Source organism: Tiliqua scincoides, chromosome 2, assembly GCF_035046505.1.
Source record: "Tiliqua scincoides isolate rTilSci1 chromosome 2, rTilSci1.hap2, whole genome shotgun sequence".
NCBI lineage: Eukaryota > Metazoa > Chordata > Lepidosauria > Squamata > Scincidae > Tiliqua > Tiliqua scincoides.
The window spans coordinates 123,188,232-123,432,024 of NC_089822.1; the positions used below are offsets into that span (position 1 = coordinate 123,188,232).

General features: G+C 45.7%; 2 protein-coding genes and 1 pseudogene across 3 annotated transcripts; 2 read left to right on the forward strand and 1 right to left on the reverse strand.

Annotated features, from left to right (window-relative positions):
- Positions 1 to 61,763: 61,763 nt before the first annotated feature.
- Positions 61,764 to 61,883, forward strand: LOC136642882 (5S ribosomal RNA; annotated as a pseudogene).
- Positions 61,884 to 132,590: 70,707 nt separating this feature from the next.
- ITGA5 (integrin subunit alpha 5) lies at positions 132,591 to 213,652 on the forward strand. 2 transcript variants are annotated; one of them, XM_066613681.1, is made up of 30 exons: positions 132,591 to 133,006; positions 159,693 to 159,823; positions 167,283 to 167,383; positions 171,859 to 171,982; positions 175,066 to 175,127; positions 176,434 to 176,479; positions 177,936 to 178,061; positions 179,689 to 179,733; positions 180,285 to 180,328; positions 181,450 to 181,506; positions 182,631 to 182,683; positions 183,040 to 183,248; positions 186,104 to 186,295; positions 186,905 to 186,950; positions 187,919 to 188,023; positions 190,289 to 190,344; positions 191,976 to 192,130; positions 193,230 to 193,367; positions 194,508 to 194,575; positions 200,679 to 200,829; positions 200,992 to 201,084; positions 201,689 to 201,768; positions 203,532 to 203,612; positions 205,277 to 205,385; positions 208,138 to 208,287; positions 209,329 to 209,430; positions 209,903 to 210,022; positions 211,539 to 211,640; positions 212,172 to 212,294; positions 212,688 to 213,652. In XM_066613681.1, exons 1-30 carry the CDS (start codon positions 132,861 to 132,863, stop codon positions 212,769 to 212,771), a joined length of 3,099 nt encoding a protein of 1,032 aa, XP_066469778.1. In that variant the 5' UTR covers positions 132,591 to 132,860; the 3' UTR covers positions 212,772 to 213,652. The 2 variants fall into 2 exon arrangements, with proteins under 2 accessions (XP_066469778.1, XP_066469779.1); XM_066613682.1 differs by having other exon boundaries at positions 132,626 to 133,006; positions 209,903 to 210,016.
- Positions 213,653 to 217,402: 3,750 nt separating this feature from the next.
- On the reverse strand, positions 217,403 to 239,489 carry LOC136639675 (keratin, type II cytoskeletal 8-like). Its single transcript, XM_066614075.1, has 9 exons — positions 239,151 to 239,489; positions 233,541 to 233,749; positions 229,951 to 230,011; positions 229,747 to 229,842; positions 228,048 to 228,212; positions 225,004 to 225,129; positions 220,827 to 221,047; positions 219,582 to 219,643; positions 217,403 to 218,180 (listed from the first exon to the last, which is right to left on the reverse strand). Exons 1-9 carry the CDS (start codon positions 239,487 to 239,489, stop codon positions 217,984 to 217,986), a joined length of 1,476 nt encoding a protein of 491 aa, XP_066470172.1. The 3' UTR covers positions 217,403 to 217,983.
- Positions 239,490 to 243,793: the final 4,304 nt, after the last annotated feature.

The following is a 243,793-nucleotide window of genomic DNA, read 5'->3' on the forward strand; positions in this document are numbered from 1 at the left end:
TGTGGGTGTCTTACACATCAAAAGTACTTCTAAGTTTATATTTGTTTAAAAGATAGGAACTTGCAAAAGATCTGTTGTCCAGCTCTTCCTATTTTACTTATCTCAACTTTTATTTAAATCTACAGGATAGGAAGCTATGCCATGGAGTCACAGTGCAGCCCAAAGGCAGCTACTCTCATTTGAAAGAGCTGCCTCCTCCCTGCAAGTCTAGTCTTTAGGTCATTTGTCTTTAGATTAGTGAGTAGATGGACTGCCACGTGCATCTTTGATTGATGCTGTCCTGTTTTTTCCCTTTTTACCTGGCAGGCTTGCCTGGCAATGGTGCCAGGAAATAATTAGCTGCATGCCTGAGTCAAGTAAAAAATTATGAATCTACTTTGTATGCAAGGGTGCACTCCTGTGTTTCTCCACCTGGAGAATAACAGCCAGTGAAATCACAGAAAGGTATCCTTGAGTCTGCCTCAGATATGCTTTCTAGAGTGGAAGTGACCCTTTTTCCTTATCAGTGATGATCGTGGGAAGCAGTAGCAGAGGTTGCTCTAGTAAAACCCTCATAAGTACAAATTTATGAATGGAGGTACATTCTCCTCCTTGGCAGCAACTGTTACCCTGCACATGCCTGATCTCGGAAGCTAAGCCTGGTTAGTACTTGGATGGGAGACCGCCTGGGAATACTGGGTGCTGTAGGCTTATACCATAGTCTTTCGAGACTGAAGGTTGCCAACCATTTTCTCCTCCTTGGAAAGCGGTTCATTCTCCAACTTCTCTGGTGAGAGCAAAAATAATTACTAATGTTAAATATGCCCTGAATTAACACATCCAGTAATATAGAAGATGGTTTTAAAGCAATTTGCTGTAGATTAGAGTGAGTTTTTTAGAACATTGTGCGTTTTTTCCCATCGCATCTAGCTACTCATATGCACAGAAGGGGAACCTTGGGGCAGCGTAGGGGAGGTTAATTTTGGCATAAATAGGAAATGGGTTTCCTTGGGCCATCCCAAAGCTGCTTTGGGCAGCACTTTATGATAGAAAGCTGGAGTATATATGAAATAAATGTGAGAAAGAGCTATTAACCCTATGGAAAGACTTTGAGGGTGGACTGCTGTTGATCCAAAGCTGAGCAAATATGTGAAATCAGAAGTCTGTTAGGCTTACTTGTTGACTCTCAAGATCCCACAAAACCATTCTTCTGCTATATGCATCACCGACTTAAACACTTCAAAGTGTAGCTTAACTAGTCTTTGTTGATGTAAGTGCAAGACAGCTTGCTCTCTAGCTGTCTGGAGCCAGAACCGTTGAATCAGAGTGGAAGGCATTAGTGTACAAGGTAATCAAGAAAATAACAAAATGAAGGCAGCTGGGTTGAATCATGCTACCATTGTAAGTAACACAGGGCAAAATCCTAACTGCTTATGTCAGTGCTTTCCAGCTTTCTAGCACTTACATAAGGGCAATGCAGCTCTGAGGTAAGGGAACAAATATTCCCTTACTTTGAGGACGCCTCTGTGAGTGACACCCAACTGCAGGATGCAGCACATGTCCCATTGGCACCGCTATGCCAGTGCTGGAAAGCACTGACATAAGGGGTTAGGATTGTGCCCACAGTCACTCAGATTAGAGCTGCCTTTTAAATGCTCCATTAAGCACCATGTTCTTGGAACAGCATCTGTCCCCCTCCCCTTCCTTTCGTTAATGCATCTAACTGAACCATCTAGAAAAGATTGCTTACCAGTAGTTGTGTATGTTAAATCTAGTCCATGTTCTTTAGAAAAGTAAATGTATTGATGTTGCTCATCTGTTTAGTTTCTTGTGAAGTTCAAGAGGCAGGGATTCAGCGTTATAGAATGTAGAGTTAAAACATTACTACAGTATTATGTTGTCTTCTTTTGTCCTCTCTGGTAATGCTGTACTGTGTGTTTGGCGGGGGTGGGGGTGGAATGATAGTGTTTCCAGCAGTGCAGAACTCTAACCATCCTGGTTGATGACTATGCCTTGTATAAAAAAAAAAAATACTACTGAAGCCCATGAGACAAATAAGTCACAACTAATTTAAATTCTATTAATTTCAGTGGGACTTGGTCCAGACTTACTTTGTTTGAGTATAACTCAGTACTATGCCATTGTTCTAGGGTGGAAGACCTCAACAGTTTGTTCTGTGACTTGGCACTCACAAATGTTCCAGCTTGCTGAGAATTGTGACCTTTTGTAGTTTTGACAGAGTGAAGACTCTTGAAACGGATGGTTTTGGGGGGGAAGACATCTAAAGCTGAGGGAAGAATCCAATAGTTGATTACTCAGAACTTTTTGAATGCTGTGATACACATTCATAAACTTAATGTTTAGTATCTCCAGAGAGTTGGGATGCTCAGGGAAAGTTAACTGTATGTTTGAGCTGACAACATAAATTGACCTTGAATCTAGTTGGCCTAATTTTCCAGCCAACCATGATTTCATTAGATGGTTTCAGCTAAACCACTGTCTTGGCATCCCATTTCCCTGCCCATCTATAACAGGAGCAAATATGAAATTTCTGGGATTTTGTTGTATGTAATATTTAACATCTGCATGAAACTGTTGAGGGAGATCATCTAGAGTTTTGCTGTTTGGTGTCATCAAAATGCAGATTGTACATTTCTTTGCCATGCCAAGCTGGGCATATCTTGAACCAGTGTCGTAAGTTGTGAAAGTCTGAATGTAGGAAACAAGCTGAAAATAAATCCAGACAAAACAGAGGCTCTCCTGGTTAGGAGATCTTTTGATTTGGTAATGGTGTGTTTCCCAGTACTGGATAGGGTTGATTTCCCTTTAAAGGAACAGGTGTGCAGTTTGGGAGTACTGTATTCCTGGACCTATCCTTTCTCCTGAATACCCAGGTGTTGGCTGTGGCATTATCATATGACACTTCTGTTCCAGCTGCACTGGTTGTTGGTTTGCTTCTGTGTTCAGGTCAGGGTGCTGATTATGATCTTGAGAGTGCTAAACAGCTTGGGATCTGGGTACCAAAAGGTCTGCCTTCTCCATAAGAGTCTACCTATACCTTATAGTCCTTTGGGAATGTGTTTCTGTGTGTCTCCCTGCTATTTGAAGAGTGGTTTATAAGGATATGCAAAGGGGGCCTTCTTGGTGGTGGCTTTCCCCTGCAGGAAGTCTGCAGCGCTTCCTCCCTATTCTGTTCTTAGGGAGGTTAAAGGCTCAATAGTGTCTGCAAGACTTACTCAGCACTTTCTGATCACTATGTTTTGTTGTGCCTCTCCTTTCTGAGTGCTGGTGATGGTTTTGCTTGCATGCTTTCTTGATTTTTATTATATTTGTAACATGTGTTGTGAGTGGCCTGATTCTCTGGAGAAAAGCAGGATATACTTCTTTTAAAAATATATTTGTTGGGTTTTTTATGATGCATGCTGGCAGTTCAGAGCGCTTCACATTAGGTCTGCAACCCTTACAATGATCCTATATGGCAGGATAGTACTCTCCCCATGTTGCAGTTGTGGACCTGAGGCCACCAGTGTGTTGGAATGGAGCAAAAGGTGGACCATTTTTTCCTTGATTTTTGTCATAGGCTGCTACAACTCAATTAGAAATAAGTTCTCTAAGTCTGAAAATGCATTTTCTGCCTAGAATGTATTCAAAGGCTAGTTGGACAGAACACTTTTTCTTTCCTTTTTTTCAGAAGGACTGCAAAGCTCTTGTCCCGTTTTTGTAGCTTCTCACATGTCTATGAGAAGATGGGAAATGTGGAGTTTGCACACAGTTGCAGTTAACCCTGTTTGGGGAAGCACTTCAGTTCTCCTTACGTAGCTCTTAGTTTACAAATAATATGTTGGTGTCATTTTGAAATAATGGCCCATGTGCTATTGGAGTCGCAAATAGTTTTGCCTGACACTTATTGCGCATGGATTATCATGGCTTCTATTTAAAGATCTAAAATTGCTTGCTTTTAATTTAATTGCAGATGCTGGAAATTGAAGACTGTGGCAGAAACTGCCCCTTCCAGAGGATATCAAGTGCTCATTATCTACTCTCAGAAAGGTTGTACCAGGAAAGAAATTCAGACTAAACTATGTCCCTCCTTGTATCTAAACTAAGCACACTAAATTTTCAGAACTCTTAAATCTAAATGTGGTTGTTCAGCAGCATAGTTGAAATCGTTACAGCATTTTCTGGTTCATGTTGCCGTGTACCAAACTCACTGGGGTCATAGTGCCCTTTGCGCTCACAGGGACACTGCACAGCTTCTTTTTCCCATCTCACCAAGTCAACATCACACAAAATCTAGTGAGACCTCATGCTGTTCTAATGAGATTTTGCCCAATGTCAGCCCTTTGATGCATGGGTGTGCTTGTTATAAGAATGAATCGCCGTGCCAGGTCAGAGCAGTGGTTTGCTCATTGTGCCTGATGGGAGGCTGCTAAAATCTGTCTGGATCTTCCACCAATGTCCACAGCTATTCATCTAAGCAACTGTGGCTTGAAGGAATTGAAAACCGCCTCAGTACTAAGATGCTTCTTGACCATTACAAGTAGCACTGGCTGTTTGTTTCTCTCAAAGGGAAACCAAGAGTTGAAGTGGCATGATTGAAGCTGGGAAATACTATCGGGTAGGTAGTAGAGTTTCTTCCAAAAGGGCTCTACCATCTGATACATCCCTACCCACTCCTGTCAGAAACCATTGCACCCTAGTGTGGGAAGGGTTATATGTAACTTTGGTACCTTGGCTGCCAGATTCTCCTTGTTCTGCTTTCCTCTTCTCGACCAATCCCCAGTCCACTGTGCTGTAAGCTCCTCATGCCCCTTTGTGAGGTAGACAGAGGAGTAACTATTCTCTGCAATTGTCCTAAGGGATAAAATGATGAGAACTGTATCCTCTAGTAGGCCATAGGTGTTCAGTTGTTGTCTTCATCTAAAAGCAGTAGATTGGAGTCTGATCTGTTCTTAACGAGTTGCATGAATATTCCTTTAGCATGCTGTTGAATCTCTTCCAGCCTCTGGAAGGTGAAGCCCTAGCAGATGCCATAAACAGGATTCCGCTTTGGAGATCTTTCATAGATAAATACCCAACACCAGTTTCCTTTCTTTAGCATGTTCAAAAGAAGTTTGGCAAACACAAGTTGGCCATCGATAGTTTCTCCTTATCTAGCAAGGTTGTGGTCTGCTACTTCAGTAAAAGATGTGGGGAGCAGATGAGTGACATGTTTAGTCCTGGAATAAAGATTAGAGATTTCTTTGAAGAATTTCACGTAGACCCTGGACAGCCTGTTCGCTAAACACTTCCCAGAAGTTATTTTCTTGTTTTGATGTGTTTATTGGCATTTTTTATTGTTTTGGGTTTTTTTTTAGATGTTTCTGTTTCTAAATTTTATACATTGAGGAAGTGGTTGCTTTGATTTTCTGTGTTTTTTTTCTGGTTCTGTTTCTGCAAAAAGAAATTGTGTAACCTTAAATATTGTAAAAGCCAAGCTGTTAAAATTGTTAACTTGAGTGTACTCAGTGCAGTTCGAAAAGAGCAGTTGTAATATTGAACTTGACTTGATATACATTAAGTGATATTTTCTTGGTTAAGGTGTCAGCAATTCTTTCAAACATTTATTTGGTCCTTAAACAAATTTTCAGAATCAGTCCCAGAATATTTTACAGGCATGTGGTGGTTTTGTGTATACCGTTGGTGTGTAATTTAACCTTTTGTGTATGTGTGTAGTTGGCTATCAACAGTCACCACCTCTTGTCAGCGGTTCTGAAATGGTAAGAAATAACAAAGCTGCTGTATTCTTAGTTGGGTATGTTAAATATATGAAAAGTTTTGATCTTATACTGAGTATCAAATATAGATGGAATAGTGTGGGATTTGAGTTTCAAATTTTTTATGTTCTTCTAATAAAAGCTAGTCTAAGCCAAGGACTTTTTTTTTTTAACCTGAGTTCTACAAAACTAATAGCTTGTTTTCACCCAGCCTGGAATGTCTCTACCAGAACTGTGTTTTAAGATTGTGGTACAACTCTAGCAAATAAACCTCAGATACGAATATGTAACTCCACAGTTTAATGTAGGGAAAACTGTATCTGAATTCCAGAACTATTTCTGTCTCTGGAGTTGTGGAGTTGTACATCTTGGTAATGGAAAGTCCAATACCACTGGTTCTGCTGGCTTGTGAAACATTCCCATGAGAAGGTGTGGTCTGGTGGTAGAGCTAAAGGCTGCCTGAACAATGCTAAGCAGGAGCGCTTCTGGTTGAAAATTGGATGGGAGACCAAAAAAGCTGACAAAGCTGTTGTGAGAGGACAGAGCCAGGAGGAGCCACTGTTGTGACCTGTGACTGTGAGAGGGTGATGGACCGCAAGCGATGCCACAGGAATGCAGAGGGGTGTGGAAAGTTAGCTTCCAAGAAATAATGAGTAACAGCGTGGCAGACCTGAAGCTGCTCCTGCTGGAAGCTCAGAACACACACTCTGGATATGATGACCATGCTGTGAAGAATTCCATCTGGAAGTGAAGGGTTCTACAAGTTGCTTATAGAACATTTATGGTAAAATGAGTTCAGTATAGCCTGCCTATGTGAACTGCCTTGAGTCTGTAAGACTCTTACAATGTGTTGTGAGACAGGCAGTATACTGTAATTAATAATATCATTAAAATCTAATTTGAAAGGCAGACCTGATTTTCAGATTGCTGGGGGTGAATGAACACATTCATTTTGTTAATTAGTTCAGTAATGGCTGGCATCAGTCTTGGGTGGATGGAAATCAGGACTGAGGGGACATCTACACAGACCCAATACTGTTTACAAATAAAAGTTGCAACTCTAAACAAGTTGTTTGGCTGTTGTAACAAATCTGGCCTAATTCACAGGATTGTCACTGTTGAGCTGGATTGTAATTTCTCAAGGCCAGGCAAGAAGTCAGTTTGCAAAAGCATCCTCCTTTGAGAAGAAAATTGCTTGGAAGTACTTGTCCTTGTAATTTCCAGTGCAGCCTTCAGGAAGATGTTGTGACAACTTCTGAGGGAGCTTGCCTGCTTTTTAATGCAAAACTAGTCTCCCATTTGATTGCAGAAAGTAGAAATGTGCTTATCTTCTGAATCTACAATTCCCTTTCATTGCCCCCCCCCACAGCTTTGATTGACTTCATTTTGTGTTTACCTTGTACTTGATAAAAGCAAGAATGAGTCACCCAGAAGTAGTTAAGGAGTTCATTTGGGTGCTTGTTCAAAAGAAAGAAAAACTTCAAAGAGTATTGACTGCCTTTATTTAAGAATGTACTTTTAATTCTGTCCTTGTTCCTACTAGTGAGGACTTCACATTCTGTGTTTGCATTGTACAGGCTCTTGATACACAAATAAAGGTACTCCCAGATGCAGTGTGCTACTGGTGGTGATCACTGCACTATATCTGGACACCAGTCATGCTTGATCCATATGTCCTTGGTACTATTTGTCACTAGTCCTAAGAATATTATTTTGGTCATCTTTAAAGGCTGGGGCCAATTATATTTTTTGGAAAACATGTTGTCTGAATTCACATGTAATGCTAAACTCTGATTAAAGGATGGTTTAGCGTTATGCGAGCCTCAGGCTTGCATCTTCTTCCCCACTTTTAAGAGCAAGGGGGGGAATTGGCTACTTCCATTTTTGGTCTACAACAAACCTGCACTATTTGTCATTGCAGAGGGATCTGACATATACCAGTTTCATCTAACCTCAGTTTGAACAAGCCTAGGTCGATTTTCTGGCTTGTTCACAAACTGATTAGAATCACCCAGCAAATCCTGATTGGACCCGGTGACAAATTCAGATTAAAGCAGAAGTAGAAATGGCAAACTTTTCTCATCACAATCAAGCCTAGGCTCAATACAAAGTCATTACTCAGTGTTGCGTCTGAACTCAGCTGTTGACTAGTCACCTAAATGCAATTTTCCAGTTGCTATCTCAAGGATGTTTCTGCAGTATAATAGCTTTTTTTAGAGGATGGCAACTATAAGCATCTAGACAAGGAAGCAGTTCTTAACATTTCATTGAACAGGACAATGTTCTGGAATGATCATTAACCATTCTTCACCTTTGTTGTTTTTTGTATGAGCACACAGTGCCATTTCTCCTTGATGTAATACAGGCAGCTTTCATTAATGGAGCAGAGCAGGAGGAAGATGGAAGGGGAATACAGGACAGGCACACAGTCCTTAAGTTTTTCAATAGCAGTGTGGTAGTGTCTCTGACAAGATGGGCAACAGCTGTCTTCTATGGCTCTGAGAATCCCTCTGTGTGTGGGTTCTGTCCCTGCACAAAGAAGGATCCTGCCATACTTTTCCCCTAGAAAACTTTACTTGGAGTTTTTTGTGTTTTGTTTTTTTTTACAGCTTTGGAATAACTGTTCATTTATTGCACAGTAAAACTATATATGGTCACACTTTGACCATAACACCAAGCCATGGTTTTGGTTATCAGAAGGCTCCCACTACGTTCTTACATTTTTCATATCTTAGTTTTTACTACCCATGATGGACTACTCTGGTGTCTACTAGTTTGGACTACTCTGATGTCCAAATTGCCACACAATGCTGAGTGCCTTGCCCCCAAACCATCTTCAAACAGTGGTTCAGATGTGGCAATGAACAGCCTTGCCAAAATCAGGACAGAGAGAGGGGAGAGCATGTTAGCCCAGTGTGCTGCTCCCTCTTGCCATGCATTGGTTTGGCACTGCATCTGAACGGAGCTTTGTGTGTGGCAGAAATTTAGTCTGGCAACCAAATACTCTTGTGGTTCCCCACTTAGCATTGGGGAATGGCTTACACATGTATAGAGGTGAACTTTAGTGTTTTGGTGAGATGGACTCACTCCAATATTATTCAAGTGTCCCCAGTTTTAGTCCATGTTACTCCTGCAGAGAGATATATCCCTATTTTTTTATGCAAGAAAAATCTGAAGGGCTTTTGAAAGACTGCAGTAAGACTGCAGTAAGACTGCACTTAGTTGTGGCTGTTCGTCCTGTGCTTTTGCTACAGGACTCAAAAAGAATCTCTTGCAATTTCCTTAAGCTGCAGAGTTTATAGCACACTTACCATGAAGCCTTGGGAGTACAAGGTACCTTAAATTTACCTTGGGGCTAGAAATAACACATCCGCCATGCTCCTTTCAATAGATATGATGAGCGTCTCAACACAGGGCAAATGTTATCCAAAACACTTTGGGGAGTTGTCATAAAAGCAATAAGCGAACTGCAGCTGGCCTTCGGCCAACTACAATGTGTTAAACTTTTGCCCTGTTCCCTGGCTCATGAGCGTCCAGAGGTGGATGCTTTTGTAATGACTTCATCAGTTGTGCTGTATGTATCTGTTGCATACTGCATTGATATACGTTATACAGAGATTCTGCCCATTAAGAGTGACAGATTTTTAACATGTGCTCAACCTTACAGTCCAGCACCAACCATTGCAAGATCATTCAGTGGACAAATTCACACTTCTTCCGTTGTTCACTTTGCTGCAATTATTTATAAAGTGCTTGCATTTAAAAAAACGTCCAACTTGCAGGCTTGTAATCTAATAGGGTATAAATGGGGATGGGAGGAAGAAAATCTGCAAATTCAGCTACCGGTTCTTACATGACTCACATAATTATTAGACTGATCAATGCAGCAGCCACTGCTGGTAGGTCTAGGAGAGAAATGGCTTAGTCAATGAAGTAGGCCTTGCTTCCTCACTCTTTACTGCTCGCCCTGAACCCCTCCTTCCTGGTAGAGTCATACAGCCCCTCCATTTTCCTCTTCAAAACAAATATGCCCTGAAGTAACTTCAGTGTTTATAATTGCATAAAATGGTAGATTAACCCATTTCTGCACACAGGTCCACAGGTGTGCACATTTGATCCCCATTGTGTAAGAACAAGAACAGCCCCACTGGATCAGGCCATAGGCCCATCTAGTCCAGCTTCCTGTATCTCACAGCAGCCCACCAAATGCCCCAGAGAGCACACCTGATAACAGGAGACCTGCATCCTGTTGCCCTCCCTTGCATGTGGCATTCTGATACAAAGCCCATTTCTAAAATCAGGAGGTTGCACATACACATCATGGCTTGTAACCCGTAATGGATTTTTCCTCTAGAAACTTGTCCAATCCCCTTTTAAAGGCACCCAGGCCAGATGCCATCACCACATCCTGTGGCAAGGAGTTCCACAGACCAACCACACGCTGAGTAAAGAAATATTGTCTGTCCTAACTCTCCCAACACTCAATTTTAGTGAATGTCCCCTGGTTCTGGTGTTATGTGAAAGTGTAAAGAGCATCACTCTATCCACTTTATCCTTCCCATGCATAATTTTTTATGTCTCAATCATGTCCCCCCTCAGGCGCCTCTTTTCTAGGCTGAAGAGGCCCAAACACTATAGCCATTCCTCATAAGGAAGGTGCCCCAGCCTAGTAATCATCTTAGTTGCCCTCTTGCATCTTTTCCATTTCCAATATATCCTTTTTGAGATGTGGTGGCCAGAACTGGACACAATACTCTAGAACATAAGAACAGCCCCACTGGAGCAGGCCACAGGCCCATCTAGTCCAGCTTCCTGTATCTCACAGCGGCCCACCAAATGCCCCAGGGAGCACACCAGATAACAAGAGAACTCATCCTGGTGCCCTCCCTTGCATCTGGCATTCTGACATAACCCGTTTCTAAAATCAGGAGGTTGCGCATACACATCATGGCTTGTACCCCATAATGGATTTTTCCTCCAGAAACTTGTCCAATCCCCTTTTAAAGGCGTCTAGGCTAGACGCCAGCACCACATCCTGTGGCAAGGAGTTCCACAGACCGACCTTACCATCCAGGTGTGGCCTTACCACAGATTTGTACAACGGCATTATAATATTAGCTGTTTTGTTCTCAATACCTTTTCTAATGATCCCAAGCATAGAATTGGCCTTCTTCACTGCCGCCGCACATTGGGTCGACACTTTCATCGACTTGTCCACCACCACCCCAAGATCTCTCTCCTGATCTGCCACAGACAGCTCAGAACCCATCAGCCTACATGTGAAGTTTTGATTTTTTGCCCCAATGTGCATGACTTTACACTTACTGACATTGAAACGCATCTGCCATCTTGCTGCCCATTCTACCAGTTTGGAGAGATCCTTCTGGAGCTCCTCACAATCACTTCTGGTCTTTGCCACTCAGAAATGTTTGGTGTCATCTGCAAACTTAGCCACCTCACTGCTCACCCCTGTCTCCAGGTCATTTATGAAGAGGTTGAAAAGCAGCGGTCCCAGGACAGATCCTTGGGGCACACCGCTTTTCACCTCTCTCCATTGTGAAAATTGCCCATTGACACCCACCCTCTGTTTCCTGGTCTTCAACCAGTTCTCAGTCCAGGAAAGGACCTGCCCTCTAATTCCCTGACTGTGGAGTTTTTTCAGCAGCCTTTGGTGAGGGACCGTGTCAAACACCTTCTGAAAGTCCAGATATATAATGTCCATGGGTTCTCCCGCATCCACATGTCTGTTGACCTTTTCAAAGAATTCTATAAGGTTCATGAGGCACCCTTACAGAAGTCATGCTGATTCTCCCTCATCAAGGCTTGTTCGTCTATGTGGTTTGAGATTCTATCTTTGATGAGGCATTCCACCATCTTACCCAGTATAGATGTTAGGCTGACCGGCCTATAGTTTCCTGGGTCCCCCCTTTTGAAGATCGTTGTAACATTTGCTATCCTCCAATTCTCTGGCACCATGGCTGTTTTGAGGGACAAGTTGCATATCTTAGTCAAGAGCTCAGCAACTTCATTCTTCAATTCCTTAATAACTCTTGGGTGGATGCCATCAGGACCCAGTGACTTATTGATCTTTAACTTATCAATGAGGTCTGAAACATCTTCTCTTTTAGCCTCTATCTGACTTAATTCCTTGGTCAGGAGGGGCTGTTCGGGCAGCGGTACCCACCCGAGGTCTTCTGCTGTGAAGACATGCAAAGAACACATTTAATTTCTCTGCCATCTCTAAGTCTCCTTTTATCTCCCCTTTCCCTCCCTCACCATCCAGAGGGCCAACCACTTCTCTGGCGGGTTTCCTGCTTCTAACATATTTGAAGAAGCTTTTATTATTCCCCTTAATGTTGCTGGCCATGTGTTCCTCATAGTCTCTCTTGGCCTCCTGTATCACCTTCTTACATTTCTTTTACCACAGTTTATGTTCCTTTTTATTCTCCTCATTAGGGCAAGACTTCCATTTATGGAAGGAAGCTTCCTTGCCCTTTACGGCCTCTCTAACTTGGCTGGTTAGCCATGCGGGCACCCTCCTGGACTTAGTCGAGCCCTTCTTCCTTTGCGGTATACACTTCTGCTGGGCCTCTGTTACTGTTGTTTTAAGCAGCCTCCATGCACTCTGGAGAGATTGGACTCTTTTTACCTTCCCTTTCAACCTCCTTCTAACCAGTATATGCAATGTTGGGCAGAAATGGCCTAAAATGGGTGCTGAGTGTTGACTCAACCTAGTATATCTCATGGGGTTGTTGTCAGGATAAAAGGACGGGGAGGTGTTGCGTACATCAAGCTGCATGCCTTGGAAGGAGTGGTGTATAAATGTGAAAAATAAATAGTACTTTCTAGTCTCCAGGTTGTAAGTAGATGTACTTTAATAGAAAAACAGCTTTGATTATCACTGAAGTGTCTCACTTATGTCACGATGTTGCTAGGAAGTGGAGCAAGAGCATAAGATTCGGCACACTTTAATGTTACAGATACATTGCACAGGACTGCCGTATAGAAGTGGCTGTGTGTGCACATGACAAGAGCGCATAGCATTGCATGTAGAACGTTCCAGGTTCAGTTTCCTACATATACAACTAAAAGATTCTCAGATATCAGTGCTGGAAGACCACTGTCTGAATGCCCAGAAAGCTGATATCAGGCAGGGCAGATACCATTGAGCTAGATCAGTGATTTTCAACCTTTTTCATCTCACAACACAGTGATAAGGTGCTAAAATTGTCAAGGCACACCATCAGTATTTTACGATTGACAAGACACACCATACTGTGTTGGAGGTACTCATATCCCTCATGGCCCTACTAAAAAATAACTTTTTCCCAAACTCCTGCGGCACACTTGTGGGCTACTTGTGGCACACCGGTGTGCCATGGCATACTGGTTGAAAATTGCTGAACTGGATGAACCAATGGCTTGACTCTGTATACGGTAACAGATAACACATGTTTATGAGAAAATACTCAAGGAAACTGCTAGCTAACATCATACTGGAATGCTCAAATACCTGTCTTTCGCATTTACACTAGTGTTTTAAGAGTGTATATCTGTTCCTTAAATGTACATCTACAAATGTAATGTTTGATGATGTCCTTTGGTACCCCGGGAAGCAAGTACAGTAAGAGGGCATGTACACATAGTTGTGCAGTATTAATGCTGTAGTTAACAGTGTCTGTTATCTGGGTTGACAAAAACTGTTTTTTTCTGTATTACCAGATTGCCACTGGATATTCATTTTCACTTGGCAGAGTTTGGCCATGTAACCAGGGTCCTGGTGAATTTGTTCCAATACACTTTTGCCTACTGTGCTTTTCTGCCTTGCTCTCCTTTACACCTCTGCTTCCTTTGTCCAGGTTTGTAAAGGCCAGTGGGGGGGGGGGGGGAGGAGCGTCAGCAGTCTTTATCACAGGAGGATTCCAGGTGTTTTGTCAAAAGAATTTTTTTTCTGATGGCACTGTTTTTCAAAGGAGTTTGAAGTATGATTTTTGACAAAAAGCAATCAGTGTGGGGTGAGAGCAAATAGCTCTGCTAATGCTGAAGCTACGTATTTATCACAATGGCTCAAGGAGCTGCATCCCAAGTACCCCTGAACAATTTGTGCTTTTATAAGGAGCAGCTTAGTTCATTGCTACTTTCATTGGCAAGAGACACCTTGTGAAATGCAACTTCATCAAAGAGGGACATTTTGCAAAATGCAACTGACCTGCTGGAGGCCCTTGGTTTCACTGCCATCAACAAGAGTCAGAGAGGTCAGTCTGCATTAGGTTGGGTTCATCCATATTTCTCTTGAGTTCACAATGAGATAGACAGAAACTGCTTTTCTCCCTAGTCCCCTTCTTTTTTGCAAGAGGCAGAGTGGAACAGTAGCTGCTGTAATACTGGACGTGGACATAGGAAGCTAAGGGTTCAGCTTTACAATTCACTGAGTGACCGTGGGGTAGAACTGTGGTTCTTGAGGGGGGATTAAAAAAAAAAGGCACATAAACTGTAATTTGGAGTGGAAGATATGGAGGGAGTGTTTCTTGATTTTTGTAGTTTGTATCATTTTTTCCCCCCACTGAAAATTAAGGATTTGGATCATCTATACCTCTTTCCCAACAGTGATAAAAGCAACTAGGACTGCAATTTTCAGCAGAATTCAACAGCTCCTCCCTGCTGGTCCTCTGCTTCAGATAAGGCACTTGTGAGATCTTTTGAAAAAAAATTTAAAAAAAATTTAATTCGTTCTTAGCTTAACTTCACAAAGGTATTAGGATAAAAAGGGTGGGTCTCACTCACCCCAGTTCTGTTTCAGATTGCAGCTTCTGTAGCTGTATCATATGAGAAGCGCCCCCCCCCCCCCCACGCATACAAAGAGCAGCTTTTCCTTTGGTGTGGGAGAGATTGGCGGTATTGAAATATGAATTCATGCCATTCTCCCCCCAATTTGTATAATGTAGGAGTAAAAATTCTTTTAATGCCAAATTGTTTTTAAAAAACAAGTTAGGAAAATGAAGTCAATTAGGTATCCAGCAGGGGCTGACAGTGATGCCAAGAGGGAATGGGCAGGGGTGATGCCCAATCAGCCCTGCACCTGGGTCATGGTGGTAAACCAGGGGTGTCAAACTCATTTCATACAGCGGGCCATATAGGATTTAAGATGGCTGCTGAGGGTCAGCAGGAAGTGATGTCATTAAGCGGATCATGACCAGAAATATGCACTTTTTTTGTCACTTCGAAACTCATTGGCTGCAAATGACAGAAGAGAAAATATGCAATTCTGGATCATATTTTCAAGATGGGGAGAGCCCAATTATTATGCAGGCCATCCATTTAGCAGCGGTGACTCCTCAGCACAGCATAGCTGGGGGAGTCCAAGGGCCAGATAAACAGCTTCTGTGGGCCACATTTTGCCCATGAGCCTTATGTTTGACACCCTTGCAGCAATGAGAGGGGGAGGGCTTGCCATTTAGCTGGTCTGCGTTCGTAATGTGTGTCACTGGTGACTAGTCAGGACTGAATTTGTGCCTAAACATAAAGGATGACCTCCAAATTGTACTTGTTGGTCTCACAGTTGATCTTCTAAGGACTTTGCTAACATATGCAAGGTTTTGAGTTAAGTAAGATAAGCCCTAATAAGAAATACGTACATAGATTTTGTGGCAGCTAATTGCAAAAGCATATGTAATGGACATGTACATTTTGATTTTTTTTCCCTCATGTGCTATATTCTTCTAGCTACTGGTTCCCCACAATCACGTTTGAATAAACACACATCCCCTGTAACGATGCAAGGAATTGCAGGCTGCACCTCTAGAGTCTCATGCAAGCCCAGCTGTGTAACTCTTTTTCCCCACTGCCTGGTCCTGTTATATTAGCTCATTGATGCTCAGCTGCTCTCAGTGGATGTCCCTGGCACCTGCTAGATTCTTATTAAATGGCCATTGATCCCTGTAGCTCCGATAAATAGCTGACGGCAGCTTCTGACTTGTGGTTAATAACCATTCTTTCCTGTTCCTGGTGTGTGCGGGGTGAGGACTGAGGGACTTAATACTTCTAGCACTCCCCTTCTCCCCCCCCCCCCCACTGCTTGGAGCCAAAGGCCCAAGTAATGGGTTGGCTGGGCTGCAGCCATTTCCGTGCAGCTGCATGGAAGCTTTGGGAAAAACTTAAGTTTGTTGACCTTGCTTTGGAATTGGCCAATGCATTCCAGGCTGCAATAGTCTGTGCCCAAGCTGTGTGCTGTAGTTTACAGGCCTGACAATAGATGGCAGAGTAACACTGCAATCCTTTGCATTCTAGAATCCTGTAGGCCAAGCCAAAAGTTAGTGTTCCAAGACATGCCCCAATAATGAAAAATGATGAGAAATTTACAGCAAAGCCCTGCCCAGGCTTGGCCTAGCCTTTGGAGCTAATCAGGGTTTTTCAAGCTTTGCATCATAGGGAGCCTCCCTAAGTTATGACAACGGCAGCATTCAAGCTTATCCAAGTTAGGTCAGGCCAGTGCTTCATTTTGAAATCAAGAGTTGCTTAAGCACAAAAAGCAACTTGTTTTAAGTAGGGCCCCTGTTACTGAAAGATCATCTTCCACTTCCTGAATGTATGAGGACTGCTATGCATCCTGAGCGATGAGTGGCATTCTGTACATGCTCAGAGGTACTCTTATTCCCATAGTTAACAGTTGCATCAGGCCTACAGCAAAGTAAATTAGAACAGCATATTTGTGGCTCCCAAATATGATACAACACAGACATGGTTCCATGACAGGATCCTCTCCTCTCTTATCTGGGACCAGTGGGTGGGGCAGGGGGAAAGCAACTCATAAGCAGTGCTAAGGTCTGTTGAAAGTCTGGTATTATACAAGCACTAGTTGTAAGCTGCCATTTGTAGAAAGAGAACTGCATTTTTAAAAAGGCAGAGTTGTAGATGGTTTCACCAAGCTCCAACACTGCCTATCAGCAGAAGAGCGTGGGGAATTTTAGCTTTGTTTGGGGGGGGGGGTTGGGTGGGCCTGTGTGTTCATGTACTCAAAGTCCCCTAAGTATCACGGATGGGCACTTAAGTTGTGACAACTAGAGTTGTGAAAAATGCTGATTTTTCACAACTCATGTCAACTCTAATCATGGATGTCATTGATTTAGAAGTGACTTGGGGCCAGTAACTCAAAAATGAGTCATTACCCGAATTGACCTGAGCGATGACTTGTTTTTTGTCTATGCTTGCGACTTGGTTTCGTGTGCGCACATACTTGCTTACTTTGTTTTCACCACGCCTGACTCGTGCCACCACTCATTTCTCAAAATGATTCACGACTTGAGTCAAAATGATTCTGCAGGCAGCTTGGGTTAGGTCACAACGGCTGCCTATCATGACTAACGAGTCGAGTCGGGGGTTGGCGACTCACGACTTGGGTGCAGTGACTCTGGCACATCCCTGCTAAGTACGTTCCAGTTCCATTCCAGAAGCTTGTATGGAAGTTGGAAATTGCACAGGTTGAATCAGCCAGCTCTTGCTAGCCCAAATCTATCACACTTACACAAAAGCACCACCAAGGATGTACTATGCCTGCACAAAAGCATCAATGCAGCCGTTTATAACTCAGTTGTCCAGCGTATTTCCTGACAACTTGGATCCAGGGGTAGAAGGGAAGGGAAGAGAGGACAGAAGAAACAAGTGCCCCCCTAAGGACACCTTTCTGCCTCCCCCTTAATTTCCTGCAGTTCTATGCTGCTCTTTTTCAAAAGAGCAAAATGTGGTATACCTGGGTCACTTCCCCCATTTTATTGGTTTGAGAGCAGTCGTGATTGGCCTGAGGTTACCCAGCAGGCCTCATGGCCAAGTAAGAACTTGAAGATGGGGTTCCTCAATCAAAGATTCCACTCTCTCCATTGTACACTTCGGCTCTTTGATAACTCTAGTTATAATGAAGACCCTGGAAGAAGGGAGACCAAGTGGTCTGAATTTCCTCCAAAAGGAAATGGCCTGCTTCAGCCTTCACTTAACAAACTGGTTTGTTTTTGCTGATTTCTCGTCTTGTTTATGTTAAAAAAAATTCTTCTTGGCTTTCCAACACCACTTCTTTCTGCTCTTATTTCAATTCTGCTGTTCATCTTGTTTTCTTATTCTGTCTTTCTGTTCATATTTCACCTCTACATTTTGTTTTGTTGGCTAACTTTTCCTGTGCAGATGGGTTATAAACTACATTTGAGGTCCTTCATGATGTTGCTCCTTCCCATGTCTCTTCTTTTGAGCTCCTTAAATTTCCTCTTATTCTTACACTTTGCTCAGTCAAATCTTCCAGTTAGGGCTCCTGGCTTTTCTGGACCACTCTTTTGTCTTCTGCCATCTCATCTAGCTTCATCCTGTGCATGTAGGCTTCTGGCTCTTAATATCAATCTTTTTTTCTTTTGTCTTTAGAAAGCCTCCTTAAACCTCCCCGTTCTGTACTTCATTTCTTCCTATAAGCTCTTAAGTTCTACTTTTTAGTTTTAGTTTATATTCAGAATCCGTTTGTTTCCCCATTTCTCCTTTTATTTCCACTCACACAAGAGAAAGGGATGCAGTCAATTTGTTTTGGGTGTGTGGGCAGGGAAGAGGCTATTTATATGAATGAAAGAAGGAATGAAAACAACTGTGAATGACTCTGGGTAACTGTAGCAGTGTTTGGAATAAGACACCACTTAACAGAAGCACCAGGGCGGCATGGAAAGGAGGCTTTGGAATAGCTGGGCTCATAGCGCCTGTTCTAATTCAGTGCTAGGTAACTGGCACTCTAGGTAGCTGGCAGTGGTCCTTAACTTTTTTGTGCCATGATCCCAATAAATAAATAAAATATGGGGCCCCACTGTCAAGCCCACCTCCTCTCCTGGGACCCAATCTGCCCACTCCCTGCCCCCGTCCACCCCCACAACTGCCCTTTTTTTCCTACCTCTTGTGTCTTCACAACAACCCTGTGAGGTTTGAGGTACCATCCTGATCTGAACTGGCCTTAGGAGCTGCAGGGCAAAACAGCAAGAAGAGACTGCAGGACTATATCAAGAACTCTGTCTGATACAGTACTGTTATCAGATTGGATCAAGTCTTTTCTTGCATAGGCTTTGAAAGATTGCTGTGATTCCCCCCATGACGCTTTGCGAGCCTGTTGGGGTCATGATTCATAGTTAAGATCACTGCTATAGACCAAATTCTGCTCAAAGCAGGCTTACCAAAGAGTGTCCTTGGCAATCCCATGCCTGCTTTGTTCCTCCCTATTTGCTGTGGAGAGGATGCAAAGGGGTGATATTTCCAGTGCACATACCACAAGTGCTATGAATGGTATGGGCAAGCAAGCTAGGTAGGGGATGCATGTTAGAGCAGGGATGTCATTCATTTCATACAGGCCGAAGTTAGCATTCATGGTGCGTGCTGAGGGCCGGAAGTGACGTCATTAAGCGGATGATGGTCAGAAATAAGCATTTAGTTCTCACATAAAAACTCATTAGCTGCAAATGACAAAAGAGAAAATGTGCACATCTTGTTCATATTTTCAAGAGATGAGAGAGCCCAAATATCAAACTGGAAGAGCCCAATTATAACAGGTCCCGGATAAATTGCTTCCGGGTGTCACATGTGGCCCGCGGGCCTTATGTTTGACATACCTGTGTCAGAAGAGTGAGGGACCTGGGCTCTTTAAAACCAGCATTAGGTTTAGCCCTCCCCCCCACTGAGCCACTATTGCTGCTCTAATGACTTAAGACTATGCTTGTGGCTGCCTTAAAAAGGACAAGAGTGTTTTTCTTCTGAATCAGGGATGCAGGTTTTTCCAGCAACATGGGGGAAGAGAATGACCCAGCATTTTTCTGCACATACACAGAGTTCCCACCATGACTTCACCAACTGGCTAGTTCACTGTGTAGGTGGTTCTGTCTACCCGCAATGAAATGTCTGGCTTGGACTTGTGAGAAGTTCCCAGGACCCTGGGGAAGGAGGTGTTTTAACCGTTCTTCCCCTGCCATTTTTCCTGATCCAGCATCCCCTAGCTACTGTTTGCAGACATGGCAGAGGCTGATTTGAGGAGGCAAGGCCAATCATGAGGAGAGAGAGCGGGCAGTCTCCTCGTAAGTGAGCAGGAACCTTTTAATTTCTGAATTAGCTTCTTTCTCATGGCATACTAGTGTGGCCTGGCCAGCAGTTGGGAATTACTAATCTATGTGATGCAGTTAATACAATTTTGCTTAGGCATTTGGAGGTTATTGTATCTGTTGTGTAACAGATCTGAATACCTCCAGATGCTTCCAGGACACTGAACAGGGTAGCCAATTCTTGTTGCAGCAAACATTCTCAGCTAGGAACTGGTAATCCACACCTCTGCCTACAACACTGGGATGCTTGTCAAAAGTGCTGGAAATGGATTATACAAAAACAGTGAGACAAATTTGTCATTAAATACTGGGAATGTGTTATCTTACCTTGCAGCAACAAATGCAAGTTCTCGCTTTGTGATATGTCGTACTTAATGTTGGTTTTTAAACCACAACCCTTTCTGCTGTCTCAGTTTTGTTTTTCATCTCTTGCCTTGGTTACTCTAATCCCTCCTTGCTGGCCTTTCATTGAATCAGTTCCCTCACCTCCACCCAACTGCTGAACAATTAAGGTCATTCATCTCACCTTTCCTGAAATCTCTTCATTGGCTCCTTGCCAGCTCCCAGATCCAGCACAAGCTCCTTATCTTTACTTTCAGAGCCCTCCATAATGTCTCCCCTCCTTGCCTCTGTAATCCTATCCTGCTGCACTCCAGCTTGCACCCTTCGCTCTTCCAACTTATTTTTTGCATTTTATATTGCCCTTTTCCCAAGAAGCTCAGGGTGGTACACATGGTTCCTTCCTTCCTTTTGTCCTCACAACACTGTGAGGTAGGTAAGGCTGACAGTGGTCACTCAGAAAGCTTCATGGTTGAGTGGAGATTTGAACCTGGATCTTCCAGGTCAAAGACCAATTCTAAGACACTACACCATCCTGGCTTCACTACTCTCCACTGTCCAAAGATCTCCTACGCCTCAAATGACTCCGACCTTTCTCTCTCTCGCTGCCTCTCTTGTTTGGAATTGCCTCTGAGACTGTTTGCAGATACATCCTTGCTTCCAATTCCTTCCTAAACTGCACCTTTTGCGCTAAGCCTTTGCCACACACCCCAAACCTCTCCCTTGCCATAATTAAGCTATCTACTTGTGAAAGAAGTAATTGCATGTGCTTTCTCTGCCTTCCCATGCTTCCATCCCCCATCCCTTCCTCTCTTGTCTCCCTTGCGTAAAGAGCTCAATTGGAAACTCCTCAGAGCAGGGACTTTATTCTACATCATGCATATCGATTGCCTGTCATAAATAAATAATAAATTTTCTATGCTGATTTCCTACTAAAAATATGGAAAGTTGCATGCTATAAAACAGCACAAATAAGAAAAATAAGAGTTTTTTTTTTACAAAATTTTTTGTTTTGTAAACTTTTATGAAGTTTTTTGTTACAACAAAAATAACAGCAGATGAGCACTGAAACAACCTTCTAAAACACCCGGGAGAATAAAAAAGCCTAGAAGACATATTGTTGGCGCCTAGCTATCATCCGTGGGGAGAGTATTACACAAGAGGGACACTGCAACCAAGACATCCACAGCCCCAGGTGCCACTTGCCTGACCTCCAAAGGTGAAGAACACAGAGGAGAACCTCTGAACGTGGCCTCAGTGCGGGGGTAAAGCATGTGAGAGCAGGCGTTCCTTCCAGTACTTGAGTTCAAGTCATGTAGCATGTTAAAGACCAGAATGTTAGGCTTTTGTTTCAACTATTTTTGGGAGAGATTGGTTGAGATTCTGGGAAAAAAGATGAGATGCATGACATGTGGTACTGGTTCAGGCAGAGCCTCAAACGCACTGGCAATCTGGCTGCCTGGGAAAATAGGCCTGAGAAGATCGGAATGGCTGAGTAGGGACTGCTTGAGCCTAGATAGCAGCTCTGCAGTGAGATAATGACCGCTGGGGTTCTTCCAAACCAAAGTCAAACAATGACTCCACACACTGCTTCCGCCCAACCTGATTCCCTGAGGTAAAAAAAAGTGCTGATGTGCTTGTGGGGGAATGTCTGACATAAACTGAGTGGTCAGGCCTGTTATTCTTAAACTGAAGCTGAATCACCAGAAGACGTACACGTTCACCCACAGACCAGGGCTGCATATATGCTCTGTGCATGCACACAGTACAGTGTAAGACTGCCCTTCCTCCAGGGAGCTCAGGCAGAACATAAGGCTCTTCCCCCTCCTTTTATCATCACCACAACTCTATGAGGTAGGTTAGCCTGAAACACAGTGACTACCCTGTGAGTAGGTTTCATGGCTGAGCCTGGATGTGAACCCAGGTCTGACTTGTCCAAGTCCAACACTCTAACCACAATGGTCCGATGCACGCGCATTCAATGCACATTCGGTCAATGAGCAGTGAACCACTGAAATGCAGGGTCCAGAAAAGGGGTTTCAGCAACCTTCTGCAAATCGGCATATTTCAATATTGATTGCATTTTTTTCCTAGCTATACAGGTGTGTGCCACTTAGCGACAGAAATACGTTCCCTTATCCCTGTTGTTGTGCGATTAGGCCATTAAGTGAACATTCAATCCAATCTATTGCCTGTTGTGTAAACAGACACTCCCTGCCAGACACTAGCTGGCTGCACAGGTTGCTGGAGATAGATTGCTTCTTCTTTGCAGTAAGAACCTCTCTGTTGTGTAAACAGACACTCTGCTGCAGGCTATGGGAGACAGAATTGCCTCATTAAGAGCATCTTTATTGTGCTTTGACCATCATCAAATATGCAGTCTGTTGTTAAGCAAATTGTTGTTAAGTGCCCCCCCCCCTGTATATAGGAGGAGCAAGGAGCTAACACAAAATACTCTCCCATGAGGCAAAAGCCACATCTTGTGATCATCTGAAACCCTGCACAACCCTCTTCTCCTTTTCATTAGCATTAGAGAGTTAAATGCATACTTTCCAACCAATCTTCTTACCCCTAGAGCCATTTTCAATTAGTGTGCCACAAGTGGTCCACAGGTATGCCACAGGAATTTGGAAGAAGGTCATTTAATAGAAGGGCCAACAGGAGATGTGAAACCCCCACTGGCATCACTGTGCACCTTGTCAACTGTCAAAAACCTGATGGTGTGCCTTGACAATTTTAGTGCCTTGTCAGTGTGCCATGAGCTGAAAAAGATTGAAAATCACAGGTCTAGAAGCTTGTTTTGTTTTTTTCTTCTTAAATGACCACTAAGAAACTCGGTTTTAAATTGCATTCCCAGGAGAGAAGAAGTGAAGTAAAAGATGGGCCTGTGGAAAAGGGGGTTGGGGAAACCCTTCTAGGGATAGATGATGTGTTATTGGTGGGAAACAGCAGAGAGACAGGAAAGGAAATGGAGCATATAACGCTTCCCTTAGCCCATCTAGCCATAGACTTGCATATTCTGCACTGACTTGCAATTGCTTGCCGAAATTTCAGAAAGGAATCTTTTCCAGCCCCCCCCCCCCGGAGATGCCGGGGGGTGGAACATGGAACCTTCTGCAAGCAAAGCAGAGACTCTACAGCCCCTCCCCTGACTTTCGACAAACCTAATGGGAAGTAGAACTGCTTGGGAAGTAGAACTGCCTGTTCTTGGAATCAACCCAGAGCAGGTTTGGGGATGGGGGATAGCCATTATTTTTACTCATCTTGGGGCTGAGCCTTTTGGCTTTTGAGATGCCACAGGGTGGTGCCTAATGGTTTTTGTTGGCTCAGAGGGCTGAAGTTTTTGCTGACTCTGGAGGGTGGAGCTATTTCTGGTGGCCCTATACCTAGTATGTGCAAAAGAGAAAATGGGGTTGGGACACAGCCTTACCCTATCCCCCCCCCCCCGCAACCTTAATAGGAAGAGGACCAGGAGACTGGGTGGTGGAAGGAAGCAGAACAAAGCAACAGTGGGTTAGAAAGCACAGACCAGAGAGATCAAAGGATGGAGGAATCAAAGTGTTGGAGATGGGAGGAGCCCAAGAAGAGAAGAATTACGGACAGGCTTTCAGACTGGGTTGTGTGATTCTGGCAGGAAAGGAGTGAACCTGCAAGGAGCCCTGGTAGCTGAGAAGGGCCCTGGCGGCTGAGAGAAGACAGAGGGGGCATCTTGAGTTTCACATTCTGAAATTATCTTGCCAAATCTCAAGTTGGCGGTATCTGCCAGACCATGCTTCTTTCACCCATTCAAAGTTTGAACCAAGTTGTGCTGATTTGCATTGAGCATGTGCAAGCATGCCTGAGAAAAGTGTCTGCAACACATGTGAATATATGTTGATTCACATGAATATATTGGCACATACAAATGAGTGTGGGCGTGCACTGAGCTGCTGTTATTCCAACTGTGCTCTTTAAGGCCCTGGGACTTGGTGGCATAATGGAAAAGAACAGAGAGGTGTGATCTGTTTCCTTTTGAGCTGTCTCCTGGCTGGCTAGCTGTGTTCTTTATTCCACTTTCTCCCTTAAGCAGTTCATAAAGTCTGGAACAAGCAGGCCAAATGGTGAAGAGGAGAGCAAGGAAATAAATACCAGGAAGGCAGCCTGAGATGTGGCATTACTAGAATGGCCGGAGTGTGTCTCATTATTGCCCTTCCCTTGTGGAAATTCTAAATGGCTCCAGAAGGTGAAACACTTTTTAACCATTTTTTAACAGTCCCGCCTCCTGATCTCTCACTGTTTCCTTGGATGAGGCCCCCCCCCTTGCAAGTCCCTCTGTTTTCCTTTTCTATACAGTGGGACAGCAGGGCTCATGGGCAGAAGCAAATGTCTCATTGGTACAGAAGCAAGCCTACATCTATAAGAGCCGGTGCTCAAATGTCTGGAGGTGGGGGAGAAGGAAGCCCTTCATAAAACCCACAAATCCTGATGCTCAAGAGTTAGTCATATTAAGGCTTTTCTTGGGCCTTGAAAAACAGTAGCTATTGGGACCATTGCAGAAGGTGAAGGGCTGGGGTCCTTTTGTCCTCTGCCCCTTGATTAGCCCACTTGCCAACTTTCAAACAGTGCCTCATTTCTAGAAAAAGATGCCAGGTCTCAAATCTGTCTGGAAACCACACACTCCAACCTGGAGGTCCTTCACTGTAGTTCCCGGTGTGAGAAATATCTATGGCCCAAATCCTAACCCACTTTCCAGCACTGGCATAGCTGTGCCAATGGGACGTGTGCTGCATCCTGCAGTTGGGTGTCACTCACAGAGGCCTCCTCAAAGTAAGGGAATGTTTGTTCTCTTATCTCGGAGCTGCATTGCCCTTATGTCAATGCTGGAAAGTGGGTTAGGATTGTGCTCTATGTTATGAGAAATGCGCTCTGCACTTGCTCAGAAGCTTTTTCACCTATACCTATATCGTGTATTTTGGGACTGGACTTGGGTGTTGACAACAGATGCTGGGACTGAAACCTGGTCTGCCCTGCCCCCCCCCCCCCCAATAATTTCTAGTTACAAGCCAAGAGCAGAGTCAGGGTCCCTTTTCTCCTTCTCCTTCCTCCTCTTTCCATGTCCATCGCTGTGCATTTCTGGGCAGTGTTACAGGGTACTCAGCACTGCTTTTATTGGGCATGCTCTTCCACAGCTATGTTCTCTTGCCCGCTGTGCGGGCAAATGCTCATTTTCAAAGCACGGTTGCTACATCTGTTGACTCTTTACGAGGCCACGGAAAGCTGCTGCTCTCAGCCAGGGCTGTGACAGGCTGGATTTATGCTCCTTGTTCTGCTGGGGAAGTGCAAACCAGATGGGGAGCTGGCAGCCGGTATTGTCTTCTGCATCATCCAGTTCTTTGCCCCCCCCCCCATTAGCAGCAAATGGTTCCTTCTCTACCCTCCTTGGATATTAAGTGGAGGAAGTTGTGGGGGGACGGGACAGGGAAGGAGGAATGTTTAGTGCACACAGATCAGAGGGCTTCTGTACTCAGCACAGGGAGTGGGGGGGGTACAGTTCTTTGCAGTACATCCTCCCCCCCCCCCAATACTGTAGGAATCCAGGTGCTGCAGGAAACGGCTTTAGCCAACAGGGAAACAGCAAATAAATCTCCTTCTCTGGGGATGAAAAATTGCACTTTCTTTTCCAAAAATTCAATCCCTCACATCCAGTTTCTCCCACTTAGAACCCCCCACCCCCAATTCTGCTTTCATACCTGCCATCACAACCCACAGGTGGGTGGATCATTAACAGGAATGAGCTACTGCCACAACTCGGATACCTCCTACTGCTGGGGCAGTAAATGGATCCTGGTCCTAGACCAGGGGTGCTCAAACCCCGGCCCAGGGGCCATTTGTGGCTCTCAGGGACTCCCAATCCGGTCCTAAGGGAGCCCCCAGCCTCCAATGAGCCTCTGGCCCTCTGGAGACTTGCTGGAGCCCAAGCTGGCCCAACACAACGTTTGACCTCTCATGTGAGCTATGGAACAAGGGCTCCCTCCACTGCTTGCGGCTTCATGTCTGTGATGCAGCAATGGCAGCAAACAAAAGGCCAGCCTTGCTTTGTGGAAGGCCTTTTATAGTCCTTGAGCTATTGCAAGACCTTCATTTATTCATATAAGTTCCATCTCTAATACATTCATTTATGTAAATTTATTCAAATTTGAAATGCCAATTCTTTTTTTCCCCGGCCCCCAACACAGTGTCAGAGAGATGATGTGGCCCTCCTGCCAAAAACTTTGGACACCCCTGTCCTAGACCAAAGTGTCCCATCAGTTGTTATAATATGCAGCCGTAAGGCGAAAGAAAATCTCAGATGCAGCATCACTAGCTTCAGTTTAGAGCAGCAAAAGGCTGGGCAGCTCACATGGTGTGACAGGACCATTGCATTGAGGACAACTGTGTCCCAGTTCAGTGTGTCCTGGTATTGGACATTTGTGTCCATTCTTTTTGCATCCCCGCCATTTGTGTCCCAATATGTCCATATTTACATTAGATGTACTTTTTTAATTTTTAAAATGCAAAGATATGATTAGGGATAAGGCTGGAATAAGAGGCTTAGGATATACAGATGTTTCCCCGTATCCTTGGGGGTTCCATTCCAGAACCCCCCATGGTTAAGTGAAGCTGTAGGGATATGAGAGAATACCCCTCCTTGGAGGCGAGGAGAGTTGAGCTCCCCTTGTTCCAGAGGGTCTTCTGACCTGCCCACAGCCTCTACCAGGCTCAGAATGATGATTAGAGGCCAAAAAACACAACTTCCGGTTTTCGACTGAAAACTGAAAGTGATATTTTTTTGCGTTTAAAAGGCATTAGGAGGGATTTTATCAATCAACATGGCAAAGTACCTTTACTGTATTTATACAAGAATTGTCTCAAGACGTTGAGTCTAATTAATGTATGATACATATACTTCTGTGTCTAACACCCTGGTTTTATTGTTTATGCCAGAGGTGCCCAAACCCCGGCCTGGGGGCCATTTGCAGCCCTCGGGGACCCCCAATCTGGTCCGTGGGCTGCCCCCAGTCTCCAATGAATCTCTGGCCCTCCGGAGATTTGCTGGAGCCCACGCTGGCCTGACACGTACTTTCAGTATTAGGGCCAACTGTTTGACATCTCTCACAAGCTGCAGGCTGAGGTCTCCCTCCACTGCTTGCTGTTTCATGTCTGTGAAACAACAGCAGCAAAGGAAAGGCTGGCCTTGCTTTGCACAAGGTCTTTTATAGACCTTGAGCTACCGTGAGATGCTCATTCATTCATATAAGTTCCATCTCTAATATATTCCTTTATGTAAATTTATGTAAATTTATTCAAATTTCAAATGTGAATTAATTATTTTTTCCTGGCCCCCAACACAGTATCGGAGAGATGATGTGGCCTTCCTGCCAAAAAGTTTGGACACCCCTGGTTTATGCCAATATAGGTGTTTGATTTGATTTGATTTGCATTAGGAGGGCCAGGGAAGCAGAGCTCTCCTTGCCTCCAGAGGGGTTGCATACAGGGGGGACCCGTGGACTTGATCTGCGAATAAGTGAAATGGTGGGTACGGGATCCACGGATATGGGGGCCCCCCTTTATAACATGGGGTTTGTTGCCAGGTTTTAGTTTGTTTGTTGCCTAGCTATAGTGGGATGCAAATGACCAGAATGCAAAAAAAGCCAGACATGAATGTCCATGGACACCAATGACCAGGATACAATAATCCAGGATGCAAATACCCTAGTACCCTCACATAGATACACAGGTCTAATCAACCTGCTTGGTGAAATCCTGTTTGATGGTGTCAATGACATGCATTGCATCATGCAAACTGGACAAATGCTGGAATTACATGGACTTGGATGGCAGAGTCTTAAATCCAGGTCTAGAGGACTTTGTCAAGAATCCTGAGGGGGGGGGGGGTCTGCCAGGCACCAGAAAAAAGGCAGAAAGGGTCTGGAAGGACCCCTCCCTTCTTCCTTCCTATTTTAAGAGGCAAGCTCAGGATAAAATAGACCATGTGAATGATGGCTTCACAGATGGGACCTGGTGTGGCACATATCAGGGAAACATAGCCACACAAAAGTCCACACTTGTGCCCAGCCAGCCTGTTAGGCAACAAAGGCCCTCAGCTGCAACTGCTCCCCACCAAGGCCAGGCAAGCCAGGGCCCACAAGAATGCTCACCATGGCTTCTGGGTAGAAATGGCAGCAACAGACTATCTTCTCCCCAGCACCATTTTGCAGTTATCAGATGTGCTGTCCCTGGACACTGTGGAACAAGTGGGGGCAGCTGGGAACTGCTAAATAGCACCAGGGAAAGAAAGATGAGTCACTGCTGATCTTGCTCCCCATTGGGCATTGGTAAGCCTCTCCATTGCGCTCTGAGCTGGCTTATTGGGAGACAGCGAGAAGCAATGGCAACAGACGACCGTCCTTTCCCTGGCACCATTTGACAAATCCTGCTGCCAGTGCTTCCCGCCATCAGCCAGGCACTATGGGGGAAGGGGTTTCTGGCACATTTCTAAAGTATGGGGTGAGTGCATCTGGTAATGCCCAGATGGACAGGTAACAAGAGACAGCTCTCAGTTAAGTTGCACTTGTTATTTCTCCAGTGTTACTTTTTTTCTACCTTGGCTTTTCCCAGTGAGTTGTAAGCCATAAACAGTGATTAGAAGAATCAGCTGTCTGCCTCAGTTGTCATATATTCAGTGCCGCCACCCATGATGGGGAAGTCTGGCTTTGGGCTACCTCTATCCCATAGACACTGCTGGCTCCAAAGCTCTGCAATGAGAAGCCATGGCACTCCTAGGCTCATTTTGCCCCTCAGTGCCCTTGAGAATGTCGAAAATGGGTTTCCTTACCACTCAAAATACTGGATAGGGGAGAGGTGCTTCCCAGGCAATTTGGTTTTTCCAGGCAGCACTACTCATGTTATTGGTTTATAAAATCTATACCTGAGATTGCACCAAAGCTTCCTGTGGCCAATTGCTGAGGCCATCCATGCTCAACAAGAAGGGCTGCTTCCAGGCCCACAGAGAAGGGCTGTCATCATCAACTCTTGGTTCAGTCCTAAAAGGGAGATTCTGGGAGGCTAGTCTGCCCTGGGCATAATCTGCTGTGCCCACCAGCTGACTCTATCAAATTAATTCTGGACCTGAATCAGGGGAGTTCGTTCATCCCTAGCCTAATCCACCTCACAAAATTCTTGTCTAACAAACTTCTCTGAACACTTGGCGGGGGGAGGGGGTGTTGTAGAATGTCAAAAGTAATTTTACTTTAAGTTGCATAAAATAAATCAAGGAAGGGGAGACGAGGAGGAAAATCTGAAACAAGAGGTTCGCTACACCACTTCTAGCATTACAGGTGGCGGATCCAGCAACCGCAGGGCTGCTTCAGTCCAGCCAAATAGTTAAACCAGTTCAATGTCTAGGTGTTTACTTAACATCAAATATGGTAGGCATATATGCAAACAATTACCGATCCCATATAAACAGGATATCTCTAGTCTTGAAAACAGGGTCTGAGTGTAAAAATACCTTGGATCAGAAAGACTGCAACGCTGAAAACAAATGTTCCCCCTAGATTATTGTTTAGATTTGCGAATGTTCCTCATAACAACCCCACTGGCAACTCTTGACAACTTGGCCAAACCTTCTAGTGCATTTTGTGTGGGAAGAGAAGTGTGCAGGCATCCCAGTCGCAACACAGAAGAAGCTATACAAAGAGGGGTGTTAAATGTTCCAAGTATAATTTTACGAGTGGAACCTGCAACAAAATGTGACATCTCCCTAACCACATCCTCACTTCCAGGACAGGGGCTCAGGCAGACTAATTCCTTCCCTCTGGGATCCCTACAACACTTTTCTGTTCTTTTTTCCCCAGCTGCTACCATCAATATTCCCTGGCACCTGGATGCCGCTGAGCATGGCCACCAAGCAATCCTCATCAGACTATTTTTTATTTTTGGGGGGTGGGGGGGGTTACATAACTTTTTCTTCTAATTTACCAATGTTTTTACATCTGCATGCCTAGATTGTCCCCCAATTATGTAGAAACTGCTACCTTATTTTGGGATGGCCCCATTTTGCTTCTAGTCTGATCACAAACTCAGGGGGTTGAGTCCCTATTAGTACATATTGATGGATGTTAGGATGCTTCTCACCTGCACATTATTTCTCAGTGGATGAGTACAGAAAAATTTAATGCATGACATCATATGGAACATGTACGTATGTTGGCAACCTTCAGTCTCGAAAGACTATGGTATCGCGCTCGGAAAGGTGGTTCTGGAACAGCATCTAGTGTGGCTGAAAAGGCCAATTCGGGAGTGACAATCCCTTCCACACTGGGAGCAAGTGCAGTCTGTCCCTGGTCTGTCTCCCTGGCTATGGGCCTTCCTTCTTTGCCTCTTTGCCTCAGACTGTTGGCCAAGTGTCTCTTCAAACTGGGAAAGGCCATGCTGCACAGCCTGCCTCCAAGCGGGCTGCTCAGAGGCCAGGGTTTCCCACCTGTTGAGGTCCATTCCTAAGGCCTTCAGATCCCTCTTGCAGATGTCCTTGTATCGCAGCTGTGGTCTACATGTAGGGCTGTGGTCTACCTGTAGGGCGCTTTCCTTGCACGAGTTCTCCATAGAGGAGATCCTTTGGGATACGGCCATCATCCATTCTCACGACATGACCGAGCCAATGCAGACATCTCTGCTTCAGCAGTGCATACATGCTAGGGATTCCGGCATGTTCCAGGACTGTGTTGTTTGGAACTTTGTCCTGCCAGGTGATGCCGAGGATGCGCCGGAGGCAGCACATGTGGAAAGCATTCAGTTTCCTCTCCTGTTGTGAGCGAAGAGTCCATGACTCGCTGCAGTACAGAAGTGTACTCTGGATGCAAGCTCTGTAGACCTGGATCTTGGTATGTTCCGTCAGCTTCTTGTTGGACCAGACTCTCTTTGTGAGTCTGGAAAACGTGGTAGCTGCTTTACCGATGCGTTTGTTTAGCTCGGTATCGAGAGAAAGAGAATATTGATATGCCCCTGAGACTGCAAAAAAAAAAAAAAAAAAAAAAGTCATATAACACTATCCCAGCCCTCTCTGCCAGTGGTTCTGGTAGATTGTCAAATTTAGCTATTTGGGACAAACATGGAAAATCCTTGAGTCCCTCCATTTCCTTGTTGACTACATTTGTATTTAATCAGTTTTTCTCTGCATGTAATAAACTAGATTACACATGACAGAGCATGGCTTAAGCCAGGGATGTTTAAAGAAGGAAACAGCACGAGCCATGTTGAATAAATGAACAACGTTCATATTCAAGGGTTGCACTATTTTTAATTAAGGCAGTGGTTCCCCAGGGAGCAGCAGAAACCAGCCAGAGGAGCTGTGGAATCCTCGCGAAAAACCCACCACCCTATACAATGTATAGGATTGTAACCCTAAAGGGGAGCCATGGCCAGTGGTCCAGTAGATCAAGGGAGCTGCCACTCGAAAAAGTTTGGGAACCACGGAATTAAGGGATTATATAATTTCTAAACTAAGAGGTGTTATAATAAACTGAAAACAAATCCCACTTTAATGTGGCAATCAAGGCAAAAGTGTTAATGCCAAAACTATATGCCTTATGGCCCACTCTTATGGGGCTTTTATGGTGGCAGACGTGCCACAGTGGTATTGTAAAATTCACGCCGCTGCTGTGACCTTCAGGGCTGCCACCACAAATGGCCAAAGGCACAAAGGCAGCGGCTCGCAAATGCTGTGCTGGAGCAAGTAGGGTGGCAGAGGGGACAGTTCAAGTGTGGGAGGGGGTGGATCTGCAGCAGCGCAGACCATGATGCTATCAGCCCCAAATGCCCTCTGCCTCTCCTTGGACTTTGACCAGCAAAATATCTGGCCTAGTTCCAAGGAAGTCCTTTGGGGGCCTGGCAGCCTACAGAGTGGTAAGTTCAAAATATTTCTACTTACATCTGCCAGGCTATCTGGTTGCCCCCACCGCCACCACACACAGTGTGAGCTCCATCAGCATAGCAGAGGACGGTGGGGAATAAGACTGGGCCTTTTATTGTTGGCACTAGATAACTGGGAAGAACTCAACAAGTAAGTGTGTGTGGGGGGGGGGAGATAACCGGCATTAAGTTTCTGGAAGAAACTTAGAATAAGACTTGGAGTAAAAAGGTCCAGCATCTTCTTCATGTATTGATGTCAAAGAAAATGACGACAACACTATGCATTCCTGATATCTCACTCCCCCCAAATATATAAGCCTGGTATTGACGCACTGGTGGATCTGCCTCACCCCATATGAGCATGGTGGGGGGGGGGAGAACAGCACACAGAATTAATTAAACTAATGACTAGACATAACATTCCTTTCAATTCACTCGCTACTTGTTGGGTTATTTAGGGAACCTTATAAAAAGGAACATCACAATTTAATTTGGGATTTTATCACAGCTGCAAAGATGTTGATTGCTTCACAGTGGCATATCTCAGCCACGCCAGCCCTCAAAGAACGGTTGCAGAAGATCTAGAAAAATCGCTGAAATGGCAAAGCTCACAGGACTTTTGTACTATCGTGGTTACCACTTATTTGTTTTTGGAAACAGTGAGATCATCCGGTCATAAGCAAATAATATTGTTTTAGCACTTCGTTGTTCTTTGGGATTGCGTCTTGTTTTCTATGTAAACTGTTGTAAATTATAACACATTTTTTGTTCTTCTGCAATTATTTCTTTGAATTTAATTGTGAATTATTGTAACACACTGTTACATAAAGTTTCTTTTCGTATTTGTGAACATAATGTACTAATTACAATAAAAGATTTAAAACCAAAACCAAAGAGGGCTGATTGGTTGAAGTTATGCAGATTTTAAGTTGGGAGCCAAAGGCTTTGGTTTTAATCCTGTTTTCCGTTTGTGTTTTTCAAGATATTTTTATCTTCCACCACTCATTTTCATTGGCTAATAAGAACATGCTACCATGTTGGTTTGATTATTTACAAATATCCTCAGTTTATATGTGCATGGTAAGCTAACGGCAGGCAGACGTGAAAAGCACACTCTGTCCCTTGCTAGTTCAGTGCAGAATCATTGTCCTTTCAGTCTAGAAAAACAAAGATATTATTACCTTTTTATTGCACTAGCTTACACTGCTGAAAGAGCATGCAAAATTGTGGTTTGCACAGAAGTCATTTTCACGCAAAAGTGCGGTAAGGATTTAGCTTTCTGCCATTCTGCTTGATGACGACTTCTGTGTAACTTCAACATGGTCTTTCAGCAGCTCCAACTGGTCTGGTGAGTTGGTAACAGATCACATGCTCTACAGATCATCAGTTTTGTACCAGCACAACTAGCATTGTTTTCTCCACAGGACTCAGGGAAATGTAGTTCAGCAGAGATGAGGAGCATTCAGTCATAGAATGACAGTTTCCATGATTCCCTGACCTGGGGGTAAAAACCTATTAAATCAGTTTGTCTGTAGTGTCAGTGTACTAGTGTGGTACATGTGACTGTGTGCATTTCAAGCCTGGCATACATCAGACACCCTGATGTACAGCCATTTTCAACCTTTTTCATCTCATGGCACACTGACAAGGTGCTAAAATTGTCAAGGCACACCATCAGCATTTTGACTATTGTCAAGGCACACCATTCTTCTGCTAGGGGGCTCAAATTCCCCGATTGCCCTACTAATAAATGACCCTCCCCAAAGTCCCAAGGCACACCTGCAGACCATCCACAGCACACCAGTGTGCCACAGCACAGTGGTTGAAAATGGCTACCCTAGTATTTATGGGCTTTGAGCACTGTGGCAAGGAAACTTACCAAGGAAACTATAGGGCCCAATCCCATCCAGCTTTCCAGCACTGATGCAACCATGCCGTAAGAGGCTTGCTGCATCATGTGGTAGTGGGGATGGATGCCTCCTCAAAGTAAGGGAATGTGCATTCTCTTCCCTTGGGGCTGCTTTGCAGCTACATCAGTACTGAAAAGTTGGATAGAATTGGGCCCTCAGGCCGCAATCCTAACCACATTTTCCTGAGAGTAAGCCCCATTGAACAAAATAGGACTTACTTCTGAGTAGACCTGGTTAGGCTTGTGCTCTCAGTCTGCTTCCCCTCCAGCCTCAGCAGTGTTTCTCAACATTTGTCCTCTGCCTTCCCACCTCACGTGGTCCACCTACTCGAAGCACCATCAGAAGTAACTGACAATGACATCATTGCCAGTTACTTCTAGACTGGGAGGCCAGATGTGACATGATTTACACCAGTAAAAGACTTAGGGTGTATAGGATGGCTTTTTTGAGAGCAGAAAAGCATGCTTTGGAGCTCTGCCCAGCAAGCTGAACCTCCTACCACTATGTGTTGTGTTGCGTCCCTTATCTCACTGCTGAATGGCAGGGGTCCAGGGGTACTGGGAGTTCCACCAGACACCACCTCAAGTATCACTGGTGGTACCCATACCACTGGTTGAGAAATGCTGAACTACAGAATTGAGGACCAGAAAATTCATGTTTCCAAGCATCACCACCTCTATATGAAAACCCTCTGCAATCTTGACCACAGTAGGTCCCATATAGAAACCAAGTGTGCTTTGAAAGATTACTCCAAACAATTAAGTAAGTCAAGCTACATTGCAGAAGACAGAGGACACAAAATGTCATGATCCTTAGCCAGTCTGATCGCGTGAAATGAGTCCTTACTAACTCCAGGCAATTTGATCTGTCAGACCTTATGATAGTGGTAACACCCTCTGCAATTTGGCCTCATTCTGCATTTTCCAAGCCAGGATTTTGCCTCAGACCCTGTTTTAGTTTTATGATGCAGAACTGAAAAGTGAGATGAAAAGAGAGTGCCTTTGAGCGTGTACAGAATGTTTTTTTGTCACTCTCCAGCAATCTACTCAAATTCGGAACTGGTGGTCAGTTCACCAACCTGGGCTGGTAGGGGCTTCTTCCCCTGGGTCTTGGATCTAGACATTTCTTAAAACTACAGGTTCCTTCTCAGGACCAAACTTAAAACAATATTGAAAGCACAAATAGCCCTGGGCTCTCTCTCTCTTTCAATATTAGTAGCCAGATCAGATAAGATCAGAGGTATTTCTGTTCATTCATTTCTTGCTGTAAAGAAGGGGCATACCCATAGATGGGAGAGAGTGGTACTGAAGAGGTGGAGCTGAAGAACCAAGCCCAGCTTTGCTTGGAAGCAACTTTTTCCCCCACAAGCACCACTGCTGCAATCCTTTGCAGAGCAACAGTAAAGTCCAAAACCCAGAAAAACCACAAAATGTAACTGCAGCTTAAAGAGAAAGCAGAATGATCCACTAGATGTACTTCTATGAATAGAAGGAGAGGGAGGGGTCGAGGGAGTACCCCAGTGTGAAGCACAGAAAGCCACATGACACAACCACATGCCATTCAGTCAAGGACTCCAAGTCCCAGCGTTCCAACCCCAAACGTCAGAACCCATGAGGAAACTGTTAGCCTGGACTGAAGATGCAATAGACACCAGATTCTGCTGGCAAGCCTGGAGAGAACTGAAGCCAAGTAAACAGAAAAAAAGCCAGGCTATCCAGGATGGGGGAAAAAAAGAGAAAAGGCTAAAACCAGGACCTTTCCAAGATTTACACAAAAGAAACCAACCCGGAAACCTAAGAGAAGAACAAAAACAACATCATTAGGAAAATGACCACTGTTGATTAAACACCACCAAAACACAACAGCTAAGCCCCCTGGGCATCTTGAGACAACGGAACGTCCGGAAGTGGAACCAGTGTTGAAATACAAAACCAGGAAGTTTGACAGATTCCAAACATTCTGTCAGCTGGAATGGGAAATATGACATTGGATGTGTTCTGGGTGCCCTTGGTAAACACATTTAATCCAGTCTCATCTGCCTGTAAGTTATCTACCTTGGGATGTTGTCAGGCAGATTGTGGCCTGGTGGGAAGACCTAGGGTTAAATCCTGGCTCAGCCAAACCTCACTGGGTGGCCTTGGAGAAATCACTGAGTTTCAGTAATTAGAAATGGCTTGGCACGCTTTTACGAGTAGCATTGCAGTGGCCTCTCTGGAGCTGTTTATTGCTCATTTAAGTTATGGCATTTTTGTCCCACCCTTCCTCCACGGGGCTGAGGGTGGCATGCGAAACTGTCTCCCTCCATCATTTTACCCTTACATCAGCCAAGTGACTCACAGAGGTCTTTCAGTAAGCTTTATAGGTGAATTGGGATTTGAATTCAGGGCATCCCTAGTCCTAGCCCTGCACTAACGACTACACCACATGTCATAGTCCATGGAAATGGAATGCCCTGCCTGCTTACACCCAAGGAGGCTCTTCTTACACCTGAGGAGACTCTCCTTACACCCACTTTCTTGGGTGCAAGGAGAGTTTCCTTGGGTGTAAGCAGATGGGGGCAGCTGCAGTGCTTTTTTATGGACCACAATGGGGTGATTCTGATTCACCTACCACCTCCGCACCGCACATCCCTGGGTGACTATGCAGAGGACTGAAACCCATGTTCTCAGATACTTATGAGGCTTTCCCATTCACAGCTTATGTTAGGTTCCCAATCCTAGGCAGATAAGGATTCCAGAGTTGCTGTGTTGGAAACAGTTCCCTAGGAAGAAGAGGCTCTGCAGCTCTGGAATGAATGCATGTCTCTTGGTTCTCATCTGTCATCAGTCTGTCATCTGTCATCACACTGGCTCTATAAAAGACAATCACAAAACAGAAAGGGAAAGAGGCATTTGGCATTTAGATGTGCATTCTGACCAAAGTCACACTGCAATCTTAGCAATGGTGGGGTGGAAAGGAGACCGTGTATCTGCAGAGTGTCTGTCAGATTACAGCTTTTAGTGGAAAACAGAACGTAATGTTGGAAAGCTAGGGCAAGGGATAGGTGAAGGTGCCCCTGAGTAGGAACAGAGTGCATTTCTTTTGGCCTGAAGGGGGTGATGTCAATCTGCACGCCAGGAAAATAAACAGGGCCTGCCACCAGGGGGCAACCTTGTTCTAATTAGCAGCTCCTGCCCCTGAGGTAGGAAATGAGCAGGATTCCTTCAGGAAAAAAAACAGGAGTTTTGAAATGTACTCACTAGAACTTCTCATGGGAATAGTGACTCTGCAGTCTGTAAACGGACCTCCCCACAATTCATCCCTGAAATGGAAAAATTCCCTGAAAGCTGGAAACAAACGCAACAGATTTGACGTTCGGATGTTGAAATCTTGGAACGTCTCACAGGAGAGATGGTGACCGTGCAGATCCAGATTGAGTGAAAGATGTTGCTTCCTCCTTTCCCCCCCCCCCACTCCTCCCCATTAGGTCTAGTATGGGCACACGTGCACAGTGACAACAGTGCACAAAAACAGGCATTCTCATATGCACCGTTGTTCAGGCAAATGTAAACACAATCCTTGGCACAAAGAGCCCCCATTATATATATGCACACATACAATGTACCTCCCCCAGCTCCAGCCTCATTCCTGGAGACAGAGTGTCGTGCCCTTGGCAGAATCACAGGAAACACCTTGTCCCTGGAAAGCAGCAGTACCGGGCCTAGCGCAGAGGCCTCTTCCTTCTAGGGCATTGTTTACAACACAGCTACTCGGGATTCCTTTTCCACCTTGGGTCTAGGACCTAGCCTTTGATGCAAGTGTAGGGTGGGGAAGCCTCATAAGGGGCAAAGCATCTCAGAGCTAAGGCTGTAGCCCTGGGCACACTTACCTGAGAAAGGGCACACTTACCTGAGGCCCACTAAGCACAGTGGGAATTATAGCATAATGAACATGTTTAGGCTTAGACTGCAAGTTACACTAACAGCAACAAGACCTGGGAGCTGTGTGGTGTATTGGTTAGAGCAGTGGTTCTCACACATTTAGCACTGGGGCCCACTTTTTAAGAATGAGAATCTGTCAGGACCCACCGGAAGTGATGTCATGACCGGAAGTGACATCATCAAGCAGGAAAAATTTTCACAAGCCTAGGCTGCAATCCTACCCACACTTACCTAGGAGTAAGTCCCATTGACTATCATTGTTAAAAGCATATACATAGTAGTATGTTAAAAGCAGAGGTCTGTAACATTTCCCCCAATGTGGTCACATACCAGGGTAGCATCAAGTCTAATATATTAAAAATAAAATATTGAAATGAATGGGGATCCACCTGAAATTGGCTCGTGACCCACCTAGTGGGTCCCGACCCACAGTTTGAGAAGCACTGGGTTAGAGGACCTGCCTAGGACTGGAAAGACCTGAATTAAAATACCCATTCAGCCATGAGGCTCACTGGGTGACCATGGGCCCAGTCATTCTCTTGTAGTCTAAGTTATTTTACATGTCTGTTGTAAGGCCAGAAAGGGAGGGGGAAGGAATCATGTATGGCACCCTAAGCGTTTTGGAGGAGAAGGTGGGAGCAGGGCCAAGCTCTCCCAACACCTGAGGGGACATGCCAAATCCTGCCGCCATCTGGCGACATGCCAGCCTCTGCTCCTTCCATGCTCCAGTGTTCAGGTTCAGCCTCCCCTCCATTCCACCTTTCCTCTTCCTTCTTGTCTTCCTCTTCCTATCCAGGGAGTGGAAGGAGCAGTGGAGACAAGTAAACAGACAGAGATTAGTGCCCCCCCACCATTCTACTGTCTGAAGCGTCCACTTCAGTTGGCCTTATGGACAGCTGGTCCTGGCTGTGACGGAAACATAATATTTTAATATTAATTAAATATTACTAATTTGTTTTGTTGGTTTCAGTAGTACTTAGTCATGACTAAGTATGGCTTAGTGGGCTGAGTCAACCATTGATGGACCTTGGTTCTACCAAACCTCACAGTTCTGCTGGAATCCAGTCAGCCCCCCCCCCCCACCCCATCTAGAGGATTAGAGGTTACATCCAGTAATAGTAAAATATTTGCAGGTTACTTGTAACCCAGGTTTGGATTCTCAGTGGTTGCATGCCAGGCGCTGTGTATCTTGTCAGTCTCCTATTTTCTTGGAACTTTAGATTTATTCCATCATGTGGTCATTCTCGGTCTCTGCCACCTGTCAAATAGAAAGAATAAGTTTCACTGCTGAATTGTTCTGAAAGTGCAATCATGATTTTAAAGCACTTTGTAACCTAAGGTCAGAGGATCCAGCCAAGGCAAAGCACTTTTAAGCCCCATTGGGTTCAGTGGAGGATCCAGCCAAGGCAAAGCACTTTTAAGCCCCATTGGGTTCAGTGGGATAGAAGAGGATGTGCAAAACGTGATCAGTGAATGAAATCCATGGGGCTAAAAAATGGATTGGGCCCTTGAAATGTTAATGACCAGGAGCGCAACTGCAGGAATGACAGGATCTCACTCATTGGATCACCAATGAACATGAACATGAACATGACTGAATTAGCTAACCCTTGTATGCATCTGAGAACCATTTTTAAAAAGTCACACTCACACTCTAGCGCCAAATGTTAAAAGTCACCCCTTAAGGATCTGTAGAAGTGCTGAGCTTTGGTTTGACCCATTTGTTGACACAAATGCAAAAGGAAGTTGGCTGTGGCTTTTTCCTCAACACCTAAGCAGGAATGCCTCCAACTGGGCATCCTTTATGTGCCTGGCTCTTTCAAATGCTAATAAATTCACCTTACAGGCCCCCTCCCATGTTTTCCTTTGATCTTGCTGCCTGTAGAAGCCTGTGTCAGTTTTGAAGCTCTTCTAAGCTCTCCATTTTGCCAATAATACATTGTTCTAAGAAAAGATACCTATCAAAGCACAACTCTATGAGATTCAGCATGACAAAAGGATCTGCTCACTGGCTCAAATGAACTAATGGAATTCATTATTTTTTTTTTAATGAGAGATGTTGGGGCTCTCAAAGCTGAAAAATCCCACCTTCTGCAGTTAGACTTCCTCAGTGGCAGTGGCATAGCTAGAGGGGTGCAAGGGTAGCAATTGCACCAGATTGCAGGCTGCCTGGAGCAACAGTTTGGCCGCCTGCCCATGCAGTTGTGCCCCCCTTCATGATCGCTGCTTCTGCCTCTTGAAAAAAGTTCCGGGGGGGAGGGCACTTTTTGCAAGAGGGGCAGTGGGGATCATAGGCTTTGGCCACTTGCTCCGTTTGCTCCAGGGGGCTTGGGGGGGCAACTGGGGAGCTTGGGGGTGAGCAGAGGGGGCCTGGGGGAGCCAGTGGGTTTAAAAAACAAACAAACATGGGTGTGACATCACACTTGGAAGTGATGTCACTTCCAGGTGTGATGTGGGGGAGCATTTTTAAATTTGCCAGCTACACCACTGCTCAGTGGTAAGGATAGAGCACTCTGAATGTGCCCCGAGACATTCCTGTCATTACATAGGAAATGGCCTTATCCTGAATCAGGCCATTGGTTTGGCTAGCTCAGTATTGTCAGTGGGGGTTGCTTCTGAGCAGTTTTGCTTCAGCCTACCTGGAGATGCTGAGGATGGCACCTGGGACTTTCTGTGCACAAAGCAGGTGCTCTGCCATGCAGCTATAGCCCTTCCCTGTATCATTCCACATTTCATGTTTTCCTGAGCTGAGCCTTGAAGACAGATTCCAGGGCAAAGCCCTAGTGAATTTTTATGGCAGTTTGAACTCTGAATGGGAAGGTCAGCAGCTGGGGTTGCCAATGAGGGCTGACACCTTTTTCCGGAGGAGCAGCGAGAAGCATTGTTCTTTTCCACGCGTGCACATTGGACGTTTCCCCATTGGTTCTGATATTTGAGAAAGGCCCCAGGCAACTGCATAAAATGAAAAAAGATCAATGCTGAGACCCACAGGACTTTTTTTCAAGAACATTAAGTCTGGCAGTGCCGCTGGATCCATGTCCCCTGTTGTCCAGCAGTTGCTACAGATTCTCCATGGTCTGGGTTTCCATGTATTATGACAGTCTTTGGCTGTGAGCATTATTCCCTTTGAAAGTCAGTGTGCGGTGGTGCCTTTGACTTCATGGTGTTGAAACTGTGCCTCCACAATCCCAAATGAGCCGATAGTTCCTTCCTGCCCCGGTGACCCGAGGGGATGTGAATAACATGGGTGGAACGACAGGCAATCTGTTGCAAACAGAAGTTGCCTGGAATCATGGAGCACGCTTTTCATTCCTGATTAATTAAGGCCAAGATAACTACACCCGCCTGGTTCTGGATTCACAGCCCTTACTGCTGACAAGGAACACAACTCCATGAAGAAAACAACCATCTTTGACAAAAGAAAGAAAACATCCCTGACCCTTTCCCTGCTCTTAAGGCCCACCCCTAATTAGAACACAATAGGAAAGTTACCGCCTGCTACTCATTCTACTTCATTGATCTTTGAGGATGGACCCAGAGAAAGAAAGGAGACCACAAAATTATGTAGCATATAGGACATGTCATTTTACATTCTAGTTTGTCCCTTTAAAAAAAAAAATTTTATTGTTGTAACTGGTTAAAGTCTTTTTTAGTTGACCAGTTAATGAAACTGAACTAAACATTGTCCTCTAGGGTAAATAGGTATAGTGTGATGGCTAACAAACTGACATTGCAATCCTAACTTGCAATGAAACAGGGAGGCCCATATCCAGGCCTGCTTCATATCCAGTGCAAGTTTGGGGCTGAAAGTGCCTCAACCCTGGGCAAGGGGCATCGCTTCCCTTACCCCGGAGAGAGCCACTGCAGCCCCAGTGGGTCTACTCAAATCTGTACCACTCGGGCTGACTGGGAATCCTGGCCCTGGTCCTGCCCGTTTCCCCATCCCAAAATGCCTCTCTCCCGTCCCGTCCCCCCATGCCTCTCACAGGCCTAGAGCTGGCCCCTGTGCTGACCTGGAAAGGCTGGCGCGAATTTACCAGGCTCTGGGGTGCAGGGAGGCTGGCGCACATTCTTGTGCATCCTTGCCTTACAGCACATTTGTGTTAGTCCCGAGCCAGTGCAAGGGACTTGCAATGGCCCAGCACATCCTTTGGATTGCGCTCTGAGGACCTAATCCTATCCCTTGCCTCAGGGCTGCATCAGCCCAGGAAAGTTGGATAGGATTGGGCCCTGAGAATCAGGAACCTCTACCATAAACTCATTAGGTGGCCTTGGGATGCCACTCCCTCTCCACCTCAGGTTTCCAGTTGCAAGATGGGGATAATAACACTAGCCTACCTTACAAGTTGTGTTTTGAACTATGCACTATACCAGGGGTGTCCAAAGTTTCTGGCAGGAGGGCCACATCATCTCTCTGACACTGTGTTGGGGGCCAGGGAAAAAAAGAATTAATTTACATTTAAAATTTGAATAAATTTACATAAGTTTGCATAAGTGAATATATTAAAGATGAACTCATATGAATGAAGGTCTTGCAATAACTCAAGGCCTATAAAAGGCCTTGCACAAAGCAAGGCTGGCCTTTCCTTTGCTGCCACTACTGCATCACAGATGTGACCCAGCAAGCAGTGGAGGAAGCCCGCATCCCACAGCTCATGTGAGAAGTCAAACAGTTGCCCTCACACTGAGAGCAGTTGCATTGGGCCAATGCGGGCTCCAACAAATCCCTAGAGGGCCAGAGGCTCATTGGAGACTGGGGGCTCCCTGAGGGCCACATTGAGAGACCTCAAGGGCCGCATGTGGCCCCAGGGCCGGGGTTTGGGCACCCCTGCACTATTCAAATGCTGTGAAATATTATTATAGAGACCACTGGTCCATCCAGCCCAGTATCACCAACTCTGATTGAGAGCAAATCTCAAATTGCCTGGTACCTGACAAATTTTTAGATTCTACCAATTGATACTGGCAGCTTTTGCATGCAAAGCATGTGATTTACCACCAGGTGATAACCCCTTACTTAAAACAGGACCCCTGCACCAAATGTCAATTCTCCTCTCAGACTAAATCACATCACAACAGGATGCTAGTTTCACTATTTGGTTATGACATGTCCTTTCTGTCATCACTGTAACCTTGTGAGAAGCAGGGGTCAGCTGCGTTTATTTATTTACAATGTTCATCCTCCACTTTTCAAAGAAAATTGTTCACTGCTGGTTTGCAGCCCTTTGAAAAATGCAAATAAAAACATTTCTGACAAAATAGAAAAATAGTACCACTAAATTAATGAAAACAAAAACGATGGAAGAGGCATTTTATTAAAAAGTTTGAAGCCCCACCGAACCCCAACATTCAGGAGAATAAAAGACATGTTGTCCATCTATGAAAGGAAGCCAGAGAAGAACACAGAAAGGCTTACTGAGTGACAGCATCCCACAGCTCTGGAGCCACCACAGCAAAGGCCCTACTCCTGGCAGATGACAACTTTACCTCCCTAAATGATGGCACCTGCAGCACAGCCTCAGCAGCTGGCCTTAAGACCCTGCAGGGCTCCTGGAGCAGAACACTCCTTGTGGTGCTGGAGACCCAGTACACTACACTCCTCCTGAGCCCAATTTGTCCCTGCTCTCTATGGTCACCTCAGAGCTCTCTATGGTTACCCCCTTTGTTATGGGGGTGGGCACATGAACAAAAGAGTCCTTTGCCCCCTCTCCTTACCCCCTGCACCACCCTCTGACATGGCAACAACCTCTCCAGAGTAACCCCACCAGGTTCTCTGTGTTGGCTATATTCCTCTCTGACCACGGAACTTTCCCATGAACCCAGATGTGTGCAGACCTAGCACCTTTGTGTTGCTGAAGGTACGTACTCCTTGGTGGCATGAGGGAAGCCACAATCCATGCACCTAGTGGGTTTTTTGGATGGGGCGGTCCTCTGCAAGGACAAGAATGACCTCCCCCCCACTTAGGCCTACAGGATATCTGCATGTAGTCATTTCATTTTGAAGAGATATACATGTACAGGCCAATTTGAATCCAACACATTTGAATTAGGAGAACTTGTCAGAAGCTCTTTGTCCCCAGAACCTTTTCATTCCTAGCAAACAGCTGTTCAGTTGAGGCATCCGAAGTGCAGTTGCACTGCTTTCCACCATCCACACTTGTATTTTTCAGGCTCACAGGTTGCTTCTAAGCTGTTCAGAAGCTTCTTGCAGCAGGGCATGCAAAATGCCCATTTCTCAGCCCTGGGCTGTAAGCGGTCAAAGCAGAGCCAGAGCTGAAGACCAGGCTGCCACTGGCATGGCCAAGGGAGCTCCAAGGGTGAAAGGTCCAAGGCAGGGGTGTCCAAAGTTTTTGTCAGGAGGGCCACATCATCTCTCTGACACTGTGTTGGGGGCCAGGGAAAAAAAGAATTAATTTACATTTAAAATTTGAATAAATTTACATAAGTTTACATACATACATACATACATACATACATACATACATACATACATACATACATAAGACCTTTATTGGCATAGAGATAAGTTTACATAAATTAATATCTTAAAGATGTACTTATATGAATGAATGAAGGTCTTGCAATAGCTCAAGGCCTATCAAAGGCCTTGCACAAAGCATGGCTGGCCTTTCCTTTGCTGCCACTACTGCATCACAGACATGAAAGAGCAAGCAGTGGATCATCCCACAGCTCATGTGAGAGATCAAACAGTCACCCGCATGCTGCGAGCAGTTGCGTTGGGCCAGTGTGGGCTCCAACAAATCTCTGGAGGGCCAAAGGCTCATTGGAGACTGGGGGCTCCCTGAGGGCCACATTGAGAGGCCTTGAGGGCCGCAAGTGGCCCCAGGGCCGGGGTTTGGGCACCCCTGGTCCAAGGGATCACACAGCAAGGAGCTGTCCAAAATCCAAACCCTCCATCACCAGGTTCAAAACCACAGCCTCTCTCCAAAGGGGGCAGGCAGGCAGATATGAGCAGGCTGTAAACCAAGACACTGTAACACCTTAATTAGACTATTGTCCTGCCAGAGACAGAGGAGCATTTATAGCTAGGCCAAGACAAGGAAACAAATAGGCTGTGGTGGGGGAGGGTGTACTGAAGTTGATACAATTGTCCCTTTGCACACTGGCATCAGCATGTGGATTCCAAAGCTCCTGGTTTGAATTGTGGCTGCTCCTGACACTGAAAAAAAAATGGGGCCAGCTTTCTGCAGGATGTTTCCAAATGCTGCAATACTCACCTGGGAGATCAGGTATCTGCCATTTGAATATACCCCAACTGGGCTTACGATGGTATGAACTGCTGCAGGCTCCATTAGATGCAAGTGAAGTGGGCAGTCTGATCATATAATTGCCAACAAAAACTCAAAAGTCACAATAATAAATACTTTTTTCTCTGAAGGTCCACAGCACCAACACAGTTCCTCGTCAAAATGACAGTTGTGTGCTCTTATTTTCTCATCCAAGTATATACTTCACAAGGACACTTTCCTTTAGAGAAGAGAGCGCTAGAGCCTTACAATATCTTTAAAGAACTTCTTATTGCAGGTGTGTCTTTTGTGCAAATGTATCATTGCACATGCATTACCTGGGTGCAAAACAAGCCCATCATCCCAAAGCAACAAAGGCACTCTGAAATCCAAACTTGACTTCTCTCCAGAAACTTTCTGGCAACTTTGCCAGAGTGAGCCAAACTGGTTCCAGCCTTCACGCAGACAAGCAAAGAGCTCAGGATCTATTCCACCTCCTTGAAACACGGAGTTTCTTGCTGTTGTCCACTTGCTCAGTAGTGTCCATTGTCCCTCATCAATGATCAAATCATACCAAACCCTAAAATCATGCCATAATATGATGGCTCTTTGTACGAGTATATGGAATTGGGCTTAAAAATGAATCTGTGGTACTGACACAACCTTGGGAGATTCCTCTTTCCGACATCCTGCTCCTTCACTAAGCCTCCTCTGATCCTGATGCCCAAATCAAGCTCCTGGGCCCAGTTCTCCACTCTCATCCCTCCCCAGTTTACACACATCAAAGACAAATGTCAAGGCTCATGTCTCTACCACCGAGAATCAGTCTCCGGGGCAGAAGGGATGTTGATTTAGCAGCAGCAGTTTGGGGGCAAAAGCCAAGGGGACAGCCTGCGTTTGGCTGATCAGCATGGATATGGATGGCTGCCCAGAAGCACAGGCTGCCAGAGTGCTGAAAGGGCCAGGGCGACGGCAGACGGGGCCAGCTGCTTTGTCTAATGCTGACTTTACTGCAGAATCAGTCATGTAACAACACAGCATCAGACAAATGGGATAGCTGAACGTCCTCTTCCATCCCTCCCCAGCAGCTCCTCCGTAATTGCTGAATAAGCAAAAATAAATAAATAAACCTGATATTATTAGCCTTATGCAGAGTTAATAGAATCTGCTAATATGCTGACCTAAAGCTGTTTCACACATGACCAATTTCCTGCACATGGCAAAATGTGCAGGTCAAGTACACAAGAGCATACATGCAGACGAAAACTTGCATCATGCATGGCTAACTACAATTAATTCCTACAGCTAATTGCCTCCCCTGTAAGAATGTGGTAACTTGTGAACACTGGGTTTGGGTGGCTCACCCTATGATAAACCTACTCCTGGACTGTACCACTTCAGCCTGCAGGGGGGTGGTGATGACATGGCCAAATGTTCCCCCATACAAAAGACTCCCAGAACACAGAACACTAGGTGTCAGGAAGGAAGAGTCTGAGCCTAACACAGAATGCCAGATGCAGGGGAGGGCACCAGGATACAGCTTGTGTCTTGCTGTCTTTTGTGCTCCCTGAAGCATTTGGTGGGCAACTGTGAGACACAGGAAACTGGACTAGATGGGCCTTTGGTCTGATCTAGCAGGGCTCTTCTTATGTTCTTACGTTCTTATGTTCTCCCTATCATGCTAGTTTTCTATGTAGGAGGACTGGTTATTGTTGTTGGAGAAAATGTCATTTATCTATTTATTTAATACATTTATCCCTTAGTTTTCTTCTCAAAGCAGTTTACAATTTGAAGGAATACAACATGAAAGCAAGAACTACACATTCACAGAAAATGTATCAGACCAACCAACAGCAGTAGTAAATCCAGCAATATCAATTAAAACCATATAAAAGTAGCTTAATTAATTCAAGGCCGGAATCAATGAAAAGTCATTCAGAATAAAATTGTCTTGGTATATCATTTCGAAACAGCAAGTGAGGAGGCCTGGCATATATACCCAGGCAAAGAGTTCCATAACAATGGCACCACAAAAGGCCCCATCTCTGGTTCCTGTCAACCACAGTTGCATAAGAAGCGGACCAGAGATCAGGGTCTGAGATGTCAGTTCTAGGATGCCAGTGGAGACAGTGACATCCAGGTATGCAGTTGTCATCCACCACCACCATCCCACTGTGTGAAGTGGTTCAATCCAGGAACGATTGAGCTGTTTTCAATGACCGGGCTTCCACTGGTATATATGACATCATGATTCATCCATTTTGGGGTGTGTATTCCTCAGTCATTGCGTGATATTTATATATGCCACAACACAAATACGAGGTAAGGGAACAAACATTCCCTTACCTGGAGGAGGCCTCTGTGATTGCCCTCCCCCATCGCAGGATACAGCACACACCCCATTGGCATGGCTGCGTCGGTGCTGGCAAGTTGGATAGGACTGGGCTCTGAATGACCAACAATAATATTAAGAACCCAAATGGCTCAAGATGGTGAACCCAACTGGATTTTTCTAGGGAAGGCACAAAATTGCACAGCAACTGGGTCAATAGAAACCCCACCCTAATGCCAAATATGGGAAGCTGGATTCCAAGTGCAAAGCACCTAAGTCTCCCCCAAGGGGGTAAAAAACTCACGCACCCACCACACCCAACATTTCAGGACCAGTTGCAGTAAGGTAAGCAGAGAAAACAGGGAACATACCAAGAGGGGGCACAGAGTGAGTTTCCTGACCGCACTGAGTTACATTAAGGTGTCAGGGTTTGCTGCTGGTTTCACTCCCCCCCCCCTCCAAAAATAATTCTAAAATACCTTTCATATATATTTAAGACATAAGAAAAGCTCTGCTGGATCAGACCAAAGGCCCACTAGTCCACCATCCTGTTTCTAAAATTACAAGCCAGATACTTCCAGGAAGCCCATAAGCAGGGCATAAGCAGCCTACCCTGCTGCTTCCTCCAATGCCCCCCCCCAACTCATCAATCAGAGATAAACAGTCTTTGAACACGTAGGTTCTATTTTGTCATCACGACAGTTAGCCACTGGTAGGCCTGGCCTCCATGACTGGCAGCAGCTTTCACCAATCAGTGACGCTCTGTTTCTTCACAGCTGTGAAACCACTGAGGCTCCACATTCCTGAAACAGTTTTGTCACCATCATCAGCTCTACTTGTGCACTGCTCGCAAATGAGATACTGGTGGAAGGCCACATGACAGATGCATGGTCTGCTCTGACTCAGGAGTTGATATGTGATTAATGTCCGTCCAGCATTTCCGGGACACTGTACTCGGAAAATCTGACTCTGTGGTTTCCTGTGCAGTAATCTTGGACAAGCAACAAGCATGGGACATCCTCTCTCTCTCTCTCTCTCTCTCTCTCTCTCTCTCTCTCTCTCTCTCTCTCATGTCCCTAACTCAGCTGTGATAAGGTTTTTGCACGGTTTGAGCCAAGCTAATGAAAAGCCAGAATTCTGCACTAGGGGAAAAATTAGCCATTACGCAGTTAGCATAATTTATATGTTTAATGTGCATACGTAGTTGCTAATTTGCATGATTTTTTTCTTCTTTAGAGATTTTTTTGGGGGGAAGTGCTTGGGAGGATATAAAGTGGGAGAAAAATAAGGAAATTGGAGGCAGCAGGGGCCAGGAGCAAGGGAAGGGAAGTGTTATAGTTTTGGTTACAGGAGAAGGAGCAGTGCAGAGAACTGGAACTCTTGCTGCCTGAAAAAATGGAAGTCTTCTTCAACCTCATGCTTCGGAAGGAGCTGCTTGCACCATAACAAGTTCAACTCTGGAGTCATTTTTTAATGGAGAAAGCTGCAGCCAGGACTGGCCAAACAATGCACGCAGACTAAATGGCACAATGAAAAAGTTGTTTACCATGCTAGCTCCTTGCATAAACTGAGAGCACCCTAGAATCCTCAGTGATGATGCAGGGAGTTTTATAACACACTCTCACTTTGCTTGGGGACACTCTTGTCCCACCTTAGGCAGCAAAAAAGGTTCTTGTTCTGCACGCTCACAAGCCAACTGGGCAAAGCAGAGCTGCTGACAGCTCTGTATGATATTCCTTCCTTTGCCTCCCTTCTCCCAGCTGGTTGAGGTACAGGCACCAGGCCAAATCTCTCTCTCTCTCTCTCTCTCTCTCTCTCTCTCTCTCTCTCTCTCTCTCATGTCCCTAACGCTCATGTCCCCGACCCCCCCACACACACACTTAGGTGTCTCTTGATCACCCACATAACCCCAAATGTGGTCTTCCAAGGTCTCCAAAGACATTTATTGTGTTGCTTGCCCATATATAGCTGTACTCTGCTTTCTCTGGCCAGAACCTGGGATTTCTCTGGATTAATGCCCAGCCTCAGGGTTGACTCTTGGGACTCTCCTAATTTGGGCATCCCCAAGCACCATGTAGCCCCACCCTGCTCCCAGAGCAACACCAGCTCCCAGATGAGATTATTCCAGCAAGTGGGGCATCTTCATCAATCCCAGGTTGCACTGGCAATCTTAAGCAGTGGGGCACGAATAGCAGCTTCATTCTCAGAGACAAAGCAGAGCCATGGGCTGCATTAGCAGCCACATACTATGGGTGCTTATGGGGGTGGCTGTTTTGTTCTGTGTGTTTTGTTCTGTGTGTGAATTCCAGAATTGTTCTGTGTGCAAATTGCACCAATTTTCGGTTTCCTCACTTTAGTAGCTTGTAAATAGAAAAGAAGCCATAACAGAGCAGAAGAGCCCACGTTTCACATACAGAAGGTTACAAATCCAATCCTCGGTATCTCTGCTTCAAAAGAGTATCAGTTGCGGGAAATCCCTCTGTCTTCCTGGTGGACAGATGTCACCGGTCAGAGCAGACAACACTGAACCAGATAGATCAATCGCTTGCCTGAGTATATGACTCACTGAGGGCAAGTGTGATGTAATTACTAGTATATTCGATCAGGATTTAGGAGGCCTGGGTTCAAATTACCATTCAGCCATGACAGTCAGAGTTAATGCTCTCCAGCTAGCCTGCCTCACAAGACTGTTGTGAGGATACGGTGGGTGAGAGAACTATGTATAGTGCCCTGAGCTCTTCAGAGGAAGAGCAGCATAAAAATGTTCATATGCACTTTGACCGGGGGCGGGGGAGGGTGGAGAAGGAAACAATAATACACTGAATACTCACACTCCTGTGGGGGGGTTGCATGCTCTTCAGATTTGTGGATGACATCTGGGATGCATGAATCCCTGCTTTGGATGTTGCACAAAAACAGGAAATGTGTGCTTCCTGTTTCCTTTACGTCCAAAGTCTGTTGATTGAGAGGTGGAATTCATGGCAGCTGTCTGCCTTGCTTGAATGCTGCATGGTCAACATTTGGCCTAGTGGTGTCACTTCCTTGTCCTCCCATCCGCCCAACTGTAGCCAGTCTTTCTCCATAGGTGGGGCAGCACATTTCTAGGTGAGCTGGCATGCTCCTAGGTAGGCTTGCACCGCCCCTGAAGCACAGGACTAGAGACGGAGTGACCAGGTGGAGGCAGCCAGTAGCCAGCTGCAGGAGGCAATGGGGAACGCAGGGGGTACTCCCTGCCAATCCACTGCTCCCCCCCCATCCTGCCGTCTGCCACTATTCCACCTTGTGAGTGGGCCAGCCCTGAGGGCACTATTATGGCATACCCTCTAGCCGTGGTCAACCTGGTCCTCGTTGATGGGGCTCTCATCTGGACAGAGTGCACTGTATTCCCACAAAGGTCTTTTCAAAGCCAAACCCTCCCTACTCACACACAAGGGGTGATGTCAGGAGTCAGCCAGGTCAGGCACTGGCCTAGAGACCACACCCTCTCAGCTGGACCAATCCCTGATACACTATCAGAGACAGCTGGAGTGCCCAATGAACCCTCAAGGAGTAGGGGCAGTAGCTGATCTGCCCCAAGCCATTCCCAGGGCAAAGGTCCACGATGCTGCTCCCCTGCAAGACACCACACCCAGCATGACGTTGGAACTGACTGGGAAAGCGTTCTGAGTCTTCCCTGCACTCTTAAACAGTACTTCCAGAAAACTGGAAGTACTGGTTGAGATCGCATCGGGAGCCTCAAAAGGTTTCCCGTGCGGTCTGGAGCACTGAGTGAATGCAACGCTCAGGGCATTTGCCCCCCTGACCCCCTCCAGGACTGCCACTGGGTGGGGGGCACACCATGGAGAGCCCATGGCAGGCCTTGCTCCAAGGATCCTAGCAGTGACACACAAAATGCCACGGAAAGGTCATTTCGTTAGTAAATCTTAAATAGCGTGAACAGAATAAAAATTGGCCACAACATCATTAAGCTGATTTATGCCTCCCCTTTGGCTCACTCCCTTGCTCCATGGCTCCTGGCCACAGTGTGGACAGTCTGAGATAAGTAGCAGAGCCAAAACGGCCTGAGCTGTTCAATCTCCTTCCCTGGCCAAGGAGGGACTGCCATTTCCTGAACTTACTCCATCTATCTGTCAGCTACTGCTGGGCTGGGATTGAGTTAAAGGCCATTTCTGCTCCACTTCCTAAATTCACACAATCCTAGGCAGAGTTGGGAATAAAATTCAGAAGGTTTGCAAGCTTGGCCCCTCCAAGTCTCTCACCCCATTTCCTGCCCTATGTCCAGACATGATGCTACAGCAGGGCTGCATGAAAGAAAAGTCACAATTCTGCAAACAGGAAATCAACATCCTATGATCCGTTTTAAAAAGAAATGAATATGTTTGCTTAGGCTTGCTTAATTCAACATGCTGTGGTGTGATTCAGCTTCTTAAAGATTCCTTTTTGGTTAGGAAAGTGTGTAGTGACGATGGGAACTGAGCAAGGCGACAGGCAACAGAGTTATTTCCAAAATGTTTGCTGTAACAATGAAGGTTAGCAATTGAATTTTTTAAACAAAGAGAAACATAGATTCCCAGGATGGCTGGTTCCACAGTAGCATCTGTACAGCACCATGAGCCCACAGATAACTGAATTCACACAACTGTACAATAATTCTGGTCCCCTGGGGGCTGGGGATAAGAATAGACCCTCAGTTTGGCTGTACTTGTCATAAGAGGCGACTAAACAGCCACCGGGTAGTTGTGACTCGTTAGCCTGGGAAGGCAGCTCATCTGAGAGAAGGAAAACTCTGATCCCAAACCTCCACTGCCTTGTGGCTACATCCAGTTATGGAAAAGGCTTCAGGAGTCAACCTCAAGGCAAAATCTGGAGCTGGAGTCCCTGAGGCAGTTCATGGCTGAACACAGTCACGTTCTGGCAACTCCTGCGACGCCGCTGGAACCAACCGTATTGGCTTCTGCCTTTCCACTGGACCATTTCAGCGACGTGGAGAGGGGGGATTTGCTGCATGGGTAACAGTCTATCCTCCATACCTACTTTACCCAGGCTTCGCGCACTGGAGAGGACACTCTGTTCCAGAACACTATTCAGAGTGCCATACCAGAGTCTTCTTAGACTGAAGGATGCCAACAATAATTCTGTCAGCCACTTCCTCCTGCTTATAACTACTCCTGATCACTTTCCTCCTGTGCTAGGGCAAAAAGCCTAAAGGTTTCTGTAGAGTATTTCTCCTCTTATCCAATCTCCAGCCCTGATTTCTCTTTAAGTCATACTTCTCCTCCCAGGCAACAGGTACCCCCTTTTTGGAGACCAAGAGATTCTGTGCCTTTAAAAGCTACACAACAAGCAGAAATTCATCAGGAGAAGTGTCCCTTATCATAACCATCCCATGTCAGGAGAAGTCATCCTTAATGAATTTCTACACATCATGCAGTTGTTACAAGCACAGAGCCTTTCTCTGGAGAAAAAGGTGTCAGCCAGAGGAAAAAATTCTGAGATTTTGTTACCTGAAGTTCTATTGAAGTCCAACAGAAGTCCAGTTCTCCTCTTTGGGACTCTTGGTTTCAACCAATCAAGAATGTGCTGGTGGCAACACAATCAGTAAAGAAAATAAGCATGCAGCCCCAGAGTGGACAATTGACCTGCTTCTGTGCCTTGAATAGAGGTATGATGTGCAGAAATCAGCAGGTGAAGCTTCTCATAACATGTAGATAAGCTTTGTCACCTAATAATAATGTGGGGAGGGCCATAGTTTTGCAGCAGAGCAGCTGTTCTGTACAGTAGGCAGCGAGTCTCAGGTTCGGTCCCTGCCATCTCCAGGTACGCCTGGGAAAAAAACCTCTGTCTAGAACTTTGAGCTGCTACGAGTTAGTATAGACAATGTTAAGTTGGATGGACCACTGGTCAGATCCCGATATAAGGTATTTTCCTGGGTAATGTTTGTTGAAGGCACAGGTTCCCATTAAACAGTTGGTAACTCTGATCTGGCCCCTTGCTCTTATATTCTTCTGCAAACCAAGTCAGTGGCTGCTGTAGGTGCTATCCCTTTAACAGCTGTTTAAGAGGCAGCTTTTAGTGGATGACACTACAGTATCTAGATCCATGCTATTAAAATGTCACCTGTTGATTTCCATATATCAAATTCAAAGGGGAATACAATCCAAATAGGCTTTCCCCCCCAGAGAGATCACCCCACTGTGATTTGACCATTCCCTGACTCCATAGGGGGAGTTCCAGTCTGCTCCTAAGCTTCAATGTTTCCAACCCCTGTTCTTCTACTCCATGAACCCCAGCTGGCTCTTGACCACTGTCACTTTCCTATCATTCAACACTCCCTCCTCCCCAATGCCTGTCCTTTGAGCAGATATTGTAATAGCCCCAAGAGATCCATTTTGGCCCACAGTGAATGAATGGTGACAGCCTGGCTGCCTTTCCTTTCTCCCTTAACTGACACCCAGACTTGGCCAGGCATTTCCTGCCCTGGCTCCTTCCCATAGGAGAATTTATGCCTCTCCTCAGCTCCGACATGTAGCCCAGGCGCCTTTGTGTTATGGGCTCAGAGTTCAGCCAGCCGACCTGTCTAGGCAGATGAATAGGGTCTGAGGCTGGTTTGGCTCTTACCCTTACAATCCTGGTGATCTATATCTTTAGAGTCACTCAGGCCTCAGCCTGGGGCAACAGGAAATGCCCCTGTGGTTCCAGGTTCCTCCTGTATTCACTCCATTTCAATAGGAACAAAATGTATGCCTAGAAACATAATGGCTATGCACCCTCTCCATAATTCACTGTTCTTGCCCTCAGATGTGTTCTTCCCCTTCTGTGTGCTGTACTTCCCTGTTTAGACTCCTGAACACCTGAGGCTGCAGTCCTGTGCACCTTGGAGGAAGTCCTACACATTGGAGCAGCAGAAGGGCTTGTACTGTATGGTTGTGCAGTGTATTGGAATTGCGGAAGAGATTACCGAGGAGATAGGGTGTGGTGTCCACAGTGCCCCTTGCTCTGAGTAAATGCAGGATTAAGGTGGTAGCTGGAGGTGTGCTAGAGCATAAGGAGATCCCTCAGGTATATAGGGAGCACCTGAGGCAGAAAGGGTTTGGTGGGTTTTGAAGGAGTGCAGGTTGGAGGTAGGAGAGGAGACTGATTGACTTGGTTTATGGAATTGGGAATCAGACTGTGGATTGTGACTGGACTTTGGCTTTGGACTTTGATTTGGATACCCTGACGGATTGGACTGACCTACCTGGAACCTGACCTTGGATTGTAACTTGGCTTATTGGCAACTCTGATTGATTGGACTGGTTTACAAGGCCCAGTGGATTGGGATTTGGAAAAACATGCAGTCAGAAGCTGAAAAACAGGAGGCTTCATCTTCTCCAGAGACTGCCAGCAGCAACGATTATGCAAAACTGGGAAAAAAAGGCACATGATTGGGAAAGATGCTGGGAAAAAGAGAGAGTACAGGAGGAGAAGCCAGGATGAGCAGCCAATGCTGCATCTGTGCTGGTTTCAGGTTGTGGGGATGGGGTGGCACTGTTTATCCAGGATATTTGAGGAGGCACCTTCTCCCATATGATCTCCACCTCCACAAGTGGTGTAAGTTCTTCACTCTTCCCTTTAAGCTCTCCAGGGCCTGAACCCCAATATGCTCTCAAATCCAGCAACACTCTTGCCTGTGCTCCTCCGTTCCCCCACCAGGAAGCCTCCTGTTCTTTTACAACGGCAGTCTCCAAACCACGGCCAGAGGTGCATCAGAATAATCATTCTGGGTGTGACGTGGGCGAAGCCTTACCATTCTACCCCACAGCCAGCAGTTTTCACGCCTGATCTTTGCACAGCACTGCACCTGTCAGCCACTTCCCCCAAGAAATCCAGGCACAGAGCCTTCTGAGGCTATTTCCTGGGGAAGTGACTGACCAGTGCAATATTCTGCATAGATCGGGTGCGAAAACTGCTGCCTGTGGGGCAGGACCGAAAGGCTATACCCACGCCACATCCAAAATAATTATTCTGGCATGCCGAATCTGGCCTACGGGCTGGATTTTGGCAGCCCATGCTTTACAACAGGGGTGGCCAAGCTTTATAATATGATAAACTTCAGATGCTTCACAGGGGAGATGTTTGAGAGCCATAATATTTAAGAAGCATTTAAATTCTAACAATTTTAAATAAATATAAAGGCTGAAAATTTCTTGTATACCTTTTATATTAATTGTGATGCAAGAAGGGGCTTGGCCAACATATTTCTGAGAGGGGGATATTATAAGTCAAAGAGTCACAGTTTGGCCACCTCTGCTTCACAACAACTTTGCCCGTTCTCCCTTGCCCTTTCTGACTCAAGCTCTTTTCCAGATCACCTGCTTTGTTTCTTCTTTCCTCCAAATCCCAACTTTTCCATGAAGCCTTTGGCCTGACTCCCTTTGCATTCTACTGCAGTGAAGCCTATAACTGCCTATGGTTCCACCATCTATTGCTCACATTCACCTTCTCTGTTGTCTCTCTCTTTATCTGTTTCTAGAGAGTGAGCCTGTCCTCTCACCTGTTGCAAAGCACTGTGTAGTTTGATGATGATGATGATGATGATCATACTGGTATTTATATACCGCCTCTCTGGTCATTGGATTACTCCTCTGACTTTATTCAAGGCGGTTCACATAGGCAGGCTATCTCTAAACCCCAGAGGGGATTTTTACAATAACAGAAAGGTTCTGTCTTTCAAGAACCGCACAACATTTCAGATGGCTTTTTCAAGGTCTGATTTTTCATGGCACTTTTGGCCCCCATTTGCCTCCCACGCTGGCTGATAAGCAGCTCCTTCATCTCTTGATGGCATCATATTATGAACAAAAATACAGAGGTCTTCTTTTTGGTTCTATCAGTGTGGGCTATGTGAGGTTGGAACTGGGATTTTTGGGTGGTTTGCAGAATTCTTCTCAAGGGACAACTGCAATATCCATTCTTGTCTGAGTAAAATCTTTTTGTTTTGCAATCAAGTATTTTAGGCATAAACCGTTGGGATAATCTTAATGTCATTTTATAAAAGAAAGAAAAAATATATTTCTGTGGCATACACCAGCGGTTTACGCTGGTGAGGTAAGGGCTCAAATACTAACCGTGCAATCCTATCTGTGTCTACTTAGAAGGAAGTCCCATTGCATTTAATGGGAGTGACTCCCAGGTAAGTGTGTATAAGATTGCAGCCTTAGTAACCAAACAGTCAGAATTATCTAGCTAGCTTACATTAGGAAGCAACTTTCTTCTCCTCGGCTGGGCAGTTACATAAGTCTGTGGTCACGGAAATTATGAAACAGAAGGCAGATGATCTGACCACACCTAGCAACACACCCTTTTTTCTTCATTAAAGGGAGAAGTTCTTTTGTGAATACTGCGATTGTTATGGTTTATAGCCAAACAAACAAATGTGCTCACTATTAATGCTATGATCAGCTTCTTGGGTTAAGCATAAAGTGGTCAATTTTCTAGTACTGTAATGGTGCAGCCAGTAGGAAGCTTTGGCAATGTTGTGGCACACTTTTGGTAAGGGTCACATTTGCGAAAAAGTTGACCACCAAGTGCATAACTGGAGGTGTTTGAAAACAGTGTTATTTATTTTATTCAGAAGTAAGCCCTTTGGGTTCAGTAAGACTTAGGTTGCAATCCTAACCAACTTTCCAGCACTGATATAAGGGCAATGCAGCTCCGAGGTAAAAAAAAACAAATATTCCTATACCTTGAGGAGGCCTCCGTGACTGCCTCCCAACTGCAGGATGCAGCGCATGCCCCACTGGCACAGCTATGCCAGTGCTGGAAAGTTGGTTAGGATTGCACCCTTAGGCTATAATCCTATCTTACACTGGAAACAAACAACTCTAGGCAAGGCTGTTTGGGATTGATGTTCAGGATGGCCACAGGATTGGCAAACAGGCAAAACACACAAACCAGTTGTTGATCTAAGTTCTAATAACACAAGACAACACACATATTGTTGTCTTAAAAGTTAAACCTAATCTTGGGTATATTTGGGGAGGAAGTTGTTTGAACTCCTCCCCCCGGTTCCGCCCCCCACCCTTGTTCTATCCCATCCTCCAGGGATGGCGCTGCTGCCCAGCAGTTTCACTTACCCCTGGTAGCAGCACGTCTTCTTCCTGCCAACGCTGAGCCTGGCACCTGACTGGTACGGGCCCAGCACCAGCACTCCCTACTCTCCTGTTGCCATAAACTTGCTTTAAGTTAGTAGGACTCAGTGCAAGCCCTGGGAGGATTCAGGATTGGGCCATAAAAGATCTCCCAAGCAGCCTGCTAGTTTGAATGCAGCAAGCAAAGAATGGGGCACTATGGCAATCATTTGCTGCATTGCTAAGTATACAATACATGACAATGGTTTGGACACCAAAGTGTGAGGCCTATTTCCTGAGAAAGTATGACCAGTTGCTAAAAGTGTCCTCCTCTCCAAATCTTACACCATGTTAGAGTTTGAAGGATGCTTGGAAGCTACCTGGTCCAACCTCCCACTCAGTGCATTCTCTCCCACTTCCACAGTTAGTGTCCTTGATGAGATCAAGAAGCAAAATATCCCCCATTGGTATGCATTCTGTCCTTTATGTTGACAGCCAGATTAGGGCTATAATGGTGCACAAAGGTTTTGATTCTGTAAAAACACCTCCCAAATTGGGGAACTGAAGAGACTAAAGCAGCACACACAGAAGCATGTATGCTCTTCTTATATTCCTTTGAGTTTCTGAGCCCTTATGCCATCACATCCTTGGCATCACCTGGCAGGACAAAGTTCCAAACAACACAGTCCTGGAACGTGCTGGAATCCCTAGCATGTGTGCACTGCTGAAACAGAGACGCCTGCGTTGGCTTGGTCATGTCGTGAGAATGGATTATGGCCGGATCCCAAAGGATCTCCTCTATGGAGAACTCGTGCAAGGAAAGCGCCCTACAGGTAGACCACAGCTGCGATACAAGGACATCTGCAAGAGGGATCTGAAGGCCTTAGGAGTGGAGCTCAACAAGTGGGAAACCCTGGCCTCTGAGCGGCCCGCTTGGAGGCAGGCTGTGCAACATGGCCTTTCCCAGTTTGAAGAGACACTTGGCCAACAGTCTGAGGCAGAGGCAAAGAAGGAAGGCCCACAGCCAGGGAGACAGACCAGGGACAGACTGCACTTGTTCCCAGTGTGGAAGGAATTGTCACTCCTGAATCGGCCTTTTCAGCCACACTAGATGCTGTGCCAGAACCACCATTCAGAGCGCGATACCATAGTCTTTCGAGACTGAAGGTTGCCAACACACATGCCATCACATATAAAACATCTCACTGCATTCTCTCCTTACTGCCTCTTGAAACTCCAGGAAGATCTCAGTGATTACAGGTGTGCACCACTGAACAACAGGGATACATTCTCTTCTCCCCATTGTTATGTGATTAGGTCATTAAGTGAACATTCAGTTCACTCTATTGCCTTTGTTGTGTAAACAGACACTCCCTGCCAGACACTAGCTGGCTGCACAGGCTACTGGAGATAGATTGCTTCTTCTTTGCATTAAGAGCCTCTTTGTTGTGTAAACAGACATTTTGGTACAGGCTAGGAGAGACACAATTGCCTCATTAAGAGCATCTTTATTGCGCTCATATATGCAGTCCGTTGTTAAGGGAACGGTTGTTAAGTGGCACACGCCTGTATTTGTTCATTGCATGTTCACAGTTTCAGAAACTCTGGTGTAATATGACTATTTTATTCTGATGTGTATTTTTCCCCCCAAAATAATAAAGTGCAGAATTTAGGATGCTCTTTATTCACTGAATCTGCCTTTTGCTGGACACCCATTCTTGACATATGGACACCAAGTGAGGTGGAAAACCTCATGTGCCCTTTTCCAGGGGAGGGGGAGGGGGGCTTGTTAGTTCCTTGCTAATAAACATTTGGCCCTTGTTTCTGGTGTGAATTTGTGACACTTGTTCTGGGCAGGGCTTTGATGTTGAGCAGATGTTGAGTGGGTGGAAAAGAAGAGCTGCTACTCACCACAAAGGGCACCATTCCCTGGTCTGGAACTTTCTTCAGCACAAATGGACAGAAGGATGCTGTCCCATGTCTATTAATTTGCTTCCCAATTCTCCTACTAGGATTAAACAAACCGGTGCAAATCTTTCACACATTACATTACATTTTATTTTCTTGCACATATGCAGACAGGCCCATGTGCACCATGTGGGAATTAGCCCCCCCCTCCCGTTAATAGTTAGGCCTGGTTAACACATGCACATATGTTATCGGATTTCTCTGCACTGGAAACTGAATGTTTGCGATGATGCCACTGAAAAATATTATTTTTGAGGTGAGGACAGGCCAGCTGATCTGAAAGTTCTGCCTGTAGTGTCACATTTGTGACACAAGTACATTGCCACCTGATATTGCACTCACTAAATGGTCAGCATGCACGTGTGACTAAGCTCTTAGCATCAACAGTCTGCCAAGTACCATAAAGAACTTAAACATGTTACATCCTTTCCTGGGGCATGAGGTCAACCATCTGCATGAAGCTTGACCAACCAAACGTTGTTTCAGTCTCTGAAACAATTTTACCTGTTCTGACTAGATGATAATATCAGTTACAGTTTAAAAAAAATTTTTTTTTAATGCCAAAAGTACCAGCTGTAAGAGCGATTTGAAAGTTGTGAGACACAGGGAGACCCTTTAATGTTACATCTCTCTTTAGATTTTGTGTGGAATGGAAAAGAAGTGTGTGTGTGTGTGTGTGTGTGTGTGTGTGTGTGTGTGTGTGTGTGTGTGTGTGTGTGTGTGTGTTTAGTGTGCTTTGAGGCTCTTTAGCTTTTTGCAGCATCTCTGTGAAAAATAACATGATTACTGGTAAAGCACTGGACATTTTCCAGGTACTGCTTGTAGATTTAAAAACTGACACAGGCCCTGCCAAAAGCCTTGCCCTCTAGTAGGAACAATTAGAAAAAGAAACAAGGAATGGGAAGAGGAAAACAAGCCAAGTTAGGTACCAACCTTTTCGGTTCACATAATGTCTAGGCCAGCGATTTTCAACCTTTTTCATCTCCTGGCACACTGACAAGTTGCTAAAATTGCCAAGGCATAGTTTTCTGACAATTGACAAGGCACACCATGCTGCTGGCAGGAGCTTGCATCCCACAGTGGCTCTGCTAACAAATGATCCTCCCCCAAACTCCTGCAGCACACCTGCAGACCACCCACAGCACATCAGTGTGCCACAGCACAGTGGTTGAAAATGGCTGGTCTAGGTAGAATGACTGCTGATAGAGACCGTCCAGGCAGGGGAAGAGTGAAAGGGCAGACAAAAGCAAATATTCCTTTACTTAGTGTGTAGTTGGTCTGTGGAACTCCTTGCCACAGGATGTGGTGGTGGCATCTGGCCTAGATGCCTTTAAAAGAGGATTGGAAAAATTTCTGGAGAAAAAGACCATCACAGGTTACAAGCCATGGTGTGTAATGTGCAACCTCCTGATTTTAGAAGTGGGCTACTTCAGAATGCCAGATGCAAGGGAGGGCCCTAGGATGCAAGTCTCTTGTTGCCTTGTGTGCTCCCTGAGGCATTTGGCGGGCCACTGTGAGACACAGGAAGCTGGACTAGATGGGCCTATGGCCTGATCCAGCAGGGCTCTTCTTATGTTCTTATGGTCCCAGCCAAGCCAATGGGGAGCACTAACCCCTGCTAACTGGTTAAGAGGCACTTTTTCAAGTGGGTGCTCCTCTTTTATTTAGCAGGGGGAGAGTAACTGGCCCACCTCACCCCAGCAGTGTCTTTTCTAGTGGCTGTCTGCTAGTGTTGCATCTTTTTAGATTGTGAGCCCTTTTGGGACAGGGAGCCATTAGATATTTGATTTTCTCTGTAAACCGCTTTGTGAACTTTTTGTTGAAAAGCGGTATATAAATACTGGTTGTTGTTCCTTGTCTCCTCTCTGCTGATTGTCCTCCGCAGCCTTTAATAAGGCCATCTTTAATTTCCCTTCTGAAAAGGAGAGTTATCTTTTGTTTATTAAATTACCTCATTATAAAAATGATACAATTTAAGGTAAAATGCAGATTCCTCTTAACTTACTCCCTGAAACAGCAATTTTCAACCTTTTTCATCTCACTACACACTAACAAGAGGCTAAATTTGTCAAGGCACATCATCAGTTTTCTGACAACTGACAAAGTACATTATGCTGCCAGTAGGGGGCTTACATCCCCCAAAGGCCTACTAATAAATTACCCTCTCCCAAACTGCAGCAACTGTTACCCTGCATATGCCCAATCTTGTCTGATCTCGGAAGCTAAGCAGGGTCAGGCCTGGTTAGTACTTGGATGGGAGACCGCATGGGAATACTGGGTGCTGTAGGCTTATACCATAGTCTTTCTAGACTGAAGGTTGCCAACCAACCAAACTCCAGCAGCACACTCACAGATTATTTGTGGCACACTAATGTGCCGTGGTACACTGGTTGAAAATTGCTGCCTTAAAAGGTACATGAATCAACTCAATATTCTTTAGCTAAATGACAGGCTTTGAAAATGGCTGCACTTCTCGCCCCCAGAATGCTGTCTGGAGAACACTGTGGCCCTCTTTAAATATAAAAGTTGTCCATCCCTGATCTGTAGGATGTTTAGGACAGAACAGAGGGGCAGTGGCCCATTGGGCATGCAGAAGTGAGAGCATGCCATTCCAATCACACCAGCATTCCAGCCCCAGCCCTGAATAATCATGTGCAACTAGAAATAGCACACTGGCCCCCTTGCTGCACAATGTTCCACCCCACATGATAACTCAGAGCCAGGGTTGATTCGCACGAGAGTAGGGCGGGGAGACAAATCGATGTGCTGTCACTTCTCTATACAGGATGAATCACCAATACGAAGTATCATCCAGACCAGCCCCATGTTAGACAATAACAGAAAGTTGAGAGATACCAAGGATGGATAGTTCTGTAGATGAGGTACAGGAGAGCCAGGATTAGTACTGGTAAGGGGAGGCTGGGGTGGTTCAATGTCTGAGCTGAAGAATGAGAGGCCTTGGGGAGGAATCTGAAGAATGAGATGGTGGGAAAGACAGTTCCAAGTATAGAGAATGACCCAGCAGAAAGACTCCAAATTGGCAATGGTGGGGCAACATTGTGGAGAATTCTTTGAAAATAGAAAGCACCTTGCTTTGTAATCACCAAATGACTCAGCTTCTCAATGATCTGCTTTAGAGGCTATTTAGGTCTATGTAGGTCTCTCTGAATTCAGTGAGGCCTACTCTCAAGTAAGTATGAAGAGAATGGCAGTCCTTTGAACTACTCATTAAGCCCTTTCAAAGCATCCTTTTAGGACAGGAATAAAATCATTTCTAGAGGGCAACATTCGAAACATCACAAACATTTTGCAGTCCTTTAAACTCCTTTCTCCTTTGCTCTGTGGTACTCCCACACCAGAAAGCATCAGATCCAATCTGTAGCCACAATTTAGTCAGATTTTAAAACTCATGTTTACTTACACATGGTGAAGGGTCTGAGGGGTGTATGGTGGATTCAGGGTGATTTTCACCCGGAGTCTGCTTTTGCGTCTTCCCTCCAACCTGCCACCAGTGCAAGCTGGACTGATCTGCCTCTCGCTCACTCAAGTGAAAAGCAGGTCATCCCCCTCTTTATCATGCTCTTTGCATGCTGCCATAAAACCCGGGAGTATAGGACATCCAATTTCATAGGGACTGCATGACAGTTTGCACTGTCCCTGTTAATGAAACTGGAAGTCCCACATTTCCAGCTTTCATGGCAGTGTGTAAGCAGCAAGGTGAGGATTTTGTGTTTTGTTTTTGTATTTTAGTGGCACAGAGGCTGTGGACCCAAGACGGTATCAGACAAGATTGTGTGTTGCACTGCCCTAATTATACCACTGAGCTATGTGCCCTTCCTGTCCTTAATTGGGTCTTCAGAGGGACCTTACAGAAGATTCTGTACTAAAGGTTACAGCTATTGCTTGTGTATACAAGTCCCCTGCCACCATGCAGTGCATCCAGTCATTATATCAAGCCAACACAGATCAAGGTAAAACTAAAGCTGTAGATCCAAAAATCAGCACCTTTGGGGAGGGGGGGACTCCAATGATAAGACTCTAGGGCAGCAATTTTCAACCCGACAAGGTGCTAAAATTGTCAAGGCACACCAGCAGTTTTTTGACGATTGACAAGGCACACCACACTGCTAGTGAGGGGCTCACATCCCCCAATGGACCTACTAATAAATGACCCTCCCCTAAACTCCCACAACACACTTGCAGACCATTCACAGAGCCCCAATGTGCCACAATCTCGCATCTTGGCATCTTGCCTAGATGCCTTTAAGAGAGGACTGATCCTTTAAGAGAGGATGCCTTTAAGAGAGATGATGAACTTTTCTGGAAGAAAAGTTCATCATGGGTTACAAGTCATGGTAGGTATGTGCAAGGTAGAGGTAGGCTGCCTCTGATTGCCAGATGCAGGGGACGGCAGCAGGACACAGGTTGAGTCTGTTGTCTAATGTGTTCCCTGAAGCATTTGGTGGCCCACTGTGAGATACAGGAAGCTGGACTAGATGGGCCTTTGGCTTGATCCAATGGGGCTCTTCTTATGTTCTTATGTTCCCAACAAAGTGGCTGAAAATAGTTGTCCCAGGGCATTATGTTTGACACTCTTGGTTTAAAAGGTCTTGCTACAACTAAACTAAATTTCCTTTAACTCACTCTACTCATGTTCACCGGCAAGTTCCACCCACCACAGTCCTAAAGCTCAGCTAGAGAAAGCATTTTCTTTCATAATGTGTATAGCCTGGTCCTTGCAACCTGAGTCATCCAAGCAACCTCAAATGAACATTTTCAATGTCATGGGTTATGGGCATGGCACGCTCAAAATGTCATTCCTCACAAAGCCACTATGCCTTTGAGTCCCAGATGTGAAAAGGCATCTGAGGCAGGGAAACCCAGTTGTTGTTTTTTTTTTTCTTCCCTGATGAGAGTCTCTGAAGCCATAAGAAAAGCACATGATCCCAACTCAGCCATATGGAAGCAGCACTGGATCCAGATGTGTAGGCGTGAGCACATGCTCCATACAAAGGGCAGCCTGAGCCGTATGCTCAGCCAGGAATTTTGCAGTGAGTTGTTTGGCTCCTTTCCTTGCCTCGATGGGGTCTTGAAGACTGCAAAGGAGAGGTGTAGGAAGAGCAGAATGTGAGACTCAGCAAAGGGAAGTGGATGGCTTTAGGGTGCTGCACCGAGCCTGCTTCTTCAGAGCTATGTACTGTATGCTGCTATCTTTGCCAGGCAAGCGTCCTGGGAGAACGTGCATCAACTCTGTACAATTCCGAGACACCAGCAACTGACTTCCGTTCCCACCGGGTCCCACCGGGACGTCGAATTTATCGCTCCCAGCTGGGGAGCATGTGCTGACTGCCTGATTGCTCACACATTTCTTGCTTCCTTTCGAGGGATACAATCAATTAACTTTTTTTTTTTTATTTCCTTGCTTCAGGGAAGGGGCTGCTCTGGCAGCCAGGAGGAGCAAACATGCATGCAGGCTTCTGCACAAGCAGGTGCAAGGCGGCGTTCAGGCCTTGAGCGTGTGAAGGAATCATGTCACACCTCTGAGCATACGCAAAGTGTCTTTGCCAGCACGTGAAGTGACTTTGCACTGAGACAATCTAGCTTAGTGTAGTCCACACTAATCAGCTGCAGCTCTCTAGGCTTTCAAACACGGTTGGCAACCTTCAGTCTTGAAAGACTATGGTATAAGCCTACAGCACCCAGTATTCCCAGGCAGTCTCCCATCCAAGTACTAACCAGGCCTGCCCCTGCTTAGCTCCCAAGATCAGACGAGATCAGGCATGTGCAGGGTAAACACAGGCTTTTCTTAAAATGATCTGGCGATGCTGGAAATTTATTGAAGCTAGAACCTTCAGCATGGAAACCAGGTATTCTCCATCACTGGAGATCTTCAAGCAGAGGCTCGACAAGGACCTGCTGGAGATGCGCTAGGAGGCTTTTCTGCTACAGACAGGGGGTTGGACTAGATGACCTTGTAAGTCATTTCCAACTCTATGGTTCTACTGCTAAGCTGTCACGCTTCCTATGTGACTTTCACTTACACTGAGGGAACATAGTATATACAGTAGTTACACATCTGGGATTGTGAGGAAAAGCTTCCAGGCAGTCCTGGAGATCTGCCAAGTAAAAAAAAAAATCACCCACCCACCCCTGGATAACCAGGTTGGGATCAATAGCAGTGAAAGCAGCAGTGGTATGAAACTTCCAGAGCTTAAAAGCCCATGTTTAAGCCACTCTTTTAATGAGAGACTTAAGGGAGAGTGAAGTTGTGTTCTTATGTATATCTCATAATAAAGATGTATATCTCATTTCTCCCTAATATTTGGGGTGCTCAAATATAATATATATTTGCTCAACATATAATATTTGCTCAACATATAATATTTGCTCAAATATAATATATATTTGCTCAACATATAATGCTCAAATATAATGCTCAAACCTTAGAAAGATTCATAAAATACATAAATAGTTTAGCCCCTCTACTTTCCCACTTCCTGTCCTTGCCCAAGGACACAGAACGAGTCTGCAGCAAAAAGAAACTCTTGAATCCCAACGTATCTGAGCCACATCCCATCTTCTAGAACTCGGGACTTCCAGGGCTGCCCATTTTTGATGCCACCATGACAACAACCAGTGGAATATGACAATCAGCAACATTTCATATTTTTTCTAAATTTAAAAACATTTTAAATTTCACAGCTGAAATTCAACGACAAAGGGGTAGTTATGAAAAGTCAGTCTGAAGTTTTGTGGATGGCATAACAGGCGTATCCCCCATATCCATGGGGGATATGTTCCTGCTGCTGCTGTGGATACCCAAAATCAAAGACAGCAGTGAATGTTACTGTTGCTCCACACAAGCCCTCCAAACTGCTTCCTCTTCACACCTGCTTGTTAGTGCTAACAAGCAGGCACAAAGAGGAAGCTGTTTGGAGGGCTGCAAATGGGAAAACAAAACAAAAACAGATGAGTAGGATGTGATATCCCCCCCATATGTGAACCCTGGATATCTGAAACAGCAGAAACCGATTCCACAGATACAGGGAGCAACTGTATTAGGGTGCTAAAATTCAAGTACTTACTTGCCAAATTAATTGTTCTATGCCTTGCCCCCCCCCCTTCTAAACCCTCTAAACCTGTTAGCACTCATCACTGGAAAACAGCATCCAGTTAGGTGCTGGTGTGGACATAGGGAGGAAGTGGGACACTTAGGGCACAATCCTAACCCACTTTCCAGCACCGGCATAAAGGCAATGCAGCTCCGAGGCAAGGGAATAAACATTCCCTTACTTTAAGGAGGGCTCCATGAGTACCACCCAACTGCAGGATGAAGCACACTTCTTATTGGCACAGCTATGCCAGTGCTGGAAAGTGGGTTAGGATTTGGGCCTTAATAGTCCACCCCTGCCAAGCCTGTTCTGTCTGCAGACTATACTGTCTTTCTGTCTAAAGTTAGAGCTTTCTTTCCAGTGATGGAGGCAAGAGGTATTGGCAGTGGTGAGGCAAGAATGGGGGGAAAGTCGTAGTCAGAAGACCCCCAGGAAATACAGTATATTATATTTTGTATCATGTTATTCATATACTTTGGTCTAGGAGTCGAGCTCTTGTTTATCCCAGTCATGTATTGCATTGTTTAGAATTCAGTACTCCTTCGGCTGGGAAAGAGACAGTTCCCAGCCGAGGAAGCCTGGTTCGCTGAAAGCAACTGAAAATGCATTTTCTGGAGGGGGAGGAAAATCTGACAGCTAACCCGAGCCAGAAGATTTGTAATGACATCCTCTGGCCTTGGGAAGCACAGTGATTAGAAACCAGTGGTGGATGGACACCTGGATCATTTCTGTATACAGGATCCCAGACCAACCTTTGCTCTGACCCACAGAGGCATCATTGTGGAATCTTCCAGCGAGAGAGGCACCACCGTCATCTGAACAATTGTCTCCGGTTGTTTGCTCTGATTTCTGGCCTTTTTCCCCCACACACAGGAAGAGCTACAGCCAAAGCTTGCTCTGCTGGAGGCTTCCTGCCATGAGAACCAGGTGGGAAGAATCTTCTCTCCCTCCCCCTTTTCTGAGTAAGGAAGGCATGGATTCACTACAGACCGAAACAAGAGGTGATCCACCAAGCCAAATGTAGCCCTGCAATCACCTATGGGGTGTTATAAACCTTCTGTTTCTGCTACCTTTCTGAGACTGGAAATGAGAGGGTGGATCCAAGCAGATCTTGACAAGCAACACAGACTTGGTGGGTGGGTTGCATTCAGTTTTGTCATGCAAGCCTGAAATACCTATCTTTATCCTCTTGCTGGCTCCCCTCCTTGTCTGATAGGGTTTCTCTGAAACTAAAGAGGAGGCTGATGCAACTTGTGGCCAGGAAAATATAGATTTGGGGGGGGGGGAGAATATAGATTTTTATTTAAAAAGTTTCATACTACAATAAATAATACAAAGGAAAGAAATCACATTTTACATTTTCAACTACAGTCACGTTACATCAGCTGTTTAACTAGAACACAGATACATCACGTTATAGGTGGATTCACCCCATCTAACCACTCCCACCATTTTTTCCACCTGTCTCTACCGGTTCTTACCCTTTCGTAAGCTGCGACGCTGCATACTCTGGGGACCACAAAGCAGACCCATCCCTGTGTGTTGGTGGACTTTTTCTCCTTTTGCCCAATCATGTGAGCACCTGATGCAGTCTACATCAGCAGCAGATTGCAAGGGGGCCATGGGGTGCCTTTCATCCTGCCACTCCTTCCCTCCATCCAGCCCAACATGGACACAAGCCACATTTATCTGTGCTTGCTTGAGTGAGAAGCAGATCATCTGCTTCCTTACCACACTCCTAGCACAATTTTCTGTGTGAACAAGGGAGTTCCTCCTTTGTCCACATAGTCCCTTTAAATAAAACCAGAAGCCCTGCTTGGTTTGAGGAAGCTGCACAAAGAGTATGATAAGGGGCATTTTTCCCCCCCTGTGCACCAGGGTATAGTGGCCCACCAGATGCTTGACAATCCCCTTCTTTTTTTACATCTCCAGAAAGCTACAAAGGTGTAATGGGAGCACCATCGATTGCTGGTGAACTGTATTTGAATTAGTGGGTCACAAGTTAGTTGTTGCAGGCCTGCTCTAAGATCACCATAGCAACGACACCACCAATCCCGTGATGAACTGCTCTTCAAACAGAATTACATCACTTCCAATTTAGGCTTCTGACCCATCACCCCAAGTATTCTGGCTTGCCAGTTGCTCCGCAAGACCCTTTTTGCCTTGTCCTGGATAGGCAGTGTCACCAGGAAGTTTATCAAAACCCAAGTCAGCTGGTCTAAATGTCTGGTGCATTCAGCTTGGCAGATCACAAGGTGTGCAGGAGGTTTTCTGACACCGGCTCTGAAGGCCAGCCAGCTTTATGGAGCTGTGCCCGGAGGATTGACAGATGCTCAATTCCCCAGCATGGGTTTGGGCATGCTCTAGCTGGCTTAGTAGGAGTCTCAGTTCATCACAGCAGACCAACCACCACCACCCCACCTCAATCCTGTCTTTCTCCAAGCCTCTTCCATTGCCAAAGTCCCCACCCAGACAGAGTCAACAACACATTAGAAATGTCACATGGAAAACGTGTTCATCTCCAACCCTAGGAGGAGTTTGCTTTGGCTTTTGATGGTACTGTTCTGATTCCCCCAGCTTTGCCAGAGAGTTATTGTGTGCCACTGCAACAGCATGTGATGGGCAAGGAATGTTATAAAACATGACATCGGGTCCCCCTGAGACTCTCACTTTTGGGGAGACCGTGGGCTGTGCCTCACCAAGGGCCCAACCAGATGGCTTTAATTTCAGTGATAGGGGAGTGATGTTTTATGGCACGACACTGTTTTATTGTTATGTCATAAAAAGCTGAACAGCTGTTTTCAAAATTCTTCCTGAGACGATGGGGGTGTATATGAATTGGTGTCTGATCCTCTTGCTCTTTGACTGGGATACTTGGAAAACTCCATACGGAAGATGGACGGCTGGCAGCATTTGGCACATCTCTTAAGGTCATTTCTGCACCCATGACTTAAACTGATTTCACAGACATTCTCTGTCTCCACAAAAGCCTGAGAACAGTAGTACTTTGGGGGGGGGGGAAGGTAAGCTGGGGATCATGAATTCTCAGTACCCTCAGAAACTGCAAGACCCAAAAGTCTTTGCCATGACTTATAAATGATAGAAAACTTGATATGCATTTGGCATTTTGACATGCCCCAAGGTCATTACTGTAGAGCAGTGTTTCTCAAACTTGGTCGGGACCAAGTCAATTTCAGGTGGGTTCCCATTCATTTTAATATTTTGTTTTTAATATATTAGTCTTGATGCTACCATGGCATGAGACTACATCTGGGGAAATGTTACAGCTCTGTACTTTTAACAGACTACTATATATATGCTTTTACCAATGATAGTAAATGGAACTTACTGCTAGGTAAGTGTGGGTAGGATTGCAGCATAGGATTGTTAAAAATTTTCCTGCTTGATGATGTCACTTCCAGTCATGACATCACTTCTAGTGGGTCCTGACAGATTCTCATTCCAAAAAGTGAGTCGCGGTGCTAAAAGTTTGAGAACCACTGCTGTGGAGGCATCTGCACCAGGACTCTGTGATGGTTGAATAAACTTAAGAGACTCCAGAAATGGTGACATTGGCTAACGTGGTCAGTTCACAAGGGGAGGGCCACCACAAATACTTTATTTATTTGAAAGATTTCTGTATTTTCTAAAACTCAAAACAGTGTACAGCAGAAAATAAACATCAATGATAAAAACATCAGAATAAAACAAAGTAAAAATCCATGAAAACAATTTTAAAAAAACAGTGATAACAAGATCAGATTAGCATGTAACATAGCTGTAAAATAATGTAAAAGCAGCCATTGAAGTTGTGGAATGGTCCCTAGAGAGTACCTCCCTCTTTAAAGGCCAGGTGAAACAGATGGGTCTTCAAATACCACCAGAAACCATATAACAAGGAAGCTGTCCACAGAACTTCTGGCAGCTGGTGCCACCACCAAGAAGTCCCTTAGGTGAATGAATGGGTTTATATTTGTCATGAAACTGTTGTTTCATGTAGGTCTTTACTTTCCTTCCATTGGTATTACAGTAGTTGGGATTCCTCAGGTGTAAAGGATCCAGGTGAGAAGGGTTGGGCCTATTAGTACAGAGAATAAAACCCTATGGAGAAGGGAACTTTGTTGCCTCCTTGGTGGATGGGATTCGGAGGTACTGTGAGTTAAACCACTTCTGGCTAGTCAGAAAAAGGGTTAGACTGTGTTAGGTTTTAATCTTTTCTTTGCAGTTGTTTTCCTGGCAAGTTCATAAAAGGGTTTTTTGCCTGGGGGGAGTCCTGCAGGATTAGGAGCCTCCTTTTTTGTAGTACTTTAGTTAACTGCATATTGGATTTATGTTAAAGCTTTTTTTATTTGTTAATTGGATCCTAATAAACCCTGTGTTCCATGTTACCTTTTGTTTGGATCTTATTGAGAGCCCTGAGATTATTACTCCCTTCTTTTAGAGCAGGGGTGTCCAAACATTTTGGCAGGAGGGCCACATCATCTCTCTGACACTGTGTTGGGGGCTGGGAAAAGAATTAATTAATTTACATTTCAAATTTGAATAAATTTACATAAATTAATTTATTAGAGATGGAACTTATATGAATGAATGAAGGTCTTGCAGTAGCTCAAGGTCTATAAAAGGCCTTGCACAAAGCAAGGGCAGCCTTTCCTTTGCTGCCACTGCTATATCACAGACGTGAAACAGCAAGTAGTGTAGGGAGCCCTCATCCCACAGCTCAGGTGAGGGATCTGACAATCATCTTCATGCTGAGAGCAGTTGTGTCAGGCCAGCAAGTCTCCGGAGGGCCAGAGGCTCATTGGCACCTGGGGCCAGATTGAGAGCCCAGAGGGCTGCAAGTGGACCCAGGCTGGGGTTTGGGCAACCCTGTTTTAGAGGAACCAACGTGAACCCTGACAATATTAAAGGTCCCCCTGGCATTAAGCCTAGTCATTTCCGACTCTAGGGGCGGTGCTCATCTCTGTTTCTAAGCTGAAGAACTGGCATTTGTCTATAGACTGTTTCTGTGGTCATGTGCCTGGCCTGAGGAGATGCCTAAGCGCACGGAACACCATTGCCTTCCCACCAAAGTGGTACCTATTCATCTATTTGCATTTACATGCTTTTGAGCTGCTAGGTTGGCAGGAGCTGGGACAAGCAACAGGAGCTCACCCTGTCGCGCAGATTCAACCTGCCAATCTTGCTGTCAACAGACTTGTCGGCTCAGCGGTTTAACCCACTGCTCCACCGCATCCCCTTGGGTTTATATTAATTATAATTAACATGAGTTCATTGTTATTAATAAATGGAATAATATTGTACACATAGGGCATCTCCAATCCTATAATAGCGTATTTAAAAAATACCATTTTAGTTTTTCTATCGAGAGGAGTGCTATTTTTAATGCTGCCGATCTCCACTGTCCAGATGGGTTTCTGGGTCAGCCTAGTCGGTCGCCTGCTGGTCCATACCATGGGCAACCTTTTCCTGAGGTAACCATTTTGGCCACTGGATTGAGGTTGGGTGAGAAACAGAAAGACATGGCCCATGGAGAATAATCCACTGGGAAGTTCTGCATGAGCCTCATGGAAATAAGACAGGAGCTGTGTAAGAACTTTGTGCAGGAGAACTTCCCAGTGAATGATGATGCCCTTTATAAATAAGTGGGGGGGGGGGTTTGACAGTTGGATATGCTGTCTCAGGCACATAGATGTCCCACACATCTGTCTTGATATACACAGCTAGCAGGAACCAGCATGGGCCAGGAAGTCCATGAGGCTAACTGACTCTCCATGCCAACCACAGGGATTTTCCAGGGATTAAAAAGTACCTCAAGGCAACAAGAGGGATCTAAACAGCTGTAAAAATCCCCACACGAAAAAAAAAACAACCCACAGTGGTTTATTTTTATCCCCAATGTGTTTGGAGGTTTACACAGGAATACAAATTTCACAGTTAAATCAGGCCAGCTGGATTCTGTTCAGACCCTACTCAGGGTGAAGACAGACATATTATAAAAAGAAAACTCGCAACATGTCCCTTGGTGATGGGGAGAGTCCAACTTCCTCCCAGCTTTGCAGCTGAAGTTGCAGGTGTGCACACCCTTGAATTGTAGCCATCACTGCAGTTGCTGTAATAGTCTTGCCCCTCTCACCCTGCTTCAGGCAGCCCTCCTGGCTTTAAAAAAGACGTTCCTTAACCACTGCTTGAAGTTAATGTGTTTATCCATCCATTCATCACCTTACTCATTTTCTTTAAAAAGAAACTTGCTGTATTGTGCAAAATGTCTTTGGGGAGGTTTCTTCTTGACATCACAGTTGACTCTATTCTTCTGCTTCCAACTTGCAGAACTGTTTTTTGTTTCATTTTGTTTTTCGGAGCTCCAGTCTGCAGATGAAAGATGCCTTGGGACTGAATGTGGTGAAGGCACTTTCAGAATGGCCCCAATGCTCTAAAGATGTTACATCTGTCTTCTGCATCCCTTTCACTGCTGACCCTTCTTGGCTATACTGACAATGTTGGTTTAGCTAATGTCTTGCGACCAAAAAAGCACTTCTAACATGGCATAGTACGGGTAAGTTATCTCTGGTCCTGTCCTCATCCCACTTTCCCAGTCCTTGCAGAATGGCTGAGAATAGCTGTACCTGTGCGAGATGCACAGAAAGAAAAATTATACCAGGTACAACTTCTTCCTTTACTAGAACTTGGTGATGGGAAGAGACAGTTCTGTTATTAATGTGTTACATTTATCCTTCCATTCCTCCAAGGAACTCAGTGTGGAGTATACAGTTCTACCCTCTTTCATATCCTTACAACAACCCTGTGAGGTACACTGCCACAGTCTCTCATTGAGCCTTCCCAGGTTTAGACTGCCAACTTTTATCTAAATCTCAAAGAGGTCCAGGGGCTGAATGTTCATTTGAGGGCCTCCTCCTCTCATCTCCTCCTCCTCCTCTTCTCTATTAGAATATACTATCAATGTGGCCTCTCTGTGTATGAAGCCCAGGACAATTACACCAGTTGCCCCTACCAAGGGCCTGCTCTCAGATCTACCAAGACAGAGATGCCCTCACCATCTGGACCTGGCATCAGAACAGGGATGGCACAAGTGGGATGCTGCCTGACACTGCCCCATGTCTACCACTACAACCTCAGCCAGACTGCCCCACCAAAAACTTCTTACTGTGCTCCATTGCACAGTATTCACAAACCAGGAAGTGTGGGATTGCCAGTTTTATTAAAGGGAGTGTTTGTGTGATCCTTTATTCATGTGGTCCTTGTAAATAAAACTGGAAGTCCTGCACTTCCTGGTTTGGGAAAACTACACGACAGACTAAGAAGTGGATGATCCACATCAGCTGATTTTTTGGCTTATGTCCATAGCAGGCTGAAGGGAGGCAGCAACAGACTCAGGGTGAAGGGTACCCTGAAACTGACACCCCCTCACTCCCAACCATCCACCACTGAGCCAAACTGCATCAGCCTGTTTCATGGCTGGGCCAGCCCTGCATCAGAGGACAAGCCAGACTTCCAACCAATTCAAATTAAAATAAGAACTAAGTGTTTATTGAGGTGGTGGAAAATCCTCCAGTAATCCAAGCTGCTATCCCCAGGACCAGCAAAATGCAAGGAAGCCCCTGCTGGGTTCTGGACATTAGCCAGGCAAAGAATAGAAGCAGGAATATACATTTGCTATGACCCTCAAAGAATGTTTTTTACATATGCTAGAAATAATGTTTCAGCTGTGAAGGAGCAACGGGTGCTCCAGGGGATGGATATTTCAATCCTGAACGGTTCTGAAAAAATCTGCATGACATCGGGAGAGGGCGTCAACTTGCTGTCCCAGCCAATTGGTTGCTTGACTAATGTTCCACCTCTGTAAAATTGCATGTGCTGCCAAACTGGATGTAGTGTGCCTTCCGTCTCTGCCAGTCCTGGCCATAGAAAATTGCTGTGTGTGCTTATCTCTCCAACAGCTGCAGAGCCTCAATCAAGGACCAGTTGCATTTTTCATAGGCTGGAATGTTACTCCTGTATTTGCATATTCCACAAAATGTTTATGCCCTGCACCTCCAAAAGAGAGATAGGAATCCACTACTGGGTGTATACTCTGCAGGTCAGGATGAAGAGGCTTAAACAGGGTACATGAGGGCTTTCTGTTGCCAGGGCGCAGGGAAATATAGTCATGTTATGATATGATTGCAGTATCTAGTATTTAGATACAGATCAAGATTAATAGAACAGATTTAGGATGTCCCCTGATTTCATCTATTTGTGGATCTTCTTGGAGCAAGTTAATTTCATATTTTTAAAGTGTACAAAAACCATGAATGGCAAATGCCGCTTCTTTTCCATCTCCCCCAAGCTGGGATGGGGGAGGTACTTCTTCTAGGATGAGAAGTGATACATGATCTGGAATTCACAGATCCACTTGCCAGCTTGCCAGGACTGGTGCTCTCAGCTCCCTGGCTAGCAGGACTCAGGCTACAATCCAATCCACACTTACCTGGGAGTAAGCCCCATCGGCTGTAATGGGACCTACTTCTCAGTAGACATGCATAGAATTGAGCTTTCAGAGAACCACACAGATCTCCTGCTAGAGGCCTCAGCTCCCCTGCTGTACCTGAGAATGTAAGAAACAACAAGAGTTGCTTCTGAGAAGTGGGAAGGGCATCTTCTGTTTCTTAGCATCACCATATTGGAACACAAAGGACAGAAGATTCTTCCTGACTCCCAAGCTCTCTGTGCATGCCAGCAGTCAGCGAGAGGGTTGGTGGCAACCACAGATTATGGTTTATTAAAAGTCAATAATTCTGAATCTCTGAATATGACACATGCACACACAATCTAAAAACAAAGAAGCTTTATTTTTAAGATTATTTACTCATACGCAAATAGATACAGATTTGATTGCTCAATTAAAACTCACATGTTTAATCAAATAATGGCCAGAATAAGCATTCGGGCAATGTTAGGCACTTTCTGGCAGTCACAAAAGACAACATGCTGGAGCACACAGCCTTTTCACGGGCAAGGGATGCCCACCGACCCTGATAAGTGAGTGCAAGGGGTGGAAGAGAGACCAGAGACAGAATGGGGTGGGGGGTGGGCAGAATGGGGCAGCAACAGGATGGGGGGGAGTGTGGATTCAGACTGGGAAAAGGGTGGATTTGGCAAGAGCAGTATCCACCAAATCCAAACCCCCTTTCCCACCTCGATCCACCTTCGCAGGTTAACACAGACTTGCGTTATTAAGGACTTACCCCGGGACAAGGGAACAAGTGTTCCCTTTAACCTGAGAAGGCCTCCAGAGGGCAAAACTCCCAAGCGAGATACAGTGGATCCTGTGTTGGTATGGTGTATTGTTGCACGGAGAAGTAGGACTGGGCAGCCCATCCTGCAATACTATGCATGTCTATTGAGAAGTAAGTGCTACAGTGCAAGCCTATACATGTCTACTCATAAGTAGCTCCCACCGAGTTAAATGGGGCTTACTCCCAGGTAAGTGTGCATAGGATTGCTGCTCTATTTAATTCAATGGGACTAGGAGTGTAAAGCAGTGGTTCTCCCACATTTAGCGCTGGGACCCACTTTTTAGAATGGGATCCACCAGAAGTGATGATGTGACCAGAAGTGGCATCATCAAGCAGGAAAATTTTTCACAATCCTAGGCTGCAATCCTACCCACACTTACCCAGGATTGACTATCATTGTTAAAAGAATATACATAGCAGCTGGTTAAAAGTACAGGTCTGTCACATTTCCCCAAATGCAATCACATAGCATAGTAGCATCAAGTCTAATATATTAAAAATAAAATATTGAAATGAATGGGGACCCACCTGAAAATGGCTCATGAGCCACCTGGTGGGTCCCGACTCATAGTTTGAGAAACATTAGTGTAAAGATTTGCAGGCTAAGCTTTCTTTAATTGAAGACAGCCTTTATCATTATCATCATCATACACGCCTCTCACATATGCATTTCTATTGCATCTAAAACTGTAGTCCTAAATACACTTCCTAGTGGTTTACTCCCATTGAACTTGGTGGGTTACTTCCTGCTAAATCATGTTGAGAGTAACCACAAACAGGCACAACACATCCCTCTGGCCTCTGTGGTCAGCCTTCCAAGGCGGAGAGTGTGATTTCCTTGCAGGACCTCTCCACTGTGAAATTAAACACTGGCCGTAAACAGCTTTTACACCAAAATGTCTGGGGGATGCCTGATCTATTGCTTTATCTGGTGTGCTCCCTGGGGCATTTGGTGGGCTGCTGTGAGATACAGGAAGCTGGACTAGATGGGCCTATGGCCTGATCCAGTGGGGCTGTTCTTATGTTCTTATCGAATGCTTGATATGTGTACCTGGCAGGGATTAGGAACAATTTGTGTACAGGTGCAGGGGCTGCCTATCTATGAAGCAAAGTGATGCAGGTTGCATCAGATGACAGAGTGGCAGATTAGGGATGCCCTTCAACTCAAATCTGCCCTCACCTCCCTCCAGCCCAGCAGAAAGCAGATCAGCCACCTCCTTACTGCACTCCTTGTTTAGTTTCATCAAACGCAGCACTTCCACTTCTATTTACAGTGACTGTGCAAACAAAGGAGCTCCTTCATTTGTGTGGGTCCTTCAAGTAAAACTGAAGTCTCACACTTCCAGGTTTGTGAACATAAGAACAGCCCCGCTGGATCAGGCCATAGGCCCATCTAGTCCAGCTTCCTGTATCTCACAGCGGCCCACCAAATGCCCCAGGGAGCACACCTGATAACAAGTGACCTCATTCTGGTGCCCTCCCTTGCATCTGGCATTCTGACATAGCCCATAAGGGTTTTTTTCTTTCAATAACACTGGGACAGCAGCAGGGTGACATCAGGCAGTGTTCCTGGTCATGCCACCCCTACATGGATGGATTGCTATCCATTAGGTGAGATGGCTTAACCCATTTTTGCCTGGCCCACAGGTGTAGACATTTGGTCCCTGCTGCATATATGCAGTGTTGGGCAGAAATAGCTTTTAAAAGAATCTGTATCAGATTCTTGGAGGAGGGGGTCACTCAATGGCTGTCACTCACAATGACTGTATGGAATCTCCATGCTGAAAAACCATGTGCTAGTGAACATCAGTTCCTAGGAGACGCTGGCTCTGGGGCTCACAGTGACATCTGGTTGGCCACTCCAGGAAGCAGGATGTGGGACTAGATGGAACTTTGGGCTGATCCTGCAGGGCCTCTCCCATGTCCTTTGGTGGGACCTCTCACTTTGTTGTGGTCTTCTCACTTCCCTTGTATTAGGCATAAGACGGACTGTGCTAAGTCTGTGACTGCAACATACAGTGATGACTTGCATATGTGAAATAGCTTGCAGGGGTCAAACAGAGAGAGAGAGAGAGAGCGAGAGCGAGAGCGAGAGCGAGAGAGAGAGCTGTTTTTATCACATCAGACCCAACGCAGTTCACATCCAGTTGAAAGCAATCAACGGAAGCCTTATGAGTGATATACATGCCTGCATGAATCAGTTCTTCACTATGTGTTTTAAAGTCCAACTGAGAAGGTGTGGCTAAGACAACATGTTCCAATGGTAAGGGAACAGCAAAGGCTATGTGTTCCAAATGCGGGGGTGTGGCCAAGGTTGAGGGTGCCAATGGAAAGGGTTCAGCTCAGTGTACTACTCCATTGCTGGGGATTCTGGAAGGGGCTGTCTTAGTGAGATACAACTGCAGGGTGCAACTTACAGTTAAGCTGTTTGTTTAACAACATTGCTTGTTGTTCTTGGGTTGTAGCAGCTCAGAATACATGTGGGAGGGACTACATTTTTCCTGTGTGTCCCCCACATAAAAAGAGAACAATCTTCATGAAGTAAATGAGCACACCAGGGAGAAAGTTTTCTAGCCGAGCCCTGATATGCTTCCTTTCTACAAGCGTTCCACATTACATATTTGACTCTCTCCCTTGCAGAATGGAGTGGCACAGTCTAGGAAAAACTCTGCCATGGAATGTTTATTTTTTTATTTTTGATGATGATGATGATGATGATGATGATCATATACTGTACTGCTTTTCAACAAAAACATTCACAAAGCAGTTTATGCAACAGAACGAAAAAATCGTTCCCTGTCCCCAAATAACTCACAGTCTAAGAAAGATGCAGAAGCAGCACCAGTGAACAAGACTCTGTGTTGGGGTGAATTGGGACAGTTGCTCTCCTCGTAATAAATATCAGAGGACTGCCCCTTAAAAAGTGCTTCTTTGACTAGTTAGCAAGGGTCATCTACAGCAACATGTAGATTCACCCTCGTTTCTTCATAGGGTGTGAGCAAGGCCAGCCAAGCCATGAGGCAAACTGAACAAGCTTCTTCAGGTGGCAGGCTGGAAGAGATGGGGAGTGCCTTGCACCTGCACTTGCCCACTGCCCCCCTCTAGCTCACCACCTACCCAGTCACTCCACCCCATGCTTGAATCCTTGCTGAGAGCATGTGGGAGAAGGATCAGGGCAGCAGTAACCCACCTCTTCCTTCGGTGCAAGCAAAGGCAGTGGCAGTCCTGGCAAAAAGGTCTGCTGCAGGATGCCATGGATGGCAATCCAATGCTGATCGTTCCCCTTTCACAAGCAATCCAAAAAGGTCACTCCACCTCCTTGCCTGCCCAGCTGCAGCCAGGCAAGCAGAAAGGAGAAATAGCTGAACGTCCCATCGCCTTTACCTCCACCACTTCCTGCTTGATCCCATCCAACTGCATCTTCAAACACACAGGCTGGGAGTGGAAGAGAACTCTGCTTCCAGCATGCTCTGCCCAGCCTGCATCTTTGGATGCGACCAGGTGGGTACAAGTAGGAGACAGTGAAGGTGAAGAGGAGACAGAGGTGGGGTGGGGGCAGAGATACGCTGAGATCACTCTGTGGTCTCCCCCCTCCTTTCCTTGCCTGCCAAGTGGGCAAGGAGGAGGAAGAAGCAGTGGCAGAAGCAGTGGTAGTGGTAGTGGAATGCATGCACATTCGTGTGCAAGACAAGAAAGGGGGGGCAAAAGAGGGCAATCCCTCAGGCGCCACTGAAACCGGGTGGTGGTGTGCACACTAGTGGAGTGGAAGGTCTGTATGGTTTTCATCCATGACTCCTCTTGGGCCACTGATGAGAACTGTGGGGTTAAGGAATCCATTCCAGTTTCTGGGATGTGGATGCAGGCACTGCGCAGAAGTGGCATTGGCAAGATCATGGTGGTCATTACATACAAGGAATTATTTTGTTATGCATGGCATTAGATAATCTGGAGTGTGCCCCCCACCCACTCTTTTTACATCTCATTCACTGCCCTGTCTGTGGGCACAAAAGCCCACAGTACTTGCTGCATTTTAAGAAATACCACACTCTGCATTCAGTTGCATGAATCCTAAAACTCTGTGTGCCCGTGAAGTGGCATAGTTAAGGAACACTGTTGCATTTGAACCCAGTGAAGAGGTCTCGTGTGCCTCAAAAGTTTGCATCCCTTCTGGGATTTTAAACAGAGTTGATCCAAAATAAAGAGAGCCCTTCCCATACTTGATGTGTCGTTTTTCCCTCTTTTGTTCTATGTGCTGTATAGAGATATGAGAAAGGGCTAAAGTCCAGTGGCAGAGAAAATATTCAGCGTGTGGTTGGTCTGTGGAACTCCTTGCCACAGGATGTGGTGATGGCGTCTGGCCTGGGCACCTTTAAAAGGGGATTGGACAGGTTTCTGGAGGAAAAATCCATTATGGGTTACAAGCCATGATGGGTATGTGCAACCTCCTGATTTTAGAAATGGGCTATGTCAGAATGCCAGATGCAAGGGAAAGCACCAGAATGAGGTCTCTTGTTATCTGGTGTGCTCCCTGGGGCATTTGGTGGGCCGCTGTGAGATACAGGAAGCTGGACTAGATGGGCCTATGGCCTGATCCAGTGGCGCTGTTCTTATGTTCTTATGTTCTTAGAGCATATACTTCTCAAACAGAAGGTCCCAAGTTCAGCCCTGGCATCTACAGGTAGTAGAGCTAGGAAAGACAGACTGGGCAAGCTGGTGCTATGGCAGAGCAATCTCAGGTACGCTCCCATATTCATACACCCCCATATGGCATTAACCTCATGGCGACTCAGCATAAGGGTATATGGTACTGGTACCTTTGTGTTCAGGAGCAATATGCCACTGAATTCCAGTTGCATTTAGTGGAGGCATTTGAAGGATGTTGGTTCCTGGAGGTATTTAGAGAGATCTGGCACAAAGCAGGATGCCAGACTGGTTTGACCCTTGGCCTGACTCAGCAGGGATGTTCCTGCAGTCATAACTCTCGACCTGTCCAACATGCAAGCCAAGCAGCCACCCTGAAGTCTCCTCACTTGGCCACCTCCGCTGTTTCGGCAGCCAGAGGCAAGCTGCAAAACCAGGAGATTTAAACTGAGCTCCTTGTCTGACAAGTGGGCTGCTTTTGGCTTGGTGGGTCACAAGTTGGGGAAGCCTGCATTAACCTGGAGTTTATCCAGTAATCCTGCCAAGTGAGAGACAGTGACCCAGCCTGTGAATCCATATTATCCCCTTCCCATGTTGCTGGTGCTGAAAAAAAGAAATAAGTGCCCTAGTGCCGACCCCATTGCAATTCCCTCTCTCCCAGCCTGAAGTCATCATGGTTACTGGTGTGTTTGTTTACACTTCCCTGATCATCTCCTAGGACCCGCCTCTCCCTCCCCATATAGGGCCTCTCCTGGACCCTGCACAGGAGCTGGGGATGGGATTCCATGATGAGTCACCTCCAGGGGGGGTGACGGGGGGGGAATTGGGACTGGAAAGCAGTCGCTTCTTCCAATCAACTGCCCAAGCGCAATTTCCACCCCGAGGGTCCAGGGGATTATTCCTGCAGCTGCAGCCTGTGCCAGAGCTAATGAACTGCACGTGTCACTGGGCACCTTTCCCAGACCTCAGTGGCCAGAGCATCTCCTCTCCCCTACTCTCTCTCCCACCCTCCACCAGGGAATCAGAAGGAGGGGGAGCCCAAAGGCTTAAACAACCCCAAATCCCAATGAAGAACCTTGATATTTTCAGCCATGCAAGCCAAGATTCGTAAGCATGATGCATAAGGGAGGTTAACTGCTTTCCCCTCTCCCTTGAAGCCAGTTTAAAACATGCAGGCTGTACATAAACCTTGTTTTTTAAGAGGAAGGTAAAGTTGTGTTAATTAAATTGTGTTAATTAAGTTGTGTTCATAAAGCAGCCCTGGGTCCCTTTAGGGAGAAGGGTGGGATATAAATAAAGTTTATTATTTATTATTATTCATTTGGTTGCGCATGGGAGCAATGCAGAGGATTACGCCTCTCTGTGGAATTCAGGATGCAATCCTAAACATGCTTACAGGAGTAAGGCTCATTGTGACTTAGTTGGCATCCTTCAGTCTCACAGTCAGAAGACTATGGTATCGCGCTCTGAATAGTGTTCTGGAACAGTGTCCTCTCCAGTGCGCGAAGCCTGGGTAAGGTAGATATGGAGGATAGACTGTTACCCATGCAGCAAATCCCCCCTCTCCATGTCGCTGAAATGGTCCAATGGAAAGGCAGAAGCCAATACGGTTGGTTCCAGCGACGTCGCAGGAGTTGCCAGAACGTGACTGTGTTCAGCCATGAACTGCCTCAGGGACTCCGGCTCCGGATTTTGCCTCGAGGTTGACTCCTGAAGCCTTTTCCATAACTGGATGTAGCCACAAGGCAGTGGAGGTTTGGGATCAGAGTTTTCCTTCTCTCAGATGAGCTGCCTTCCCAGGCTAAGGAGTTCCATCTACCCGGTGGCTGTTCAGTCGCCTCTTACGACAAGTACAGCCAAACTGAGGGCCTATTCTTATCCCCAGCTCCCAGGGGAAAGTCCTCATTGGGACTTACATCTAAGTGAACGTACATAGGATGGCATCGCATGCCTCTCTGTGCCTAACAGAATGGGTAGGAGTGGAAACAACCAGGAAATCTGGCACGGAGGCAGTCTGCCTTTTAGGCAACCCAGACAGCTCTCCCAGGTACCAGCTCTCCTCTCTCAAATATGTAGATGCTTTTTTCACATGTTGTATTCATAAATATCCTGAACTAGTCCTTAGTTCCCAGCCCCAGATCCCAGCCCCAGATCCAGAGTTCCACCCAGGAACGCATGGAGCAAAACTACAAGGGTGTCTTTAAACATGCACAGAATGCCATTTGGTTGTCACCGAGTTGCCATTGGCTTACTCTGTTAACATCTGTCCATTATTTTATTTATAGATAAATATACTTTTATTGATACCTTTCACATGAAAAGTTATAAAACAAGAAATGTGTCATTTACAGCACAATCCTATGCATCTCTACTCAGAATCCTATGCGTGTCTACTCAGTCCCATTGTCTGTGCAAGACTGCAGTTCAAATCTACAAACTATAACATCAACAGAGTTGATGAAAAACAGCAACATAAAAATATCTCAGATAAATGGTCTTTGCTTAGTGCTGAATGGAGTTTAGTGGAGGTTTGAGGCAGGCATCACTTAAGAAGACCTACCCCTAGTTGCCTGCCTCGGATAAGATAGCAGAGCACCTGAGAGCAGTGGCGTAGCTAATGGTCATGTAGCCCAGTGCCAAGCTCAAAATGATGCCTCGGAAGTGATGTCACAATCAGAAGTGACATCATGCCCGGGCTTTTTAAAAGGAGCAAATTGGGGGGAAAACCTGTCTCCTCAGAACAATTAGACTCACAGGTCAGTTTTGAGTTAAAGAAATTCACTTTTTGTTCCATAAGGCAGTTGTGTTTTCATTTTCTGGTTAATTGGCCATAACTTCTGATAGAATACAGATATTCCAATGCAGTTTGTTTCATTGCATTCTGCATTAAAGTACCTTTCCAATGATATATAACATGATGGTATTATTCATACATAACAAGATTTTCACAATTTTGGTCACTAGTGTCAAGTTTAGCTTGTTGCCCCCCCCAAAGCTTGATGCCCGGTGCATCTGCTACCCCCTGCACCCCCTTAGCTACACCACTGCCCAAGAGGCCTCTGAAGATGACCTCAGTGCACAGCAGGCTGTTGTGGGAGCACATGTTTCTTTAGGGTGCAATCGTAACCCCCAAGTTAGGCTGGTGGAAGCCATTTGCACTGACCCAGGAGTGTTGAAAGTGCCATAAGACATGTTTGCGCTGACTTAGGAGTTGGGGAGGCCAGCGCAAGGTGTTGTGGCCTCCCTATGCTGGATCCAGGCCCGGTGGGGTAAGTTTGTGTCAGCCGAGCATCAGTCGAGCTTGGCCAATGCAGGGGTCTGGAGGGGGCATGGGGAGGGTGGGGAGAAGGCAGGGAGGGGGCATTTTGGGGCAGGGGAGGGCAGGCAGTGGGCATTTCCAGGGGTGGGCAGTCAGGGAACAGGAGGCGGGGCCAGGATCTGGCGATTACGTTAGATCAGGGGTGTCCAAAGTTTTTGGCAAGAGGGCCACATCAGCTCTCTGACACTGTGTCGGGGGCCAGGGGAAAAAAAATTCATTTACATTTAAAATTTGAATAAATTTGAATAAGTTTACATAAATGATATATTAAAGATGAACTTAAATGAATGAGTGAAGGTCTTGCGGTAGCTCAAGGCCTATAAAAGGCCTTGCACAAAGCAAGGCTGGCCTTTCCTTTGCTGTCACTGCTGAATCACAGACGTGAAACAGCAAACAGTGGAGGTAGCCCTCATCCCACAGCTCACGCGAGAGGTCAAACAGTTGCCCTCATGCCGAGATCAGTTGCAACAGGCCAGAGTGGGCTCCAACAAATCTCAGGAGGGCCAGAGGCTCATTGGAAACTGGGGGCTCCCTGAGGGCCGCATTGAGAGGCCTCAAGGGCTGCAAGTGGCCCCAGGGCTGGGGTTTGGGCACCCCTGTGTTAGATCATGACCCCCGTTTCCAGGCACCACGCTGCGGCCCCTGGCCACTCCATTCTGCTTGGCTCTGCGCCACCTTGTCAGGTAGCGCAGATTCAAGTAGATCCATTGGAGCCACTGCGGCGCAACATGGGGTAAGGGGAAAGTTTTCCCCTTGCCTTGGGTTGCGCTGCTTTTGGTCCCAAATTTGCGCTGGATGCGCAAGTTAGGATTGGAAGTCCCAATCTGTGAATCTCTTAAAAGTCTGCACATGTACTATGAACAGAACTGAGGAATGGACTGAAAGCCAGTGCAGTTCTTTTATGTATCAACACAATTCTTGTGAAACTGCCTTAGACTGAGTCAGACAATTGGCCCAACTAACCACATAATGGGGGCCTTCTGAGTCATGAAATCAATCAGGGAGTAACAGCCTTTCCCTAAACCTTTACAGAAGGGTCCTGGAGCCTCCTATTCAATTGACATGGCATCCAGACAGACAGGAACCTGCTCAGATCTGGGAGAAATTGCCTAGCAAATTTTAGCACTAGGTGTGCTAAATCTCTTTTGCCAGGTCCGGCAGACCTAGAGTAGTGCACTTCTGGTTGCTAAGTAACCACAATAGGCATCACTCCCCCTTCTAAATGAAAGCAAAATGTGAATGAAGCAACTCAGGATGAGATTATTTTCCTCTAACAAAACTGATCTGAAATCAAAGAGACACAGGGTAACGCAGGACTGTGATAAAGGATCCTCTGCACAAACAAAAAGTTGTTGCTTCTACAGAAACTGTTGAATCACAATAACATCTTTTCACTGTCTCCATCTAAGAAGTGTATTTTTACTTCTCTTGATTACAATTTAAAATAAATGCATATTTAAAATAAAGGGCATAAAATTACACATTTAATTATGTATAAAATGATATGCATAAAATCATACATACTGTACAAAATCAATTAAGGCACATAAATGCCATGCATTTGTTCTTTTTGGTGGAGAGGGAGCTCAGTATGCAACAGATTATAGTCTTGAGACAGGGAGCTGTGGATGAATCTGCTGTCATCCAGGGTCACCTGCCAGCCCCTTCCCTCCAGCACAGTTATGGCATGGGGTAAGCTCAATTTGGAGGGTGGTTAGGCTGAGAGGGAGCTGTCCCCTCCTGTGGCAGAGTCTAATTACAGGGCTCAGCTCATCAAAGGGCATGTTCTTGCTGTGTGATCTGTTGAGGGGAGGACCCAGAAAATCATATAGATGGATTTTCAAACAGATTGCTCAAGAGTTAAAAGGCAACAGCCCACAATCTCCTGGCAGGAGGAGAGCAAATCCTAGCAGCAAGCTAGAGCACTGCAGAACATTGCGCTCAGCATGAAACACTGCCTGTCTTAGCAGACTGCTGGCAAACAGCAATGTGCAAAAGTAACGCAGAGCATCTCTTTAACACACAAGCCAGGAGTGAGCATGAAGAAGAGGGTGGAACTAGGAGCCCCTAAGCTCCTTCCAGACCCAAGACCCCTTGGGTTGTTTGTGCACTTAGGCCGCCTCTGCCGTGTTTTCCCATGCACCGAGTGACAACGGGGGCAGGCGGGCGGGCCTTAGCTTATTTGGAATAACTGCATGATGGAACCTGAAAATAGGGACTGGCAAACTCTCTGATTCAGAATCAGCTTACTAATTACAAGCCTTCTCAGCAACCATTCAGAAAAAACTGATCTGTTCTGAGCATCCTTTTCCACCTGTAATGTTGGCACACACCTGCTTACGGTGCTGCATGTGTGTCTTCTCATGTTGACCCCTGGGAATTGTAGTTTCTAGTTCCAACCATGGTTAAGAATGGCTTGAAATTCAATTATTCATCCCTCCCCCCCCCCCCAACAAACACAAGTATGATCATGAGAGGATTTTAGATCTGGATGGAGAACAGCAACCACATACATTGTGTGCAAGAAACAACTTAGCAAATGAACTCAAACTGAGGGGGAAAAATCAACAAAAGTCTCGTTGGCCAGGTGGTCTGGCCACATAGTTCATAGCAATCAATGAGAGTTTGGTTGGAAGTAAGGAATAAACATTGAAGACGCTTTGCAGATGTGCCTACAAGCAACTGGCTTTCGGCCCTTCTTGGTCTGCTGGACACAGACTGTGCATGCACAGTATCTTCTTTGACGTACTGAGCCAGAGGAGCAATTCTGGGGGAAATGATGCTCAGCTTATAATACATTATCTCAGCATTATAAGCTGGACAAATCATATTCCACACCAAGGAGTTACAAACTTTGTGGTAATCTCATTACAAGAACGGGGCTCTCAATTCTGACCCGGCTATGCTCTCTCAGAATCAACTTGCCCTTCTTGGAGGAAAAGGACTTGTACATAGCTTCTCCCCTGCCACCCGCCAGCCCTGTGTTTGTGAAATACATAGTTGCAGCACACCATTTAACCACTAGATGTCTCTGTACATTGCTATGTACAGTACACGACAATATTATGACCCAAATGGTCTGCCTGTCTCTAAAGGCAGATATGTTTATTGATCATCTCAGTAATAAGATCAGGAATGGTAAATGGAGAAACTTCACAGTACACAGCACAGTGAAAAATAGTGGTGGGAAAGCACACCAGGTGTCCCCTTGTACAACTTGGAAAGAGCACGGGGCTTGATCTGAGCCAAGGGTAACAAGGGAGCTTGTGTGCAGAACCTGTCTTCCTTCCACAGTCATTATTATTATTATTTGGAAGGGAATGAACCTAACTGAATAAGCCTAACAAAGGGGTATAGTCTGGCATCCTACAGTGGCCAGTGCTATGAGCTGAGGACTAGTGTTGCCACTGGGGGCAAGTGGGGGCTGCTGTGAAAACAGCAGGGGACTATTTCCCCATCTCTCTCTAACCCACCCCATGCCAGGAGAAAGCGGCAACACTTGAATTTTACCAGTCACAGCTGTTAGGGGCACAAGAGCTATATGGGAGGTGTGGTCAATGCGAATAACTCAAGCTCAGATATCCATTTACCACTAGAGCTCAGCCCCTGGAACAAGTAAATCACTTGAGAAAATCTGAGTATGTGTAGAGTGCCTTTCCCTCATTACTGAGTAACCCCAATCGATGGATTAAAAGCTTTCAGTGAGGCTGGAATCTCAACCCCTTTGGGTTAGTTTGGATGACAACAACCAAGCTGACTTTACCTATATACAATGAAGGACACATACATTCACATCCAGTTCCTGCTCCCTGTGCGCCATTTGGATTTTCAGAATTGTGTCACAGTTCCATATGGTAATATGTATGGTTATTACCATACATAACCCCTGATTGTTTCTGGTTGTCCTTTTCTGCATTTTTAAGGCCCTACAGTGGCTTGTGATCTGTGCCATTTTCACACCAGGGTGCAAACAACACCCTCCAATGGCCTGCTGACCTCCTAGTTTCAAGATTCCATTTCCTTGGGCATTATTTCATGGCGCCAGTTCCATCCCCCACTATTACGTCTCTTGGCAAAGACGTGGGGATACTTTGTGTGCATTTCCCCACACCGAAAAACTGGGAACAATGCGAAGAGGAAATGGGAGAGGGAGGCCCTGCCAGGCGAAAGCAGCACAGTACCAGGTAAACAAGCTATGTGCTAGCTCGAGGGTCAGGAGCAGTTGCCTCTCAGTGCCAATTGGAGGAAAGCAACAGAAGAGGGATATGCATTCATCTCCTGCTTGAGGGCTTCCCATCAAATTGGCCTCTATGAGAAACAGGAAGCTGGACTAGATGGGCCATGGGCCTGATCCACCAAGGCTCTTATGTCTCAAACTGAGATATGACTCCATGACATTTGCTGTGTTCAGTTTTGATCCCATTAAAAAGAGAGGCTGCCAAGATTATCTTTGTGATTGCCATAGCGATACAATAACTGATACTAATTGTAACGAAATTTCAGAAAATCTCTCAGTTGAAGACCCATTGTGGATTAACAGTTTTCAAGAGGCTGTAAGCAGGAGCTCAGTTGGAGGTGATTATTATTCTTTATCAGACCCAAGCATGAGTTTCTAGTGCAAGATGAGCCAGGTTTTATTTATGTGATTAGCCATACTGGCAACAGTGCTGTAGCTGAGACTACTTAGGGTGCAATCCTAACCCCTTATGTCAGTGCTTTCCAGCACTGGCATAGTGGTGTCAGCGGGACATGTGCTTCCTCCTGCAGTTGGCTGTCAACTCACGGAGGGCTCCTCAAGGTAAGGGAATGTTTGTTCCCTTACCTCAGATCTGCATTGACCTTATGACAGTGCTGGAAAGCACTGACATAAGGGATTAAGATTACACCCTTAGACTACTCAGAATCTCAAAACCTGAAAATCATTTGAAACACTTTTTGGACTTTCACAGGTCACCTTTCCTGCATATGAACTTCATGATTTGGAAATAGGCTACAGTGCTGGGAGGAGTGTTAACCTTTTCCTGCCATGCCTAATATGGGTATCTCTCCTCCCATTTAATGCTAATAGCACCTTGGGGATGGGTTTGAACTGGGGCTGCCAAATGGGGAGAGAAGGGTTAAAATCCTCTTTCCCAGCACCAAATCACATCCCCCTTCCAGCAGATGATTGTAAAAAAAGAAGACAATGGTGGAACTGATCATGAATCTCCCACCCCATGAGCTGTTTGCCTTCAGACTCAGGATGATTGATATATAAACCATGAACTGTATCTATGTACTAAGGCTGCAATCTCATATACACTTTCCTGGGAGTAAGCTCTATTGAACATAATGGGATTTTCTTCTGAGTAGATACACATAGGATTGTGCAGTGACTGCATGCCAAAGGCTATTGCTTCTGCTCCTAATGGCTTTGCTGCTGAATGTTTTGTAAAGGTTTCATTTGCCTCTCTGAGGGCTCTTCTTTCAAGTGATATGCAGTCATGGGGGGAATGCACTGCAATTTGGTTTTGAATATATTCAAAACTGAGCCTTTGAATTTTAATTTCTGTCATCAGGGACATGACATTTATCCCATCCTTTCTCCAAGGAGGTCAGAACAGCATACAAGGTCCCTTCCAATTTATTCTTCAAACAAAACTGTGTTAGGCTCAAAAAGGGCAATCAGCCCAAGGTCACCCAGCAAGTCTCATAGCCAAATGGGAATTTGAACCCAGATCTCCTTGGTTTTAGTCCAACACTCTAACCCAGTGTTTCTCAAACTGTGGGTTGGGACCCACCAAGTTCAAGTTGCAAAGCACCTAGCTCAGCCGCCATTGAAAATACAGGGGACAGAGCTGCTGGTCAGGGCGAGCTCCCAGTGGGAGAGAGGCATGATGCTTTGCCCTGAATATGTGGGAAGATGGTTGGCAACCTTCAGTCTCGAAAGACTATGGTATAAGCCTACAGCACCTGGTATTCCCAGACGGTCTCCCATCCAAGTACTAACCAGGCCTGACCCTGCTTAGCTTCTAAGATCAGACAAGATCAGGCATGCTAAGATGGGACACTGGAAAGGGTGGAGGGCTATGTGATTGAAGAAGGATCCAAGTCTGTTCTGCTTTGACTTCCTAGTTGGAGTATTTGGATTCTGAGCTATGTAAAATATCAGCATGAGCGCACAGTGTGAAGGGACCTTTGGCTGATCTTAGCTTAGGTTTGAAGCCTAAATTGATGATGTCCCATCCATGACTCACGTCCAGGTTAATGACATCACTTCCGGTGGGTCCCAACAGATTGTCATTTTAAAAAGTGGGTCCCAGAGCTAAAAAGTTTGAGAACCACTGACTAATCATTACACTGACCCATACTCTGTGTTAATCTAACTGAAATATAGGAAGCTGCCTTCTACTGAATCATACCCTTGGTTCATCTAGTTCAGTTTTGTCAACACTGACTGGCAGCAGCTGTCTCCAGAATTTTTTTCCCCTCTGCCCTATCTGGAAATGCCATGGATTAAAACCTGGGGTCTTCTGTATGAAAGACATGAGCTCAAACCACTGAGCCAGAACCCCTCCCCAAACAGCTCGCCTCCTTCCTCTGTACTGCAGAAGCAAAAGGAACATGTACCAAGACAGTGCTGAGAATGGCAAGTCCTTGACATCTGCTATTGTGGCAAAAGTGCTGCCCTAGGTAAGCACTTGTGGCTTGCCTAGGAGTAACCTCAGGACTTGCCAATCCAATAGACAGGATGCATTTCTGCTGACGTTAGGAAAAGTGTTGATGATTTGTTTGCAGTTGAGTCATCACTGTGGGGGACGGGGCGAGGGTGATGTGTGTAAGGCAGGTACTCAGCAGCCAATGGGGAGGGAGGAAAAATGTACCAAGAATCCTTACCAGTCTGGATTTCTTAGTGATTCAGGAATAACGTTCTGTCTTTCAAGCCACAATCAAAAATAGCAAGATATCTTCACCGAGGTCATGCAGTACGTGATTGTTCAACACTATGACCAAATGCTCACAGGGGTGATGCAAGGTTTTCCTACTCCCTTTCACTTTTTAAAAAAAATTAAATCTGGCAGCAATATTTTTACACCCAGGGCACAATCCTAACCAGGTCTACTCAGAAGTAAGTCCTATTGTGTTCAATGGGACTTACTCCCAGGAAAGTGAGGTTAGGATTGCAGCCATAGTCACTTTTGTATTTATTGAAAGTAGGTGTACCCGCCTTTTCCCATCTAAGTGGAGGCATTTGAGGTGGCCTACAGTGGCAGTTAAAAACAACATCAGAAAGTTAAACTAATAGAGGCTAATCGAATAATATGAAAAAGATAACCCCAGACTAGTCAGAACATGGGCAGAACATGTGCCTAAAATAAAAGGCAAGGTCATGAAAAACAGGAAGAAAAATAAACATATTCAAGCCTTGCAGAAACACATGTGGGGGACAAGGAACATGATCCCAGAAGCAGGTGAATGTCACATGTGGGGTGCCACTGCAGAGAAGACCCTCTCATGCATTTATGCCAACCAAGCCTCCATTAATAATAATAATAATAATAATTATTATTATTATTATACCACTTTTCAATAAGAGCAGTTTGTTTATATGGGTTCCCAGACCCTAAAAGGCTCACGATCTTAAAAGAAAAATACAGAAGAGACACCAGCTAGTGAGAAGAGGGACAGTTGCTCTCTCCATGCTAAGTATAAGAGAGCACCACTTTAAAAGGTTCCTCTTTCCCCACTTAGCAGGGGTAATGGTGGCACCCGCAGAAAGGCTCTCATGTCTGACTGTAGGGGATGGGCCATTTTAGATGGTGGAAAGCAAAGCAGTCCTTGAGCTGTATATCCCAAAGCCAGTGTTTCTCAAACTGTGGGTTGGGACCCACTAGGTGGGTTGCAAGCCAATTTCAGGTGGGTCGCCATTCATTTCAATATTTTATTTTTAATACATTAGACTTGATGCTCCCATGGTATGTGACTGCATTTGGGGAAATGTTATAGACCTGTACTTTTAACAAGCTACTATGTATATTAATAATGACAGTAAATGGGACTTACCCCTGGGTAAGTGTGGATAGGAGAGCAGCCTAGGATTATTACAAATTTTCCTGCTTGATGAGGTCACTTCTGGTCATGACATCACTTCCGGTGGGTCCTGACAGATTCTCATTCTAAAAAGTGGGTCCCGGTGATAAATGTGTGAGAACCACTGCCCTAAGCTGTATTGGGCTTTAAAGATAATTATGAGTACCTTGACTGAACCAGCAGCTAATGAAGCTGGTACTACAGCAGCATGACCAAGTCAAACAGCCTGACCATGGTCACCACATGTGTAGTGGCATTCTACCTCAGCTGAAGTTTCCAAAAAGCCTTCAAGGGCAGCCCCATATTGAGCACATTACGGTAATCTAAGTGTAACCAACACATGGATAATTGTAGTCAAGTCTGACTTGACTCGGATACAGAGGTAGTTGGCACAGCAGCCTAAGCTGGGCAAACCACCCCCACCTCCCACCAGGCCACTGCCACCATCTGGGCATCTAGGAGCAGCCCTTGATCCAGGAAAGCAACCAAACTGTAGATCAGCTCCTTCAAACTCCTTCTGGATATCCCCATCCAGAACAAATCAGTAATTCATCACTTTCATCACAGATCTCGTGATCAGCTGTGCGTCTGTTTGAACCAAATTTAATTTCAGCTAATTTACTCAAAAACCCAAGGTGACACAAAAATCAGTATTAAAAATAAAAAAAAAAACAAGATCAGAAAACCTCAACAAAGCATACTCTCAAACTGGACAAAGTGGGGGAAAGATCTGAGTATGCCTTTAAAATAAATTTTAATGAGAGCAAACAGTACACGAGCTTCCTGTCCAGGACCTAGACAACCCCAATAACTGTCTATCTGGGAAGTAGAAGCTGCTGAATGTGTCTGAGAAGCAGCTACTCCACAATAAAGCACAACTGGACCTATTGTTGGATTGAACACACTATTAAACATTTTCAAGTTTTAACCAAGGAAATGGTTGTGGTCGGTTTACTCACACATCCTGCCTCTGCGCAAGATAGGCTGCTACAGACTATAGCAGAAAGCACACAGAGAGGAAGTCTTCAGGAATGTAGAATAATGAAGTGGTGTGGCAGTGCGGGGGGGGGGGGGGCTGGAGACATTCTCTTGATGTGAGAAGAGGGGGTGCTAGAAACACATCAAATTATTTTAAGCTTTATTTTTTAAAGAACAGTTTTCGTGACATCCTTGGCTAGCAATTAACAGGGTGGCTAACAACCATTAAAGCAATCAAATCAGATAATATCATAAAATATGTATTAAAAAAACAAACACTCAGATACTAAAAGCACACATTAAAACAGCCCAAAAAGGGGGGGGGCAGCAAAAAGATCCATCAGAGATCTCCATCCAATATAAATTGGATTTGATACAGGAACTTATTTCGTTTCTGGGCTGGTTGTTGATAGGTAGTTTTAAGGTGGGGGCTTTTTAGGGAACCATTTGGGATCATATAGAGAAATGTAAGATATAAGTTTTTAACATTCAATGTAATAAGTACAAGTCTGGGAAAATGAAAAGATAAAAGATGCGTGGGTGCCAAGTGAACTGGGGGGTGGAGTTCTATAGATAGGGTGCCACAACTGACAAGACCCTTTTTATTACGAAAAAGTTTCCCTATTTTAATATGGGGAAAGTTGGAAAGTCTGATGAGACCAGCCATAGTAGTGTAACTTGGCAGGACTGCTGTAGGGTGTTCCTATTACATCCACTCCTTAGGCCAGGGGTGCTCAATAGGTGGATCGCGATCTACCGGTAGATCGCGAGGCAAAATGAGTAGATGGCGGAGCCCTGTCTCTCCAAACTGTTAATATGTCAGTTTCGTCTAGTGACTAGACAAAACTGACATATTTAGCTGACACTAAACTGACACTGAAACTGACACTTTAGCTGCTCTTCAGGCATGCAGCAACAAAACTGACGAAACTGACTAGACTCTAGTCAGTTTCATCAGTTTCGTGGCACTGCATGCAGGAAGAGCAGGAGCTATAGTGGGCGGCGGCGGGAGGGGGAGCTGGGCTGCACTGGACTGAGGCACTTCCTGGGGCTCCGTAGCAGAAGGGGGGAGGGGCGGGAGTTCGAGATGGAGTCGCTCTGATGGCAGTTGCCGCGGAAGGCCCGAGTGACCCTCCCCTTCCCTTCCAGTCAGGTCCGGCCCAACCATGCCCAGCCCAGCCGCCCTGTAGGAGCCCAGAGGTAAGTGCTGCGGCCACTGCCACTCTCGGCCGGGGCTGACAGGTGAGACGACCCCCCTGGCCTCCCTGCCGCTGCAGGAGGAGGGCCGGTGGAAGCAGTGTCTCCCCCGCCTGCCGCCTGCACGCGCAGCCCCTCTCAATGGAAACGGGGAAGCCCCCCGCCCCTTCCGAGGAGGACCTGCGACACCTCCCTCTCCCTGCTGGTCTCGGGGCGCAGCCACAAAGAGTTTGGGGGGGCGGGGAGTGGGGAGCTCCTCCCCCTGTAGTGCAGCAAGGCTGGGCATGTGCCTCTTGGGGGGACCTGTGGCTGCCCCCAGTATGTGAGGTGGGGAGAGAGGAGAGACCTCCCGTGTGCTTCCTGAAGCATCTGGTGGGCCACTGTGGGGCACAGGAAGCTGTACTTGATGGGCCTCCTCTGACCTGGTCCAGCAGGGGCTCCATACATCAAAGGGGGTGTCTGTCAGATGCTTCCTTCCCCCCTGGTAGATCTCCGGGCCTTGCTGGGTTTCAAAGTAGCTCTCAAGCCAAAAAAGTGTGAGCACCCCTGCCTTAGGCAATAACTTCAAACCCAAATACAAGCACAGGATTTCCTACCAGTACCAGCTGGAAGGGGTTTGGAAGAAGAGCACCTCGTTTGTTGCTTGCAGAAGATCCCAGTTTCAATCTCTGGAGTCTCCAGGGGAAAGACACCTGTCTGGAAGCCTGGAAAAGATGCGGCTGGTCAATGTAAGCTATACTGAGCTATATGGACTGATGGTCGAATTCAGTATAAGGCAGTAAATATTATTTATTTATTTATTTATTTATTTATTTGGGAAATTTATATCCCACCTTTCCCATGTGGAAGCAAATGCCCAAGCCAGTTTCCAAAGTTCCATAATAAATGTACAAAATATCACAGTAGGTAAAAAGAAACCAAAAAAGAGAATCAAACAAAGCATTAAAAACAGTAATTTAACAATAAAACTGAAACGTAGAAACAAAACAATGTAAAACCTAACATCTCTCACTGAGCCACTGGAGGAACAAATTAGACCAGGGAAGCAATCAAGCCATAGCAATATTTTAGAGGCACAGAGCGTGAATATCCACTCAGCAACCAAATGCCAGATGAAAGGGGTATGTTTCGATCCCTTGTCAAAAAGCCATGAGGGACAGAGTAGTTCTCGGTTCCCCTGGAAGGGAATTCCATAGTTGTGGTGCTACTACAGAGAAAGCTTGCCCACGGGCTCCACCTATCTCACTTGGGACAGAGGCAGCACTTGTAGAAGAATCTCCTCAGATGACCTAAAGAGGTTGAGCTGGAATGTATGGAAGGAGGCAGTCTTTCAGATAGCCTGGACCCAAATCATGAAGGTCCTTAAAGGTTTGTACTAGCACCTTGAATTGGGTAGCCAGTTTAGTTGCTGAAGCAGTGGTCCAGCAGAGTGATATTGTGAAACCCCTACAACCGCTTGAGCTGCTGCATTCTGCACTAATTGTAGTTTTCAAACTGTGTTAGGGTGCAATCCTAACCCCTTATGCCATTGCTTTCCAGTACTGACACAAAGGCAATGCAGCACTGAGGTAAGGAAACAAACATTCCCTTAGTTTGAGGAGGCCTCTGTGAGTGCCACCCAACTGCAGGATGCAGCACATGTCCCATTGGCACTGCTATGCAAGTGCTGGAAAGGGGTTAGGATTGCGCCCTTAGAGGGTAGCCCATGTACACCACATTACAGTAGTCCTGACTTGAATTTACTAAAGCATGGACCACCGTGGCCAGGTTCAAACGTTTCAAGTACAGCCTTAGTTGGTGCACCAGCCAAAGCTGCACATCTGTTCCTGCAGAGGGAGTGTAACCCCGTTCAAGGTGGGTAGATGATTTAGTGCCTGCATTGAGGATTTCCTGACTAGGAGGACCTCTGTCTTTTCAGGGTTCAATTTCAACTTCTTGACTTTCACCCAGTCCCCAATTGCATCCAGACAGCACCCCAGGATTTCCACACCTTCCTCAGAGTGAGATGGCAAGGAGACATAGAGTTGGGTTTCGTCAGCATACTGGTGACCTCTGACTCCAAACCACCAGATGATCTCCACCAGCAGCTCCATGTTGATGTTAAAAAGCACGTGGGATAGGACAGAACCTTGCAGCACCCCAAACTGGTATAAGGTATAACTATAAGACCATGATTCAGCGTCCTGTGCAGTTACCACAAGAGCAGGGCCAGTCCATTTATGAGGCAGACCAAGGTTGATGCATGGGATTGGCCTCCACTGCTTCTCCTCTTCCTGGTTTTGAAAAGAAGGAGGAGAACATAGCAGAAGAGGGTGTGTGGAGGAGAGAAGAGTGGCAGACTAAAGTGTCACACTCCAGCTCACTACTTTCTCTTCTGCTCTGTTCCCCCTTTCCTTTTCCAATCCAGAGAGCAGGAGGAGGAGAAGCAGTGGCTGGAACACCACCAGATCCAAGTGCCCAGCCTAAGAATAAGAGGAGAGATTCTCCTGTTAGTTTTATTCCCACCAAAACAAACCAGCCTCTGCCCACTGATTTGCCCCAAGCTCTCTCCCACTGCAGGTATCAGAATGTTTGAAATTAAAAGTCAGCAACTCTAGCTCATGCAGGGCAATGGCAAAGCTTCTTTAGCTTTTCCTAGAAGCAACTGAGTGGGCATCCTGAAATGGGCATAGGTTGTATGACAGCCACACAGCACAAAGGTTCTCTTGGGCTAGGAAATCTGACAGTTGTAGGTACAATAACGCCTCCTGTAAAGCCGTTTCCTTTAGTGCTGCTTCACAACAGCACTCTTCATTCTGGGTGTGACTGACAGCTATCACAGTCAATGAGAGTAGCACACTCTGAGGAGTGTGGGGTCCTTCAGTGCCAGTTTTGTGCCTCATTGTCAACAATGTCCCTGATAGTGCTATTTCACGCCACCTTCGACTCCTTTGATATGCCTTGTGCTGTTGGAGGTGTTGCTGTATATGACAAGACTGAAACATAACCCACAAGCTCAGCTGCATTGTTTGAAAATGTCAAAACCCAGCTGGGTAGACAGTGCCAAACAGCTCCCTCTCCCCACCCTGATAATGAAAGGGATCTATTAATACGGCTGATGCATTTGTAGGGGCATGCACACTGCTATTCTGGGACAACCGGCCCTTGATTCACATCAATCCCTCATTTGTTTACACTTTTACAGGGTGAATCAGAGGCTGGAGTTGAGACAGAAGCTGGCAAGATTGGGGGCTCTGTCTTGACTCACCTCTCTCTCATCCCCAGACAAATGATACCATAAACAATAGAAGGGTTCTTATCTCCAGCACACAGTGGTGGGCAGAGTTCCATAAAGGCACACGGTGTCCTGCGAAAGGTCCATAACATCGCAGACATCTTTCTGCTGTAGACAGCAGATGCTCTGGAACAACAAAACCTGCATGACACACACCTGGGCCTGCAACCTTGGAACCTAGACTTGAGTCAAGAAGCCCACTCGGTGCCTATCAGATATGTGAGAAAAACAGCCCACAGCTGACACCTTCCAATCATTCAACTATTTAATTACTGAGGACTCACTGGAAAAGCCCAGTGCGTAACACTTGGGTGGATGAAAAACAAAAACAAGCACACTTCTCTGCAGATGGTCTCTGATTCCTAGTTCATTGCTCAAGCCTTGAGAAGTCCATAAAGACCCAGCCACTCACACAGGCTTCAGTTATAAAACAGTGACAGTCTGTCTGTCCCCACTCTTGTCTCCCATGGTCTTTTCATCCTGAGGCCTTTGGGGTTTGCCTCTTAAAGAGGCAGAACACAAGAGTGTCTGCCACCAAGGAGCAGCATATGCCAAAATTGAGAGCAGAAGAGTTGCAGAAGAGAAGAGAGAGCTGGTTTGTACCCCCAACTCTGATTCACTTTGTTCAAGAGTCCGCTGAATGGTTTAGCTGTGTGAATGAATGGCCCCTAGGTAAGAAACACAGCTCCACAACACAAGTCAGTTACTTAAATGTCTCTGTCCACCTCTATCCCCGCATCTAGTCATTTGAACTACCCCTAAATGGCCTTTTTTTGTGGCTTGCAGTGGCATGGTGAAAATAGCCAAAAGCGTGGGGAGAACTTCTTCACACACCTTGCCTTGTGAAACTGCCTTCTGTGTGAAGGTAAGTACTGTACATTCTCTATAGCATTCATCTCTTATCACTTGATTATTCAGCACTGGGGTTTATTAATGCCTGCCAGTTCACTGGCTGCCTTTAGCATCAAGCAGCAACTTGCATGTTCAAATTACGTTGGCCACAAGCTTGGGCCTGATTAATCTGTTTTACTACAAATCAAGCACCACACCACAGACAAGACTTTTGTATCACCTATCAAATCCAGTGTTCTTTGTTCACACTGCTTGCCTGCTACTGATTGTAAAGGGGTGAGAGAGAGAGATGTGTGTGCGCACCCATGTGCCAAGCCCTGCCAACTCTGAAAAGTGAGACGCAAAGGAATCTTCTTCTAAGTGTGCATTATCGGTGGAGATGTGTAGTAAACTCTTGATTACGCAGAGCCCAATCCTATGCATGTCTACTCAGAAGTAAGTCCCATTAGACTCAGTGGGGTTTACTCCCAGGAAAGCTTGGATAGGATTGGGCTATTACTCAGCAACTGCTAAATGTATATTTGTGCATTAGAACTTTTTGCCTCAACTTTGAGGCTTCCCGTAATGCAGCTCTGGAATTTGTACTGAACACAAATTAATAAGAGCAGTGCCTCTGGGCATATGCAGAGTGCCTTTTCCTTGCCACTGAGTAATTGCAGCAGGTACTCTTTCCACAGGAAGCTACCTTCTACCTGTTCTATCTCAGTATTGTATACAATGATCGGCAGTGGCTCTCCAGGGTTTCAGGCAGGCAATTTCCTCAGCCCTACATGGAGATGTCAATTGAATCTGGGACCCTCTGCATGCAAAGCAGGGACACTATTACTGAACTGCAGATAAGGCTGGCACTTGGCTAGGTTGGGCACTGGGTGATGTTCCAGGCCCATCAGAGGACCTGCCTGGCTAGACCTGCCCCTGATCCCTCACTCAAGTGACAGTGTCCAGTGCACCATCAGAGGCCAATTGGGGGGGGCCATGGAGGGCCAAGAGAAAGCTTTTCCCAAGGGCCCCAGCAACCTGGCACCAGCACTGACTGTGGTCTTCCCCATTTGTATTAGGCCACACAGCTTCCAGGCAAGTTCAAAGCCTCTCTTTTAATTCTAAGAAGGTATTTCTCCCTCTGTCACCTTGCTTTAAGCTTTTGGTTTTAAGTGATTCTGTCTGTGTTATGCAAATACAGAAAGGATTTGGCCAAGATCCAGCGGAGACTTAGGGTGCAATCCTAACCCCTTATGTCAGTGCTTTCCCATTGGTACTGCTATGCCAGTGCTGGAGAGGGGTTAGGATAGTGGCAGTCAGAAACCCAAGCTGTTTGGGCGGCAGTTAGGATCCCAAGCTATTCTTATTCTACCTTAACCCCTGAGCCATACCTACTTGCTGCTGGGTATAGGAGCAAGGGGAACAACCTCAGAATGACTTGCTCTGTGGGTGCTTCATCCCCCCCCCCAACCAGGAATAGATCTTGCATTCTTTGAATCAAGCCAGACAGTGCCGGTTATCCTCAGTCCACCACCACCCCCCTTTTGGAAGCAGGCCGAGCCTGACGGAAACTGGGTTCTAAACACCAGACAAGATCCATTGTTTGCTTTTGTGGCTGCTTTGCTCCTTTGAAGTCTCTGGAAGTTAAACACAGGCAAGCAGGCGATGCTGTTTTGCAGGCGTCGAAGCCTCTCTCCCCTGATAAGGACATTTCATCATGCAGAAGAGGAGGGAGTGGGGACTTCAGAGACTTCTCAGAAGGATTAGGGAAGACAGCCGAAAGCCTGGGCAATAGATGAGAATACCTATGTCACCACCATAACATTCTACAAGGAAGTGTAGGCATAGATTGACTTTTTGAACAAAAGAAAGCACAGTGGGTGGGTTTGTGATGATACTCCAGGGATTGCATTCTTTGAATTCATCATTGTTGGCAACCTTCAGTCTCGAAAGACTATGGTATCGCGCTCTGAATGGTGGTTCTGGAACAGCGTCTAGTGTGGCTGAAAAGGCCGATTCGGGAGTGACAATCCCTTCCACACTGGGAGCAAGTGCAGTCTGTCCCTGGTCTGTCTCCCTGGCTATGGGCCTTCCTTCTTTGCCTCTTAGCCTCAGACTGTTGGCCAAGTGTCTCTTCAAACTGGGAAAGGCCATGCTGCACAGCCTGGGAGTGGTCAGTGTCTTTGAATTAATATACTGTATACTGTAGTGTTTCTCAAACTGTGGGTCTGGACCCACTAGGTGGGTCGCGAGTCAATTTCAGGTGGGTGGCCATTCACTTCAATATTAGACTTGATGCTACCATGGTATGTGACTGCATTTGGGGAAATGTTACAGGCCTGTACTTTTAACAGTTACTAGGTATATTCTTTCAACAATGATAGTAAGTGGGACTTACTCCTGGGTAAGTGTGGGTAGGATTGCAGCCTAGGATGGCTAAAAATGTTCCTGCCTGATGACGTCACTTCCGGTCATGACATCACTTCCGGTGGGTCCTGACAGATTCTCATTCTAAAATGTGGGTCCTGGTGTTAAATGTGTGAGAACTACTGGTATACTGATTATACTGTATTTTGGGTTGGGAAAGAACTGTGTTCTAGGAAGACCAGATGCCTTCAGTCTTTGTAGCTCTTGAGTAATATGTATCTCTCTTCCCTACCTCTTTGCTTTTCCAGTTTTCCTTCTCACACCTGGTGTTTACTCCATTCTTTCCTAGATCCCCTGCTTCTTTTGCTCCTCTTTACCTGGGACCTCCTGCCTGCCCTGACTCTGTCTGTGATCAGTGCAACTGAGTTATTCGGAGCCAGAGACACTTTCAATTAGAAAAGTTCCACCAACAGCAATCAGAGCAGGCTCAGAGTAAGAGTGAACAGCAGTGCTTGACTCTACTAGCTGCCCAATCTGTTGGCGACATCCAGAAAATTGCTGCAAGACTCTTCCTTTCTACCACAAAATACTTTAGCACATTCCAAAACTGAGTGATTTTAGGCTCTGAGCAGGTTGCAGAAAGCAGTATGCACAAGTTGTTGGTACAGACATAAGGCTGTATGACTATCTACATATCAAACAGATGCACCTCTCTGGGTTTGAATATGTTCTTCCTTCCCCTTCCAGCATAGACAATTCTTCTCCACTTCTTGCACAGACCATCTCCCTTTCTTTCAGACTGAAAACTGACTGTGGTTAGCAGGTGATAATAAATTATAATGCTTACTTACCTTACAGGGTTGCTGTCAACATGATACAGCTGACAGCGCTATATAAATGCTAAGTATTTATATGCTTAAATGCTAAGCAAAGGACACTTTCCTCCCTATCCCCTCTATGCACACATTCTCATTGCCGAATGCAACAGGGAAGAGACAGTTTAGCCTTGTGGGAAATTAAGAGTCCCTAAGGAAATGGCTTTCTAAAGAGGAAATGGCATTCCGAAACTGTCTGTGTCAGCAGCACAGCCCAAAATTACTAGCAGCTACCCAAGATCTGTTAAATGGAGATGCTATGGATTAACATTGAGATCTTTTATGTGCAAAACAGGTACTTTATCACTGGACTCAAGTGCCAGACCTCTCTTGCCACATGGTGTGGGCACTTCTCCCATTTTTGTCTTTGTTAAACGGGTTTTGCAGGTTCTTGAACTGTTTCAAAAACCAGCAAAACATTTCAGACCAGAGTCCACAGTGGGACAGTAGAAATGCACTGGTGCACCATGGGAAGCCAAGCATCTCTCAAACCATTTTCAGCTCTCCTAAAAATTATTGTCTGTCTCCAGCCACAAACTAGCATTGCAATTCCTTCTCTCCCTTCCAAATATTCCTGGAAGAGATGCCACTGCTATTAGCTGAACTGATGTCAAAATGACAAACAGAAAAGGGTATGAGGCCCTGGTGCAACCTTCGGCTAAATGGCCTTAACCTTCACCTAATTCTCAGAAAAAAATGATTTCCTGTACATGGGGCAATGTGCTGCAGGTCATAACCAAAACAGAAGACAGGGTAAACATGTTAAAAAAAAAAAAAATCTCTACCAACCCCCCCCCCCCAACACACACTGTGCAATGTTGTCATATAATTTTAATGGAAAACATTAATTGTGTGATAAACAGCTAAGGAATTAACCCTTCCCATTTTCATAAGGTTTGATGAGTTTGTTTTGATTTTGTAAGTGAAACCATTTAATTTGACATTCCTAATCCTCAGGAACAGGCACTATAAAATCCTATTTTTATAATGGCATGTGCCACTGTTCAGCTCTTGAGTCTCTTAAGAAGGCCCACAGCAGCCATAAAAATCATTTCTAAAATCAGGTTGGAATGAACATTCTACAATCCTAATAAAATGAACAAATCAATAAAAGCATAGCAACAGATATGTGGCAGCAATTTGAGATTACTCTTGGCTATTCCTGGACTCAGGGGTTGTAAAAGCAACATTCCAGCAGTTCCAAGATCTCAAGAAGCCGCTTGGGCTGTACCAAGGGTTGCCAACTACTGTATCCTTCAATCCTACTCTTTTGCAGTTAACAGCAGCTAGATCTATGGACAGTGGTAGGTGACAATGTTCCTCTCCATGCCGCAGAAAGTTTCAGCTGCTGATTTCTGCAGATCAAGCTGCTGAAGCAGGAATAGAAACATGTCAGGCCTATAATCAGTTGGCAGTCCTAACTGGTAGAATGCATAAGTTATACTCAGATTCCCCATTAGATTCCTTTTCCTCCCCATCTAGTCCACCATCTTTTCATCCCATCTTTCCTTTGGCATGCAGAAGGAGAGCACTTCTGAGGTTGCCAACATCTGAGTTCTCCACTAAGGTTGCCAACATTTGAGTCACAAATCCTGTGCTGAGATCACAGGAAGGATGGAACCAGGAGGCAAAGCAGGGCATAACTGGGGGTCCTGGGGAGAACCCTGGTGAATCAAGAGAGCAGAGCCTGGCAAGTTCAAGGCTAAGGCCAACAGCAAAAAAACATAAAATAAAATTTTATGATTTGGACATATAATGGTGTTTAATACTAGTTACCTTCTAGAAGAACATTTCGGGGGGCTGGACCAGAGATAGACAGTTGAGAACATTCTTAGTAATCCTGCCATTCTCCTTCCTCTTTGACTCTCTTTTCTTCCCAAGCAGAAGGCAATCTGTGAATGGATGGAAAGCAAACCGAAAACATACTGTGTTCTCTTCATCTGCTGCCAGTTTAACTGGCTGCTGTTTTTAGAGGACTGTAGGAGGTAAAGTGGCTAAAATTGGGGGAAGTTCCAGGGGTCTGAGTTTGTGGATTTCACTCAAGACCCTCCTCACCTTTTCCTGCATATTCAAGCACTGCCTAGAATGGAAAAAGGGAGACATTTGGACTGGATGCAATGAGGTTGTTTCCAAGGTTCCCCCACTGCTCTGCAAATGTTACAGCTGCTTTTGCCCTAATACAGTATTATTCCTTGTGTACACTTGAACTGATCGTGGCCAGCACGCTACTCTTTGACGTGGATGCTGGAGGGAGTGATATCTTATAACCCTGCTATAACTGAAACTTGGAACCATTTCACCTATTGGGACCAAGATGTGGCATGGGACCATAAAACCATGCAAATGCATCACAAATGCAGTGCAGAAAAAGTAAGTTCAGAGTTACAGGAGCATGCACATTTGGAAGCTAATAATCATTTTTTTCAGAAAAAAAAATTTGGCAAAGCACCCGACCAGACTCCATGGAAGCGGCTCACTCATTTGGCTCACTTACCATTATACTATGAATCCCTTGTTCGCTTAATGCAAAACAAGTGTTCTTATTTTCCATTGTAAAATATTGGAGGGTGTCCTGGCTAAAGGTGGTTGGAAGAATGTAGCATATGGCTAAGCTTGAGCTGGGAAGTTCAAGTGTAACTGTGAAAACTCACTAAGTGACCTTGGTTCAACCACTTTCTTTTTAGGAGAGGTGCCATAGCTTGGTGGCAACAGGGCCTCTGAGAGGAATTTTATCAGGGCCTCTGAGGGGGTACACATTTTCTTTGGGACCCCTTCCCAAAGGTGGGGAGGGCAAAACAGGGGGGAGGGTGGCAACAGCTGGAATAATCTTTGGAGTCCAGGTCTACTGGACTTCCCGATGCAGAGCCTAGGTCTATCTGCCCACATGGCATCAGCAATTTGATACAGTACTATGGAAAACAAAACACATTCCTAAGTCTCTTCAAAATCTTTTAAATATATAAAATCATTGCCAAAAAAAAATTAGCATCATTGTATTCAGGCTCACACTAGAATGAAAAGTGTCTTGTGCATATCAAAATCTGCTTTTGCAACAGTTGTAGCCCCACAGCTGTGTTCCTGAGCTCCTATACACTCCTTTATGGTAAGCAGATCCACAAACCAAGGAGTTATTGTCGAAGGTCAGTTTCCTCCCAGATTTGACAGAGTGTTAAGGAGTGTCATATATGCATTCCTTGGCCCAGTACATATGGCTTGCCAATAGCCGCAGTAGCTGCAGCTGCACGCTTGTGGTAGTGTCCCCAGCATCCCATGCAGGCAACAAGTCTGAGTAGATAGGAAAGTGTAAGATCCCAGGAAAGTTCTGGGCCCCCTCCTTTGGCTCCTGGGCCCCCTCCTTTGGCTCCTGGGCCCCCTTTTTGACCCTGGGCCCGGGTACAAATTACCCCCTCTCCTAGGCACTGGGTGGCAAACTACATGCTTTGCATACAGATTGTCACAGGTTCAAGCCCTGCCCTCTCCAGATAGGGCTGGCAAAGACCCCTACCCAAAACCTAGGGGAGCTGATGGAGCAGTGATCTGACTCAGTATAAGGCAACTTCATATGTTATTCCCAAAGGGGGGAACAAGCATGCCCTTAACTAAGTAATTTTCCCTCTCCCCTTGCTAGACCTATTTTAACTTGAGGGAAAGGCCCTTTTCACACAGAGTGCATTTTTTCATTATCAGTATACACCTTGCTCATTTTTATATAGATACTTCTGAAAAATGGTTAGTGAAACTCTCTCACAGAGAGAGAGAGAGAACTGTAATTCACACATATACTTATTATAACACACGCATATACTGCATTTCCCCTGGGGGCTGGGGATAAGAATAGGCCCTCAGTTTGGCTGTACTTGTCGTAAGAGGCGACTGAACAGCCACCAGGTAGATGGGACTCGTTAGCCTGGGAAGGCAGCTCATCTGAGAGAAGGAAAACGCTGATCCCAAACCTCCACTGCCTTGTGGCTACATCCAGTTATGGAAAAGGCTTCAGGAGTCAACCTTGAGGCAAAATCTGGAGCCGGAGTCCCTGAGGCAGTTCATGGCTGAACATAGTCACGTTCTGGCAACTCCTGCGACGCCGCTGGAACCAACTGTATTGGCTTCTGCCTTTCCATTGGACCATTTCAGCGATGTGGAGAGGGGGGATTTGCTGCATGGGACACAGTCTATCCTCCATATCTACTTTACCCAGGCTTCGCACACTGGAGAGGACACTCTGTTCCAGAACCACCATTCAGAGCGCGATACCATAGTCTGCCGAGACTGAAGAATGCCAACATATACTGCATATGATATACACAGAAGCAGTTGCTTGACTCAATTAGTTAAAATGAATTATTAGACCAAGTGCTCAAAATTCTCCCCACTGGCATCTGTACACTCCTGATATCATTGACTCAGGGCTCTGCAGACATCCACCAACCTGTGTGCTGGGATGGCTCCATACATCTCTTCAACTGCCTCTCTTAAATGTTCATGTATTCCAGGTTTTCTAAAATGAAGTATGAATTAGAGCTCATTAAAATGTGTCTACATTTTTGGCAGTGCCTTGTATATGCTTGTACGTGTGTCTGTGAAAAGAGAGAGAGAGAGAGAGAGAGAGAGAGAGAGAGAGAGAGAGAGAGAGAGAGAGAGAGAGAGAACACGTGTCCATATAAAAGGCAGTTCCTGCTCTATATGCATGTCCTGACCACTTCCCTTGCCAATTTTCCAAATCACAGAGTTGGGGGGGGGGTGTTCCTCCAGGCAGAAGATAAAACTATCATCCAAACCAGCCCCCTACTGAGAAAGCCCAAGGGCCTCACTTGTTCTCCTGTGGGTTTTTTAAAGGCACAAAGGTTGGTTTTTTGTAGCCTTTTTAAAGGTTAAGTGCAGCCATTTCCCCCCCTTCCAGACTGGGGTCATGATGCTGATGGAGGGAGGGCTTTTTTTCCAGCCTCCCCAAAGCTGCTTGTTCCCCCAAGGGGAAATGATACATATAGGTACCATATGTGATCATCAGAAGGGGGTTAGCTCCAGGTGACCTACAGATCTTAAACTTTTTCCCTCTAGGAGCCTTCAGATCCATCTTTGTTTCCATGTCAGCAATGACATGGAGCCTCCTCATTGTGGTTCTGTGGCCGCTGAGTCAGCATGTCTGGTTTGTTGGGGGCTGACTTATTTGAGGTGCTGTGATGCAACCTTTCATCTCGCTGAAGTGCTTTGAAAAAAGAACTGGATCTGATCACTGGGGTGTTTAAGGCACCCAGGGGAAACATGGCTACTTCTGAGTCTGGGGAACGTGTATGTGCCTGCCCTCATCTCCCAGTTCCTGGCACCTTTCACACAGTGTTAGTTCAGGCTCCGAGGAGCACCTTCGGGAGTTTCCACTGGCATGCAGCCCACCAGGCCCCTTGGCACTGACACATCAGTTATTGCTCAGAATCCGGGGACATCAGCTCCCCCATCCCTCCCAGCCCCAAGGATCTAGGCTGAGATTACCATACAAGTAAAGGAATGCAAAGATCCCCATCACTCCTTAGTCAGAGAGATGGGCAGAAAACGGGAACCCTCAACGACTCTTGGTTTCCAAGAAGGGAATTTATTACTCAAAGCCTGTAACGTTTGCTGCTTCTCTGAAAGGGCAAATTTAGACCACGCAGGGGGAATGACACGGCCCTTGTGATACTAGGAAGATGGGGGGGGGGGAGGTGGAGGGCTTCCCTTGCTAAACAAGGCAAAAATGAAAGGCCATGAAAATGCTGGGTTTTTTTTACTGTGTTTACTTTCACAAGAAGGCTTTGTTTCTCTGCCTCCTTATTCCTGAGAGAAGAATCCAGAAATTATCCTGCTGTGAGACCATGTCCCAAATATCCCAGATGTCCAGAATCTGGTTTCTAAAAAGTGAGGTAAAGGGGCTGAAACTTGCTTGGAAAGTCACTGTGTTAATTCATTGGAAAGTTACTTGGAAAGTTACTTCATTGCACAGTAACATTACATTCCTGGATCACAACAACCGTGTGAGGTAGGTTAGGCTAAGTCATTGTGACTGGCTTGCCAGGGTCACTCAGGATCTTGAAGTATGAAAAGGGATTTGAACATGGGTTTCCCTAATACCACACCACACTGTCTAATTGCATCCTTTGCTCTGTGACCCTGTGCTCTAAGTGGCAGTGAGAGCACCAGATTGGATGAGAGAGCACTAGAGACTCACAACACAATCCTATGCATGTCGATTCAGAAGTCAGTCCTATTGTGTTTAGGGGGGCATACCCCACTAAGTGTGTCTAGAGTTGCAATCTTAAGGCATCTTTCAATATTTGCCTGATGTACTAATATACAAGCAACATATAAATGGAAGCAAAGGGGCACTTCTACAAAGGAGAAGACCCTCCAGAGACCAATTTGGGTAGAATCTAAGCTGCGTCTCCTGCTCAGCTAACTCCAGCCAGAAACTCTCATCACTCTCCCTGCCCCTCTCTGACTTCCAAAACTGCCATCTGCTGTCTGTCCCCCCAACACACACCAGGGCCGGCCCATCCATGAGGACAACTGAAATGATTGCTTCAGGCAGCATATTGGTGGGGTGGGGTGCCCATCTCTGCCTGCCTACTTGCCCCCACTGCTCCTTCCTCTCCTTCCACTCCCTGGATTTGAAAAGGAAGAGGGGGACAGAGAGGAAGAGGAAATGTGGAGCGGAGGCATGGTTGATCTAGAAGACAGTGGGAGGAGCAGAGGCTGGCACATCATTGGATAAAGAGAAGCAGCATTTGGCATGTTGTCTTGGTTGTCAGGAGGTCTTGAGCTAGCCCTAATATACACCACCAGTGTGTCCCCTCCAACTGGAGAGGTGTTACTCTACCTGCTGGTGGGTCTCTAATTGGAACACACAGAGAAAGTCCCCGGCTATCAGGAGACCAGCTCCCCAGCTGTTTGTTCCCACTGATGAAACATCATCCAGCCATGGTAATTTAGGAGAAATTGCAAATCTTGTGAAATCTCAATCCCACAGCCTACCTATTGGCCAATTTCATCTAATTCACATGGGATCTAAAAAGTCCATTGCCCCATGCCTGTTTATCACTCCATTCAAGTTGTGATGAGGGAGTGTGGCTGACTCCACATTATCACTGCTGGATCTAGTGGAAGGGAGACTGATCTCACAAGTTGGCACTGGGGCCATATGCAAGTCTTAAAAAGACCTAGAGCAATTGGAGTGATCCAACTTCTCTAGGCTGAATGGAGACCATCAGGCCTTGGTCCAGACCTTGCAGGGATCCAAGGCTAGTACTTTTAACTGTCACAGGCAAGCTTTGTGTTCTGCTCTGCAACAGTCTTAAAGGCCTCCTTGAGGGCCTACTCAGGAAAGCGTTGGTGGTGATAAGTGATGGACGCTGGAACACTTTCAACTGGATGTATGTTCTTTCCCAGGTGTGTCAAACATAAGGCCCATGGGCCAAATGCGGCCCTCAGAAGCAATTTATTCACACACACACGCACCCCAGTATAATTGGGCTCTCCCAACTTGATACTTGGGCTTTCTCATAATTTGAAAATTTGAACAAGATTTGCACATCTTCTTTTCGGGCATTTGCAAGCTGATGAGTTTCTGTGTGAGAACAAAATGCTCATTTCTGACGATCATCTGCTTAATGATGTACTTTCTGCTTAATGATGTCACTTCCTGCCCTCAGCAGGCACTATGAATGCTAATTTCAGCCCTCTGTATGAAATTAGTTTGACATCCCTGTTCTAGTCAGTTTAGGTTTTACATTCAAAGGTCACGAGAAAGGAGTACAGAAAAGTGATTTAAGCATCACTTGTGAAAACAAATGTTTGGCTTTATTGCAATGGGTAACTTTTTTACAGGATCTTGAGCTCAAGCCTGCCTGGAAATCACGCCTTGTAGCTCGGAAAGGGTTCTCCCTGCTCTCAAATAGCATGTGGGAACTGGATTTGACTACTCTTGGTGGTGAGAGGGAAGGCATTCTGCTCATGATCAGAGAAACTGTTTATTATCAATCATCTTAAGCACAGGATCCTGGGAGTGGAACCAGAGGTGTAATGCACTGCTCCGGCGCCTCGGCCGGTGAACCTTACAGTGCCATGTGACATGAAGTGACTTCCGGGCTCTCCCCTTAGAACGGGGCACTTGCCGCAGTTGCTTCGTGCCCATGTTCCTTCTCTTGTGGAGGCTCCCTTTCAAAGGAGGAGGGAGGCGTAAACCAGCCAGCAATCATGCACACCGTCCCTTGGCATAGCACCCAGTGCAGGTTTCCCTCAAGCTCTGCCCTAGTTATGCCTACATGTTTGGAAGTAGGTGTAAAAATAAACATGCCCATCGCAGAAGGCTTGATTCCTGCATAGAAGCGAGGCCTAGCATTTTAAGGCCTCATTTTAAACATTAAGCCTCTGCGTATTCTTGTTTATGCATGCATATCTATGTGTACATGCATGCACACATGCATCATTTTTCCTAATCTATTGCCAAAAAGCAAGGCAAATCTTTCCCCTACATGCCCCCTACTCCCCTCCCATCCGGTCCTTACGTAAACATTTTGGGGGTTTTAGCCCCAGTTCTGGGAGGGAGTTGTGTCTAGTGCAGCGGTTCTCAAACTTCTGAGCAGCAGGACCCGCTTTTTAGAAAGACAATCCGTCCGGACCCAGCAGAAGTGATGTCATTAACCTGGAAGTGGTGGCATGGTCAAAATTTACATCATCAAGCAGGAAAATTTTTAGCACCTCCATACAACAAAAATTAAATCAAATTAAATCAGTAAATTGAAAGTTTACAATATGAATACGTTTTAAAAATTTATTTAATATAAAGAACCTTCCCAAGTACTTGCTGATCTGTTTAAAAAAATAATTCCCTAAACATCCCAAAGGCTGCAATCCTACCCACACTTAACCGGGAGGAAGCCCCATTGACTATCATTGTTAAAAGTATATACATAGTAGTATGTTAAAAGTACAGCTCTGTAACATTTCCCCCAATGCAGTCACATACCATCAAGTCCAATACATTAAAAATAACATTGAAATGAATGGGGAACCACCTGAAATTGGCTCACGACCCACCTAGTGGGTCCCGACCCTCAGTCTGAGAAACATTGGTCTACTGGTTCAAGCAGAGGGCTGGGAGCCAAGACTTTTGGCTTCTCTTTTTAGCTTGAAAAAGTGGGGAGTGGATGGGTTAAGAGCCAGCTTTCTTGGGTTTGATTCTTGGCTTTGGGATTGGAGAGGGCTTCAGTGAATTAATGACAAGGGACAACTGGGAGCCAGGACTCCCGGTTCATGTTACTAGCCTGAGGAAATACAGCAAACTTGGATATTGCAAACCTTTTCCCAGCTGAGATGCGGACCAGTTGAGCCTCCTCAAACACAAATGAGAAATGTGGACCTGGGTACCGCATAATGTGTGAACAGCCCTAAGGTTGCGAGGCTAAAAGAAGGTTATCCATGAATGATGCTTGAACTCCTTGGAGAAATTGTGTGAGTAATCATATATAACATGAGTAATGATACATGTTTATCCATGATTACAGTGCTTTTCATTTAGTAATCCAGGAATTCCCAGACTATGAGATGGACAAGCGTGCCAGCAGATGATTGAAAATGTGCTGTTACAAATACATCCAATGAATAATGAAGGCCTCAGTCCTAAACACCCTTACTAGTGAGTATAAGACCCATGAAACACAAGCATATTTATTTCTCAGAAAACATACATAGAATTGCACTGTAAAGAGTCTTGGGAGCCAGAAGCATATACACATTGAGGAGGAGGCAGCCTATGCTGTGTCTCTGCATGATTTACTGTTCTAACCTTGCCTCCTTCCTCCAATCAGCCTGTCTAGGGAAGTGAATTGTTCCATGCTTGTACATTAGGCACAATCAGATAATTTTTTCCTGGTGCAGGTATAGCCAAATTACCTACTCTGTTATGTCTCATTCTTTTGGGCTTGCCTCTTCCCAATCATGAGTTGCACTCAAATCAGTGACTCATGTAGAATCACAGAATGTGCAAGCTCCTCTGAGGCTGGATAATTTGTACTCCTACCATTTTCAAACCAAGTCTTATCTGAACAGCTCCTCCAATTTTAATTCAGAATAAAGTATATTCAATTATCAGATTATCATCACTGTAGTAATCTTTACAACAGTCCTAAAGGTAGGTCAGTATCCCCCTCCCCCCATATTTCAGAAGGGGGAGACGGGACTGAGGATAGTGGTGGTGGCATCAGAAGAAAAATATTTGGGGGAGACACAGAAGGGGCAAAGTTCATTTCAGGGTGGGAGAAAACTGTATCTCACATGTTTAACTTCTGAAAGAAAAAGAGTGGTGTGTTTCTTTTAATGTTCTCATTTCAAATGCAAAGGGAAGTGAGCCCATGACCCTTTGGTGCATCATCAGGCACAAACGGACTGCTCCTCTCGCACTCACTGGATTTGAAAAGGGAGGAAATGGATGGAGCATAAGAAGAGGCCTGGAGGAGAGAAGAATGTCTTTCAGGGAACATTCTAGCCCAGCACCCTCCTCTTCTTTCCCCCCACTTCCTTTTCAATTCCACTGAGCACAGGAGGAGGGGTGAGTGTGGGAGGAAGAACATCAGTGAAGAAGATGGCAGCAGATGGTGGAAGTAATGGCGCCTGGTGCCCAGTACCCAGGGCTGGCCCATCCATGAGGCCAACTGAAGTGGTTGTCTCAGGCAGAAGTTCGGTGGGAGGCACCCATCTCTGTCTGCCTCCTTACCTCCACTGCTTCTCCTTCTCTTTCCACTCCCTGAATTAGAAAAGTAAGAGGGGGCCTGAGAAGAAAAGGGAATGTGGAGGGGAAGGGAGTGCTGAGCTAGAAATTTGGAAAGTGGGAGGATCCAAGTCTGGCACATCATCGGGTAAGGGGAAAGTATCATTTGTCGTGCAACCTGAGATGTCAGGATGTTTTGGGCAGCCCTGCCAAGACCCTCCAAATCCATCGGAGGCAGCCCCTTCTGTCCACCTTATAGACTGGCTGGACACAGAACACATCATGCATTGCCGTTCACTGTGCACAGCCTTCGCAGCAAACCCTTGTGTGCTGCAGTAGAAATGCAGCCTCTCCGATGCCTGAGGGCACAGAGATGTCCTATGACTGCCCAGGAATGTACACCAAGTAGCAAGAAGGATTCATCTAGGGTGGCTGTTTTTCTTTACCTGGCTTTGCACCCTCCAGTTCTGGCAACTGGCCCCAAAGGACAAGGGTTGTTCCAGTAAAGTCCGGACACAGTGGTAACCCTTGGCCACACTGTGTACACATGAATGAGGGCAATCAGCATTATCGGTGCCTGTGGGGATTATTCAGGAAGGTGAGGTATCTTACCTCTGTCTACCAGTGCTTGAGTAATTCCTTACTTTTTCACTTACAAAGGGAGTCATGAACAGGGAAATCACAGAGGAACTCCCTGAATCCTCTGCTTCCTCCATGACAGGAAGTCACCCTTCTACTTTGTATGGTGGATGAAGGTATTCTGGCTTGGCATGGATTCTGCTCTGGTATTGCCTTGTTAGCACAAACAGGCAGTTTATGAGCAGAGCTATGTACTCCTCTTTAAAGACACCATGTGCCTGTTTCCTCTGTTCTTGTGAGTGCAAATAACACAGTACTAAACACCATTTAAAAATATATAACAACCAACTGATTATTTATGTGAGCCTGACCTGTGGTTCAGTGTGGGAAGATTGCCCTCTCCCTTCCCTTCCTAAACCAAGAAGCAACATGGAACGGGTAGCAATCTTGGCTCTACTTTCCAGGTCTGGTCAACATCAGAAAGCAGCCTAGCACAGCCCCTGATCTCACCCACAAGCACACGCCGTTCCCCCCCCCCCCACCTGCATGAGAACATCCTGCTATCTGAACATTGTATGGCTGCAGGAGGGGACGGGAATCTTGCATGATGAGCCCCACTTCAGATTTCCAACAATGGCTATATAGGGTCTGTGCAGCATTTGCTGGCCGTACTGAAGGCTGGACCCAGCGGAGCTCCTTAAAACACAGAGGTGCTGCTGACAAGCAATGACTCAAAGGAAACTCTCTGTAAACACAGGCCCGGGATGGAGATCTCCATAATTAGCCAGGTGGTGGGAGCTGTTGAACACACCCCCACGCACACACACGCTGCAGGAGGAGACCTCGACAAGTCTCCTTTCCTTTGGCTTTGGTATATCCCCCCTGCCCACGCTGCCCCCTGTCATTCACAGCTGTGGCTGGGCCTCACGTTCTCTGTTAACAGATCATCACTGTAGGAGCCTTGCCACAGCTCCAAACAGAGCCATGAGAGCATGATTTCCTTGCCCTGCGCCATTGTACAGATTGAAATAGGGGCACACATATTACACAGGTCAACACACATTTTGCTGTCTTAAAAGTTAGACCTACTCCTGAGTATATTTGGGGTGCCAATTAAAAAAAAATGGCATCTGTTTTGCCCTATTAAATCTAGTTTCTGTGACACGGCATAGCCTTGTTAGTGAATGGTTCAAGCAGCTTCCTCGTGAGGAAGCCTACACCATGGCTTCCTCGTGAGGAAGCTGCTTAAACCATTCACTAACAAGGCCATGTCATATCACAGAAACTAAACATGATAGGGCAAAACTGATGCCATTTTTTTTTTAATCAGCACCCCAAATTCATATAAAACCACCATACATTTTGAAAAACGTTTTTCTGACCCTCAATTCTGCAGGCCTGTGTTATTTTTAGGTATGTAGTTGTTAGGTATTTATAATCCAAAGATTGCCATGCTGTGCATAGTTGCTTTGTTCTGAGGAAACATGCAGAGGAACAGGTAGGAGTCTCATCAACATCCTTAAGAAGTTCTTGGTTAAGCATTGGGGTCCGTTTACTAACAAACACTGCTTCCAAAGCCAATGCAAGGCTATTGCCGAGTTCAGCCAGCAATCCTTGTTACAAGGACTTCACTGCGCCCTTATTTTTATTGTGTAATGTTGGAGTGGACATCTTTGTGCTTTTGGTTCTGGATATACAGCGTCAAAAGCTGGCATGGTGCAGTGATTAGAGTGTCAAACTAGAACTGGGGAGGCCCAGATTCAGGTTTCTGCTCAGCTACAAAGCCAATCAAGTGACCCAAGGCCAGTCATAATTGCTCAGTCCTACCTCACAGGGCTGCTTTGAGGATAATATGGGGATGGGATAGAGAGAACTATGTACACTGTCCTGGACTGCTTGGAGGCAGTGAGTTGAAACTTGAATAGCTGGGAGGACTGGTGCAGTAATGAGTGCTTCTGAGCATGGACAGAATACCATTCCAAATAATCCACACACCCCCAATCAAAAATCTTGAGTTGTTTGAACCGAGCTTGCAAGTAAGAGGGGTGTAGCTTTCAAGGTGGCTTGAGCCTCAGTACCTATTGATGCTCCATTGTGACTCTTCTAACCCTGTGGCCACTAGACAGTTTTGCTACAGCCTTCAAGGGTTACTGCAGTGGGGTGGATCCAGAGTAGAACCTGGCAGATCAAGAAGAGATCCTGGAGGAGTCTGCTTTGTCAGAGATAGATCCAGAGTAGAATCTGGAGCTTACTGGCTTATCAGATCCTAATACTAATTAATTGTGCATGGTTTTATTAATCAGACCAGTATAAGATTTAGGGCGCAATCCTAACCCCTTATGTCAGTGCTTTCCAGCACTGGCATAGTGGTGCCAATGGGACATGTGCTGCATCCTGCAATTGGGTGTCACTCACGGAGGCCTCTTCAAAGTAAGAGAATGTTTGTTCCCTTACCTCAGAGCTGCGTTGCCCTTATGTCAGTGCTGGAAAGCACTGACATAAGGGGTTAGGATTGCGCCCTTAAGGTCTGAATTATAAGAAAAGAGTAAGAGGGTCCGTAATGAAATCCAACCCCCTCATTTTAATCAAATCATTCCCACCCCCCACTATAGTCTTTCAAAAACAGTTGCTAAGGAGGCCATAATAAAAAAGGTAAGGGGTCAGGCCCCCTTCCCCCGTTACTGGAATATTGAATTATCTATTATGCAGAGAGAGGCCTGCTTGCTTCTTAACTACATAGCAACACTTCAGCACATGAGTGATTAAGCATGTGCTTCCTCGACTTCAGACCAGAACAGTCCTTCTCCCACTAGAGTGCCCTCCAGGTCAGACAAGCAGCCGCTTCCAACTCTCCCTAATTCTTTCCATTTTGATTTTGGCATCCTCCATTGAAGAAGATCAAACATGCTTACTGGATCAGGCCTTGAACTGAGAGTATGTGTTCCAACCAGTTTGGGAGGGAAAAGAAATCAGCAGGAAGGAGGGTGGCAGCTGTGTGGCTCCACACTGTGCCCAGAGGGCAGTGCCCCCACAGAAAGGTGGCAAGCGCCTGTGTAGGAGCCAGAAGAAGAAGACTGGAGGAAGAGAGAGGCTGTGAGAGTGGCAACAGAGGGGGTGTTGGAAGACTTGCAAGGAGCTCTGGATTGAAACAAAGGCAGAGGAGGACTGCTGTGGGCAGCAACTGAAGACGGGCACCTACAAGAGGGACTGCATTGCAAGGGAAGTGGTGGCTTTCTGCAGATAACCTAGGCCTCTCTTATGGTTTTCATGTTTCACAAACTAGATGAAAATATAAATGTTTGGCAACTTCCCCCCCCCCTCCATTCTTTTCCTCGAAATGGCCTCTACTACTCCCTGACCAAATTGGTTGAGGGTAAACTTCAGAAGCCCTGGCAGCCACCTCAGAGCTGCTGGTGCCAGACAGTGCAGTAATGGATTTTGGTAGGGCAAGATGATCCTAAGATGAAGCACCTGAACCCGATGGGAGAGTGAGGGGAGGACCTTTCACCCAGGCTAGACATAAGAACATAAGAACAGCCCCACTGGATCAGGCCATAGGCCCATCTAGTCCAGCTTCCTGTATCTCACAGCGGCCCACCAAATGCCCCAGGGAGCACACCAGATAACAAGAGACCTCATCCTGGTGCCCTCCCTTGCATCTGGCATTCTGATATAACCCATTTCTAAAATCAGGAGGTTGCGCATACACATCATGGCTTGTACCCCATAATGGATTTTTCCTCCAGAAACTCGTCCAATCCCCTTTTAAAGGCGTCTAGGCTAGACGCCAGCACCACATCCTGTGGCAAGGAGTTCCACAGACCGACCACACGCTGAGTAAAGAAATATTTTCTTTTGTCTGTCCTAACCCGCCCAACACTCAATTTTAGTGGATGTCCCCTGGTTCTGGTATTATGTGAGAGTGTAAAGAGCATCTCCCTATCCACTCTGTCCATTCCCTGCATAATTTTGTATGTCTCAATCATGTCCCCCCTCAAGCGTCTCTTTTCTAGGCTGAAGAGGCCCAAACGCCGTAGCCTTTCCTCATAAGGAAGGTGCCCCAGCCCCGTAATCATCTTAGTCGCTCTCTTTTGCACCTTCTCCATTTCCACTATGTCTTTTTTGAGATGCGGCGACCAGAACTGGACATAGTACTCCAGGTGTGGCCTTACCATCGATTTGTACAACGGCATTATAATACTAGCCGTTTTGTTCTCAATAGCCTTCCTAATGATGCCAAGCATAGAATTGGCCTTCTTCACTGCCGCCGCACATTGGGTCGACACTTTCATCGACCTGTCCACCACCCCCCAAGATCTCTCTCTTGATCTGTCACAGACAGCTCAGAACCCATCAGCCTATATCTAAAGTTTTGATTTTTTGCCCCAATGTGCATGACTTTACACTTACTGACACTGAAGCGCATCTGCCATTTTGCTGCCCATTCTGCCAGTCTGGAGAGATTCTTCTGGAGCTCCTCACAATCACTTCTGGTCTTTACCACACGGAAAAGTTTGGTGTCGTCTGCAAACTTAGCCACTTCTCTGCTCAACCCTGTCTCCAGGTCATTTATGAAGAGGTTGAAAAGCACCGGTCCCAGGACAGATCCTTGGGGCACACCGCTTTTCACCTCTCTCCATTGTGAAAATTGCCCATTGACACCCACTCTCTGCTTCCTGGCCTCCAACCAGTTCTCAATCCACGAGAGGACCTGTCCTCTAATTCCCTGACTGTGGAGTTTTTTCAGTAGCCTTTGGTGACGGACCGTGTCAAACGCCTTCTGAAAGTCCAGATATATAATGTCCATGGGTTCTCCCGCATCCACATGCCTGTTGACCTTTTCAAAGAATTCTATAAGGTTCGTGAGGCAAGACTTACCCTTACAGAAGCCATGCTGACTCTCCCTCAGCAAGGCCTGTTCGTCTATGTGTTTTGAGATCCTATCTTTGATGAGGCATTCCACCATCTTACCCGGTATGGATGTTAGGCTGACCGGCCTATAGTTTCCCGGGTCCCCCCTCTTTCCCTTTTTAAAGATAGGCGTGACATTTGCTATCCTCCAATCTTCTGGCACCATGGCCGTTTTGAGGGACAAGTTGCATACCTTAGTCAAGAGATCTGCAACTTCATTCTTCAAGTTCTGACCAGAGGAAATGGAACACTCATGCAACTGCCTCCCCCACATGCTTTCCTCCAGCCTTCCTCAGAAGGTTGCTATTCTTCTACTTTTCACTACCGTATTCCTTACAAAGGAATTAAGCAAACATGGCAACAGTGGACTTAAAAAAAAAAAAAGTCTGCGCAACATGCACTTCAGTGCATAGTATCTAAGCAGATTAAGTATCTGTCAGATTAAATAGTTCAAGGTACTTTTCGAGAACATTTTTTTTCTGGAAAGTCTTTGCAAAATCACAACAATTAGCTACCTCACAAACAGGAAAGATGGCATTAGGGGTCGGCTACGGGGCCCACCCCACAGCCTCAGTGGTAGCACCCAATGAATTCAGGGGCTAGTGGAGGGGGCATGGAGGACCCAATGCAGAGGACCAGCACTGCAAATAGGACTGCCAACTGATGGGAAAAAACAGTATGGCCTGCTCTTGTGCCTTTTAATAGCATGGGCAGGAGGTCTGGTCTAGAGGGTAGAGCCTCCATTTGCCTGAAGATTAACATCCACAAGGTCGCCAGTTCGAGGGCACCGTGCGACCTTGAAGCAGCTGACAAGCTGCAGCTGAGCTGTTCCATCTGCTCGGAGCGTGGGAGGATGGAGGCCAGAATGTCAAACCAGATCGGAGTGTAACACCTTGAATGTGGTGGTTCTTGAAAGAGAGAACCTTCTTTCAATTTGTAAAAATCCCTGCGTGGATTTAATAAGCCTGCCTGTGTAAACCGCCTTGAATAAAGTCTTGAATAAAGACCAAGAAAGGCGGTATATAAATACTGTATATTATATTATTATTATGTGACATTTCTTGTGGCATGGAATTAAGTGCTGTCATCTGTTCGTGTCTATATACCAAGCTACTGTTTAAGGCACAGATGTAGAGGTTGGTTAAAAAAAGCTTACGACTCAAGAGTTTATTGAAACGACAACAGGAAGCTGGTGGCTTCCAGAGCGTATCGGGCATGTACGCCAGCCAGTAGTCAAGTTAAATGTATACATATACCCAGACATAACTCACTTTTGCATCCTCTTTCCCAGGACTGTTGGTTGCTGAGGGATTTGCATGCAAACAGAAAATCTGCCTGCTATTTCCTGTCAGGCCCAAAGTCTTGCTGTGACTGCTGCCTCTCCCAGCCATGATATTTGGGCAAGTAGCAGGTACTCCCTTTTATGGTGGTAGAGATGGAGAGAAGGTAAGAGAGTAGTAGGGGGGCAGCTCAGAAACCTGACTTGACAAAATCCTGCGAGACCAGTTAGGAAACTCAGCAGGCAAAGAGTTAAGCAGACCCCCCTAGGCAACAGCAGAAAGGAAGATGTAAGTTATCTTGGCTTTAAGAGGAACATCATTTTCTGTGTGACCCGTGCTGTACAAGACAGAGTCTAAACTGATGGTTATTATTACGTTATGCTTTGCTCTTGCTTAGTGAAGTGACTTGGCTGTTGTTTTAACAGAACAGTTGTCTCTCTAATACAGAAAAAACAGCACATGCTGTTGGTACGGCTGCGCAGGTGAGCCACTTGGGGTGGCAGAATTCCAGAGACACCAAGCATGTTGGGAAAATCCCAAAAGAAAATCCCAAAAGAAATCCCAAAAGGCTGCCCCCTCCCAGCCTTTCAGTGAAACAGATTAAACAAAACTTAGTGAGAGCAACAGCATGTCATAACTTTCAAGTCGGCATCCCAGATCCTAACTGTCAACTACGTGAAAAACAACAACTGTCACACAGCTCACTAATCAGTGCCAGATGACCAGAAGAAAAAAAAAAAAGCCTGGTCCAGTCCTCCATTTTTAATAACAGTCAGTAGCTTGATCTTCAAAAATGAGCAGGTGATGCTTTTCACAGCATGCTAATGATACTATGCTCATGTCTGCACATCAAGTTGCTCTAAAAGCACTAGAGCAGGGGCTGAAAAAAACGTTGGCAACCATACTCACTGAGATTTTATTTCTCATACAGCTCTAGTGATTGATATAAAAACAGCACCGGCAGAAACAAAGTCAAGCAAGAGACTAGGCTAAGGTACCAGGCAGCTAGGTCAAAGACGTATGTTGACACTAGATGCTGTCTTCATTGTGCTGTAGCCCAGGAATGTTTGCTGTGGCTCTGCCCATTAAAGCACAAACTTGAATAGGAAGAGGGCAAGACTGGCCCAAGACCTCCCATGCCAAATACTGCTCCCTTTTACCTGATGAGGGAGGACCAGAGGCTGGCACATCAACTGTTAAAGAAAGAGAGGAGTGAAGGGTAAGAGGAAGTGTGGAGGACTTCCTCTTCTGCTCTGTCCCTTTACCAATCCAGGAGGAGGACCACTGGAAGCGAGTGGGCAGGCGGAGGTGAACATCCCCACCAATCATAAGCGTCCAAATGAGGAAAGTATGGAAGACTGGTTTGCACCACAGATGGATTAACAAGGCAATATGCCATGGCACCATTTAGGATTGAATGTTCGCTATTGCATCCCCCCATGGTATGAAGTCTTCCCTGCACTTGATCTGTTGCCTCAAGGTTAGCACACTATCCAGCAAACTGACTCACTATTTCCTAGATTTCTTGTTCCATTGAGAGAAAGGAGCATGTTTTGGCTCCTGTAGTTATGAGGTCCAGATACGGTATGTAGTGATTAAGCATAAGAGACTTCACTGTACTATTCTAGGCTCAACCAATCCTTGACCCTCTCTGGAAGGCCAGAAGTCAGTGTACTGTACTTACATCTGGAAAGACTATAAAATAGTGTCCAGGATTGAATTTAAGCCAGAATACAGAAGGTATAAATGAAATGCCTCAGTCTTGGAACCTGAGGAAGGATAATAAAAATATTCTTGAACATGGGCAAAGCACCTCCCCTTCACACAGCCAGCATCCATATAGTTGGGACTGGAGAAGTGTTCCCAGAACCATAGAGGCCCAGAAATAATGGCCTGAAGGTCTTGATGCTCTTGCACTTTTACATATAAGCATCAAGGCTCTGTACAGCAGCTCCCTCTCCATGCATATACTGAACACATGGAGAGGCAGCCATGTCTGTTCGCTTTGTCTATGTCTGTTAGCTGTCTTTTAGCTATGCGCCCCTACACTGACATGTCCACTAGCTCCCTAAGTTGCATGAAAGCTCTCATGCAACCTGGTTGTATGAGAGCCAGGATAGTGTAGTGGTTTGGAAGATGGACCGAGACCTGGAAGATCCAGGTTCAACCCGAGTAGTACTCCCTAATGTGACCCACCTACCTGCAACACGCATTGGATGCAGCACACAGCATTTGGATATTGTGTTCTAAAAAGCTGCTCTTGCCCCCTTCGCTGACATTCTTGGCACAGTCATTTAGAGTGAGGCTGGCTGCTTCCTGAAGTGGGCGGCCTTGCCCTGAGTGTTCCAGAGGTAATTGCAGTGACATCATCACATCACCGCATTCTGGGTCAAAGGAGTGAGGGTGGAGGGGGCGGCAAGATGGCTGGCATGCCCTACGGTGTGCCACTAGTCAGCTACGCCACTACCTACCTCATGGGGTTTTTGTGAGGACGAAAAGAGGGGAGGAACTATGTATACCACCTCAAGCTCCCTGGAGGAAGGGTGGTGGAAAAATGTGAAAAAATAATAAATGTTCAGCTTGAGTGTGAAAGGGGGCCAGTGCTCATACAGCTATACACACATATGGCCCTTTACACCTAAGCACTGAATTTGTGGCTGCCCCTTTCTCCTCCCTCATGCGCAACATGCAAGTAGGAACATCTTTTGCACAACACTCCTTTGAACATCACTTCTTTGTGTACTCCTCAAATCTCAGCCCAGTGCCTTCTGCAGAGGAACTCCCAACTGGTGGAAGGGGCACTAACTGCTGCAAACCTTTGTGGAACTTCTGGATAAGAGTAGAAAGGCCTATTGGCAACATCGAGGCAGGCCAACACTCCTCCCTGCCCACCAGTGCTGGTCTCCTCAGCTCAAGACACTAGGGTAAATAAAACCATAAAAGGCACAGGATGAAGGCTGCCCATGAACAGTAGCACATGCTGGAGCAGCATTATCTCATTCTCTGGACTTGAGTTACGGCTCATGTGTCCGAAGGATTGGCCATTATTGCCATATAAGCTACTCTAAACTTCCTGAAGGAAGAGATGTATGTGTGATGAAAAAATAGGTCATCATAAGTTCCTGGCAGGCACCAGGCCTCCCATTTCTGTTGTATTATTTTGAGCTTTAAAGCCTGCATATGTTTGGCACCATAGCCCTGCTCCAAGAAACTGGAGCTCTTGAATGCAGCTGTCAGCCATCGAGGATGCAGGTCATTTGTCCCAGGGACCACAAACAACCAGGAGTGTGAGAACCATGTCTACAATCTGTCAACCTCCATACTCTTCCAGGACAAGAACCTCATAAGTCTTTCGATAGTTCTTACTGATAGTAAACCTGTGCCTTGGCTGTTCAGGTTCACATGATTTAATGCTCCTTCAAACAGCCCACATCCCTGCATGCAGAAATCTAGCATGTCAAGGAGAGAAGGCCAGGCTTGAACACTTGTCCCTGACATGCTAATTTTTGATGTAGAGGGAATTTTTTTGTACTGTGAAGACATATTCAATCCTATGTGTTCCAACTTATAGTCAAAAGTGGTATAGTCCAGAAACAAGTTCATCTCAGGGAAAACTAGGTGCCCAGTCCTATGCATGTCTATTTAGAAATAAATTCCACTACTATAGTAAATGGGGCTTACTCCCAGTTTGGAAGATGAACCTAGACCTGGAAGATACAGGTTCAAATCCCCACTCAGCCATGAATATTCCTGGGTGACATTGTACCAGTCACTCACTCTCTACATTACCTACCTCTAGTTGTGTAGTTGGGGGGGGGGGGTCAAAGGGATGCTGTGACCTTGGGTGGCACTCTGTGGGGGAGGTGGCAATGCCACCCTCACTGTGATCCACCTACTCCCAGGTAAATGTGGATAAGATTGCAGCCCAGGGCTTTGATTTTATTTGGATTCAGGGCTAAATCACCCATGCATGATGCAGAGCGCTATAGCGTCAGATGAAGACACATGTGTGAATGAGCCTTCAGAGATGAAATACCACAGGTAGAAATTTCACAGCCTAAGACACAAGGCTTTTTATTTACAGCATTTACCACATTGCTATCCTACCTTTCTCTCCTTGAGGGGACCCAGGAATCCAAGGCTTTTCTATGGAATCCTTTCAAATGTTCCACCTGAACATCAAGCAATGCAAAATCAATATGGAACTATGTATCACCCTGAGCTTCTTGGAGGAAGAGTGCTGTAAAAATGTGAACAACCAACCAACCAACCAACCAACCAATAAAGTGTTATAAATGCAAGTGCAACGGGTCCTCAGAGAAGTATAAGGTTCTCTTTGACTTTCCAAAGCAAATGAAGTCCAATTCAGATTGGGTACCCCACAAATATATAAACACATTTGCATAAAAACATATGATATATGTCTGATGCCACTTGCATTTCCTAGGATGCCACAACAACTATCTCTTTTAGACTGTCTCTGAATAGTACTTCCAATGTGTTCCTCTACAATGGATCACACCCTAAACAGAGAGTAGAGAGGGAACCAGGTCTGATACCTGCTCTGCACTGTGCCAAGTAATGCTGACCCCTAGTGGAGAAGCGTGGAATGGTATCATCACGCTAGAGAAGACTAACAATTCTAGCAAAGAGTATATCAGACAGAGGGAGGAAGAGAAATGCCTAGCAACTGGAGGAGGAGACAGTTGAGTAACTGATACCAGAGATTTGGATGAAAGTTATGAAGGCCTGGAAAAATAGAAAATAAAACTAACAGCAAGTGAGGAAATCACTATTTAATAGGCTGGAAATTTAAGCATTGTGTGTGGTGGCAGAAAAAGAGATGTGTTGCTGCAGAGAAATGTCTGTGCATGCACATGCAAATGTGTACTTATATAAACAGGGCATCACAGTGTGCAAAATCTGGAGAAAAAATAACATTGTTGCAAGAAGAAGGATACTATTTGGAGAATGGGGGGAGGGGAGGGACAGGACTCACAGGATATGAAAAATGCTCCCAGTTTCATTTAGTGTATGAGAATACTGTACAAGCTTTTGAGATTCAGAGTTCTTTATTAGGCAGTATGGAAAAATACAAAAAAAGACCAAGAGGGCACGTGCAACTATGGTTACAAATATAATCATTTTTGATCACCAGGTTCACACACAGCAATCTCATCACAAGCCTTTTTTCAAGCACACATTGGTTGTTGTGTATGGTGATGGCAGAGCTGCATTTTGTCCCACAGATAGGCTAAGGGTACAATCCTAGCCCCTTATGTCAGTGCTTTCCAGCACTGGCATAGCGGTGCCAACGGGATGTGTGCTGCATCCTGCAGTTGGGTGTCACTCATGGAGGTCTCCTCAAAGTAAGGGAATGTTTGTTCTCTTACCTCAGAGCTGCATTGCCCTTATGTCAGTGCTGTGCACTGCCCTTTACAGCACTGACATAAGGGGTTAGGATTGCGCCCTAAAAGGCTACAGTTTAGACTCTAGATTCTGTCCAGCCCCAAGGTGTACACACTTGATCCCTGTTGTGTATATGCAACCTTGGGCAGAAACAGCTTAAAATCAGTTGCCTTTATCTTCTATTTAAATCAATGTGACTTTAATTGGGTGCAATTAGCATGTCCCATGGATTTCAATGGGACTTAGATACAATTAACTTCCTCTGGAGCAGGGGTCTCCAAACTTTTTGGCCAGAGGGCCGCAACAAATATCTGGCATGGTGTTGAGGGCCAGAAAAAAATTTAAATATAAAATTTACATAAATAAATTAGAGATGGAACTTAGATGAGTGAATAAATGAATGAAGGGGCTCATTCATTCAATCTCTCTGGCCCTTAGAACACCCTCCAGATACAACCAGAGCACAGCTCCAATCATGTTCGATCATGTGGGCCAGAGGCTTTGAGGGGAGAAGAGGCTGGCTGGGGGCCGGATAGAGGCTCGCAGTGGGCCGCATCTGGCCCCCAGGGGTTTGGAAACCCCTGCTCTAGAGCAAGACTGAAAGATTTGCATTTTGTATTGGCAACCTTCAGTCTCGAAAGACTATGGTATCGCGTTCTGAAAGGTGGTTCTGGCACAGCGTCTAGTGTGGCTGAAAAGGCCAATCCGGGAGTGACAATCCCTTCCACACCGGGAGCAAGTGCAGTCTGTCCCTGGTCTGTCTCCCTGCCTATGGGCCTTCCTTCTTTGCCTCTTAGCCTCAGACTGTTGGCAAAGTGTCTCTTCAAACTGGGAAAGGCCATGCTGCACAGCCTGCCTCCAAGCGGGCCGCTCAGAGGCCAGGGTTTCCCACTTGTTGAGGTCCATCCCTAAGGCCTTCAGATCCCTCTTGCAGATGTCCTTGCATTTTAATTAGCTCATTTTAATAGAATAACCTGCCTTTCCTGTGGTGCAGGACAAAGTGTTTTGTGTAAGCTTAAATCTTGCAGTCCCCTGGGGGCTGGGGATAAGAATAGCCCCTCAGTTTGGCTGTACTTGTCTTAAGAGGGATTCCTTAGCCTGGGGAGGCAGCTCATCTGAGAGAAGGAAAACTCTGATCCCAAACCTCCACTGCCTTGTGGCTACATCCAGTTATGGAAAAGGCTTCAGGAGTCAACCTCAAGGCAAAATCCAGAGCCGGAGAACATATATGCCATCTATGTTGCCAAACAGACTATCCAAATTCTATGAGCAGAGGAATTCTTCTTGTACTGAGACTGATCACTGACCCTAGCTGGTGCAGATTCTCTAAATTTTCATGCAAATGTTTTTTCTCTGGGCTCAGTTACATAAACACCTTTTTAACATGGGAGATGCCAGAAACTGAACCTGTTGCATGCAAAGTAGGTATTCTCCCACTCTTGCATTAAGCATCTCACCAAAAAAGGGACAATTCCATCAATGAAGAAATTCTCCAGAATTATTTCCACATTCCATCAACATTTCTGCTTCATGGCAAAGGATGAAGGGCACTGAAGCCTCACATTCTGATCTCTGATCACAGTTTTCCTCAGCCTATTTCAAACATCTCACCAGTGACAATGCACATAACTATCTTATCTCTAAAGTCTCTCTAAATGGAAACTTCATTCCCCTCCCTGCAGAGATTCTAATTATTGATATCAACTTCTTGCTCATTCAGTGCAACTGCTCATTCTTCTTGCTTATTCAGTGCACTTTGCAGCAATACAAAGGGGGGGGGAGGAGGAAAAGAATGATGGCGGCCAATGCCACATGGTTTGTGACATAGGCTGCCATCCTGTACTCACTTGGGAGTAAGTCCTATTTAATTCAGTGGGAATTAAATCTGAGTAGACATGCATAGGAAGCTACCTTATGCAGAGTCAGATCAGTAGCTCCTCAAGCCTAATCATGTCTGCTCTGACCAGCTACAATACTTCAGGACTTCCCCATCACCTCTTTTGCACTGGAGACTGAAACTGGCAAAGTTTTCCCATGAAAAGCACATGCTTGCCCCTGAACTATGACCCATTCTATATAGCCCACAACAGATTAACTCCCAAGTGCAGGTACAATGTGCCGCTGTGAGATACAGGAAGCTGGACTAGATGGGCCTATGGCCTGATCCAGTGGGGCTGTTCTTATGTTCTTAATGTCACCTGCTGCATCTGAAACCCATCATTGTACCCCACTAATCATGCACTATGACCTCCCAGGAGCTTGGCAACCCAGAAAGTAGATATGCATGCTTTTGCATCACCAGTGGTACCGAAGGCTTCTCCACCTGTGCTCTCCATGATCTTGTCATCTGTTTTCATCCCATCACCTGCAGTGATGAGCAGGACTCCAGGTGTGCTACGTGACTCATACAGAAGGAATGGGCATGAGCAAGTATCAAGGGATTTAAAGGGATTGCAGTATCAAGGGATTTAAAGATGTGCACTCACTGCCTGAGTCACAAGAGAGCAAGTTTTTGTAGTACCAAAGCAGGCAAAACACACAATCCAGAAGGGGGGGGGGTTACTGAGCCTTGACTGAGCAGCTACAAATGGCAGGTTCACAGATAGTTCACAGATATCTGTGGGGTCACAGATAGTGTTGGCCTGATCAAATGTATTCTGTGGACCCTGGTTCTGGGAGCACAAAATGAACCCAGGTGCTGGAATATTACCTCTTCAGGGCACACACCTACAGCCAGCCCTACTGTATTAGGGCCCAATCCCATCCAATTTTCCAGTGCTGGTGCAGTAATGCCAGTGGGGTGTGCTATGCATCCTGTGGTAGAGGGGCAGTCACTGGAGCCTTCTTAAGGTATGGGTACATTTGTTACCTGCATTGTGCTACACTGGAGCTGAAAAGTTGGATAGGATTGGGCCCTTAGTGATCTGGACCCTTATCAACAACACATTCACGCATTGTTGTAAAGTGCCAAGGAAATTGATGGCTCAATGTACGTAAATTAATAATAAGTCAAATGAAATCACTTCTCTTAAATGTCAACAGTGCACTGACATGCTCCAAGTGAGCTGCAGGAGCATTTTGCAGACACACAAAGCCATTCCAGGAACAATTAGGAGTCAGAATTCCTGGATTTGTTTTTAGTATCTGGGAAGCGAATGAAGTACATGGGGTGTCTCGATAATTCGGAAGGAGGTGTATGGCTCCAGTCATTAATCTTTAGTCTCTCCCTTTTTTTCTGGAACCATAAATTAATAATGTTTATTTCTAGTAGGAGACCATACAGATTAATCCATGGCTGCAGAGAAATGGGTTTGCTTTTTTGGCAACCCAACAAGAGGTGGTTCACCAACTGCACGGCAGGCCCAAATTCAATTGGTAAAGCTTTCAAGTTTGGAGCATCCCCATGGCAGGAAAAACTTATTGTGTTGTATTTCTGGTTGCCATTCAGGTGTTAAAAGGCACAACAACATTGGTCCAAAAATTCAATGCTGAAGCTTTTGGTGGCCAGGGGGAATCGAAAGTTAATGTTTAAAAAGCCTTTTGGAAACCATGCCTTGTGACCTAGAAGCCCTTGGCCGTAAGTCCAAAAATGGGTAGACTAAGGATCAGAAAGATATCGAACCTGTTATTGGCTTCCTTCCTTCCTTATCGCTCTTTCTCACGGGAACTTGTTGAGTTAAGGTTCAGTGAAGGGCCCGGGTGGGCAAACCTGCAACATGAACTGTAACTGCAAGGAAGTGCTTCAAAATATTTACTGACTTCTCACCAGTGTGTCAGCCGAACCAGCCAGGATTGCCAAGCAGCCATTATTTTGCTGGGTTGACCAATAAAGGTGTACAGTACTCCATCAAGAAACTGGTATTGGAAACTGAAAAAAAGAACATAAATTAAAGAGATGGCCTAATGACACCTATAGTCTACCAGCTACTCTTCTCCCTTAATTACCAGATTCCATCCGGACTCTGCCCACTTCCAGCATTAATGCATTACATGGCACTTTAATATTCATACATGTGCAGTCATTTACATATATGTGCATTAGGGGAAAGATGCACAATAAAAGCCAGACTGGAAAACCAATATTCAAGCTTTGAGAAAGATGCTCTGCGCATGCTGAGAGGTATACTATTGTTATTTCACAAGCTGAGCACAGGCATTTAAAATTGATTGCAGGATTGTGTCCCAGAGTGAAGTATTATGTGCTGCCACACTTTCCCATGCTGCTCAGTGTCTGAGTCAGGGCCAGGGCAAGTTGGCTATACTTGGGTTGGGCAGTTTACAAGTTCTGGGAATAGTCTGTCACCAATGTGTCTCTCACTTCCATTGGCCAGCAAGTTAAAAAAAAAAAATCACCGTGCAATGTTTTCCAAGGCTTTTGCCTAAGCAAATGTTATGCACCATTGCGGGGGTCATTCCTTTCCATGAGCTCAGTTAGCCAGCTTCGAGGTTGACGTCCCGCCTCCCACCCTCTGTCCAGGCTTGGGTGGAAAGGACAGACAAACAGACAAAAGACCCGACTGAGTGGGGGGGGGGAGGCTGAGACCAAAGTTCCACTGTTTTGTTGGCCTGGGGTGAGACCTTTCTGTGTTATCTGCTAGTACTAGCCAAGTAACATAGCAACCATTTAGAAATGGCAGGACAATTGTTCATTTCTGTACACTTTTTACTTTGCAAAGAGCATTCTAATCGTTCTTTTGCTCACAATAAATCTGTGAGTTTGGTTGCTCTTATTCCCATTTTATGGACAGGGCAAGTCAGGCTGAGAACTAGTGACAAAAGATACCTATGGCAGCGGTGGGACTCAGCACTCCTCAGGTTTATTTGCACAACCTGGTCTTTATATGGGTTACCCACTAACCTTACAAGAGATAGACACACACACAGCACCCCCTTCCCAGCCACCCAATACCGCTTGCAAGTAACTTTATCTGTCTCCCTTTACATCCCCCATTCTGCACAAGTTTACCTACTGTCATCCCTCTTTATCTCCATTTCCCATTCTAATGTTCCCAGACCTGGAACAGCTTCCCACACTGTATTTGAACTGTTCCACAGTGGTAGATACATCCCTAGGCAGATGTATCGCCCTCACTTCCATTGTCCCTTCTCAAGAACCACTTCTTTGGGTTTATGCCTTTCACGCATACATAAGTTCACCATGCAGGACTTCATCAGGCAATAACTTGCAGCTGAACATTTGATGTGAGATATGATAGTTGCTTGATCAGTACAGCGGCATTTGACCAGAGCTGAATGAGTCACTCTCACAAGTGACCATTTCAGGTTGGGTCATACTTGCGCATTTGTCACTTGATGAGGGCAGGGACAAGGGGTGACTTCACATGTGAGGAAAAGCCATCATGGATCAAGATAGAAAGTCCACAAGTCCCCAAACCCCCTCCAGCACAAAAAGGCTGCCTGACTTTTTTCAGAAACTCAGTTCACATAATCCCTTGTAAATGATCAGAACAAGCATAAGAAATCTGCAAGTGTGAAGTAACCTTTTAATTAAGCCAGGCCTTATCTGCTCCTCCATTCTCTTCCACATCTACATCATTCATGCATCAGCACCCTGGCTTCTCCTTAATCCCCCTATTCTGTCTGTTTATTGAAGACACTAAGACTTCTGGGTAGAGATTTCTGTCATGTACAGCACTTAGCATGTCTACCCTTCTATTTCATTAATTGCTGCAAATCTAAAAGTGAGCCTTTTGTTTAGATCAGGGGTGTCAAATATAAGGCCCAAGCACCCAAGGAAGCTCTGTATCCAGCCCTCCCGCTCTCCCAGCACTACCACCAGCTGCTCTCAACCAATGAGCTATGCTGAGGTGTCACTGCTGAAAGGGCAACTCATGTGATAATTAGACTCTTTCATACATCATATCTTGAAAATATAATCAAGATTTTCTCTTCCTCGTTTGTAGCTAATGAATCCCTAAGTGAGAAAAAAAGTACTTCTGGTCATCATCTGCTTAATGACATCACTTCCTGATTAATGACATCACTTCCAGCCCTCAGCAGGCATCATGAATGCTATTCGGCCTGCTGTACAAAATGAGTTTGGTGCTCCTGGGTTAGATAGTAACATCGAATCCCTCCAGACTTTGCTTGTGCCATTTTCTTACCCATCTCTGCTGATGAGAAGTGTTTATAAGTGTCTTTTCCATAAGACCTTTTTTCCCCCCCAGAAATCACATGGAAAAGTTAACAGTTTTACAAAACTTTGGCTGCAATCCTATACCCATTTTCCTGGGAGTAAGCCTAATTGAAGCTAATGGAATTAACTTCTGAGTAGATCAGCATCAGATTGGGCTGTAGGTGGAAACCAAATTAAAATGAGCAAAAGCAAAGGTAAACCCCATCACCTCTGTTTAGTGCATCAGGCAGAAAGGGCTATATTAACAGACTGAAGGTCCCAGGTTCCACCTCTTCCGTTTTCCTATAAACCAGTGTTTCTCAAACTGTGGGTCACGAACCAATTTCAGCTGGGACCCCATTCATTTCAATATTTTATTTTTCATATATTAGGCTTGATGATACCATGGTATGTGACTGCATTTGGGAAAATGTTACAGATCTGTAGTTTTAACTAGCTACTATGTACATTCTTTTAACAATGATAGTCAATGGGACTTACACCTGGGTAAGTGTGAGTAGGACTGCAGCCTAGGATTGTTAAAAATTTTCCTGATGATGTCACTTCCAGTCATGACATCACTTCCAGTGGGCCCTGACAGATTGTCATGCTAAATGCATGAGAACCACTGCTATAAACAATCTCAGCTAAGCAAGGCTGGGCAAGACTCCTGTCTGAGGCAGACACATATCTACCCAGAAGTAAGTCCCATTCTGTTCAATGGGGCTTCAATGGATTATCCACCTTAAACTATTTCTGCCCAGCCCACAGGTGTACACATTTTATCCCTGTTGTTGCGTATATGCAAAGTTGGGCAGAAATGGCTTAAACCAATTTACTTGGGTGGGAAAAAAGTTTCACAGGAGATTGGGGATGTTCAGTTTTGAGAGGTAAGAGGGTCACTCTCACTTGACTGTGGATTGGGAGCCCAATCCTATGCCTGTCTATTCTGAAGTCAGTTCCATTACAGTCAATGGAGCTTACTCCCAGGAAAGTGTGGATAGGATTGCAGCCCGGCAGGTGATCCGAAAGCTTTGGGTTTCAGTCTGAAGGCAGCCCTGGCCTGCGCCTCGCTCCTTTCACAGAGCAGCTCGATTCCAGTCCAGCCCTCCCCTCTGATTTTTATGCCCATCTGACTAGCTTGATTCAATTTCACCTCCTTTGGTGGACTCAATCCTACAATAGGCTACAATCCTATTCACACTTTCCTGGGCTTTAACCCCATCGATTATCTACTTACTTCTGAGTAGACAGGCATAGGATTGGGCTCTCAGGCTGCAGTCCTATTCCCACTTTCCTGGGAGTAAGCCCCATTGACTCCAATGAGACTTCTGAGTAGACATGCATAGGCTTGGGCTGCAATCCTGTCCACACTTACCTGGGAGTAAACCCCACTGACTCTAATGGGTCTTACTTGTGAGTAGACATGCCTAGGGTAGAGCTCTCCGTTTTTATCACTCCGTTTTTATCACAATCACAAGCAAACCTTTCCCCATTGACTGTAATGAGACTTCCTTCTGAGTAGACATACATAGGATTGGGCTCTGAGGCTGCACTCCTATTCACACTTTCCTGGGAGTAAGCCCCATTGACTCCAATGGGACTTCTGAGTAGACATGCATAGGCTTGGGCTGCAATCCTGTCCACACTTACCTGGGAGTAAACCCCACTGACTCTAATGGGTCTTACTTGTGAGTAGACATGCCTAGGGTAGAGCTCTCCGTTTTTATTGTCCTGGTAACGCGGCGGGGCAACCAATCACAAGCAAACCTTTCCGACCCCAAATTGGCCGTGAGTTCTCCATTTCCTCCCAGCAAGGAAAACCCCAGCGTGACATCATCAGCAGCGGTGCCCCGAGCAGACGTTCTGGGCGCGCTTTGCAACCCTCCTGATAGTGCAATAGAAAGGGGGGGCGGCGGAAGAGAAGGTTCGTGGTCCTTTCTTCAGCTCCACGGACGGAAAGCGCTTCCAACTCTTGCTCAGCGCTGGGCTGGCTCCCCTCCCAAATTCCCAGCGCTGGCAGTTTAATGAGATCCATCCTGCCCACCCGCCCCCCGTCCCGTCGAGGGGGAGAGGGAGGGAGACTCCTCCTTTTGTGAGTCATTCCCGGGCAAGGAGGGAGGGCAGTCAGTCGGGGAGTCTCCGCAGCACTCACGTTCCGGGCGGCGCGCTGCAAAGGAAGCCCCGGGCAGTGGCTGCCTCCCAGGCCGGTGGGGATTCTCTTCGACGCCCGTCCCAAGCCCAGACCGGCCCGGCCATGCTCCTGCGAGCCCTGCTCCTGCTCTGCAGCCTGCCTTGCGCCCCGGGCTTCAACCTGGACGCCCAGGCGCCCTCGCTCCTTGCCGGCCCCCCAGGCAGTCACTTTGGCTTCTCGGTGGACTTTTACCTCCCGGAGGCGCAGAGGTAGGTGGCCAGGGGGACTTGGGGCGCAAGCCTCGGCGGGTCTACTCAGAAGTAAGTCCTATTGTGTTTACTGGAGCTCACTCTCAGGAAAGTGGGGATAGCCTTGGGCAGGCACTTGGGGGGGCAGAGAGAGAGAGAGAGAGAGAGAGAGGAAGGGGCGTAGGGTGGGCATAACCTGAACCCTCCGCACTGTCGCCGTGGTCGTGAATAAGGGGACTGCCAGCGTCTGTGGAGGTGGACACGGAGCGGGGGGGGGACACCTGGGGAGCCCTTGGAGCGCGCCGCCCGGAAGGAGAATGGGACTGGATTAAGTGAGGGGGTTGTGAGCCCAATCCTAGGCACGTCTACTCAGAAGTAAGTACCATTATAGTCTGTGGGGCTTACTCCCAGGAAAGTACGGAGTGGATTGTAGCCTGGGAGCCCAATTCTATGCATGTCTACTCAGAAGTAAGTCCAATTATAGTCAATGGGGCTTACTCCCAGGAAAGTGTGGAGAGGATTGTTGCCTGAGAGCCCAATCCTATGCCTGTCTACTCAGAAGTAAGTCCCATTAAAGTCAATGGGGCTTACTCCCAGGAAAGTGTGGATTGGCTTGTAGCCTGAGTCTGTCTTCTCCTTCCTCCCCTCTACCTCGCTCCCCCTTCCCTGGGCTGGCCTGCCGCCCGCTCCCTCTTTCCAGCCCCACTAACTGGTTGCAGACCCACCGTCCCGTCCCCCCCCCCCCCGCCGCCGCCGCCTGTTGCGTTTCCTCCCAGCCCGCTCCCGTTACTTGGGATCTCCACCCCGCACACTCCCCCTTGGCGGCGGCGGCGGCTGCTGTTCCACGAGAGGGACACACGGCGGCCCAACCCCGCCGCAGGCGAGACAGGAGGATTTTCCGTGCGCGCGCCCCCCATCCCTCCCCTCCCCGACTGCCTCTCCACTCGCTCTCGCCCCCAACAGGCTCGGAACGAAGCATTTCCTGTAATCGGAGCTCTTGTTCCAAAGATTGGGGCGGGGGGGGAGAGAGAAAGAAGAAGGGGGTCGGGCTGCAGCTGAGTAGTGAGCTGGAGGGGCAGAGAGAGAGGGAGGGAGGGAGCTGTAGTGATGAAGGCAATCCCCACCAAGCAGTTCTGTGGAGACGGGTCTGGGAAAGTGGATCTCTGGCTTGGGACAGCCAAGGATGCAGGCGGGTGGGTGGGGTGTCTGATCTAGCCTCCCCCCCCCCCACTGCCTCCCTCATTTGAGATGTGTTCGGCAAGGGGGTGGTGGTGGTGGTCAGAGTAGCTAAGCAGGGTATTCTCCCCTCCCCACCTCAGGCATCTTAAAAATGAGGGGAGGGGGCCCAGCAAGAGGATGCAGCATCCTTTGGGGTCTCTGTTTCCCCCATCCAAGATGTGCTGTACAAGGCAGCTGGGCTGAGCAGAAGTTTGCACAAAGTCATCCTCCCCATTCTGAGCCAGGCTTTCCCAGGTGTTGTTGGTGGGTCCATGGCTGGACTGCCTTCTACTTCAGCTAGTTAGCTTCAGGGCAAAAGGGTTGTCCAGTTCGAGTTGCCACACTCCAGAAGAACTGGAATAGGTGCAAAAGAGGGCAGTTGAAATGATCAAAGGGCTGGAGCACCTTCCTTGTGAGATGACGCAAGAGCATGTGGGTGTTTTTAGCTTGGCTGGGGGGGGGGAAGGCACTTGAGAGGGGGCACGACTGAAGCTCTTAAAACTTATGCATGGTGTGAAGTTTTTCACCCCCTTCTCACAGTGCAAGGACCAGGACTCATTCAATGAAACTGACTAGCAGGAAATATAGAACAGGGGTCAACAAACTCTGGCTTGGGGGCCAGATGTGGCCCACGGCAAGCCTCTATCCGGCCCACAGCCAGCCTCTTGTCCCTTGAAAGCCCCTGGCCCACTTTGCCAAACATGACTGGAATTATGCTCTGTTTGCATCTGGAGGGTGTTCTAAGGGCCAGAGAGGTTGAATGAATGAGCCCATTCATTCATTTATTCACAGATCTCAGTTCCATCTCTAATTTATTTATATAAATTTAATATTTAAATTTTTTTCTGGCCCTCAAAACTCTGCCAGATATTTGATGCGGCCCTCTGGCCAAAAAGTTTGCAGATCCCTGATCTAGAACAAACAAAAGAAGGTACTTCTTCACACTTCCTATGTGTCTGTGGCATAATCCAGCATGGTTTTTCTTGAGTTCTCATGAAATGGTGGGAATACTGTGTATGGGTGTCTTCTCTTTTCGCCACATTCAGACTGGGAGAGGGAACTGGGCACAGTCACAAGAAGTACTAGAGAGGGAAGGGGGCAAGCAGTCCATTGCTTAACTCCTGTAGTAACTTGGAGTAAAGACACTGAATACTTGGAGTGTGTTTCTTAGTGTTAATAAATATAAAGAGCAGTTCTCCATGAGTTCCTTCCATTTATGTTTCAGATGACAGCATTAATAGTACTTTGTTTTGATTTCTGAAAGAAAAATGTGGGGCAATGTTTGCTACACAGAAAGGCATTTGGCCCTTTCTCTGCACCCCAATATATTTTTGTGCCACCTTCATGCACACGCCAATAGTAAGGACATGCGCAAGTCAAAGAGATGGGGTGACATCTGGCAGGAAGGTAGAAGTACGCATGGGTGCTGATGTACTTGGCTGGACTTTTCCCACCTCCAAACTGAGATGCTAGTGCTGGGGAAGGATCTTGTGTGTCTGAACCTCCAATGATACTATGTCCACAGGTATAAAAACACACGTAGTGGAGTTGGTTCCAGTTGATTGGATATGTTTACTCCTGGCCGAGGTTTCCAGAAGATCTGTTAAGGCTGTCCTCCTGTGTACAGTTTCTGGGGAGTAAGTCCCATTTAACTCACCAGGGCTGATTTCAGAGTAAACAAGCTTAGGATCAGGTTTTTAAAGTCTTAGTAAATGTACATGCATATCTTAGAATAAACATGCTTAAGCGTGCATGCTGGATAGACCAATATCTTCGTTCTGTATTGAATGCTGGGGAGGAAAACAAATCAACCTTTTCAAGTTTCTTTAAACATTCCCTGATTGTGTGAACATCTTGAGTACCTTTTAGGCAGTAACTCATCTGCACTGAGGAATCTTGTCAGTACACACCCTTGTTTTGTAGCTGTTTTGCCTGTTGCTTAAAAGAGCCAGCATAGTTTGGGGCTGAGAGTGTTGTGTTTCGTCTTGGGAGACCCAATTCAAATCTCCACCTATAAGCGTACTGGAGGTCTGGAGAGAGAGTCTCTTTCTTGGGCCAGCCTAGTTCACTTGATGTTTATGTGGCTAACCAACTTTCTAGCATTGACATAGCTGTGCCAGTGAGGCATGCACTGCATCCTGCAGTGGGGAGGCAGTCAAGGGGGCCTCCTCAAGGTAAGGGCATGTTTGTTACCTTACCTTGGGGCTGCATTGCGGCTAAGTCAGTGCTCGAAAGTTGGTTGGGATTGTGCCCTAAAGCTCCTTAGAGGAAAGGTCTGGAAACAACTATACTCAACATGCCTTTGGAATGGGGTGCTCTATGTAGTGGTCTTGTGTTCCTTGTTCTGGCTGAGAAGCCACCATATCCTAAATCAGACCATTCATGCATCAAGCTCAGGGTTGTCATCACTGACTGGCAGCAGCCTTTTAGGGTTTCGGACACGAAACTTTCCCTGCCCTTCCTGGCGATGCCAGGAATTGAAACTGGGACCTTCTTCATGGAAAGCAGGTGTTCTACCACTGAACTACCTATTCCTTCCAGTATTTGCTTGATAAAAATGGGAATGATAGGTCTAAGCTGCTTCTCACATGGGGGGGGGAGGGTAGTCCTGATGAAACTGTACTCATGCCCACCCACTCTCCATTCTGGATGCATCCTCTAGATTATATTGTCACAAGCAGAAGCAACTAAGATGTCCCATGCCAGATTTTAAGATGTGCATGCAAGAGATAACATGGGATGCTGTCTCAAATATGGTTTGTAATTTAAACTGATGGGTACAATATTCACTTTGGGCAACTCCCAGTTGTGCATGTGCAGCAGAAGTTCTCACTGGACACAGTTCTCATTGTAAACTTCAGGAAGCGAATGCAGCATCTGGTCACAGCTCCTTCCCACTGTGACTAGCTCAGACCGAACCCAGGCATCCTGGGTTTCTGGCAGGCGGCCTTTGCTTGGTGTTAAGCCCTGGCTCTCCGCCAGCCCCTGCTGCAAACTGCCCGGCTGTTTTCCAAAGAGCTAGAGATAGAACTGAGAAACTCGGACTCTTCATGCCTTGATAGGGATGGGCTGGGGGTATGTGTGGCAACTCAAATCTTAGATTCATTTTCTAGGAAAGGCTGTCGGAGAACCAGATAGTGTGGTCCACGGTGCCTTCCCTTCACCTCCGGCACTCTAGTTGGATAAGAGTATCTCTCCATGGCAAAAGAGATGGCCCGTTAAGCATTAGTGAGAAATCATGAGCGCTTAATGCAGAGTTTGAGGCAGGAATCTCTAATCGCACTAGGGCTGGCTCCGGCATGACAGCATTCCTGCACGGAAAGCACGTGCAAAGGAAAAGCATGCAAAACCCGCATAGAGATCATCATGTGTGATGTTTAAGAGTGTGTGTAGTTTACGGTGCTGGGAAGTTACTGCCAACTGTGGCATTGTAGCACCAGTGTATATAGTAAATACATCTGCATGCAATCATTGTGATCTACATGCGAGTTCCATGCTGCTTCTGACATGCAAGTGATTTCTGTGTGGGGATTTTGTCACATTGGAAGCAGCCCTGATAACTGTTGGGTGTGACAGTTTTTAGCAAATTTCTTTTTAATCTGCTGTTGGGTGGTTCTATTTAGGTCAGTAAGTAACAGAATGAAGCACTGATTTCTTGTTTTTTCTCCCTCAGTCTCCTTTTCAGCCTGCTTATGTTTTCCTGCTTGAAACTTTACTGGGTAGAATGCATGTATGAAAAGGTGACCTAGAGATAGGCAAGCAAGTCCTTATGTCATGAGCTGCCTTTCAAGTTGAGGGCTCCTGGCTTCAAACTCGATGTGTCTCTCCTTCCCCAAGGCCTGGGGAAGGAGTTGGGTTCCCACTTGGGTTTCCAGTGGGTTGCTGTGTTGGCTATTGCTCACTCCAGGATGTCCACATGCATTCTTGTCTCTTCTCTTCTAGGCCTGTTAAGCTAGGTTCTACAGACTCAGCAATTGTCCATGTCAGAGGCATTCAGGACCCTTGGAGAGCAGTGGAATGTCACAGACAAAGCTCCCGCCCCACTTGAAGTGGAGGCCTGGCCTTGTCTTTGTCTTTTGCACTTTGGAAGCAGCAGCAGGGCTGACCCAAGACCTTCTGGTACCTGAGATAGTATGCCATAACACCACCACCCCTTTTTCTTCCATTGATCCTCTACATCCTGCTTCCTGGATTCAGAAAGAAAAACGGGAGTAAAACCAAAGAAGAAATGTGGGAAGAGGAGAGTAATGGGCTTAGAGCAGGGGTCTCCAAACCCCGGCCCGGGGGCCAAATGCGGCCCTCAGCAAGCGTCTATTGGCCCATGGCCGAGCTCTTGTCCCCTGAAAGCCTGTGGCCCACTCAACCGAACAGGACTAGAACTGTCCTCTGATTGTATCTGGAGGATGTTCTGAGAGCCAGAGAGGTTGAATGAATGAGCCCATTCATTTATTTATTCAATCATCTAAGTTCTATCTCTAATTTATTTATTTGAATTTTATATTTAAATTTTTTTTCTGGCCCTCCGCACCACACCAGATATTTGATGCGGCCCTCTGGCTGAAAAGTTTGGAGACCCCTGGCTTAGAGCATACTGTAGTCCTCCGTTTCTGCTCTTTTGCTCCATTCCCCTCTTTCTTTCTGAAACCAAGGGTCAGAAGGAATGGGAGCAGTGGAGACAGGCTCCTCTCACCAGTCTGCTGCCTAAAGTGACCGGTTCATTCAGCCTCGTGGATGGGCTGGCCCTGGACAACACAGAGGGGGAAATCTGTCACTCCACGCATGGAGAACTTGGGGGAGGATCGGGATCCATAGTGATGATAGTGGCAGTACCAAGGCACAGTTCACAAGTAATAGTGTGATGGTCCAACTACGATTGTATTACATAGTTCAATGGGAGTTTGGTCAACAAACCTGTTTCATAATGCTGTAAAAATCAGTGGTTCCCAAACTGTGGGTCAGGACCCACCAGTGGGTCGCAACCCAATTTTTTGGTGGGTCGTGAAACTATCAAGGGAAATGTATTGAACCCTGTGGGAAATGACACTGAGCCACACATGTGTGTTTACTCATGCATAAGGACCACACCTCAGCTTATATTAAAGACCAATGGGTGTTCTGATCAGATGAACGTGGAGCTCAACAACCCTCCAGAAGGTGACCTCCCCTATAGTTAGAAGGATAAAAACAAAGGCTTGAGTGGTTGATTAAGTGAAACTTTTTTCTAGTCTCATAAAGCTAGGTGGGTCCTGATAGTGTCTTTTTAAAAAGTGGATCCCAGGGCTAAAAGTTAGGGAACCACTGCTGTAAATCATCAAAATAAGATAAAACATGTTGCATTTTTTAATTTATATATCTTTAATATATATTAGTAGCAAGATAGATTCTGCAGTCAATATAGATAATGATAGTGCCTCTTCGACAAGGTTGTTACTTTAAGTAAGTGTAACCTCACCAGGTGATGCAGTAATGAATCTGCCCCTCTAGGTACCACTGGGCAAAGGTCTGCAATGCCACCTACACCATACTGCCTCCCATACTTATCCAGCTCACTGGAGCTTCGTGTGGTGTTAGGGACGACTTGTGACGCCTTTTGAGGCGTCCTGTGTGGTCTTAAACAGTACTTCCGGAAAACTGGAAGTATTGTTTAAGACTGCGCGGGATGCCTCACAAGGCTTCCTGAGCAATCTGTAATGCTGTGCAGATGCTACATTCAGAGCATTTCTCCCCCCCCCCATGCCACCTCCAGGCCCACCACTGAGATGATGCAAAAAGTTCACAAAGGTTGCCATAGCTTAGTGGTTCTCACACTTTTAGCACTGGGACCCACTTTTTAAAAGGAGAATCTGTCAGGACCTACCAGAAGTGATGTCATGACCTGAAGTGACATCATCAAGCAGCAAGATTTTTAACAATCCTAGGCTGTAATCCTATCCACACTTACCCAGGAGTAAGTCCCATTTACTATCATTGTTAAAAGCTTATATAGAGTAGTCTGTTCAATGTACAGGTCTGTAATAGTTCCCCAAATGCAGTCACATACCATGGTAGTATCAAGTCTAATGTATTAAAAATAAAATATTGAAAAGAATGGGAACCCACCTGAAATTGGCTTGACCCACTCAGTGGGTTCCGACCCACAGTTTAAGAAACACTGCTATGAAGGAGGTAAAACAAGAGCTGGAAAAACTGCCCATGCACTGGTTTGCCAGCCTTCTAAAATGTTAATGCTGATGCCTAGAAGTTGGAAATTCTTGGCAAAAGACTCCAGTCTAGGTCCTACACTGATTGTGCCAAAGCTGTGAATTGAACCCTGAAGTCCTGGCAGTTGGAACATTAAATTGTTCTGGAAATATAATGCCTTTTGATCGAGATATTAGTAAGGCCCTGGCTATGCTTCAGTTTGCGTCCATGGAAGCTGAGACTTAGCAAACGCCTTCTCTCCTCCCTGGCAGGTTCTCAGAACTCCTTTCAGGCTGCTGCTGGGTGGGGCCTGTCTGCTCACAGTTGTAGAGAAATCGTCCTTTCTTTTATGGCTGGAGTCAGACCCATTCCTACAGATGTGGGGCTAGTAATAACAGTTGTGTATAAATTGATGGGCTCCTGTCTCTGAGAGGACATTGCCGTCAAGTCTTTTTCTTTTAAATTGTGTTCCCCTGGCCCACTTCTCTAAACTGTGCTTCTTGCCTCTTTTAAAATACTTGTTTTCACTTGATTGTGTGTGTCCAAATTGCATGTGACAGACCTTCTCTAACATCTTGATGTCATGTGTTGAACAGTGTAACATCTTGCCACATGTTGCACCTCATCTTATTGGCTGTTCTGAACTACATTCTTTGATTTCCTGAAACGTAGGGGTGTCATGTGTTATGTAATGTCAGTCCATTTGGATGGGCTGTATAGTTCCTTGCGATGTGTGTTGAAGGAAATCATCAGCAATCAGTAGAAGCAGCTGAGCAAAAAAGGGCTGCGGTGTGTCTATTTGTAAACTAGGAACTTTTTCATTGCAAACAAAGCATCTCAATAAAATGCTTTGATTTTGGTGTTGCATCATTTTTATTTCCACACCTATGTGGGATACAATCATAGAAACCAATGACAGGTAAGCTTCAGTTTGCAACCTTGGAGATTATTGGTAGGGTTTTCTTCAGCTGGGGTAAGTGAACCTATGAAGCTGCCTTAGAAACCATGGTTCAGTTAGGCTGCAATCCTATGCACTTTCCTGGGAGTGAGCCCCATTGAATAAAATGGGACTTACTTCTGGTTAGATTTGCATAAGTTTGTACTGTTAGTTCTGGGCTGCCTGCTCTGGACTATGCAGCTCTTCTGTGGTCTTCTAGATGAAGATGCCAGGCCTGAACCTAAGACACACGCAAAGCATATGTTCTTCTATTTAGGTACATCCCTTCCCCATGTGTTTGACCAGATGAAGCTGCCTAATGCTGATCATTGGTTTATCTAGGCTCATATTGCCTGCTCTGGCTGGCAGTGGATCTCCAGGGCATCCAGCTAAGATCACTTTCCCAGCTTTGCTACCACAGATGCTTTTTAATCAGAGGTGCCAGGGATTGAACCTGTAACCTTCTGGCATGAAAATTGTGTGCTCTACCAACAGAGCTAGACCCCTCCCAGCCAAGTGCTTTCTTTTTTTTTAAAAGGTAAAACCTTAGTGGCTCTCACAAATGTGACCTTTTTTGTGTTGCCAAGGCAGGGTCCGTTGCCGAGATTCCAGAGCGGAAAATGACAACATTAGCGTTTTACTGCAGGAAGGGTTGGCTTGAGCAAGGGCTGGGTTCTGTACAGCATTCACTTCCTGGCGGACTAGCCAGGTCTGGTGCTTACGCTCCAGCTGTCCCCATTTATCAGGGTCAGTTCCTCTTTTATGGTTCCTGTCCCTCTGATTTTTAGCCCTTTCTGTTCGGTCTAGAGAAGTTACTCTCTGAATGGAGAGAGATGTGCATCTCAGTGAGGGTGCACTGGCATGTAAATGTATGTTCGTGGATTAGAAACTCCATCTTATGGCCTCCCTTCCATCCTCTCCCCTAACTGCCTGTCCAGATAATAAATGTGGCAGCGATTCCATAAGTACAACCAGATCCACTGTGAGACTTAATATTCTATTAAACTTTTCTAAGTTTTTTTATTAAGAAAAATGGGGGCGGGGAGTGTTAACAGCATATTCACTAACAAACTGCTTCCAAAACCAGAACAGAATAGGCTGCTGCTAAGTAAATGAATACAATGTGTAGCAGACACAGTACAGCCTTCCACAAATGTATGCTTTGGGGAAAGGCTCAGCAGAGAAGAAGGGTGTTACAAACACATAGGTGTGTCCCTATGAACTGTTGGAGGGGGTCTTGGTGATCCTAGTTTCCCCTGACCTTCCTTGCCACTTGCTTTGTGGCTATGATTAGCTACACATTTTGACTTTACCAGCACAGCAAGGAGCTGTCAGTTATTCTTGGAACTTTCTATAATGGCAGCTGTTATGGCTTCAAATCCATTTAATGCCAGCAATTTGTGTGCTAAGCTTTATGGCGCGTTCTCTGCCCAGAGGAGCTTACAGTCTGTTTAAGATGGATGACACAGGGAAATGCGGGCGTCTTGCCACTCAACAACCGCATATATGATGGTGGTCAAATCACAGCAAAGAGGCTCATAATGAAGCAGTCAGGACTCCCATAGCCTGCAACAGTGTCTGTTTACACAACAAAGAGGCCCTTAATACAAAGAAGAGGCAATCTATCTCTAGTAGCCTATACAGCCAGCTAGTTTCTGGCAGGGAGTGTCTGTTTACACAACAAAGGCATAGATTGGGCTGAATGTTCACTTAACAACCTAATCACATAACAGGAGAACCTATCCCTGTCATTAAGTGGCGAACACATGTAGTATTTTATTTCTAAACAGAGGGCTGCTTAGCTGCTAGGGATCAGTCATTGCTGCTGCTGATTCAGAAATGTTGCCTGTAGCTCCCGAATTAGTTCGGATTGTTAAGAAACCTTGATAGCCAAATGGAACCTCCATGTTCTGTAGCAGCATGCCATGAATACTAGATGCAGTGAGCAAACCACAAGGGGAGACAGTTGCCTTCCAACTCTCCTTGTGGGTTTCCAGAGCATCTGGGCACCCATTATTACACTGGAATCGTTGGACCTCTGCTCTGATCCAGCAGACATTGTCTTATGCTCCTGTGGGGAAAAAAAAACATTTTGCACATGCTCAGAGTTTTTCTGCATTTCAAGCTAGGCTGAACTCTAGCTTCAGAAACCTGTTTCAGGGTTTACTTCTGTCTCAGACTAAGCCATATAGGGATAGATAAATAGTATGGATGGGACAAGTGTTAGTAGGGGAAGAGATAAAGCAGTGGTTGTTTCAAGCTTAGCTTTCTTTGATCCCCTGATGAGGAAGATGCTTGGCTCCATTCTGAACTGCCCTGTCTGGCAAAGGAGAAATGTCTCCTTCCCCACGCCCAGTCACATATAATTGTTAGCTTTGGGATGCTGATAGTGGTTATTCTTTGGTGGGTGGGCGGGTTGTTGTCTCTGTGGTACAAAATTATATGACCTGCAAGTCCTCCCAGTAAACTGTGGCTCATTAGCCCATTATTAGGAGGTAAGGATGAAGGCAGAAAACCATGAAAAAGGCTGCAACATGAGGTGCAACTTGCGTTTAGTGAATGAACTGCTGCAGAACGAAATCTCAGCCACGCCTTCACCATTGCTTCAGACATAGGGCACAACCATATTGAGCTGTCTACACATCTAGCTGCATCTAATTAAGCTGAATGCAAGCACCGTGAACTGGCCTTCAGTGGTTTTGGTGACAGGACCATTGTGTCTTGGACAACTGTGACCTGGTCAAATGAACCCCAGCCATTGGCATCCTTGGACATTTGTATCCAGATTTTTTTTTGCATTCTGTCCCAATATATGTATATATTAGATGTACTTTTCATTTTTTTAAAACACAAAGATAGGATTAGGGCTGGGATAAGAGATCTTGGAAGCTAAGCAGGGTCAGGCCTGGTTAGTACTTGGATGGGAGACCGCCTGGGAATACCGGGTGCTGTATGCTTATACCATAGTCTTTCGAGACTGAAGGTTGCCAACCAGTCAAGAGGCTTAGCATTTATAACATGGAGTTTGTTGCCCAGTTATAGTGGGACGCAAATATCCAGGACCCTTCAAAAAGTGGGTGTGAATGCCCAGGGACACCAGTGACTGGGACACAATTGTCCAGGATGCAGATACCCTAGTACAGATTTCTTTTTCTGTCCCGGTGCTTGATCTGGTGTTAGTTTAGTCTATATCCAGAGGATTACGTATCCAGAGGAGGACTGTGTTCCTCAATCCTTTCTTCCTCACTCTGTTAGAAGAGAGAGACTGAAGCTTGAGTGGATTGCAACATGCCTGCTGAAGGCCAGAGGAGAAGACCCCTGCATTGCTGTTACAAGAGGAAAGCATTCTGTACATGTCCAGAGGCATCATCTGTGTGTCATCTTCGCACATTCCAGGGTTGAATCCCTTAATGAACAAGACGGGGTTGGGGTTGTCTGGAGCACGTGTGCGAGGGAGAGATTTTAGGGATTGCTGATATGTTGCGGAGATGCAGGTGGGGTGGCAGAGAAGGATGGGAGCCAGAGGTGCAGATAAGGGAGGACAAGCCATTCCTAAAGTAGTGGAGAGATCTGAAGGAAGAAAGGGGGAGTGACTATTGCACTGGTGTAGGGCAGGGTCCGGCAGGGTGGCGTCTAGCACCACCACAGAAAGTGTGGCAAATGCAATGGGACAACTCCTTCCCTTTGATTCTAGGAGAGAAGACTCCAGAGCAGTTAGTACTTTGATGGCAGCCAGTGGCTGCGTCTGTTCCTGGTTTAGTCTAGAGCCAGCTTTCCTCAGCCAGGGGTGTACCCCTCCTTCCCTGCTCAGCTAGCGTGACCTCAGACGGCACCAGGCCAGAGGCAGTTTTGTATTTGCAATGGCTTTGCCGAGGGCAAGCTGGCACTGGATCTGGGAAGCCTGGGATTTCTTCCCCGGCAGCTTGGTGCTGCAAGTCTTGTGCGTGTGTCACTCTTTCCGAGTTTGTGCATAGATGTTACTGGAAGCTTTTCTTGAGGTCGAACTTTTCTCCTGGTATATTGCTTGCATCTGCTAACTGGATCCAGCACACGCATCAGATTGACTAAGGAATCTAGTATGATGAACAGTACATAGACAGCAACTTCCAGAGTGGTAGTCACATTAGTCTGCTGCAGCAAAAAACAACAGAGTCTCGGGGTACCTCAAGGACTTAACAAATGTGTTGTAGTGTTAACATTTGTTGAGGAAAACCCACTTCATCAGATCAGTCCGTGAAGAGGCAACATCATGCTTGTGCCCAAATAACTACTCGTCCGTGGCTGAATTTCAGCCTGCACAGAAAGTCAGGAAAGGACCTCTGCCTGACCTCTCTATCCATTGACCTCTCCCACTTCAGTCCCTGACCTCTGTCACCATTCCTGTCTTGCTCATTTAATTGCAAGCCCTCTGGGAAGGACCTGTGACACTTCTGTATTTTGTTCTGTGCCAGAATAAGTTGACTCAATCTGCAGGAGGCATCTATGCCAACCAACAAAGTCCTTTGGAGCCATCCTGAGGGTGACTTACTTTCAGTGTTGACCATCCTGGCTAGATCTTTCCTGCTCTCAGATCTGTTGCCCAAAGGAAGGGCTCTCTGTGGCCAGCCAAGCTGGAGCCATTACATGCCACTGCAGTGTCCAGATTGGCCACAAAAGGTTTGTCACCTGGGTGGAATTGCATGTTACATGTGAAAAGGGCTGCTGTTGACAAGAGCATCCCTGTGTGAAGTTGTAATTTTGGTAGTACCGTCAACGAAATATAACTTTACAGAGTTCCACAATGAATAAGACAGGTTTTTGCCTGTAAGGAGCTCACAATCTAAAATTTAACAGACTGAGACAATGATAAAGAGGCCATGATAGGAGTAAGAGAGATGAGAGTAGCAAGGAATGAACCTGAAGGAGCACAGTTATAGCTTGGTTATAGTTGGGATTGAGGATTAAGGGGGTGAAGTCAAGCATTCACAATCCGAGTGTGTTTTAAGGAGGGTTCTGATGAGAGAGGGTGAGGAACATGTGTTCAGAGAGGGAGTTCTAGACATACTTGTGTGTCTATAATGCGTGGTGACATTTAGCTGTGTTGTGACAGGATCACCTGTGTTCTTCTAGTTGAAGCCAGTTATGTAGGGAAGCACAAAATTCCATGATTTCATGATGAGGAGTACATGTTACTATGTGTATGTATTATACATGTGTATATGTGTATTATACATGTAGTACATGTATGTATTATAGAAGGAGAAGGGAGAACTTGACATGGGACAGCGTTGGTGATGGCAGTAGTCCTGTGTCTCCCAAAAGGCATACTTCCTTCTGGTTGTTTTGCCTGAAGCAGCATCTTAGCTGAGTTGGCCAGACTTTGTGCCCTTTCATTTCCTTTCCAGGGCTAAGCATGGTGGTCCTTGGAACAGGAATAAATTGTAATTCTGTGGAAGAGGAAGAAGGAAATTCGTACTGGTTTAAGCAAATGATACAGTGTATCATTGTGGAACAAGCTCTCATTCTGCTACCATCTACATGAAGAGCGCCCTTTGGGAAGTGGAATCTCACTTCTTTCCAGATTGAAAGGTATTTACAACTGCTTGGTGGCTGATTGTGTGGACTGTTGGAAAGTCCTGACTATGAGCTGATCTGAGAGTGCTACCTGGATGTTTTTTTTTGTTTTTTTTGAACTGATGGAGCTGACTTGTGCCAAATCTGGCCTTTGTTCCAGGTTACCCAGTATATGCTGACCAGCTGTGGTACCCTACAGTCTCAGGCAGAGAGAGTCTGTCATTCCAAGTCACGCTACCTGAGATCATTTTAACTGGAGGTACCAACTGTTGAGCCTGGGAAGCCTCCAAGTACACAAAACATCCGCTCCATTTCTTGGCTTCTCCCTCTGAGTTCTTTAATGCATCCTTGTCACCATGTGATGTGACATCCGTGATGTTGCAGTCACTGAATGAAGAAAATGCTTGTGAATTCACAAGCCACCCAGTGTGAATTCACTTTGTGGCAAGTAACTGACTTTTCAGTGCCCACTTTGCAGGTCCTACACTAGAGCAGGATACATTCGCTCTCTGGTTCCTTGGTAAGACAGGATGTGTTGTGGTTATTCAGTGGATAGCCAACTGAGAGTACTGTACTGTAATGGTTGAATTACATACATGCCCATATGAATGGCTCTCATAAGTTACTATGAGGAAGCCTTTGTAAGTCATCTGTCTGCTTCCTCAGATTCATGAGCCAGGTTGGACCAAGAAGGTGGCTAAAGAATGCTATTTTTATGCATTAAATAGAGGACTTGAAAGGAGGGCCAAAAGGCCATCTAATCTGATGGCACCCACCCAGCTCTGAGGCAGGACCAAAAGTTCACCAGCCTTCCTTGCTCAGATCAATCTGAACTACAGCAGGTCATCAAGTATACTGCAAAAAGCTGCCTGCAAGGAAAAAAATTGCTTGAAAATGAGTCACACAAGTGAGCCAAGCTGCACGTAGGAGAGGAAGGCAAAATATTGCAGAGTTATTGACCGATCTGGCGTGGGGGAAAATTCCTTGCAAACTGTAAATTTTGTGATCAGTCAGAATTTGTGGCATGTCTGTGTTAGTTGAGCCTTCTTCAAAATAGCCCTTTCTCTGCAGAGACTCAATAGGCTTTTCCCTCTTCTCCACACCTTTCCCAATCTTAGGAGATATGGGGGGGCTATCTTAGTCAGTGCTGGGTTCCAACATTCTCTTGTGTTCTAGCATGATGAAGAAATAGCACACAGGATGTGTGCATTTTAACGGAAAGGACTGTGGGGAAAAGTGCAGACTTGATTCTCAGTTTTTGGGGTCAATAGGTCCAGGGGGCAGGTTTTGCCCCCACCCAAGTGGCATCCCCAACAGCACCCTTTCACTCTAATGGAGAAAAATAAGGCATCACACTTCGGGACATTATTGCATTGAGGGCAAACCATGCTCTCTGCTCACAGCAGTGCTGAGAGGGATCCCGCAGGGGTTTTAATGTGTATGCCACTCCCCTCCTTACACTAAACAAGCTGAACCTTCACACCCATAATGATGGGCATTTTGCTAGTGTAGCTATGAACATAAAGGGTAATTTCAAGCATTCCACCGGATTCTCTCAACGTTCTGTCTCACTCTAGCCCAGTGGTACTCAAACGTTTCCGGCCAGCGGCTCCCTTGACCCCCGTGGCTGTTGGCCATGACTCCCCATCATGCTCCTGAGGGCTGGAAGTGACATCATTAAACAGGAAGTGGCCAGAAATATTAACTATATTAAATATAATATTATAATATTATATTTATTATAATATTAAATATTAAATATATATTAACTATTTATATTAATTATATTAATCATATCATTAATTAAATGCAGATCTTAAAAATATATTAATACACAGCAATATACATGATTTATAAATGATCAGCTGCTGATCACTGTTGGAGACAGGATGCTGGAGTAGGTAAATTTTGTCTGGTCCAGGAAGACTCCTTTTTTTAAACTTTCTAAGCATACCAATAGAATTGTTTTATCAAATGAACTTTGTGAACAACCAGTCTGATCAACATTACACACACACACACCCCTGTGGACCCCAATCCAACTAGTCGTTTCTCCCATTCTCCTTGGATAGGATTGAACCCTTTATTAATTTAATTAAATGAAATTTTTCCAGCAGCTGGTGGGAAAACAAAAATAGACCATGAAAATATATCAGAGCTGATAAGGGTTTGGTTAGGAAGCTGATTTGTCTCCTATACTAGGAGATGCATAGCTCGTCTCCTCAGAAGTAAGTCCCATTAGAGTCAATGGGGCTTACTCCCAGGAAAGTGTGAATAGGATTGGGCTGGCAATCACTTCATCAATGGCTGATAAGTATTCCCTTCAAATAGCAAGATTCATCACTTTAAAAATACAGCCTTTCCTTTTCAATCAAACAACAAGATTAATAAATCACTTTAAAACCAGTACCCTTTTTCTGCTCCTGGCCAAGTAAAGTGTGTGCTTGTCTCTCCCCTCCCCCTTTGCCAATTGCATGGAAGCAACTTTGAGTCCTGATGACTGGTAAAATAGGAAGTGCTTTATTTGGGGAGGGGGAGGAAAGCGGGAAGGTTTGGAGATTTGGGGGGTTTGGAGAACCAAAGATTTGAAGGTTTGGAGAAAGGGGGGAGTGGAAGAGGGAGGGGGTTGAAAAGAGATATTTCACTTTGATGAGAAGCTATCCCAGACTGGGAACTAGGAACCAACCAGACAAGGATCAAGGAGGGTTTCTTTCTGACAGTCAGCAAGGACAAGGACTGCAAAATGAGCATGCTCGGTACTTGCCAGATGGGGGTTGGAGTTGAAGAGCTTTGGAAACAACATGCAGCGAACACAGAAGGCGGCAGCCTCGGAGTGGAGGGAGAAGAGGGTGGGGCGGCAGCAGCCAGTCTTGCAGCTGAGCAACTTCTTTCTTCTGCTTTAAAATAAAGCGGAGAGGACGGGCAGAAGACGGGCTCATATTCTGCCCAGGGGTGTGACTGTATCACTGCAAGAGGACATCAGGACATCCAGCGCCTCCCCTTTCAGTTCCTGGCACCTCCCTAAAGAGCTCCCAGCACAGTTTGAATAACAATGCTCTGGCCTAACTTAGAAACGGAATCCAGAATGAGGCTATGCAGATGAGAGCAGGATAAAGTCACTAAAGCAGGGACCAAATTTAACCCCATCCTAATGCTATTCCAGAGTGTGTCTCTCCTTTCTTTTTTATAAGTAAGTGGGTGCCATTCATTTTTTTTTAATGGGGAAAAGGTGAAGTTCTGCTTGGGAATGCTGTTGCACTGAGGACAAGTTCAGATGGCCCAGACCACACTGACAAGAATTCTACAGGGGGTTGTAGTGTGTCTGTGCACAGAGTATATGGAGATGTATTTTTCATATTTTTATGCTGCCCTTCCTCCAAGGAGCTCAAAGTGGTTCCCTCCTCTTGTCCTCACAACAACCCTGTCAGGTAGGCTGAAAGATGGTGATTGGCTCTAGGTCACCCCTGAAGCTTTGTGGCTATGCAGGGATTTGAATTTGGTTGCTATAGTTCAGATTGATCTGAGCAGGGAGGGCTGGTGGACTTTTTGTCCTGCCGTCTGAGGGCATGTGCCTTCTGAGGGCATGTGCATGGAATGTGCCAACTGATTAGATAGCTTTTTGCTCCTGCTTCCAAATCCTTTATTTTCCAACTCCAGAACTGCTACACCATTTGTCTCTCTGTATTATACAACTGTATAGATGTACTGTACTATATAAATGAATCCTTGCTATTTGTAAGCGCTTCCCACCCACACATACGCACTCCATCCATCCATCCATCATAATGGGGGAAGTTCCCTTTATGGGCCAGTATACTCAAGAAGAATTTGAGGGAAGCAGATCTTTTTTTTTTAAAGTTCCAGTGCACTCTATATTCTCTTTCCCAGGAAGAAGGTGGGGGTAGGGAATGTGACAGGTGTTGTTCAGGTCAGGTTACATACCGCCATTATCATCAAAGACCTGGTAGGGGACAAACTGCCTCTGCAGGGGGTTGCAGATTAACCAGTCCTACTTTAATTTTGGCTATTGATTCACCCACCAGAGATAAAAGCTGCCTTTGCAAGTCTTGGGAATAGCAACGCCTTGAGGGTTGATGCAGCCCCCATTCTGTCAGAGCTTTCGGATTCCTGGCATGTGTCCAGAGGGTCCCATGTAGGGGTAAGAGAAGGGAAACTTTTGGCAGCCTGGATAGGAAAAGAGAGCAGCTCTGCTTATCAGGTTCTTCTCATCTTTCCCCACTCCCCCTCCATCAGCCATTCTGTTTGCTTTGTGTCTCCAACACTGTATCTGATATATTGCGATCCAGTTGTTATAAATAATGCATTTAAAGTTGTGTGTTGTTTTTATTAAGAGGTAGCAGATTACACCATTAATAAAGGTCAGTGCAGTACTTTTCCAGCCTGGTGGGAGTAGCAGAGACCGCCAGAGGCTAGTTTACAGGTAGTACCCATTGGATTAGCATTCAATGAATAGCGAGTCCATCTGTGGCTGGCAACAGCAGCACCTGGATTTGAGCCTACAGCTATTGGTCCATATTCATTCATTCATTTTGCATGTCAAAAATAATGAAGAGCCTTAAAGGCATTTTTAAAATAGTAAATGAAATGTGTTCAGAGCCTACTCTAGCAGATGCATGGAGTATTACCTTCAGTTGGCCAATGTACATCAGGGAGGGTCTGGGTCAGGGACGAATACAGAGTGCAGAATTGTAAACATTGGGGCCAAAAGGCCATGGAATGCCAGAGGTATAGTCTTTGAAGTTTCTGTGCGAATACATACATGATGAGCACTGTGGTAGCCGTCCATTCTTATTGCCAGCCTTCCTAGCTTGTTACTGCTGAGTTGACCACGGTGATCATCCAGTTTGCATAGGAGATTTGTATAGAACCTTCAGACACCATTTCTTGCATTGCATGACCTTTTGGCCCTGCTGTTCATATTATTTCTCATCTGTACTCATGTATGTACGATATTTCTCGTATATTTACATCGGAGGAAACCACTTCCTGCATTTGGTGAAGTGGGTGCTAGCTCACAAAGGCTCATGCCACCACAACTCAGTTTGTCTGCAAGGGGTGGGTGTGTGTTTGCAGAAAGTGTCTCTTTTTGTCCCCTCCCTTCCTTGTGGGGGAAGCAAGAGCCTTCACTCTGGAGGCATCTCATTGGCAAAGGACATTCCTCTTTCTAGTGGGGAAAGTGCAACTACAGGTGATCCATCTGTGGCTACCCTCTGGAGGTCAGAGTGAGAGCCCTGGGACTGGGGCTGTAGCTTAGTAGTAATGCTCCTGCTTTGCCTGCAGAAGGTGTTGGGTTCAATCTCTCACATCTCCAGATAGAATGAGGTAGAGACCCTTCCCTGAAACGCCGGAGAGTTGCTATCACTTGGAGTAGACACCTCTGTGCTAGCAGACCAAAGGGTGGACTTCACGAAGGCAGCTTCATACATTCAGTTTGGCTTGGTGCTTTGATTAGATCACCCAGGGCCTTCGGTGGCATACTGCAGCTGGTTTCTGAGCTAAGGCCACACTGCTTGAGTGGTCCATCAAGCAAGGAAGCAAATGCAGAGAGACAAAGTCAGCTCAGCCATGAGGCTGGGCAAAGTGCTCCCTCGACTGAGGGAGGCGGCAAACTGGTGGGTGTGCCTTGCTTTTCTCCCAGCTGACTCCTACCTGCCTTCTCCACCTGGTCACTGCCCCCTACTCTTCTCATGCTCTCTCCTCCTCTGACTCTGCTGCCGCTGCCATTATTTTCCTAAGCAGGAAAGCGGCCACTGCCTTTTCTCCCGTGCTGCTCCTTGAAAAGTGGCCACTGTGAGGAGGATGCCAGGAGCAAAGTTCTGCTTCCAGGTTGCTGTCTACTTGGCCGCTTTAAGAAGCAGCAGTGGTGAACAAAGCATGATCAAACTTCCCTGAAAGGTAACTTTGTTCACCAGCGCTCAACCCAAAGAGAGCGTTGGATGTGTTCAAAAGTGTGACAGTCTGAGATCATGCTGAAGTTCAGGCAGTCCGGCGCCCTGAGTAGGTACCCTGAACATGCACTAGAAACTTTGGCAGTGCATAGGGGTTCCTTGGTAGACAGGTAGAAGTTTTACAGCAGACTAATGAATGGGATACAGCAGACAATGTAAAAGTTATTTCCTCTGAATCATAAACCACTTGGGCTTGGTTTGGCATAGCCACTGCTGATCCCTTTACTCCATTATATACTACTTTCCAACTCCACCTTGTTTGGCTTGGCATTCTTTGTCTCACAGCAGTTCTGCCTGACAAGTGAGGCTGCAGGATGGTGGGTTTCCCAAGTCTAAACAGACAGCACTTATAGGAATTTTGAAGTGGTATCTGAACGCGGCTGTCACAAACAAACCTTGGTGTTTGTAGAAGCCACAGTAGAATAAGCAGCTGCCTCCCAACCCTTTTTCATAGCCCACGTGTTTCCTCTTGAAACCAAGGCTATCACCTCACTGGTAATGTCAGTGTTTCCTGGGTTTGGCATTTCTACCCAAATTGTGGGTTGAAGGTGAAAAGAATGAGATGTTACGACCAAGTTTGTGATGAGCTGGATTTAGGCCCACTGCAGCAGCAGGATGGGGAGAGGGAGGTAGGATGCCAGGGATTGCTTCCTGGCATGCAGTGGGAAGCATGTAAAGGCTGTGTGGCTTTATATCTCTTATACGTAGCTGGGAGAGAGTAAGGACCCAATCCTATCCAACTTTCCAGCGTTGATGCAGCGGTATCAATGGGGCCTGTGATGCGGGGACAGTCAGGGAGGCCTCCTCAAGGTAAGAGATTGTATGTTCTCTTACCTTGGGGCTGAACTGTAGCTTCATTGGTGCTAGAAAGTTGGATAGGATTGGGTCCTAACTGTCCTGTTTACCCCAGCATAATTTCTTTTCTAGTGGCTGCCTGCTGGCGTTCTGCATCTTTTTAGCTTGGAAGCCCTTTTGGGACTGGGAGCCAGCTTTGTGAACTTTTTTTGGTTTTATTTATTTAATCGTATGTCAGAATGCAGCAGCATCATACAAAATTCACAATATATAAAATACAAACAGCAAGCAACAACTTAGTAAAACATAGTGAATAAAATCACAAATAATTTTTTTCATGTTGAAAAGCGGTATATAAATATTCTTAATAATATTATAACATGGAGCTGACTGAGAAGTGAGAGTTCTGGATGAAAGCTCTCTAGTCTGGGTTTGGCAGCCTCGAAGGAATCCTAAGCAATCCCTGCCCCTTCTCACTAAATTCCCAGTTTTGGATTTCAGACATTCTGGTGTTTGGAATAGGCTGGAGGCAGCATCTGGTAGACTCCAGTAGGGGTAACTAATAACAGCAAACGCTTCCCACTGATTCCTGTGGCTTGTGCCAGTAGAGATGATGTGCTGAACCCTAGTTTAGGGTGAAGGAACTACAAAGTGGTGTTGGTGTGACACAGTTGCTGCTGCTCTGTTGTCATGTTGCTCTTCCGGCCCCTCCCCACCTCCCTTGGCTCAACTGAGCTTGCTGCAGGTGGTGTGAAGGAAGCTGACTCAAGAATGGATAATTGATGCATGTGCATTGGTGCATGCTGTGGTGAAGTTCAGCAACCTGGCTCTCAAATGGCCATGCGTGGGCTATGTAGTTGGAAAGTATTATCCAAGGAAGTCCAAGACTGACACATTTAAATTCAAAAGACGGGTCTTCAAACAAGTGGAGACTAGTAAAAAGGAAGTGGAAAGGTAAAATCAGGAAGGTCAAATCTTTCTCAAGTGCATGGAGGTTTATTCAAATCCTCAGCAGCAGCAGGTCATCCAGATCTAGAATGTATACCATGAACTAGGGAAGGCAGCAAGCAGGCGTAGGAGGCTGGTGTCAATGATGTTATAACAGGCAAGAAGAAGAAAACAGAAATTCTGCCCAAATGAGGAGAATGAAAAGGAATACAAGCTCTGGCAAAAAGAATTATGCTGGACTAGATGGGCTTGTGATCTGACCTGGCAGGGCTTTCCTTATGTTTTCACAATCTAAACAGGACAAGTTACATCCAGAAATACTCCAAATAAGTGATGAATGTGGCAGACTAAGACTTGGAGCTGATTCACACACACGCATTTCTACTTTGTCTGCTTTCCCACTGCTAGATGTTGTGCAGCAGAATGTGTGAATTGTCTTTATTGAAAAGTATTGTGTTGAGTTTGGCACTGGGAGAGGAGAAAATTCTTAACAAAACAATTGATCTGTGACCACTTATTCACACAGCACTTGGTGCTCCTGTCAACAAGTAACAATGATGATGCTGAGCGCCACTCACACATGTAGGATTTGGAGTGAGTATAGCATTATAGTTGATTCCTCAGGCAAATGATGTAAGACTATCGCTACAGGATTTCAAAGTAAGCCAGGAGGGTAGCAGCCTCTAAAGGAATCTCTCTCATGCTTGTAGCAACTTAGGATTTGAACATTACCCACAGCAGGAGGCTTTGACATGGGTTGGGACTGTTGCTGATAAAACAGTATTATGTCTATTGACAACCTCACATCAGGCCTCTTCTAGTTGTTTGTTGTCTGTCATGGCTGAGAAGTCTGTGTGAAGTCTGAAGGAGCAGCCTTTATTCCTAATGCAGATAGCACCTCTTGACCTTTTGCTGTTTGTGTGTCCTGCCCCTCCCCCCCGCCCCACCAGGAGTTGGCAAGGTGCATGGCTGAGAGAAAGGAGACAACGGATGGACTGATAGATGGGACATAGTGTGTCCTATTGTCTGTCTTGGTGCCAAGAGGATTAGACAAAGCAGGAATCAGGCTGCACAGAGAGAGATTAGATAAAGGTTTTAGGAGTCTTGAACTTTCCACCATAGCTAATGTCAGTAGAATCATCCACAGAGTCCAAGATGAAGTGGGGGGAAATTGACTGTGTTGTGACAGTTGGATTTCCCATTCATTTTGGAAGTGAAACTTTTGGATTGTGACCATGGTAGGTGGATTCAGGTATTTCAACAGTCAGGACAGTCTTTTATGTTAGTGTAGTGGTTCCCAGTATTCTCAGCTTTGCAACCCACTTTGTCCTCCAGGTTAGATCACGACACCAGGAATGACTTCGCAAGAGGCTGGTGGGGCTCTTCTGGGTTGTACCCGGCTGGCAATCCACTCTACTGGCCTTTGAGGTCCTCGGAATGGCCCACAGAAGCTTCAGAAAGCCACTTCCAGTTTTTGGAAGCGAACCGGAAGTGGCTTTCCAAAAACCATTCTGAGGTGCATAGAAGCCAGTAGAGTGAATCACCGGCCTGACATGACCCAGAAGAGGCCTCTGCACCCTCCCGGTGAATAATTTGGCTTCCTGAATAGCTGCAATCTGGAGAAAGGGTGTGTGGGAAGGCCCAGGTCACATATTGCATGTGGGCTCGTAACCCACTAGTTAGGGAAACCCTGTGTTTGGTAGCCTGTGTTAGTGGCCATAAAAACATCTTGTTGCAATGAGTCCTAGGCTTTAGTTACGTATTCTGTGAAAAAGTTATCCTCTTTGTTTGTCTCAACCTTAACTTTGGCTGTTATGTTGCCTGATGGAATTTTGGGTGCTCTCAAGATTCTTACAGTGAAAGGACTCCCACCAAAGTTCAGGAACATTCTGTTTCCCTAGAATACAGGTTTTGGGGCTGTTCACTAGAGAGGTCTTGGCTTTCTTGGGTTTGGTCAACGTTGGCAAAGAGAAGCCCCACATGACTCACTTGGGGTTGTGCCAAAATTTGGCTGAACTCCCCAAATAGCTTAGCATTTCTTCGTGTCAATGTTGGCAGGCCACACTACAGCAGTGGTGGGACAAACCAACACCCCATGTAGAATCTTCAGCTCATCTGAAATTCATTTTTTCCCTTCCCTCTCTCTCTCTCTCTCTCTCTCTCTCTCTCTTTCTGCCATAGTGAACCTCAAGTTGGGCAAGATGCCCTTTGGGTTTCCACATGGTCTGTCCGGGAGCTAATGCTTGACTTGCCAACCTTGATACCTGGGGAGCTAAGCTGATTTTGCAGGAGGCTGTGTTCCTCTATCTCTTCTTTGCTTTCCAAATACTGTACCTTCAGTTCTCACACTTCCAAAATAGTAGCACCTCCAATTCTCAGTGTTACATGTTTGACCATCAAACATTGACATCAAGCTGGAAAACCTGGCAGGCTTCTTCTCCCAGTGACTTTGTTCTCAGCTGTAAATTGGCCATCAGCACCCTGCAGAGCCTGAAATGGAAGATATTTCTTCTGGTGCCATTGCTTGGCTTTGCAGCATGGAGGTTCTCCTAGCTGTCTGTGCTCTCTCTCTCTCTCTCTCTCTCTCTCTCTCTTTCTTTTATAGTATTGTGGGGCTCTCACTGCCACTGCTGGGTATTTTAAGCTCTTTCCCAGGCCTGTTGGCCCCAGGGGGGTGGATTCACTGCCTGCAGCAGCTGCTGAACTATACACCTGGCTGCCTGCACAAGGGCCCTTTGTCCCGCATGAGGGAGCTCTGTGGAGTGGGTGGGGGTAGGGTGAAGGGAGAATAGGGAGGCTGTCAGGAGTTGGGGAGGAGAGAGAGAGGATGTGCTTCCAGTCTATAGCTCCTCACCCCACACAAACTATTTCCACAGGTATTGTGGATGAACAGAGCTGCCAGTGGCTAGCAAGCTCTCAAATGGAAGGCCATAAAGTTGTGTCATTCAGGACGCAATCCTAACCCAGTTTCCAGCATTGACATGAGGGCAATGCAGCTCCAAGGTAAGGGAACAAACATTCCCTTACTTTGAGGAGGTCTCCGTGAGTGACATGCCCCATTGGCACAGCTGTGAGCTGTGCCCATTGTGAGCACACACCCCATTGGCACAGCTGTGCCACTGCTGGAAAGTGGGTTAGGATTTGGGCCTCAGTGACCTAAAGACCAAGGCAGGGGGGTTCATGAAGGTTTGCTGTTACCTGTTAGCACTGCTGGCAATTAGTGACATGGCTCCATTGCAAGTCACAATTCTTTTAAAGCACTGTCGACCCGTCCTAAAACCTATCATGTTTTAGCACGCCAGAAGGGCATCAACGAAGAGTTGCAAGGTTCTTCGGCAGAATCCCTGGTGTTGAAACTGGTCTCAAGCCAGCTGTAGTAGCTTGATGTAGCCCGAGTTCAGACTTAAATTGGAGGGTATGCTTGCACATCCTTGTTTTGCTGTGCTTGCTCCAAAGGCTGCCATCTTTCCCACACACCTACAGTTTGTGTTGGCTTTCTGCATTTCCGTTCTGGACTCCTGTGGATTGTGGTTCCTTATTATGTAGGGAAAGCTATGGCAGCTGAGAAGAACTTTGGGCCAAGCAGCCATGCAAGCAACAAAGAAAGTTATGGGGAGGTGATCTCCATGGATCTGAAGTGATTTGGGGATAATCCCTTGAGGAACAGGAGTCCAAGGGTTGAGGTACTTTGGGGCAGGGCTATTGTCACAAGGTAGTACTCTCAGGCAGCTGCTGAGGGCCCAGCATCCAAGGGGAATGGCTGGTGCCTTCCCTTGGGCACTGTTTGTAAGTGATAGCAGGTGGGTTCCCTCCACTCCCCTTTGTGAAGTGGTAGATTTTTATGTCTTGGCAGTGAAGACAAAGTGTCCTATTCAGCGAGTACTTTTCACCTGCCAGTTTTTCCCCATTCACACACAGTGCCCCCCAACACAGCACGGTGTAGTCAGATAGAGGACTCTCCAGGGGGTGGCCATCTGTAAGGCGAGGTGATGCAGATTGCATCAGTGGTGGATTGCAGGTGGGTGAGAGGGTGACAGATCTGAGGTGACCTTCACCCTGAGTCTGCAGCTGCCGGCATCTCCCTCCAGCTTTCTGCAGATACAACCTGCACTGGTCTGCTTTCCACTCACTACAAGTGAGCGAAAAGTGGATTGATCACCCACCCTTGCCTAGCTCCTCATATGGTTTCTTCAGTTACAGTAGTACAGGACTATCTGTTTGATTTACAGAGACCCAGGTGAATGAAGGAGTTCCTTCATTTGTGTGCCCCCTTTAAATCAAACCAAAAGTCCTGTACTTGTGCAGCTGAAGAAACTGGGCAAGATAAGCTGCAGCTTTTTTGTTCTTAAACTGTGCAGAAGCAGCAGATCCAAGGTGGCATTGGGAGGCATTCTTGTGCTGCTGTTGGAACTCCCGCAGTCTCAGAATTGCGGCCCTGCTCATAGGTCATTTTTAGAACCATTATACCATTCTGGTTTTCTGCATCCCCTTTGTGTCTCTGACGCCAACGAAACCTCATGCTACAATAAAGAAATGAAGGCAGGCGCATAGCGTAATTCATCTTCATTCAACTCTGTCACCGCTATACTGTTTAAACCCCTTATTCCGTCAAGGTAAAGCCAGCGAGCCAATTTTCTTGTTTCAGACCTTGCCATCTTGGTTGCTTTGATTTTGGCATACTTCATATTTACAGGACAGTATGGTGGGCAATAGTTCTGAGGTGGTAGAATGGATCATACCACCACAGACTGCAGTTTTGGCAAGTGCATTGTTTGCACAAAGGTTTTTTTTGTTTTTTTTTAAATGTGGGGGGAGTCATTCAGAGTTCCACTTTCACTTCCACTTGCAATGTGAGGTGGTACAGTCCTTTCTACCATATCACTGCAGACTGTGGGTATCCCTTGTCTTAATATCCTTTGCAGTAAAGGAGTCAAGGGAAAGGAGTCAAAGGTGCAGGTAAAGGAGTCAAGGGATTTGTTGTAGTTGATCAAGGGATTATGCTCACAGTGAGCTTGTGAGGGAATGGGGGGGCAGAGGAACTTACATCTCTGGCTTATACATCCTTGTACATACATTCACCCTCTTCTTCTTTTTCTTCCTCCTTCAGTGTCAGTGTTCTTATTGGAGCACCCAAGGCCAAGACAAACCAGCCAGGAGTCACAAATGGAGGTGTTGTGTACTACTGTCCCTGGCATCTGGGCAGGATTGTCTGTACACCCATTGAATTTGACAGCAAAGGTAAGGGGACAAGGACTGATGGTAGCACATGTGTACTCTGTTTTCCAATCCCTGAGTCAGTCCTGCTTCTTAATCATACATGAAAATAAATGCACAAAAAGCTCTTCTGCGTAGGGAAAACGTATGGAAATCCTGACAAAGAAAATATGTCTGGAGTGATTACAGGTAAGTACTGTAGGAAATGTGTTCACCTTGAAGCAACCCTTACTGTCTCCTTTAAGCCATTTCTTTCCAATGTTGCATATATGCAACAGGGATCAAACGTGTACACCTGTGGGATGAGCAGAAATGAGTTAATCAGGGAGAGGCAGAGAATAAAGCTCCTGGTGTGCCCTGGGCAGGAGGTTTGCCAAGAATTGTAGAGCTAATGAAAAAGACTGAAGGTCTGGTAACAGATGGAAAAAGCTGCATTTGAGTGGCAAGCCTGTGGAGCTGATAGGAAAAGCTGCTTCATCTCTGCCTCTGTATAAAAGCCCTGTTTGCCTGGCATTGGCTGTTGAAGTTGGCAATATCAGACTTGCCAATCAGGCTTTGGAGCTGGGACATCTTATCAGGCATTTTGCCTTGGCCTGAAGATTGCTGAAGGGCCCTGTCTATGGCAAAAGGATACAGTCCCACTTTTGAGTCCTTTCAGGAACTTCCCACATTCTACTGAACCATTTGCCTCTCTGTGTTTCAAGGCAAGTTGTAAAACATTCATCGTAGAAATGCCAAGGATTTTAGCTCTGTGTCTCTGAATCTAGAGAGCTAGAAAAAGGTCAAGAATCTCAATGATTATAGTATACTGTATAAGTATAGTATACAGTACAGTATAAGCCTTATACTGTACATTCCTGCTCTAAAACAGAGCTTGTTTTCCACTTTAATTTCTCATGCAAAGTATAGAGAGATGTCACCAAAGTGTAATAAGGGTTGCTACTCTGTGGCCATAGGGAATCCTGGCCAATGCAAGGTAGCTTTATGTTTTTGATGGAAGCTCAAATTCTGCATCACCCTGGTCTTTTTCTGCCTCTGTGACCATCGGCAGCTCAAATGTAAATCTAGGCTCTGATGGTGATGTTAGTCTTTTTCCATCTCTGTGTGAGAGAGAACCATGGTTACTTCCAGTGTGAAACTAGAATTCAACCTGTGTGTGTGTGTGTGTGTGTGGCTAGTCTTTTTCAGTCTCTCTTGTCAGTTACCTAACCAGTGCAAAAACCTTGGCTTCCCTTTGTTCCTCATATCCCAGTCTGAAAGTAGGACCAGTCAAAGACTGTAACAACAGCAAGTATTGATTGGCAGAGTTGAAATAAGGTGATGAAGAGTCATTGGCTGTTTTGGGTGTTGATTACTCCCATCCTCTTGGGCTCAATTTTAAAGTCTTACCAGGGAAGTAAGCCATTAGTAGGGATTGGTTTGGCCCAGTTGTCCGGGGCAAAGGTCATGTTGTGAATCCGTTGCAGTTGTGTAGAAAGGAGTATGTTTGGCATGTGTAGCTTCTCTCATTGTAATGGTGGGAGAATATTGCACCTGCCAAAATTCTCCCTTCTGCACAGTTATGTGAAACACAAGAGTCAAAGTCATACTGATTTGGGTGGCTCTGTGGTTCTTCATGAATTTCTTTGAGGGTGGGTTGTTGGGAACCTGAAATGTGTACATTTCTGACATAAAGGGCTAATGTGTGTGAGGGGTCACTTCTGGGGCACAAGATAGAAGAGAGAAGCAAAGCCAAACAGAGGGACTATTCTGTCAAGGGACTGCTTTTAAAGGTTTTTTTTTTTTTTTTTAAAAAAAAGGGAATTGCTCATTTAGGCCTAAGGCATTATGTGCGGTGGAGGAGGGAAGGGGTCCAATCTCTCCCTCCCCTTCATGGTTCAGAAAGGCCTGGACTTTTGGCTGGCTGGACCGGCATGGGGCTTCCCTGCCTGGGCGCATGGCCCTGTCGGCTTGGCTTGAGCAGTACCCAGTGGAACTGGGCCAGGGGGAGTTTCCTCGGCTCAGCTGCGAGCAGAGAGCACATTCCAGTCAGAGAGCAGGACAGGACACTGTCTGGGGAACCTGGCTTCTACGTAGTCTCAATTTGGAGAATCAGGCTTCAGATGGCCAGTGAAATCTCAGTCAAACTAAATAGCACTATATTTGTTGAGAAAACTCATCTTCTGGAAATAAGGCTTTTATTTATGGAGAATGTTTGACTTTAAACTTGGGGGGAGGAGCAGCAAAATAAAATCAAAGAAGCGTAAGACATTTTCCCCCACAAAAAAAATGAAGAAAACTGGTTTCTAGTGGTTCCTGGGTTGTTCTTTTTAATCTTCTGCACTGTGGACCTCCTTTGACCCTTGGACGGTAAAGAAACTTACCAGACTAAGTAAGGCCCAATCCTATGGACATGATATGCTGACAGATCCCGCGATCTTCTGTTACCCCAACCTCACCACTATTCTGCGGCCTGCTAGCAACTGTGCAGCAGCCGGAAAGCCCTGCACCACCAGTGGTGGGCTGCAGATCACCCATTGCAGCAGGTAAAGGGGTGGCAGGGACTGGGGGGGAGAATCTCTGTGGCAGCTGTGCATGCTGAGATCCTAGCTCCCTTTTTTTTTGCCCCTATCCACCCTGAGTCTCTGATCCACCATTGGAGACTAGGTGGCCTGTGAGGAGGTAAGTAGAAAAACAACAACAAAAACTTGGGGCTGTTTCCTGGCCCATCTGATCTCTCTGTCTCTCTCACACACCCACACACACACCCACACACACCCATTGCATGCAGTGTACAGTCCGTCAGTGACACTGCAAGAGCTGGCAAAGGATATGATTGGGCTGAAAATAAACAAAAGTGGTTGGGATTGTAAATAAAGTGACCGCTTGAATAAGAGGAAAATTTGGAAAGCCCACTTAAGAATGAATAAATTAAGGGAAAAAGTTAATAATTTGTTATGCAATTAACTAGTATTCTGTGAGTTTGGCCAACAAGGGGATGTATAGGATTATCCTGTGAGTGCTTTCCTTGATGTGTGTTGCACTGTGTAGAATGGGATTTATTCCCAACAAGCTGTGTAGCCCAAGTCCTCTGTCTCTGTCTGTTTGGAACTGGGTTTGTAAAGCTATATAACACAATACAAGCTTTCTGCTATCAATTAAGGGCCCTGGATAAGTGATCTAGGATAAATGTGCCTGTAGTAGGTCTTTCATGTTCCCATGCAGAATGATTTTCAAAATTTCTTCCTTGAGGGAACTGTTTTTATATTGACTTCCCCACCAAAGAAAATGCATGACTGCCAGGTGACTTTTGTGTGTTGCAAAGGATCAAGGGACAAATTCAGAGACACACACTCAGTTTATATGGGGCACTGATCAAGCATGTTAGCATTCTCCATTGACTCTCATGAAATACTCAACCATTTTCAACCCCTGTGCCATGGCACACTGATGTGCCGCGGATGGTCTGCTGGTATGTCATGAGATTTTGGGGAGGGTCATTTGTTGGTAGGGCCACTGCAGGATTCGAGCCCTTGCTGTCGATGCGTTTGCCTTGTCTATTGTTCAAAAGCCGATGGTGTACCTTGACAGTTTTAGCACCTTGTCAGTGTGCCATGAGATGAAAAAGGTTGACAATCACTGCTCAAGATAATATGCAAAACTCCCTTTGGGCAGTTGGAAGGCAAGATCAGTAGCTGTGGGGTAGATTGTCTCCCAATACTGATCTTTTCTGAGGAACTCCTGAGAAGAGTCTTAGGAGCCCCCAGGTTCTGTAGAACACATTTTGGAAGCCACTGGAGTAAAGGTATAGTAGTTCAGGGTGGAAAATCAGAAAAATTATGGCACTTTCTTCTCCTCCTCCAATTACTCTTACTTTGTTTTTGGATCCCCAACGCCACCCCAAAGGGGCACAAAGGGAAATCTTGGGTGAATTAATGCAAGCACTGCAGTGTTGTGGAATATTTTCTCTCTTGGAAAAAAAAAAAAAAAAAAACAGGAGAGGAATTTCTGGAGTATTGTTCACAGTGGTGTTGTGGGATTTTTGAAATTGTAAACCACAGAGATTGTTGATCTTTCAGGCACTGATGTGAATTAAAGTAAAAAAGCATGACCCCCAAAATACGTTTTGGTAATCCCTTAGGTTTTAAAAAAAGAAAGAGAATTGAAAAGGCCTTGATGGTCCAGAAATAGCCTGCAAGCCTTGCACTGTTTGCTTCTAGTCTGGAGCAGCCTTCGAGGGTCACTGCTTAGTTTTGGAGGTGGGGGTGAGTTACCTTGTTCTTGCAAGTTCCCAGTATGCATTGCTGTATCCTTTTGGATTGTTGCCTCAATATCAGGTAGCAGGGATATTAGAGACCTTCCCTGGACCAGAGCCAGCAGTCTGGGGATGCCTCTTCTGGTCTGGGTTGAGACCAAAGGCAACAATTACTAGAAGCGTGACAAACGCATAGCCTAAGATCTCAGCCAGTGAGATCTTCTAACAGCTGAGATGATTTCTGAATTAAAATGGGAGGCTCACTTCATTTACATACCCCAAAAGCAGTGATTAGAGTATGAATCTTTTACCCAACAGCAGAGGAGCCCAGCCCTTTTTTCTGCACGAACCACTCATCTGGACATCTTCACATGAGTTATGCCTCATGTGAAGCTAGAATTGCAAACCCTCATTGGATGCTGGTGGGAGGGAGATGTGCCTAGAGCCAGTGGCGTCACTAGGATTTGAGTCGCCTGGTGCGGGAGGCCTGCACGTCACCCCATGTAGTGGGCGGGGCAATGCCCCAGGTGGGCGTGGTGATGTACCATTGCCCCGCCCCCACTGGTTTTTTGGCTGTACCTTTTGTTCAAACACAGATATTTCAATGTGGTTTGTTTCATTGCATTCTGCATGAAATTACACATTGATTGATATAACATGATGGTCTTATTCCTCCAAACTCTGTTTTTAGTGATTTTGAAAACTTTTAGAGTCACACACACGCGCACACACCCGTGTCAACTTACTAACACCTTATTGCAGCAGTTCTCAAACTTTAGCGCTGGGACCCACTTTTTAGAATGACAATCTGTCCAGGACCCAGTGGAAGTGATGTCATGGCCAGAAGTGACATCATCAAGCAAATTAAAATAAATAATTATAAATAATTAAATTAAAATAAAATAATTACTTAAGGGGGAGCCAGTTCTGGTCCACCAAGTGAATCTACTCTGAAGTAAGTCCCATAGTGGTCAATAGGGCTTACTCTCAGGAAAGTGTGGGTAGGATTGCAGCCTGTGAGCCCAATCCTATGCATGTCTACGCTGAAGTAAGTCCCATAGTGGTGAAAGGAGCTTACTCTGTAGTCTGCCTGCAATAACACCCACCCTCCCAAAAAGAATCAGTGAGATTTCCAGCCCTCCCCAGTACCCAGTTTAAAGTTCTTCTCTTTCAAGCATATCAAGATAAAGACCCACCTGGCTTTGCAAGTGCAAAATAGAAAACTCCCCCTTACCAGTTCAAGCCACTTTTTTGTCCTTTTTTGGGGGGGGGCTGCCTTCTGGAGCATTTGTTGCGCTCCAGCTCCATGGATCAGGACCATTCCAGTGTCCTCACATTCCCCTTTGTCTGGCCTGACCACCAGCCAAGGCACGTCTACCTACTCGTGAGTAAACGCGACGCGAGGCTGCTTCACTTTCCATAGAGTTCCATAGACTCAAGCTGGGAGGAGGGACCTCCTTCTCCATGTTTTTTTGGGCTGCATTCATTGAATCAGGACCATTCCAATGTCCTTGGAGCCTCTCAGCCTGCCTTGACTAAGGCAAGTCCCCCTACTTGCGAGTAAATGCAACCACATGGCTTCGTTTTGGGCATATACTCGCAGCTAGGAGGGGGGAGCTTCTCGGGTGTTTTTTGGGGGCTGAATCCATTGGATCAGGACCATTCTGGTGTTGTTGGATTCCTCTCAGCCTGCCCTTTCCGATGGACTATGGCAAGTATGCCTACTCACAAGTAAATGTGCACTATGGCTCACTTTCACTTTCAATAGGGCTCCATGCAGTTTTTCCTTCTGGTTTTTTGGCCATACCTTTTGAACGAAAGGAGCTATTTCAATTCTGTTTTTTGCACTGCACTCTGCCAGCCATTCCGCATCCAACAGTTTATGGCATGACGCAGTAGCTCCTAACTCCGTGAAGTTAGCACGTCCTCCCCCAGGGCGCGTCACCCCCCCAGCGTGTCACCCGGTGTGGCCCGCACCCCCCCACACCCCCCAGTGACACCAGTGCCTACAGCACTGCAAAGGTGCAGCAGACAATCTCTTCTTTGGGTAAAAATGTTGGGCTCACCAGCATCTTTATTTTTCTTGGCACACACTCTTGTAGCACCCTAATGTGATTTCAGCACAAAGTTTGGGATTTACTGGTCTAGTCAATGGTCAAATCAAGAAAAGCAGTCCCTGAGGAAGTGTATGGAGAAAGCAGGTAAGGCAGTAGGAGACCAGAACAGGCAAAGTCAACCGTGAGTTTCCTGGAGGATTAAGGAGACTGGAATTAGGCAGCAGAAGTGGAACAGGCAGCATTGTGGGAGTTCTGTGCACAGACGGGTCTGTTGTTAAGTGGCCATTTTACATGGAGGAGAATAGAGAGACTGCCTCTTGTTTACTCCTCAAACTTGGCCTCTCTTTCCATGAGCTGGGTGTGGTGTGTGTTCAGATAGGTCTCAAGCCCACAGTGTGTTGGTTTCTTTGTTTATTCATTAAGGGATTGATATCTCACCTTTTCCGTAACAGTACTCACTTAAGTAAAGGACATAATACAGCAGGTACCGTCATTCTCAAACCCTTAAAACCATTTTTAATGCAAGAGTAATGCACACCGAGGAGCAGAGACTGAGAGAGAATCATTTAAAAACAATTGGCAGAGAGAGAAAAAATCCACAGACCAAAAGCCTGCTTGAAGAAGGAAGTTTTAGCCTAGCAATGAAAGGCCTGTGACAAGGTGAGCCTCACAAGGCAGGGAGTTCCACAACTGAGGTGCAACCACCAGAAAAGACCTCCTTCTCTCATGGTTTTTAAGGGTGGGCCTTGTGGCACGGCACAGTCCTACAGCTCAGGTTCTCTCATGACCTTTCTCTCATGACTGAACCAAGCCTCTTGGAATCCAGGCTATTAACTCCCAGACTATGTGCTGCAGAGGAGCTGATGGGTACTTCAAAACACTCACAGCAGAGTTCTATGCATTCAGAGCACACAGCACATTCAGACACAAGTCAATGGCACCTCCAGGTAGAGTTGGGAAAGACCCTGCATCTGAAACCCTGGAATGATGCTTCCAGTCAGTGTTGATAATATGGATCAGTGGTCTGACTTTAGGAGTCCAAGACAGGTAGAGGGGTGTGTGTGTGTGTGTATCCTTTTGATTTTGAGAATAAAGTCTGCCTCTGGTTTTAATTCAGGGAAAAAACTGTGCCCTAGGTATTGAAAGTCGGGGAAACACTGATCTAGACTCACGTGTATTATCTATCACACAGGATCCCGTGTAGAAGAATTCAATGGAACGCAAGAGCAATTGGAGTTCAAATCCCTGCAGTGGTTTGGAGCCACAGTGCGATCACATGGCAGCTCCATCCTGGTAAGCATAAGGCTGTGGCATGGGCATTGAGCCAAGGCAAATCATTGAAACGATCAATGGGGATACAGTAGACATATGGGGCTAGTCAGATATTGCTTTTGGCTACTGTCTTTAGTCACTGGAATCTTCTGTTGAGTGGTGCATTCTGGGAGAGGGGATTCCAAGGAGCTGAGATGTGACCTCTTGGGTCTTCATGCATCTGTGTTTATTGGAGTTGCCCCAGCTAACAGCCAATCCTATCCTCACTTTCCTGGGCGTAAGCCCCGTTGACACTAATGGGACTTACTTCTGAGTAGACATGCAATAGGATTGGGTTGTAAGTTGTCTGAATGCCTGGCTTGTATCCTTGGTTGTGCAAATTTCTGTGAAAGCACCCCCATATAACAACCCTTGTTATCCAAAATGCAGAAAATCACAGTGCCGCTACTGATCTGCTGATTTTCTACTGATGCAATCTACAGATTTTAGGAAATCGTGATCCTCTAAATTGGGAACTGGATATGGTCCATCTATCCCATGACATTTATTATGCTTTTAGGAAATGCTGGTATCTCCTGTGTATTCCCCCCCCCCCCCATTTATCTTTCTAGTTGCCTGACCAACAGCATGCATACACATATAAACCAGGAGGCCAGGCATCCATCCATGTAGGAAATTCTTGCTGAGGCTGCATTTGCAGTACTGTGTACAGTTGTGATCACTGCATAATAAGCTGGTAACAAACCTGCCTGGATTTAAATAAATCTTAATTGAACTTTTTCTCAAAGGGGCAAGCAAGCTTCTCTAGTAAGGCATAGATTACCTAGGGCATGTGATGTCCTTTTCTAGGCCTTTCCAGCCTAGTATTTTTTGGGGTACACACATACGCTTGTGTGCTCATGTAGCTTCCAGATAGCCATCTCTAGGTATTGGTTTTGAGTTGCCTGATAGCTACTCGGTAACTACAAGGTGCAGAATTTAGCTCTTCAAAATCTGTTTTACTTATTTTAAAAGGACTTAAGTTTCTGGTCCTTATTACTGTGAATATAAATTTGGAAGTGTGTGGGCAGTAACTGTTACAATTACAGAAGTCAAAGGCCAGGTCTTCAATGTCTGGATACCTCCTTGCCTCTTACAGTGACTAAATTGTACAAATACATGCAAAATTGCAATTTGTGTAACAGATTCATGTTGCAGATTTCTGTTTTTTGTTGCAGAATTTGGGTTCTGTGACTCAGAGCCCTGCTCTGGGAACTCTGCAATATGTGGTGCTCCCTTTCAACTATATGAACTGAATGGAGACCTACATAACTGAACTAATAACACGATTAGATCCCAAATTGGGGGGGGGGGAAGGATCAGAAGTGAAAATGGTACATCCATTTCTACAGTTAACTGCATTTCATGCATTTTGAGTTGAACAGTGGAAAGAAATTACCTGATACTGCTTGCTCACAGCTTAGAAATGCCCTACGTGGCATATCTAACTGCATGACGATCTGGGTTGTTATTTATGAGTTCAAGCCATGCAATGAGTGGCATTACTAGGCCCAAAGCAAGGGGAGTCGTAAACCTTGGTATGTTTAATTCATATAGCCTCCAAGCGACAAATTAGAGCTTCTGAGTGAGACTGCTCTAAAAAGTAACCATATACTCTGTGTTTTCTTGTTCTTTTCCTAAAGGAGGCTCAGAAAGAGAAATTACAAGTACCCCAATCTGATTGGTCTCTTCCTCTGCGAATTGAACTCCATGTAGCCATACAGTCAAGGCTATAGCCATGGATGGCCTGTGTTAGGCCTAGTGCTTCAAACTTGTATAAATGTGCATGTATTTTGTTCATTTGTATATTTCGCTACTCAAGGGAGTAGTGGAAGGAGGGCTAGAGCTGCACAAGACATTGGGGCCCACACCCTGATAATTTTAGACGTCCTGCTCACCTCCCACTCATTTTGTCTTTGAAGATATCAGCAGGCATTGTGCATACTATTTAGTTCAGTGGTTCTCAAACTTTTAGCACTGGGACCCACTTTTTAGAATGAGAATCTATGATGTCATGACCAGAAGTGACATCATCAAGCAAGGAAATTTTTTTCAATCCTAGTCTGCAATCCTACCCTCACTTACCCAGGACTAAGTCCCACTTACTATCATTGTTAAAAACATATACATAGTAGCCTGTTAAAAGTATAGTTTTGTAACATTTCCCTAAATGCAGTCATGTACCATGGTAGCATCAAGTCTAATATATTAAAAATAAAATATTGAAATGAATGGGGACCCACCTGAAATTGGTTCACAACTCACTGTTTGGGAAACACTGATCTAGTCTATCTTCTCAGTCATGAGGAAAAAGAACTTGGTTTTTGTTTTTGAAAGGAGAAAGTGAAGATCTTCAGTCTGCCAAATTCTCTGCCTAGTACCAAACTCTGCCCATAGGCATCCTTACTGTAGTGACTTCAAGAACAAATGGATCAAAATCACTGTTGGGAATGTTTTGTTTCTCTGCAATTCAATAACTCCCCTGCTGAACTCTAAAATGTTGTTTTAAAGTCTTCCACTTTTTAAACACCCATAGTCAGGGCAGAGGGATGCAGCTGCAGTAATAAAGGCAGGAACATACTGTGAGTGTGTCTTACGGTTTTCTAGTTGTACAGAGAAGGAATGACAGAGAGGTTCATCCCTCTCCTAGCAACTGTCTTACTTTGACTACTTATGATATTAGCATCTTAGTTGATATTATCAGTTTGGTCACCCCACAGGGCAGTGTTTCCGAACCTTTTACTATCTAGTAAAAGGTATCTAGGACAGGTTCTTTTTCCTGCGTTAAAATTGGAGGCACACTTTACTCTACCCTCAGAAGAGTACAGGTGGAGCCTATTTATCCTCGTTAGTTCCGTTTCATGACTTGGCATGATTAACAAAAAACGCATTGTGCTAAATTTCATAGAGTTATGCGAATACACTGCAGCCTGTCACTTCTGGATGGAAGGAAACTAAGGCAGCTGTTATCAATCCCCTCCAATCCGCTCTGTACTCAACCCTCCTGTGGCCAGCTGTCCTGCTTCTTTCACAGTTGAGCTTGCTTGGGAAACCTCTGTGTCCCAGGCAGCCTCCCAACAGCGCTGCAGGTTCTCCTCCTCCTCTTCGCTGCTGCCACCCCTGCAGCCCTCCCTGGCCACCATCATGGAAGCTCCTCTGCCCCGGAGCGCTTTCTGGGACGTAGTCTGGCTCTCTGCTCACCCTTACCTGTCTCTCCAAGGCTTGCTTGGGAAGGCTTGCTGGAGCAGGAGAGCCTGCATCATCTGGGGAGGGGGGAATTTGGCAAACACTCCCTGGGTTTTTTAAAACAATCCCCTCTCCTCCCCCTCCTGCCTCCCCATCCTGAGCCCTCCCCATTGTCAGCTGCCCAGCTTCTTTCACAGTTGGAATGCTGAGCTTTTAAGAGTCCAGCCCTATGTGTTTCTACTCAGAAGTAAACCCCATTCCAGTCAGTGGGGCTTACTCCCAGGAAAGTGTGGAGGGGATTGTAGGCTAAATCTCATGCTTTGCTTGGTGGGAAGGCTTGCTTGTGTCCGTGATAGCCTTGGGGGGGGGGGGGTTGCTTGTGATTGCCTGCACCATCTCAATGGGGGGGGGATTTGGCAAACACTCCCTGGGTTTTTTAAAGCAATTCCCTCTGTTGCTACCACAACTGCCCCTGTGTGAGAGTGAGTGTGTGTGTGAGAGAGAGACCTCCACCTTGCTGCACTTGTTCTGGCTATAGAGATTTTTGGCCCCCCCTTCTCCTCTTCAGCCTCTTTGCTGGCTCAGGGGCTCTAGGAGTGTTACTGTTCCTTTGCAAGGGGAACCTCTTCCACAACTCTAGGGCTATTTCCCTGCCTGGGTGAGGCAGAGCCTTTTTCAGTGTTTTGGGCTGCCTGGAAATGGAGCAAGACATCAGCACAGGGCAAAGGAGGCAAAGGTGTGTGTGACTTTCAGTACCCCCACCCCATTCTTGAGACAAATCCACAGATAAAAAAATCTGTGGATAAATAGGCTGCACCTGTATGTATATTTTTAATCAGGTTCCAGAACCCAACAGGCGGCATCTTTCTTGAGATGAAAAATTCACTCAATTATTCCCTCCTGTTGTTCCACACTTCCCTTTGTCCAGTCTCTCACAGATGAGACTGTGTTTGCTAGGCAGTGGTAATGCTTCTGGGTTTCCCCTGCATCTGTAAACAATAGCAAAGGCAGCATTGAAGATGCAGTCCCAGAGCATTCTCCTTCCTTCATGATGATGTCACTGCTCATATATGAACAAAGACACTGGCAGTTTCAGGGCAGTAGCTGAAGATGGGACATCTCTGTGGTAATTGCTGGTCTCACTGAAGCCACACCACAGACCTTGGAAATATCCAGTTGGCTCCACCTTTGAGGCCTTTGGCCATAAGTTCATTATCTGAAGACTGCTGAGCCCTTTGTTATAGCTCATCAGGCTGATCTTCTTTCCCTAGGCCTGTGCCCCCTTGTACAGCTGGCGAACAAACAAGGACACACCTCAGCGTGAAGCTGTGGGCTCCTGCTACCTGTCAATCAACAACTTTACCAAGTTTGTGGAATACGCACCTTGCCGCTCAGGTAACTGGGACAGTGGGGAGGTCATGCAGATTGAAAGCACGAATAACTTTTCAAAGCAAAAGGAGGACTCAACGCCTGTGCATTGTGTTCAGCCATTGGTTTAGGGCTCCCTGTTCCATAACTGTGTCTCTGTAGCAGCACATCTGGTAATTTTTTTTACTTCCATTTGGCTCTGTGCCAGCGCACTGCTGTTTTACAAAGTGCAGCATGACAATGGCAGGTTGTCTGTTTGATTATGTGCAACCAAAGCATGGGAGGTGCATCTAATGAAGACTTGTCATCAGCTGAGCCAGGCCAGTGCCAGATGAACCACTGGCTGTAGTAGTGTTGTCTTCCCCTGTTGCCTCTGAAAGGCGACTCTGTTCCTCCGATAGATCATGTGCTGTTTCCCCTACAACAGGTGAAACAAACCTCTCAAGGTATATTTACTCAGCATCGTAGATCATAACATGCTTTGTTTTCTCATTAATGTAGTATTGATAAAGCTGTATCTGTTAGTACATTCTGGCCATCTATGCATAAAGTGAGGGTTGTATTTGGCAGATCAGTGGGACTTTGGAGTCAGCAGATAGTAGCTCCTGGCAGATTACAAGGGTGTGATTGTGTGTATTGGATGCAAACCCCCCCCCCATTTTTTTTCTCCCTTAAGGCCAAGCTTAAGCCTCTTGAAGATCCCTGTTAGTTGCTACTATTGAAGGGAGGAGAAAGGCCTGATCAATCAGCTTGCTTCTCCTTGTCTATCTTTCTTGAGCTTTGCCTCCTGCATTCTGCCATGTAGGACACACAACTGTTCGTCTATAAACATGACTTGGGGTGCGTGTGTGAAGCAAGACTTGTTCAAGGTTCCCAAACTTCTGATAGTTGAGGCACACATTGTTGCAGAACTAAAATTGGAGGCAGTTAACACTCTTGTACCTAGCTTTGTTTTCTTTTAAAGGATGCCAGGGTGAGGACTACATGCCATCAGAGGAATCTACTTCTGTGAGGGTCAGTTCAGATGATCCTCCAATCATGAATGAGCTGCAGCTCTCCTTCTTCCCCTCCTTTGTGTATGAGGAGAGGAGAATGGAAACTTCTGCTTTTTATTTTCAGCAAAACATAGTTTGCCATTTCATCCAAAGGTGTCAAGCTATCTCGTTTCTGCAACCCATTGTTTGCAGTCAAATCATGGCTTGAAATCCTTGTTTGGTTGCAGACTGTTCAAGCATTATCTTTCCACAGCCATTGAATGTAAGAGTGGGAGAAGCACATGGGCTAGTGATTCTGCACGGACGTGCCTGCTGGCCACACCCTTTGGTTTCCATGCAGAAGGAACCCAAGGAAATCCAGTGCTTTCCTCCATCGTTCTCTGTGCCTTGGATTCAGCATCATGACCTTTATTCTGAGCTCATCTGGTCTATTTTTGCTTTAGATAGGGCAGAAACACTGCTTCTGTACTCCTCATCCCTCTTTTCAGCTACATAGTGTGCTTCAGCTGGAACAGCACTGGAATAAGACCAGAATTGCTCCTTCTGACCCACATGGTTATGTTGTGGTCTTCCAGCACTTGCTTGTCCCAAAGGAAAGAGTCCAGCTTTTCCCACACCCACTTCTCCATGTTTCTGATTATGTACGGGAAGCAACCATCTGGGTTCCAATAACCTCCTCTTTTTAAAGAGGTCTTGTTTGAGAAGGCCTAGTATCGGGGATGTGGAGGGGAGGTTGCTTCGCTGGCCAGGTTCTCCAGTGTCTGAATTCTTCTTCTAGCAGATTTCCAGTCAATTCCTGCTGTTCCCTACTTTATGCTGTTCTGGGGATCAGCAATGGCAGACAGGCAGGTGGTGATAATTGCTGTTGCTTTATTAAAAATGCAAAATAACATTGTGACAGCAAATGCATAAATCCATTCATAAATTTCAAAAAAACATTATGTGCTACATACATTATGTATCATCCTGGAGCATTTCTAGTTAAGCCAAAAATGTAGTGCGGCCATTAGCTCTCATTTGATTATGGTTTATGTCTCAGTGAAGTGCATGTCGCCTTTCTGTCCTTTCTAATGGAAGTAAGATGCGAATTTTGGACTTCAACAGCGACTTGACTTTCCATAGTGCTGTAGACAGAACTTCCATTTCCTTCCAAAACTCTGCTGTCAGAGTTCTGGCTGCTATTATCTGATGACACACGACTTCAATTTCCTGCAGGCAGCAGTCCCGGCCCGTCCACGAGGGCTAGCCAATGTGGGTTGCATCAGTGGCAGATTGCAAGGGGTCCATGGGGGATGGCATTTTGGGGGTGCCTTTCACCGGGAGGCTGCGGCCACCTCCCTTCAACCTGCCAATGTTGCAAGCCACAGTGATTTGTTTCCCACTTGCTTGAGTAGGAAGCAGCTCATTTCTCCTTATCACTCTCCTCACTCAGTGTCATCAAACCTGGAAGTGCAGTACTTTTACAGGGGTAGCACGAATGAGCTCCTTTGTTCGTGCTGTCTCTGGAAATAAAACCAGAAGTTCTGAACTTCCGGGTGTGATGACAGTGTGTGAGGAGCACAGTAAAGATTTTGTTTTTTTCTTTTGTAATGCAGAGACAGTGGACCCTGAATGGCATCAGGCTACAATCCCTGTCATGCTCCTCCAGCTGACAGCCTCCATCTATCCCCAGGTTGCAAAATTACAACAGCAATAACTATTACAATTCTTATGCCTCGATATGACTCGGATTAAGCCCTTAACTGAGGTGGGCTTTGTTTAGGGAACATTAGGAGGAGAGAAGCTGAGCTCTGCATTGAGCTGATCAATGCATGCTTTGAGTATGCATTGATCAATGCATGCTTCCCGATGCCTGTTGTCTTTGGAGCACCACACGCCCTTTCTGGACTGCAACTCTGTTTATTTACGGAGCAAAGAGAGAATGCATGAAAATATCAGTAGCACGTGTGGAAAAGCCTAAAGCTTGCCAGATCACATTCAAAACCCTCAGATCATCTGGTGTTCCCAATGTGTAATTTTAGTGCCATGTAATGTGCAGTTGAAGGCCAAACAGTGTTGGGCTACCATTTATACCTACCCTGAATTTCTGCTCTCTTTTCTGTCTTTGTGTACCAGATCTGAATGCACCGAGTGGGCAAGGCTACTGTCAAGGTGGATTCAGTGCTGAATTCACAAAGGTGAGTTGTTTTATCCCTGATGAGGTGACGGGCAGTATGATATTCAGCTCTTACATTGGGAGGGGGCAGGGAGGGTTAGTATCTTTTGGGGTGGGAAATATAGACACTAAATTGGTACTGGGGTGAAACTGCAGACTGAGCCTGCAATGCAAAACTGGAACTGACTTTGGAAAAAGGTGCATGCAGAAACGGGTGCATCTCTCAGTGATAACAAGAAGTCTGCTGTTCTGAAGGTGCAACCTGCACTCCTCCTTGAAGAGTTCTTATCAACTAAGCATACAAGTGGCCGGGGTGGCATCAGCTGAAGCTCCCAGTGTGCAAACTGAGAATGTCAGATGCCCCTAAACAAACGCTATGTAGACAATGTATCTAGATTATTCCCCCCCCCTTCATAAACCCAGCACCATGCAGAAAGTTCTGACATCTGTAACTGACATATGTGATATGTGTGGAGTGGATTACTTCTTATTAGCGGTGCTGTGGTTATATAGAAAGGACATGCCCTTGGTTTGTGGGGCTTTGCTTCTTATCAAACCAGCACAGAAGCTGTGCTGAGAGTATCTGGTTGATTGATATCAACTCCCTCTAGGGATATCTGCACAGCCCTCTGTTCCTTTTTGGATTTTCGGGCCCATGTATCCTTTATGGCTCCTAGGTCCATGACTGGCTGTCTTAGCAATGCAGTTGATCTAATCATATAACCTACTAAAAGAATGCAAAACATGGCATGCATGTTTTGCATTGTATTTATGCACTAGTATTTATATGACTCTTCTAGACCTCCATGTTTAGTTTCAGCTGAACCTTAGCAATAGGCGCCCTCTGCAGATCATTCCTTGCAGTTACTGCCATCAAGAATCCTTTAGCTGGCAACCAGTGGTCGTTCCTATGATGCTTCTAGGTCACATCCAGACATCTTACGAAGAGGATGTTGGGATTACTGCTGTCCATTTTGTGGAGTGTGACCTGTGGGCGAATGACAGGTTGGATTGTAGAGTAAGTGTAGTGGATAGAGTCCTGAAATTGGACTGGTGGTCTTGGGTTCAAATCTGCACTCGGCCATGAAGTTCAGTGAGTGACCTTGGGCCAGGCACTATATAATGTACCTCACAGGTAGAGTGGTCATGAAGATTCAAAGGGAAAATCTGACGTATGACAGTTTGAACTCTTGGAAGGGAGGACAGAATCTAAATGTGTTAAAGTGTATTAAGACAAAAGAAGTATATTGAGACATCCTGACGTGATGTGAGTCTACGTGATGTGAGTCTGGAGTAATTCCTATGGCTTCCTTTCCCTCTCTTTGTAGTCTGGACGCATCCTCCTTGGTGGCCCCGGAAGCTATTACTGGCAAGGTGAGCCCTTTCCTGCTTTTTCTCTCACCCTAGTCCCAACCCACCACACCTTAGGACCAAGTGTTTCCTGTAGCACAGAAGACAAACCAGACCCACACAAAGACAGTTTTGAATGAAATGGTCTCTTAAGTCTGATGCAGCTAGGCAGTTATTGAGCAAAAGTGTGTACCTGGGGTCACTTCTCACAGACTCGTTATGATTTAAGAGATCCCAAGATGCATTTTTGCTACCTAAATTTAAAACAGTCACAGAGATTCTAGAAGGGAAAAATGAGATTAACCACACAAGCCTGAAAGCAGCCCACTCTGAAAGTTAGCAGCAGAAAGTTAGCATATCCTGGAGAGAGCTTTAGCTTAGCCTTCTCATTAACATGCTACATGTTGGACATTCGCACTTCCCCCAAGAGTTTGCACATATGCAACCCTGCACACTTGTCTGAAGTAGTAAACTGTATATGATTAGAAGTGTGGGGAATGGTCCGGTGGGGTGGGGTGCTGTTTACAGTGGTGGTGCTTTTTCCTGTTGTGTGAAAAGCTATGAGCAGCCTCTTGCAGTGCATACCACTGCAGAGAATCAAATTTCATGCCAGGCATCAGGGTGGGGAAATAAATGGTGACCTAATGAACAGTGACGGTTCTGCATCCACCATAGCAAAATGCCATTCTGTTGGCAACCCTGTTTGACCATTGGCTGGCAAGTTGGGGGTTCCGTTTTAGTTTGAAAACGTCTAATAAACAAGTCTAAGGCCAGCAAGACCTTAAATGGAAGGATGTAACTGGCACTGAGAATGCTTTGTAGCTGCTTGAGGGTGCCTTAGAATCGTGTGCAGGGAGGGCTTCATGGTCTTTTTCCTGATTAATTTTGTCTCTACGCTACAATATATATCCCCAAACCTGCACAAACTACTTCTAATTCTGGACTCGGAAGGAGGCAAAAATGTGTGTTGCACTTGGGTTTTGTGAATATAAATTAACAGCTGGATCCTGTTACCTGATTGAAGTAAATCCTAGTGTGCTCAGTAGAGCTTACTCTCAGATAATCGTGTATAGGATTGCAGTTGAAGGGGTCTTTCCCAACCTTGCTATGCTTTTAACTAGAGGTGCCAGGAACTGAACTTGGCACCTTCTTTAAAAAAAAAAAAAAAAGAGCTCTGCTTCTATAATTGCAAAACTGCAACTATGTTTAGATTTTAAAGATATTGCAGAATAGGGGAACTTTATGTGTGAGCAAGATGCAGAACACTGACAATGGGACTGAATCAAGGATATATAATGATCACTGCATTCTGAACTCCTCTTGTCCTCTGTAAAATGACCGCATACCCAAGCCCTAACTTTTTGTTCCCTCCCGTTCAGGGATATTGACTTCTTTAGTCTGTGCCCCCATGTCGCTTTTCCCACTTCTGCTATTTCTCCCCCCCACCCCCCAACAAATTCAACGTGATCTTTTTCTTCAGGCCAGGTAATCTCAGCAACACAGGATGCCATTGAAGAGTCCTATGACCCTGAATATTTAGTTGTTGACGTTCGAGGGCAACTTGAAACCCGTCAAGTTCATTATGTTGCTGATGACAGTTATCTGGGTGAGTGCTGTGGGGGGGGGGAGGAGAAGTTGGAGAAGGGAGTTTTTTGTGTGTGTGTCTCAAGGTAATGTCTTCTTACTTGTTGTTGTTTTAAGTAATGGCTTCTGCCCCTGTGGAGTGAATTGTGTGGAAACTCTTGAATACATGGTTCTTTCTTGCCCTTTACATCAAGCCCCATGCTGGAAGTTTCTTGCTTCTATGCTTGTGAACTTCAGCAGTTGGGCTGACGTGGGCATTCTCCGCACCTTCTTATCCCTAAAGGAGGAACTTGAAAATGTAGCTTCATTTGTTCTCGCTGTCCTGAGTTCCAGAGAGGTGGGTTTCAGTTATAACCATGCTGATTGCATTGTGGCTGGAAAGTCTGTGGCTGAATAGACATATAGACTAATATGTCTAATTACTTATTAATATACAATTGCTGAAGTGTGGATTTGTCTCAGCCGTGTATGTATTTTTGTTAGGGATGTTGATGCTGTTTTAATGCCAATAAAGGTTCCATACATACTAGTAATGGCTTGTTACTTTCATACATCCTGTGTCCTATGAATGGGAAGCTTTGTGCCAAGCTCTGTTACCACATTCTGAACTGAATTGATCCTATCTAGAGGCCCAGGGTTCAAATGTACTCCCGAAAGTCTTGCCCCTTTTAATCCTACTGTTCATCCAAGGGGCACAGGGTGGCATATATAACTCCTCTTCCCTAAGGTGCATGACAGTACAGATTCTGTAAGAAGGTTTCAGCCATTCATTCCGACAAGCAAGCCAAGACTCAGGCGTCCAGGGGGCTCTGCCAAAGCTTCCATTGCTGTTTGCAATGAAGAGCCTTTTGTCTGCATCTCTGCTTGTGGAAGAGTGAACTTGTGGGCTGAGCTAATATTGTTTGCCCTCTAGTCCTTGCCAAATTCAAAATATACTCCCTGTCAAGACCTAGTTGCCAATCAGGGCAACTATGTCTGTGGGCAACCTTTGAGAGCAGCTATGTCTGTGGGCAACCTTTGAGAGGTGAAGCAGAGGTTCCAGAGAGCTGTGAAGATGCCACATCCTCTGTCAGACCTGGAGATGTTAATTTCACTATTGTCTTGTCCTTGAGTCTGTGCTCATACACTAAGAGGGCTGATGTGCGTGGTGGATGGAGTTCACATATCATGAACACAGTGACCTAATAGTCAGCAAGGAAAGTAGCTGAATCACCCAGGAATTCCCTTTTCTTATAGACAGTTGCTGTTATTGTAGGCTAGCAACCCTACAGTAACAACCTCTGAAACATAACCATGACTTCTAAAATTGTTTACCTCTGTTTAACCCCAGTTACAAAACTGTCTAGTCTCATAGTGACATTTTCTTGTGAAACGATGGTGTAAGCTTATCTTTAGACAAAAGTACAAGGATGTCGTAAATACTGTGACCTCTTCAGTCTCCTATATGGGGAGGAATTTTCAACCAATGGATATTCAGTCTGTGGCCAAGTTACTGAAGAATTCAGCACCCCACCTTATGGGGCCTGTGGCCTGCCATGTTATTGCAAGGCATGCTGGGAAATGGTAACTGAATTTCCTGGTGAATCTAGAAGATGTAACCTGGCGAATATTTTTTCTTAACTACGCTGTCTCTTCTGTTTTGTTCCTAGGTTACTCTGTGGCTGTCGGTGAATTCAGCGGAGACTCCACTGAAGGTACCAATGGGCTTAGCAAGTGCAGGCAATGATGGGAAGGGACAGGTGAATGCACAGCTTTTGAAGAGCAAAGAACCAGGATTGAATATGCCCTGTAGACAAAATTTTCAAATTTGTTGCATTTTGATTAAATCGTACACCTCAGATTTGCAGATCTTGCATCATCCTTCTAATACGTTTTCAAGCAAATTGTAAATGTTTTGATCCTTTTGTAATTCAAGATTGGGGAGAAAAGTTTGAAATACATAGGATAACGAGGCAATACATAGGGACAAAAGGGTGGGGTCCATGATATGGGGCAAGAATTGATATAAAAATCAAAATTCTTTCCCACTTACCCTGGAGCTGTTGTCTAATTTCTTAGTGGTCATATTTTGTATGCCTCATACAGTGGTCATATGTACGCTTCCTCTTCTACCATGAGAACTAGAAACTTGCTTTACACTACTAGATTCTCTGTCCTATGTCATATTCCACAATTCATGGCATGATTATACCTCTACAGATCCCTGCTGGTGCTGATGGCCTTGTTTTCCTTTGCTTTCTTGCAGACTTTGTAGCTGGTGTTCCTAAAGGAAATCTGACATATGGATATGTAAGAGCCTTCTCTTTCTTCCTATTCTCACATTTTTGTATGTCCTCTGCCTATCCTGTTTTGTAAATTTTGGTTTGGGTTCACACTATCTTTTCCTCCTTGGTGAAAGCTCCTGAGGTCTTGAAAAACCACTTCCTTCCTTCTGCCCCATCACTGCTTCTCAACAATTGAATACATCCTCCTCACAAAATCTGCCACCAGGCTCAAACAGCAAAGGAACATAGTGAGGCCTTCTCAGTAATTTATCCACAAATAGGGAAATTTGTACCAGCGGGGACTTAACAAAGCCCAACCCTGAGTAGTTTTCTAGAAATACTATATCTTCTTGGGTTCCATATGGTGGTTGGGAGATGGCAAGTGGGGAAATTTCACCCTGTGTGTGTTTATACTTTGATTTTTTTTTTTGATATGCCTCAATTGTTTTTGTTTTGGTAAAAATATATATCCTCTTCATGAAATCTCAGGATTTCTCTTTGCCTTTGTACTTCTCTTTGCCTCAAACATGTGACATGACTTCATGACCTATCTTCCTCTTAGTGCTCTTTCAGTTGGTGACCTTGTTCTGACCTATCTGGTAGCCCACAGAACACTCCAAGAGGAACCACAGCCGCCAGTGTGATTGTGCCACCGGCACTATGTCGCCCACACTTTCACAATCTGACAACCGCCACTTTCATTATTATTCATATGACGGGGTTTCTTCCCTCTGTTCTTAGTTTAATACTGAAGCACAGAACAGAAAAGAGAGATGGAATCTTGGGTAAAAGCAGGTACCTTTTACCTCAGGGGCACTGTTCCCCTGTACTTCACCCCAGTGACCCTGGAAAGACAGCTGTGTAACTGGAGGAGTGAAAATGTCCAGTCATGGAGAGATTTAAAAAACCAAAACTAAAACCACAAAGGATTGTAGCTCAGCAGCCAGACTCGTGTTCTGTGCCCAGCTCCAGAAATTTAGCAGAGCACATGGGCTTGGGAGGAAGGAATCCAGGATTCTGTTTCCATTCCTGCCAGGAGAGGACCCTTTAGTGCCTCAACATGAAGAGAAATGCCTCTGGGTGTGGAAGATGTAACCTGCCCATCGTCCTCCATTTTCTCACCTGTTTGTTTTTTTTCCCCCCCAGGTCACAATTCTAAATGGAAGTGACATTCGGTCACTCTACAACTTTTCTGGGGAACAGGTGAATGGCTGCACTATCTATACTGAAACTGGAGAAAGGGATTTAGTGCAAGAGCTGGGCTGGGCCTCGCTCCTGACAAAAGGCCCCATATCCTTCAGGCCAGAACCAATGCCATCCCCTTCTGTACTGATGCTGTTGCCAACAACTGTACCATAAAAACCCTTTGTTGGCTTGAGATCTTTTCCAGGAAAATGAGGTGAAAAGGGGAAGCATATGATGGTTTCTAAGCACCCATAAGCTTTCTTGTGCCTTTTCCTTTCCCCCAGACCAAACCTTCAGCTTGCCTGGGGCAAATATTTAGACAGGACTGTGCCTATCCCATGGTTACATAGGAGGGCAAAAGAAGTGCAGAATGTGATGCAGGATAAAGTATTCCATGGTCCATGAATATCAGCTTTCATGTTGAAGTACATTTCTAGCCCTTAGGGGCATACAGATATGCTTGGAAATGTATGAACAATAAATGATGTCTCAGAAATCTAGGGTTGCATAAGATTTTCAGCAGTTTGGGATGGGGCTTCAGTGCCGCATCTCTACCCATTGACTAGCAAAACGAGAATCAGTTATTCAGGAGAAATTCCTTTCCTTGCTCTATAAAAGAGAGGCCATAGCTCAGCAGCAGAGCCCTGAGATGGAAAGATGGGGCACTAGCGTTTTCAAACAGAATAAGTAAATCCTTTGCATATAGAATGTCCCAGGTGCTGTGTCTGACATCCCCAGGTTAGATTTCTGTCTGAAACCTTGGGGAACTGCTGGCACTCAGTGGCTGCTAATAGGAAACTACTGTTACCCTGCACATACCTGATCTTGTCTGATCTTGGAAGCTAAGCAGGGTCAGGCCTGGTTAGTACTTGGATGGGAGACCGCCTGGGAATATCAGGTGCTGTAGGCTTATACCATAGTCTTTCGAGACTGAAGGTTGCCAACCAACCAATAGGAAACTGGATGTGCCAATGACGTAATATAGGCTGATTAGTATATTAAAAGATTATGAAGGCATGTAGCTGTCAGGATGAAAGCGAGCCTAAGGGGTGTTCAAAAGTACCTTTGTGGATAGTTTCTTTTCCTGCTCCCAAGAATGTCTGCTGAATGCCTCACCACTGCCTGTCACTTTCCCTCCACAGATGGCCACCTATTTTGGGTATGCTGTGGCTGCCACTGATGTCAACGGGGATGGGTAAGTGGCGAGGAGACGGGAACCAGTCTGTGTGAGAGAGGGGTGTGGATGGCCCATTAAAAGAAGTTTGGTCAGGGTGGTGGTAATATAACTGGGTTTGTGAAGGCATTGGTGATTATCAGGCAGGTGTTGGATTGAAGGGGGAACAGAGGGTAGCAGTGGGGGATCACTGTAGAGGGAAAGGCAATGCACATCCCATGGAAGCACTCGGGGAAAGTCTGGGGTTGTGTCCCTGAGAACCTAGACCCCTCCACTTCCAGCAAACTCCATAGTGATGAATGCCAGCATTGAGCTGTATAGCACCTCACACTGAAGTTGGTGATTTAGGTTCTCATCTTTCTCTACTCCCCTTGCAGCCTAGATGACTTACTAATCGGTGCCCCTTTGTTTATGGAGAAAACAGAAGATGGACACGTGCAGGAGGTGGGCAGGGTCTACATCTACTTGCAAGAACCGCATGGCATGGAGTCCAGTGCATCAGCGGTCCTTACCGGTCACCAAGAGTTTGGCCGCTTTGGCAGTGCTATTGCCCCTCTGGGAGACCTCAACCAGGATGGCTACAATGGTATGGAGACCTGGTGGGGGATGAAGAGAAGAGAATAAGCATGAATGCAAGTGGGCTTATGTGTGGAAAAGTAGAATGTTTATAACATCTTTGCAAAATGTAGTAGTCCATTAGGACCGTTTTTTAAAAATTAACTGCTTGTCCTTCATCAAGGCTTTTCATTTGGACAGCAAGAGTCACCAAACAGATAATTAGTTCTAGCCTTCTTTTATTTTACAATGAAACAAATCCCTGTTCCACTTGAGGCCACATTTTCCAGAACTGTCATAACTGGAGAGCACGCACTGAACTGGATCCAAAGAACTGCATGACTAGTTGCACATGCCCCTGGGAGCGTTGGACTCATGTTTCTGGAATAGCAGCACACCCACACTGTGTGACAAACCTCTTTTAAAACGGAGGAAAGCTGGACCAGCAGTTTCTGATATGGCAGGGAGCACTGCCCCTTTAAAGGAAGAAGTCAAAGGTTCACCTGGGTATGCTCAAGGTCTTGGGTGTGTAGCTCTAAGAGCAGCTGTTTGGATCCAAGCCATAGGTGTTTTTCTCCCCAAACTTAGAAGTGGAGGCACATTTCTATTAAAGAAATGTTTACACAGAGGAGCCTACCTCTTGTGTTTCTGCATGAGTCACTATTCTGAGCATTCATCCCAATAGGAGGGAAGTAAGCGGAGAGCAGCAACTCATGCTGAGGTTCAGTGGGCAGCTTCTTCTAAGAGTGGGCAGCTTCTGCGTCTCCTCACCAGCAGCAGTGCAACAATGCCATCATGCCCAGTGCGGAGATGCATCAGAATTACCTGGGCTCTGGCGGAGGCCGATTGGAAGGAGGCAAGCCAGGCATGTAGTGACAGAGCAGGCAGCTTCCTCTGAGGGTGCTTGGGGGAAAGGGCTGTAACTCAATAGTAGAGTTTGTGTGCAAAAGATCTCAGTTCCTGACATCTCCAGTTTAACAGCAGCCTACACTGCAAGCACCACCAGCCTTTGTTTCAGTTTGTAGGAGCCTTTAATTATCTGAATTTATTGATCATAGAACTCTAGAGTAGCCTGGCATACAGTCTGAGATACACTGTGAGTTCATGAACCATTTAGCTGACAAACATCATTGCAGGGATATGGTCAGCCTTTCAGTATTGGGGCTCCTGTACCTTTTAATAATAGTCAAGTAGAGAAGGAGGGTGTTTAGGCAGGGCCTGCTTTTCAAACCCGTACCTTGCTATGATGTTGCAAGTTGTGCCTGCCGAAGTCCTTTTATCATCTCAACTAGTAAAGCTATTAACAGTACTGAACCCTGATGCTGAAATGCTGACCCTCCCTGGTATGTGAGGTCCACCTAGATACCATTGCTGCTTTAGGGTCCCTTCAATCAGCCTCAAACAACCAGAGGCTGATACAGCCTCTCCGGCTGAAACTGGAAAACCAAATTAGGGCATTAAATTTAAATACTGGACAGTGAAAGTGTAGACTAGGTCAGATAGGAAGGGAGAACAGGCCTGTTTTAGCTTGCAGGGTTGAGGTTCCCCACTCTAGACAATGCATTCATACTCAGGATAACATGGATTGGCTGTCCTTGAATCAGAGTGCTTAAAGAAGCATAAAAGACTATTGTATTTTCCTCCCACCCTTTCAATGCACATTTATGGGCAAAATAGGGAGTCTAATTGCTGTATACAAGCAATTAAGTATTATAGTTTTCTGAGTACCAGAATCTCATCTTAAGTGGTTGATGGAATAGGAAAGCCCTTCGTGTGATCTTACTGCCATCTACTGGCAGATGTTCTTACTTCAGTTCACACGGGGTTATCTCTGCCTGAACCATCATCATGGTGTATTTGCTGAATCTTTTGGGGTGACAGCATGAGAGGGGGAAACTTGAAGCTGAATGAAGCCTGCTGCCGTAGCCAAAACAGCTCAGCTGGGACAGCATTAAACTGAAGATCTAAAGGTCCCTCGTTAATTTCCTGACTTTGGTAGTGCTGACTGGTTTTGCTGGAAGACATAACTAAGTGGGGAGAGCATACAGGATGCACACAGAAGAAGCCCAGTTCAGTCCCTGGCATCTCCAAGTAAAGGAATCTCTCTGAGGAAGCGTGGAAAATGCATACACACCTGCCTGAGACCCTAGAGAACCATCACACAGCACACAATATCAAGCTGGGTATGCCAGTCTGTAGTGGGCCTATCAAATACTGATCAGTTATTCACTCCTGCCTTTGCTCTCAGATGACATCCTGCTCGGTGATGCAACCAAAACGGCAGACTGTCTCTGAAGGGATAGTTAAGCCTCACAAAATATTTAACTGCGCTTATATTACAGCTTGTCTCCACTCGTTGACTGGCGTTCCAGCACTGCTTTAGTGGCTGATCATACATTTGCTTCATTTCAGAGGAATATAGATGCATGTTAGCTTGTTCCATGATAAAATCAACAAAGATTCCTGTGGCACTTTAAAAACCAGCAAATGTATTATTTCCTTTTGCCATGACAGCTTATTACTTTATTCATTAGAATGCTTATATGCCATTTTTCTGAGAGATTCAGAGCAGTTAACAGAGAGATAATTTAAAAGCTAACAACGTTGTATTAATACACCCTCAACAACAGCATGAAAACAGCGCTGAAGACAGACTGTCACATTCTGTTTGCAAACTGAGAATCAGCATCTTGGTAGTCTTAACTGGAACACACGCCTCCATTTCTTACTTAAAGATCTTTCAGGAGTCCCTTCCCTTAGTTTCAAATATTCTCTTTGCAGTGCTTAGGTTGTCCTTTATTTCCCTATAACCAATCAGCTCCACTCAGACCCATTTGCTGAAATAATGACAAAAATCAGTGCTGACCCTGATGTTTGTTTCTGCAGATGTGGGCATTGGGGCACCATTTGGTGGCGATGCCCAGCGAGGTGTGGTCTATGTGTACAATGGCCATCGTGATGGACTTCACCCCAAACCGTCTCAGGTGTTGCAGGGCCACTGGGCAGCTGGCCAGACCCCTGACTTCTTTGGATTTGCCCTGCGTGGGGCCAAAGATCTGGATGGAAATGGCTACCCAGGTGAGAGCTATATGTGAAACAGCATTAAAGACTATCTTGGAAGAGCAGAAACATGCCATGCTTATACTTGGTGGCAGAGCACATGTTTTGCATATGTAAGATGACAAGTTCAGCTCTGATATCTCCAAGTTAAAATCAGAGATGAAAGAAGGCTCAGTGAATCAGAATACTATGTACTCAAGAAAATGGTACACCATCAGTTCTAAATACACATTAAATTATCTATGCAATTATTGATCATTAGGTCTGTGGGTAACACTCCTGTCAAGCTTTATACATAAGGACATTCTCCAACTTTGACATGATTGTTGCTTTGTCTCTTAGGTAGCTGTGTGCAGTCTAAGATAGCTTCATGTGACAGAACATGAAGACAGCAGACAGACAGCAGAGTGTCTCAAAGCAGTCCCTACTGAGAATCACAGTAGTCTGATGAATAGTTGCAGGGCTTCCAGACCACAGGGAGGGATATTCAAGCAGTCCTGGGCTAATTTTCTAAATGCCTCTTTAGAAGCTAACATCTGGAAAAGTATTGAACGCTAGTGTGAGACGTTTTGCCTGTTGAGATTTCCAGAGCTTAGTTGTCTGTTTCCTTTTCTTCCCTGTCTGTAGATTTGATTGTGGGGGCCTTTGGAGAGGACAAAGCCATGGTTTACAGGTAAGTGTGGTGGATAGGGATGAGATTGGGGGAATGTAAACAAATCCCTTCACCCTTGTATGGAGGAGTCATCTACTGGATCTTCTATTATAGGTTGATCTCTCTCTCTCTCTCTCTCTCTCTCTCTCTCTCTCTCTCTCTCTCTCTCTATGGTGTGGTTTCTGTTTGCTTGAACACATGGACATGCCAGATTCAAGTTATAGCTCCCTTGGTTCTTGATTACCTTGGCAATGTGCAATGGGCTAAGAAGGATGGTGAGCTAAGACCTGGAGTATTCACAGGACCCATTCCACTAACCAAAAATAGTTGAAAGTCATATCATGGGAATTCACCCAACAACTCTTGGGTATAACTCCTGGGACTACTGCTGCCTCATGTCCCCCCAGATTCTCAGGGAGATTATGGTTGTTTTGTTCCAACCTGGTTGGCTGTCCCTGGAAATCTTTCAGGCTGATGGTGTTTGGACAAACCAGTTTAATTAGTACCACCAGTTGCAGAGAAGCAATGGAAGGAGAGCAGTCTACCCTTGTCTCCTGCCTTTGGACAGCTGATGAGCCTCTGTAATAAGCAGGATGCTGGGCTAGATGGGTCTTTGGCCTGATCCAGCAGCTTTCTTCTTATATTCACCAAATCTCCCTCTGATGTTGGCTCTTGAAAACTGTATGAGGGTACCAGAGAACTCTGGGGCAGAACCCAGTATTTTTAGACCCAAGATTCTTTCTCCCTGGGAATGCAGATGATAAATTATCAAGTCTGGCAGGAGAAGATGGTGGTAGATTGGGATTCTGCTCCACTGATATGAAACAGCTGGAATGGGTGTGATGTTGATATAATTAACTCTTCACTCTTTGGCTCTCCACCTTCATGCAATTTTTGGCTCAAGCCCTGTTCCTCCCAACCTGGACTGCTAAGAATAGTTGCTGCTGTAAGCACCTCTCGTGAAAGATCACTTGTGCTTTTGTCTACAGAGGTCGTCCCATTGTCCATGCCAGTGCTACTCTTAGCATCTTCCCGACCATGTTTAACCCTGAGGAGCGAGCGTGCACCTTAGATAATGGAACTCCTGTTGCCTGGTGAGTGACTTGGGAACAAAACCATATGGAGTGCACGGCGCTACATATTGTCATGGCTTTCCTCAGGTACTCTGGGATTTTTTGTTTTGTTTGTCTTTTTCTAATAGAACCTGTAGTTCCTAGAGTACCTTGGAGTATGCTATGACAGCTAGTCAATTTGGAAAACAGTGGCCTTTCACACTGGTCACATGTGTGTCCTGAGGAAGCATTACAGGCCATTCACCAGGACATAATTCCTTTCTAATAATAGGAATTATTCACTAATGAAACACTCTGGATAAGCCCAAGCCAATGTTGGGACATCTCTTTTACTAGTCATTGTTAACACTTCACCAGCATTTGGACCCTGATGTGGGGAGGTGGGATGTACACCATTATGGGCACATATAAGAAAAATGCTGTGTAAATAACTAAAATTTGGGTGTTTGTTTTTGAATGTCCATAGACTGATCTGCATTCTACTTATATCACCTGGAGGTCCATGAAACATGTAGCACTGCCCCCTACTTTCTGGGGCTAGTTCATACAAGGGTCAGTGAATGAATTTCCATGCAGTGAGAAACCTCCAAGTGACTGTAGTAGCTACTGAGTGGCCGTAGCATTGTTGGAACCAATAGCTGCTACAGTAGTTGAGTGGCCGTAGCATTGCTGGAATCAACAAGCAAACCCCCGTCTAGTCCTCTTTAAAGGCTGCTGTCACCTGCTCTCCCACCCTCCGCCAATGCATGGCTTCTTACAAAATCAGAAGGGAACAATGAAGTTGCAGTTACTTACTCGTTTCTTTCTGATATTGCATGAAGAAGTCAGGGGCTTCCAGAGGGAGAGTGGGCAGCAAAGCTGAGTGTTGGGAAAGAGGCACACTTTGGGTACTTGTAGCAGCTGTTGGCATCAATAGCTGCTACAGTTACCTGGAGTCTCCTGGCCACATGAAGTCTCATCTGGGAGCTCTTGTACAAGCTGTCCCAGTATCTCACCATCTGCAGCATCTCCATGACAGCACTAGACCATTATGAGAAAGTAGAACCTAGTGTGTCCCTTTATGGCAGTGGTGGAGTATGTTGTCACATGGAGCCTGCTTTCACGTGTTCCCTCTGTGTTAAAAAATAAAAAATTCAAACCAGCCCTGTGTCTTCCAGATCTGCCTGTTGCTCAGTGGGGGCTGGAATGGCCCCTTGGCTATGGCAGGGATAGCCAGGGGCTTATTTATAGTCTGAGTTTTTCAGTTGCTCAGCAACTGGGGAAAAGGGAGGGGGGTCCTGGCCATCTGCCCAACCTGGCTATGAATCGGGTGATTGTAATAGGCTAGTGACCCAGCTGGGACCACATGGCTGGGAGGAGAGGCTGAGTCAGCCAGAAAGTCCCATTCCCCCTCCCCATCAGATATTGCTGCTCTCCTTGCTACAGAGCTGTAAGGGAGACCCTGTCTGTCTATCTTGTCAGCAAGCTTCCTCTTCCTGCCCAGAACAGTAAATTCACAGGCTTGGTGCATTGTGCCGGTGGTGATTTTACTTTGTTCATTCTTGGAACACCTGCCAAACTGGCCCAGGTCACCATCATGCGCTCTCTCTCTCTCCTGCTTGATAGAGCTGATAAAGCCTGGTGCATCTTTCCCACAAAGGGATGTGTGGGGGTGTGAAACTTGGCATTCCTCATTGACTCTAGCTTTCCTGGCCTTTGCAACATGATCTTTGAGTAGAGTTGGGATTGTGATGCTCCTTAGATTTTGCCTCGCTCATTCCACCTCTCTTATATTTGCTGTGGTTGAACTCTAGCTGTTTTAGGGCAAAATCTGTTCTGAGCAGTGGTTCTTTCTGATACACACTGCATTGAATTTCCTCTGAAGTGCCTTCCAGTAATCATCACATACTGAACATAGAAGGAAGCTCCCTATCAGTCAGACTCTTCGTCCACTTAGCGATTATCTTTATGGACCTGCAGTGGCTCTCTAGAGTTCTAGTCAGGAGTCTTCTCTACTATTACCAGCAGATGCCAGGGATTGAACCTGGGACCTTCCAGATGCTTGGCATATGCCCTATCACTGAACTATAGCCTCTCTCTGCAAGCAGCCAGTTGATATGCATCCCGAATAGTCCCATTTTATAGATGGGGAGCTGAGAGTGCTCAGGGCAGCCCAGAGAGAGCCATACAAAAAGAGAAATTGAAAGTATTCCTGTTCAAGTCTAACCCTCTGCCTACTAGATCGCACTGTCTTTCACAGGTTTCTTATGCTGGCTCATTCTTCCCTCCTTTCTCCCATCTCAACAGCATCAACCTGAGTTACTGTCTGAATGCATCTGGGAAACATGTACCTGACTCTATTGGTGAGTAACCTGGGGGAGGGAATAGGAGGAAGAGATGTAGATTGGGGGAGGGCTCATGTATGACCCGGAGTTACTTCTGGCACCTGCCCCTCTTTATCCGTATTGGCTGCAGGAAGCTATAGCAGAATTGGAAGTATTGGCGGCAATCATGGCAATGATTTCAGCACAGCCTCATGCTCATCTGTAGGCCAAGCCATTAGACCCAGGTCATATCCTCTACCTGTTAATGAGCATCACAGGAGAGACCCTACCCTGGTCAAGACCTCCTCCCTTGCCCCACACAAAGTCTGTGGAGATTTAGGGGAGGAACAAAAATAAAGAGCACTCTGCCTTACTTCCACTTTTTAACACAGAGCACCTGAAGCATTTGGAGGGAATTCTGCTACTACCGTAGAGAGATCTGGTCACCTTTCCTTCTCCCAGTCAACCACATTGTGCTATGTTGTGAGAATGTGGCTAGCAAGGTTTTAGTACCTTGAGTACTTTGTATTGTACTCTCAGTAATATAAAGCCAGTACTTTATATTGGCGTCTCAGTAATGTATTGTAATGTTCAATGTTTTCCGTTCAAGATGAAGATGTTCTGCTTGACGGATGTAATTCACCTCAGGCGGTTTTGTAATAGGCCAGGATGAAAAGTGTGCTGAATGGCTCATTAGTCAGGTAGCACACGCAAAAACTGCATTCCTTTTTTGAAGGAAAAAAACAATCTTCGTTGTTGTTTTTTTTTGGCCCTTGTAAAATGTTTGGAGTCCAGAGTTAGCGGTGCAGCGTTTATGCATGTCTACTCGGAAATCAGTCCCATTGCGTTTGGATGGGTTTACTCCCAGGAAAATGTATGTAGAATTTCAACTTGAGTTTCCTGTGGAATATGTGGCCCCTTTCTCCCTCCTTGTGTCAGAAGAGGTCTTTCTCGAGGGTAATGATGCCGTCTTGGCTTGGGCTGCTCTGTCATGCCAAAAGGGACTGGGAATGAAGTTCCCATTGTTGTTGTTGTCTGGAGGAACAGAGGAGCATTAAGGACCTCATGTAGCATCAAGGGTGTTTAATACTGTTGCTGCTTCTGCTATTTGTAGATGTTTTTATTACACAGGCCAACACATATTTTGCTTCCTTAAAAAGTTACACCAATTCCTGGGTATATTTGGGGTGCTGATTCAAGCAGCTTCCTCATGAGGAAGCCATGGTGTAGGTGTAGGCTTGGAGGAAGCATGGTGTAGGCTTCCTCATGAGGAAGCTGCTTGAACCATTCACTAATGAGGCTATACTATATCTCCAAAACGAGACGTGATAGGACAAAACAGATGCCATTTTTTGGAATCGGCACCCCAAATTCATATCAAACCACCATAAAGTGTGGGAAAAACTTTTCTGACCCTCAATTTTGTAGACCTGTGTTATTATTGCTACTGAATTTTATGTTTATGCTTTTGTATTATGTATGTTTGCACCTTACCTTTGTATTTTGGTGAATATTGTAAGCTGCCCTGGGCTACCCATTATCAGGGGTAGTATATGTTTTTTAAATCACTAATGGGGACTGGCTTGGGAGTCTTGGTGGGCCATGCTCTAGGAAGGGCGCAGTTATGCAGAGTCTCACTTGGCACCATCTTCTCCCTCTCACCTGGATAGGGTTCAATGTGGAACTGCATCTTGACCACCTCAAGCCAAAAGAGGCAATGAAGCGAGCCCTGTTCCTGCAGACCCAACAGCCCCACCTGGTCCAGACCCTCCAAGTCCACAATGGTGCCAACTCTGAGTGCCGCGACTTGAAGATCTACCTCCGGGTGAGTCACATGTCAAAAAGCTGTGCATCTCTTGGAAATATACCCACTCTAGCCTTGCTGTCCTCCTAGGGTAATCTGGCTCAGTTTGCATCACATCCCACAGAGTAGCTCTTTAGGGTTTAGAAGGTATCTAGTTAAGTCCCAGATTCAATCTCCAGTTAAAGGATCAAGCAGGAAGTGATGGGATAGACATCTGACTCCAGAGAGCTGTTGCCAGTCAGAGTAGGCAGTAGTGGGCTATATTGCAAACTGGTGTTCCCAGTTAGCACCCCTACTAAGTGGCAAAGAGTCACATTTTAAAGTGGTGCCCTCTTATATTTAGCAGGGGGAGAGCAACTGTTCCTCCTCACCCCAGCATGGAATCTTTTCCAGTGGCTGTTGCTGCTGTCTCTCCTGTATCTTTTTTTTTTTTTAAGATTGTGAGCCCTTTGTAGGCAGGGAACCATTAATTGGTTTACAGTTAGACCTCAGTATCCATGGAGGATTCGTTCCTGATTTGTAAAAACCAGAAGTGCCTCTCTGGCACCTCCTGGAGTTCTTTCTGAGACCCACAGAGGCCACACGCTGTCTCAGTGGGCCTCAAAAAGTCTTCTGGACGTGACTGGAGAACACTTCTGATCGCATCCAGGAGCTCAACTCCAGCCCTCCACCACACGTTTGAAATCCACAGTGAGTTAAATCTACCTGTCCCGAATCTGTGGACCTGTATTTCACTATGTAAAGCACTTTGTGAACTACTCTTGGTGAAAAGGGGTATGTGAGTATTTAATAATAATAATACAGACCAAGACTTTGCAGCTTTATAAATCCTTCTTTGCTGTCATAATGCTGCTACATAAGAACAGCCCCACTGGATCAGGCCATAGGCCCATCTAGTCCAGCTTCCTGTATCTCACAGCGGCCCACCAAATGCCCCAGGGAGCACACCAGATAACAAGAGACCTCATCCTGGTGCCCTCCCTTGCTGCAGGGATATGACGTTGTACACCTGTTTTGCAGTCTTTGTTGTTTGCTGAAGAACCAGATGGATGTTTGGGATCCCGTATTGCAGATGCTTCTGCATGGCGTGGCCTTAATGCATTTGTCTTCCTCTCTCTAGAATGAGTCTGAGTTCCGTGACAAACTCTCTCCCATCCACCTGTCACTCAACTTCTCACTGGACTCAGAGGCCCCACCAGACGCACATGGTTTACAACCCATCCTCAACTACCTCACGAACAACCGTATTGAACAAAAGGTACAATGGATGGCAGGGGCGGAAGGGTGCTTAGTGGGACTACACGTGGTCAATTGGAGAGTAAAGCCCAGGGCCTCTTGCCTTACCTCCTCTCTCCCATTCAGCAGCAGGTCACTGCTGAGGTTAGGAGGAGCTTCTGGCCATGCAGTGAGGGTCTGCTGCCCTTCCCACTGCTGGTGATGCGTCTACAAGCAGTTCCATTTCTATGGCTCTGTTGCAGTGAGCAGGATGCGGCAACCTAGATTAAGACTTTTTCTTGGCAGTGAGCTGCATGGGAGAGAGAGATGGCATGGCTGGGGGAAGGGGACAGACTTCAGTAACTGTTTCTCAGACGACCAACAGGGTACTCATATAGATTCAGTGAGAAATTCCAGTATGGGTTGTATACATTTCTGAAGGATGTTATTTCTGATGCTTCAGTTGGGTGTGGGTGTGAGTGGGTGAGTTGGATGGAACTATTTATAGTGTCCATGATTCTTTTCCTGCTCCCTCTCACCTTCTGAGGCATCACAAGACTGTTACAGATGAACAGGGTTTCAGTGGGTGGGGACTTGGAAAAACAGGGAGGAAAATGTGTCTTGCAGTGACTCAGTGGACCGACATTGCTTCTATTGAAGGGGAGGTGTGCCCTATTTGCGTTTGGAAAAGAGTCTCCCAGGTCACATGTGTTTGTGTGTCTTTTCATAGAAACTTGCATCTTGACTGGCTGGCTGAATGATTTGGAGCTCCCTGGTCTTCTGGCACAGTTCTCAAGTTCATGTGATGATGACACATTAGGTACTGGACTGCCAGGCCTTGGAAAGCTGTAGCTGGCTTTTTGGTCCCTTCTGTGTCATAGGCCCAAATCCTAACCAACTTTCCAGCACTGGCATAGCTGTACCAATGGGATGTGTGCTGCATCCTGCAGTTGGGTGGCACTTATGGAGGCCTCCTCAAGGTAAGGGAATGTTTGTTCTTTTACATAGGAGCTGCATTGCTCTTATGTCAGTGCTGGAAAGTGGGTTAGGATTGCGCCCTTAATGTTATATATGGTAATCTGCCCAACACCCTTAGGAGAGGTCATCAACAAAATCTGTGTCAACCTAACCCTTTTTAGCACAGGTGAAGTGCATCTCAAATATGGCCGTCTTTCTCTGCCAGGCCCAGATTCAACTTGACTGTGGTGAAGACAACGTCTGTGTTCCTGACCTCCAGCTTCGAGTCTTTGGGTAAGGCACTGCTCTGCCTCCCAGTGTTGCAGCAGTATCTTCAAGTGATTGCATGCTACTTCTGTTTTGTGGAGGCAGGAAGGGAATGCTGCTTCCTACCTCTTGCCTGATCTCCTGCCACTCTCCAGTGATCTAATCTTGCAGTCGATTATTCTTCCTTCTCATCAAATCTTAGAGTGTGCATGCATAAGTGTGCAGGGAATGCACACGCTTATATCTGTGGCCTTGGATCATGTGGAACTGTGATCACCTTCATAACTCACAGGGTTTTTTGGAAACTTTTGGTTTCCTCTGCTGTCATTAAATGGGAATGTATCAACAAAAAAGTGTTTTGTGGCACCTTTGAAGCATAAACTGGGTTCTTCTTGTCCATGAAAGATTCTGCCACAATCAATCATTTAGTCTCTGAGATCCCACAACAAGACTCTCTTCTGTGTTTGCTGTACTGGACTAAACTGTTTTGAATTTGGCAAGAGTCCTGGGTAGCTGATGGAAAAAATTGCCCTTCCTGTCCACCAGTATCAATGGTACCTGCTCTTCCATGATTGATTAATCCTCTCAAACCTCTTCACCCTTCTTGATCTTTCCCTTCTAATACAGATTATAAGTTCCTGGGCAGAGTTTGTTCTTTATTTCTTTAGCACATTTTTATACCAACCTTCCTCCAAAGAGCTCAGGGCGGTGCACATGGCTGCTGCCCTCCTTTTTTACTTCACAACAACCCTGTGAGGTGTGTGAGATTGAGAGAAAGTGACTGGCCCAAGGTCACCCAGGAAGCTTCATGGCTGAGGGGGGATTTGAACCTGGGTCTTCCAAGTCTGAGTCCACCTCCCAAACCACTACACCATCCTGGCTTATGTTTTGTTGGCATCAGCACACTGTTGGCAGTTTGCAGTAAAACAGTCTTGACTATTCTTAGATCTGTGGGCAAGGCAGGAGGAAGTGCCATATATCCAACCGGCTTTCATAAGGAATTTGGCAGAGCCTAAATGGAATCAAAGGTTGTTCAGAAATGCTAGTGGACATATTCAGACCCTCATTCTTACTGCTTGTCTCTGGAGCAGCCTTAAAAAGGACCCCACTTTTGTCTTCTGTGTAGTGGATGTGGATGAAAACCACAGTGTTTTCAACTGCAAGGAGAGATAGCAATCAAAATCACATGGAATACAGACTGCACCCTGCAGATCATTTCCATTCGTTCTGAGATAATGTAGTGTGAACACAGACAATAAATGGCATGATTACCAACTTTCAGAAGCAAAATGTCATGCACATCACAGTGTTGGCCTCAGTCCTAATGGCACAATAGCCAAAGGTCTCCCAACCCAAGGAACTTCTCATGATTGTCCCATGGCAAATCCACCCAATACTCCTGGATTCCTCCTTGTATCATCTACATAAGAGAAAGCAGAGGGGAAGACAAACAAGCAATGCCTGGCTGTTAGCAATCAGCAGCAACCTTCCTGTCTCTCATTTCACCCTTTTTCAGGTTCATGCTGAGATATCAGAGGAGCCTGTGAATTAACAGAAAGATCCAAAAAAGATGGAAATTGGCAAAAGGGGGGGGATCCAGAACTTCAACCACATCCTCCCCCTAAATCAGGGCTTCTCAAACTGGGGTGTCGTGATGCCCCAGCCTGTGGGTCCTGGACTCTGCCTCCTTAAGGGGCAGGGGCAGGGGGAAGGCAGCCACAAGATCCCCAGGATCGCGTCGCTAAGGGGGGTGCAAGGACTGACATGTACTTACCAATCTCTGCTGCAGCCTCCTGGGGGTGCAGGGAGCCCTGCATGACCCTGTGCAGGGCTCCCCATGTTTTAGAAAGTGAAAGCGAAGCGATCACGCTCCTCTTCCGGTTTGCAATTGTGATCGCTCTACTCTCAGTTTCTGAAGGTTGGGGAGCCCTGCAGAGCATCACGCAGGTCTCCCTGCACCCTCAGGAGGCTGCAGCAGGGCTCCCTACACCCCCTTCCCCCTGCCCCCTTTGCCTTCCCTACTCCCCTGCAAGGACTTACTGCAGCCCTCAAACTCCATACGCGTTTGAGAACCGCTGCCCTAAATCAACTAATCAAAGATGGCCCATGGTTGCTACTTCATGACTAGATTTACATGACTTACAGTGCAATCCCATATGTATCTGCCTAGAAGTTAAGTTCCACTCACTATGACTTACTCCCAGATAGATGTGTGTAGTATTGCAGGCTTAGTGATGGATAAAGCAACAACTGAAAACTCATTGATTCTGTGGGTTGCGCATCTAGAAGAGCAGTAAAACTACATAGATGAATGTTAATATTGAGCAATCATCAGAAAGGAAGTCCCTTGAAATTGGTTTGAAAACATTCAGAGCACAGCACACATACTTTATGGATCACAAGGTTACAATCCGGAGCAAATAAGACACATTAAAACAAAAAAGTTACACGGAAGAGGCACTTGAACTTTCATGAGTGTCTAACTCAGACACATTTGCTTCACCTGCAGAGTCAAAACAATGTAAGCCAAGACTGTAAGATTTGGCATGGAGGCATTTTGGGGATATGTAGATAATGTAAGACAGAGGAATAAGTTCTCACAAATAAATACAGAAAGCTGATCATGAAGAAAGTTCTTTCTGTCTTTCTGTTGAAGATCTGTTAAGTCCTCTGTTGATGGGAGTGGGAAATTGCATTTGAGGAATTATCGTTTGAAGCTCCAGTCAGGTGCTCCGTGAAGCTCCAGAAGTTTCTCTTTCCCTCCCTGCATGGTCAGACTTCATTCTGCAACACTTCAGTGGTCCCATACAACATGTTCATGAATTTGGGTGGAGGATCAGAACAGGGAGAGCCAGTAAAGACTGTTCAGGCAGAAGAGTGTCATCGGAGGCACTGAGGCTAGGAAACAATCACTTCCCCCATCACTCCTTCTTCAGATCCTTGAGCAAGAAGTACCTTCGCCTGAGCTGGCACCTTCCCTTCTCCCACCTACTCCAATTCAATCAGACTGATTCCTTTGTGATAGGAAGGTAAGAGGGGAAGCTGCACTTCCCCACCCTTCCCTCTTGTGTCTGGCACAAACGTGCGCCCACACACCTCTTCCCACTCAAGAAGCCTCTGCACTAGGTTTTTGAGGGTCCATTGCCCTTGCTGATTCACAGAGATACACACATCATTCCCCAGGATAATGGGTGAAGGAGTTTTGGAGTGTGCTGCCACCACTTACTTCCCTACTCAGGCCTTAAATTTTAAACGCATCTTCATCTTTAGGAGAGCAATGGGATCACATGCATAGCACTGCACTTGGAACACTTTCCAGACATCAGCTGGTAGATGGGAATGAGGTGGTTGTGTGCAGGCAAAATGGGCAACCCGTGAATCCAGCAATGCTTGTGCTTTCTCCATATTCACTTACCTGGTGCCGGTGGAAGAGGTCCTGCAGTCGCACACCGCATCGGGGGCAGTTGCTTTGGCATTTTCTATTCAGGAATGACTTTCCTGGCTGTTTCTGGGTCACTGACTCTTCAAATGTCCGTGCTTGTTGCAGTGAAAATGCTTCCTCTGGGGCTGTTTCTTTTAGTCCATGTGAAGGTTATTCAGTGAAACCAACACAGGTGTGCAAGGCCTTTCTTCATGTTAGCAGCACTCGCCATAATGATTGAACTTGTATGTGAGGTGTGGCGATGATCTCCCCAAAATTATAGTTACACTTAATTAAGGGTGACCCATCCTTGCATCTAATTAGATGTCTTGCAGTGCAATCCTACCATGCACTGGAAAAGGTAAGCCAGGAGGCTTGTGCTGCATTCAGCGCAATATAGAGCTGCAAAGTGGCTCAATCACTTTGAAGGGGAAACTCTTACCCTTACCCTCTGGATAAGCCACTGCAGCCCCGGTGGCTGAGGTGGCGCAAGTCCGAGGAGAGCAGAGTGACTTGAAGCCGCTCTGTGCTGCTCGGCTATGGGGGCTAGGATCTGGCATAACAGCTGGATCACAGCTCCACCTCATGCTCCTCGCCTGTCCCCAGGGCTGTCCCTGCCCCAAAACGCCTCCTCCCCACCCTCCACAGAGCCTTGCATCAGCTGAGCTCCATCTACATAAGGCTGGCTCCCTCCATCAGTGCGGAGGCTGAATTCAGCCTCTGTAGGCCAGTACACCTCCACGTGCTGGCCCAGCCAACTCGAGGAGGCGCAAATATGCCCTATGGCAAGTCAAGATTGCAACCTTAGTCGCCATTCTCATAGAATGGTGGAAATCCCCTCTCCCCATAGGCACCAAAAGGGTTAAGTAATTTATTTATTTGATCAGGGTACAGGTCATGATGCTAGGATAGTTGGTAACTCATTAAAAGGACAGCACATGACCCTTGTATACTTTGTCTGTTCAGCTAGAACAAACAGTATGGTTTGGTCCATGGGTCCATTTGGGGAGAAAGAAGAGATGAAAAAATACTGTCAATAAATACATTGGCCCTTCTTCAGGGTGTTAGCTGTTCTCCTTAGAAGAAGGGTTCCTCTTTGCAAATAGGAGATCATGCCAAAGTTTAAAGACAGAAAAGAGAAATGAAATGAAATGGGAAAAAACACTTGTAGCTACTTGGCTAGGACCTGCTGTATTCATGAGTTGACAAGCAACATTTAGCATAAAATTGACACACACCAATAGACATGTAGCAGACCGAGATACAAACACTTCTCCCTTGTCTCATCAGTTTCTGATTCATACTGAGAAATGAGTAAGAAAATACACATTCACAGGAGTCCAATTGATAAGGTTTCAGAAAACCAAAACATACATTTAAAGTAAAAAATAAATGGTCATTTCAATTTCCAGCATGGCTTGCTAATCTCATTTCCCACAAAAACATGACCAGTAACTGCACTGTACAATATATTTTCCAGTCTTGGATTTCCTTTGTTATTAATTGATAGAGTTGGGAGAAAAGCAGGGTATGAATAGAATAAATAATAATTTTGTAATTTGTTCAATAATAAACTGATTTTATTACTTTTAAAAAAATCCGTGTTAATTCACTACAACATGACAGTACTTTTGTTTAATTTTATGTTAATTCCCCAATTTCACCTAGAAAGGGGTTTTGAGTAAATGCTATCAGCTTGACTTCTTTAAAGAAACCTGAAAAAAGGAAAAGGTTTCTATCCTTTCCCCTCTTCCTATCTAGATACTTCAGATGACCAATTTGTACAACCCATTGAAGTTCTGCTAGTTTCCTGTTGAATAGATATCACTGCATTAATTTAAAGAAAGAAATATTGTTTTTTTACTAACCTTATTTTCAGTCTAATGTCACTTTAATCATTGTCCGAGTAGTTGAGAATTTCTCTCTGTATCATAAAGTTTCACTAAGTAAAATTTCTCTGCAAATGCAAAATTCACTTTGTTATGAAAAACCCTTGGTAGACTGTTCACTTCCTTAGTTTAGACTCAGAAATCTTCCTACACACCCAGAATGGTACTAAATGTTACTTATGAGCATAATACAAAAAAACTTCTGCACTTTAAGTGTCCGCTTGGTATGGAATCAGGACGCTGTCTTACTTGTTTTAATTCCTGTCTCCAAGACCTAGAAGAGTTGGCATCGAGAGAGCATTCCCAAATACGGTTTCAGCACAATAAATCATTCTCAACACAATAAATCATTCTCATAACCCTAACAGCATTCAAGCATCTCCCCTGTGAAGCAGGAACTTCACCTTGAGTTGTCACTGATTTTCCGTTTTTGCTTTCTAAGCTTTCATGGCTTCCTGTTCCCGACTGCTTCTGTTGTCTTTTGATGCTTCTGGCTGCTCTTCGCATCCTTCAGCTTATGTTCAGTGACAACGCTCTTCTTTGTTAAATCATTAATCCAAGTGTCCACTTGAAGTTTGTCCCTATAATGGTCTGCCAGGTGTTGGATCTGAAGTTGAACTTGAGAATTAGCCAAATGTAGCCAATTTTTCAAAGCCTTCTTTTTTGCGTGTTATTTGCTTCTGAGTTATAGAATTGCTGGCCAATTCTTGATTTTTATTTTCTAGATTTTAAACCTTTTGTAAATGACATGCCTGAATCTTAGCTCTGGAGCAGTCACTTGTGGTCTGGGTTCTTATTCCTTGCTTCCACCCCTTTGCAGGGATCATCAGGTTGTATATCTAGGAGACAAAAACCCGCTGAATGTTGCAATCCATGCACAGAATCAGGGTGAAGGTGGTGCCTATGAAGCTGAACTCCATGTGATTATTCCACCCGAGGCACACTACACTGGGGTTCTGCGGAACCATGGGGTAGGTACTCTAGCAGGTTTTATTTGTATGCAAATTTATCAGGTAACTGATTAAAATTCATATGATTGACTAACAGTGCGATCCTATACATGTTTATTCTGTCTATGTACATGTCTATACGTGTCCATTCTGATTATACTTGCTCCTTGTCTTTCCCTCTAGAACCTTTCCAGCTTGAGCTGCAACTACGATACAGTGAATGACACCAACATGCTGATCTGTGACCTTGGCAATCCCATGAAAGCAGGCAGCAGTGTGAGTGTCTCTAGTCTGTGCCAGGATGGAAATGATTGTTGTTTGGGTGGGCAGTTGAGGCATGAAAATTGGGTGGTAGACCCTCTCTTTTGCACTTGGTGGGAAATCCTCGACTTCAGCTGTAATGTTGGATAACATACTTCTCATGATATCGAACATTGCAGCTGAAATTGAGGGCAACTTCACTTGGGGGAGGGAGCAGAAATGGTGTGAAATAATTGCCTGTTGTGGTAGAAAGAGGGAATTAAGAGGAAAGTAGTCTGGGTTGGAGCAATGCTGCCTTATCCCATTTCTCCTCGACCAGAGGTGTACGCATTTGGTCCCTGTTGCGTATATGCAACATTGGGCAGTAATGGCTTAAGCTAGCTGTGATGGGGAACTCAATTATATGGGATATTTATTAATATGGGATATCTTTTGGGGTGATTCATCTACAGTGCTCAAATTACAGGGAACTTGAGAACCCCTTGGTTGCTGATGATACCTTGCTTGGAATGTATCCTTGCACTACGACTTCTTCTACAACATGTGAGCAGAGGAAAGTGGTATAAAGTGGACTGAAGGACACAACTACTAACGCCTTTCTCTCCTGTATCTCTTCTAGCTTTGGGGTGGCCTCCGCTTTACTGTGTCTCAGCTCGTTGAAGCTAAGCAAGTCATCCAGTTTGACTTTCAGATTCACAGGTAAGAAAGTACAAAGGACTCCCCCTATCACCACCTGCTCCCCTTTTACCTGTCTTATGATGACACTCCGTCACTCATGTACAAGGTCAGCAGAAATCTTCTTGGAAGATGGTGGTGTATTCCCTTATAACATTGGTTCAGCTAAGTCATGTAGCCTTAATTCCATTGCCCATTCATATATCTATTGAGAGCCCAATCCTGAGGTCCATGGCATGGCTCCACGCCGCGGACCTCAGTCGCAAACGTGCCATAAGGCATGTCTGAGGGGCTTACTGCTGGGCTCCCGCCAGAGCTAGTCCAGTGGCGGTCGCCTGGGTTCTGCAGCTCCGCAGTACCCCAGACTGCCGGGCTGTGGAACAGGAGGCGGGGGCATGGCCTGGGGCGTGGGGGAGGCATGGCTGGGGTGGGGAAGAGGCATGACAGGGGGTGGGGGAGAGGCGGATCTGCTGAGCCGAGCTCCACAGGATCCAAGGCGCTTGTTCAGGGCTGCTCGCCATACATGAGCGCCTTTAGCACTGACCTTTTGGTTGCTGCGAAAGTGAGTAGCCGCATTGCGGGGCTGCTTCCCTTACTCGGGGGAAGGGGACGAACATCCCCTTCTCCTGTGGAGCCTCCCGCGGTGCCACCAAGTCTGGGAGCTCCAGGCAGCTCAGGATTGGGCTGCCCGTTGTTCATTTGCTGTATTCCTTCCTTGATGGAATAAGGCAGATTGCGTAAGGTTCCCAGGCAGTCTCCTGCTGACAGCAGGTTTGCTGCATCACATGTTTTCAGACCGTGACATGCTCCACATGCATTTTTAAGGACAGTGTCATTAGGCTGTGAGTGAGCTGGAGGTCCATCTCTTTACTCCAAGGTAGAAACATTCACATAGGTCTGTCTGACTTGCTCACTCATGTAGGTTAGCAGCTTCCAAACTAGAAAATTTTGGAGTTCCTTTGAAGTGTACCAAGAGTTCTGTGAGGGAAAAAGAACAAGTTATGGGGATTCATGTCCTCAAAAGATAGCCAGGTCTACCGCTGCCAATCTTTCCCTGCAGTGCATAACTATAGGGAATATTGTGATGAGTATAGGTCAGGGCTCTTCATACTGGGGCATCGCGACCAGTTCCTGTAGCAGCCTCCCTGGGGTCCGGGGAGCCTTGTGCAACCTTTGGCAGGGCTCCCCAGGTCAGGAAAAGTGAAAGCAGAGCGATCGCGCCCCGCTCCCCAAAATTGGAAGCGTAGCACAATCGCTCCGCTTTCCCTTCAGACAGGGCTGCAGGGACTGGGGTGCACTCACCAGTCCCTGCAGCAGCTGTCCCTGTGTGCAGGGAGCCCTGCGGGAGTGCCTGCAGGGCTCCCCAGGTCAGGGAAAGGGAAAGTGGGGCAAGTGCATCCCAGTGCCTGCAGCCCCCTGAGCCCTGCCCCTTCCCCCTGCCACCTCCCACCCCCCGCCCCCAGAAAGACTTACTGCAGGTTTCAAACTCCCAGAGAGTTTGAAAACCGCAGCTTTAAGGCATTAGATGTTCAGTGCAGCATTAAAATAGATCTTGTTGTATGTGTCGGCTGATAATTTCCAGGACCGCTGGAAAGATATGCACCATGCTCTGAACACTTAACACATTAAATTGAAAGCCAAAGCAGGCCACCTATTTTATGACCATAGGTTTTTTAACCCGTCAGCCTGACTTAGTTGTTCCTTGAATGTTCCTTGTGATCCATTGCCTCATTGCGCTAGCCTTGTGTATTCCACGGATCCCCACATAACTGTCTGCTTCTCCACAGCAAGAACGCAAACAATTCCCATAGCGAGGTGGTGTCACTCCCCCTGAGTGTTGAAGCTTCCATTGGTCTGTCCCGCCGCGGGTGAGTCCAGTGCTTAATTTTTGGAAAACAGACTTTCCAGGGTACAAACTTGCCTGCAAGGCACATGTGGCAGTCTAGTGCAGCTCTGTGGCCCACTGGATGGGGATAAGCTGTAATGGGAAACCTTGGTAGATTCATTGTAACTTGGAAGGGAAATTTGTATCCTTAAATCTGGGGAAGGAGGCTAGGGTGCTCTTCCTCTCCTCATCTCTCCCTGGCGTACACCCAAAAGGCCAAGCCTAGAAACTGATTTGCTGTAGGGGGCAATCTGGGAAGCCAACTGATCAAGGTCAACCCAATTCCTTTGCACTCACACTCTCTGGGTAGTGCTTAGTCCTGAGAGGTCATTGGGCAAGGGCAGTTGTTGCTATGTTCTGAATCAAATTGGCCAAGCAACATATAAAAACAGTTTCTTTAAAAGGAATAACAGAAAGGGGGAAAGCATAATGAAGGCATTTATAATTGGGTGGAAACAGGGCTTAGAGTTAGAGGCAAATGAAAACAATAAAAACCTGGTGACGATTATCATAACATAAACAGAATAGAAAGTCAGTCTCTCTGATGCAATTTCCTTATCCGCCTCCAGGGGGACCCAGAGGAACCATCAGAAATGGACAGATAATTTTTTTCAGTGCATGGATGAGGATGTGCTCAAATTCACATGAATTAGCTTCTTTTGTGGACTTCTAACCCCATCCCACACTGCGCTGACTGCGTAATCTAAAATAAGGGAACCCTAGATCTCCCAAGTTTGTCTTCAGGACATGTAAAACAGCAACAAGAAACTATGCTGACTCACACAAGTTAGAACCATTTTGCAGACATAGGAGCTTCCTAGTGAAGTAAAGGAGCAACACACCACCCCTTCTGGCCTGAAAGCACTGCTCTCTATTTCGCAATGAGTGGAGGCAAATCATAAGTTTTAAGTGGCGAAGGTTGGCACTCTGCATATGCTCAAAGGCACTCATCTTTCCTCATCCTGGCTCAAATAAAGCCATGGTCTGTCTGTTGGTTTGGGAAGTGATCCTCAGTTGATATCCATCAGGGGAAAACATCTTGTTTCTGTACGTGTTTTCTGTGCCAGTGTTACAGTGTTGATTTCACTCCTGAGGCAAGTGGGGTATTACCTTTAAGTGAACGTGACCCGAAACGGGTCTACAATTTCATTCTCATAATTTTAGCTGAATTCCTTGTGGCCAGTTCTCCCTCTCTCTCTCACCATTTGATGCTTTACACCAAAAGCATGAATAGCTCTGCTGTGAAAAGCACTGTGATTAAGCTGATTCAAAAAAATTGTTTCTGTGGTTTTTATTTTTTAATGACTCATTCACACATGCTAGTCATTACATGATGCTGCTATCACAGCATAAGGATTATGCATTTGTATATACATCCCATAAAGCAGGTCCTGAAGATCTTTGGATCAAAACATTGTGAATCATGATATATATATATCTCTGATGCGAAGTGGGACTAGAAGAAGGATCTAAATTTTGAAATTGCCTGAGAATCTAAAAAATGTGTCACTTTAAAAGCCATTGCCGTACCAGGAAAATTGATTGTTGATTTTTGCCTAAATGCTTTGAAAGCCATTTTATTTGTCATCTTTGAAATCCGCTCTGCCTTTTCTGCTTGACTGAATGCCTTGTCTGTTCTTCCCACAGAGCATCCGTCCCAGACACTGTGTCCCTCCCAGGGTCTGGCAGGACTCTTCCTGGCCAACCACTGCAAGGAGAGCAAGATGTGGGTCCTGGTGTATATCATGTCTATGAGGTGGGTGTTGCTATTTGTGCAGAACATGCTGGTTCAGTGATTGGCCGTGGGTGGTGGGAACATTTGTCAAGAAGGAAAACTGCTTAATCTCTGTCACACTCTTCAGTTCTCCCCTGTATGTTCCCTTACCACTTTAGCCATTTTCCCATCTTCTGGACTTGCTTCTGGTTCAGGGAAAATGGCTAATAAAGGTTGGAGAAGGAGAACATTTCCAGTGGAGGAGGATCAATGGGTAGGCAGGGGTTTAAGGTCCTTGCACTGCCCACCAATTTTTCCCCGGCAAATCCCGCCCACACATCTTTTCTCATAACTAGAGGCAGTCTAAAACGGTTTTATTTTTTCCACAGATTTTGGAATTATCCAAAAATAAAAATTGCTGAAAGTGGAGTTAGGTGTTTTTATTCAAAAATTCTGTTTTAATCCATTTTAATCCATGGAGCCCTCTGTTGGGCTCACCAAATCCAGAAGTGGTTTCCGAGCACTTATTTTTACTATCCTAAGATTTGGTGAGCCCTGCAGAGGGCTCCATTGAGCTTCAAGCGCCTCCTGGAGACCGCAGCCTCGCCCTGTAAGTTTTTTCTTTAAACCCTTGCCTCCAACCACAGCACAATCCTGAGGAGCGTGTCACTGCCTTCGCCCCTCCCCTGCCAAGACTTACCCTGGGAGACCTATTCCCGAGAAGCTTGAGAATTGCTGCTTTACACTGTTGATCACTGATCTAAGGTGTCAAGAAGCACTTCCCAATTCGAAGTTAACAAACATGCTTGGAACATTCTGCAGACGTTTTCGAGATAGCAGTAGCAGTTCGTGCTACTGACCAACTTAGTTGGCAACCTTCAGTCTCGAAAGACTATGGTATCGCGCTCTGAAAGGTGGTTCTGGCACAGCGTCTAGTGTTACTGAAAAGGCCGATTCGGGAGTGACAGTCCCTTCCACACCGGGAGCAAGTGCAGTCTGTCCCTGGTCTGTCTCCCTGGCTATGGGCCTTCCTTCTTTGCCTCTTAGCTTCAGACTGTTGGCAAAGTGTCTCTTCAAACTGGGAAAGGCCATGTTGCACAGCCTGCCTCCAAGCGAGCTGCTCAGAGGCCAGGGTTTCCCACTTGTTGAGGTCCACTCCTAGGGCAACATAAACAAAGAAATTGAGAATGCAGCCCAGCTGCAAGTGTAGGTAAGGGCTTGTCAACACTCTGCAAGCACCCAAAACGATCAACAGATGCTTTGCAGATGATCAGCAGGCAGTTTAAAAAGTAAATTTCAGGTTATTTTGTGGATTTAGCAGGATTTCATGTTTTGTGTCTTAAAAAGCTCAGTTCTGTGTTACAGTGTGGTATTTCGCAAATACCGTTTTAGACGGCCCCTGCTCGTAACACGTAGTTCCAGCCTGTACATGTTCTAAAAATAGATTGAAAAAAGTAAGTTTCTCTCCCTGTCCCCCTGCTAAGAAAAGCATCTCATAATCTTCCTATACTTAAAATGGTTTGCAGGGGCCTATTACTTCATTAGGGTGAGTTGCCAGATTACTAAAAAGGGACATGGACTGATGCAATGTGCAGTTTGCTATTAAAACAATTAAAATTCTGCTCCCAGGCACTGCAAAATCTTACTATTTTGTTGAAATACTTTTCTGCAATTTTTTTTAATTTTTTTTTTTTTTTTTTTGCATAAATGATTTGGGTTTTGCTTCTCTGGTTTCTGAGATTTCAGTGTACTTTGTTCTTACTCTTTCAAGCATATCACTGCAGCAACAAGGGCAAGAAACAAACAAAACCCACCTGGTGTTCTGAAACAATGCTCTTTCTCTTTTTTTGCTGTTCCGGTAGAAGTGTGAGATGCAAGAGACAAACTAGATGCAACGCTTGTTGCATCACCGAGGTCTGCATTCTTGTTTTTCGTAATGTAACAAAATCAGGACCCTGAGGGTGGCAAAAACCTTCTCAACCACTACAGTCCCAGTCTGTGTGTGTGTGTGTTACCTGTGTTGGAAAAATCCAGTGTGCAGGCCCCAGTTATGTGAGGTATCCTCTAGTTTGGCCCTTAGTCCACTTTGGTCTTATACAGACCAAAAGTGCATTGGGCAAATTTATGGGGGAGGAGAGATCTAGAGGAGAGCAACCCAAGTCCTGTGAGCTTAGTATGCTTAGTCAGGCAAAGAGAATACTTAGGGGAGATATAATAACTGTCTTCCGTATCTGAAAGGCTGTCACAAGGAAGGGAAGGAATTAGTGAGGACAGGATTAGAATCTGCCCAGTCGTTCAACTGATAGTTGAAACAACAGGGAAGTAGATTTAGGCTAGACATGAGGAAGAATTTTCAAACTTCCAGAGCTGTCCAGCACTGGAAGGGTCTGCCTTGTGCATGATGATCTCAAAGCTCCCTTCCAACTCTAACATTTGATGGTTCTATCAATGATTGTTAGCCAAGATAACTAAATGAAGCCTCCATGTGAAAAGGCAGTACAGCTGAACACCATTTATTGATGTCAAACCAGGAGATAGCTGATTCCTTCTCACCTTGCTCGTGAGTGTCCTGATGGCATCTGGCTAGGTGCTGTTAGAAACAGGATGTTAGATAAGTGAATCTTTGGTCTTATCCAGCTCTGGATAGGGCTCACAGGACAGGCCACTATGCCTGTCCTCCTCTGTAGCCACTGTTCCCCCCTTCCCTGATCATTGCTCCTACCCCCTCCCCCGCCATCACTTCTACCATTGTGAATCCTGCACTTGCTTAATCCTCTTTTTCTTCATCCTGCAGTTTGCCAATGAAGGGCCGAGTGCCATCAGTGAGGGGATTCTGGATGTCAGCTGTCCGCTCCAAAAGCAAGGCCGACCTGTGCTGTACATCACACACTACACGGTGCCAGCCAATTGCACTTCTAGCCCCGTCAACCCATTACGACTGCAGGTAAAGGGGTTGGACAGATTTATGGAGGAAAAGTCCATCGCAGGTTACAAACTGTGGTGGGTAGATGCAACCGCCTTGTTTTAGAAGTAGGCTACCTCAGAATGCCAGGTGCAAGGGAGTGGCAACAGGATGTCTTGTTGTCTTGTGTGCTCCCTGAGGGCATCTGGTCTGGGAGAAATAGGAAGCTGGACAAGATGGGATTTTGGCCTGATCAAACCAGGCTCTTCTTATGTTCTTATGTTAGGAGAGTATTTCAGTGGCACCAGAAAAGCTGTGGCATAAGCTTCCATGGGTCAGAGCCTACTTTGTAAGCTATATGAAGTATTATCTTTCATTGACTTCTGTGTGTGTGTGTATAGATACACACACAGAAGTCAATGAAAGATAATACACACACACACACACACACACACACACACACACACACACACACACACACACACACACACACATGGATATTGAAAAGATTCTCAGATGCCCCAGTTCCCTGGTGATGGGGCCATGGGAAGGGAACATTATCCCAGAATGAGACCAGAAGATCTGGTAGTGCAAGAAAGACATGTCCCTCCTATTAGTAGGTAAAGCATAAATGCCAGTCAAAAGGATATGTGATTGGTCAGTTTTTCAGGGCAAATGCACTTGGGGCCAAGGGCCACACTAGAGATGACAGGGGCTGCTATGTATCTTGAGGATGTTCCAAGGAGCTTTGTCTTTTGTGTTCGACAACCTGACTTCAGACAAAATTAGCACTTAAAGCAGGCTTCCATCCTGTTGGTGACTTCAGAATGTAGATGCTGTCAACCCAGCATAACAACTTACAAGGAAGGTGGTCACTTTTGTATAGGACACTCATGCCTAGCAATAGATGACACTGGTGGCAGCAGAGTGTGTTTGTGTGTATTGTAGTGTGTGTGTATTGTGTGTGTGTGTGTGTGTGTATTATATATTTTATATATTTATATTTGTGGGCTAGTGACTACTTAGAGTTATTGGGTGTGCTGCTGAACACAATGTATGCGCTCTCTTTCCTTGGATGTTTAGGTGGAGCAACCTCCAACGCTGTTTCCGCAGCAGGAACAGCCCTATGTGCAGAGGCAAGATACAGGATTGAGCAGTGGCTCTGGTGGGAGCAGCTTCTCTCTGGTAAGCCCTGGCAATCCTTTCTCTAATTTTGCATCCCGTCATGCTCGTCCCCAACCTTTAACCCCAGGTCTTCCTGCGTTTGTCAAGTCAGATTTATTGTACTCGGAGCCCCAAGCTTTGCAACTCCTTTGTGTTCCTTGGGTCTCATCAAAGTGATTTTCTCCTCGCCTCTGTACTCACTCGCTCAGGTTGTTTAGGCTAGGTTTTTTTTTAAATTTAGCTTTTTTTCCATCTTACTTCTAGACAGGTAGGGAGGCTGTGACGAACTGGTACAGATTGGATCCTTTCACATTTTTCTACTGCTTGGAGAAGTCCCAGGGTTAAAATTGGAAATAGGCTGGGGTGTGTGTGTGTGACTTGAGTGATAGGGCACATGCTTTACATCTAGAAGGTCCCTGATTTAGGCTCTGGCACTCCAGTTCACAGGTTTTTGTCCCAAACTCTGTACTCACCTTTCCTTCTTGCTCTGCAGAAATGTCAAGAACAAGAGTGTTTTCAGCTACGCTGCCAAATAGGGGCACTACAAAAGAAGGAAAGTGTCAGCTTGCGCCTCTACTTCCGCATCTGGTCTAAGAGCTTCCAGCAGGTAAAGGTAGTGTCACGGGAATAGTGTGGAGGCTACAAGCCCTTATCATTTGCTGGGTGACTTAATTTCAGCATCAAGCATCCACTAGTGTATGGGGGACCTGTGTGTGTGAAAGAAAGATTGGTTGACCAACTGACTACTGGTTTTCATAGCACCCTGTGTCTAGTACTAAAACCCCTTCCCAGCTCTTGCACTTTTCCAAGTCCTCCTTCCTCCACTTTCTGGTCAGGGTCAGTGAATCCACTTGAGATAGTTTGCCTGTTAGCTCTCCTTTACATGGGGACTGCAATGTGGAACAAGAATCGTCTTCACCATAACCATCACTCCAGTTCTTTTGCATGCTTTATCTTCTGTCCGCTCTAAGAAATTTACACTCCAAAGAAATCACACACATGACAGAGAAGTCTCTACAGTTTTTTTTCTGTGGATTCTTCATAGTGCAGATAACTGCCCAACCTGAGTCTGGCAGAATGGATATAAAACTGTAGAATTCCTTCTGAACTAGAACTCTTCTCCCTGTCATGCTTGTTTTCTACATAAAAGGATTTTGTAACTGAACCCCACCTGCAGCACAGAATGGTCAGGCAGTCTGGATAGGCACAGTCCAAATGCAGATTTACCACCTCCATGAAACTAGCTGAAATATTTACAATTTTTAAATCAGGAATGGAGAAATAAAATGGCACTTCCAGATGGCTCTGGTTGAGGAAATCGGCGCCTGCCAGGCAGGCAGCTTTCAGCTTATGTTGTTTTCCAGTGCCCGTACAAGTGACGGGAGCTGGCATGAATGAAAGTGGGTAAGCTGGTATCCCAAGGGTTTGGAGGAGAGTGTTGGGGGAGGGGGCGTATCTCTCTCTTATGATCCTCTTACTTGCACACTACACTGCCAGAATGGGTCTGTACAAATACCAGACTTCTGGAGCCTCTTGCAGAAGCCAGCCAAAAATGGCTGCCAATGGAGTGCTCTGCAGTCTGTTGGCAGCCGTTTTACGATAGCGAAAGTATCTTCTGCTGTTGTAAGAGGTTCCACGTGACAGCCCAATCCTCAATAGGATTGGGTGCTTAGTTTTATCCCACACTTCCTTCATGGAGTTAGAGTGACATCCAAGAGTCCATGCCCCCCCCCCATTTTATGCTCACAGCAAAGTAGGTTGTAAAGTAGGTTAGGCTGAGAGATGGGGAATGGCCCAAAGCCACTCAGTGAACTTCACAGCTGAGTGGGGGACTGCTCCACCCCTATTCCAGCACTCTATAACAAATGTTATAAATAAATTAGTTCATGCAAATGAACAATAGTCTTGCCCCCAAAACATTTAGCAAGGGTAGTAATCGGTGCTTTTATTTTTTTAATTAAATTATTTATTTAATTAAATTATTTTAATTTTGCCAGTTCAGCCTTTAGGAATTGGTTACATTTGAGTCCCTGCTCAAGGTTTTTTAGGGTAGACTCACCTTCACTTGGTCCACCCCTTCCAGGATCTGTTCAGATCATCTCTCACTCTTCTCCACTACACTCTTACAGCGAGAGAACTATCCTCACACAGTACAGTGTGAAGCTGTCTACCATGTACGGAAAGTGCCCTACAGAATCCAGCCTCAAGAGCTCCCCTCCACTTCTCTCAAGGTCAGTATCAGTGACATGCTTGTTGCTTCTTTTCAAAAAAAATCCATAGTCGTGTAGTACAGAAGAGTACACAAGACCAAGTTCCATTTAGTTTAGCATTGTGGTGTCAGCCACAACAGTCAGCCAGCTGTCCCTAGAAGCTCTCATTTAGCTTTTATGACAAAGCTTTTGGATTGACCAGCCTTGGAGTAAAAGATTGACCAAGAAGATCCAGTGTGTCCCTTTCAAATCTGTGATGCTGCTAGAGTTGGCACTATGATTGACCAAGCTCTTTGCCATACCTAACAGCACAATCCTTTATATGTTTACCTGCAAGTATGTCCCCCTGTGTTTACTGGGGCTTACTTAGGTGAATGTGTTTTTGGTTTTACCTCTGGATTAATACTGTTGCTGTGATCTATTTTGATGATGACCATGACGACTTGTTTTTCTATTGTTTTTCCTTCAAACTGCCTAGGGTCCTGCAGGAGGAAGACAGTATATCTTTTATTTTAAATAAATACATACATAAATTAGTCTTTCTGTCGACAGGTGTCAACATCGCTACAGTGGGCCAAGACAGAGACCAGCCAGGGCGTTCCTCTCTGGATCATCATCTTGGCCATTCTGATTGGACTATTGCTTCTGGCTTTGCTCATCTATGTACTCTACAAGGTAGGAGAGCTGAGTAGAAAACAGTCCAGCGGGGGGGGGGCATTCGGGTGATGAGGAAAGTGCTAGAATCTATTACGGTGTTTGGAGATGTGCCTGCAAACAAGCACAGAGAGCTGCAGTGTTTCCAAAGTGAAACAGACTGGCAGAGGCAGGGGGTTAGTGTGACTGTGAACCTCACAAATAGGTGGGCGGAGGCTTCTGTCACTTGTTCTCTGCTGTTCCGGAGAACACCTGCTGGTCATGTCTTTTGCCCCCATTGTAACAAGAAAGGCTGGAACGAGACAACAGCTGTTCTAATGGGCAAGGCCCATTGCATTGGGATTGGCCCTGGAGAAGATCCCAGTCAGGTTGTGCCCTGCATCGGTCCTGACTCTGACTCTGCTTCCTTCACAGCTGGGCTTTTTCAAGCGCTCACTTCCTTATGGCACAGCGATGGAGAAGGCTCAGCTGAAGCCACAAGCCGCTTCGGAGGCCTAGCAGACCCAGCCTTAGCCCTCCACCTACATGTGTTGTCACTGCTGCCCTGCAAAGAGGCGCCAGGGTCGCCTGCCACGAGCACTGGGGAGGGGAGCATGGCCAACACCGGCAGGGCAGAGAGGGGCAGTGCCACGGACGCTGGGCCCCAGAGACTGCTGCAGAGACCAGTGCCCGAAGCACCTCTGCCCCTCACTGACAGAGGCTCCAGGCTTGAGGCCTAATGCCCTCCCTCCATTCCCTGGGGCTTGGATCCTACAAACGTGTTGTGCCCTGACAGGGGTTTGCAGCAAGCATTCGCTCCCAGCAAAAGGGAATACTTGAAGCCGCTGGAGCGGCCGGTGCTGGCCTGATCGTAGGCCCTCTGTGTCAAGCTGTCTGTACCGTCCACCTGTGGGGAAGGGGAATGTTCACCTGGACAGTTTCCAAGCTGCCAGTCCCCTCTGAAATGCCACAGCTCAGCTGAAAAAGAAAGGAGAAAGAAAAAAGAAGCACAATCGCCTCCCAAGTCCAGCTCTTTCTCCTCCGTGGGCTGGAGTGGAGGATCCTGGGCTCTCGTGTCCTGTCTTCCCCCAACCTGCTTCCTGTGGGGGATGACCTGGAACAGAGACTAAGCTGGGTATGCTCCTGCAATGCCAAAGAGTTGCCATGTTAGGAAGCCAAGCCATCGCCCGGTGTCGGCCCGGACTTGCCGACAGTTTTCGCACTGATCTCCGGAAACCGCTAGAGATTTTATTTTTCAGATGCCACTTTAATTAAAAAATAACAAAAACAGGAAAAAAAAAGAAGAAATGAGGAAGCTGCTGCCGCCTCCTGATGGTGGAGACAGAGGTTGCTGTTTTTAATTTAATATGTCCATGTGCAATAAATGCTTCCACATTTTCCATTCTGTCTTGTAGTCACTAAACAGCTGCGCGTGCATTTCCAACTCTGACCAGAGCTATTGCTAAAGAGTCATTTTCCAGCCCAATGTGATGTTGGAAATTCGTTTAGACCCTGCTTGTTCTGTAAATGGAGCTTGAAATTTTGTTGGTGTAAATCAGTGTTTATTAAAGTGTTCTCTAGGGCTAACTGAGACCCTTTCAGGGGCTCCACAAACACACCATAATTGGCTGCCATGGTTTGTTCTAGCGCTCTGGGGATCTGGAGACCAAAACATTTGAGAACCTCTGGTGTAAATAAGCTTAGGGAGGAGAGGGATGAAGCTAGACTGAATAGGAAGCCTTATAGTTCATTAGTTGAGCGCTTGCCATCCATACAGCTGAGATCCTTGGCATCTCCACCCAAAAAGGATCAGATAACAGGCAGCTTAAAAGACCCAGCCTGAGCCTCTAGGAGAGCTGCACCAGCCAATCATAGTAGATAGCACTGAGCTGTGGACCACTGGTCTAATTCCAGACAACTCAGCTGTATAGGATCACAAGAATAAAGGAAGCACTCTCAGGTGTTTGCCAGGACCAAGCAGGTGGAGTGTGCAAAGGGCAGCTGGGACTTGGGACTGGAAGAAGGCATGCTAGGGCCCCCAAACTCTGTTGGCCTTGCCCCTTCAGAAGGTTAAGATCCTATGGAGGTGGCCGTTATATTCGTTTCACAAATCCAGTGGTCATGGACTGTTAGCTCAGAAGTAGAGCACTTGATTTGCATACAGAAGGTCTCAAATTCAATTTCTGATAGTTCTGACTGAGACTTGAAAAGAGCCTGGGATCCGAAACCCTGGAGAGCCACTGCCAGTCAGTGTAGTGAACAGGACCCTAGATAGGCTGGTGGTTTGGCTCAGTACACAACAGCTTCACCCTGTCAGTTCCATGGACCTAATGTAGTGATAGGTTTATAGGTCCAAGTTTACCTACAAGAGGAGTTCAAAAAACCGTTGATTTTTCAGACGTCAAAAGTATCCTTTCTCCTGAGTTAGGCTCAGGCCAGGAAAATGGAGAGGCCGATAGGCAGGGAGAAGGGTTTGGGGGCAGCGGAAACATTAAGGGCCAAAAGGGCAGGGAGGAAGAGAAAAACAGAAGTCCATGTGCCTACTAACTTTATTTTGATATCAGTCCTCAAAATTGTATTATGATGTGAAGCAGGCTGCAGGGACATGCCCGGCTGGTGTTTGAACTTCAAGTGGAGAATCATGGCATTAATACGGATGTCTCATATCATGCATGCATGAGCAAGAGATTTTCCCTGAGGTCCTTGAAACGGAAGGACGTCATTTTCCTGTGAGCTTGAAATCAAGAATTGTGTCCTCCAACTTTGGACCAAACTTCATACTGATGGCTCAAGCATGAGAATTGTGGTATAAGCCGACACAGACACAGCCAAGCAAGCGAGTGAAAGCACAGACACCCTGTCCTTTGCAGAGCAATATTATACTTCCTTTGGCCCATTTATAACCTTGATCACAATCCACTCCTGGAGATTTCATTTTATGTTTTTCTGCTTTGAGCATCTATTTTATTTTTGAAGCAGCTCAAGTCCCATACTTGCCTCGTGTGAGGCTCTTAAGCACAGTACATGCTCTTTTGTTTCATAGAAGAAATGTGGGCATGTTTGTGTAATTAAGGCTTTTATTGAACTTGATAGAAGAAGACAGTTTTGCATGTGAAAAGGAACACCTCCAAAGCTGGCTGCAAAGTCAACTGTTGGGGGGGGCGTTCTTTTAATAGGAAACATATTTTAATAAGTCAGAAGTTTAAAAAGTGGTATACATACTCTTTTGCACCCATTTACCCATGCATTAAATCCCATTGAATTTCCACTGTAGTCATCAAGAATAAGCCCTTACGCTAAAGCTCTAGGTACACTCACATGAAAGTAAATCCATTGATCACAGTGGAATTTCTGAGTAAAAATGCAGAGACTTGAGCAATTTCTTCCTCAATGTAAAACCACTACATTTGTTCCACCGGGAGGGGGGAAAAAGTAAGAAGACCACAACAGACCATCTCCTTCCACCAAAACCACTTGGAACCAAAGGTTTTATTTCAAATGAAATGGAAACCAGCTGGATTTTGAAAAAAGATTCGCATATCATTTGGCCTTGTGCTCCACCAAGTGACAAGGTGGTTTGCACTCAGCTCCTTCCTCTGACATGGACCACAGACAAAGGAACTAAGGTAAGGTACTAAGGTGAGCAGATGAGCAGAACAAGGAATGGGGGCTCCTGCTGTAACTACAAAAGGAAAGGAGGCGCATCTTCTGTTACATTAAATGCATTTAAGCACAAAATACAGCCTTCAGCTTCTTTGCTTTTACAACCTTTCACACAAAGACTTTGACAACTGCAGCTATGATATTTGACCTACTTGTATTCAACACAGGAATATAATTAGCAATGGCCTGGGAGAGGAATGTCACCTTAAAAAAGTCTGGCAAATAAACTTACCCACTTCCACCTAAATTAGTCATTTGGGGCCTCAATGAAGGAAAGAGCTAACCTATGTCCAGGTTCTTTGCCATTGGGGCCTAAGTTTGTTTTCTTTAAGTGATCCAGATACAGGTCTTTTCAACTACATTAGCAAAGTAGTATCTACCTGTTTTATGCTGTATTGCTCAAGTCCTGTCTCCCCTCAAGTACTTTGGAGGTCTGAAAGTAGTGTCTTTATGGCTGCAATTCTGGGCACACCTAGTTTGGCTGCAAGACTGCATGACTTTAATAGGGCTTATGTCTTAGTAAATATGCACAGGATCAAGACACATATTTACCTTTGTGCAAAAGTTCAACAAGTGTGGCTTACACTTTGCAGAAGCCATAAAGTAACAATGAAATAAGTCTTGTGCTAGCTGCAATGGGGCATATTAGAATCCTAAAGGGAGGGGGCTCACTTGCTATCAGAGAGAATAAAGATCAGATAAGGCAGGGGTGGCCAAACGCCAGCCCTGGGGCAACTTGCGACTTGCCTCTGGCCCTCTGGAGACTTGCTGGAGTCTGCACTGGCCCAACACAACTGCTCTCAGTGTGAGGGCGACTGTTTGACCTCTCATGTGAGCGGTGGGATGAGGGCTCCCTGCACTGCTTGCTGTTTCACGTCAGTGATGCAGCAGTGGCAGCAAAGGAAAGGTCAGCCTTGCTTGGTGCAAGGCCTTGAGCTACTGCACGACCTTCATTCATTCATATAAGTTCATCTTTAATATATTCATTTATGTAAATTTATTCAAATTTTAAATGTAAATTAATTCTCTCTCCCCCCTCCCCGGACCCCGACACAGTGTCAGAGAGATGATGTGGCCCTCCTGCCAAAAACTTTGGACACCCTGAGATAAGGTGATGATTGACCAACCTGGAGGCCAATTTACCCCACTTAGCATGAATAGGCAGATGGGAACTAGGACACAGAAGAATGACAGCACTTTCTGGCCTCTGATATGAGGGAGGGCACCAGGATGAGGTCTCTTGTTATCTGGGGTGCTCCCTGGGGCATTTGGTGGGCCGCTGTGAGATACAGGAAGCTGGACTAGATGGGCCTATGGCCTGATCTAGTGGGGCTGTTCTTATGCTCTTATGAGGTGGGGGCAATTTATAAAGCTGGTCCAGATGTGAAAAAGAGATCAGGTCAAATCCTTCTTGGGTTCAGTTGCTCCACAACGAGAAGATCAGCTGTGACAGACAAACCTCACTAAAAATAATTACTGATCTTCCCTTACAACATGCAGCCACCAGGGAGGGCTGGGAGTGTGCCTCCTGTACTGCCTGCACGTCAGGTGACTGCAAGACCCTCTTGAAATGAGTCTGCCTGCACTAGCGCGTTGCAAGAATCCTATGCAAAGTGCTGCTGGTTACTGAGCAAAGCCAGGAATGTGTTCCTAGCACTTGGATCTGCAGCTGGCGGGGCAATATTGCTTCCTTCCCTACTGCAGCAGACACTGCCTGACGATTTTGACATTTAGGCTGCTGCTAGAGCTACAAGAGCAGCCTCTGCTTCCCCTCCCCCCCCAATGAGCAGCTGGTAACCCCAGATCTTAGGAGGAACAGGGTCATGCCTGGAACAAGGGGAAAAGATTTGTTGCTGGGGTTGAAGATGCAAATCACTGTCCCTCTGTGGGAGTGGGAAAGAGAAGGGTCCTGGGAATGATATGGGGGACCTGCAAAAGGAAGTCAGAAGGGAGGCGAGTTCTCTACCATCCTCTGCTCCCATCCCATCAGCCCCACTATGGAAGGCTCACTGGGATTAAGGCACTCTGTCATCTGTAACAGGTTGTTCACATTGGGGGCAACAGCAGCTCACTGGGACAGCACATCCGAGGATTCGGACACAAGCTTCCCGTCCCGGGTCTCAATCTTTTTGATGACAATGGCCTTGGTCTTCGTGACAGCTGAGCTCTCCAGTGGGGCAGAATTCATGGCGTAGCCACTGCTTGTGTAGGAAAAGCTAGAGCTGTATCCACCCTTGTAGTTACTGAACCCACTGGACCGGCCACCTGGAAAGGAGAAAGAAAAAGCACAGAGAAGCTGGATCGGTACTTGGCGCAAAGGAGATTTTCCTGAACTAAAAATTGGACAATTGGTTCTAAATAGTTGCAGATAAAAATCTGCACAGATTTGCATCTTAGCACCCGTTTTGAAGAACAAGGAATATCCTTCCCATGCTTTTAGAAGGTGTACGTAGCAGCAGATGTCATCTTGCAAGAGGCATTCGCCCTTCACTCTCCATATAAGTGGGAATACTCCTTTCTGCTAAGATGGTGCTTATCATCCACAGCTTTCATAAGTACTCATATTAAAAAATAATTAGTTTTTTTATAAAAAGTGTTGCCCAATTACAAAGAATTTTCATTGATGTGACAAAGTAGCAGATGCAGCTTTAATTCTTAAATTAAAAATATGCATTTCATTTCTCAATATGCATACAGTTTTTCTCAGATAGCTCTCAGAACAATGAGCACCCTCTCCTAATAGGAAGACTTCTTGAGCAATGTTGCCTCCTACCATGCCTTAATCAAGAAGTCAGTGTGTACTTAGGGACTGATTGTGCACCATTTCAGTTTGAAGCATTTAAAGAAGGAACTTCTCAATAGTGGCATAGCTCACTAGCGGGCCATCCCAAGGCACATCAGTCATCCTGCCAACACATCCGTCCCCTCTGACCCAGAAATAATGGCAGTGATATGATCCTTCACACTTTGGGTGAATGTTACCAATTCTTTAGCAGTCCCATGTTCATGTGAAACTTGATCTGCATACAATAGGAGGCAATAATAATAATAAATACTTCCATATTGTGAAAAACTTCTATGTGCAGATTTCTATGGCTGCACAAGAGCAGCCAAACCATTTTTCTTCGTCAGGTGGCAATACTAGCAATGACAACTATGACGTTGCAATGCAAAAAGACAATCTAGTCAAATATATAAGTAATCTTCACACACATTGATTTAATCATTTTCTTTTAGCATTTCAAACTGCCATTTTCAAAGAACTCCCACATTCAAAATGTACTAGAATAATCCTTGGAAATAATGTGTTTCCCATGCCTGTGGGTTTCCACATTTGCATCTTTCCCATGGGTTTTTGTCTCAGCAAGGCTCTCTAAACGCTGTGTGACAGGCAGAAGTTCAACACACAAGCCTTTCTCTGGCATAGAAACATGATGGGGAACTTAATCTGTTGAACTTCTGCCTTTTGTGCAGATGCTAAAGGCATTTCAGAGCGCGATACCATAGTCTTTCGAGACTGAAGGTTGCCAACAACAGTAAAGGCAAGAGAGTCCTTTTTTGAGGGCGAAAAAAAACACATGTAGCTACCTTAGATTTCATGCCTCAAACACGGCCATGCCAATTCATCGTATATCAGATTTTCAACAAAACAGAATATCTGCTTACCGGAATAGCCAGTTGAAAGTGGAATTGTCTCAATGCTCAGAGCCTGCATCCCTGACTCCAGTCTACAGAACAAAAACAAAACAATACTGAGGAATGGTAGAGGTGGAGAGGCAAAGAAGGGCTGAAAACACAGGCAGCAACTTATATAGAAGAAGGAGACTGTATCTACTGGCCAGGGATCCTCAGCTTCTGAAGCTGCCTTCCGCTTGGTCTCATCAATCATTATTAAGAATATCTATATACTGCCTGTCTACATTGACTTGCAGCAGCTCTCCAAGACTGCAAGCAGGGAGATGCTGCCAGGAACAGAACCTGGGCCCTACAGCATGCAAAGCAGGTGCTGCACTCTAGCAAGGCAGCCACTTCCTAAGCAGCTGCATGTGCTGTAAAGTACAGATCAAACGGTCTCTGTCTCGGGCTCAACATCTAGAGTTTCAGTTGAAGTCTCAAGAATGGCCACTCGACCACATAGCAATTAGCTTGCTTGTGCATGGAAGGATAAATCACCATAGAATGAAAATTTTCCACCCTGCATGTGCACATTGGCAAGTGGGGGGAAGGAGAGGTCAGTGCACACCTCACAAATGCTAATTTGGCATTTTCTCCCTTCAATCAGTCAAGTTACACAAGCATACAACTTGACAATACAGAGAGGAAGGTGCATCCTGCATTCTCATTTCATGAAATTTCCTCTTGAGCTTTCTGGGAAAGGAGAGAAAATAAGTTTCTGTTGAGTCTCATAAAGTTCCCTGCAAGTGCTGAATTGGGAAGAATCACAACTAACATCAGACCCCAGTGCGCCTATAGTCACAGAATTTAATCCTATTGAAATCAATGGGAGATGTTAGCTAAGCTAACACGCATATGTATATGTTCAGAAGTAAGCTCCACTGAGGTCAATGGGACTTACTCACAAGTAAGTGTGTATATAGGATTTCAGCATTGAGCTCAGTTGCTTTCAGTGGAACTAAACCTGTCAGCCGGTGCATGTTTATTCTGAGGTTCTTTTGTTCTTACTCCCAAAAAATCTGTGCATATGATTGTTGCCCTTGTCACTTAAGCAGGACTCTGGGGAGTTAATATTTGGGGGGGAGGGGAAATAACAATAACAACCTGAACATCTCCCCAAAGAAAAAATAAGGATAGTAATTGACAAGAGGACCAGAAATTAGGATCAGGCCCTTCTCAACAGGATAATTGGCATACATTTGGTTGCTGGAAGCGCATGTTTTAGTTGGCCCTCACCTGTGCTCCTCTCCTTCCAACAGCTTCCTGTAGGTGGCAATCTCAATATCCAGGACCAGCATGACATTCAGCAGTTCCTGGTGTTCCCGCAGCCGACGGGCCATGTCTTGCTTGGCTGCCTGCAGGGCAGCTTCCAACTCGGCCAGTTTGCTGGAGGCATCCTTCACTGCCAGCTCTCCACGCTCCTCAGCCTGAGTGATGGCAGCTTCCAGGTTAGCATGCTGAGAGGAGAGAAGCATTCAATGGGTTTGTCAGTTCAAGTCTTATAAGCTGCTTTTTCGGCCCAAATGCTCTCAAGGCAGCTACGTTAAGACTATAAAGCCAACCAACATCTTAGGAAGACCACAAACACATCAAAACATGCAGTCAACCATAAGAACTGGAGAAAGATATTCCAGGGAATATATTAAAATACATTCAAGGCCTACCTCAGTCAAGTCTTTACCAGTCTTCAAAAAGTTAATGGGAGAAGGACTTAATCTAGGGACTGCAACTGAGAAAATCCCAAACTGCACACTACACTTCAGATGGCAGTGGAGAAGAGCCTCCTCAGTGGGTGAGCAGGATGGTGGAAGAGCAGGGTTCCTTAAATACCTCAGTCCAAACCACTGAGGGATTTCAAGGTCATCCCCAGCACTTGATCAGAAATAAAGAGGCAGTCAATGCAGTTCAAGTCATGATAGAGCAACACACTCCAAATCAGCAGCAGCAGCTTGCTGGCAGCATTCTAGACCAGCTGCATTTCCTGCTCCTCCTCAAATAGAGAGCATGTGGCAATAGCTTCACTGGGAGGTTGTTGCACGGTGTCTTTAGGGTTCAAAACAAACTCAGCAGACTGAAATTGTGGTTATCTTCAAGCTTTATTCATTGCCAGCAATGGGCTTCTCTTGGTGGTTCAAAATGGGGAACACAGAGAGCTGTGGTCTCTCAGTGTCCCAAAGAAAAAGCAATCTTCCCATAGGTGTACATTGTTTAAATAGTAATTTGACTTCTTTGTCTCTAAATCTCACACTCTCATTCGCTAGAAATTAATTAGCTCGTGTTACAGACATTTGGTTGGCTAGGTTGAGCTGACCAATAAGAAAAATAGAAATTTGCATAAAACTTGTCCAGAGGCGGCACTGTTCACCCAATTATTACTGTCTTTGCCTGTCTCTGCTTATTCTTCTATTGGCCTGACCTTGACCATCTCTTTAACATTCTTAGTACCAGGCTTCATAGGGCTGTGTGCCAGCATTGTTTAAACTAAGTTTTCTCTTATATGTGTACTTTAGGAGATGTTAGCAAGGTATAGTAGTAAACATATATTTATTCTGTACAGGGAAACTAACTTTAAATAAAGATTTCTCTTTTTAGAACTCTTTTCTTAAACTTAACTTTTTCTGTCAGCTTTTAGGAGCTTCATTAATGTTTTGCTGACCAGTGGATTTTCAAGAATGTTGGCCAATTAAACAACTTCATAGACAATTTATTACTCATTATGCAGGTGTTTCTCTTATCTTAGAGACACAATGTTAGTTAGCTGGACTTGATTTACAAGTGTCCTCATTAGTGAGACTAGATTAATGGCTGCTTAGCTCAAACTTTCTTAAACTGACTTGAGTTATGTCTCTTTCATGGTACTAAGAGATAAGTTCTTTAAATTATCTCATTTCCTGGCCGGTGCATCTTTTGACTTCTCATTAATTACAAATCTTCTTATGAGTTATGTTTCAGTTAAAACATCAAACAAGACTTTGAATCTTACAGAATTGGAATGTACTCCAACTAACTTTTATTCCTATTAAATTCACTTAAAATACCATACTTGTACTTTAAAAAATAGCTTCAGTAATTATTAAAGCTATTTTCCTGGTTTAATTATGTCCAAATTGCTCCTTTTGTCCAGTTTGACTTCCAAGCTTTTGGGGGTGTATTCTCTGTTCAGCCTGGCTCCATTTATCAATTCAATTAACTTCTTGACAACTGGATCATTCTGAACTCATCATTCTGGCAGGCTGCCAAGAGCAACACCCTTCAGGACTGCCTGACCAGCCTCCACTCTCTGTCCTCTGAGCATACCCCTAAATTTGCCTTTGTTTATTTGTGAAATGCTTAAAACACTCAAGCTTCTAGCATTTGATATGTTCTTAAGCATTATTGTGTACTTTATTTGTTTATTTGGCTAAAAAGGGAATCTTGTTGAATCACATTCTAACATTCACCTTAGCTTTTCCTATTGCATACAATTAAAACTGTACAAAATACAACTTTTGCTAATTAGCCACTCATCTTGACATATCAGGTCCTTTGGCGGTTTGCCCGGACATTCCTTAAAACTGGATATTCCTTTAGCTGGGGTCCTCTCTAATTATTTGCTAGCTGTCAAATAGCACTTTAATTGGAATGATTTATAGCTGTACCTTTTGCCTACTTCCAACTGTCTCAAACAGAGAGAGGGCAGAAATGAATCTTGCTGTTTGTCTTATGGGATCATATATATAAACCTAACTAATTTACTCATAACATTGCATGAACAAGCATTTGCATAAATGATTAGTTTCAGCATTAGTAAACATGAGTAAACATTTAGCATTAAGTTGCTTACAGTGGCCTGTTGCACAAACAGACCCTCTCAGAAAGAAAGAGAGCAAAGTTGCTTCTCTGGGCCTGCTTGAGCAGAAGGCTGCTTCTGAGCAAAATACATTTTCTCCTTACATAACATTTGGTTCATAAGCACTATTCAGCATTGATACATCTTGGCATCATACATACATTTGAACAAAACATCATGACATTTTACTGTATTTCCTTCTGGCCTAAGTTTGGCTTCTCCTTTTGGCCTTGCCTTAAGGTGACCCAGGGATGTATGACAGTCCCCAGACCTGACTTTTCCAGGAAGGGCTGCAGCTGATGCACCAGCCAAAGTGGTGTCCAGATTCTCTGAGCCAGAGCTGCCACCTGAGAACCTTTAGAAGAGGGAGACAGCTAGCTGAGACACCAAGAGAAAGAACATGCCAATTTCACAGTGATCAAGAATAGGATCACTGGCGCTGTCACAATATTAAACCTACCACTAGGGGGCAGGGCTCAGTTGCCTTTAATCATTTCTTGAGAGAATATTTCAGCAGATATATGTATGTATGTTCTTGCATGTATGCACTGGGAAGTTTGCCTTCTATCTTTCATACAAAGGACAGAAGGCTTGACTTTTGTTGAATCCGAGCACAAAGTACTCCTGAAATCTCACCTTTCACTTTAAACCATTTCTGCCCAATGTTGCCAAACGCAACAAGGACCAAATATGTACAACTGTGGGCCAGGCAAAACAAAAAACAAAAAAACACCCTTCAAGTTTCTAGCCCGTGTGGCTAAGAAATTACACTAAGAAGGCACAAAAGATTATGCCCAGCTGAAACCACTGAAGCCAGAAGTCTCAATAAGATGCAGGGCCCAACCCTGTCCAACTTTCCAGTGCAGATGCAGCCATGCCAACAGGGCATTGGGTAGCATCCTGTGGGGGGACCGTCACAGAGACCTCTTCAAGGTCAGGGAATGCTTGTTCCCTCACCTCAAGGCTGCATCAGCTTTGGAAAGTTGGATAGGATTGGGCTCAGTGATTGTGGGCAGGATTTCCAACATCCCTGCCTTGCCCCTGACTAGCAATCGGAATAAATGAGGAAAAAGGCAAAATATTTTCTTCTAGCCGTAGATGGCCTTTTACTAGCAGTTTGCTGCACCTACCCAGCCGACGACATTAAAGCAGCACTTTATGAATATACGAAGCACATGCAACGCTATAATTAACAATGAATTAAGAAGCTTTCCGTAGGCAGCCCTACCCCCAGGAGGCTGCAGGAGGCTTGGGTAAGTGATCCTGGGGATCGCGCCGCTGCCTCCGCCCCCACCCCTGCAAGAACTTAGAGAGGTTTTCAAACTCCTGGAGGGTTTGAAAACCGCTGGTCTAACCCATCAATACTCACACCCAAATGGGACCAGTCCTATAACTCAGCTGGCTCACATTCATCCCTTACCACCCTTCTTTCCTTCAGCTTCCTCACTGTCAACATGTAGATGGTAAGTTCTGCAATTGCCTTTTTTGCCAGTGATGTTCTACAAAGCACTTCAGGCTCAATTGAAGCTGTGTCCACCAATCATAATCAGGCAATTGGTTTGGAATTGTCAAGGGTTTCCTGACCTGGCCTTTAAGAGCCTCAATTTCTGACTGTATCCGGGCAATCAGCCTGTTGAGCTCATGGATTTCATTCTTGGTGCTGCGGAGGTCATCTCCATGCTTGCCAGCCATTGTCTGGAGCTCTTGGTACTACAGGAGGGATATAAAGAAGACAAGTCTTATGTGTATTCCAAAGTTATTGGGAAGACCTTGAGAGGAGGAGGATGACAGCAAAGGGTGGAAATTAGAAAACCACAGAGTATGACACTTTTGCAAACTGAAACCTGCCTCTTTACCTCTGTCATTCTTTGTTGGTTAAACAAAATGTTAGAAGTGGAAACCTTCTCCAGGCATTCTCTATGCCTGGAGAATGAGTGTGGCATAGTAGGTAGAGTACTGGACTCAGAGACATGGGTTCAAAACCCTGCTCAGCGATTAACATCATTGTACCTTTATAGTCCTTGATTCTCTCTCTCACACACACCCCTTTAACTCAGAGGGGTAAAAACAGGGGGGGGAATATCCTACATTTCTTGGAGAAATGTTGTGATGCAAACATGAGACATGGTTTGCGTATATAGGCCAATCCTATCCGATTTTCCAGTTCCGGTGCAGCTGTGCCAATGGGGCTTGCACTGCATCCTGTGGTGGAAGGCGGTCACAGAGACCTCCTCAAGGTAAGGGAACATCTGTTCCCGTACCTCGTGGCTGCATTGCAGTTACACCGGTGCTGGAAAATTGGATAGGATCGGGCCCGTAGTCTCCTACGATTTCCGGCTGTCTTTCAAAAGCAATTGGGAGGAATGGTGAGTCATAAACCAGGAAATCCCTGTTTTAAACTTCACTTGGGCTATGATCTTACTAGGTAGCCTTAGGCAAGCTATTATCTCTCCACTGCACTCTGCTGCATCATCAACAGGAGGATAATAACACAGGACTTGTTGTGACTGGGATTATCTATGTTATGCACTCTGAATGCTCAAGAATTTTTCTGTGCCAAGCTGGATCATTTACATAGTGAAGTGCAAAGTGCAGCCATCCCCATGTCAAATGTTGAGGCTCACCCATAATTCAAGGCATTGCCCACATCCCCAAATGCCCTCTTTTCTTCTCCCCTTAGCAGCCCCATTTGCCATTGCTGTTCCCATTCTCACAACCCGGATTAAAGATGATAACTTTGGATTGAAAAGGCCACTACAGGGCAGAAGCCAAGATGGGCAGTGCTAGAGGAAAACTGAGTTTGATTAACACTGGGGGTCTGCAATCTTCCCTCCAGGGGGTCCACACTGGTACATGGACCTCTTAAGAACATAAGAATAGCCCCATTGGATCAGGCCATAGGCCCATCTAGTCGAGCTTCCTGCTGGAAGAGCAATAGCACATGAGTAGTTCCACCCAGTATATAGTCAGTGGGTGGTGTGTGTGTGTGTGTGTGTGTGTGTGTGTGTGTGTGTGTGAATATGTGTGTGTGTGTGTGTGTGTTAATCCCCACCAGTAGGGGAAGCTATAACCTATTTTGTTTGTTTTGAGTTTGCAAAACTCAGCTTTTCTATATGTGGGACTGACTGATTCCCTCAAATCTGCAAACATTTACATGGCAGAATGTAGTTTTACTGGCCAAACCAGTAAATGCTGGCTGGTTGGCATAGTTACCCAGATTGCCCCCACCAATCACAAAATGCAGAATTCTTTCTAAAGAATTTCCCATGAGTAGATTTGAAGGAAAAAGAAAACAGGCTGTTATTTTTTCCCCCTTCACATATGGCAACTTACAGATTTTCACATGACTTCAAATTCCTCAAGAGTCCCAGTCACGAAGCCTAGGATTGCCACTTTTCAGCCACTCAAATTATGAACAGTCCAACCATTTATTTTATTGGCGAGGCAAAAGAAGTAGGATATTAAGGGAGTATTCAGAAACTCTCAAACTGGGGCACCTCAATGACCCAGCCAGGGAAGCCCTGTTTATACCCTCTTAAAGGGTAGGGTGATGGAGACAATTCTGCTCCCATGGTTGCGCCACCACTGGGGACAAAAGTGCTTTTTAAAAACTTACTGGGGGTTGCCATGGTCCTCTGGAGGGTTCAGGGAGCCCGCAGACCCCTCTGAACCTCCCTGCAGATGAAAACTGGAAATGGGATCTCCATCACATTTTTGAGGAGTTTGGAGGCTTGCAGAAGTGCCTGTGGGTTCCCTGCACCCTCCAGGGGACCATGGCAACCCCCCATTGTTTTTTTAAGAGTCCTTTTGTCACTGCTGGCGGCACAATCGCGGAAGTGCTGTCATTGCCCCTCCCCCACCCTTGCAGTGGCCCAAAGAACCGCTGGAGCATGTGAATTACATTAGCTGCGGCCTGCTGAAGTTGGGAAAACCAGAATCAAATTTCATTGTTATCTGGGCGGGTGCATGTTTCAAAATGTTCTCTTTTGCACAGTGAAACATTTTCCTGTGCTTCATTCTCCAACTTGCATTCTCTGGCCAAGTCCATCAAAGTCATGCAAGGTGATCAAAGAGTGCACAATACCAACAGCGCATGAATAAACTATCAATTGAATCAGACTCCAATCCAATATACACTTTACTTGCGGTTCAGGCTGCAATCCTATACATACCTTCCTGGGAATAAGCCTCTTTTGAATGGACATGCATGGGATTATGCGATCAGTCTCACCAAGTTTAGAGGACTAACTCCTGAGTAGACACGCATAGGATTGGGCTGTCACAGCCCAATCCTATGCATGTCTATGCAGAAGTAAGCCCCCTTAGAGTCCATGGGGCTCACTCCCAGGAAAGTGTGGATAGGATTGAGCTGTCAATCTACTAACAAATCAACAGTGACTCCCATTCACATGAAGCTTACATGAGCTGTCCATCAGAATTTCGTTTCTTACTAGAAATAAGTCACATAACAAGCATGAACAAACTCAGCCTGCAACTTTCCAACTTCTTATGGAGATAGCTTCTGAAATTGGAGTCATCCATTCAACCTTGATTGGGTGGCAGCTCTGATCAGGCCAGGTCAACTCAGTTATGCCCCCAAGTATGAGAGGTGCAAGCAAAGACCTCACCTTGATCTGGTACATGCTTTCTGCCTCAGCCCGGCTCTTGGAAGCTATCTCTTCATACTGCGCTCTGACCTCGGAGATGATGCCGTCCAAGTCTAGACTGCGATTGTTATCCATGGACAAGATCACAGAGGTGTCACCGATAAGAGATTGCAGGACGCGAATCTCCTGCATTGCAATGAAGAAAGAAGCAAAGATTGTGATGATCCATGACCTAGGAGCAAACTGCCTTAAGAATCCAAGAGAAGCCTCAAAACTGCTCTTCCTCCTGTTTTTGTTTTAGCAAGACCTTTCCCTCCAGTCTCATCCAATGGACAAGCTCTCAGTCCTCTCTACCAACATCAATTCTTGGGAAAGGTTCTCCTCCTTCCATAGATCTTTCCCTTGACTCCATTCACAGTTACCTGCATGGAGGTTTCCTAGATCACATGGAAGTGAAAGCAAGTTTCTCAAGAGTCCAGTAAAGCAAAGCACTTTGCAAAACAGAATCCATGCCTATGCAGACTAATGAGATAAACCTTGCTAAACCTAATCTTCTGGGTACATCAACAGTCAAGGTCTTTTTTCATTGCCTCGCAAACTAAATCAACAGAAGCTTAGATGAGAATTCACCAATTTAGAATAACAGTCCAGAGTAGAAGGATACATATTCTGAACTAGTGATCTGTTTCAACCTGAGAATACAATGCTTCAGGCAGCCCAATCCAATGCTGGGCTTACATTGAAGGATCTTGCGATCCATCAGAGTAAGCTGTGGTCAGGTGGTGCAAAAACTGCACTGTCATCATGCACTTCGGAGTCAATGGCACAGACAGCTGGAGGCCCATGCATATGCCAGTGACTCCCAGTGGGGGAGGACTGGAGTGGGGAGTAGGCTGCACTGGGGGCAGGAGGGGGAGGATCGCAGCAGCAGCACACGCCAAGATCCTATCCCCCTTTTCCTGGCCCAGCACTCCTCGAGGCCACTTGTACTTATGCCAACTATCCAAGGTGACCCGTTGGCGGCCAGGCAGCCTATGGAGGCAAGTGAAAAAAGATCCCCCCATCATGCAGTCTGTACTCCAACAGTGGCACTGCATGCTCTGGGCTGGCAAGGGACAGGATTGGGCTATTAATGAATTTACTGTTCACCTACTATTAGGGCTGCAATTTGATTTAATGCAAAACAAATTATTTTCTTGGCTTTGCTTTCGTGATGGATCCTGTTGCAGCAACTACTGAAACTAAAAGGGAACACCTACACTATAAATTAGTGTTCATTTTGCTGTCATAGATTCTTCCAAAATATCCTGGGAATGAGCTTTGGCAAGAGTGTTGAAGAGAATTCTGTTAGAGAGTCCCAGCTCCTTCACAGAACCTCAGTCCCTAGCGTTCCTTGGGAACAGGATATTATTATTAAATCATTGCCCGTTATGAATAGGTGACCTGTCAATTCAAACAGGTCTGAATTTAGGATGACCTGGTGCAAAGTCAGGGAGGGAGAAATACCTTTGCCTTTAACAGTTGTGCAGAAAATTCAGGCAATTCTTCCTACTCTATTGATTCAGCCTAGTTTGCACTTTTTAAAAAAGTGCCACTTCCACTTCCTATCTGTGGAAAGAAAGTGCTACCCCTTTTCCATTTTGGCAGGCACTGCTTGACGCTCCCAGGGAGAAGAAATGTTTTAGAAGGCAAGATCCTGTTTTTTACAGTCCACATGTACCTCCTCATATAGCTTCCTTAGGAAGTCGATCTCCTCTGACAGCAAATCCAGACTGGATTTCAACTCAACTTTGTTCATGTAGGCTTCTTCCACTTCCTAAGGGGACAGAGCACAAGCCACCATTATAACAGAGACACTCCCACAAGGTCCTCCCAGGAAATGATCATTATTCACCAGTAAACATGACTGATCTCTCTCATTCACCTTTTTCAGCAGGACAAACTCATTTTCCTTCTCAGTACGATGGTTGATTTCATCCTCGTACCTGTCAGAACAGAAACAGAATTACAGGCTACAAGCAAGCAAGCCATGCGTGGCTTATCATGAACCAGCACTAAGCCGTTTCTAAGCCATTCTCCTTGCTGAGAAACATACGAAGGCAATGTTGCATTTGAACATGCACGAAGTACCCAACCCCTCCTTTCCTTCCCCACAAAGTAACCACAACTGTGCCCATACACTTGGGGTTAGGGCAGGCAAGCACAATTGGTGACCCCTCTAAGCTGAATACAACCCACCAACTGTAGACTGTCAGGTGCTTGCTGGCCCTCTGTTTTAGTCATCCCATCCTGCTTCCCAAAAGTGAAGACATATCCAAGCACCTGGTGAAATACCCTTCATGGTTAGTGGGCCTTGATAAGTTGCACATTGTGCAGGTCTGGGTCAGAAGGGACAGGCAGTGCCAGTTTCTGGGCAGGGGTCAGTTCAAGGACTTCTCCTGTTAAACATTAAATCAGGTCAAGAAATAGCAGAGCACATATTGCAGCAGCCTTTCCAGTACTCAGCAGAACCCAGTCTGCTCAATGTTTGGGTGGAAGGCTGCCTGGGAACCCCACGTTTGCTACCTTGATGGCAGAAAGGTGGGGCTGAAATAAATAACTGAGCCTAGCCTGATTTGCAAGTCTGTTTCATGTATCATTCAGTCACATCTTCCAGTTGCACTTCAGACCTTGGAATACCTTCATACCTTCAGATACCAAGTGTTATGCAACAGTGATTTTCAAGACCTTCTTTTTGGGGAGGCAGCACTGCCTTTTCTCACCCAGCTGGCAATATTCTCTTCATTATAAAAACATGCTCTGTGGCACGTACAGAAGAACGTCATGTGCCAGAGGTACAGCAGACGTATGTGTCAGTGTAATGGAAGATCAGAAGATCATCAGGTGGATGATGTGGTGTTGACAGCAAGTCCATGTTTTGACAGCTGGTTGACAGCTCTAGGAAGGGCAGGGCAGGGCTGGCTCCACAGCTGTAATCAATCAAGGCCAATGGAGACCTGGTTGGACACCTGAGCTTCATTTGACCTTGATGGGGCTTTGAATGAACTAAGGAGGTAGCTCACAGCTGAGCTGCATTTGCACTTAATGGGACATTAAGGATAAAAGGCAGCTTCAGCAGGACCAAAGAAGCCGGACGCTGACCCAGAGGGAAAACCCTGACCCAGACCCAGAGGGAGACGCTGCCTGACCCAGAGGGAACCAGACTAAGAGGGCTAGCTCACCCAGACTTACAGGAGAAGGGGACTGCCAGGACTCTGCTGGAGGACACAGAAGACTGGGAAGACTGGACTGTGCTTTGGAGACCGGATTGGACTTGAACTGGAGGCTTCAGACCTTTACCCACTGAGAAGTGGAGTTTTGGGGAGGGAAAGCCTCTGGACAAGAGGACTTGCAGGGAGTGTCTCTGTCCATAGCAATAAATTTGGTTAGTTGCTATGGATAAGGAGTTCTGTGTTCATTCCTTTACACATCACAGCTGTTGTTCTAGAGATAAAGAGGGTGTTAATTAGCCAAAAAGCGGGCATTAAAAGGGAGTTGGGATATTTGGACGGGACAAATTGGCATAGTCGGCAGGATTCGAAAATTGGGACACGACAGTCAGCCTCACCTAAAAATAGTCACGACTGTCGTGAAACAGGTTCGTTGACCCTCTTGGCAATGTGCTGTTGAAATAGTCATTGTGCTCAAGACAAGGAGAACAGAAGGCTTAGAGGGCTTAGAGCCAACATGGGACAAAGCTACCACGTGTAGAGTTCTTATGACAGAGGGTTTCTAATGATCAGAGCACCGATGATTTAAAATGGGCTGGTTGTTTTTCCTTTAATTTCTGAAGCAGGTAACTGAAAATTCTAACCAAAAATGAGACTAAGAATGGAGCCAAAATGTTCCTATAGTACTGACTATGCAACCCACCTTCCCTACATTTTGCAAGTCTCTGCAGCTATAAGAACATGTTTCTGGTATTTACTGCACTCCCTATTTTTCCTGTGGAAGAATCTGCTGGTGCCTTTTTAAATCCAGACATGCAGCTGCTTTCTACTCAGCCAGACCATTGGTCCATCTAGTTCGAGCTATGGTCAGCAGTGACTGGCAGCATCTCTGCAGTGCCGCAAACAACCCGACCTAGAGAAGCCAGGGATTGAACCTTCATGCAAAATTGGTGCTAGCATGGAGCTATGGCCCCAGCTCCAGACTGGGCAAGGATGACTCACCACAGGAGGGAAAAGAGCAGATTTCAGTGGCATCATCATGGCAGTCCTAATGAATGCTCCAGCCCTGTCAGATTCCTCTCTCTTCAGCAATAACACTGTCACAGCACCATGCTAATTGCTTCACATGACCCAGTGCAGAGTCACCTGTCTCAAAAGCAGATCATGGGTAGAATGGACGTCTCTTCACACACCAGGTTTCATGGGAAAAAAATTTCATGGCTAAAAGATTTTGTTATTTCTAAATCACGCCTAGCAAAGGAAATCACTGGGGAGATCTGAGATCACTGGGGAGATCACTGAGATCACAGGGGAGATCACATACCTGGGGGGGATCAAGGGAGGCAAATGCCCCAGGATACCATACCTCCAGGAGTGGTAGTGCCAGCCGCTGGCTCTCACCACCATTGCATTTCCCTGGCCTCCGGAGGCTTTCTGAGGTTTTTGTAAAACCAGAAGTGACTACTAGAAGGCATTCCGCAGTCCTGGCCTCAGGCAACACAGTGTTGCAAGTGAAGAAGATTCCTCATTACTATATATGGAAAGCTAACCTTCAAACAAACTGTTGAGTGAGGGTCCAATTTGAACACTAAGTGCTGGCTTACCGCTGGCACATTTGTGAGCCCTTACCGTGGGTCCAGTGCTGAAGTTAGCCCAGTGCGAGCCCACGCTGGGCCAGCTCCAGCACTGGGCTTGTGCTCCATTGCCCAGCAAACCGCCGGGTGGCAGAGAGGTGAAAGGGGGTGTGGGGGGAGGTGGGTCAAAGGCATTCCGGGGCAGAGGGAGGCAGTGGGGTGGGAGAGGGATGGGACCAGTGGAGCTTAGTTTCACAGGATCCTGAGCCCCTTGTCAGGCCATGCTGACTGACATGGGACTCTATGAATATATTGGCATCAAATCAACCTTAACAAAAGTTCCCACGTAACCAGGTTTTGTTAAGAAACTTCAAACCCTGGTTAAACGGTGAACCTGTTTCGCATTGACCACGATTGAGAGACTGGAGAGGTTATACAATATCTGCATTGTCCAAAGTCAGCAAAAAGGAATGTTGAGCAATTGGACTCAAGCCATCAGCAACCACTGGCAACTTTAGTGGAAAGGGAAAGGCATCCATGAGGACAAGTAAATTTTTTCTAAGCAAAACATAATAGTCTCAAGAAGCCAAACACTGCATAAAATTCCAGGGGGCACATGAAAAATAAGAGAAACTTGACTATGGGACGTGCAGCAAGATGCTGTTTACTCAGATGTGACATGAAGGGGACATTCTGACACCCCCTTCCCACCCTGCCACTCCCCCACTCACTTAGTCTTGAATTCCTCCACAAGCCCTTGCATGTTTCCCAGCTCAGCATCCAGCCTCACTCTCTCTTGGCCCAAGCCATCCAGCTGCCGACGCAAGTTGTTAATATAGGCCTCAAACATACTGTCCATGTTGCTTCGGGTGGTCTTCTGGTTCTGGAGGAGGCTCCATTTTGTCTCCAGCAGCTTATTCTGCTGTTCCAGGAAGCGGACCTGGGAAGGACCAGAAAGGATTCCATCCAGTTAAAATACCTCTGGAGATTTAGAAAAGGAACATTTAAATGGGCTTTCAAAAATTTCATTTCCCTTTAGTAGGCTGGAAAGATGTTTGGGCGGAAATAAAACAAGCAACGCTTGGTTCTCATCTACATGAGAGTTTGGCATTGGAAAGGTTAAATTGTTTGATGCTTGCCAAGCACACAGGCGACTCTGGATATCAGTAGGAAACCAGACATGGAGAAGAATGGAGGAAAACTGGAAAAGGGGAGTGGCAGTCATGTCCTACCATCTCCAACTCTTAAAAGGAACCTGTACATGCCTGCTGAAAAGTCAGTGCCAGTTAATTCCCAAGTAAATGTGCATTCGTCTGTGCTCTTCAACAATCCCATTTATCTTGGGCCCAATCTACCAGGATCCTACTATGCAAGTCTATCAACTCCAGTGGACTGTGTTGGTGTAAATGGCTGAGGAAATGTAGCCTCTGGGCATTGGCAGACTACAATTCCAGTCCAGCTTCAGGTGGTTATGCTCAGTGGCAGTGCCAGGTTGCTAAGGGACCCTGCCCTGGGACCTCACCTGTCCCCTGATGGCGCCAGGGCATGACCACAGTCACGAACATTGGAAGTTCAGGACTTGATCAAGCCAGCTGCAGCTTCTAAGGGCTGGGCATCCCACACCACACTCCCCCCCCCAGTCATGCTTTAAAGTCATATCATCACCAGAAGCTGACCTAAGACCATTCAGCATCACCCCCCCAAGCTGAAATATGGTTTGCAACGGGCAAGGCTTTGCTTGCCAGCCGTTGCCCAGGCTTGGATAATAGAGACATAAACAGGCAGACCATTAAAACCTAGAGTAATGTCAACCCCATATGACAAGCTAGGCAGAGTTGGTCAACGTTGCCCAGGATACAGGGAAGCTGGTTTGTCCACTACTAATTTGTCAAAATGTTCACTGTATAAGCCAGCTTGGTCAACAGACAGCTCTCTTCCTTCCTGTCCCCCTCCATCCCACAGTCAGTGAGAAGTCCATAAAATTTGAAGCCCCTAAAAATAATTACGAAAAGGAGACTGCTTCAGAATGGTTCTTGCAGCAGTACATTTCACATCTCTACACAGCAGCTTACCACACTGTCTGTCATATGTGGTCTGCCCAAGACCTCCTGGTTCCTGAGGCACAGTGCCAAGTGCTGCCCCCTTTGTCTAGTGATATGCCAGCCTCTGCTCCTCCTAGAATGGGAGATGGGAGTGGCGCAGAAGAGAAAGGGTGGCAGAGAAGCTCCAGCCCAATACTCTCCTCTCCACCACAATTTCTCTTCAACTCACTCCCTCTTCTTTTTTCAGTCCAGGAGGAAGAGAAGCAGTGGAGGCAAGTGGGCAGGTGGAGATCGGTACCCCTGCCAACCTGCTGCCTGAGGCAACCACTTCAGTCTTCCTCATAGTGCTGCTGACCCTGCTTAGAGAATGTTCTCAGAAGAGCAGTCTGCAAACCTTTCTCCAACTCCAGGCAGGACAAATCAGTGAACCGCACTGCACATCAGGCTCACCAATGGTTTATCACACAGAGACAGCTGCCACAAGAAACTAAAAAAGTACCCAGCCCCTGGAACTGTTTCATGTGTTCCGGTACATGAAGCACATCTGTACGACTAACCAGTATTGGATTCCCCCAAAGAATTTACCACAGACCATTAGTTCAAATCAAATATCCACTAAAGGGCCCTTACCTAAACTCATAGAACTATAATTCCCAGAGTTCCTCATGCACCACAGTGCCAATCCTGATGGCAACCCCCCATCTCTGTGGCTCATATTTAAGTAAATCACTCATGTGCATGCAGAAAACCAAACTAGAACATAATGTGTAGTTTGATTTTAGGTGTCAGAGGCTACAATCCTAACCACACTTTCCTGAGAGTAAGCCCCATTGAACAAAATAGGACTTACTATCTATCTATCTATCTATACTGCCTTTCTTTGGTCGTCAGATTTCTCCTCAGACTTTAATCCAAGGTGGTTTACATAGGCAGGCTGTTCTAAACCCCCTTCGTAGAACTCCTTGTTCCAGCTGGATTCCTTTCCAGTCTGGTCTCTCTCTGGCCCTTTGCCTCCCATGCTCCACTTGACAGCAAAAGCGTGTCCTCAGTTCTCTGGTACTTCCAGTTGTTTCGAGCTGGCAGCCTCAGATTTTCAGGCATACAAGGTGGCAGCTCTACCAACTGAGCCAGACCTCCTGTACTGAGTAGACCTGGTTAGAATTGTGCCGAGAGTGTTTTAACTATGGCTGGAAACAAATCATAGGTGTGAAGAGGACATAAGGTACTTTAGAGGGATTTAGCTTCCCATAATGTGCAAATACGTATAATTTGTTTCACCTCACTGTTGCCATTGATCAAACAGGTTTCTGAAGCACAATACAAAGACTTGCAAAACTCCTTTATCAGAGACAAAAATGAGCTCAGTGTACATATTACATCTTCTTTCAAATTGCCTTGAACTTTCTGGGGAAAAGGCTGCCACTTGTGAATATTGCCCCAGAATCACTTATCTAAATGAGTTTCACCAGCACATGAAAGTGTCAGGCAATGCACTACCTTGCATCTCAATGTTCATCCATGTGCTCTGATATATGTGTCTGTGAATTAGAGGAAGTCAGTCCTTTTTGGCCAGAAAGGCAGCATACAAGTTTCAAAGGCAGGCAGGCAGGCAGGCAGGCAGACTCTCGCTCCAAGATTTCACTTCTGCAGATGTGGACTAGGGGACCCAAACTTGAAGAGTGGCAAATTGAGAAGCTCGCAGTAATCTCATTTTAGCAAGGCATCTTCCCACCATCACCACAGCAAAAGTAGGGACAAGGATTTGCTGAAGCCAGAAAAAAGGAGACTATTGCAGTGAAGTAATCTATTGGGGAGGATTCCTCCTACAATAACCTTGTGAGGCAGATTAGACTGAGTGACAGACCTAGAAAGCTCCTTTGCTGAGTGGGAATTTGAACCAAGGTTTCACCTGTTCTAGTCTGCCTCTGACTAGATGACGCCACACTAGCTCTCTATGCCAAGGTCTCAAGTGGTTGGTTAGGGAAACCCTAACGTTGTGGCATTGCTGAAGCTAAGCCAGTGGGACCAGCCAGCCCTCCGTGACGGGGGTCACTGGGCACCCCGTGTGAGTTTCTCTAAAAGACAAGGCTGAATACAAGTGCAAACAACAATAAAAACCAGGAGTCTTTATTATTATTATTATTATTATTATTATTATTATTATTATTATTATTATTATTATTATAATAAAAACAGGAGTCATCTCAGCAATAGTAATAAAGGTGCCACCTCTAAGAAAAACAATAATTTGGCGGTGGCCAAACATGGGCTCCTATTTATTATTATTATTATTATTATTATTATTATTATTATTATTAGTAGTAGTAGTAGTAGTAGTAGTAGTAGTAGTAGTAGTAGTAGTAGTAGTCATATTTGGCTACAATACAGCCACCATATAGCTGTGGCACCACACAGTCTCCTATCCTAAGCAGGAAACTGAGGGCCCAGTCCTATCCAACCTTCTAGCACTCATGCAGCCACAATGCAGCCATGAGGCAAGGGAACATGCCTCGAGGAGGCCTCTGTGACTGCCTCCCCACCATAGGATGCAGCGCATGCCCCATTAGCACAGCCGCACCGGCACTGGAAAACTGGATAGGATTGGGCCCTGGGCTTGTTTCACCTGCACTGGGCCTGTGCTGTCAAAGTCAATTTGAACTCCTGGCAATGCACATTTTACTTCTAAATATCATGGGTACAACATTCAAACACTTTGGAGAGCTCTGCCATACCCATCCCCTCAGTGTGTGGAAGGCAGACTGCATGGAGGCGCTTGCCAGAAATTCTGTCATGGGCGAGGCCCTCCCAATTTTTGCACTGCCCGTGTCTGAATGAAGAAAACCTGCACTGCCAGCAGAGTTGGCCAATCCATGAGGCTGATTCAGGCAGCAGATTGGCTTAGGAAGCCCACCTTCATCTTCCCAGTCACCTCTACTGATCCTCCTCCCTCTCTTCCTCCCACTCCTGAATTGGAAAAAGGATGAATGGGGCCGAGCAGGAGTGCGGAAAAGAGAGTGGTGGGCTAGACCACTGCAGACATTCTAGCCCACCTCTCTCGTCCACGCTTCCTCTTCTGCTCTGTCCCCCTTGTCTTTTTTTCAGTCTAGGGAGCTGGAGGAACAGAGACTAGCACAATGACCAGCAAGGGAGGGTAGCATCTGTCACACTGCCTCAGGCATCAGGAAGTTTTGGACCATCTCCGACTGCCAGGAATACAGATGCCGTTCAAAATGGCTCTCCAGCCCCCTCTTCTAGCCTGCTTTAATTCATTCCTGGGGGGGGGGGGAGAGAGAAGAGAAAGAGAGACTTACCATCCTGAGATCCATTTCCAGTCTCTTCAGTATAGGCAGAAAGAAGAGTGATGCTTGTAGTAGGCTAAATAGTGCCAGCACAACCACCTTGCCTCCATCTTCGCTCCACTGTTGGAGAGAACTGACCGAAGCTTCACAGAGGGCAAGGGAGGTTACAGCAGCTTTGCTAGGGGAAGATTCAAGAAACTGCTCGATTCCCCCACAAGATTTGGGCTTCCCTTCCGATTCCCTCAGAACTCATTCCCAAGCAAAATCAAATTTGCAACACATGGAATGACATTTGCTTCGCTCCCTGCCTCTTTTCTCCCACTTGTAAGACTGGAAGCTTCATGAAGGCAAAGACTTTTCTATCTTGCTGGCATGGTAAGTGCGTCAGATTACAATATAGCGGGGAGACCCAGATTAAGATTCTGACTCCCCTCCCCCTGGCATGAGAGCTCATTGGGAGACCTTGTGCCAGTCACTGTCTCTCAATCTAATGCATTTCACAGCATGGTTAGGAGGATTAAATGTGCAGGGGGTGAAAAAGAATTGTGGACACTGTCCTGAATTCCTTGGAAGAAGGACAGAATATAAATGAAATGTGTGATGTTCACTTTGCAAAGGTGCCCTGCAGCGTAAACCGACGGTGCTACATTCAACCAGATCATCATCATAAAAAACTTCACATAGAACCAGGATGGTGTAGTGGTTCTGGAGTTCATCTTAGACCTGGACGATCCGGCTTCAAATCTCTGGTCAGTCATGAAACTTCCTGGGTGACCTTGGGCCAGTCACTCCCAGCCTCACCTACCTCACAGGATTGTTGTGAGGACAAAAGGAGGGAGGGATTTCCTTGGAGGAAGGGTGGTATAAAAATGTGAAAAATAAAAATAAGTAAATAAATAAAGATTCAGATTTATGGCCTTTGAACTCAACTGCCAATTCTCTTGCCTCCCTGTCCTTTCCAAAAGAAGCAAGACCAAAGGCCAACAACTGGGGCACTCACCTTGTCGATCAAGTTGACAAACTTGTTGTTGAGGGTCTTGATCTCTTCCTTCTCTTTGCTTCTCAGTTCTTGGAGTTTGGGGTCTATCTCCAAGTTGAGTGGGGCCAGAAGGCTCTTATTCACACTCACAGCAGTGATGCCACCAGGTGCCAAGCCTAAACCTGACCCCCGGAAGCTGCTGCTGCCACCTCCAAACCTGCCCCCATAGTTGGAGGAAGCGTAGGTGGTGCTGACTCGGGAGCTGCTGACAGGGCCTGGGGTGTAGGAGCGGCTGCTGAAGGTGCGCACGGGGGCAGCAGTGGTGCTCCAGTAGGTCTTCTTGGTCACAGAGATGGACATCTTTCTTCACACACAGGAAAGCTGTCAGTCAGAGCAGAGGAACCTAGCCAGCCAGGCACTGAAAGGCAGCAGGCTGGGTGGATTCAGACAAAGTTATATATGCAAAGAGGGAGGGAACTAGAGTGGGTGGAAGAGTTCCTGGCACTTTGAGATGGCTGAGATCTCCAAAATGTACAGGGTGGCAAGATGAGGGCAGATTGCCAAGCGGTTTAAATGGAGATCAGCATTATTATGCAGGGGGTTGCCAGTAATGGGAGCAGCAGATCGCCTTGTTCTTTCCCCAGTGGCATTTTGCAATTTGTGGACGTCCTGACCCCAGACACTGCATAATGGGCTGGAGCATCTGAGAATGATTTCTGGAACTGGCATCTCCTGTGACACACACATGAAGCATCTAAAAACAAAGTTGTGCTTTTTTCTTCACAGCTATTGTTTTAGTCATGTGCCAATATAGGGAGTTTCAATTGATCAATCAATTCAAATATATTTTGATAAATCTGCTAAGACTCCCTTGATCAGGCGTCAGTCCTTCTTATAGCTTTTGCTGATGTATTTGCTCTTTACACTCTCACATAACACCAGAACCAGGGGACATCCACTAAAATTGAGTGTTGGGAAAGTTCGAACAGACAAAAGAAAATATTTCTTTACTCAGCGAGTGGTTGGTCTGTGGAACTCCTTGCAATCTTTTGGGAAACTGTCTGAACTTAGGGCCAAGTTACATGAGACATAAACAGCTCAATCCTCTGCATATCTACTGACACTGCACTGAGACATGCACTGAGAACCATGCCCTCCCTGGAGACCTTTTGGCAGAGACTAAAAACTTTTCTTTCCCAAGTGACATTCCCACCCTAGTTTTGTGCTTCCTCACCCCCAGTGATAATACAAGCACCTTTGGTCATGGAAACTACTGTACATGCACTATGGTGCTTATATCTAGCACTGCAACATTTAATCAATGAATTGATTAAAGGGAGAGGTTGAAATCCCTTTAAAACAACTAAAAAGGCACCCCCTGATTAATTGGCACCGCACTTCTAAAAATTCCCGCACACAGGAGGGGATGCCACACTGGCATCTGCTGTGACACACACATGAAGCATCTAAAAACAAAGTTGTGCTTTTTTCTTCACAGCTATTGTTTTAGTCATGTGCCAATATAGGGAGTTTCAACTGATCAATCAATTCAAATATAATTTGATAAATCTGCTCAGACTCCCTTGATCAGGCGTCAGTCCTTCTTAGGACTTACAGATTTTCACATGACTTCAAATTCCTCAAGAGTCCCAGTCACGAAGGCTAGGATTGCCACTTTTCAGCCACACAAATTGTGGCCACACAAAATGTGGGGGGACATGATTGAGACATACAAAATTATGCAGGGCACGGACAGAGTGGATAGAGAAATGCTCCTTACACTCTCACATAACACCAGAACCAGGGGACATCCACTAAAATTGAGTGTTGGGAAAGTTCGAACAGACAAAAAAAAATATTTCTTTACTCAGCACGTGGTTGGTCTGTGGAACTCCTTGCCATAGGATGTGGTGACGGTGTCTGGCCTGAACACCTTTAAAAGGGGATTGGACAAGTTTCTGGAGGAAAAATCCATGACGGGTTACAGGCCATGATGCATATGTACAACCTCCTGATTTTAGAAATGGGCTATGTCAGATGCAAGGGAGGGCACCAGGATGAGGTCTCTTCTTTGCAGATTGCCAAGCTGCTTAAATGGAGATCATCATTATTATGCAGCGAGTTGCCAGTAATGGGAGCAGCAGATCGCCTTGTTCTTTCCCCAGTGGCATTTTGCAATTTGTGGCGCCCTGTCCCAAACACTGCATAATGGGTTGGGGCATCTGAGAAAGATTAAAAAGCACCAGGGAAAGAACAAGGAAGATCTGCTGTGGCACTCTGCTCCTCACTGCCTCCTAACAAACCTCCCCATTGGCACTGCAGGAAGTGGGAAGCAGTGGCAACAGTAGACCATCCCTACCTGGGCACCCTCTGACAAATCCCGCTGCCCTGCTCCCCAACATCACCCTGGAAACCAGCCAGTGGCTTCGGGCTCAGTGGGGAGGATTCCCAAGAAGAGCTGGTGTGAAGGGGACAGTAGCAAGCATTAGTCTCTCTTCACAGTGTGATCTGTCGCTGTCCTGCTGGCAATGAAGGACTGTTGCCTCTCCCTTGCTCCGTTCCCAGACACCAGGATGCGGGGGGAGTGGAGTATTTGATGCATGCACATGCTTCCCACCCCAAACTGAAGCTGCCACTGTGCTAGGTGGACCAGTGGTCTAAACTGGGAGTACGGCAGCAAGCTCTGTCTATCTAGCTCAGTACTGTGAACAGTGACTTGCTGCAGCTCTCCAGTTTCCAGTGGAGAGGCATCTCAGCTGTACCTTCAGGGCTCAAAGCCTAACCCCTTATGTTAGTACTTTCCAGCACTGGCATAGCCAATGGGACATGTGCTGCATCCTGCAGTTGGATGTCTGTCACTCACAGAGGCCTCCTCAAAGTAAGGGAATGTTTGTTCCCTTACCTCAGAGCTGCATTGCCCTTATGTCAGTGCTGGAAAGCACTGACATAAGTGCTGGAAAGCACTGACACAAGGGGTTAGGATTGCGCCCTAAGTTGCCAAGGATTGAAGGTGGAACTTTCTGCACTGAACATAGAACACTAAGCTATGGCCGCTTAAATTGAGTGTTGGGAGAGTTAGAACAGACAAAAGAAAATATTACTTTACTTAACGCGTGGTTGGTCTGTAGGACTCCTTGCCACAGGATGTGGTGATGGCATCTGGCCTGGACGCCTTTAAAAGGGGATTGGACAAGTTTCTGGAGGAAAAATCCATGACGGGTTATAAGCCATGATGTGTATGTGCCATCTCCTGATTTTAGAAATGGGCTATGTCAGAATGCCAGATGCAAGGGAGGGCACCAGAATGAGGTCTCTTGTTATCTGGTGTGCTCCCTGGGGTATTTGGCGGGCCATTGTGAGATACAGGAAGCTGGACTAGATGGGCTTATGGCCTGATCCAGTGGGGCTGTTCTTACGTTCTTATGTAAAATCTTGGATCAGAGGGACCAAGGCTCAGATAACCTATCACTGAGGTGAGTCACTGTCTTTTAAGAGCAAACTAGGAGTGTAAACATGATAGATCTTTGATTGTAACGGCCAAAACATATACACTAAATTTGCTTAAATACAAATAAAATTGGACCTACCTACATTTTCTGCTATGAAGATCTCTATGCCACTATGCATATTTACAAAGTTTCCATTTCTGTAGTTACATGAGTTGATGGGGTGAGGAAGAGGTGATTTTGAGCAAAACAAAAAAGCATATACACATCTCTTTGCTCAAAATTGCAATCTCCAAGATTTGCTTTCCATTTAAACACACACACACACACACACACACACACACACACACACACACACACACACACACACACACACACACACACACTCAATCTACTTGAAAGGATTCCAAACAAAAAACATACTTGAATGTTGGAAAAATGCAATGTCTCCAAAATAAGCCTCAAACTCACAGATGAAATGAATAACTACTTTGGGTGCTGCACTAAATTTGCATCAAATGCCTGGAAAATCAAGCCTATGATGGGGCATACAATGGCAAATTATTTTCAACAGGATGATTCTACGTTTGTCAGCCCTCCAGGGTTATCCTGGGCTCTCCAGGAATCAGCATCAATTTCCAGGTGACTAATGAAAGCAAAAAGTAACCAAATATTTAGTTTCCCTTTCCACTCGGCTCACTCCTGAATCCAGTGCAGCGTCAGCTCTTGCCTGAGAACAGAATTTTAAGAGAACCCAAATTTTGGGAAACTGTCTGAACTTAGGGCCAAGTTACATGAGACATAAACAGCTCAATCCTCTGCATATCTACTGACACTGCACTGAGACATGCACTGAGAACCATGCCCTCCCTGGAGACCTTTTGGCAGAGACTAAAAACTTTTCTTTCCCAAGTGACATTCCCACCCTAGTTTTGTGCTTCCTCACCCCCAGTGATAATACAAGCACCTTTGGTCATGGAAACTACTGTACATGCACTATGGTGCTTATATCTAGCACTGCAACATTTAATCAATGAATTGATTAAAGGGAGAGGTTGAAATCCCTTTAAAACAACTAAAAAGGCACCCCCTGATTAATTGGCACCGCACTTCTAAAAATTCCCGCACACAGGAGGGGATGCCACACTGGCATCTGCTGTGACACACACATGAAGCATCTAAAAACAAAGTTGTGCTTTTTTCTTCACAGCTATTGTT

Excerpts from the sequence above, each read along its gene's own strand:
- ITGA5 (XM_066613681.1), top strand. The coding sequence starts at position 132,861 with ATGCTCCTGCGAGCCCTGCTCCTGCTCTGCAGCCTGCCTTGCGCCCCG. Across the intron at positions 178,062-179,688 it reads TGCTGATGACAGTTATCTGG|GTTACTCTGTGGCTGTCGGT; the intron begins GTGAGTGCTGTG and ends TTTTGTTCCTAG. Across the intron at positions 193,368-194,507 it reads ACAACCGTATTGAACAAAAG|GCCCAGATTCAACTTGACTG; the intron begins GTACAATGGATG and ends TTTCTCTGCCAG.
- LOC136639675 (XM_066614075.1), bottom strand. The coding sequence starts at position 239,489 with ATGTCCATCTCTGTGACCAAGAAGACCTACTGGAGCACCACTGCTGCC. Across the intron at positions 230,012-233,540 it reads GTGGAGGAATTCAAGACTAA|GTACGAGGATGAAATCAACC; the intron begins GTGAGTGGGGGA and ends CTGTTCTGACAG. Across the intron at positions 229,843-229,950 it reads AGTTTGTCCTGCTGAAAAAG|GAAGTGGAAGAAGCCTACAT; the intron begins GTGAATGAGAGA and ends CTGTCCCCTTAG.